Genomic DNA, 285497 nt, shown 5'->3' with positions numbered 1-285497 from the left:
TGGCTCCGCCTCCAGAGCCTCCTATGGCTCTGCTCCCAGAGACTCCAGAACCTTCTAGAGCTCCGCCTTCCGAGCCTCCTACAGTTCTGCCCCAAGAGACTCCAGAGCCTCCCTCGGTTCCGCCTCCTAGGCCTTTCTCGGCTCCGCCTCCTACGGCTCTACTCCCCGAGCCTCCTATGGCTCCGTCTCCAGAGCCTCCTATGGCTCTGCTCCCAGAGACTCCAGAACCTTCTAGAGCTCCGCCTCCCGAGCCTCCTACGGCTCCGCCTCCCGAGCCTCCTACAGCTCTGCTCCCCGAGACTCCAGAGCCTCCCGAGCCTCCCTCGGCTCCGCCTCCGCCTCCTAAGCCTTCTTCGGCTCCGCCTCCTACGGCTCTGCCTCCAGAGCCTCCTGAGCCTTCCACGGCTCCGCCTCCCGAGCCTCCTAGGGCTCTTCTCCCCGAGCCTCCTACGGCTCCGCCTCCAGAGCCTCCTATGGCTCTGCTCCCAGAGACTTCAGCACCTTCTAGAGCTCCGCCTCCCGAGCCTCCTACAGCTCTGCCCCCAGAGACTCCAGAGCCTCCCTCGGCTCCGCCTCCTAGGCCTTCCTCAGCTCCGCCTCCTACGGCTCTACTCCTCGAGCCTCCTATGGCTCCGTCTCCAGAGCCTCCTATGGCTCTGCTCCCAGAGACTCCAGAACCTTCTAGAGCTCCGCCTCCCGAGCCTCCTACAGCTCTGCACCCGAGACTCCAGAGCCTCCCGAGGCCTCCCTCGGCTCAGCCTCCTAGGCCTTCCTCGGCTCCGCCTCCTACGGCTCTACTCCCAGAGACTCCAGAGCCTTCTAGGGCTCTGCCTCCTGAGCCTCCTACGGCTCCGCCTCCCGAGCCTCCTACGGCTCTGCCCCCAGGGACTCCAGAGCCTCCCAGGCCTCCTAGACCTGCCCCTGTCTTGAGGCCACCTCCCAGGCCTCCTAGACCTGTCCCCGTCTTGAGGCTGCCTCCCAGGCCTTCTAGACCTGTCCCCGTCTTGAGGCCGCCTCCCAGGCCTAATAGACCTGTCCCTGTCTTGAGGCCGCCTCCCAGGCCTCCTAGACCTGTCCCTGTCTTATGGCCGCCTCCCAGGCCTCCTGAACCTGTCCCTGTCCTGTGGCCGCCTCCTGGGCCTGGACCTGTCCCTGTCCGATGGCTGCCTCCCAGGCCTCCTAGACCTGTCCCGGTCTTGTGGCCGCCTCCCAGGCCTCCTAGACCTGTCCCTGTCCTGTGGCCACCTCCCAGGCCTCCTGGATCTGTCCCTGCCCCTTGGACTGCCCTCTTGCCCTTGTGCCTCCGTGGACTGCCTAATTGCCCCTTGTGCCCCCTTGGTCTGTCTCCGTGTCCCTTGTGCCTCCTTGGTCTGTCTCTGTGTCCCTTGTGCCTCCTTGGTCTGTCTCTGTGTCCCTTGTGCCTCCTTGGTCTGTCTCTGTGTTCCTTTGTGCCTCCTTAGTCTGTCTTTGTGTCCCTTGTGCCCCTCTGGTCTGTCTGTTTTCACCCTTGTCCAGCCCCCCTCTCCTTTAACCTCTGTTTATTTTTCCTATTCTGTTGTTTCTTAGGACCGTCTGGAATCCGGTCCTTTTGACGGGGGGCTATGTCACGTTCCTGTGTTGTCTGGCCTATGTTCTCCGTTTCACCTGTCACATTCCATGTCACATTCCTTGTGGTCCGGTCCGTTTTTTCTGTTTCACACAGCACGTCAAATTCCTTGTCACGTTTTCCTTGTTGTCTGCCCGTGTTTCACTGTCTGTGTATAAAACTACAATTCCCACAATTCCTGGCCTCTCTCACTGCCTGCACTCTTCATTGGTCTCACCTGTGTCTCGTTTAGTCGTCATTGTGTTTGTGTATTTAACCCGGTTTGTTTCACCATTCCCCTGTCGGTCTTTGATGTTTGTGGATGCCTGTCTCCGTGCTCCCCCTGATGTTTATCCTGCCTGTTCTACCTTTCATGTTTTCCGTGTTTCCAGGTTTTAGTGTCGTTTTACCCATCGTGGTCATTTCCTTTGTTCCTGTTTGTTTTGTCTCACTTTGATTTACAATAAAGTACACTGCATTTGGATCCAACCCATTGTCTGCCTCCTCCTGCATCGTGACAGTAAGTATTTTGCTTAAATTGTACTCGAGTACAGTACAAATCCCCCAAAATAATACTTAAGTACAAATCCAAATCCAAAAAATTATGAGTAATGTGACATGGTTCAAAATGTACTAAAACAAATGGTAACACTTTATAATAAGGTTCAGTTCGTTAACATTAGTTAATGCATTAGGTATCATAACAAACAATTATCATTATACATTTTACATAATTTATTCATTTTTATTAATGTTTGTTAAACAATGTTCATTTTTAGTTCATGCTAGTTCAAAGTACATTAACTAATATTAATATATACAACTTTTGATTTAAAAAACATTAACTAAGATTAATAAATGCTTAAAATGTATTGTTAATTGTTAGTTCATGGTAACTAATGTTGTTATCTAATGTTAACAAATGGAACCTTATTGTAAAGTGTTACCAAAAATAGTTTTGATTATCTTGATCTTTACAGTGCTTTTGTCATCTACCCATCCACCATTTTTAGCTTCTAGAAAGTGAAAAGATTTTTTTTCCATGAGCAGATTGCTTACCCTATTTCTTCGCAGCCTAAGTGTTGCTTTGAAAATGTGACCCATTAGGTCACAAAAAATTTTAATGAGAGAGAGCGATTGGGCACAATCCAGTGAAACTGAAACAGAAGAACTACAGAGATGTGGAGTGTTCATCTGGAAGCTGTGTGCGAGCAACCTGCCACCACATGGAGCCAAGGGGACTATACCTATATCGACAATGCTGTCTTCCGCCACTGCCCACAAGTATCCAAATTAGACAATAAAAGAGACACTGCATATAATGAGTATGAATAGATTGATTGACATAATGCCAAGGTCAAGTCTGTTTAAAGTTTCGTTATAGTTTAGAATAATTTCTTTAAAATATTGGAAATGTAGAGACAGGCCTAAGCACTCTTAGCCCCTCACATTCATCTTACCTATTCATCTTACTACACTGGTAAACTGGAAACTGGTAACATTGTGACTTCTCTGAACACTTTCCCTCAGCTAAAAGGCACGTGCATAATACATTCTTTAGACACAGCAGATGAGATGAAACACTATTGTAAAAGTGAAGGAGAAATACATTCACAGATCACTTTATTAGGAACACCTGAACACCTTCTTATTCATGTGATTCAGCCAATCATGTGGCAGCAGTTCAATGCATAAAATCATGCAGTTACTGGTCAGGAGCCTCAATTAATGTTCACATCAACCATTTGAATGGGGAGAAAATGTGATCTCAGTGATTTCAACCATGACATGATTGTTGGAGCCAGATGGGCTGGTTTGAGTATTTCTGTAACTGCGGATCTCCTGGGACTTTCATGCACAACAGTCTCTAGAGTTTACTCAGATTGGTGCCAAAAGCAAAAAACACCCAGTGAGCGGCAGTTCTGCAGACAGAAACGCCTTGTTGATGAGAGAGGTCAACAGAGAATGGCCAGACTGGTTCGAGCTGACAGAAAGGCTACAGCAACTCTGATAAAAAACTGTACAATTATAGTGAGCAGAACAGAATCTCAGAATGCACAACACGTTAAACCTTGAGGCAGATGGGCTACAATAGCAGAAGACCATGTCTGGCACTTTATTATAACCTTATTGTTCCAAATAAAGTGCTCATTGAGTGTATATCCATGTGGTGTGTAAAAGTCATGATCTCTTAAAAATCTGTTGTGTGTGCGTGCATGCGTGAGTGCGTGCGTACGTGCGTGCGTGCGTGTGTGTGTGTGTGTGTGCACAACATGAGTTTCTCCTATGTAGATCACAAGAGTCAACTTTGCATAAAACCTACATATAACAGTATGTACGACTATAAGACACATGCCAAGTTATATATCATTGAGACTTGTTAAGCTGGTAGAGCTCCAGAGGGAATAGACTGCCATTATCATCTAATTTCCTCTCTGAGAACAACCCTAAAATCATATCCTAAATACTATTACTATAAAAATAACATCAAATATTGAGTATTGAAGCTTAACTCAGCAAAAAAAGAAACATCCCTTTTTCAGGACAATGGATTTAAAGGTAATTTTGTAAAAATCAAAATAACTTTACAGATCTTTATTGTAAAGGGTTTAAACAATGTTTTCCATGCTTGTTCAACGAACTATAAACAATTAATGAACAAGCACCTGTGGAATGGTCGTTAAGACACGAACAGCTTACAGACGGTTGGCAATTAAGGTCACAGTTATAAAAACTTAGGACACTAAAGAGACGTTTCTACAGACTCTGAAAAACTCCAAAAGAAAGATGCCCAGGGTCCCTGCTCAACAGTGTGAACGTGCCTTAGGCATGCTGCATGGAGGCATGAGGACTGCAGAGGTGGCCAGGGCAATAAATTGCACTTTGAGACACCTAAGACAGCTCTACAGGGTGACAAGATCATCCTCACAGTGGCAGACAATGTGTAACAACACCTGCACAGGATCGGTGCATCCAAATATCACACCTGCGAGACAGGTACAGGATGGCAACAACAATTGCCCGAGGTACACCAGGAACGCACAATCCCTCCGTCAGTGCTCAGACTGTCCGCAGTAGGCTGAGAGAGGTTGGACTGAGGGCTTGTAGGCCTGTTGTAAGGCAGGTCCTTACCAGACATCACCATCAACAATGTCGCCTATGGGCACAAACCTATATTCGCTGGACCAGACAGGACGGGCAAAAAGTGCTCTTCACTGACGAGTCACGGTTTTGTCTCACCAGGGGTGATGGTCAGAAGGAATGAGCGTTACACTGAGGCCTGTACTCTGGAGGTGTATCGATTTGGAGGTGATGGGAATCATCATGGCCTGGGGCGATGTGTCACAGGATCATTCATCATTCATCATTCACTGCAGGCAATCTCAACACTGTGCATTACAGGGAAGACATCCTCCTCGTCATGTGGTACCCTTCCTGCAGGCTCATCCTGACATGACCCTCCAGTGTAACAATGCCACCAGCCAATACACAGGCAAGACAGGAATATCAGTGTTCTGCCATGGCCAGCGCAGAGCCTGCTTGAGCACGTCTGGTACCTGTTGGATTGGAGGGTGAGGGCTAGGGCCATTCCGCCCAGAAATGTGATGGAACTTGCAAGTGCCTTGTTGGAAGAGTGGGGCCCACTCTTCCAACAAGGCATTTGCAAGTTCCATGACATGTGGGGTAATAGCTCACAGTAAGAACTAGCAAATCTGGTGCAGTCTATGAGGAGGAGATACACTGCAGTATTAATATATATATATATATATATATATATATATATATATATATATATATATATATATATTTCTTAGTAAAATAAATAAAGGAGCCATTCATACAGAGTGAGCTGAAATACAGCAGCAGTTTGCTCAAGGCCTGTTCAGCCTGCTGGATGTTGCTGATAACGTGCTTGCTGTTGAGAGCTCTCCTGATCCCAGTGTGGGTCCTGATGAGAACCTTCCTCCTGTCCTGCCATGATAACTGGATGCTTCTCTCCCTGCAGAATCCTGTTTTATTGCAGCAGGAAAGTCCTTCAGGTTCAATTCAGAAACACATTTTTGGTTAATCTATCAAACTTTACATAGACAAATGCACATCTTTGTTGAAGAGTTTATGTGCATAGTTTTATACAGTAGGACATAACTAAACTATAATTAAATAACTGAAAGTGTATGTCAGTGAATATATTATTTTGGAGCTGGGCACATTCATCTTATTTCTTTAGTTTGGAGTTTATGTGCATATTTTTATTCCATATTAAATCATCTTTTATTCATTCATTCGTTTTCACTGTAGTCAATTTATATTCCAATGTCTACAATGATTTATCTCTCTAAGGTACAAGTAAATTAGTTATCGAAAGTATCTGTCTTTTTTCTTTCTGTTTTAAAAATTACACAAAACAGGAAGGCAGGCAGGAAGTGAAGTGGTTATGTGACCTATATCTCTGTGTAATAATGACGGTGTTAGTCAGATGTAATGGAGACACGCTAAAAAGTCTGTAAAGCAAGTATGAAGGACAAATTTAAACTAGAAAAGGGACCGGGGAGGCAAAGGGTGTGTACTGGTGAGATCTGAGATTGAGGTTGGGATACCTTACAGTGGAACTGCTATCCTACTGTCTTTTGCCATGACAAGAGCAGGTGCCATCAAACTCAGCATCCTCTTCTTCCTCACCTTAATCCTGTGTCTACCAGAGTTTTTCCCAAGTAAGTAAAAAATACCAAAGTAAGAGTGTGAGAGTAGCTCAGCGTCCTTGAGCAAGCGTGAGTGAGGGAAATGTGGAAATAGTATGGGTTTTTGTGAGCACGTGTGTGTCAGAGAAGAACGTGGTTAGAGTCACATGTTTGTATGTTTAACAGCATGAGCAAATTTCAATGACATTTTGAATGTTATTAAAAGGTAAACAAAGAAGATTCTGTATTATGTTCTCTATGTCTGTTGCCTAACAAAATTAAAGTTTGAAACAGTTGTCTATAAGCACTCTCCCACAGGAAACTACACCATTGTGGTCTAGAAATGCTACAGTAAACCCACTGTGTGAATGTGTTGGGTAAAATCAAATTTGGATTCATGGTTTGTAGATACTGTCTCTGGTAAAAGTACAAACCATCTTCCACAATTAACATAATTTATGCTACTGATTCATGCTATTAACCTAAACATGCATTGCATCAAAGAAAAGAAAGTGTTAAGTAGCCTTTATTGTAAAGATTGTGTACATTTGTTAGGTTGTAACTTTTAATTTAGGCAAGATAATATCACTTTACCCTACCAATAGAAACAGAAAGCCACTTGCTTTTTGTTTTGTTTGTTATTATGGAGAAAACAGGTTAAGAAACAGTATTTCACAAAATATTAAAAAGTCAGTGAAAAATGGGTCAGATGAAGTAGATAATGACAATAACATCACATTTTATAATAGTTATCATAATCTGTCATAAAGTAAAACAGTGGTGTGTCAGCAAAACCTTGTGGAGCTTCTAAGTGATAATGTATTCTGGCTAATATTGACATAAAAAAAAAAAAGTTACATCTAAGCTGAACAAAATTTTAACATAAAGATGTGGTTTGTGTGGTGGGATCTAAATAAATTGGTTTTATTCAAGTCAAAAATAAATCAACCTGAATAAATTTGTTTACAGCAACAAAACCAATTTTAAGGCTTACATCAGGTAAAAATAGCCTCTTTAAGGAAACTTCCGTGTTCAATACAAGATAAGCTAAATCAACAGCATTTGTGGCGTAATGATGATTACCACAAATAATTAATTTCGACTCGTCCATCCTTTTCTTTCAAAATAAAAGCACAAATCTGGGTTACAGTGAGAAACTTACAATGGAAGTGAATGGGGCAATCCAGTATTGTCACAAGACGTAAACAATATGTGTGTTAATAAGATTTTAGTATAATAAAATCACTAACTAAACTTTTCTGTGCAAAGTTATATCCTATTTTACAATTTTGTTGCCATGATGTGTTAACTGTAACCCTAAAATGACTGTAAAACAACTTTACAGCTCAGATAGTACATACATTTTAACAGAAGAATTTAACTGCTTTTTTAAAAGCTTCCCATTTTGGCATTTAGACCCTCTGAAATTTGGCCCCATTCACATCTATTGTAAGTGCCTCACTGTAATCTTGATTTTTGGTTTATTTACAAAAGAAAAGAGTGATGAGTCTAAATAAATGTTTGTAGTAATCAGCATTTTGCCACATATGCTGCTGATTGAGTGTAGCAGGGTAAGGGATGGGCAAGGAAGAGGCAGGAACTTGCTAAACAGTCAACGTAAAGTTTAATGATAAAACTTAACTTAAAACAAACATAAACAAACGCAGACACACATGCAATGTAGCCTTGTGCTTCTCTCTCTCCCGAACGGGCATCTCTGGCTGCTCTTTATCTCCCCCTCCCAATACAGGCCGGGGCACCACTGGTCTGACTAACCTTTTAACGAAAATTTTAACATTGGTTACGAGAAGAATGTGTCACAACACACAGTGCATCACACCCTGCTGCGTATGGGGCTACGTAGCCGCAGACTCAGAATGCCCATGATGACCCCTGTCCACCGTCAAAAATGGCAATGGGCACATGAGTGTCAGAACTGCACCTTGGAGCTACTTAAGAAAGTCGCCTGGTCTGATGAGTCCTATTTTCTTTTACAACAATGTACTGTACATGTGCACGTTTATCTGGGGAAGTGATGGCATCAGGATGAACTGTGGGTAGACGACAAGCCGGTGGAGGGAGTGTGATGCTCTAGGCAATGTTCTGCTGGGAAACCCTGGGTCCGACCATTCATGTGGGTGTCAATTTGGCAAGTGCCACCTCCCTAAACATCATTGCAGACCAGGTACACCTTTTCATAGCAATGGTATTCCCTGATGGCATTAGCATTTTTCAGCAGGATAATGCATCCTGCTACACTGCACACATTGCTTGGGAATGGTTTGAGGAGCATGATGAAGTGTTCAAGGTGTTACACTGATCTACAAATTCCCCAGATCTCAATCCGAATGAGCATCTGTGGAATGTGCTGGACCAACAAGTCAAATCCAGGGCAGCTCCACCTCGCAACTTACAGGACTTGAAGGATCTGCTACTAATGTCTTGTTGCCAGATACCACAGGACATTCAGGTGACATTCAGTTAACCTTCAAGTGGTGTCTTGTAGAGTCCATGCCTCTGTGGGTCAGTGCTGTTTTGGTGGCACGCAGAAGATAAATAGCACTTTAGGCAGGTGGTCAAAATGTTTTGGCTCATAAGTGTATATACTGTATATATATATATATATATAAATGTCTATGTTAGGTACAGTGATTATTATCATCTGTAATAAAAGCATTTTCTCTTTTTCTTTCTCAGAAGTATCACAGATTCAGTTTCTCTGTGAGCATTTTGACCCGTGTAAACCTGAAAATGGCTCAAGTGATGCACAAGCATGTGGCCAGGCTGATCATACATGTACTACAGTAATAACAAATGCCAGAAGTCAGGACAGACATGGGGAAGGCTGGTATCTGTGTCAGGCTGAGATGGATCTGCATGATCTCCAGAACAATACCTTGCTGTCAGGTGGGTCAATTGTGTGTGCGGGTGAACACGTTTCTTTATAAAATAAGTTTATTGCTGCTTGTTGTCTCTATAAAATAATAACCAATAATAACAATGTGCTTTATGTGCATTTCATTCTGTATTAACACATTTCATAGGAGAGCATGTGATGATGGAACTGACACTAAAGGCAGACAATCTCTCTGCATGGAATATTACACAAAAGATTACACTATCTATGCAAGTAACTAATTCTACCCATGAGCTCAACTGCCAACAAAGGAGCAGTGGTTACCTTTTTTACTACCAGGAAAACAATCAGACAGCAAGATCTCCTGCATATCCAGTGACACACACAAACGTAGGTGAGAAACCATGAGAAAATTGACGGGATTGGGGCGTTCTAATTCAGTGGCAGTAAAACCTTTGAATTTGCTCACAGTACCTTTAACTTAATTTTCTTCACCTATTATTTCTCCATCAGTTCTTACAGTGAAAATACAATTGTCCAAATAAACATTTTCCAAGCTAAAATTTACTAAAACATAGGTTTGGTTGCACAGAACCACAAAACGTTTTAGTTTTATTATTATTATTTTACTATTGCATTAATGCATTGAAAGACAAACCTTTTAAACACATTGAGAAAACATTACAAAATATTTAAATAACCATTGATCTTGCCATTCAGAATGTATACCTTTTATGTGAAGCCAAATCAGGACTGATTCAAGGACAAAAAGAGAGCAGAACCAGAATTTTCCCACCAAGTCATTTTTCCCATACAGCATGTCCTTGTCTAAATATACAGGTTTAAACAAGTAAACAAGCCAGGATTGTACTTCTCTTGCATTGATGCATTTTTAGCATTGCCAGAAAAATATTAAATTATTCCGTTTCGGGACATACAGACAGAAGGTATGTGATGTGAGTTATGTTATCATCTACTTCCTGAAACGATGAAAAGGGACACAAAGGAGCCATATAAAACACTTGCTGTTGAAGTTAATTGTTATGTAAACCTGTGACAAATCCCATTCATGTTTTGTTTAAAACCATTCAGATCCTCATACAAAAAATAGCTATTTTCCCTTTTCCCTGCATGAGGAAATGAGAAGGTCTTGGCCTGTGCTACACAATATTAGATTCAGTGGACAAAGCAACAAACCCTGTAACCTCATTAAAGATACTGCAAAGTTTGTGATGAGAAAATAATCTACACAGTATTCTACTCTTCACTGGAGTCACATTCATTTTTTCCATGTCTCCTCCCTCTCTCATAAATTCACTCTGAAGGAGAGCTGAGACTGTCTTTTATCCTGTCTATTGATCCAGGCATGGATGGAGACAGCAGTACTTTATAATTCAACCTAACCTTTGATAAATTTATTATAGCAATACATTAATCCAGTCTGCTAAGAGTTTGACTTATCCAAAACCCCAAATCCTTTCAGACAGCACACAACCAGATTCATACAGGGTCATTTGAGTTATTATGAGTATGAAGTGAACTTTCTAAATTAGAACAAAATGAATACGAGTTTTAGGACAGACACAAACTTTTCAGTTATGATGCTGTTGTCATTTACTGACCGTCATGTCATTCCAAACCTTTTATGACTTACTTTCTTTGGTGGAATATGATCAGGTGAAAAGAGAGCTATCAAAACCTTCTGGATGTTATTGCCTGCCACACCTCCGCCAGTGCCTTCAGTCCAGCCTCCATTAATCCTGGAACATCTCCTGGTGGTGGGGCAGCAATCATTGACGTCTCCCTTCCACCCCCTGCAGCTAGCCACCAGATTCTTTCCATTGCCTCTCATTCTTGCTTTCCCATCAAGACATTTATCCTTTACAGGTCCTAACATGCAGACAAGGTTCAATGACCCCCCCCCCATAAGAAATCCTAATCAACGTACCAATGCCTCTGCCATGCTGACATATATATAATTATAACCTCCCATGTGACCCTATGCGGCAACCCGATGGCTAAGGCTGTACACTCAAAGAAAGAATGTTTGCTGCTTGATCAATTTACTTAATTAAAATGAACTAAAGTTACATTTTGTCGCAACTTGATTTCATTGCGTTCTATCCATTTATATTTGTAAGGTGGAAGTTTACTTAATCTATTTGAGTTGGGACTACATGAATACTTTTTGTGGTGTTAATGTAGCATTGATGAAACTGGGCAGGGGATTTCATTCTATCAGTAAAGACTCGGGATGATTGGAATTAATATGAATGTAGAGATATTTAGATCATATAGATATTTAGAAGGCGAAAACGGCAGGGGAGAGGCGATTACCCCTACGGCAGGATGGGACCCCAATGGTGGTAATGGGGTGGTGGGGGTGAAACGAGGCATTACGAGCAAGGAAGGCAGCTGTGTGAGCTTATAAAGCAGAGGCTGGATTATGATTGGAGATGCCTGACTGAATGAAAGTGTAAAGACCACAAGTCTTCCTTCTAGAACTACCGCTTACATTTCCATTTCCAGCTTGATTTGCACTGGACTCGATAGGGAGAGTAAATGTTAAAATTAAGAGTTATTTTATGTGTTTTTGTGCAAGATGAATATAAAGGGGGATACTTTTTGGTATTTAATGTTTTGTTATACTTAGATTTAGAAGAGTTTCAGTAATTATGGAGTTTACAGGGTTACCATTAGTGGAGCTTGAGCGAATGATGAGGACAGGTCAGTGTTTACTTTATATTGATTACTTGCTTTGCTGAGCAATTGAAGTGCTAATCATAGCATAGTTACTAGCCTACACTCTGTAATGCTTATAATCAGCATGTATTTAGTGTGCCAACATTCACTTTCACTAGTTAGTACACAAAGAAATCAGAGAGATTTATTTGAGTTACATTGTCACATCTAATTCTGTTGGGTTTACCCAATTAAACTAGGTTCCTTCTATACAAAGTGTTTGTGTTGAGATTACATAGTAATTCTAAGTATAAAAAAAAACGAATTTATAATATGTTGAACCATTACCCATGATTCAATCAAGCCAAAGAGCAATTTTTTTCTTTGAGATTACTAGCCCCACTGGCACCATTAATGCGTACTCAGTGCCCCCGGTTCCGTATGGCATAATCTCCCATCCGACCATACGTGCCAACCAGGTGGCTAAATCTGTGCTAGCCCCACTGGCACCGTTAATGCATGCTCAGTGCCCCCGATTCCATAAGGTATAATACCTCACCACACAACACTACGTAAAGTGGCAGTCCTAAAATAATTTTCCCTGCACTCAGTGGGCATATCACCATATTCTTCTCTTCTTCTTCTCTTGGGCTGCCTCCAGTCCCTCTTCCCATGGTATGGTATGCAATGAAATGAAAGGTAAATTAGTTTATCAGTCACTTATATCCTGCCCAAATTCTCCTTTCATGTTCCATGAATGAAAGAAAGTCAGGTTTGGATGACATTCAAGAGAGTAAATATTGACTGAATTTTCATTGTTTGTTGCTATACCTTTAAGATTTGCTATCCCTTTAAGATTTTAACATTGTATTATTTTTCTCTATTTGTGTCTTTTTTCTCTCTTCCTATTTCTTAGAGAGTTGGTGCAGTGTGATTACCGAAGTCTGGGTGATTCTGGTAGGGACTGTGCTAGTGGTGGCTTTACTGAGTGTGGGCTGCCTGATCTCCAAGAGCAGACATCTTTACCATAGTGAGAATCACTTTTAATAAAACAAAGCCAATTAGCCCCTTGAGGGGGGCATAAGGTTTTTGTTTTGTTTTGTTTTGGTCTTTTAATCCAAAATCATAATGTTATTGACAATGCATCATACTTTGGGTGAATTCATCTCTCTCATTTAATGTAAATCGAAAACGCTTTGTTCTTGCACTGAGAACTTAGGCACTTTTTTAGCCTATTAATAAATATCCTGGAAGATTGTTTCCATAGACATTGTGTGCAAGGTTTTTCTTTGTAATAGATTTTTTGAGCCAATATATAAACTATTTAGCATTTGGCGTGGATGTTTCAACAGTTTTTTTGGCTTCTTTCTTTAGGAACGTCCCATTTGGTGGCATATGTACCAGATTCAGCTTGTGACTATCGGCTCAAAGAGCTCAACAGTAAAAGAGAAAATTGTGAGTGACAAAAACAGGTTTACATGCTCTTGAAATTTTTTTCTATGACCATGAAAATTTTCTTATTTTCTCTTTTAGCGATGTGCAACGCTCCTAATGTTTCCATTGCGATGTGCAGCATAGGTAGTAAGCAAGTGCATATGTGATTATCTACTTATTTTAGTAATGATAAATACATTACAAATAACAATGTGCTGATAACATGGTACTGGGATGGTATCATACAGCATGATAATACCATGGTTCTTTGAAATATGACATAGTACTGAATGATTGCCATATTCATATACCATGGTATTTACATGGTTCTTCAAGGTACTTCAAAGAATAACATGGTATTACCATGTACCATAATACCATGGTCATTTTTTGATCATGGTATTTTTAGTTTCAGTGTACAGTAAATTACAGTAAATAAGAAAACTGGTCAAGGGTCAGAATAATTTTGCAAGGCACTGCATGTATAGGTGGATATTAGGGATGTGTATAATTATTAAAGGATGGATTTATATCTCCCTCATCTCTACAGATGATGATGAAGATGAAGATGATGTATTCTCTGAGATCTCTTCAACAGAGAACAGAACAGATGGTAAAAGAGCAAGCAATATTATCATACCGCAGTATTGCAGTATGATATTTAAGCCCGAATTAGATCTGAAGTGTGCTTTATGCGGTAAAGCAACATTGTATGTTTTGTTAAACAACCCCTAAGCATTTTTCTTGATATAGATCAACATCAGCGCCAAAGAATGCTAACCCTGAATCTCTGCTTTCACAGAAAACCTGCGCAGGGTGGATGAAGTCATGTACAAGAGAAGTAAGTGTTTATAAATTGGGTAGTTAATATGAAATACTTTTAGAAAATTGACATGTCCTGCAATGTGATGTGCTATTCCATCTAAAGCTATTTTCAACAGCATTTTTCCAATTGTTTTATAATTATGCTTCATCTTTCCCAACCTAGGGTAAAAAATCTGTAACAACTGTCCTAAAATGGATAGCATTTACTTTTTAATTCTGTCTTTTTTTTTAGGATTGTCACCTATTTTTGAGATGACAGGTATGTATGGGATGCATCAAATTAACACAAAACTCAATAAACATAAGATTACTAGCAGTGAATAGACAAATCACAACAGCACAGCAGACCAATGTCAATGTATCAAATTTCCCATACAAATTACATTTTGCAGAAAATTTCATACATAAAGGTCAGCTTTCCAAAGGGATGATGGATGTGGACTGTGTGATGTATTTGTGTGCTTGTTTCCAGAGACCTCACTTGATGATAAATACCATGAGGAAGATGAGGAAGTTGGTCAGTGTAATGCCCTGGTAATAAAGCAAGGTAAATAGCTCTAGAATACAAAAGAAACCATGCACTTCATGAAAGCAAAAAATACCAATAGGGTTAAATATATTTTTTCCCTATATAATAGCAATAATTTATAAGTTTGGAGGACAATATTGCCTCGGGGTTGAATAGTCAAAAACACCCAAGCGAGTCTTATGTTTTGTGGATATATATAAACATGGTACTAGTATGTATTTTTTATAGCATATATTTATCTTCGTTAATGTTAATAAAAATACAATTGTTCATTGTTAGTTCATGTTAATTCATAGTGTATAAACTAATGTTAAGAAATATAGCTTTTGATTTGAAATATGTATTACTATATGTTTCAATTAACATTAACCAAGATTAATAAATGCAGTAAAAGTATGATTCATAGCTAGTTGATGTTAACTAATGTTAACAAATAGAACATTATTGTAAAGTCTTACCAAATTCTCTGTATCAAACTGAAACTTTACAAGGCTGATTAAAGGGATAGTTCACCAAAAAATGTATTAAAAAAATGTCCTCATAAATTACTCACCCTAATGCCATCCCAAATGTGTATGACTTTAATTCTACTGCTGAACACAAATTAAGATTTATAGAAGAATATTCAGCTCTGTAGGTCCTCACAAGTGAATTGTGGTCAGACCTTTGAAGCTCAAAAAAAATCACATAATAGCAGCATAAAAGGAATCCACATGACTCTAGTGGTTTAATCTATATCTTCACAAGCGATCTGATAGGTATGGGTGAAAAAAACACTTCAATATTTATGTTTTTATATATTTTTTCACCTTCAGAAGTGAAAGTGAAACTAAACAGGCACCACATTTGACTTGCAGATGTGAAAGCGAAAGTGGAGATTTAACTTTTAAATACGACTTAATTATTGATCTGTTTCTCAGTCACTCCTATCATATCGCTTCTGAAGACAGATTTTACACTGGAGTCATATGGATTCATTTTATGTTTCCTTTATATGATTTTTGGAGCTTCAAAGTTCTTGTCACCGTTCACTTGCATTGTATGGATAAACAGAGCTGAGATATCCTCTAAAAAATCTTTTTTGTTTGTGTTCTGCTGAAGAAAGAAAGTCGTACACATTGTGGATGGAATGAGGGATAGTAAATAATGACAGAATTTTAATTTTGGGGGGAACTTTAAAGTAAACAATACTTTAAAAATGCCAATGTTGATTTTCTCATCAGTGAGCTGATGTAAGTCTGATATTGATATGTTCTTTAAATTTTGGTGTCAGCACTACTTACTACCTAGTATAGCCTGGGCCAGTCTTCTGATCTTGCATAATGTCCCTCATTGATGATTACACAAGCTGATGATTAGTATGACTTTGATTCCAGTTTGTTGCTTGAGGCTGAATGAATAGGCTAAAGAGCCTCCTGGCTAAACTGATTCATGTTCCCATTGCTGTAGTATTATATGAGATCAATTCTTTCTCAAATAAAGTACTACCGTATTTATGAAATAAGGTAATCTGGGGCATACAGTAAGGTAATGTGGGTCACCAAACCTCTGATGTAGGTTTCTTGCTCCATTACATGTTGGCGATGACATCATAGGATACTTTGAGCCGTCAAGTCACCAACCACACATACATTTTCTCATCTGAACTATCATGCAAAATAATCATATTCATGATTAAAGATCTGTAACAAGTTTAAGTATAATATTACTTTATTCAAAGCAGATAATGGGCGTTTGCTTTATGATTTTGTATATATGTTACTTCCTGCCATTTCACATGCCTCTCCATTTTATTTTTTCCATCTTCAGCTCACCAACGAAGCAACCCTTCTTGCTCCAGTCAAGAAATAAATGACACATTTTAAGCAGAGGGACTTATATAATATAGAATAGACTCTTTATTTACTTTCACATGAAGTTGAAATGAGCATAACATTTTGAAGGTGTCATTAATGTTCATTTTATTAGGCGACTATGAGAATTGTTAATACTGTACTATTACTCAAGCTAATAAACTAATTCATAATACGCAATAAACTGTTAAAGTATGTAGTTAATATGAGTGTAGCAATGTTCACGTTAACACGTTATCTTGTATTACCATATATAGCCTACATAAGAATGAATGGTTATTTGTTTTATTTGTGTATTATTTGTATACATATTTGTATTTTTTAAAATTGTTTTGCTACTTAGAAATATACATTTAAATTATTTGATATCACGAGAAAAAGGCACCACTAGACAGCAATAAAAAAAATACAGATAAAAAATTATATATATATATATACATACATGCATTCATTGATTTACGTTTAGTAGAGAAATACGTTTACAGTTCAAATTATGGTCACTCCAGGGATGCTTGTGCATCAGACGCTGGAAATGTCCCGCCCTTACTAAAACGGAAAATATGATTGGTTAGCAAATATCTAGTTGCGTCTGAAATGAACGTTCTGATTGGTGGATCAGTTTAGTCGGACTGTCTTGCCATTGCCATCTGTTGCACAGCACTCTCGCAGTTTAGTGGCTGTGCCCGTTTTGAGAGAATCTCTGTACATTTATATAATCCTAACATATACACAACTCACTCAACGGAGCTGCGGCAAAAAGTTCTGGTTTAACAGACTACTCGTTGTTCTGGCGGCCATACGTATCATCACTTATTTCAGGTGGGCATACGCAAAATCCTAAAAAACATATGCATGTCCGGTGCTGTTCTCAATGCATGTTACAGGCGGACCGAACTATATTGATCGTTACATCTGAGATGAAGTTCGTGTAGAGTGACCACCGATACCCGATCCGAGTAAAAGCGTATCGGTCGGTGCCATCCCCAACATAAACCCTACACCTACCTCAACCTCAGTAGCACCAAATTAATCTTTTAAGAAATTTGCGAAACAACATGTAGTTACAAAATAAGTACACTCTATTGCATGTATGCTATGGATACACTAATGTGATTTCTTAATTATGTGACAACACACCAGTCTAAAGCTTGTGGGTATTAAAAAAAAGATTAACATTTTTATAAAGCTCTTTCCATCACCAAAAAAAATATTTTAAATTAATAATTTGCAGATATTATACATTAAACTACTGTCTGTTACAAAATCTAACAACTGGATGGTGAGGTTTTTTTAGTTGTAACTAAATATTGTGATTTTTTGCAATCGTAAAATTGCAATATGTTTTCAGTAGATATCTATAGGCATTGGCCATTAAATAAAACAAATCAGACCACTAGTCAATGCTTTCATACGCTTTCAAAATTAAATACAATTTGACAAGCAAACTGTCCATTTTGACAAGCTAAATGCCATTTGGCCTCCAAAATAATCATATTTCTTCATTCAATTCAAATAATTGCTCTGTCAAATGAACTGACGTTCCTAGAAATGTGATGTAATGAGATCAGTTACACTTTTCTGATCTAAAATTGTACTGAGAGCCAAAGGCTTTGAATGTAAACCATAACATATTTTCACAACAGATGATGAAAGAATGCATATTACTAAGCATTTTAGTCTTTATATTTCATATTATTCATATTACATATTATGTTCTTCATTTACATTATTCAAAATAAAAACAGATGATGGTTTAAGAGTGATTGATTTAAATTTGATTTATGTCAAAATTTGCTCCTCCACACCTGCACACTCAATGCAACACATGATTACTAATGTTCAGTTTTTTTAAAGGTAACTTAAAAAAGAATGGACATAGTATCAGGAGGAATCACACATAAGCAGCTTCCTAAATAAGTTAGGAGTTTCAATCCATTTAAATTCTGAGTTATCTCATTTTTAGGAGTCTATATATATACCAGAATTGCACTTTTGTGGTGTAAGTTCTCATACTGAAGCAAACACAGAACACAAACAGACAGATATGACAGAAACACACAGAAAACACACAAACAGGATGAGGGCACTATTCTGTGGTTGTTGGATCTTGGGTTGGCTTGACTGCAGATCTGCTGGTCTGGATGTGCGAGACTTGAAGAACAGGCATCAGCAGCTGGAATGCGTTTTGTATATAGGTAGTGCTATTAGAACCCTGAAGAAACGAGACATCCAAAGTGCACAGATGAAGGGTCATGATTTACCATAGTCATTATAATCATCACCAAAATGTTGTTCTGGTTTTGTAAGCTGTGCATTGAGAATCTTTGGTATAAATGATCACACTGAGTTTTACCTCCAGCATCACACTGTCCACTAGAGGATTGACTAGTTCTGCCTTTCTGAGACTCTACAGGGTCAAAAAAGAGAAAAAGAGAGAGAAGATCATAAATCAAACAGATGGATGTAAATTCAACACTTTCGGACAAACATAAATATACATACACTTTTAATTTAAATTCGATTTTCTTTTAAGGGGGGGTTGGGGGGTGATAAGCCCTCTGCATTATAATTAATTTAAGGGACTTATAATTTAGTTCCTTAACTCTCCTATTGTCTTGAAAATCCACCCTTCTTTTGTCCTGACCTGCATTAAAAACCATTACAAATTTATAAATTCTTAATTAGTGTACAACAGCACTGAAGTTTGAATGTGTTCCCAAAGCGTAAAATGATAGGGGAAAATTAAATATATTGAATATTAATGGAGTAACCATTTTTAAAGATTTTATAGAAATAATAATAATTTAAAAACAAAACTTGCCAGACGATGTCTTGTGTTATGCATATTTGAATCACTTTTAGCATTTTATAATATCTTAACTATATTACAACAATTTCTGATTTATTCTGCTTGTAGAAAATGAATGCTTGTAGAAAACATTTTAGTTAAAATTTTATTACATGCCTATATGACAAATAAATTCTTGTCTTTTGGCTTTTCCAGCAGTCAAATGGGCCCAATTTGCACATCCACTGCAACAAATCCATTCCTTCCAACTACAATTTGTTGCAGTGTTACAGGGGTTTAGAAAGGTGCTCTAAAGCTTTTTTTCTGTCATCAATTGTTTTAGGAGAAATAACATCCAATAGGTCTTTTAAAATTGTGGGGCCTTTAGCCCCATTGTAGGGCTGGGCGATTAATCAAATGTTATTTTCAATTACGATTTTGGCTTCCAACGATTATGAAAACAAGATAGAGATAAAACGATTATTGTGGCGCATTCCCTTTTGCAGTGAAGCACCGCAGCATTACATCTTTAAATCATCTTTTATTAAAGTCCAAATAATAAGGAAGCAGGTTATGAAAATAAACTCTGAAACTGACATTTCTCTGTGCAGTCAGTGCCGCATCTATGAGATGCATGACGTGACTGGGGAAGAGTTTTGATTCTTCTTCTAGCTGATGCACACTCTGGTGTGGGGACGCTCATCACGCGCACGTGTTTGCTGCAGCTAGATTATGACGTGATGGCTCACGATGTAGTGACTCATAATATATGTGACACGTTCACTGTGTGTTCATCTTATCATGAAATCATCGGCGATGCACAGCTCTAGTAAGAAGAGAGAGTTTGTTTTTTGTGAGTTAAAGATGGATCGAAGTGAACATGAAGGTGATAGAGTGTAGTCTTAGCCCAAATACAATGGAACAAAATATGTTTTTGATTAGTCTTTTTTGGCTTATTTTCCAAAATAATATCTTAACCTCCTTTAAAACAATGTACATTTACTTTAAGAGCTATACTGCAGAAGAAATATTTGTTATCGGAGAATATAGAATACAATATTTAATCAGGGCTCCACATTAATGCCTGTCCATTTGTCCAAATAATGCGCACCTGAACGGTCAAATACATTTCAAAATTCTGCCAAAATGCCCTTCTTGGTGAAGTATTTATGTAAACACAGAGATTGATGTTTAAAGGGAACGTAAACAGCAGATTTGTATCAAAGTATCAGACTTGTAAGTGTAAATGTAAGCTAATAGACCTGCTGCAGTTTAGTGTGTCATTATAATAATCAAACAACCATAACAAGAAAATGAGAAAACACTCACTGCTCTTGACTCTTTAGTCGCTTTTAAAAGTATTAATATATTATAATCATACAGTGAAGACCAGTAGTAGTTTTATGTTGAATTTCATTCTGAATGTTTATGTGAATACTTGATAGTCTACTGCTGTTAAAAACTTTTAAAGCTGTTAAAAAAGCAAATAATTTTCTTAATTTGTCATTTTTTATCTATTCTTTTTAATCTATTTATATTAATTGTTGTTTTTTATTGTTATTTTATTACTGACTGTGTACTAGTTGTGAATAATAAATTCAAACCATTCTTCTATAATTAATATCTTAGTCAGGTGTTATTATTTGTTGTGGTGATGAAGCTGGTTTTGAGAATCGTCAAATTTCACTACCGACTACTGGAATTTTGGTATTGTGATCATATATATATATGTATATATGTATATATATATATATATGATCACAATATATATATATATATATATATATATATATATATATATATATATATATATATATATATATATAGCCTTTATTGTACATGGTAGATCTTGCTGCAATAACATGATGAAAAAGTAGATGTAATTCCATAGAAGTGTGAGCACCCCTGCTGTAAATGATGGTGATGGAGGCTTTTCTGTATTTGACTACCATACACTACATAAAAAATTCTCATATGACAATAGCCTCTTCCCCTACCTAGTGCAGTTCACATTTCAAGTTCAAGGAAATCCACTGTTCAAATAAAAATAAAATAAAAAGCATGATGTTTCCAAAGTCAATGAGTAATCGTGTTCTCAATATTGACCAAACAATTCACGATTATGATTTTTGCCATAATCAAGCAGCCCTAACTCATTGTACCCTATAATCTAAAATCATGCAAGTAAACTTATTTACTAACATATTACCTGTTCAAAAATGTGTGTGTGTGTGTGTGTCATACAAAACTCTGAAGGTAAAAGGCAACAACTGGTAGTTCCTATACGTGTCAAAATTGCCAACGGAAGGAACATTTTTATTAAACTGTTAATTCTCTTAAAAAATTATATACAAAAATGAGTTTATTATTTTGATTAATAATATTTACAGTACCAAAATTATGTGGTATTTTTTTTACCTGTCCTGTGAAAAAATTGCCCTAACACAATAAGAGGGTTAAAAATAACATCAAGTCAGCACTTGCAACACATTTTACTTCAGTAGAGTGTTATATTTTTGAGCAAAACAGTATATTTAACAATAAAAATGTAATGTGGGTCATCATTTTATCAACTGGGGAATTGACTGAGATCCAAGTGGTGTCAGTATGACGGGTGTTTGGAATTGAGGGGTTAAAAAAAATTAAGTTACATTTTGGTGACATCAGCCAAGAAAGAAAATAGGATCTGAGGAAAGCTATTACATTATATTGATAATCTTTCAACAAACACTTTTTTCTTTGGAAAAACATGCACAGATAAAGTATTCAAAAAAAGACCGGAACAGGTAACAGGGTTCCCAGACTTTTTAACCTGTGAATTTCCATAATGTTTCCAGTCATGTGTTAAACAATGTGTGAACAAGTTTAAAAAAATTGGGATTCAGACTGATTCACTAATAAACTAATCTGTGAATCATTTTGGGGGGTAAAATAACTACAAAGAAGAAGAAGAATTTGCTCACAAATTGGCCAAAAGCAATATTTAGGTGATGAAACATAACCTGGACAAATTTGATTATATTTCGATTTCTTGTTAACTTTTTACTAATTACTACCGTGGTTACTAACACCAGAAATGCCTTGGGTAATATTTGTAGAATTAAGTCAGACTCACCCCCACAGCCAGAAGAGTTTCCGAGAACTTCCGTGCCAAACAGCCAACCTCCTTACACATGGCACACGTTAACCTGAACATGCAAAGCAGTCAGTAAACAGCTAATAAAATGACTTGTCTAATGGTGTCTTTCGGAAATGGCTGAGGAACTAGCTCACCTGACCAATATTCCTGCCTGTTGGCAGGCTGGTTTCTCTAGATCTTGTCCATGTAAGATCAACTCAGCCACTTTGTGTAGTTGTTCTATACTACGAGCGGTCACCTCAGCAAGACTTCCCACAGATGACAGATAAACCTTCTACAGACAGACACAAACACATAAAAACACACATTTTTACTAAAGTACGTCTTTATATAAAGTATGAGGAGTATTCTCAAATGCATTTTACTAAATGAAAAGTAATACAAGTAATTTGTGCTCAATATTCACAAAATTGCATTGTACTTACTATTGAATCATATGGTTCCTATCATATGTGTGGCAGCGGGGGCGTGGTCAAGCGCCCGTCCGGGAGAGAAAAGCGGTAAGGGCGCTCACACCTGGGCTAAATTATGTCTAACACCTGTCTCTAATTGCAGTAGAGCGAGGAGAGCGGATAAAAAGCCAGCAGCCGCAGAGCAGGGGGAGGAGAGATCGACAACGAACTCAGCGTTCGAATACAGAGACATTGTAAATACTGTGTGACTAGAAAGGCAAATTAAAAGGCTTACCGTGTCTCGGAGTCTTGCTTCCTGTCATCCTTACAGTAGCATTACACTGGTGCCGAAACCCGGGAAGATTATTAGGAACACCTGTCTTCCAAAGGATGGAACAGAATCGCCCCGTAGAGTCCTCCCAGCTGGCGGAAGTCCTCCAGTCCTCGCTACACTCCATCAGAGCCACCAACAATCCCTGCTTGAGCTCCGGCAAGACCAGGATCGTCGCTTCTTCGAAATCATGCGGGCTCAAGCAGAGGACCGGCACGCCATCCGGAGCCTCCTCAGCCAGGAGGCCGCTCCAGCCGCAGCCGCGACCCCGGACACCCGCGCCACATTGCCCCCACCCGCGTTACAGAAGATGGGGCCGGCAGATGACCCAGAAGCGTTCATCGACTTGTTTGAACGAACGGCGGAAATTTGGGGGTGGCCCCAAGACCAGTGGGCAGCCCGTCTAGTCCCTCTCCTGTCCGGGGAAGCACAACTCGCGGCGCAACAGCTGCCGGCAACAAGCCTCCTGGCTTACCCCGATCTGATGAAAGCCATCTTGCAACGGGTTGGTCGGAGCCCGGAAGAAAGTCGCCAGCTCTTCCGGGCCTTGAAGCTCGATAAATCCGACCGCCCGTTTGCGTTCGCCCAGCGGCTCCGTGATGCCTGTCGGAGGTGGCTGCTCGCGCGGGACCGCGACGTCGAGGAGCTAGTCGACCAGGTGGTACTGGAGCAGTTTGTCCAGCGTTTGCCCCGGAAGACGGCCGAGTGGGTCCAGTGCCACCGCCCGGCGTCGCTGGAGGAAGCCGTCCGACTCGCGGAGGACCACATGGCGGCGATTCCCAGGGCGGATGAGCCCTCTCTCTCTGTCTCCCCTTCCCCTGTGTCTTCCCCTGTTTTTTTTCCCTCCCCTCTTCCCTCTCGCTCTGCTCTCTCCCCAGGGTCCGTTCCTGCCCCCCGCAGGCGCGGAGCGTTTGTGAGACCAGCTTCCCGGCCTTGGGAACACCCGCCTAGCCCTTCCCCGTCCTTCAGCCGCTCTCCTCCTCAGGTGGGGGCACCCGCCAGCACGGGTGCGGCCGCAGCGCCTGGGCCGGTCTGCTGGAGGTGCGGAGACCCGGACCACTTCCGGGATCAGTGTCCGCTGATGGAAATAGGGGCAGTGGTGCGGGTCTCCGATGTTCCGCAGGCTGCCCCGATCGGGCTGGAGCGTGCACGGATTCGGTAAGAATCCAGGGGTACATACCAAGCTTTGTTGGATACCGGCTGTAACCAGACCACCATCCACCAACGCTTGGTTCAACCCGGGCTCTGGGCTCAGCTAAACTGGTGAGGGTGAGGTGTGTGCATGGGGATATTCACAAGTATCCCGTGGTGACTCTGGCGATCAAATTCCGGGGAGAAAAACATAGTGTGGAGGCAGCGGTTAGTTCCCACCTCACCCATCCGCTAATTTTGGGTACGGATTGGCCGAATTTTAGAAAGTTATTGGAGGGAGTTTGTGCGGATGGGTCCTGCGTGAAAGTGAAGGGGTGTGTGATGTGCGATGCTTTGGCGGGGGAGGCGGAGCCAGGGCCGTCCTCTGCTGCTCCGAGTGACGTGGGAAGGGGCGAGGTGGACGCTCCTCCTCTCCGGGAATTCTCGGAGGGGACTTCCCTTGGAGCAGTCGCGGGATGAAACCCTTAAGCACGCCTTTGACCAAGTGAGAGTAATCGATGGTCAACATCTCCGGCCGGGTGTCGCCGTTTCATATCCGTATTTTTCGCTTATTAATGATCGGCTATACAGGGTGACGCAGGACGCCCAAACAAAGGAGGAAGTAACACAATTATTGATTCCACGGAGCCGCCGGGAAATGGTTTTCCAGGCGGCTCACTATAATCCCATGGCCGGTCACCTAGGGGAACGGAAAACACTTCTCCGTCTAATAGCCCGTTTCTATTGGCCGGGCATTGGCGGTGACGTCCGCAGGTGGTGTGCGGCGTGCCGTGAATGTCAGCTGGTAAACCCACCGGCCACCCCAAAAGCGCCGTTGCGCCCTCTACCATTAATCGAGGTCCCCTTCGAAAGAATTGGAATGGACCTCGTCGGGCCATTAGAACGGTCAGCACGCGGACATCGCTCGTGTTAGTCCTGGTGGATTACGCGACGCGATATCCGGAAGCAGTGCCTCTGAGCAACATCTCCGCACGTAGTGTTGCAGGGGCACTCTTCAAGATAATCTCCGGGTGGGGATTCCGAAAGAAATCCTCACCGATCAAGGCACGACTTTTATGTCACGGACACTTCGCGAACTTTACGAGCTCTTGGGCATCAAATCGATTCAGCACTAGCGTTTACCATCCTCAGACAGATGGCCTAGTGGAACGATTTAACAAAACGCTCAAGAACATGATTCGTAAATTGCGTACACGATGACGCTAGAAATTGGGATAAGTGGCTAGACCCCTGTTGTTTGCAGTACGAGAGGTCCCGCAAGCCTCCATCGGGTTCTCCCGTTTGAGCTGCTGTACGGGCGACGCCCCGCGGTGTCCTTGACGTCATCCGCTGAGCGTGGGAGGAGGGACCTTCTAATAGTAAAAATGAAATTCAGTTCGTTCTCGATCTTAGAGCAAAACTCCACACACTGGGGCTGACTAACACAGGAGAATTTGCTCCAAGCTCAAGAACGCCAACGCCGGCTGTATAACAGGGGTGCTCGGCTACGGGAATTTGCACCGGGAGACAAGGTACTCGTATTACTCCCAACATCGAGCTCTAAATTACTCGCCAAGTGGCAAGGACCCTTTGAGGTCACACGACGCAGTGGGGGATCTCGATTATGAGGTTAAACGTACCGATAGAGGGGCGCGCGTCAAATTTATCACCTCAACCTCCTGAAATTATGGAGGGAGGAGGCGGCCTCTGTGACGTTGGCCACAGTAGTTCCGAGAGGGCGGAGCTCGGACCGGAGATAAACAAAAACTACAATCCCAACACTCCGGTTACTTGTGGGGTCCAACTCTGCCGCGGCAGCTCACAGAGGTTTCTGAATTACAGAAGGAATTTGCGGCGATTTTCCCTACCGGGCACAAACCTCATACAGCACCACATCGAGACCGAGCCGGGCGCGGTGGTGCGTTGCCGCCTTATCGCTTACCCGAACATAAAAAGAAAATCGTACGGGAAGAATTAGATGCGATGCTTGATATGGGCGTAATAGAGGAATCCCACAGTGATTGGTCCAGCCCGGTTGTTCTTGTTCCCAAGAGTGATGGGTCTGTTCGATTCTGTGTGGATTACAGAAAAGTCAACGCGGTGTCTAAATTTGACGCGTACCCAATGCCCCGGGTTGATGAACTGCTCGATCGGTTAGGTACTGCTCGATTTTATTCGACCTTGGATTTAACAAAGGGTTATTGGCAGATCCCCTTGACACCAATGTCCCGTGAGAAAACAGCCTTCACCACGCCGTTTGGATTACACCAATTTGTGACGCTTCCTTTCGGTTTGTTTGGGGCACCAGCCACGCTTCAGCGACTCATGGATCGGATCCTCAGACCACACACCGCGACGCCGCTGCCTATTTAGATGACATTATCATTTATAGCAATGATTGGCAGTGGCACATGCAACATCTGAGGGCCGTCCTGAGATCGCTGCGGCAGGCGGGGCTCACAGCAAACCCCAAGAAGTGCGCGGTTGGGCGTGTGGAGGTACGGTATCTGGGGTTCCACTTGGGTCATGGCCAGGTGCGTCCCCAAATTGATAAGACCGAGGCGATTGCGACTTGCCCTAGACCTAAGACCAAAAAGGGGGTGAGGCAGTTCCTGGGGCTGGCTGGCTATTACAGAAGATTTGTGCCTAATTATTCGGACGCCACCAGCCCGCTGACTGACCTCACTAAAAGGGGGCTCCAGATCCGGTCCAATGGTCAGAGCAGTGCCAACAGGCGTTCACGCAGATCAAAGCTGCACTTTGTGGGGGCGCTTTTGCATGCACCTGACTTCTCTCTCCTTTTGTATTGCAGACGGACGCTTCAGACAGAGGGCTGGGGGCCGTACTCTCGCAGCTGGTGGAGGGAGAGGAGCGCCCGGTACTGTACATTAGCCAAAAGCTCTCCTTAAGGGAGACTAAGTACAGCACCGTGGAGAAGGAGTGTCTGGCCATCAAGTGGGCGGTCCTCACCCTCCAGTACTACCTGCTGGGGCGGGCCTTCACCCTCTGCTCGGATCATGCCCCACTGCAGTGGCTCCACCACATGAAAGATACTAACGCCCGGATCACCCGTTGGTATCTGGCCCTCCAGCCTTTTAAGTTCAAGGTGGTCCACAGACCGGGGGTGCAGATGGCTGCCGCCGACTTCCTCTCCAGAAATGGGGGAGTGGTAGGCAGGCCGGATGACGCCCCGGCCTGAGTCGGGCGGTGGGGGTATGTGGCAGCGGGGGCGTGGTCAAGCGCCCGTCCGGGAGAGAAAAGCGGTAAGGGCGCTCACACCTGGGCTAAATTATGTCTAACACCTGTCTCTAATTGCAGTAGAGCGAGGAGAGCGGATAAAAAGCCAGCAGCCGCAGAGCAGGGGGAGGAGAGATCGACAACGAACTCAGCGTTCGAATACAGAGACATTGTAAATACTGTGTGACTAGAAAGGCAAATTAAAAGGCTTACCGTGTCTCGGAGTCTTGCTTCCTGTCATCCTTACAGTAGCATTACAATATGTTTTGTGTTTCTAAATATTTTGTAAATGAGTGTTTCAATGCATTTTGTACATTCATAATGTTTTATGTTTCAACACAATTTTTTTTGTTTCAGGAAAAAGGCAGATGCTATTTATACCCCAGTTACACCTGTTACACCCCATGCCACTGCAGCTATGCTTACAACACAGTTTGTAATGTGTTGTAAGCACACTATGTTTCTACTAAACTATTGTGGTGAAAATAGCTGCACTGTGTGGCAGGTGCCATTTACACCTGGGTGAAATACAAATATGCTCACCTCAACAAAATCTGAGTTTCCTTCCTTATTATTCTCCTCTTTGTCTCCCTCTGCTTCCTTCTCTTTCTTGTCCTCCTCTTTTTCTGGAGCAGGACAAGCAGTGCAGTTCTCTCCCTTTAATTCTTCTGTTATGCTTTTGGCAACTTCCTTGGACTGCTCCACCTCTCTCACCCAATCATGAGCTTTAATACGAGCCTGCAGGGCAAAGTGTGCCACACAGTTTGATTAGTGTGAGAGTATGTGCGCATATATGAATAATATAATGTGTGTTTGTTCATGTGTGTGGGGAAAAAAAACAAACAAGTGAGCATACATTTATGTTGTGTGCAGACTTATTATACGAGTGGATATGCGCAACTGTGTGTGTGTGTGTGTGTGTGTATGGCTGTACTTTGTTCAGTTTGTCTGGAGTTGCAGCAACATGGAGTTCAAAGAGTAGCTCGGTAAGAACACTGACAAACTCCTCTCCATCAGCAGCTGAAACACACAGGCCACATTATTTAAAACCCAAGGGCAAAAATGAGCAAGACTAAAATATTTATATTGCTGACTAAATCACGTCAAATGAATCAAGTCATATCAAATTAATGTTTGTTCATTCAAGTTTGCTCATATTGGGTTTGGGAATATTTGAAATTTTAACCACTTGTGTATTCACATATAATGTATAGGGATGTTATAACATATTGATCGGCACGTTATTTTATCTATATATTTTTGAGGCACTGATATATTAAAATTTGCCAACATTTCAAATCAGTTTGACTCTGTTTAACAGTCTGGCGTAATAGCTTTGGGAGACCACAAGAGGGTGATAAAACATTTACTACAACAGTTGTGGTGGTGGTCATGATCATTTTGATGTGATATTGACATGTTTCAGTGATGCCACTTTTTCACTACAGCCGGTATATTTGTGACCATCAGTGGGAGGAAACAAAGGCGGTGAATGGAAAAACACCCATAAAACGATATCAAGCAAATCCTCAAAAAACGGTCTGAGGACACCACAAATATTGCAAATTTGACTTTCCAAGTCATTTAAATATAATTCATCCACGATTTACCTCTATACACGGCGAGTCTGATGTGTGACCCGAGAGTACACACACCCAGTGGTACATCAAAGTAAACATCTCTCATTCAGAAGTTACAAATGTTTGTGTTGTTTTCTGGTCTGATTTGGTCACAATATTAATAAACGTCTGTGATGATCCCATCTGTATGAATGTAAGAGCTGTTTTTAGCTCATGAAGAATACAAAGAAAGCAACTGAGGCATGTTAGTGTATAGAATGTATGTTTACATTATAGTCTGGTGATGTGAATAAAGTCTGTGCTTCATGATCTTAAGATAAGATATATACACACATTAAATATAAATATATACACATATATATATATATATATATATATATATATATATATATATATATATATATATATTCACATTATAGTGCTTTTTTATTTATTACAATGTGATACAATTATGACATACTGGGTGTTATGAATAACATCGTCTTTCTAGTTTAATTGTATCCGAATCGATGTTATAAATATAACTGACATGTGCATCACTGCTTGACTTTGGATAAATGAAGCAGTGTCACTTAAAATATTATCGAAAGAAAAATGATCTTTTGGCTCTGGTAATTAAACAGCACGTTCACCTTTTCGTGATTTATAAATAGAAACAAAATTTTAGCTGGCTTTTGCCGCATCCCACAGTGTAGCACTTTGGAAGTAAATGTAATTTTGGTCACATACATTACGGCGCTGTCATACAATGCCGTCACATGAACCAGGTCAATACACACAGGATGAGCTGATGCGGTGAAGCAGAAGGCAGACCAATGTTAGGAAGATTTTTGTACTTCTTCAAGAATGAACAAAGTGGCATTGATGAGTTTGCAGGTTAGTGTATGAAACTGGTGTATATGAGCAAAATGAAAGATTAGAAATACCTTAGAAATACAATAAAAGAATAATTTTCTATTAGAAATACTTATACACAGTATATCATCCAGTCATGCCTAGAGTAAATAATCTTTGTCCTTTGATAAGTATTTGGGTAGAAATTTTTAACTGTGGCACTATAGAATTTTTACGATAAGTATTGGCAGTGTGTGTACCTTTGTAGAAAATACTGTAATTGTTTCAAATTTTAGAACGCGCCATAATGTCTGCTAGACATGTCCGGTGTCCCTTTAATTTACCATGTCGCTCACACAAAAAAAATCCCGATATCTCAATAATCATCAGGAAAATCTTCTGATTATCGATGCGTGAAAAAGGCATTGATCCAAAGCCTAATAATATATCATCATGTATATTACATAATTAATCATTTTAAACCAAGAAAAAAATAATTATTTGAAATTTAGATGACCATTTGGTAAACTTGGCCAATTAAACTGATTAATCTCAATTAATACACAAATAATTGCAAGAAAGCAATTTATCCAGCAAAGGATCTTGATTGTGTTCCAGATTTGTTTTCACCAGATTGTGTTCTGGAGATATCTAATTTGGGATTTTTGAAGACTCACAGAGAGGAGTGAAACAATGAATTTGTGAATAAAGATCACCGTTTTCCCCTGAGCTGGCATTAACTTCCTCCTCCTCATGAGTGATGAAGATCTCCTTAATCTCAATCAGCTCCTTCTTTAGAACCTCTAAAACTTCCTCTTCCAAAGAAGACAAAAAGGCTTGAACCTGAAATAAAGAAACAAAATTAAAAAAGGAAAGGAGAACAGAAAATGAACAAAAAAGTCTATTTATAGTGAAAGTAAATAAAAATAATAATTACACCGCTATCTAGTTTTACCGATTAATCGTGCCGATTGTTGCTTTATATAACTATTGGTTATCTTTAAAAATCTATACCAATAGGCTTTTTTTGGTGGGATTTTGGTTGCACAATAAATTGGATCTGTGATTTTATTCAATTTGGACACTTGTAGCATCTTCTATAAATCAATTTAAAAATCTATCGGTGAATTAATCAGTTGTCTGCCTTTTCCACCAGCTTAGATTTCAATATCAGTGAAATCACAGAAACAGTGTAAAAATATACAGTCAGCTAATCGCTCTGTCTGTTGTTGTTGTTGTGTTATTTTTGTACATTATCCCTTTTTTTTTCCTCCCATTTTCTCCCCAATTTTGAATGCCCAATTCGCTCTTAGTCCTCGTGGTGGCATAGTGACTCGCCTCAATCTGGGTGGTGAAGGATATACACTATTCTCCGTGGCATCCACGCACAACTGACCACATGCCCCACCGAGAGAGAGAACCACATTATATCGACCATGAGGAGGTTACCCCATGTGACTCTTACCCTCCCTAACAACCGGGCCAATTTGGTTGCTTAGGAGACCTGGCTAGAGTCACTCAACACGCCCAGGATTCAAACTCATGACTTCAGGTGTGGTATTCTGCGTCTTTACTCGCTGAGCTACCCAGGCCCCCCACATTATTCCTTTCTTAATTAAAGATGCGATGAAAGAAGAGGAAAAGCACAAATAACATTACTAGAGTAGTGTATTTGAGCTTGTATTTGGATGGTAAAAAGTAATATGAGTGAATGTATACAATATATGTGTGTATGTGTAAATTACTAACCCTCCCCTCACTCTCATTGGAAAGTATCTCCAGCGCCTCTAGATGAGACAAGCCTTGGTAGTCATCAAACAAGATCCCATAGTGAGCGGTGGGCTCTGTGACCATCTGACTGCTCAGTCTCTCTCTCTCCTTATCCTTTGCTTCTTTTAACATCTACAAATACAAACAACATAAGAAACTGCAAACATATCACTCAGTTGGCCTCTGACCATATACATGCTGCAAATACTGCAGCATCTACACAAACTCACGTTAAAACATCTAGACATTCAACTTCTACCATTTTTACACACACACACAAATCACAGAGGGACAAAATGCTTCATAAACACCCCACTTTTAATAAGTACTATTGTAGAGATCTGTTAAAGAATGTTTACATTAGGTTCTTCTCATAAATAACTAATGGACTACACAATCAAAAAACATTTCACAAGTTCTCATCTGTTGATTTTTGTTTCCCAACAAAATATATTAGCACATCATATACAAATCCTTTCTGCTTTAGATAGGCTACTTTAAGGAGAATGTGTTCATTGTTAGACCTGAGGTATGTGATTTCACAAACAGCAAGCATGCAAGATAGGACCCTCTTACTCCTGAAAACTTTTTGAGATGTATCCCAGCTCACATACTTATAATATAATAATGTTCACTGATGATGGGAAAGTCCATACTTTTAAGACAGTACACAGTTTGCGTTTGCATATATGCATTAGTATCTTGCAAATTTTTTTACCTTTAAATTCACGATTCACTACATTATTTTTAGATTGATATATTTAAAAATTGCTGTTGCAGCTTCTTCATCACTTCTCTTTAACTGAAAAAGTTGACAGAAAACTGTCACAAACTCCTCTTCTGTTAAAAAAAGAATGGGGGAAGTATTAGTTAAAGAGCATGCACACTTTGAAAATTCATTAGAAAAAGCATCTCATCCTTTGGCTTTCTATTTTCAACGAACTATGATTAGAATGCAGGGTTGGTCTTTGCCTTATCGATTTGCAAGTGATTCATGCATTCTACAAAGCTGCTGACCAATCCTCTGTACTCAGCCTCTTGCGAACCTTCAATACATCCAACATTTGCAGAGTCATTTGAGAACATCTGCAAGTGTCATGAATTTGTTTGAGTTTTGTTTTTCCAGGGTAAGGGGACTCTCTCTAGAGAGTTAACCAAGATTTAACCAAGCACCAGAGCCTGATCAGCAAGACCTCAAAACCTGGAGCAAATGGCATCGGGTCATACAGCTTTACTCTGGTTCCTCATCTTGTTTAGTGTGGCTTGGGAGATGTCAGCACTTCTTGTGCTATTGGGGCAGGTGTTGGAGAAAGTCAGACGAGGAGACAGATGGAGTGAACAGCCAAGGTGGGCTGTAGCTGCAGGCAGCCTTAGTTGAGGTGTAAGCAGGTGCAACTGTGAGAACTTACAAATTGGGGAGCTTGAGTCCACCATAAAAGACCCGTTAAGCTCATTAGGTTTCTTTTTTCACTCCATCTGTTTGAAGCTGGTGACTTCTCCCATACTGCTCCAAGCTTTTTAATGTCATGGCAGTTTGTCTTCTACGTTCCTCCTATGAGTCTTTGCTCCCTCGTATACTCACAATTACTATATGGTAAGTCAAATAGTTTAATGCAGCTCTTTTGTAAACTCGATAAGTTACATGGACACATGGCAACTGGCTGTCTTGGGTTAAAACACATTTTGCAATTTGTGCTCATCCCAGCTCCCACCACATAGTAGGTTCCTACTCTAGAGTAAGTTCTGACTTTTCCCTAAATACTACCATTTTAAAGGTGCACGAAGCAATGACACACAAGTCTCACAGACAGCTTTTAAGATACATTGTGCACTTTGGCAGTGGACAGTGACTCCACTTTCAAGCCTAAAAAAGGATGCAATTGTATTGAAAATAGGAATAGGACATTCATCGAAAATGATCTTTGTGTTACACAGAAGAAAGTCATACAAGAGGGTGAGTAAATAAACAGTGAATTTTTAATAGGATTAATATAAGGATTAAGCCTAATGACATTTGTGATCTTGATTACACATGATGTATAACAATTAGGACTGGCGAATTAATTTATTTAGTGTGATTAAATATATAAAAATGAACGCATTAAATAAAATACCGCAATTAATCATACTCCCTGAACCATACGTAAATTCCGTAATAAAATACATATTTTCCTCCAATCGGGTACATTTGACTTCACGTTTTTATAAGCTGCATCAGTAGGGGGCGGTGCGCATTAACAAACCACACATCCAGCGCTGCCACAGAATGAGAGCCGGACACTTTTCATTTCTAAAACTGTGCATCACAGGCTGCGTCCGAAAGCTGATCTATCGGTCAATGACTTAACAGACAGCATTTGCCTATGAAGGAACCTCTGTAAACTGGTTTTGAACAGGCTTCCAAGGCTGCACTATGTCACATCATTGCTAGGATACCAGCATTCATTCAGTCCAATTGTACCACAAAGGTCTAATCTAGAACAAAATCAAGAAAGTTTTGGCAATACCCAGGTATATATTTAATAACTACAATCCTACTTTCTTGCTAGAAAATGAATAAAAAATTTGGGGGAAAAAAACAACATACATTTATACACAAACTGGCTATCAATAGCCTCTTCAGTCGCCATTTTCTTTCTTCAGTTCAACCACTGTGGATCCACACGCAAAAGGATTGAGGGATTTGATAGGTAGAAAAGGATACTTATATGCTGCCTTCACAAATTTATCAGATGAAGGTATCTCAGTAGACAGGATGTGACGAGAACATTGGATTCAGACGTGCCTTGGTCCTTTCCTACCTCCGTAAACAGCCTCCGGAGTTAGCATTTTCCTAGTTTCGGACGCAGCCCTTTTTTTCCTTGCTTCCTTTCCTAGCTCCATCCTCTTAGGAAACATGGAAAGGATGCAAGGAAAAGGAAAAGTGGACAGAGGAATCAAAGCAAGACAGATATGTAAAATGATACGTAAAATCCTGCTCACTCAAGCGTCACTTCAAAGCGCCATCTCTGCACAGCTGCAGTCCTTCAGAGTGCTTGCCGTTATGATGTTGAATGTTGATTACATTTATATTATTTTTATTATATTTTTTATAATAAAACCTAATAATTCAAGATGCACTGTTGGGGGGCCTGGGTAGCTCAGCGAGTAAAGATGCTGACTACCAACCCTGGAGTCATGAGTTTGAATCCAGGGCGTACTGAGTGACTCCAGCAAGGTGTCCTAAGCAACCAAATAGGCCCGGTTGCTAGGGAAGGGTAGAGTCACATGGTGGGGTGCCATGGTAAGTGGTGCATGGATGCCGCAGAGAATAGCGTGAAGCCTCCACACGCGCCATGCCTCCGAGGTAAAGTGCTCAAGTCACGTGATAAGGTGTGTGTGGATTGACAGTCTCAAACGTGGAGGCAACTGGGATTCGTCCTCCGCCTCCCAGACTGAGGCGTGTCACTACGCCACCACAAGAACTTAGAGCGTATTGGGAATTGGGCATTCCAAATTGGGGAGAAAAAGGAGAAAGAAAAAATAGATGCACTGTTGGAGTGTGGAAATGATGGTATATTTAAACAGCAAAGGTGAAACATGAATTAAAACTGTTGTGTCAGATGTGAAGGGGAGGAGAATTTATGCGTGCGTTGACCAAAAAGTCTTCCGCATAGGACGCTTTGTGTTTTCTCGCTCAAGTGTCCTCGGGAAGCGTCCTCAGTCATCGCCTCTTTGGGGTGCATTTAGAGAATTGATATCTCATTTATGATGGCGTAATTTGATCGGATTCCGGGTCACGGGCTGGAGGGCAGAGGAGCAGGGAAACAAGGATGCACAATTTAAGAAATGAGAAGCACCCCGTGAGATAGGATCCATTTTTGACTGTTGGACGAATTGAAACAGAATGCAGGGATCTCAATATGCAATTTACAAATCTGCTTTACAAATTACTTTTCACTTGACACAGTGTCCAAAAAACCTACTGTTTATAGCGCCGAAAACCAGTGTGACGCTCTAAAAATATCCATCTAACCAATGTATACTGTAAATAGACCAAACTATTTAAACCACGTCCTGTTAGAAGAGGACAGACTGATGAAATTCCATTGAAAAGTGGAATGCTGTCAACTGTTGGCTTGTTTAAATATATGGGAATAAACAATATTTTGAATTCTTCATCTTTTTTTCCATTCTCTAATTAGTGCTTTACTCATCTGCCACAATAATACAATATAATTAATTCTGAATTATAATACATAAACTACACAGTACTGTGAAAAAGTTTTAGGTACTTGTGAAAAATGTTGCATAGAGAGGATGTCTTCAAAAATAATGACACAAATAGTTTTCATTTATCACTTATTGTCATACAAAGTCCAGTAAACATTAAAAAAGCTAAATCAATATTTGCTGTGACCACCTTTGCCTTTAAAACAGCACCAATTCTCCTAGGTACACCTGGACACAGTTTTTCTTGGTTGTTGGCAGATAGGATGTTCCAAGATTTTTGGAGAATTCACCACATTTATTACATCTATTTACGCTGTCAGAACTGTCTCAAATGCTTCTGTCTCTTTAAGTAATCTCAGACTAACACAATGTTCAGTGTGGGGCTTTGTGGGGCCATCTGTTGCAGGGCTCCCTGTTCTTCTATTCTAATCTTTTCTATTTGCAAAAGTAATGTTTGGGAGTCTAACATTTATATTTCCTATTAAAACACTAAAGCAGAAGATATAAATAACCATCTTAAGACAAATGCTTTTGTGAAACATCTTATGTGCCTGAAACTTATGGGAGTACTGTATGTATAATTATTTGAAATATGTATTACTAATTAATACTGAAAAACTTATTTAGAGGCCTTTCTCAACAAACATTCATATATGCGATTATTTATGTTTAAGTCCATTAATTAATCGGCATGTCATGTAATGAATTTCAATCATTTAACAGCTCTCATAACCATGCGTGTGATCATGATAAGAAATATAATTAGAGCAGTGGTTAACCTTACCTGAGACAGAGAGACAGTTCTCTGCATCAATATTTTGGTCTTTTTAAAGCCTGGATCACTCTCTGCCAAGACATTCATGGTCTTCTTTCCAATGAACTCCAGAGCATCAAGACCTCCCGTTATTACTGACTTACCCTGAAGGCGGGGAGGGAAGAAAAAAGTATGAGCATGAAAATGTGTCTGGAATGCAATGAATCCTCCTTGGGTGATCCAATTGAAAGAGGTCAGTGGGAATAAATTGCTGTGTACACCTGGTGTGAACATACATCTCAAATGCCTCTCCTTCGTCCACTGATCAGATTTTGTCGAGAGGATGGTCTGATTTCTTTACTACATACATTGCATTACATATCAACACTCCATGTTGATGTCAGACATACCAAAATATTAAGTCATGCATTCTAACATTTTCCATCAGACAGTTGCTTTCTTCTTAAGCAAGACCTAGACAGCGAAGTTTCAAACCCTTGCTTTTGATGCAATATGTGTTACATGATTAGGGAGTCCTATGATGTTATCCAGGATGCATCAGGACGTGTAAGTGTAAAAAATATTAAATAAAAAGTGATGTAACCATGTGCGCCCCTGATCACCTCAGAAAGTGCTTTGGACCCCATTTACACACCAGACAGATGAACAAACCAATAAAAAAGGTATTCATGTAGCAAGGCTATTTCCCTGGATAAATTATGATTAAAATATTTGGAGAGTAAATATATCAACTGTGTATTGATCAAATAATGATAATCATGATAAGACATCTGGAGCAGTTTGCTCAGACTCACAGTGTTCTGAACAGCACTGGTGATGGTTGACAATACTCCTCTTTGAACCTCCTCTATGTGACTGTCTTCTGCAGTCACTGTCCCAGGATGTTCATGGGCCTCTTCTGCCTCCTCGCATGATGAGGTCTGACGCATCCGTAATGCCACACCTGCTTTCTCTCTTACTGAACTTAACCCATGACCTAAGGACAATAATTAAAAAAAACATTACAAAATACACTCACTGAGCACTTTATTAGGAACACCATGGTCCTAATATAGTGCCCAACAAGGTCTTCTGCTGTTGTAGCCCATTTGCCTCAAGATTCAACATGTTGTGCATTAGGGATGAAACGGTTACCGGTTTCATGGTAAACCACGATAAAATTCCCAGACAGTTAGTATTACCATGTCACATTTAATAATCATTAAAACCGTGCGCGATTATCGTCATTTGTAAAACTTGTGGTAAATGCTGTCCACACACACCCAGCATGAATCTGATGCATGGGCGAATCATGCAACATTGTTATTGTTGTTTTTTTAATGTGAAAACATGGCAGAAGGCAATGAGAGTACTCGGGAGAATTTCCAACCTTCCAAGAAGAATGCTGAGGGAAAATTAGTAGAAGATGGTAACCGTGTCTGCAGAGCTAGCCAGAGGATAGTCGTTGCGAAACGGGGCAACGCATCCAATCTGCCGAGTCATCTTCGTGACAACCATCCATCACTTTATAGTGCATGCAAGGCAAGGCAACTTTTAGCACAGTGCATGAGTTGGAGAAAAGTAAATAGTTGGACACAATATTTAATTGGGTTGAAATAATTTCTTATCTCACATGTAAAAAAAACTTCCACAAGCTTCCACAAAGAAAGAATTCCTAGCAAGTGCATCGCTTTGAGCCAAGACAAACAAACAATAATACAAGACAGTAACAAATAAAAAATACGTGTGATATTTAAGTGATGTACATTTTAATACAATAACACACAGCTTTTAAAATAATTACAGTGACATGAAATAGTGATTTGGGATAAATGTTTTAAAATTGTACCTGTTCTTTAATTATTTTAGAATCCATGGCGTTCAACAAAACAATCGTCCAATACAAATACTGAAGTCCTCTGATTTCATTTTCAATACAATTGATAACTATAACAGAGACACATGATGGCATCAGTTGTGTTTGTATGAAAGGAGAGAGAGCGTGAAACATAAAAGAAGGCGGATTTTCAGGATGAGCGACCAGAATCAAGAATTTCAGAGAGCTATGTAATAACATGTTATATAGTATAGTCACCCAAGTTAATAATAATAATAATAAAAACACACTACTAATAATAATTATTATTATTATAATACGTCATTTGATATTCCCTTCTTTACTAATTTTATTTGTTGTTTGTTGATTTTGTAAATATAAAACCTGTTTAAAATGTTTTCAGTGTGTGTATCAGTACGTTTTGTACATTTTCAGCACATTTTAACAATACCGTGATAATACTGATAACTGTGATAGTTTCGGTCAAGATAATCGTAATATACAATGTTCATACTGTTACATCTCTATTGTGCATTCTGAGATGCTATTCTGCTCACTTCAAGTGTACAGTGTGGTTATCAGAGTTACTGTAGCCTTTCTGTCAGCTATAATCACTCTAGCCATTCTCTGTTGACCTCTCTTATCAACAAGGCGATTCCAACCGTAAAACTGCCACTCACTGGATGTTTCTGGCACCATTCTGAGTAAACTCTAGAGACTGTTGTGCGTGAAAATCCCAGGAGATAAGCAGTTACAGAAATACTCAATCCAGCCCATTTGGCACCAATAGTCATGCCACGATGAGGGTATTATCTAACAGTTAACTGTGGTCAGATCCACTGTGAGGTTTACTATGGCAATCAATCTGTAGTGACAGGTTGCTATGGTGACTTACCCACGGTGGATGTAGCAGTGGTCAGAAGTGACTTTCCCCAAGAGCCCCAACTACTCCACCCTTTAGATTTAGACTCATCCAGGGGCTGATCACATACATTCATACACACAAAAGAAACAATAAATAAACCCACATTCATTTAAGTATTAATATTAGACCACCTTGTTATCAATTCGTTATGCAACATGACAAAATACAGCGAGCTCATCACAATAACACTTACCTCTAATCCCTGTGCTTCTCCCTGTATAACATCAGAGTCCAGGCAAACTGATTCCTCACATTCAGTCACTTGATCCTCAGGTTTTTCTTCTGACTGGTGTAAGTGCTGCTCTTCAACATCCCTGACTGTACTCTGCTCTTCTACAGCCTCCCGGGTTGGGTCAGGTGCTGAAGTACCCAGTGAGAGTTGTGATAATGACTGGACCTCATCTGTAAAGATTGCAGCAATGGAGGCAGATTCATCAGGGGCAGTCTGGGGGAGGGCAGGGGGCAATTGTGTATTAAGGTCTTCCACTGTCTCATCTTGCAACATGGTGCTCTGATAAAAACAAAAAACAAACAAAGTTTAATGACAGCCCTTGTAATCAAGTGGCCATGATTGACTCTTATTATTGCCAACTGCTCGGCTGCAAGCAAGTCAACAAGATAACTGCCGACTAAACTCTGGGCCAGATGAGATCTGACTAAGGTTAGCAAAATGAGTGGCAATTGCTCAATGAATCAGTCAATTACCAACTTTGCTCTTGTGACAGCTAATCTCCAAGAGCAAGACTGATACAGTGACATTATAAAATATGATACTTAAGAGACTCATTCCTCAAAAACACAGAAGTAAATTGGCTTGTGTTTGTGCATGCAGAACATGGTTTGTACTAAGGAGACAGAATTTATATTTCCCTAGTTTAAAAAATCGTGAAGGAATCCCTAATGGATTGTTCCATGCAATGCAAGTGAAAGTTCCAAAAAGCATTAAAAAGCATCATAAAAATAATCCATAAAACTACAGTGGCTTAATCCATGTCTTCTGAATCAATCCAATTGTTTATTTTTATTTTTTTTTTTGAGTAAGAACAGATCAAAATGTAACTCCTTTTTCACTGTATATCTTGCCATTGCAGTCTCTAGACACGATCAATTGTTAAAGCTCGATAACTTTTCCTAGTGCTTGACGCATGTACAGAATGCTATATGGCGCTAGGAAGTGTAATTAAGATTGAAATCATGATCGCCAAGGAGTCTGCTGATATCATGCCTTATGTGAAAAAGGAGTTATATTTTGGTCTGTTCTCACCCATAACCATCTGTTAATGATGAGTAAATGATGAGATAATTCTCCTTTTTGGGTTAATATAACTTCTGTAATAATTACAAATATAACCAAATCACAAAGGAATCCAAAATCTGCTAAGATCCTCCTTGATTGGCTGAAATTCTGAAAAAATTAAACTGACAAATGGGGATTTCAGTTTATTCAGCAAGAAACTTAGTCTTTTAGGATTGGTATGATAGACATTTCATTAGTATTAGTGTATTTTTGACTGGGGAATTCGCATGCCATTTCCATGAGAAAGATTTCCAGTCAGGTTGCTCAAATGGGCAAAATGAAATAGCTGACCATAACTGTACAAAACAATAAATACACAATCCCTTGTACTGTGTGTCTCACACACACTCACTCTCTCTCTCTCTCACACACACACACACACACACACACACACACAGACACAGACACAGACACAGACACAGACACACACACAGACACACACACACACACACGTTGTGTTTCCATGTTTTATGGGGACTTTCCATAGACATAATGGTTTTTATACTGTACAAACTATATATGCTATCCCATGACCCTAACCCTACCCCTAAACCTAACCCTCACAGAAAACTTTCTGCATTTTTACATTTTCAAAAAACATAATTTAGTATGATTTATAAGCTGTTTTCCTCATGGGGACTGACAAAATGTCCCCACAAGGTCAAAAATGTCAGGTTTTACTATCCTTATGGGGACATTTGGGCCCCACAAAGTGATAAATACACGCTCACACACACACACACACACACACACACACACACACACACACACACACACACACACACACACATACACACACTGTAACAGCGCTGTCACTGAATGGTGCCGCACTGTCAAGCGCATTTGTTTGGTGTGTATTATGGCACCATCTAGCGGTGGTTATCTACACGCACAAGCCACATACAAAATTGTTTGTAAATAGACGTGAAGTACAGTAAATTACAAAAAACTGATACAGACATTGTTTATATACAAACAGATGAAATGTTACAGTTTCTACGTATTATGCATGCATTTTATGATATCTAATAAAATGTCTTCCAGTTGAAATTAAAAGCCCTTTAACGTAACTTGTTTCAACATCGAATCTTCTTTTCTAAATAAAATGTGTCATTTTCACGATTTTGCCTGATTCATTTGAATAACGTTTAAGTGTTTCAAGTATCCAATCTGAGCACTTCAATAGGGACAGTGCAAGCAAATGTAACAATAACATCTAAAAGAATAATAACTTATGCGACATATGCAGCCAGGTACCTCATAAAATGGAACATAGCGTTACCGTGTAAAATCCACATATGCAAAATAAATATATTAGTAATCTCTTCTGAAACAAAGTTAATTCATGGGGTCATCCCATCTTACCAGTTCTGCTGACAGTCGCGCTCAGGCAACCCTTCCGCTCGAGCTCGCGCCACGTCGGCAGCAGGGCCGCGTGCCCAGAGATGCGTGCAGCTGTGGCCGGTGACGTCACCTGAACTTTTGCCACTCTCTTTAGTCAAGTCGTCATTTTTTATTTTATAGCGCTTTTCACAACGCACATCGTTTCAAAGCAGCTTTACAGAAAATCACGGATTAACAGTAATATGTAACTGTAATATCTATAGAGTCATCATTGTGTAGTTTGATTAAATATGATTGTAAATTGTGTATACAAATAAATAATCATTGTATTTAGAACCCCAGTGAGTAAGCTAAAGGTGAATGTGTCAAGGAAAACTCCATAAGATGTTGGTTAGTGGAGAAAAATAAGCTTGGGAGAAACAAGGCTCACTGTGGGGGTCATTTCCCCTCTGGCTAACCAGCATGAATATAATGACAATATTAGTTATCTATGTGCAGCGCATGTCATGATTTAAATTTAGTAAACAAAATAAGTGTTAAAGGGCCAGTGTTTAAACAAAGATTTTGTAAGAACTGCAAGATTAATGACTAATGTCTTTGAAGTCCAGCCTAGATAACTGAAGGCATTTGATGAAATCTTTTGATGGCAAATAGTTTTAAGTCTATGTATTCCATTTTAAGAGTGTAGTCCATCAGTAGACCAAGGTGATGCAGTCAGAGATCAGTGAGGTGCATTGCAGTTCAACCGACAGACTATTTCGTTGAAGTCTATCCTAAGTTAGGGTGACCAAACGTCAGCATTTTCCAGAGACATTTTCCATCCACTGACTGGAGATGTCCCCGGAAATGTCCCTGTTTTTCCTGTGCATTCAAAACAGCCAGCATAGTGAATTATATTGCATGGCAAGAAACTTATCCGGAGCAGCTTGGCCTACTGTGTGCTGTTTATTTTGACCAACAGTGGGGGCTGCTCACTATAGCAGCTTCAATTAATTCGTATTCCTTCACTGATTACTTGGTCGGGCCAGTTTAGAACTGGCATTAAGAACTGGACCAGGCAATTAAAGAGAATTATCATCATTGTTATGAGCTTCAAGGTAAGGCACATACTAGCTATTTATGTTATAAAGTTATATTGTTATCTATTTTATATCAGGTTCTGAATTTGGTATGGGATTGTATTGAAAGTTTGGCCTCTTTAATGTGGGAATTCCTGCACAGACCGCACAAACTATAACATGCTGGTTAAAAGTAATCAATTTAATCCCTACAGATGAACAAATAAAATCAACAGTTTTATCTTTGTATTGGACTGTAAAACCAATCAGGGTGATAATCTCTCAGTGTGATCAGTTTCATATTCACACACTAAAGTAAGCACCTTAAGGTAGCATATTGCTCATTTGTTGTTTTAACATATACCTGAAATACATTTCAAATAAGAATATGACATTAATAACATGGAAAAATAAATACAAATTTTACTTCTGTAGATGTAGATTTTGTTGTTGTTTTCTCTCACTCTCTCTCTCTCTCTCTCTCTCTCTCTCTCTCTCTCTCTCTCATTCTAGATGCCTGTATGATATAATGCTCCTCCCCCTAGTTTAGGAGCGCCTCCTCCTAATAATCACATATCTCCTGTGATTGGCTACAACATGGATTTAGAGGGGGATATAAGGGAGAAGACAGCAGCTGCAAGAGAGTAGGTGTTTGGAGAATAGTGATGAGGATTGTTGTGTTGGAAGAAGTGTTCCTAAATTGTTGTAAGCTTGTTGTTGTAAACTCTGTTGCTGTGGACACCCAAAGTTGTTGTAAACATGCACTTATGTTTGTTGTGATCCAACCCCTAGATGGTGTAACATAAATTGGAGTCTTGTCAATCTTTAATCTTCAATTACACAGTCTTCAATTTAGGTTTGTTTAGTTGTTGATTACTTGGGCCGCTTAACAGCTTTCTAGATTGCTGGTAGTTTGTTTGGCTGTTTACTTTTGGTGTGGGAGGGAAGTATGTAGTATGTCGTTTGTTCTGGATTAATTTACTCTAAATCCTACTTTAGAGCAGTTTAATTAGTGCATGAAAGATGACCTCCTACAAGTGACAGATTTCTTCCGTATTTCAGTTTCCAGACAGGCCTCAAAGACGGCATACCTAAAGATGTTCCCACCAGAAGCCTGCGGTCGGCTAAGGAATGGCGCCTTGTTGTACAAACACAACAAGAGAGGCACCAAAACACTTTCCCGGACTTTCGGTTTCATTGTACGACGTTGGTGAAATTACCTGGCAAATGCCACCCTAAAAGAATACCTTGCCACCCCTGCTGCCACCCCAGTTGGCAGCAAAGAATTAAAAGTTATGGCCAGTTTGGCAATTTACGAGCGCAAATCTCCAATGTCCGACTGCACTGAATGCAGCACGAGATGGCGCCAGAGCGGCAAGGGACTGATCAGTTTGGAAAAATGTGTGTTCTGAGTAAACAATTAAAGCGATGTCCAGTACCTCGTTTGAGTGCCGTGACCTATTTATTTCCACAGTGTATTTATGCTCACTTTAGTACAGCTCAGTCCATAGATCTTCATGTGTAAGTTTTTCTTTGTATAGTCTCTTCTTGTACAAATGCTGCGTGCGTTTGCTTCCCCTCTCACACATCTGCCTGTCATCACCGGTGACTTACCTTAATGCCTTTCCGGTAATAATGCCCTTACTTCAATCGTACTTCTATCTCCTATTAAGTGAGATCACATTGTATGGTCACTTATTCCTATGAACTGTTTCACATGAAACCTCAAATGCAAGACATCGATTGCATGAGATTAAGTTTGTCTGAGTTTGTAAATGGCAGCCTGTACCCTTTTTTAGTGTGTACATACTATTTCTCATCAAACTGTGATAAACGTGATTAAATTAAGTATATATAAGTCTGCCATATGTTGCCACCCCTCAAAAATTCCTGCCCCCTCTCGCCACCCCATAAATATTTTTCTAGATCCGCCCCTACCTGGAAGTGTTTGTGTTGCTCTGTCGACTTCTCATTCTGATGTGTTGAATGATGGGTCTTAGACTGCTGGCAGACCAACTACTACGGTGGTCTCTGATTCAAGGTTTTTTTGTGGGGAAATCAGAGCGAGGGGGCTGATGAAGTAATAACTGTTATTTTTTTTTTCATGTGCATGGTGCCAAGTTATAATTGACTTTATTCCACTTTAGGAGCAGCTGCTCCTAATAATCACCTGTCTCCTGGGATTGGCTACAACCTGGATTTGGAGCGGGATGTAAGGGAGATGACAGAAGCGGCAAGAAAGAAGTTGTTGTGTAAAGAATAGTCCTGAGGGTTGTTGTGTGGGGAAGTGTCCCTGAATTGTTTTAAGCTTGTTGTTGTACATCCAGTTGCTGTGGATACTCAAAGTTGTTGTAAACCTGAACATATGTTGTGATTGTCAGTCTTTTGTAATCTTTGTTGGCAATATTGAGTCATAAAAAAAACTGAATAGCATTACTGATTTGTAACCTTTTATGTTGTGTCCCAACCCCTAGACGTGTCATAACAATGTATTATAAAATATCTCAAAAGAAATGTACATTACAGCAGAGATTACATCAAGCTTTGCGGTGAAACTATGGAATAAGATACTGAAAAGGAGCCCCGTAGTGCATAAGACTTGATCAAAATAAATAAAAGGTGGTAATTAGGAAAAGCAGGTCCATATGAGATACGCAAACAGTTAAGTAAAATAGTATTATAATTATTATTATCTTGATGCAATATTGAATATCTTTGTCATATGATAAAATGTTTTAGATGCTAAATGTTTACATTATTCACCATTTTCCTTGACATGATTAAGATGCTCAAAAGGCAGGACCCCTGTGCTGTGGAGTCAGCTGCAATAGTTCCTCATTGTTGATACATGTTTGTTTAGTTCACGTTTATGCACAATGTCATCTGTAAAGCTTAAAAATGAGGAAAAAACTCATTAAAGATGAAACTGAAGAGCGTTAAATGTGATCAACTTTACCTTGGTGTTTGAATGTCATGGAGACAAAGGCTCTGTAAACCCGAATGCTCAAAATAATGATTTATTTAAAATTACAGGAACTTAAATTTAACTGAAACTGTGAAGGGGAATTTTATTTCTCAGCATGCTTTACATGGCACTCAACAGGGAGAGTAAATGTTTAAATTAATTGTTATATAATGTGTCTTTGTACAAGATGAATGTAAAGAGAGATACATGTTAGTGTTTAATGTTTGGTGTTAAGAAGAGTTTCTGTCATGTTAAAGTTATTGAGGGGTTACCATTTGGTGAATAGTGGAGGTTGAGATTAGTTTGAGGACAGGTTTAGGCCTATCGTTGATTTGTTTTACAGTTACTGATATATTTGTTGAGCAATTGCTATGCTAATCAAAACATGGTTAATCCAATTAGCATGCATTCCGCTTCACTGTACTATTGTTCTAACAAGTTCTTGTTAACTAGGTTTCCTCTGCTTGACATATTTAAGATATGATTTTAAACCAGCGTGAAGTGCCATTAAAATGCATGAGATGGCCTACTAGGGATGGGTGAGGCCAGTTATTTTCTTTTCAATCCAATACCAATAATACCAAGTCCAATATTGTCGATACAAATGAAATAGATTTATTTTGGCGACATCTTGGGTGTCGCCAATTAGGTCATTTAAAATCTTATTTTAGTCACAATTCAAGTCATAAATTTCTTTTTATGACTTTAATGACCCTAAACATACAAATATTAGACTTCTGCTTTGATTACCTTTACAAAAATGAACCATGGTTTTACTGCATTAGCCAAAGTTTAATCATGTATTTTGTCAAACCTTAATTAGCACACAATTGACCATGGTTACTACTACAATAGCACTGTGGTAAAAGGTTTCCGCCAAAAAACATGGTTACTACAGCCATGGTTATTACAGTATTACTTAAGTGAAACCATGGTTCATTTTAGTTTATTATTATTATTTATAAACAACAATTACAGAACATTCATTGAATAGTTCAGCACATTATCACATGGTCAAAATACATAAAATCTGACTTTTCCCCTTTTTTAATAAGTACAATGAAATTTAAATGACCTATTGACCACTGAAGTCTCTATTCTTCTTTTCAGAAGTCTGGTCACCTTATCGTCCAAGGTTTAGGCAGTGGCATATTAAGTATTTAATGTCTTATGGTTGCAGTTGGTATCTGAAGTCCATCATAAAATATTGAAGTGATGTCTGGCTGGCACTGGCTGGGTTTAGTCGTCATCACTCAGAGAAACATTCAGAAGCAGTAGAATTATTGTAAGTGCTGTTATAAAATTAGAAGCTTCACATTTCTGCCTTTAAACCCTCCAAATTTTGGCACCATTACCTTCCATTGTAAGTGCCTCACAGTAACCTCGATTTTTTCTTGTTTTTTAAAGAAATACATTTTTGTGGTAATCAGTATTATGCCAGAAATGCTGTCGATTGAGCTTAACTTGTATTAAAACCAGAATATTCCTTTAAGCCAGGATTGTGAAACACAGTGTCCTAAATAACCAGGAAATGTTGAAATAAAAATCAAACACAATGACAACACCATCCATCCATCCATCCATCGTCAACCGCTTATCCTGTGTACAGGGTCGCGGGGACAATGACAACACATTTACAAAAAATTACCTTTAAAAGTTTATTGAATAATACATATTTAAATCTATATAATACAATACGTATTTGGACATTTTGTATTTAAATTCACAGTTTGGTAAAAGGACAGCATAATATTCCCTTTTGAACTGTGAAAACATAAAAAATTTAGAAAATACAGAAGATTCACATCTTTTAAAAAAAAACTTATGTTTGTTCAGATTAAAAATATCATAATCATGCTGTCTATAAACTGCACATTCAGTCATATAATTCCTTAAAATATATATTAATATTTCCATTTTTCTATCTGATTAATTAATTTCTGTGTTGTATATTACAGATTTGCTGTGGTTTATGCATTAGACCAAGAAACAAATGCTTCATCCATATTCTCTCTAATTATTTCTTTGACTCATCTCACTCTTTTCATTAAGGATTCTGTCCTTTCTTATGTAGTCTTTTCTCTCCCTTGGTCTATTCCTCCTTCTGAACGATTACAGCACAAAATTGTCCTTCAGTTGAGAAGAGAAAACAGAACATGGGAGAAACAAGGACAGGATTTGGAAGCACTAACTGGTCCCCCCTCCCCCTGTTTCCGTTGACACATTGCGTTTTACAAACACATGTTCACATAAAAATGAGTTTCAAACCGAAAAACAAGAGTACACTCATCAATGCATAATGTATATCCATGTTTTTCTCACACATTTAACATATATCTCACAAAACAAAGTGCTGTGAAACCAGTAAGACAATGTTACCCATAACCAAAATGAACTCTTAAAATAATGCCCCTTATTGAATGGTTCACATTTATCACATTTCTCCACCTGAAAACCCCTTTCACCCCTTTGAGCCTCGGACACTGAATTTGATACAACAAAACGATACAATACTAAATATTTGGGATTATATGAATACTCCTGATTACAGAAATGATTAAAATATAAATAATTGTGAAATTAAGCAAAATGAAGCTTTCTATAAGTCCTTGAAACTAACATTTAGCATGCAGTTTTGTTTAGCGAATGACAAAGGCACCGATTAGACACTATATGAATCCCTTGCCATTTATGGCCATCCTATAATAGCATTACAGACACCAATTTAACTTCACCTATATTTACCTTTGTTTTTAAAGAACTATGTGGGATAATATCATTACTAAATCAATTGTGCATGTGCAGAGTTGCAAAGAACTTACACAGTACATAGTACTTACATATGGTAATAAACTACAATATTAATTTCAGATTACAATTAATAAAATATGCCACTGTTTGACTGTTACGTAAGTAATAGGTCAGGTGCTCAGAGGTACAACCCTTGGAACCAAAACCTCTGCCTTGTACTTTTGTAAAATCAACATACCATGTCTACCATTGCTTAGGATAATAAAAAAACAAACAGTCCGAATCCAACAATTTCCGAAAAACAGAGAAGGTGCAAGGCGATCAGCTTTGGTCCTTACACTGAAACATTAAACACATACTGTATGCTGAATAGATATACAAGATCTATGTATACACATTCATTTTTCATATTGATATTAAAAAAGAATAAAATTCACATTGTGCAGGTTTGACCCGAGTTGCATCAAAAACTACATTATAAATGTGATAGTGTGTGTGTGTGTGTGTGTGTGTGTGTGTGTGTGTGTGTGTGTGCCACTGAAATAATGCAGCTGTTTTTTGCTTGTAAGTTTGTGTAGTGCTGTAACTGGCACAATATTCCTCTGACCAGCAGAGGGCAAAACAGAATGGATGAGAGAGGGAGACAGAGAGATATTATATATATAGAAAGAGAGAGAGTGCTAGGCATCAAGAAAAAGACTGATGACTTAAAGGTGCATGTTGTTTTGACTTTAAATGGCATCCAATATGGTCTGTATATATGAGGGTCATATCCATAGCATTATCAGTATATGTCAATATCCATAGTAATGGTGAAAAAATCCATTTTGACAAAGATTCTTTTCATGGAGTAAGGCCAGCAATCATGTGTTCCAACAACTCCACTCTTTCTTCCTATTCGCCTCCATCGTTTCCTGAACAGGAAGGGGGTGGGATACGGAAAATGCCCCATTAACATCAAGGAAGATGAAGTATCCTGTTAAATAACACCTTAATTGAAGGTGCAACTTCTGCCCTGTTCACATGTTGCAGTGTTGAGCTCAAGCCAGCAGATGGCGCTTCTTGTGCAGGGCAAGGTGATCGGAGCGAGAGAAGGTGCGATCACAGTCAGGGCACTGGAACGGTTTTACACCCGTGTGCTTCCGAAAGTGACGGGTCAGCTCATCAGAGCGGGCGAACTTCCATGTGCAGCCTTCCCACATACACTTATAGGGTTTCTCCCCTAAACAATCACACACAGAAAAGAACATTTTAGAGAATTTAATAGTATGATTTAGCATCAGCACAAGCTGAGAATTTTCATCTTTGTGTACATACGTCTGTGTGTATATATTTACCTGTATGTGTGCGTCTATGAGCCTTGAGGTGGGAACTTTTGGTGTAGACTTTATTGCAGCCGTTAAAGTCACAGCGATGAATTCGACGCTTTTTTAATGGATCAGGAGATTCTACCTTTCGCCGTACAATTACTGAGTGAGTGTTCCCCCTTTTAAAGAGAGAAAGGAGACAGAAGAATCGTCAGCATGTTTTTTGGTGTGCAATTCTCACTTTTACCACCAGGGGTCAGAACAATACAACTAACTCGATGCATACAGGTATTTATTTTATTAGATTCCTCCGTAAGGAGGGAATCTATTGTATTTGTCAGTTTTATTATTATTATTATTATTATTATTATTATTATTATTCTCCTTGAGCCCCAATAGCTCAAAAAGTCACTGGTCAAAAATTTTCTAAATTGGCACATTGATACTCCATGCCAACGGGTACCCCCAAACCAAGAATGGTCCACATTCGCCCATAGGTGGCGCTATAGGCCAGGCCCAAAAAATAAATTTTCAAAGTGATACCATTTCCACGCCATTTGTCCAAATCTTCTGAATCTTGGTGTACATGCCTCATTCCTCATGGGGAACAAAAAAGCCTCAAGGACCCATAACTTCCGCCATGATGGATTTTCCCGTACGTTGAAAATTTGTGAAAACCTACAAAACTCTTCTTCTCCTGAACTGTAGCTCCAATTGACTTGAAATTTGGTACACATTTCACATGTAGAATTGAAGTCTTTGAAAACGTTACTTAGGAAAAATGAATACGATACAAATTGGCTGAAAGGGGCGTGTTTATGTAAATGTCCAAATTTTAACAATATATACGTGTCAATAAATCAAATGTAATTTTGACAGATGGTTTTTCAAACCTAACATGCTTAAAGATGACATCACTCTGAAGTACTGTGCAAAGAATGGCCATGCCAAAATTCCCATTTTCTGGTCAAAAATGTTCTAATTTGGTAAATTAATAGTACAGGCCAACAGGAATCCACAAACCAAGAATGACCGACATACGCCACTAGGGGGCACTACAGGACAAGCCAAAATTCCCATTTTCTGGTCAAAAATGTTCTAATTCGGTACAATAATAGTACAGGCCAACAGGAATCCACAAACCAAGAATGACCGACATTCGCCACTAGGGGGCGCTACAGGCCACTCCCAAAATTTCGTTTTCTCGTCAAAAACGTTCTAATTTGGTACATTGATACTACAGGTCAACAGGAACCCTCAAACCAAGAATGGCCAACATTCGCCCCTAGGGGGCGCTACAGGCCATGCCGAAATTCCCATTTTCTGGTCAAAAATGTTCTAATTTGGTACATTAATAGTACAGGCCAACAGGAATTCACAAACCAAGAATGACAGACATTCACCACAAGGTGGCGCTAGAGGCCAAGCAGAAATTCCCATTTTCTGGTCAAAAAAGTTCTAATTTGGTACATTGATACTACAGGTCAACAGGAACCCTCAAACCAAGAATGGCCAACATTCGCCCTTAGGGGGCGCTACAGGCCACTCCCAAAAATCTGCCAATGGGATAATGCTTACCCCATTGGCAGATTTTTTTTCTTGTTTTGAGTCTAAAGTTCACTAAATTTAGTCAGATTTATCTTAAAACAAGACTTAATATCTTATCCCATTTTGCTTGACAAGTAAATAAATCGTGTTTTAAGAAAGTTTAGATAATTTGACAGGAATACAAGACAAAAATACTTGTCTAGAAAATCATTTTTTGCAGTGATAGCTCCATATTACTATTAACTATGCATATCAACTTGTTTTGTTATTTATTGATAATTATAAGAACTATTGTTTTTGCTTTTGTGCAGTCACATGCTTCCTTTCATGGTTATCATGAGCTTTATATTCCTAAGAGTGGCTTGTCAATTTGTATTTGATATGTAAATTGCAGTTTGATACTGTTTTAATCCCACTAATTTAGTATGTTCTAATTGCTAGTTTCACAGAGGACTTTGTCTTTTCAATTCGCACATTGGGGATATTTTAATATTTTCTCACTTTATAGTTCATCATGTTGTTTCAAACTGTATGACTTTCTTCAGTATGGAACACAAAACTAATTATTTTGCATAATCTTCACACATATTTTAATTCTAAGTAAATCATATGGCTTCAGAAGACTTGTAATAATAATAATAATAAAAAAGTAGTATATCATTTTAATGTATTATTTTATTTTTATTTTTGAAGCTCAACAGCATCTCTCCCCATTCACTTTCTTTGTATTAAAAGAACAGTGTGAACAGAAAGTCATACAGTTTTGAAATGGCATGGGCAGAGCTGGACTGGGAAGATAAATCGGCCCGGGATTTTACATGGCAACTGGCCCAAAACTGTCCTTTTCTGCATATTGCGGCACATTTTGTTGTCCGTTCTGCATAACGCAGCGGCTCATTTTAGCTTATTGCGGGCCATTCAGCACATTTTGCGGCCTACTCACCGGCCCGCTCGGATCTCCCGATGGCCAGTCCACCCATGATTGGCCCCAAAGTGCGTCGGCCCACTGGGAAAATGTCCAGTATTACAGATTACCAGTTCACCCCTGGGCATGGGTTGTGAGTAAATGATGACAGAATTAGTTTTTTATTGTGAACTTCCAATAATTTGTCATTCAGTCACGTAAGAGTCTAAGTTTAATGTACCAACATAGCAAAGACATAATAAACACCTCTCACTGTAAATTCCTGCTTAAATACACCCTGTCATTAAATACTTCCTGGGCCGCTCTCTCTTTCATTCTCCTTGTCTCTCCATTAACCTGCCCCCCATCCATTTCAACCACTGCACATCTTTTCAACCTCTTTCCTTATCTCACACATTCTCACATTTTTTTGGCATTTGATCCTAAAAGTAGCTGTTTTTTCAGCACCGCACCCAAAGTAAAATGATCACTCTACCTTCCTCCTCCCTTCCTCTCTCCATTGAGTGCTCGCTCCACCCTTCCTTGCAAATATAGCTCCTTTCTCTGTAAATTCAACACTTATTTTCCTATCTGTCATGTTTCCCTGACTAATGACACCACACCCAATGGAAGACATCACAAATACACATAAACTGTGAAACTGCATTCACAAAACAATTATGCAAAACTTATAAAAACATTTACACACAACTCGCAAGAATGCACTTGAATGCATTCATGCGCTGATACGTTCCTACCCCATGATGGATTTACTGTAAAATACTTGTAGACACACTGTCTCTGACGTGCACACTAGGAGATTTTATCAGACCCACAACAAGCAACATCAGATACAGAAATATGCAAACATACACAGACATATGTGATCCTTGCATGATCACAAGAGAACTGTAGGCCAAACCCATTATCAATGAGATCTGGGTCAAGTAGTCTTCATGTATTTAAATGTAGGAAAGAAAGGGCTCAAAGTTCTATTGTTCACTAGATAGATAGACAGACAGACAGACAGACAGACAGAGAGACAGAGAGAGAGATAGATAGATAGATAGATAGATAGATAGATAGATAGATAGATAGATAGATAGATAGATAGATAGATAGATAGATAGAGACAGACAGAGAGATAGATAGATAGATAGATAGATAGATAGATAGATAGATAGATAGATAGATAGATAGATAGATAGATAGAGACAGACAGACAGAGAGACAGAGACAGATAGATAGATAGATAGATAGAGAGAGAGAGACAGAGAGATAGATAGATAGATAGATAGATAGATAGATAGATAGATAGATAGATAGATAGATAGATAGATAGAGACAGACAGAGAGATAGACAGACAGACAGACAGACAGAGAGAGAGATAGACAGAGATAGATAGATAGATAGATAGACAGACAGACAGAGAGATAGAGAGACAGACAGACATACATACAGACAGATAGAGACAGACAGTCAGACAGACAGACAGACAGACAGACAGACAGACAGACAGACAGACAGATAGATAGATAGATAGATAGATAGATAGATAGATAGATAGATAGATAGATAGATAGATATGTACTACATACTCTTGTACATACATTTATACTCTGGTTGTGTGTATTTGTGTGCAGAATTTGCCTCTGTATGTCTGCATGAGTGTATGTGTGTAATTACAGGCTACTATATGGTGTTCAGAAGGTTGTTTTTATGAGCTGATGTACAGTGTCGACTTTACATGCATGTCACTTAAAGTGCTATGCAGCCTATAAACATGCAACAAAACATAAAAAGTTGTGACGTCTCACAGATATCTAGAGAAAAAGTGAGTGTGTTTGTGTGTGCATCTCCAAAAGTTCGTTAAATCTGACAAAACCTCACTTTGGGGACATTTGGGGTTGTCCTTTTTTGGAAAAATAACTCATAGAAATACATTTGTATAAATCCCCAATAAATACATTAAATACATTTTATTATAATAAACATATATAAATATATATATATATATATATATATATATATATATATATATATATATATATATATATATATATATATTATTATTATCCTAAAAATGCAATATGTTTTCTTGGTAAGAGTTTACAATAAGGTTGTATTTGTTAACATTAGTTATCTTCATTTGTTAACATGAAATATCAAAGAACAATACTTAAACAGCACTTATTAATCTTTGTTAATGTTAATATCACCATGTGCTAATACATTTGTAAAATGAATAGTTGTATATGATAACATTAGTTAATGCATTATGAACTAAAAATGAACTTTGAAAAGTTTTACCGCTTACTTTTAGGGGTAGGGTTGGGGCTTGGATTATGCATTTATAATTAGCTTTACATAAAGATAATAAAAGTCTCTGGTATGTCCTCATTTAAATAGTTAATAAAGGTGTGTGTGTGTGTGTGTGTGTGTGTGTGTGTGTGTGTGTGTGTGTGTGTGTGTGTGTGTGTGTGTGTGTGTGAGAGAGAGTGTGTATTTATCACTTTGTGGGGAAATTTTATCAGTCTCCATGAGGAAAACAGCTTACAAATCATACTAAATTATGTTTTTTGAAAATGTTAAAATTCAGAAAGTTTTCCTTGAGGTTTAGGGGATAGAATATATAGTTTGTTCAGTATAAAAAACATTATGTCTATGGACAGTCCCCATAAAACATGGTAACCCAACGTGTGTGTGTGTGTGTGTGTGTGTGTGTGTGTGTGTGTGTGTGTGTGTGTGTGTGTGTGTGTGTGTATCGCTTTGTGGGACCAAATGTCCCATAAGGATAGTAAACCTGAATTTATGACCTTGTGGGGACATTTTGTCAGTCCCCATGAGGAAAACAGCTTATAAATCATACTAAATTATGTTTTTTGAAAATGTAAAAATGCAGAAAGTTTTCTGTGAGGGTTAGGTTTAGGGGTAGGGTTAGGTTTAGAGGATAGAATATAAAGTTTGTACAGTATAAAAAACATTATGTCTATGGAAAGTCCCCATAAAACATGGAAACACAACATGTGTGTGTGTGTGTGTGTGTGTGTGTGTGTGTGTGTGTGTGTGTGTGTGTGTGTGTGTGTGTGTGTGTGTGAGTGAGTGAGTGAGTGTGTAAAGGTTTGCTATACTTGTAAAAGCAAAACGTTCAATCATAGTAAAAAAAAGACAAACCCTGACTTGGGAGGACATCTTAAATGGACTTCCTTACTTGAAATGCTCATAATTGGGCCAAATAATGTTTTGATTTAAATCTATTGAAATCAACAGATTTCTTTTAGGCTTAGATTGAGCCAAAGGGTTTATAAAATATCATCACCTCAATATAATAACCATTTCTTCTATGAAATGTTCTTAATAATATAGTGAAACCAATGTGTTTGTGTGTTTGAGGGCTCAGCACTCACTCATTATAACTCGGTGGGACAGTAATGACGGATGATGTTATTTCCTGGCTGTGGGGATCCTGAACGTGTTCAGGGCAGGGCTCTGATTTAATTGGCTTGAGGAGTTCATGGCTGTCATGGGGAATCTCTGACTTCATAGTTGGAACTGGAGACAAAGAAGTAAGAGACAAATCAGTCTAGCATGCAAACATATGTAAGGTTATCTTATTACTTATAACTGTCAGGTACCAAAAAAGTTACTACATGAGAGCTTGTCTATAAGTGCGTTGTTTGCTTGAGGATTAAATGTGAATATGCCTACATACTGTGTGTGTGATACAGATGGATTTGAGAGTGTTGTTTCCTTACACTTTTTGTGGTTAGCAGGATCTTCAGGTGTGACGGATGATATCATGATGGAGGGGGACAGGTGTAGGGGGGAAGGGTAGAGCACAGGTAACGACTGCAGCAGAGAGATTACAGGGAAGATGCCAGAACTCGATACATAAGGAGTCAAAACCTGTGTCACCTGCAAGCAAGAAAAACACAGAGGCATAAACAATGACATCCATCTATTTTACATATCTATTATATGTTTATACGTTTATATATATATGTTTCCAAACAGGTCTCACAAACAGTCCCCCATCTTCCATTGTTTGGTCAAACAGGTAGTCCCTCCCCAAACTCACAACATTGGTTGAGAAAATATTGCTATTTCTGACCGCTGAAACAAACAGATTGCAATTCCCATTGGTAGTGGTATGGAAATTACACGCTGCAAGAGACTGCAAAAACAACCTGATTGCTGCTTTAAACCTTCTTTGACAATACATCCTAAAATATGTTAATCTCTGTATGTGCACAAGTTACTAACACTTTATATTAATGAAAACAGAATATTTTTATGGATACATACACACAAACATTAACTGTAGAAATCATATATAGAGCCAGATTTAATCAAACACTAATAAAACTTATTTCTTTAGTTTTTTGAACGTGGTACCATGATAATATCATGCTTTTATAGACTTGTACCATGGTATGATAATGGTTTTTGAACATGTACGATGTTAATATAATGTTTTTTATACTTATTACATTGCTCTCTGGAATACTCAATTCTGATTGGTCAATGACGCCACATAGCGGTCGAAAATGTCTTAGTAACAACCACACATCCTGGGATTAAAACATATCAGACCTGTTAATCGGGTATTGCGAATCATCTTTCCTTCTTCACATATTTACATTTACATTTATGCATTTGGCAATGCCCTTATTACAGGGACAATCCTCCCCGGAGCAACCTGCAGTTAAGTGCCTTGCTCAAGGAAACAATGCTGGTGGCTGTGGGGATCGGACCAGCAACCTTCTGATTAACAGTTATGCGCTTTAGCCCACTACGCTACCAACACATATCACTCTGCAATATCTTCAAGTAAGCTAATAATACAATTTCTACTCATATCAATGTTTCATGTCCATTTATTTTTGATTTGGCAAATAGTCTTGTAATAAGCTGGATAATGAGCAGTCAGAAAACATAAACAACCAAAACGCAAATCAGAGGTGCAAATCAACTGTTCAGCATTTTCTTTTTTCCTAACGTAATAACATAAATTCAACGCAAATCAATATTTCATGTCCATCTATTTATTCATTTGGTTAGTAGATGTGTAATAAGCGGGTTCAGCTGTTACTTACCACAAAATAAACCCATTCAGGTAGATACAAAACCCCTCCTCTTCCTGATCACCCTGACAGGGTTTATTTTGCAATAACCGGCTGACTGTACATTATCCCTTACTTGGACCATGGTATGATCATGTTTTCTAGACATGTACCATGGTAATAAAATGGTATTCTTTAAAGTAAAGCACCTTGGGTTACCATATAAATATCAATAATTTAGTAATCATTCAGTTATATGGTATTACCACCATAGTACTTTTTTGTCAACAAGACTATTCTTACCGCAGGAATGGGAAGGGCCATTGATGGGCTCAACTGCCTTGTCTGGGATGATCCGGAAACACTTCCTGTTATAGAACTGCAGCCAAGATGAGGACGTATGACTGGACTGCCGCGCTCATAAGGGGATGGGGGCGTAGCTCTGGGAGATGAGGATGACAGTGATGATGAAGGCGATGAAACAGAGGATCTTTTGCTGACAGATAAGTCAACAGGCTCGTTTTGGGAGTGATGGGCATCCTGGGACTGGGTATGAGGGGGGCTCCCGTAGGGGTAGTGTGTTTGATAGGTGGCATGGTGGTAGTGAGGGGGGTACAGGTGGCCCGTGTGAGTAGTGGCCATGGGAGAGGACAATACAACTCCAAATGCCTCAGATGGTGGTTTAATCAGTGTAGGGTAAGTCTGGTATAATGACTAAAAAAAGAGAAAGGGAAAGAAAGGGAGAGACAGTAAATATACTGTGAACTTGCTAGCCTATAAACACATTCACATGTACATAATTACACAAGTGTGCGCGCACACACACACACAAACACACACACTCACTCACTCACTCACACATCATATGAAGCAGCTGTGTTGAACAGCAATTGACTCTGGAGAGTATAAACCAAAAAGAATAACTTTGAATGACTGAGTAAGAGCCAAATTCAACTTCCCATCCCATATAAACTCCTAACCTAATAAGAAAGGAATGCCTTTCCATCTGCAGTTAAAGGGAAGGAGCGAGAAAGACAAAAGAGAAAGTCATTATGATATGAGTTTTAGAGTAACCCTTTTGTAATATCAGAATAATATACTCATACTCTTATCTCTTATTAGTCTCTTTCCATGGGTCTTGTATTATTATCCAGAATTCAAGGACTCTCTGACACATACTAACTGCCCTTGAAAAACACACATACTGGCAACCCAATATCAGGGTGTTTAGATGGATCTGTGCCAGGCAGCCCATTGTATGTTAGTTGGTAAGGCAGGTTTGTTATTGGAAACGAAAAATGAAGCATTGTTTTCTTTAAAATCATGTAAACCTGATCCAAAGAGCCAGACAAGCATCAGGAAAGTTGAGGAACATTGCAAATCAGAACAAAACAACTTACACAGAAAAATGTTAACAAAACTATGTGGTAACATCTAAATAATCTGGTTAAGTCAAATATATTATTTACCATCAGTGAATCAGCCTGAATACGTTATTCCTAAGTAACCTAGTTAAGTTTAAGGTTAGACTAGGTAGAAAAAGCTTAAGGTAACCATTGCAAGTTACCAATATTTTTAAGTGTATTTTGGCTATAAGATGGGAACTCTTAAAAAAACTGGCTCATTTGAAATTATTTGTTTGGTGTTACAATAACGTTTCCGGCATTATATAATTATAAACAATTATAAACACAAAAATTTAAAATCTGCAAGACGTCATTGAGCATTGGCCCTAAGAACTGAACTCACCGTCTCCATGTCTGTCTTTATTGGGTAATCACACATGAGCATGGCTGCTGCCCTGGAATTCTAGAAAATACAGGAAAGATCAGTTGTACAACAGTTGGTGTTAAATAATCTAGCACTTTACAGATAGACACATATTATGAATTGCATTAGCAAAACAGAAAAAAAAAGAAAAAAAAAAAAGGCAAATCATAGGGGTTAATGTCTTTTTAAAAACAAAACAGGTTCCAGGTAGCACATATGTGCATTTATAGGTATTTAAACATTGCATTCATATTTTTGTATACAAACATCTGATAAATCTTAAAAAGAGCAGATTTAGGCTTCCTAAGCAAACCATTGGCCCGGTTGTTAGGGTTGGTAGAGTCACGTTGGGTTAACCTCCGCGTGGTCGCTATAATGTAGTTCTCGCTCTCGGTGGGGCACGTGGTAAGTTGTGCGTGGATGCCGCGGTGAATAGCGTGGGCCTCCATACGCACTACGTCTCCGCAGTAACACGCTAAACAAGCACCACTATGAGGACTTAAGAGTGCATTGGGAATTGGGCATCCAAATTGGGGAGAAAAGGGGAGATTTACATCATAAACTTCTAAATCGTGAATGTCTTTAGACCTCCAAGAAGAAACGTCTTATAGGCTAGATTGTATACTGCAGAGGAGTAAACACTCAAAAAAAATGGCAGTAAACGTTATAAACATTGAGGGGGACACATCCACCCTAATTTTCAGATTAGTGATCAATTAACCAATAATGGATTCTTAAACTTTTAGCTACATTTGGTGCCTCGCAATCAAGGGTTACATCCTTGACAATAAGCCAACAGGAAGTCATTCCTCATTCCAAGCACACAGAAGTGTGAGAGGTGTTGAAACACTAATCACTTAAAGTACAGGGGATGTGAGAATTGTCCACAGCTATGAATGGTTTCTGTGTGTGTGTCTGTGCTTAAGACTATAACACTATGAGAGCACTTTTCTACCTCACCCTCTCAGTATGGTGTAAACCTGGGAACAAAATGCATCTAAAAATGCTGAAACACACTAGCAATCAGACAGTGCTCACGCTTTCAGTCATAGAGCTCGTTCAAAGAGGGAGTCGATTTAATGACAGAAAAACAGCATCTGGAGTTATTCACAATAAGTAATGACAAGCCTAGATGTGACATGTATTATAATGTGACAATCATTATGTGACCATCTTTACAGGCTTATTTATTTTTTTCTTATGTATTATTTCATTAATAAATCACACCCTTATGACAACTTACCATAGATTTACTGTAGTAATATTTTATTAAATATGACTAGTAACCACGAATGTAGTAACCATGTTTCTTTTTTTTTCTTTTTTTTGGCAGTAACCAAGTTTTTGATACAATTAACCATGGTTTTGCTACAACATTACTGTATTATCCATATTGTATCTTGGTTTTAGTAATAGTAACTATATAATAATATCTATGGCTCATTTTGAGGTTTTATTTGTGGCTTATACTAACTAATTTTTAAAGGGTAAACAAAGCAGCCAAATCATTTTCTGTTTAGGCGCATAAATATATATAAAAAATTAAGTAATAATAAAGTTGCTCATTTTATCTAATGAATTCAATATTTAATAGAGGTATCAGTATTGGTATCGACATCGGCGATATTGGCCTAAAAGTACTTGGTATTGGAACGAAATGAAAATAAGTGGTATCGCCCAAACCTACTTTAGTGACATTTACATACAATGGTCACTTGGAAGGAAGTAGTTTTGCAGTTTGCGATTCATTTCAACAGGTAATTTATTTAAGATCTTACATACGTACCTAGGATTTCAAAACCCTTAAATCTTTTCATGTACAGATAACAGGGTTATAATGCACAAAAATGCAGCTTAAGATAAGGGATGAAAGGACTTAAGGAGATGCTGACTGAGAATGTCATTCTGCCTACCATCTCTTTTGTGTTCTACTGAAGAAGGAAAAGTCAGGGCTGGACTGGCAATCTGGCTTACTGGGCATTTTCCCGGTGGGCCGATGCACTTTGGGCCCGATCAGGGGCAGACTGGCCAGCGGGTGAACCGAGTGGGCCGGTGGGTCGGCCGCGAAACGTGCAGAATGGGGCGTGATAAGCAAAAACGAGCCGCCACGTTATGCAGAACGGTGCACAAAATGGCGCCACGATATGCAGAAAAGGACAGCGAACCCCCAGCTTTGGATGCTATGTTATCAATATAAAATTTCAATTATAAAATATAGTAACAGTTATGTATGTCTTCATGTAGGAAGTACCGAATACACACATATGAGCCAATGCCCTGCACCATCCGGAGTACTCACGTCAAATGCACTGCCCTTCGGATTGAGGAGGACATAATGACACTCACTTTCGAATGAAATTCGCCCACAAATATGTTTTGCTATATGGACTGTCTGTGTGTTTTGAGTCAGTATTCAAAGACTTTAGCCACAAAGATTAAAGCAGTTTTCATCTGCAGGTGCTATAGTCTGTATATGATAACACATTTATTATTAAATGCATTTTCTACTCATTGCATTTACTACTCATTTTTATCCACTTCAGTGGTAATAATGGACCCTCACAGAACGGTATTTGGGACATTTCATTAGTAAGCCATGAGGCTGACTCAATGATATTTGAGTGCTTTTACTGTCCAAAGTCTGAGAGAGAGAGGTGAGTATAAAGTCTCTTTTTCCAATCATTAACCTGGAGTGGTGCTGTTAGAACACAAACACACAAAACAATCCATACAAAGTTCACTGAGTCCAAATACACTCCCAGCAAATAGATCACTAACTCTTTCAGAGACCTCTCTCTCACAAACATATAAACTAACATAAGTGCCAGTCATACACACACACACACACACACACACACACACACACACACACACACACACACACACACACAGGCTTGTGAAACATCTAACACTCCTACTGGCCTCAGGATCAGGTGTAACGTACACATAAATACACTCATCCAAACATGAAACCAACAGTATAGAGTTCCACACAATTAAATAGAAACAAAATACAGGACTCAACAGATAAGTTAGATCAGTTTGAATATGTTACCAAGGGGCACATTTTCTGTATTGTTTTGGGAATTGTTCAACCAAAAATGAACATTCTGTCATCATTTACTTACCCTCATGTCTTCCCAAACCGTACGACTTTCTTTCGTACATGGAACACAGAAGATTAGCAGAATATAAGGCTATCAAATTAAAATTTGATATTGGAATATTTGTCAAATTTAAGATAAAATTGCGCATTCGAATATTTGATGTGTGCCAAGCAATGACGATGATTTCGGACCGATTGTGTTCTTGTGCAATAAAAAAGCCAGACACAGAGCAACAAATACAACAGAATGCAAGTGTCTCAAGACACGTTTTTAAAGGTTGAAGTTCTTATTAACTTGACACAGCTTCTAAACAATGCAGTGCTCCTTACCAGATGCTGAAAACGGTCAAAGATGTCCATCTAGTGCATGTTTACATAAAATAACAATTTAAAAAATATGTTCGGTGTGAACAGCCCCTTAGGTTGAGGTCTTTGGCCATTGCGCTTGCTCTCTGGTCAGCATCTCACAGAGTATGTAATGCGTTTTTAAGTGGTGTGTCAAGTTGAAAGGAGTTTAATTCGGAAAAAAGATCCCCACATTCTGTTCCATTCTGTTGTGCTCCGTCTGTTTAAAATGGAATTAACTTTTGTTAACATCCACACGTTTTTTGCAATAAAATAACACAACAAGTTTCTAAAGAGCTGTTTACATTTTTGTTTGCTCCTCACAAAAGCTATCATTTGGTTTCAGAAGATTTGGAATATAGCACACAAGCTGTATGGACTACTTTTATAGTATAATTTTTGGAGGCCAGCAGAAAATAGCACCGTAAACATTCTGCTTTTTGTGTTCCACAGAATAAAGTAATTCATACGGGTTTGTAATATCATGAGGGTAAGTAAATGATAACAGAATTTTCATTTTGAGTGACCTAACCCTTTTATACAAACCCTGAATTTTGAAAACTTTGCAAGGCACCTTTAAGACTTTGATTCAAATCTATCCAAGGGTTAGACAGACTCTTCTAACTAGAACTTTTCTACTCCCACTCATCAAAGCCAAGCTGTTTTAACTTTGTCTGCAGAGGCCTCAAAATCTGCTAAACTTTCCTGCTTCTTAAGAAATCTTATGCAAACAAAAAGTCATATTGCAAATAAGGGATAAGAGACACACACACATATGTAGACCTTTTCAGTATCGATTTTGTTTTGTTTTTCCGCAAACGTGTTAAGAGGCACTTTAAATGACAAACAGATTGAGTGAGGTGGAGAGAGGTGTTCACAACAATCCTCCAGGCTATAGAGTTGGCAGAGTTCAGGTGAACCTGTTACATTAATCATGAATCAATCTTTTACTGCTGCTAACAACAACAAAACACACAAACACGACTGTCATTTAAACTTAACAATCTCATAAAATTAATGGGTTAGTACACGCTCTGCTAGATGTGGTTATTATAGCGTGATCGCAGTGCCAGTTAGTGCTAGACTTCATAACACTTCCAATACCAGTAATTATTATATTATTACCAATTAAAGGATGATGTTTTAATACTTAATTCCACTTTACATTAATTAATTGCAGTCTTTGTAAGATTATATTCCTATCTGTTTCTTTAAAAACACCTCCATCTTTGCCTGCCTTCATTCTGTAAATACTAATAGTTATTTCAAATTGTAAATTTAAGCTTAATTTTTGACTACTTTTACTAATAGTTTTAATTAAGTTACAATTACTATCTAAACCCTAAAGTTGTCATTAATAAAAACATTTAAGTTGTCCTAATTAAACAGTAATTGAAATGCCACATTTTGGAATCATATAAATAGGTTCTTAAAATTTCTGCTTCTGCTTGTAGTACTAACTCAAAATTATAAAGTACAAAATTACTTATAAACCCTTTTGCTTGAATAAATTATATATGTTTGGCCAAAACAAGGATACTTTGTAAAAAATATATATATTGTTATTTAAAAATTAATACAGTTTGAATTCTTATGACTATCGTTGTTATTTTGTAGTAGCTAGTTGATAGTTGTGGTTTGTGTTAAGTTAACATTGGGTGATTAGTGTTATTTCTGATGAACTTGAAGCCTGTTAAATATAAGCCATTTGTCTTTACTTAATTGTCTTTTACAAAAGAGCATATTTATGTGCACAAAGTACTGAGGAGAATCCAATGTACCACATGGCTAACTGAGATTTCAGTCATAATTTCCCTTATACAGTATAAGAAGTGCTTCAATTCAATTTATTCAAATAAAAATAATGATACTTTAATCACAAATTAGTTAAGTTTACTTGTATCTAGTTAACGTTACTTTAAAAAAATATATGTTCTGTTTACTTGAGCCAAATAAGCATGTATACTTTAAAAAAAGCATGCAAACCGATTGCCTTAAAAAAGTAAGGTCAACTATTTCGATTTTACAGTGTACCTGCACTGCACAAGTCATTTGTCAAGCGATTGACAGCATTTCCAGGAGAGAACAATTTCAGGGTTTAGTGACATTACTAATTATTTCCCTGAATTCTGTTGTCTGCGTTTGACTTCAGGCTGTGCAAATAGCCAGTTGAGGCTGTTTTTAAAACATTGTGAAACATATTCTGTCAAGTCTACCATACTGATACATTACCTCAACATAGCATACCACTGTATGCAAATCTACACACTCAAAACCACAGAATGGCAGTTTTCCGCTCTATTAGAGTTTCCAAGTGGAGCAAAATGGTCCGGGTTGCTGACATGGAAGAAAATGCAAAGACCAAAATTACAAAGTAAAGTACATCTAATGACAAACCAAGCTTAACCGCACAGGCTAAATGAACATAACCAGCCAATGACAACTGTTTTCAGCCAGGTGCCATTCTCTGAGAGATACCATACACAGAGATACCTCTAGGGTAGATTAAAGGATCTGATCACAATGCGGGTGCATTGGAAGAGAACTTTACAGATAGGCTTCTATAGTACCATAAATATAGGCCAAAAAGTGCACCTCAGTGTGTCTGTTATTATTTCCATATAGTAAGACAAAGGCATGCAGGGGAGCTCTGCTACATGGGGGCCATAGTTTTCTATCTGGCCTTCCCTCAAACTAAAGAGAAAGAGAGATACAGAGGGGAAAATAGAGAAAGGGAGAGGCTGAACATTTGAACAACAGTGTGCGAATATGACAATGATCCTCTTTTGTGATGTGTTGAGAGAGAGTGTTGTGTTGTCTGTGTGTGTGTGTGTGTGTGTTCATTCCCCCTATAGGCAGCCTCCCCTCCAATGCTTAAAACAGGAAAAGAGGCTCCATGTGCCAGATGGAATGTCTGACGCAAACCACAGCCTTGAAACAAAAGCTCAGGATACAACAGCCTTACTGACCAAAGAGAGAGAGAGAGACTTTGAGAGAGAGAGAGACTGAGAGGATGGGAGAACGAGACAAGGATTAAGAGCAAGCTTGAATATTGCACCTAAAACGCTGCATCGACCAAGCACATACATATATGGTACACTAATCTTCATACTTAAAATACTAAATTTAGAGTCAAGATATCCATTATGAATGGATACAGATGTGAACTGAACACACCAAAATACATACAAAAATACACACTCACTCACATATTTACATTTAAAGCATAGAGTTGATCATACGCAAAACAGGCAAGATAGTACAGAAGCCAATCAAAGCTTTACATAGTGATGATATTTCAACCAGATTTGTGAACAACCAAGAAACATTAAAAAAAACTTGATATACTAGTAGGATAGGATTTGCCATGCATAATCTTGTCAAAGCAAACAAAATGTTAAACCACAATATGAATAGTCCAGGTGACACTGAATAAAAAAATCAATTATTGAAATATGATGCAGCGCACAGAAGAAAAGCTTTATAAAACTTTATAATAACTTTCATCAACATGTCATTTACAAACATTAAATGATGGTCAACAAAGTTCAGAGCTTTTCAAGAACATTTAAATATGAATATACACTACCGGTCAAAACTTTTGAAACACTTGACTGAAATGTTTCTCATGATCTTCAAAATCTTTTGATCTGAAGGCGTATGCTTAAATATTTGAAATTAGTTTTGTAGACAAAAATATAATTGTCCCACCATATTAATTTATTTTATTATAAAAACTAAAATTTAATTTAAAAAACAAGTTTTTAAATTGATGACTTGGACCAAATAATAAAGAAAAGCAGCCAATAAGTGCCCAACTTAAATGGAAACTCCTTCAATACTGTTTAAAAAGCATCCCAGGGTGATACCTCAAGAAGTTGGTTGAGAAAATGTCAAGAGTACATGTCTGCATATTCTAGGCAAAGGGTGACTACTTTGAAGAAGCTAAAATGTAATACAGTTTTGATTTATTTTGGATTTTGTTTAGTCACACTACAATTCCTATAGTTCCATTTATGTTATTCCATAGATTTGATGACTTTACTATTATTCTAAAATGTGAATATATATATATATATATATATATATATATATATATATATATATATATATATATATATAAAATAAAGGATGAGTAAGTGTTTCAAAACCTTTGACCGGTAGTGTATATAAAATATATATTTATTATATAAAATACAGGTCAAATCTAAATACAAACAATTAATGTATATTAACTACAAATATATCAAACATTTTATAATGTAATACCTTTGTTAACAATTCCAGTGATTATGAAGTTATTACCAAAACAAACAAAACAAATGATTTTTCAATTAACGCAAAGGCACACACATACACACCTACATGTTCCTTCGGCTGAATGAAATGATCGAGGTGCATTTAACCTGCCTAAAATTTGCATATTTGCTCTGAACTGTTCATAAATGGACTGAAACTGTGTGTACTGTCTCAATTACTGAATACTGATACAAGATTATATTAGTTTAAGATTTAAAATTAGTAGGGGGACGATGCTTGTCAGTAATTCGGCAGAAAGGGTTCGATTTTAGGATGCAAGAACTTTCGGCAAGATCACGTCGATTTCCCGTGTTCTTGTTGAACTGTATTACAGTGACGGTACAAGACTAGATAGGTGCTAACGTATGTCAACTAGTACCGTTAAAGCACCAAGAGACCTACCAAAAGAGAGCAATATAGGCACCATCTCAGATCAATCCAAATAAATGTATGAAATGGCTGTATAAACATCTGTCAGAACTGATGTCTCAGAAACGCTCATGTGCACAAACCTGAAACGACTTTCTGAAATAGACATAGCAAAACCAGCCGAAAGGATTGTACTTAAATGACAAATAAATGATGGACTAAAACATTTTTATTGAAGGAAGGCGTAATTATTTTGGTATCAACCCTATGAAAAGAAGTTCTTAAAAACAATAACTTACTATTCAGCAGATGTCGAGTCAGTGTAAATATTCCTCAAATTAAAAACGAGACGTTATGAAGCAAGAGCACCGCCGGAGACAGCATCAACTTCATGAAACATATCCAAATGACACACTTGCGTTAACGAGAGCACACTTTTTTGACGCCAACAACTTCCCCGTGTTACGAAATAACTTCTTGTCCAACTGTTTAAAGTCTCCTGAGTGAGATGGACGCGTATCACAAGATGAATGTGCAGCGTGAGCAGAGGGTGGGGCGTTCGCGGGAGGTGAGGGTGGGGCGCTTATGGGCGCGCTCTTAGCTCCAGATACTCACAACCGGAGACGTGAGGGGGCAGAAGAGAAGAGAAAGGCTTGGGTGTGTGCAGCCCGTGCCTGCCTGCCTCTCCCTCGCCACCCTTTCCTTCCTTCTCTGTCTCTATCTTTCCCTCAGTCCCTTCCTGGCAAGATACGCCTCACAGAGTTTCAAAGAGCTAACAATCATGGATAAAGGTCGCCTGGTACTGCAACAATGGTAGAAGACAAATGAATTGCATGATATACAAATAATTATTTTCATTGTTGAATCTTTGGAAGATGCACATGTCAATAAATAAAGCAAAGGGCCCCCAGGAAGTGAGTTGTTTTTTCAGTCTGACATATTTTGTACATCTTTATAAACCTGAACAAGCTTAAGCTAGTTTGCTGGTGTTTGCTGCTCTCCCAGTCAGTTCAACTTAGTCTGTTGTCTTTGGGCACTTTTTGGGAGACCAGCTAACGGTAGGCTGAACCAGTTTAGGCTGGTTTAAGAGGTGTTTTCAACTGGGCTAAAAGATTATCATATTTGCAATGCCATAAGGACAAGGGAATAGTGCAATATAGTGAATTATTAAGCACATGAATACACTAATATTATACATTAAAGGCATGAACCAAAGTCCTATTTTGTTCTTACTTGTCAGTCACGCAAATGTGTGTGTGCAGGCTTTTTGCAGTAGTCATTGTATGGTGGAGTTATGCCAAGTCATCAGCAACAATAACATATAGTGTACCTGATGACGACAATGCACATACGCCTAACCTGTGTCTATTTACCCAGAATAAAGAAGCAAACCCTTTAATTCATACTAGCATTATGAAAGACCTATACCAGAAACAGCTCACCCCCAACTCTCTCTCTCTCTCTCTCTCTCTCTCTCTCTCTCTCACACTCACACACACACACACACACACACACACACACACACACACACACACACACACACACACACACACACACACACACACACCTGCAGAGTACCAAAAGAGCACTGTGAATTTATTTTCCTTTTTCTTTTGGCAGTTAGGGGTGTGGAAGTTACTGGCAACACTCCAAAAACACAAGTTTGTTTGTTATAAAGCATTTATGCACAATACCGTATGCATTTTAAGACCATGTGTGCATTTTTGTTTAATTCTGTTAATGTATGTATGCATGAATGCCAGGGTGTGTTTTTATGTCATGATTATGATTGTCATAATAGGTGTATATACAGGTATAGGCAGGATTTTCAGGCTTAACCTCTCATATATGTGTGTGTGTGACAGCCTGTATTTCAGTAATTAATGAGTGGAATGAAATAACAAACTGGATGGTGTCATTTCTCTTTGTTATGCACAATGAAAAAAAAAACCTTGCCCCAAATATTTTCAGGTAAGACAAGATGTGCAAAACTGTAATGGAAAAGATGTCAACAACCCGGAAAATCTGTGGTTTCATCTGATTACCTCATTAAATGATTAACCGCCCTGGAATTATAATGTATCATTAATAGATCAAAGGTCAAGAAGTACAGCCAAAAGTGTTATTAAATAAAAATACATTTTACAGACTAAAACACAACTAAATGCAAATATTAAGACATTAATTGGCCATTTTTACTCATGCTATATGCTGGGAACCTGACAACAAATTTACATCTGTTATGGCCAACAAAAAATATTTAAGTTGCCCCAAAACAATTGGATTAAGTGAACTTCCATTTTACAAACTGAAATTGAATGTACACACTTAATAAAATTAAGTAGTGACAAAAACAATTAAGAATTGTGACAGTACATTAGCTCATTTAAAGTAACTAAATTGAACAAAGTGCAAAAAAAAAATTGTGTGTAAGACATTTGTACTTATCATATTGGCAACTCCCCAAACAATAAAATGGGGTTTGTCAAGAATCAATACTTCAGAAATGCCTCCAATAGGGGCCTGGGTAGCTCAGCGAGTATTGATGCTGACTACCACCCCTGGAGTCGTGAGTTCAAATCCAGGGTGTGCTGAGTGACTCCAGTCAGGTCTCCTAAGCAACCAAATTGGCATGGTTACTAGGGAGGGTAGAGTCAAATGGGGTAACCTCCTCATGGTCGCGATTAGTGGTTCTCGCTATCAATAGGGCGTCTGGTAAATTGTGCATGGATCGCGGAGTGTAGCATGAGCCTCCACATGCTGAGCGTCTCCCCATTGTCATGCACAAAGAGCTAGGTGATATGATGCACGGATTGACGGTCTCGGAAGCAGAGCCAACTGAGACTTGTCCTCCGATACCCGGATTGAGGTGAGTAACTGCGCTACCACAAGGCATAAGTAGCGGGAATTGGGCATTTCAAATTGGGAGAAAAAGAGGATAAAAAAATGAAGAATAAAAAAAAGATGCCTCCAATATCTATTTTTCAGTAAAAGATTTCAGAAATATTAAATATTTAGTGTGTTTTATTAATTATTTTGCAGTCATCATCATTAGTCATACTGGGTTCTTAAGTGGGTGGCTCAGATTAAATTAAACACATGATTAAATGAGTGAATAAACTGTTCAGATATTTGAAATTTGATATGATTTTGACTACATGCCAGAGTTAACGTTTCAGTTTAACCTAATTGGATGAGGCTTAGTAATTGTTCATTGTTAAAGTCCCTTGTTTTCCTTTAATAATATTGCAGAGAAACCAGACAGGCTCAATGGCAACTAGTAATTTTCACCAACTTGGACATGTTCTTAGAAACACACCCAAACGCATGTGCATGCATATCAACATGCGCAGTTGAGCAAAAATATGAAACATGCACGTGTGAACACTTATGAAAGCAAAAACACTCTAGACTTTTACTGTAAAACATACACACAATAAAATTTCTGTTGAAAAATTCAGAGGAGAAAAGATGAATATGAGAAGGACAGTAAAATGAGGGTCAACACTGAAAAAAGAAAAAGATATGAAATATGACCATGTTATTTAACAGCTATCTATAGAATAATTATGTGATTTTACATTTCTTAGAGCATGAAATTGTTTACATATTTTGACTGTATTTTTTCTTAGAATGTGTTCATGTAATTCATTAAATATTTATATAAAAAGTTTCACTATTTTAATGACTTTGGTGTGAAAATGCTTTTATAGTTGTTGCCAATTCCTGTTACTCTCTGCCTCTTCCTAAATATCCCCTGTCTCTGTGAATTAAACAGTTGTAAATAAATACATAAATAAATGCATAAATAATCTTTCCTACAGGCTTATTTGCACTTTTTTATATATATAATTACATTAAGCTTTTTCATAAAGATTTCTCCAGACCTGCCTATTAATATCTTATATGAAGATCAATGCTTTTTTTTTTTTTACTTTTGTAACAACTAACTTGATCTTCAAAATAATATCAGTCATAAAATTCATCAACGATGTTACCAAAACCACATAACACCACTGAAAAAAAAGCATGCCAGCTATTGATAAATTACATTTATTTTCCAACTCCTGCAGTAATGACCTTGTATTAAACGAAGGCAAAATAAATACAATGGTACACTTAATGATAACATTCTATCTTAAATTCCTTAAATTATATTATGTACTGTATAAGAAAATCAGTATTATTCACTTCTCTAAATGCCTTTAGATAAAACAGATAAAACATGTTCTAATTTCCTACAAGAAATAGTTTTACCAAAACTGTATCAAATTTTGTATCAAACAGAGAGTACTGAGGCTGGTATGTGGCAACTACCACTATACAATGTCTTCATTGTTTTTCTGCAACAACATAGATATTAAAATGATGAATTGCATACACGTAATTGTGCCTACATTAAAGGGTTGGGTTGCACAGCCCTGCCCTCCGGAGAGAACGACATGTCAAGCGTTTGTTTACAAACATTGCCATAGTACTTCATATCTCCTCTACATTTCAAAACCACATATGACTTTGCCAGGTGTAAGAATTTATGAGAAGCATTGATAATATGCATCATTATTGAATCAGTCATAAAATACTTCCAATAGACCCTATTTGATTCAGAGATTCGGGTAAGAGGAAGGTTGGGTATGTTTTGTTTTGTTTTGTTTTTGTTTTTTTTGCTATATTCATATAGTGGTTTGGCTTTGTTCTGACATGGGTGCTTTACAGATTGTATTTTTTTGTTTAACACATTCTACACGTATTCTGTATCTTCTGCTGAACTTCCTGTCACCAGTTTATCCTTAAAATAGACAAGTGTGTCGCTCTTGGTAAAATACAGGTTAAAATATTTTCTGTCACACGTAGGTATGTACACAAGAAGTTAAACAGGCAGTAATGTCAAAAAACAAAGGGAATGACAGCTGATATTTATTAGTCTAAAATATTTCACAAAGACAGCTCCTGTTTCATATAGATAGCCACATGTGGCCAAGACCTGACCAAAACCCATCCCTCAAGCAACACGTACCCTTTAATGGGTTATAGAAGATACCTATGATACAGCCTGGACCACACCCAATACCTAGTCTGAAGAATAAGAACCTCCTGGGAATGAAGGGGAGGTGGGGGTGTTCTCGAACTATCCCTAGTGTATTACTTGTGTAAATGTGAGCTCCTTTATATCAGATTTTAGGACTGCTTGGCAAACACATGTAAAATGAACTGCACCACTCACTATACTGAGATTAAAAACAAAAAAACAGAAAAAGGAGACCACAATTATCGAGTGAAGAATGTCTTAAATTTTGGGCTTTATTGCGTCTTGGTTATTTTTAAGGGTGGATGCTTTCTGCGAAGATAACAAAACAAATTCCTAAGCTGGGAAGCTAGCATATCATTTATGGTACAACATTGTTGTGCAGTGAAAACATATTTGCATACTGTATATGGATCCAACATCCATGCAAATCACACAAACAATCTCTCCAGCAATCTATTGGCTCGTTACTGAACATTACAAAGCATCTGCTGTTAAAGTGATTTTAATTGTATGTTCAGCTGCCGATGGGAAAGCATACAAACACAGAAATGTGCACAGGCAAAATTTTTACTGTTTTAATTCTCTGCATAGTGAAACATAATTGGGCAAATTTATTAAACAGTTCTGCCAATTTTGCAAGCTGAATTTAAGTGAAGAAACCTGCGTCTTACTCACTGACCACACAAGCCAGTTGAACTAAGTGCTAAATGTACTATAATAGCATTGCATTGTATTAAAACTCACTTAACACTTTATTAGGAACACTATGGTCCGACATGGTCTTCAAATCCTGGCATAGAGTGCCTGGATCACAGTGGTGGAGCGATGCTACTGTATACTGTCCCAGCAGTATGCCAGCTATCTGATATTGTGGTAGTCTGCTCTATCTTTCACAACCGAGTACTCAGAACTAGCTTACAAGTTGGAGAATTGCTCCGTGTAAATTGTTCAGCCCAGGATGTTTATGGGCATGTTTGATCCGTTAATTGATCTGCATGATTTCTTTAGTGAATTGGGTAATAAACCCATGTAGTGTTTATGTATCAGATAAACAACATTATCAACAAGCGCGATTTATTCATTGTGAATTTAACCTCGTGTATTCTTGCATCATATTAGTACATAATGATGCAATACATAAATGAGCCATGTATGCAAATGCAAACGCAAACATTTTAAGAATTTACTGTCTTATGTACTAACTCTTCTATGACATTTCCTTTTACCACATTATTCAAACAGTTTCTCTGTTTCTCATTTAGTCTTTATCAGTGTTTCATTATGGTTGCACGTATATTCGCCTTGTCAACTTAACAATAACACTGTAATTTTTAAATTTTTTATTTATTTTTTTATCCTTTTCAATCAATATAAAGTACAAACATATTACAGTGATGATAAATATGCACAAGGCTTGTTTTCTGTATGGCATATATCAATTTCAACAGTACAAAGTTACACATTACTGTATGTGGGATATTGATTTCAAGAGATTGGACAGGATTCATATTTATGCTTTTAATCTTGGTCTAGCAACAAATTACAGTACAATGTCATTGCGATACAAAAGAAAAAGTAAAATGCGATGCATTCATGAGATGCACCTCTGAGCTATTTTAGAGGACTGGTTGATCATTGGTTGATCACATTCCCCTTCATTAGTGAAAATCAAGATTCACTTGAGAGCAATTCATCAATTCAGGACATATTTACAAAAATTCTAACAGAAATTTATATTAAATATGCTTGGCATATTATTAGCATTTAATGACATATTCAATTAACAAATGCCTAGATGTTTTGGGGGGTAAGACCATTCAACAGAGAACTAGCATAATATATTTGGATCAACATGACATAAGCAATTGATAATGTAGGAAACAACAGACAAGTGTACATAAGCAACTGCATGAATGTACCAAAGCGTTGGCAATTTGTTCAAAAGAATGAGAAATTGCTTTTATGATGTGCACAAGTGACTAGATGATGTGGAGTTTGAACAAGTAGTTTTGAGAATTAAAATTGTGATCTGAGAAATGTACCAAAGCGACTGAGAAAAAACTTTAACTGTGAGTAATGAATGCAGTGTAGTGCAATGCTATTCCCTAGTTAAGGTCTTTTTAAGTGATTTTTTTTAAATGATGATTTTCATTGTAATGGCCTAAATGGCTGTTGCATAAAGCATGTTTTGAAAGAGAAATTAGTTATGGGTTATTGATTTTTTTTAAATCATAATGTGTGATTAATTTAGACAGACAGATAGATGAACCTGATGTGGTAAATTATGATTTTATGACAGTTACATGGTAACCTTTTTCAAATAAAATTATTTCTTTGGAAAAATAATCCTGACATTTTCTGATTAATGACATTGTTTCATGAGAATTGTTTTATAACCTTCTGTTTGAAAATGCTCCAGGCCCCTTACAGGCAAAATTCATGTAGGGAGTAATCATTTCAGAGATGTGATTGGCAACCAAGTGCAGATATTACACAAACAGAGACATATACATCATTATTGTTCACTTAAGGTGAATTCATCACAGTATCCAGGTACACAAACAAATTAAGTTGATCGTAAACACATTGAGAAAGACAAGAGAACCTTATAACCCACACTTTGGTTGCTACGGCCAATTACAATAACAGAACAGAAACAATAAGAGTGTGAGTGAAGCAGACTGAAGTGAAAGGTGTGGTTAAAGTTTTGGATTGGTATCTGTGCCCTGGAGCAGGACACTTCCTGTGGCAGGGGCCAGGTCTCCCTGTGGTAAAACTGCACAATAAGTCACTTTTGATAACATAGCTAAATTAAAAATTAATAACAACTGAAAAACAAATAGCTTGTATAATCAACAAATAGCATGTATAATTTAGATGGACAGACAGACAGACAGACAGACAGACAGACTGATTGATTGATTGATTATTAATCTTTAATAAGTATTAATCTCGGTCCAGGATTTCTTGTAGCCCTTCTGCTCTGTTTTGTTCATAAACTTGCCCTAGTCATGACCGAGAGCTCAGAAATCTGAAACAATCTGTCACTTGCAAATTTCAAAAGAATTCTGTGGACATTTTTAACAAGCACATTGTTACTCTGTACTTTTCTAAGTTAATACGTTTCTCAGTAACAATAATATAATGAGTTGTAATACAACCAATATTTATTAGTTAAAATTCTCTTAAAACTGACTGCTGCAGCGGTCAAACAAAACTTTTTTAACCTCAATGTCATTTTCTGTCTGTTTACTTCAAAATGTCTATTCCTTCACTGACAGTCATATGGTAGAGTGAATTCTTTCTTTTCTATCAGGGCATTAAGATTACTATGAGCACAATATTTACTAAACTAGTGTGTAAATTGAATCAGGGAGGCCTTAGGTTGGTTGTTAAAATATGTGATCTTTTATTTTAACAATCTCTACAGGTCGGCAATGACAGAAAATAATATTACATTGCATGGCATATGTCTACAGATGTTTTTTGTGTATGTAAAGGGATTAATGGAAAGGAGCAGGCAAGAACCGGCTTGACAATACAAATAATATTTTAATTATAAACTTAACTGAAAAGACACACACACACACACACACACACACACACACACACACACACACATGTTGTGTTTCCATGTTTTATGGGGAATTTCCATAGACATAATGGTTTTTATACTGTACAAACTTTATATTCTATCCCCTAAGCCTAACCCTACCCCTAAACCTAACCCTCACAGAAAACTTTCTGCATTTTTACATTTTCAAAAAACATAATTTAGTATGATTTATAAGCTGTTTTCCTCATGGGGACCGACAAAATGTCCCCACAAGGTCAAACATTTCGGGTTTTACTATCCTTATGGGGACATTTGGTCCCCACAAAGTGATAAATACACGCCACACACACACACACACACACACACACACACACACACACACACACACACACACACAGGTGTCCGTAAATCTCTCTCTCTCTGTCCCACTGCAGTCTCCAGTCGGCCTTTATCCCTCTCTGAGGCTTTATTAGCCTGATTAGGGGCAGGGTGTGTGGAATCACAACCTGGCCCAGCCCTCCGCCCTGCCACAGTGTATTTGTAGGCTAAATGAGAAAGATGTAAAGGTGACTTATCTGAAATTAGACAGTAAAATTATATTAATAGAATAACATCTATTCTTACATCTCTGGATGTCTTTTGTATTGTTAAAATAAAAAAATTAAAAAACAAATTAATTTATTTAGCAAAACCAAAGTCTGTTAAAAAGAGATTTTGTTTATCTTAAAGGCTAAACATACTGTAATGTAGCAATGATTATCATAACTGCCATCAGCAAATGACAAGAACCAAAATTATCAAATAAATACATAAATACAAAACAGCGATATGAAAGTTGAATTTTGCTATGCATTTAGCCATATGTCCTGAGACACTGATAACAAACAGTGCAATTTAATACAATAATATATTTAGACCCAGATCTTCATGCACGGTTTGTTTAGTTTCACAGTTAAACATGCTCTATATGGATGTTTTTGTGAGTACTGACATCTGAGAGAGAACACGCCTATAAGGTCTTTGCAAGTTCCACCCTCTATAGCACCAACCACACCCAAAATGTACAAAATGAGCATATAACAGAAAAAATTTATACTGTCGTGCACAAACCCAGGGGTGTAGCAGCCATTTTAAAAATGTGTGTGTGTGTGTGGGGGAATGCCTAAACCAAACAAGCAAAATATACAGCAGCCTATATAAAATAACATATTTTCAATAAAATCATTCTTAATATTAAATATATCAACAACATTTTAAAAAACTAAATATTGAAAAAATATATCTGGCCAATCTCAAATGAATTAATAGCCACAATCTCTCCCCACTGCATGCATGCACACATTGCCTGGGCATGTTTGGACTAAACGTCATCTTAAGCAGGATCAAGGCACATGCTTTTTATGTTTAACTAAAAAGAGAGAAGCCTTATTTTTTGGGCAACAGGAAGAGGTTTAATTGCCAAAATGTACTGTAATAAACCATTTAGACTTTGGATTCATGAAAAAAGTAATCAGAATAAAGTTAACCCGTTATTAACAGGTTACCAACAATTAAAAATAAAATGTTGGTGTCACCATGCAAGGTTTTGGACATGTGAACTGCGAGCTCTGCGCACTTTGCTAGTTTTAACACTATTAATGTCATAAACTGATGAGATTCCATACACTCTGTTCCATAACTGTTTTAGGAGGACAATATGTCAAAGAATTCAAAATCCTCGGGCTCTGGAGACATTAAAAGACACTTTTGTGCTCAAGCTGATACCCCCGATGCCCCGAGCCAGGAAGCCGATTTGGTTGGAAAAATTAGGGAAATTTGGTGAGAAATGTTGAAAATGTCGGCAATGCTGATGAAGGTCGTTGCTGTTATACCCCGTTCTCTCCGCATTTGCAGAAAAATGGTATGGACAAAAGTGTCCAGAGTGTTTAATTAATAATGTATAATGTTGCCTTGAGCATATGGCTGAAACCAAAATGATGTATTAATAAGTCCCCTTTCTGCTGGATAGAGTGGATTGTGAGGGAGGTTAATATGCTCGGAGATCTATATGAGAGTGTCATGTTGAGATCCTTTGAAAATTCCAAGGTCTCAGTTCTTTACCTTATTTACAGCTGTGCCACCTGCTTTGTACTATTTCTGGGAGCAGCATACACCCCCCAAAGCAGCAGATACTATGGGAGTGGTGATTACTGGATATTTGGAAAATTGTTTGGGGGGGAAGGGTTATAATTTTATATAATTTGATTCCACATATTCTGTTATGTATATTTAAGTTGTTGTATGGAATCAATAAAAATCTGTAATAAAAAAATAATAATAATAATAATAATATTTTTACTCATGAACAATTGAAAGGGACTTCGTTCCCGTTTTCGATACAATTTGCGTACCAATTTTACCAATTAACTGAAAAGAAACAAAACAAAAATGGGATTCAATCACAAATCGAACTTCACTTTGGCGTGTGAATAAATTTGACTCTACACAAGAGCATTATTTAGCTGATTAAATATTTAAAGCAGAACATATCTATTAAAATATATATTCACTATAAAAATTTCCATTACTTTTCTGTGACTTTTGAGTCATGGATGTTAATTTCCATGACTTTCCCAGGCCTGGAAAACACAAAGGTGAAATTCCCTGATTTCTCTTTCAGGTCGGTCACATTGACGCTGCGTCAATAGCTGATGCTGTGTGAGCTCTTCCTAGGGGTGGTGACCTTGAAACCCATATCATCACACCAATTTGATTGGCCCTATGTTTGCATCATCAGAGGCATATAAGCAGTAGCCCAGCGCCATACCATCAGAATTTTCCTCTTTCTGGGTCATGTGCCTACTCTTCTCCATATCAAGCGGCTTCGTCTGGATGTGACAATCTGTGCCCCACAATTGGCTTGCATGATATGTTCACATTTGGTGGTATATTTGGTGGATGCTATATTGCTGGGGACTGTGTTTTCATTATTTAAGCATGTAGGAGCTTACTTTGTTTTACCCTGAGGGATGAAAATAGGACAAAGCAGCATCTGAGTCTGCATTGCCTGAAGTTCTCATTTAAGATTTAAAAAAAGGGAGGGGGAAGTGCATGTTCACTGTGTCGGTGCACCTTTGAGCTTCATCGCAGTGTTATTATTTCCAGACCTGCACATTATTACTTGATGTTCTTCCTGTTCTGTGAGTGTTCAGGTCTCTGTTGTAGCTGCCTTTTTGATACTCCATGTATCAAGATCTCTACCCAGAAAATTGCCAGGTCTATGGGCGGCCTGGTGTCAGTGAAATGACACACCTAGCAAAACATTGTGTGGAATTTAATTCTCGCTTCCCTGCCATTGTGTGCCGGTAACGAGAGTTTGACATCTCCCCTGTAATACAGATTTTGCCTTGTTTTTACTGTTGTTGACGTCATGCCAGGAGACTTCCATGTCACAATATGAATATTTAAGGCACCTCTTTGTTGCCTTGCAGCCCAGTTGGTATTACCTCTGTTGCTAGGCAAGAACTAGTAGGTAGCATAACACAGCTCACTTCGATGGCAGTTTTTACTCTTGTTGGTGATGTGCCAGAAGATTTCTGCAAGAGCATTTGGATGCCGGACTCAGTCCTTCCACAATCAAAGTATACTGTGCGCTGCTGCCAAAGTGACCAGGTTGTTCCCCTGCAAGTGTTCTCTCTTCCACTTGAATTGGACAAGGCTAAGAGACTGCACATGCTCTACCTTTTAGGCCATTGCACATGTACATGGACTGAATATGTCAATTCAGGGAGTCTGAAAAACATTTTATTTGCTTTTGAGGCCATTCATAGGGTTTAGCATTTCCAAGTGTAAGATTTCCACTTGGTTGTGGATGACATTGCGCAAAGGAGGAGCTAATGACGCAACATCCCGTGCCCTCCTTTCAGGGAACCCAGGTTACACAAATAACCCGACACAGTAAACCTAACCGATAGCAAATTTGAAATGATAAACGCAATTCCCCACCTTTCGAGACCTGAGAGTGAGACAAGGGGAGGGAAAGAGGAGAGGGTAAGGGCAAGATGGAGCGAAGTGAGAGAGAGAGAGAGGAGAGAGAAAAAAACAATTGCTTGCCAGTTCACAGATATGCTGTCACCTAGTCCTCAACCACTCCTCCACCCTCTGGCGGAGGACAGCCGTTCCTCCCTGGGTGGACCAGAGCAAGTCCTCCAACCTCTGGCAGATGGAACACCCCTCCTCATTCTGGCGGTTGGTAGAGGGCCCCTCCGCCCTTGGCAGTGGCTCCATTGCTCCAGACGGCCGGCAGCAAGCCCCTCCCAGCGCAGATGACGGGAACCTGCTGAACAGTCAAAAAAAATTTCAATGAAAACTTAAAAAGACATAAACACACACGGCTGCTGCGTATGGCTCTCTCTCTCCCTAACTGCCAAATCCGGCTCGGCCTTATCCCTCTCCTCAGTTGATAAGCCCGTTTGGGGGCCGGCCATGCGGACTCACGGCCCGGCCCAGCCCTCCTCCTCATCACAGTTATATAATGCAAGTGTTAAAATACACTACTGGTCAAAAATTTTGAAACACTTGTCTGTGTCTCATGATCTTAAAAATCTTTTGATTTGAAGGTGTATGTTTGAAATTAGTTTTGTAGACAAAAATAGAAATGTGCCACCATATTAATTTATTTCATTATGAAACTCACATTTAATTAAAAAAAAAAATGTTTTGATACTGATGACTTGGACCAAATAATAAATAAAAGCAGCCAATAAATGCCCAACATAAATGGAAACTCCTTCAATACTATTTAAAATACCTCAAGAAGCTGGTTGAGAAAAAACTTGTCTGCAAATTCTAGGCAAAGGTGACTATTTTGAAGATGCTAAAATATAACACAGTTTGGATTTATTTTGGATTTTGTATAGTCACAACATAATTCCCATAGTTCAATTTATGTTATTCCATAATTTTGATGACTTTACTATTATTCTAAAATGTCAAAAAAATAATAATAATATAAATATAAAAAATTATAAAGAATGAGTGGGTTTCAAAACTTTTGACCAGTAGTGTATATTGTCTTTGAAATCATGAGTTATAGTAATAGTGTTTTGATGAAATAAGATATTATTGTGTGGAGAACAGAGGAAAAAGCAAGTGTTTATAGAGTGTTAATCTGCCTTGTTACTCATGATTTGTGTGAAATTGAATAAAACTCATCGTTGTAGCGCCTCCAGAGTTTAGGATTAACAGTACTTTCTGAGACACCACACCCTGGGAGTGTTGAATAATCTAGGTGTGGTGTCTGATAATATATGGAATAGAGCAGTTAATTTAGGCCAACAGACTGTAACGATGTGCACTAACTAGTTCTTAACACATTCCACACAACTCCCACATTCAGGGGGCATTTGTCTGTGCTCGTTTTACATCAGCGTTATCTTGGCATCAATTTGTGGGACAATATTAGCTCTACACAAAAGCTTGACTGAAGGGATCTTTTGTTTAAAGATGATCAACCCATGTATGCTGAGTAGAAAGATTTATGAAGTGTGTCTAGCAATATTTATATGTACAGGAGTGGTGAAATATTTGCATTTGCATGACATCAAGTCTTTCATCTCTTTTTGTTAGAAGCCTTTTGTGTCAGTGCTGTAGTAGAAACAACAGAGAACAATTCATTCAGATACAAGAGAATTGAAAGAGACAGATAAATATAGAAAGAAATACATTTAGGGAAAGAGAAAGGGAGGGATATGTCACCAAATGGGTCAGTTTCCACATTTTGGGTGTGACCCGTCCTGTACTGCAATACAGTGTTTTTAACTACAGGACCATCTCAGGATGGGCTGAAATAAAACCAGGGAGGTTTGGGTGTGTCTCTAAGATCAATGCTGGTGTGTGTTTGTGTGTGTGTGTGTTTAGATACTCTCCTGTGCTACATTTCTTCTGTGCACATGGAGCCTGTAGTCTAGGCAGGCAGATTGTTTCCTGAATATGAGTGTCCCTCTGACCACTGTGGTCATAAAATGTGGTTAAAAAAATAAAACATTATATATACTGTATACACTGGCAGGCAAAATTTTGGAATAATGTACAAATTTTGCTCTTATGGAAAGAAATTGGTACTTTTATTCACAAAAGTAGCATTCAACTGATCACAATGTATAGTCAGAACAGTAATAATGTGACAAAATACAATTAAAATACATATATTTTTTAATAAACTACTTTAAAAAAAAATTCTCATCAAAATATCCTCCACATGCACCAATGACAGCTTTGCAGATCCTTGGCATTCTAGCAGTCAGATTGTCTAGATACAAATGTTTCTATACAAATTTTGTAAGACAGAATTACACAGAAGAAAATAGTCTATAAAACAAACTCCAGCCAATAAGTGGAATAAACACACAAACACAAAAATCTGCTGATTCATCCACTTAACTGTCTCGAAGGCGTGCTCTTCCGCTAAACAAGCTCCAGCTGTGAGCGGAACCAGCACAAAAAACTAAAAAAATAATAAAATGGGCTGTTCAGTTCTTCGGGCTGTAAAACTTACTCTAATGCCCTGCAATAAATATTAATAAAAAACAACTATAGCCAACAGGTCACATAAGCACCCAAAACGAGCAGATTTATCCACAAGCTGTCACGAAGAAATTATATTACACAAAACAAACTCCAGCCGCTAGGTGGAACCAGCACAAAAGGAAACAAAAAAGGTTCCCAGCTTCCTCGAACAGTCAAGTGAATGTTCAGTGAGTCAGGTCCACTAGGCGGCAATATGAAAATCACCAAATGGCTTACTCACTCGATTGTCTTTATGTAGGACAATGCTTGCTGTGAGCATGTAAATTATCAATGGCCATGCTTAGTATCTATTCTCAGTTTGGCAGGAAACATAACAGCAAAAGAGAACTTCCGTCGATGTAAGAGTTTCTTGCATTCCCCGAATCAATCATGTTTCTCTCTTGTTGAATTCGCAAAGTCTGTGAACAAGAAAATGTTGTGGTTCTTCCAAGAAAGCTTTCCTTTACTCCTTGACTCGAGAAACACAAGATCTTTATCGGATGATCTCAGAAATTTGGCCAGAATTGATTGGGGCCTGTTTCCCTCAGAGGATCTGCGAGACTGAACCCTGTGAGCTCGCTCGATTTTCAGCTTATGGCCTGTTATGTTGAGCAGACTCAGGAATAGCTCTTCTAGGAATTTCACTATATCTCTGACTTCCTCACGCTAAGGAATTCCAGCAATTCGGATGTTGTTTCGTCGATAGCGATTCTCCAAATCATCCAGTTTTTCCCAAGCGCGTTCCAAATCTCCCTTGGTTGCTAGCGGATAGGCAGCTCATTCCCTCTCCGATGACTCCTGATAATCGCTCCGTTTCTAGGCTTCCGACAATCTTGTAACCAACTCATGAGAATTTCGTCTCCATGGATGTGATCGATCGGCATATCATGACCTTCGTCAGCATTGCCGACACATTTATCAATTCACGCCAGATTTCTTTCAGTTCACCATCCAATTGAGTCCGAGGTTTCCAGCCTGCCACTGAGGGGAATCAGCTTGAGCACGTAAGTGTCTTTTAATGTCTCCAGAGCTCGAGGATTTTTAATTTCTATACATATTGTCTTCCTAGATCAGTTAAGAATTAGGGTGTATCGAATCTCACCAGTTTATGACACAAATAGTATTAAAACTAGCAAAGTGCACAGAGCTCACTGGTCAAATCAAATCAATCAAATCACTTTATTGTCACACGACCATATACACAAGTGCAACAGTAGGTGAAAGTCTTGTGTGCAGTTCCGAGCAACATAGCAGTCATGACAGTGACGAGACATATACCAATTACAATAAACAACATATTTACACAACACAATTTACATATCAAATGTAGACATAATTACACAATACAATAATAATAATATATAATGTACAGTAAACAATACACACAATATATAATGCACATACAAAATAAAAAAAGTATATAACATTTTTTTTTTAAAAACGCTCCTCGCATGGCATCACGTGACTCTCACCCCATGCTTCCTGTAGCACATGCATACAGTCTAGCTGATCCCACAAAAGCTCAATGGGGTTAAGATCCATAACACTCTTTTCCCATTATCTGTTGTCCAATGTCTGTGTTTCTTTGCCCACACTAACATTTTCTTTTTGATTTCTGTTTCAAAAGTGGCTTTTTGCTTTGCAATTCTTCCCATAAGGCCTGCACCCCTGAGTCTTCTCTTTACTGTTGTGCATGAAACTGGTGTTGTGCGAGTAGAATTCAATGAAGCTGTCAGCTGAGGACATGTGAGGCAACTATTTCTCAAACTAGAGACTCTGATGTACTTATCCTCTTGTTTAGTTGTACATTTGGCCTTCCACGTCTCTTTCTGTTCTTGTTAGAGCCAGTTGTCCTTTTTCCTTTGAAGACTGTAGTGTACACCTTTGTATGAAATCTTCAGTTTTTTGGGCAATTTCAAGAATTGTACAGCCTTCATTCCTTAAAAGAATGATTGACTGATGAGTTTCTAGAGAAAGATGTTTCTTTTTTGCCATTTTTTACCTAATATAACCACAAGACATGCCAGTCTATTGCATACTGTGGCAACACAAAAACAAACAGAATATTAAGCTTAATTTAATGAACCAAATAGCTTTCAGCAGTGTTTGATACAATGGCAAGTGATTTTCTAGTACCAAATTAGTAATTTAGCATGATTATTCAAGGATAAGGTGTTGCAGTGATGGCTGCTGTAAAGTTTTCCAAAATTTTCGCCACCAGTGTATATACAGGACATGTATGTATGTATGTATCTATATATATATATATATATATATATATATATATATATATATATATATATATATATTTATTTTACCCATAACCCTAACACCATGTACTAATCAGTGTTGGGGAAGCTACATTAAAACTGTACTCAGAACTTAAAGTAGCTAAACTAATGTCAAGTTACTCTTTTGAAACCATAGTTAGCTACACTACAAGCTAATATCAAAAAGTAGCTGACGGCATTGGACCTATTTAACGATGCAAACCTTTTAAAAATACTATCAGATGATAATTCTACAATCAGAGGTTCTATAAATAAAGTAAAAATATAGTTTAGTCTACATACATATAAATACATGAACTATAAGTTGCATTTATATTATACAACATATAGTTAGTTCCGGTCCTTGAATCTGATTGGATGAGAGGTGTTCCCAGACTGCTGATAGCTCACACTATCAGTACTGGGCCGCAGTACTGTTTGTATCACTCTGTTTGTGTTAATGGCATTCCAACCGTGTACGGACAGCTAAATGTGTGAATTTTCATTCATCCATGTGACTTTAAAGATTTTAGCCAGCAGGTGGCGACAAAAGTCTTGTGTGTGCAATGAGCAAATTTAGATGTTGATATACTGTGTGCCATCAGTGATTGTAAATTCATTGTGAAGTCATCCGGAATTGTCTCTGACTCCATGATCACTCGGTCGGTTTATACTACACTATAGCTGAGAAATAGAGTTAAACTAACAGCTTCAGCATTACTGTCAAACAGCTACTGTCTCAAAATATGGAGTAATCAACCATGCTCTGGGCACCTACCTGATAATATTTGTGAGGAGCAACAAACTTTCAACATGGTGGAGAAGAGAACGCTTTCTGTGTTGGGGTCAAAATAAGAGTTCCACAAAAAACTGATGTCCTCCAAGTTTTCTGTTTGACAACATAACACTTGAACCTGAGTGAAATACATGTAGGATAATTCAGATAGCACGAATGGCAGCATCACTTCACCATCGGATCACATTACAGCTGAGGAACAGATTTGAGCTAACAGCTGCAGCATTACAGTTCATTACTACAATGTAATTACACTCTCAGTCTATCTCTTTCTCTCTCTCACACACACACACACACACACACACACACACACACACACACACACACGTGCACCCTTGTTTCTCCAATAACTTGTTAGAAACAGCCCAAGTTCTAACAAATTGATGGACTAAAATGAATTTGAGTTGAAAATGACTTGAGCTCCATAGAAGTGAATCGGTGAATCGTTTTTTTTAAACAACTCATTAACATAAACTATCCGAACAGACTGATTATATTAAAAATGATTTGGACTTCCCAACGCTACGAGAGTAGACAGTTTATGAAAGCGTGTTTGATTAAATGCTAATTATATGTTTTGTGATGCAACATCACTACCCCACACTAGGGGTGGGTGATAAAAACTATATCAATATTTATTAAAAAAAAAAAAAAATAAATCCTCGATATCTATGATAATATTCGCTATTTAGACTATGTTCTACATCGATACGATCGGATCAGGACGATGTAGCTACAAACGCAAGCAGTTCGGCTACACACAACTAGCTAACTGAATCATAAAAATCAGAAATCAGCTGGCTAGTGGCTACCTCACCCTGTTGTCATGTAAACCAGAAGGGCTCAGTGTTAACCAGTAGTAAGGTTCTGTAGCCGCTAGCTAGCTCTCTGGCTAATATGTTGTCATTGGGTATCGAACAAGACAGCTGACATTACGATAAAGCTATTGACTGAACACAACAGCAACTCCGACATGAACATCATTGCTCTTTATTTATGTACTATTTATTTAAAAGTTTTTTCATTATCCATAGCACTGTCATAGGCAAGAAAGCATTTTTTCCCATCTTGTGATGTTTATTGGCAGTTGGCAATCCAGCTCATAGTCTATTACCACCATCTACTGAGCTGTAGTGTGGAGCCTCATACATGTAATAAGTCAACAGGAATGCATCATTTATTAACTCACCCCCTTACCATACCACAACCCTAAACCTAAATATCAGTGGAATAACATTTTTATTTGAGAGCGAAAAAGTAACCTCTGATTCGCGCTTACCATTGTTTATATTAACTTAATTGCTTAATTAACCTGTGTTTTGTATGTTGCTTGCAAAACATGCTATCAGTAGCCTAGTGTTAGAGGGAAATGTTTGAATTGATGCAAAAATGTATCATGAGTTGCAGGAGATTTGAAAACGTACAGGATCAGAGGACATATATATCATGGATTACTTTCATGGTACTTTTTTCTTTTTTGGAGCATGACAGCCCCAGTTCCTCTTCACTTTACTTTTATGGGAAAATGCTGAATTTATTTTGTCTTTTCTTGACATATTTAAAATTAAAATCCTGTTTAGGTTTGGAGTTGGGGTTAGAATTAATGGTTAGGTTTAGGTTTGAGGTTTCGGTTAGGGTTTAGACTTATTAAAAAAATCGAAAGAACCTAATAAAGTACTGAATTTTATTGATTTGAAATTCAAGAGTTGGTTGATTTTTCTCTATGACAATACACATTGTATGCTTTTGTTTTTTGTCCGTCATGAGATCAAGTTGGCTACAGGAACAAATATGAACATTTTATGAAAGAAAACACACGCACAAATACTGTTGTTGATATTGGAGGGTGTTCTAAATGGATTACAGGCAGCGTGGCACAAGTAGCATAGGCGTTGCAAAACCACAAGCTGGCAAAGATGACAAATGACTCAATGCTGCTAAGCAAGAAAACAAAGTTGTGAAACGTTTAAGTAAAAAAAAAAAGAGGTGAAGAGAAAGCAGAACAACTGAATGATGGCTTTGACAGCAATTGTTCTGAAAAAATGTGCAGATAAAGAAGTATTTCGGCTATTACACAACAAAATCCAGCAAGATTAAAGTGAAATCAAAGACCAGTGGGAGAATGTGAGTTTGTGTATGTTAACTCACTTTGTTTTGAATGTATTGTAGATGGTTGAACTGATCGTAATTGGCACTTACCGGGAAAATGTGCACGGTTGCTCATAGAAGCCATTTTAAAAATGACAGTTGATGAATATTCTCTACAGCAGTTAATTTGATCAAGTCTGTGTTCTTAGTTAACACATTTGTTAAAAAAATATTTAATAGAAAATCCTAATGCTACACGCATATTACACCCAACAGAGGTCTTTGATCATAAATCACTTCCTTGGCTATTAAACAACAGCAAGCAAGCTTTGGGCAAGATCCACCTGTAATTAAGTAATTCATCTGTTTTCTTGACTTAGATCAAAGTTAAAGGATTTGAATGTTTTGGGCTATTACTCTAGCCACACAGAACTGCTTCTAAGGCTTAACACTGTAAATATAACACTGTATTTGCTCAGTGTTTAAGAAATGTTTGATAAGCATTGGTGAATGTCGTGCAGCCATTGAACATATGTCTGACTAATCAACATTAGGCACAGTAGTGCAGCTGTGTTACATAATAACGGAATCACTTTGAACACCTGTTTCCTTTTAAAGTTCTTCAGACTAAAAAGTCCCAATACATTATTTTGTGAACAGATTTTGAAAGAATGAATAAAGATTTCCAAATAGGTGTCAAGCTGACCACAATTGTTCATGCCCTAATTATCTACCAATAAATTGCTTTGTTTGTAAGCAACATTGGTGCTCATTAATGTAACATTCCTAGGTACAGTATACTGTACCAACCACTTCAGGAGCAATTCAGACATATGAATATATAAATAATTAGCCAATATTTGTCATTTTCAAATAATCTAAATCAGCCAATAATCATGGATAACCACAAGATTAATTTGGACTTGTACCTCCTTTTCATAAAAAAAGCAAAAATCTGGGTTACACTAAGGCACTTACAATGGAAGTGAATGGGGCGAATACGTAAATGACAAAATATTGTTACAAAAGTACGTAAAGAGTTTCTTTTTTTTTTAAAATTAGGTAACATTTTTTACCTAATATTAACCTTAAGACATGTCAGTCTATTGCATACTGTGGCAACTCAAAAACAAAGACAGTATTAAGCTTCATTTAATGAACCAAATATCTTTCAGCAGTGTTTGATACAATGGCAAGTGATTTGCTAGGACCAAATTAGCAATTTCGCATGTTTACTCAAGGATAATTACAGGCCAGGTTGAACTGCGTTTCACATCCCTGATCTCTGCCTGCATCACCTCGATCTATTGATGAACTTCGATCTTGAAATGGTATGCATAGACTAACAATTGCCAACAAAAGCCTTCATCAGCCAATTAACAAGGACAATTGCATCTATGTGAACTTCTGCAGTTAATCCAGGATGGACTTCAAAGACATTGGTCATTCATCTTACAGTTCAAACAAAATCGATGTTTAAATCGACCCTTAACACTTACTTAGTTTAATCATTTTAAACCATGACTTTAACTATACATAAGTAATATTTACAGAACTGGCCCCCACAGTGAGTCTGGTTTCTCCCAAGGTTATTTTTCTCCATTAATCAACATCTTATGGAGTTTTGTGTTCCTTGCCACAGTCACTTTCAGCTTGCTCACTGGGGTTATTAATACAATTACTTATTTTTAAACACGATAAAATATCGTATTTTATCTAATTACACAATGTTGATTCATCGACATTATAGACATTACAGTTTTATCATCTGTTAATGGTGATCTTCTGTAAAGCTGCTTTGAAACTATGTGTGTTGTGAACGGCGCAATACAAATACTTGTATAGGGGGCCTGTCTAGATTTGATCAAAAATGACTTTTTCCAATTGTGATGGTGCTGTTTTTTTACATCAGTAATGTCCTGACTATACTTTGTGATCAGTTGAATGCCGCTTTGGTGAATTAAAGTACCAATTTCCTTCCAAAACAGCAAAATCTGTACATTATTCCAAACTTTTGGCCACCAGTGTTAGTCATACATGAATTCAAAGAAAGGGCAGTGAGACAAAGAACATGGAAAATTGTGACCTTGACTTTTACAAAACTGTTCTGTACAAGTACTTTTACAAGTACGTATTGTGTATTTCACATACAGAGCAGCTCAAGTTTCAGTTTTTAAAGTGTTCCCTTTCAGATCCAGATGAAACTAGGCAGTGTTGTTTAATTAAACAGATTGATTCAACTGAACTTCATGAGTATTATGATTTTTCTTTCTTTGGAACAGGAAGCACGCACACATACACACAAAACTGAAGCAAAAGAACAACCCCATATCGCATAAATCAATGTAACTCGCGTTGAACAGTTTAAAATGTATTTTAATGCATAAAATAATAGGGATACTCTCCATAAAAATACAAAACAAAAAAACACTTTATCGAGAATTATGTTTTAACATAATTGTCCCTGACTTTCCACATTAATGAAATTCTTCAGAAAAGCACAAGAGGTCAGAAGGTAAGGACATATTGTCACACAAACAATTCAAGACAATCGTTCACACACCTCTTTTCCCACTTTATTTCTATCTGTCAAAACATTTCATGCTCCAACCCTTAAAACTGAGGTAACAACACTTGAACATCTATTTAAAACAGACAATTGTATTTAGCGACCAACAGATGCGCTCAGACAAACACATATAAACACACATACTGTACAAATATACCCAACACATGCAGTTTGTCACAGGGAAATACTAGAAGTATTATTTTAAGGAATTGTTACTCATTTACTCACCCTCATGTTGTTCCAAACCCCAATGAGTTCTTCTCTTCTGTGCAATTATAATAAAAAGGGACTGAAATATTTAAGCTTCAAATCAAGTTGTGAAAGCACCATTCAACTTTCATAGAAGAGGTTCATATGAGTTGTGTGCCAATTTAGGTCAAAATTCAAGAAATTATTTACTGATAATCTATCCCTCTAGTGAGCTTTTGACTCGAGGATCGCTGTGACCAGAGTCGGTGAGTTGAATGGACCGGTCTGATTTAAAAATTAATAATTCAGATTGCTTTTAATACTCAGGTGATTCATTTAAAAGATCCACCCTGAAAGAACTATTCATTCATGAATTGGACATTGCCACTACTCTCATTAACGTGCCACGGAACGCTACCGTGTGGCTTCAGAAAACTTGGAATATAGTGCACGAGCATGGACTAACTTTATGATACGTTTATGATGGTTTTGCTGACTTTTTAAAGCAGGTACACTCCAGTCCCCATTCATTGTACAGTAATTGCATGGAAAACTGCATCCAGTACTTTATTCAAATAATTCTGTTCCTCAAACAGAAAGTAAGTAAAACAGATTTGGAACAACATGAGGGTGAGTAACTTTATTTTAACTTTAAAATTTTAGATGATCATAACTTGAATGTCTTTGTTTTTAGCACTGTAGTTGTGTGTTTGGTACCAAATTAACCAGAGTAAATGCTGACAATAATTTGTCAGCATTAAAAATAATTGTGTGTAATAATGAAAGGGACAGAATGTAGTTTGAATGGCTTTAATGTTATTTTGGAAGATGCCTTATTTTGGAATAATGCACCCATGTTGGAGCTCCTCTTTGGTATCTATTAGAACATCAGATGTTTACAGTGTACTGGAGGATTGTCATTTTTTACTTCCAAGTTATATTGCACGGGTATACAATGGAGAAATTATTGGCCACGTTGAAATCCACACATACATACAAAAATACATATCAACAATCACACACGATAAGATAAAGTTCCAAACAGTACACTGCATGAGTGCAATTTTCCATAGCCTCTCAGCAGGATGGTCAGTGCTTACTGGGGAACTGTCAATCTGATGTGTCAGTAACAATGCAAACATACGGTCAGTCAAATCAACCTTAGAGAGGGGTCAGAGTTATGTTGACAACTCCAATTGTACATCTGGGAGTGAAAAAATGTGTGTCTATTAAAAAGTAAACCTCAGTCACAAAAGCTTCAAGAATGGGGAAAAAACAGCATCATGGGATTTCTTTTTACCTTTGTGATGTTTTGAACTTTAAGTTGTTTGTTCAGTTCTGACCCAGATACTTAAACAACGTATTAACTCTCCAAATGAGCACCATGGTGAAAGAACTTCAGTAGAGTCGAGTCCTGAAAACTCCACCCTGTCCTCCTCCTCTAAGATGGCTAATCTAGAGGATGCAAATGGGGTAAAAGGATTACGACAGGACCCACGTCTATATCACTCCAAGAAGAGGAACTTAATTTCAGATTTCCAATGCCCTGGTGAAGACAGTTGACTGTTTATGAAGACTAGACTCCATATCCCAATGGCACAGTTACTGGTCGGCACTCATGTTAGTGAGGTTTTCCAGGGCAGGACAGAGGCTGTTAATGTCCAGACTGCTGTGGAGTGTTCTCAGGTTCGATACAGTCTGCAGTAGCTCTGCCCTTTCCTGCTGGAGAGTCTTTACCTCCAAATTCAGCTCAGTTTCTCGACTCACCAAGCCCTCAACACGAGTCTCCAGCCATCGGATCTTAGCATGGGCAACCTGACAGAATACAATGATAATTACATTTGCAATTTAATGACACAAAAGTTTAAAATATATATTAAAAAACTATTGACACACTGACAACAATGCTGAATTTTCATCTTTCTCTGGAATAAAGTTTGGACACCTGAATGGAATTGTCTGGATGATGAACAACCAACAAAACATAAAACAAAACACGAAGCAAAACATGGAACAAAACGCAAATTACAAATAACTTTCATTCTTTGGATTTTTGAACTTGGGACACCTGAAACAATACACTAAACATGTAATGAAACAAAACACCCACACACCCACACACACACCCACACACCCACCCACGCACGCACAACCATCCACCCACCCATGCACAACCACCCATGCACAACCACCCACGCACACACACACACACACACATGAACATTTAAAACTTTCTAGAGATACTTTTTCAACAGAAAGTGTGGGTGTGATTCAAAGCTTGAAGTCAATGACACTGTTTTGATTAAATTTCACCTGAATTTTACAGCCTACTTCTAGTGAACAAGGTTTGAAATGAACACCCACATGTGGATTTTTCATGCCAAGTATTTTGCTGATGTACCAGCCACTGTGGAAGGTGACCTGAAAGACTTGTCGGAGAGATATATAACAAGAAAATAGACACAAAGACGCATGTTTGACGAAACGTGATTATATTTTGAAGACCAGACGAAAGAAAAGCCGCCGATGCGCATCTGATTCGATGTGTGCGTGCAGTGAGCTCTGAGTGTAATGAAAGCGCTTCTCCAACACACGTACATTCTGGGACTCGTTTCCCAATAACTATTGATCTTAGCTGTTAAGATTTTTCTACGAGCGATTTCATGAACGTTCGTCATTTTTATGTGCAACCCGGGTGTGATACAGCACCCGCAAAATGCGACGAGACTCAATCCAGTTCGCGAGCTCCTCTCTAAATGCATTTCATGCATGAGTAATTTTGCTCATCTACCTGCAAAAGGTGGGTGACCTGTAAGATGTCTCGGAGTGACACATGACAAGAAATGCTGACATGTTTGAAGAAACACACATTATTATATATTTAAGAACAGACAAAAGAAAAGCCGTCAATGCTTGTATCTGATTCACTGTTCAGAGGCGTGCAACGGGACCCTGTCTTGTGAAACAAGCGCATTTAAAGAGTTATTTTCTGAACTGAAAACTGAGTTTAGTTCACTCTTATGGTGCGTTCACATACAACGCAAATAATATTTTCGCCTCGCTTTGCTCGCGTGAGTTTGACCGCTGTTCACATACAGGAGGAGGGGCTTCTACAACAACTTCTCTTTCCGCCATCAACCATGGCCGGTATCACAACGACTGCTGCTTTGTATCTGTTGTGGACGTGCCAGATATGTCAGAAAACCAAACGGCGTCATGTTTGGGTGCATGATATTATCCAATTATCCAAATTTCTTCTGCTACTACATCAGTGACATCCGGACAATCTCAATGCTGATAGGTTTTCGCGACAACGCGCCACACAGATTTTTAGCGCGAGTTGAACATTTTCAATCGAATGAAGCGATTTCGTGTTTTTGCTTTGTGCCATTCGCTTCATTCACGCACCCGGCACGAATTTGCATCTATTCATGTCTTTGCATTGACTTTGTATGTAATCGTGCCACGTGAAACGCTCGATTCACGTTGTATGTGAACGCACCATTACACATTGTGAACGCAACTCTGCAGGTTCAGTAATATATACAGGTATCTTTGTATTAAATAAACAAAGACAAAAGTGATTAAATCATAAGGAAATACAAGACACGTTCACCTTGATCCTAAAATCAGTTCCATTTTCTTTTCTTTAGGCAGCATAAATATGACCAAAATGGAATACAAACACATTCTATAAGAACACATATTTAGCAGCATTTTTTGGGAACACAAGAATTTTTTAGGCTTATTTATTATGATAATTATCTTTACATTTATAATTGTCTTTAGTTCTTAAGTTGTATGCTAGTAATTTGCACCTGCTGCTGCATACTGATACTTGTGTGATGGCAAATGGAGCCGTTGGAGACGGTAAATGTTTGGATTTGGGGAGGTGGTTATATATACGATTTCTTTATCACTTCGTTAATTGTATTGCCTTTTCGTTTAAAGTGCAATTTGAATTTAGAAATGTCTTTTGTTCAAGTTTTTCCAGTTTCAATAAATTAATCTCACCGACCTTGTGGATTGACCATATAATTGGATATTGATATTTTAAATGCGATTATCATTCAAATGTTTTTATATATCGCCCAGCCCAAAAGGGAAGTTACATTTTTCATGAAGTAAAATTAATTTTATTGAGGCCCGTGTACTCAATTCCATATTGCAACATGTTACCTATTAACTTTTGCATATTTGTTTGTTTTTGAGTAGTCTATGGGCAATATAAACATTGTATTTTATTGAAAAACGTCAGTCTAATAAATTATTCATTTGTGGTATGGCTCTTTCGAAAAAATGCATCAACCAAAAATTTTTAAATTGGCTCCTTAGTGAAAAAACGTTCCCGACCCCTAGTTTAGAGTGACAAATCGTACCAGCATACTTTGATGTCAAAATTTGCTACGCAAAATGTGTACAGGTTGGCAGGTCTGATCATCACAGTATTATATTTCAAATTTAGTGTTAAGGAGTTCAAATAGGTGCATTGTTTCACTTTGAAATCTTATTGTGTATGTTTTCGACGTAAATGTGGATGCACAGCAAATAAGCCTTTACAAAATAGTGCATATGTGAATATAATGTACATCGTGATTCTGCTTCTGTTATTAGGAGTCACCTGTAGCTCCTCTAATAGGTCCAAGTTTTGCTGCCGGAGGCTTCCATTGGTCTTCTCCAATTGGGCAACTCTCTGTGATTGGCTGAGTGTAGATGGACCATCTAAGAGCTCATCCTGAAGAACGTGATATTCCACCTCATAGGCCTGCAGCTGCTTACTGATATCCATCTCAAACACCTACAGAGACATTTAGAAATGTATGAGATGAGCAACAGCAAGTCAAAGCATGTTTCTTTATGTGCTTGTATGCAAACTTATGTTTGCAACGTGAGGGATGGTCTAAATAATCCAATTGATGCATGATCGTCCCAAGACCCACATCTGAAAACAACATGAGGACACATGCCTTTGTATGTCTGTAAATGTGAGCTCTCCACACCTTTTGTCTTGTTTTATGGATTCATAAAAAAAAAAAAAAACGCCATACAAATCCTATCAAAGCAACTAAATTGTATGTCTAAGGGAGGCTAGTAAACTTGTAATGACAGTTTAATGCAAAGGTGTCTCTCCAAACTCATCAACAACATATCTGAATGGATGGAATACATTGACTCACTGTGCTTTTAAGATGTAGCCCCTCTAATAAAGGCTTTTTAGGCTTTATTTTGCACCCTTTCCAGAGCACGTGGCATTTCTTGAGTATCAGATGCGCTCTTGGATATAATTTCTTAAAATAAATTTTATTGTTTGAATGCGACTGTGCACCAGTTATACTGTTCAGGGGATCAGAGACCTCTTTTCCTATATTTCTTGCTTTTAAAAAATAATTTTAAGATGTATGCATTTCAGTTTCATAACAAAATTCCATCAAATTGAAATGAGTAATCTTAAACCTGAAAATAAAATAACTAATAAGTTTAGTACATTTTGTAAAACATTGCACAATTCAATTTGATGTAAACAGGCTAAAATATATATTTTTTTACTGTATTGTATCATTTCACACATACAAATGCACTGCATGCACAGACACACCAAGCAACACCCATGTACTTTACTAACTCCATCTATTGTTTGTGCCGAGTTCATGATGAAACTAGCACTTAGGAAAACCACATATGAAGTCGAATGCTGGACACACCCTAGTTTGTGCAAAAGTGTGTGTTGATTGTGTAGGGAAAGACACACGTCTTGATGTTACCACAAATACACAAAAAGTATCCACACCCAAGCCTTGACACAAAGTGTAAGTGAAAATATGTATGTATTTGTATATGCGAGCCATGCATGTGTTAGGAGAGCAGGTATGGTGAAGGTCTGCATGCTCACACTGACACACAAATTACCTGGTTGTAAAGTTGAACGTGTTATTTTTATTATCCTATCAACATACTTTATTTTACTATCAACTTACAACTTACCTGATTGATTGTCTTTTCCATTTGCACTAGGCCGAGATTGGGTAATGTTGTTTTGATGAACTCAACTATTGACTCCAGATTGTCATGTTGAAGAATCAGAGGCTTGTGGCTGCCAAGAAGACTCAAAGCCACCTTGAAGATCACCTCTGATCCCTGGAGGAAAAGCATGTCTGGAAAATAAAAATCAATAATGCTCATTTTACAATAAAAATCAATTAAATCAATTTTAAATCAATACAGAAAATGTCAGTGTGCACAAATGGATCCACTTGACAGCTGGACTACAAGAAAAATAATCCTTTAGAACAAAAGGGTAAACTAAAGAGATGCAAAATCAGTAAAGTGTGTATAAAGGTTTAATAGAAAGTGTACATATATATGAAATTAAACTTAATAAATGTTGAGATTAAATGAACATTTATTTTACCCGATGTTTATTTTATTTATTGCACTGAATTTCACTGAATGTGATCTAGTTTGCACTCTGTTTGCTGTCATCTGCTTCAAACAGAGCGCTCGATGCCCTTGACGGAGGAGGATTAAAAGGTACGTGCAGCTGTCTCCACACATTCACATTCCCAGCGCTGCTCATGCAAACTACACTATATATTTATATCATTATATTATAGCTTTTGTGGTAAAATAACTTCACTGGGACATTGCGTGATTTTTAATGTGTGTGCTGAATATTTACGTAATGACATTCGAAAGTTAGATGGTATCGGAGCATTTATACGAGTACTAGTACATGAACGCGGTATCAAGACTTTGCATGGGCAAAAGTCCCCACTGATACCAAATCCTCAACTTCACATGATAGACTAAAATTACAAATATTCATTCATTTGTAATTGGTCATCCTCTTGAGTTACTATAAAATCACTATCCTGGTTAAAATTCATAAAAAGAGACCCTGCTACTGTTATACATCCACTGGTTTAGAGTTCCAAAAAAAAAAATGGAATTTCAATTTTAATATCTTAAGTATAAATCAGGCTTAATCTGTGTAAAGGAAACCAGCCATGCAAAGAGCAAGAACGTATCTTTTACACCTAACTGCACAAACATGTAGATATACAGCAAATTGACCAGCAGATAAGAAAATGAAAAAAGTTTAAGGCTTAATGTTTGTTTACTTGTCTATGTGTGACTGTAAAGATTATGAAAAACTGTGATCAGAATGAAGCGTGTATGTGAGTAAGTTTACCAGCAGTGTGCGTAAAAAGCGACAGTCTAGCTGGTTACCTTTGTAAAGAAATGTGTGTGTGTGTGTGTGTGTGTGTGTCACACAAGGTCAGTGATACTCATCCTTATAATCACACCATACACACTGTCATGGTTTTGTGATTAAGCTAAACAAAGTTAGCGCCAGTCGCCAGGCATCAGTGATTGTGATTATTTTGCATTATTTAATTCAGCGTAGTCCATCAGCAGATAGAGAGAGACTGACGCAGATAAAGATAAAGAGAGCGAGAGGCAGAGGATTGTGCCCTTTGAAATAATACATGGTGAAGGAGAGATTATCAATTGAAAAAGAACATTTATTTAGTAAAATAGCCAGAACATTTAATAAAAAAAAACTATACCATCTAAACCCTTGCTAGAAACATTGGGTAAAGCATTTACATACTACTATATTCTGATATTTTGTTCCCTAGATATGACTCAGGTCCATCTTTAAAGTTTTTTTTAATGTTTTATCATCTGCCACGATTTAAGGTATCAAGTCCACTCTACAAAGGATGTGGGACAAGATGTATGCCAAAGTTATGCTTAGGGGTTTTGAGAAAATATAAGCAAACACTAAAAGCTTGCACCACTATAAAGACAATCAACAAAGATGTTGAAAAGCCCAGGTGCAAAAATCCTTCCCCAACCTGTAAAACCACCCCTCAAGCTGAATATAGGTGCCAACTTGCAACATTTAGTTTATATCTCTCTGCAGACAGGGTGTGTCAGTGTGCGTGCAGATATATGCGAACCTGACTGTGCATGGCAATGACAAAAAGAGAACACAATCTTGTGTGTGTGTGTTCCCCCATAATTCTTTTGACAACAAAAGAATTCCAAATATGTATACCATCTTCATAAACACTTCTGTGGAAAATGAGAGAATGGCTAATCTATCATTATCTCAGTACCATGGAATCTGACTGGCCTGCTGAGCTCTCCTTTTCGCACCCAAAAATTCAGCATTTGGCAAACGTTCAAACACCTACAGCCCCTCATGCTTTCGTTGAAACCGTTTAGCTCATTAAAAGATGGCTTCGTGGTTAAAAATCTGAGATGGTTATCCAACACCAAATGTTTGTAGGTTTAAACCCCTGAGGTGGCAATTCATGAACTACTTCACTAGCATTGTGCCCTTAAGCAAGAAATGTAAACCAGGTTGCTCCAAAGGGAATGTCCCTGCTTGGATACAAAATATCTGCCAAATGGATAAAAATAAGTAGGATTACTGTGATGGGGACAGGGGACACCTGTGGCGATCCTGAATCACTTGGTGCCCACAGGAGCAAATGACTAAAGAAAACAAATACCATTTTAATCTCCATTTCTGGAATGGGCACCTGATTCCTTTATTTGAAGTGGTAAAGTGTGTATGGATTAAAGTGTGTCGAGGCTGTGTGTGTTCACCAAACACTCGAGCCACGAATCCCAGAGGGAAGTGTGAGGCGAAGGCGGTGAGGAACCAGGGAGCAGCGTAGAGACTGGGACCGATTTCGTACTGCTCCAGATGAGTGTACAGCTCCCTGTGATAGTCATGCAACAGACGAGATAGCTGATACATCTGAATCTAAGAAAGAGAAAGAGGGGGGGGAGGAGGAGGCAAAAACTGACAGTTACTCGCTACATCAGTCATTAAAATTGAAAAGGTGTAAAGGAAGGTAGATGCTATTTACACTTAGTAGATATTTATGAAGGGTACTATATGTACCCTAGTTTTAAAACTAACAGACTATTTTCATGAATATGTTACTTACAAAATCCAAAAAGTGTTTGTATATCACAAGTGTATAATATAACAATTATAGTTTATATAGTATAATTACATTATTTATACATACACAGTGTATATACAGTACTACATTATATAAAAGGTCAACAGGCCACTTGACAATTTTGATGGCACACAAGAACCAGAAAAAGGACTGGTAACACAATGTGAGGGAAAAAGTAGTGTGCACCCTTCTTGAAGAATATATATAATAGATTATGTTTTTAATTCATTCCCCTTACCACAGGATGGTGGGGAACCACTAGTTTACCACTTTTTTAGCACACACATATAGATAAAAATCAAATTGACCAGCAGATGATAAACTGTGTATATATACACTACATTCTATGTACAGGTGTCGATTTTGGAAACGTTTAGCACAGTGGACTTAAAAGTCTTGTTAAAATATCTTTCACTATATATATATATATATATATATATATATATATATATATATATATATATACACACATACAGTATCTCACAAAAGTGAGTACACCCCTCACATTTTTGTAAATATTTGATTATATCTTTTCATGTGACAACACTGAAGAAATGACACTTTGCTACAATGTAAAGTAGTGAGTGTACAGCTTGTATAACAGTGTAAATTTACTGTCCCCTCAAAATAACTCAACACACAGCCACTCACAAAAGTGAGTACACCCCTAAGTGAAAATGTACAAATTGGGCCCAATTAGCCATTTTCCCTCCCCGGTGTCATGTGACTCGTTAGTGTTACAAGGTCTCAGGTGTGAATTTGGAGCAGGTGAGTTAAATTTGGTCTCATCGCTCTCACACTCCCTCATACTGGTCACTGGAAGTTCAGCATGGCACCTCATGGCAAAGAACTCTCTGAGGATCTGAAAAAAAAAAGAATTGTTGCTCGACATAAAGATGCCCTAGGCTATAAGAAGATTGCCAAGACCCTGACACTGAGCCAAGACCATACAGCGGTTTAACAGGACAGGTTCCACTCAGAACAGGCCTCGCCATGGCCACAGTGCTTCCAGCTTTGCTGCAGGGATTGAAGGGGTGGGGGTCAGCCTGTCAGTGCTCTGACCATATGCCGCACACTGCATCAAATTGGTCTGCATGGCTGTTGTCCCAGAAGGAAGCCTCTTCTAAAGATGATGCACAAGAAAGCCCGCAAACAGTTTGCTGAAGACAAGCAGACTAAGGACATGGATTACTGCAACCATGCCCTGTGATCTGATGAGACAGTGTATGCGTATGCATCATGGGGGGGATTTATGTCCTTTTTTCATCTTTTCTGAAAGTCATCTGAAAGACCACATCTCACATTCTATATTGGGTTTAATACAATTCTGTGGTGAAAAGAATTGTACCAAAAGGACGGTGATGGAAATTACGTTGTTTTTTTTTTTTAATAAAATGGCCAAAGCTAACATTTTATATATCTTTTCATAACTTTTCTTCATTATATATATATATTTATATACACTCTTTACATAATTTGGCAAAATTAGTTTGATTGATAATGACAGGTAAAAAAACATTCTGCCATAAGTGATATCGTTTTCGAATTTTCATCGTTAAATACTTTGTATTTTTTATAATGGATTTTCATAGTTTAGTTTTGAAAGTATGGGTTTGGGACAAGGCTATATATTATAAATATATTTGGGACAAATATATATATATATATATATATATATATATATATATATATATATATATATATATATATATATATATATATATATATATATATATATATATATATATATATTTAGGTTAATTTTCTTTTATGTATGTATGTATATATATATATATATATATATATATATATATATATATATATATATATATATATATATATATATATATATATATATATACATAAAAGAAAATTGAAAAGTACCAAAAATAAATTATAAAATGATTTATAATCAGTTTTATGTGACCTTCATATAACAAATAGAAAACATGATATGGGACATGATAGTGCTTGAAGTTGAAGAAACACCCTTCCATTACAGTTTAGTATACGATTAGAAATAAAATAATACAAACAAACTATTTGCATTTTGTCTGGCAACATAAGTTACAGTCTTAGTATAATCTTCTTCTTTGATCCCTAGTCAGCGATAGGACGGGTTTTCCTCTGGAGCCCATACGCTACTGTGGGTGCTGCTGGATTTCGGACTTGGCTCAGAATGCTTTCCCATGCTTTTCGATCCATGGCAATGGCCTTGGCATCACAGAGGGTGGATCACCAGCTTTTCAGGTCTTCTTCAATTTGTTTTAACCACGTCTTCTTGGGCACTGGTCTTTGAACTTTCCACTCTATTGGACAATTTCACCAGAGAAGCTGGTACGGTGTCCTGGTGATGCTCATTTTGAAGATGTGCCCGAACCCGAATTTGCCCTGCAGATGTGTCCGTGCCCAAATAGTATAATAACATATAGAGTATGCGATGATGTTTGTTATATGTAGCATAATTATAAATAGGTTAATAATATATAATATAATAACATATTTGCCTGTAATCGTAACATATAGTATTTGCATTTTATTAATACATATTTGGGCTTTTTCCCTTTTTATCAATAGAGACATAAAAAAAGACAATTGGAAAATGTCATAAGCCGGATTCAAAGCACATGAAAAAATACCAATATACATGTTTTACCCTCCAGGACATAAAAATCTGTAAACTGAAAATCACTTAATGGGATAAACCAAAATATTAGGGTGCAAATAGACACGCTGTCTAGCCAGTAGCACAAATAGTCACTACAAAAAAATACAAATACAATTAAAAAAAAAATGTAATTAAAAACTTCTGGAATATCCCCTTATGAGTATTGCCAATCATTTAATAAAATTTTATACACAAAAACATCTCTCACCATTCTTTCCAAATATGAGTCACCTTGTGAACCTTATGCATGTTTGCTTTTGCAGAGGTAATAAACCATGGTAGTCAGTGTCTCACTACTGAGAGTTGTCTGATCAAATTCAGTCACATCTAAAAACTGTTTATGTATCATTTTATTTCTATTATGGCAACGTTTACGTGTTAACTCGTGTGATCAATAAAATGACATTAAGTGTAATGCTCTTCATTTTGTTAACAGATTAAAAAGCCACGGAATGTGTAACGCTTACAACAAAATAAATAAATAAATAAATAAAATAAAAAAATCATAATTTTGATTATCAATTGATTACTTTAATCTATTGGCAGCCCTAATGTTTTATCATTATTTGAAAATCACCTAATGGGATCAACCAAAATATTAGGGTGCAAATAGACATGCTGTATAGCCAGTAAATGCTATAGATCAATTAAAATAAAACATATAGGTCTAATAAGCATTGATGGATTTTTCACATTGCATTTCATGAAATTTACTTTGTGAAAAAAATCTAAATTAAGCAAATATTGATCAAAATAAGCAAATCATTGCCTTAGTACACTAATTAAACTTCAGTGTATATGACGGTTGTCTAGTATTGACACCTATCACCTTTAAAAACCAAGTGTCTTATAATAAGGAAGGTTGCGGAGATAGAATGAGTAGTATTTGGATGGTCATGCAATCTCAACATGGCAATCACCAGGATTTGAGCCCACTGAAAAGACTCAAGACATAAAGTCTATATCAATTAAAAATTACGGTATGTCAAAAATGACTTCATGTGACTTTGAATCTCACTTGACATGTATGTATATATATATATATATATATATATATATATATATATATATATATATATATATATATATATATATATATATACACACACATACATATACATTGTCAAATCAACATTACCTGAAGTATGATCATATCAGGCCTGTACTGTTTCCGCAGGCCCATGACGCACATGAGGAATTTGAGCATGTGGAAAGCGTCCTCTTCACTCATATGGAGCAACAGCACACCAGCCACGAAACTAAGACCCTGGCAGTAGCCCACCTCTGGGTCCAGCAGAGAATACGCCTTCAGTAGATTATATAGGGACAGCTGACCAGCTCCCAACTGAGCGCTGAAATACGGATGAGTCGGAAATGTACGTCCTGAGAGAGGAAGGGAATAATCAGTCAGTATGGTTTTTATTCAGTGCAGTATGAATGAAAAAATGCTGCTGTTGTTGTTTGGAGAGAGATAGAGTTGTGTCAAAAAATAGTGGCACCCTTGGTAAATATGAGCAAAGGTGGCTGTGAAAACTCTAATGGATATCAAACAATTGAAAACACAAGTTTTATCAAAAACAAAAGGTTTTGTCAAATATATGTGTGGCACAATTATTGGCACCTTTTTATTCAATAATTTGTGCAACCTTCCTTTGCCAAGCTAACAGCTCCGAGTCTTCCCCTATAATGCCTAATGAGGTTGGGGAACACATGGCAAGGGATCTGAGATCATTCCTCCATACAGAATCTCTCCAGATCCTTCACATTTCAAGGTCCTTACTAGTGGACTCTCCTCTTCAGTTCACCCCACAGGTTTTCTATGGGGTTCAGGTCAGGGGACTGAGATGGCAATGGCAGAACCTTGATTTGGCAGTCAGTGAACCATTCCATGCCCATTTTAAGCGTTCTGTTAGAGGCAGTCAGGTTTTGATTTTTTTAAAATCGGTTGGTATTTTATATAGTCCATGTTGCCATGTATCCGAACAAGATGTCCAGGACCCCTTTCATAAAAACAGCCCCACAATGTTTAAAATCCACCACCATATTGAACCGTGGGAATGGGGTACTTTCCATATGGCTACCAAACCCATCTCTGGTATTTTATCTGACCACAGAGTCCTGTCCCATTTGAAGTTCCAGTAGTGTCTGGCAAGCTGAAGACACTTGAGTTTGTTGTTGGATGAGAGCAGATGCTTTTTACTTGAAAACCTCCAAACAACTTGTGGTCATGTAGGTGAAGTCTAATTGTAGTTTTGGAGACTTTCTGACCCCAAGACCCAACATATTTCTGCAATTCTCAAGCTGTGATCCTTGGAGAATTTTTGGCCGCTCGAACCATCCACCTCACCATGCGTGGAGACATTATAGACACACGTCCTCTTCCAGGCCCATTCTTAACATCTCCAGTTCTATATTATTGACCAGATGGTGGAAATGGGAATTTTTTTAATGCTTTAGCTATTTTATTATAGCCACTTCCCATTATGTGAAACTCATCAACATGTTGCCGCACATCATATATATATTATTTGATCTTACCTATTGTGATGGATGACTAAGGGAATTTGGCCTGTGTGTTACATTATATTTATACCCATGTGAAAAGGAAGTCATGGCTGAACAGTCTCATGATCCTAGCCACCCAGGTGTACTAAAAAATGTAAAATATGAATGGGAACATCCTTCAGATATATTTTACTCATAAGAATGTCTAAGGGTGTCAATAATTGTGGCAAACGTGTTTTGGAGAAAAATGTGTTTACTTCAATTAAAGTTTTGTTTTTTGTGAATATTTTGAATGACAAATCAAAAGGATAAACATTAAAGACATATTTTTCACAGCCTTCTTTGTTCATATTTACCAAGGGTGCCAATATGATTGGCCACAACTGTATGACCCCTATCCCCTGCTGCCTCTGGCTTAATCTGCTGCTCTTGCCTCTGGGCTATGACTGTTCAGACTAGTTTAACATTTAAATGCATGGGTGTTTTGCCAAATATTATTACATACTTGGGTCTTTAGAGATCCGGCACATACAGTACTGTGCAAAACATTTGTCTTAAGATGGTTATTTATCTTCAGCTTTAGTGTATCAATAGTAAATATACATTTTAGACTCCCAAACATTCCTTTTGCAAATATAATAGAACAGAAAATAAGAACAGGGAACCCTGCAACAGATGGCAAGACTGCAACAGAGCCCCCCACTGAGCATCGAGTTAGTCTGGGATTATATGAAGAGATGGAAGCAATATAGAAATCCTAAATAGATAGAAGAAGTGTGGCAAATTCTCCAAGATGCTTGGATCATCCTATCTGCCAAAAACCAAGTAAAACTGTGTACAGGTGTACCTAGGAGAATTGGTGCTGTTTTGAAGGCAAAGGTCAATTGTGGTGTGACCCAAATATTGATTTAGCTTTTTTATTTTTACTGCACCTTGTATGATGTTAATTGATATATGAAAATTATTTATGGCATTATTTTTGAAGACATCCACACTATGAAAAAGTGTTAACAAGTGCCTGAAACCTTTGCACAGTACTGTATATCTATCACAAATGTATCTACAAAATGGACGAATAATGTCAATTTTCAAAACATTTCAAGACAATTAGACAATAATAGAATATATTCTGATATATTTTTTATGTTTAATTTTTCATATATCAAAGAGATGACGCAAAAATAGAACAGGATTCCTTACTTCCATATTTCATGAGATGCAACTGGCTGTCGAACACATATTGACATACTGATCAGCCACAACATTATAACCACTGACAGGTGAAATGTATAACATAGATTACCTCGTTACAATGGCACCTGTCAAGGGGTGGGATATATTAGGCAGCAAGTGAACAATCAGTGAATTTCATGAGTTGAAATCAGGAAAAATCGTCAAGCGTAAGGATCTGAGCAACTTTGACAAGGGCCAAAAATTATTGTTGCAGACCACATACACCCCTTCATGGCAATGGCATTCCCTGATGGCAGTGGCATCTTTCAATAGGATAAGGCACCCTGCCACACTGCAACATTTTTTTTACGAATGGCTTGAGGAACATGATAAGGAGTTCAAGGTGTTGACGGTTTCCAAATTTCCCAGATCTCAATACGATTGAGCATCTATGGGATGTGCTGGACAAACAAGTCCAATCCATAGCAGCTCCACCTCGCAACTTACAGGACTTAAAAGATCGGCTGCTAACATCTTGGTGCCAGATAACACAGGACACCTTCAGAGGTCTTGTGGAGTTCATGTCTTGAAGGGTCAGATCAGTTTTGGTGACACGAGGGGGACCTACATGATATTAGGCAGATGGTTTTAATGTTGTGGCTGTGTATGTATATTCTCATGCACTTTTTGAGTCTAATTAGATGCACAACTTACATAATATCAGTTTTACAACCAAATGGCAACACCCAAATCATACTGTTCATGTGTTTCACTCGCTATATTTTATATACTTATATGTTGCTGCTTCGACAAATAGCCATGCCAAATGTAAATCAAGTCAAATCACAGACACATCATTGCCACCTTGAGTAAAAAAATAGCATGTATAATATCTATGTGCTCATGCATATTGAATACTGATATTTCACCTTTGTCACACAGAAAATCAATGTGACATAGTAGTGATTTGAATGAATATAGTACTCATTTGTCTTGTAATAAACAAAGAAATATATATCATGTGATAGTAAACTAACATTATATAGATATGAAATAATCATAAAAATATTATTTATGGAAGTGAAAAAAGAAAGAATGATTGATCATCTTTAATGGCCCTATACACTTTTGGAAATTAAGTTTATTATATTTTTTTAGTAATATTTATTTGCAATCTTTCCATTTTTTTATTTTACACTATTCTGAAGAGAAATGTTAAAGGAATGCTAAAGAGGTGTGGGCATAACTCCAAAAAATGGATGAGGTACAGGGCGTGGAATGAAGTCCTGGGTCTCTAAAGACCCGAAGTATGCATTGAAGGATTAAAGGTTACTCTCATGAGTGTGTGGCACTTAAGCCACTTTTGGAACGAAATAAGTGACAGAAGGAACAAAGTGCAGAACAGACCTCAGCTCAAAGATCTGACAACTGTGTTGCATCATCAGCCAAATACAGGTGCTTGTTATTCAGTAAGCCATTAAGAGGCAGATTTGAGTGATTATATTTCAGCAACGCTACTGTCATACAGAGGCCCAAAGTACACTTAAACTACACTTAAAAATGAATAAATGTTATTGCAATAAGTAATAATAAACAGTACAGAAAATGAAATCAAGTGGCATCTGCAAACAAATGATACTAGACCAACTGGTCATCATAGTGGATATATGAAGTCAGCTCCCCTCTCAAGTTCACCCTAGATATGGTTTTATACTATGCAAAACATGGTTGAAAATGTTACTTTTGCTACACGTATAATGCAATGACATTCAAGCATTTTTAAATGTGGCTTTTTCATTTTTTAAATACTTTATGGAGATTGCATTTTGAATTGTATTTATTGTTTTATAATTTCAAACCTAACATACTTATTTTTTTAAATGTTCTGCTTGAAAGATGTGGTTGTATCCACTTTTTGTTAAAAATATTCTGGTTTCAAAACAACTTAAGCTAAATCGACAGCATTTTTGGCATAATGTTGATTACCACAAAAAATTATCTTTAAAAAAGCAAAAATCCAGGTTACAATGAGGTACTTACAATAGAAGTGAATAGGGCCAATGTTTGGAGGGTTTATTCAGTTATAATTTTACAAAGGCACTTACATTCAGTCTTCTGTTAAAACTCATGTATTATTTATATGAGCTGTAAATTTGTTCAAAAGGTCATTTTTGCAGTTGTTTTAGGGCTTGTTGGACATTACATCGTCATGGCAATGAAGTTGTAAAATTGTTAGAAAAGGTTAGTGTGGCAGATCAGTTCTTAATGTGGAAAGGAGTAAGCAGGAGCCCCCACTCACCACAGTTAGTTAGCGATTTTATCACAATAAAATTATGTTAATACGCTTATTGTTTATGTCTTGTTGCTATACCTTTGAAACAGTGAGTATTTTAACATTTACGGATTGGCTTCATTCACTTCCATTGTGAGTGCCTCACTAACAAAGATTTTAGCTTTTATTTTTTTTTATTATAATTTTTGTGGTATCAATATTATGCCAAAATTGCTGTCGATTGAGCTTAACTTGAATTGAACCCGGAAAACTTAAATCACCGTATGTGCAATTTAGATTGTCAATTGCAGCTGTTATATCATTTGGATATGGTCTTGTATAAGTGTGACATAAGATGAATACAATTATTATTCCACAAATTTCATTCCACAATTGTGTTGACAAATGGTCACTTTAATAAAGCAACTACTAATATTTGGAAAACTGTCATTAAAACATATGGTAAATTTACTTCTTAATGTACTACTTTCATCATAATATCAACATTCTGAATACTTTTTTGCTGGTAAATGTTTAGAGCATGAAAATGTGCAAGGATTATGCAAGCATCTTGCTGTTTAGGGATATACTGTACAGAATTGAATAGAATAAGAGTGTTCATGTTACAGTCTACGTGGGTGTCATCATGGAGACAATATACATTCCTGTACAATCAGATGTCTTCCTGTGTTGTAAAGCCATCCATCTCTCTTTCTTTACCGTCACTGAGCTAAGAGCACGCAACGCCTCCCTTTCTTTGTCTGTGCTACCCCGTTAATCTCTCTGTCCTTATATCTGTCCAGCTCTGCTAGCATCTCTCCCAATAACTCAGCATCAGAAGTCTTTTCTCTATAATAACTGAGGTAATGATGAATTTAGAAAGAATGGAGACTTTTGCGAACACCCCCATTACAATTTTTTAGAAGTTTCCAGGGTAGGGGCATGTGTGAACATGTACAAGTTAAAGTAGTGTGTGTTTTCAAGATGCTGGTAATGGGGCAGTGAAGCAGATTCGTGGCATGCTAGAAGGCAATATTAAGCAAGACCACCAAATAACTGTCTAGTAGAGAACTGGACACATTTCTATGTTGCTTAAAGGGGTAATTCACCCAAAAATGAAAATTCTGTTATAATTTACTCACTCTCATGCAGTTCCAAACCCGTATGACTTTTTTTTTTTATCTCCCATGGAACACAAAAGGAGATGTTGTAGATTAATTCAGTCACAGTTCTCTTTCATTGCATCTTTTTGTTTCCATACAATGACAGTGAATGGTAACTGAGGATATAATTTCACCTAACATCTCCTTTTGTGTTCCACTAAAGAAAGAAAGTCATGAGGAACAACATGAGGGTGAGTAAATGATGATAGATGTTTTTGTTTTTTAACTATCCATTTAAAACATTTCTCAGTGGCATCCGTTTAACCAGCAAAACCTAGCATTTTAAAGCATCATATTTGTGCTCCTGACGCAAAGGCTGTTCCAAAAGGTAGGCAGAATAATTAGGCTGCCTTCTTAGATACCTTCTTCAGGAATCGCTGCCTTAAGTCAGTGTCTCATGTATCTTTTACGTGACTTCACGTGAATTAATCCAATGTGGCAGACAAAGGCAGGAGAAATGTCAATAATAGATATATTCAATTCAATACTGAAAAGTATTGATAAAAATACATTAACTCTAATTACAAATGGGCTATTTTACCCAATATATGTGTGTGCTATGCATTTTTATGATTATTAGGCTACTGCACCACAAGCTTCACAATACGTAACATTAAACTCTAGTGGAATCAATTGTTAGTGTCGAGTCTCTCGTGTAATTTATGTTATTTGTGTGGTGCATCGAGTTGTTGTCTATGAGTATCATCACTTAAATCATCACTTATGAGATCACTTATGAGATTTAAAGAAAAAAATCAGGGTTCAACACAAGTTAAGCTTATTTTACCGCATTTAAGGCATAATGTTGATTAATACAGTGTTTCCCAACCTTTTTTCTGCCACATTTCTACGGCACACCACTATCCCACATAGGCTAACCATCATCAATATTTTTCCTTTTCAAGAACTTGTCCATGTTTTCTGTCCATTTTAGTAGTGTGTTTTACTTGTAATGTTTGAAATTCAGCTATGCAAAAAAAAAAAAAAAAAAATCACATAGGTAGGCTACGCTAGTGTGAGGTCACAGGAGGCAAGAGCGCTAAATGGGTAATGAAAAAACAACGAATTTGCCTCTTTTTTTAATTTGTATATTTGTTCTTGCAATGCCACACAAAATTACAGGGATGCAAATTCATGAGGGGCAAAAACGTTAAGACAATAACTGGTCCACGAAAAAACATTTCTGGGGATATTTTTTTTAAAAGAATAATCTAAAAGCACCAATTCCAGCAATTTTAGTGATTCAAGCTTATTCAAGTTTACAATTGTGCGGAATTAGCTGCAAAATAAAGAGTATTTTGGCGAGGCTTGCTTCTGTTCAGTTACCCCTTCTGGAAATGTCACTAGATGGCGACAAATGAGCGTCTTATGTGCTATGAGTGAGTCAGTGAATCATATTGAGTTGTTCATGACCGAAATCTACCAACAGACTTTATAGTGTTTACGCATTAAAAGAAGAAAGCAGATATATAGCCTTCCTTTAGTCTGAGCATTATTTTCATCCAAAAAGACAACAATAATAGTCTAATAATAGGGAGTATCAATAACGTCCTTACTTTCTCCTTTATTAAAACTTGCATGGCTACAAATCTACTGACTTAGTAAAAGAATTATAAACACAAAGCAGATCTACGGTATCATTTTCCAACAGTAGCCTATTTAAACTGCTGAGCATGGCTTTTATCAGAAAAGACCACAACAATATACAAATAATAATAATTTTGAGTTTCAATAATGTTCTTTCGTCATTGTAAAGCGCATATCATGAGTCGAGGCATCAACGCTCTGTTCAATGGCATCGTCAAGTGCCGCATTGCCCTCCACATGACAAGAGTTGTGATTTTACGAGTTTGTCACGTAAAAAAGCGGGAGATGTGCACAATAAACATTGAAAATGTGTATTTGGAAGGGAGAAAAAAGCTTGCAGTGCAGTTGCTTTGATAGTAGAAAGTAATAAAAGGACTCGTTTATGTTTAATCTAAGTGTTTTGTTGGTGAATTTAAATTAGTTCAATAACTGGGGTCTCTGATATTTGTAAACGATAAGGTAATATTTCATTAAAAGAAATGATGAGACATTCAATGTCTCTTCACAAATTTGGAAAGTTTTTAAGTTTTCTTGTTGCTTTGTACTCTCAAAAACATTCGCGACAAACACTTTGGTGTAAAGTCACTTCATAGACTTCAATGTATTCTGCAGCGCTGACGCGAGTCGTGTGAAAGACCCTTAAAGTGTATAAATATCAGTCACTTTTGCACATTAATCATTGCTCTTCACAATCACAAAAGTGATCGATTATGGTTTCAAAACACAGAATTTCTCAGACAGGTGAAGGGTTTCGATCCCTGAAATGATTTTTTTTCATGCATTTATTTATTTTGTGGAATTTTATAATTTTCCACAGCACACCTGACAATCTTTCATGGCACACTAGTGTACCGCGGCACAGTGGTTGGGAAACACTGGATTAGAGGAGTGCGCATGTGTGAACAGACCGGATAACAAACATCATTGGATGGATCCCAACAACAAGTCAACAAGGGAGAAACAATTCAACATTTCTGGGACAACAGTAGGAAAAGCACATACACTATAAATGTTACCCATTTCTACACACAAAAGTAAAATATCGACGGTCCCTCACGTTCGTGTATCTGTGCTCATACATTGTGGGATCCCCAGAGATTTACCTAAGAGGGAAACCCCACAATTGCAGCGCAGTTCCACAGCATATTGCGATGGAAAGTTAATTAAACAAATGCAGCAACAACTCTAGAATATCTGGAAATAAAGTGAAGCAACAGAGAATAAAATAATGAAGTCTTCCTCAGATACCATCTGCTTACTGAACGAGCTGCATACATATGGGAGTAAAGAGTATGCCACTTATACAGTGCGTTTAAACAGGAGCGCTGCTTTCTCACAATAACCCGCTTTCTGGTCTCCATGGTTTTTAATTATTAGTTTGATCATGATGGCGCCACGGATGGCTGCTTCAATGTGGAGCACTCTAGCGTTTTTGTTACTTTTGTTTGTTTGTCATGTTTTTTTGTCACTCTTTCCCGATCAGTTTCACCAGGGATGAACTGCTGAATATTTGGGAGAGTACACCAGATAATTTTTTGCCAGCGTTTGATTATTCTGATGTTTTATTAGACATCTTTGTTGGAGGCACAGCGGTGTTCTACAAGTGCTCCAAGAGATGCAAGTGAGGGAAATGCGCCGGCATGCTTGTGACTCTGCTGCAGAGTATTCATCTGGCAAATGTCCGCTTCATCACCAACACAAAACAGATGATCTGCTTCTGCTCTCTCAAACAAATAAGGACTTTTCTAATTCTTTTCTAGCAGCTCTGTGTTTCATGGAAACCTGTCTGAATGAAGCAATCCAGGACAGTGCGTTACATCTGCCGGGCTTCCGTCTGTTAAGAGCTGATCGCATTGCGGAATCATCGGGGAAAAACGAGAGGCGGTGGAACATATTTTTACATCAATGAAAGTTGGTATACAGATGTAACAGCATTGAAAAAGATGTGCGGTCCTAATTTAGAAGCACTCTTCATTAATTGTAAACCTTTCTATTCACCGCAGAAGTTTTTTTAGTTTATTCTGGTGAGTGTGGACATTCCGTCACAAGCATGCGTGAACGCAGTGCTGCAACAGCTGGCTGATCACATCACAGACACTAAGCAAAAACATCCGGACTCTCTTATCATTATTCTGCGAGATTTGAATAAAGCTAACCTCACCTGTGAACTTCCAAAAAACAAACAACACATCACATGCCCCACCAGAGACATAAATATACAGGACCACTGCTACACCACTGTAAAGGATGCATAACACTCTGTCCCACATGTAGCTTTAGGACTCTCTGATCATTGTCTAGTTCATCTTCTCCCAACCTGCAAGCAAACTAAAATCAGCTAAGCCTGTAGTAAGACTTAAGACTTAGTAAGAAAAGAGATGGACTAATGAAGCAGAGCTGGAACTACAAGCCTGCTTTGACTACACTGATGGAGTAGCCACAGACCTGGACGAGCTCACAGATACTGTGACATCATATATCAGTTTATGTGAGAATATATGCATCTCTACTAAGGCATTATTTATCATTCAATAATGATAAACCATGGTTTATAGGACAACTCATACAGATTTGTCATGCCAAAGAGGATGCTTACAGAAGTGGAGATAAAATCTTGTATAACCAGGCCATAAACACACTGACTATGGAAATCAGAGTGGCTAAAAGAAGCTACTCTGAACAGCTGAAAAACCAGTTTTCAGCCTACGATCCTGCATCTGTGTCGAAAGGCCTGAAAAGCAATAGCAAGTATAAGACACCTCCCCCTTGCTGTGTAGAGAATCAACAAATGGCTGATGAACCCCCCTTCTCTACCTTCCTGCTACTCAACCTGCACTTATGGTCTGTGAGAAGGATGTGTGCCAGGTCTTTTGGAAACAAAAGACTAGGAAAACTTCAGGCCCAGACAGTGTCTTCCTTTAGGAAGTTCAACCTGCCACTGGAGCTGCTGAATCAGTTATACTCAGCCATCACCCACCCTCCAAGACCTATATGCCTCCAGTGTGAGGAAATGTGCAGGTAGAATCACTCTGGACCCCACACACCCTGCCCACTCCCTTTTTGAACTGTTGCCCTCTGGCCGGCACTACAGAGCACTCAGCGCCAGGACAACAAGTCACAAGAACAGTTTTTGCCCTTAGGCCATTTACCACATGAACAATTAACTGCCTTCAGGACTCCCATAGTGCAATAATGTATAAATATTTCATGTATATATATAAATTCAGTCATATTTAATTCAATAACTGTACATACCCCTACCTTGCAAATACTGTATATACCTGTATATGTTATATGTCCATTTTTTTGTTTGTCTATTTATAGGCCTACTATTACATTGTTTTTATTCTGTGTCTCACCAGAATGTGTGCACTTGCTTGCTTGTTTCTCCTATCACCAAAAACAATTGTGTACGTGAGCACACTTGGCAATAAAGCTCATTCTGATTCTGATGTAACGTAGTCAGTGATGCACTTACAATGGAAGTGAATGGGGCCAGATTTTGGACGGTTTAAAGACAGAAATGTAAAGCTTCAAATTTTATTAAAGAAACACATTCATTCTTCTGTTAAAACTCATATATTATAAGTTGTTTAAATTGTAATTTTCACAGTTATGAAAGTTTACATTACAATATCATGGCAGCGAAGTTGTTAAATTAACTATAATTTCATCACACTCACAAAAAACTAACTCTTTCTTATTTATAGAGCTGCGTATCGTGATTTTCTTCACCATAAGATACACACTGTGATATTCATATTATAATTCATAATATATAAACTGACTACACTATAAACAAAATCTAGATGCAGCAAGCGTGCGCCAGTGATGAGTGTCTCCGTGCGAGACAGTGTATCAGCAGGGAGAAGTTTGAAACTCTCTCGCACCTTTTTTCACGCGACTCATATAAGCGGCTCGGACAGCACAGACAAATGCCAGTCTCGGAGTTTGAGCTTATTTATACAGCCCGCTTCCTTATTATTTGAACTTTAATAAAGGATGCATAAAATAAAGTATATAACGGCGCAGTGTTTCCTTTTTAGATGCTCTGACAGGCAAGTTTTGCTCAAGCGGAACACCAGGTACGGCTCCGCTTTATTTCACAATGACACTGCTTCTGTATTTACTTACTTTTCATTTTTAATCTGTTTGGAAATTTTAGAGTGCATCTGGACTGTGAGCTGTTCTTTCTTCCTCTCCTCATTCAAGTGCGAGCTGAAGTGCTGCTCTCCCACGTCATCATTAGCGTTTCAAAAGATCTCATGTTATGTTAAATGAAATCAGACGACTATTCGTCAACGGAAAATTTGTCAAAATGTTTTATTGTTGATAATTTCGTCTAATCGATTCAGCCCTACTCACTAGGTTTTGGAGCAGAGCTATTGTGTTTGTATTACTAACCCAAGTCAATGAGGATGGCATGTTGTTGTGATGTGAGCTGTTTCAGAAGCTCTTTATAAGGAGTGTCATTATTAGGAGGTTTGACGCTGGGCACCTCCTGCCTCAGCAAATACTGCTCTGAAAGAAACTTCCAGATCTCTCCTCGATGCTGACGAGGAACACCTGAAAGAGAGAGAGAGAGAAAATGAGGATGAGACAGTAACAGTTCTTCGCTGGAGCGTTGAATGTTTACATGCCATGAGCAGAACATAGTGTGTGAGCGTGTTTCAGTGCTTTTTCAGTAAAAAGTGTGTGATCTCATCTGACATGGAGATGAATATCTATAAAATCACTTCAAGAGGACAAAGTCAACACTGGCAATGACTGACGAAAAACGATGATATGCATCACTGCAAAGCTCTCCCCTCCTACACACATACAAAATCCAAAAATTACATAAACACACCCCAAATCCCAAAGATTACCTGCATGAGCCTGCCATTAAAGGTGTGTAATGAATTTGATTTGATTTTAGTTTTAGTATAGTTTTAGTTTTTCAACACCAAGGTTAATATTATATGTGATTTTGTTCAGAGCCTCTTCACCGCATACATATACATATATATATAGTTGGCAAACTTGCCATCCAATTAATGAAGCGAGACTAGAGGTGTGAGTAAGAGATACTTTTTGAGTTTGCTATTCACAAGAAGCATCTGCTGACATTGACCATGCCTTGCAAGAAATAGATCTCAGAAGACCTATGACACAGTACGGTCAGAAATGTATTTTCAATTAATGGGCTATATTTGCCACCTGGAATTGATTATTTGAGCCCCCTTTAATTTCCAACCCTGCCCTAAATGTCACATATTACATTTTGATGGTTGTTTTACAAGTCAACTTGATGGTATCGATCAGTTTTGAAAGATTATTTAAATTGGATCATCCAAATTTTATTGAAAATCTGAAACCCAAGTAATTGCTTTGATAATTGCTATTAAATGTAGTTTTTGTTTGTATTGTAGTGCACATTTATGGTTTAATTTTATAATTTTTTTGCAAACCTTTTTTTATTATTTTAGTAGACAAATAATGTTTTGACAAAACTCTTGGGTTTTGGGCTAATTGTGGGTAAATTTTTTTATTTATAAATTTGTGATTGTCAAGTTCGGTTTCTAATTAATAATATACATTTGTGGCAGGGCGGAGTGCGGGGCTGGGTTGTGATTATACACACCCGGTCTCTTATCAGGCTAATTAAGCCTCCGAGAGGGATAAAAGCCGATGGCAGACGGTGGTGCGACAAGAGAGAGATGTCCGTCATGTGTATGTTTGTCTTTTAAGTTTCTCATTAAAATATTATTCACATCGTCAAGCCGGTTCTCGCCTCCTCCTTACCACTGAACTCCTTTACAAAATTGCTATTAATATAATTCTTTATAAAATTGCTATTGCTATAATACTCTTTTCATTTTAATGTAATTGGTTTTGTGCATGCACACACACACACACACACACACACACACACACACACACACACACACACACACACACACACACACACACACACACACACACACACACACACACACACACAAACACAATCTCTGAATGAGATCTGGTTATACTTTGGGAACAAATTTGGTTTGGTGTTAAAATGTAACTGTACTGGTCATGTTAGATTAGGTCACACGGTCTTGTTTACAGACCAGGTTTAGGCTTCAACTAATGCCCATGCAGAACTTTAGTGTGTGTCTATGCATATTAGTATGACTAAATGACTAGGCCGGTGTTTGTTGAATGCATATGATCAGTGTTTCAAACCACTAAAGCACCAACGCAGACTGGATATTTAAATGATAATGTGTAGTTAAAGATTCACAAGAGACACATTTACAAAAGAGTTTTGAAAAAGCAATGAATTATCCCAGATCCATCATGATATTGGCAAGTACAGTACATGTAATTTCACAGGTGAGTGAGCGTACGTGAACGTTCCATGTAAATACCACTGTTGCACTGATCTCGAACAGGTGTGTGGATACTTACCTGTCATTTATAACAATGTTTCGCAGAACAACCACTATGAAAAACTGACTATCATAGAGAAAGCACCTTAATCTTTGAATATCAAACATGCACACACCTATTCTATACAGACAAAAACAACATAAATCATACATTTTCTCGAGAACGCAAATAAAAGACAACTAAATATTAAACACACACACACACACACACACTATACCATCCTAAATACAACACACTGATATATAAACTAACTAAAATAACACATTACATACTCCTCGCTCAGCATGTTCAGTTTTAGTTCAGTTATCCAGGTATCAAAACATTCTGTGAATAGGCTGCTGGAAAACCTACACAATCATTCAACGCCACCATTTTTGTGTATCTACGTTTGCGTGAGTTTGAGCTACCTTGTCCTACCGCTGTATGGATCTCCTCAGTGTCAAATTTGACCTTTGACCTCCCAGTTGTGGTTAGCATTCTTTCCCAGACCAGAGTGACGTCTTTCAGACATGGAGTGATCTCTTCATAGTCCAGCTTTAGGCGCCTGCACTGCAGATCACTCTCTGATGCTACAGACAAAAACACACACATCGAAAGGTTCAAGACACTCTGAAATTAAAAATGTTGTTTTGTGTCTTATAGTCCATTTAGTCTCTCTCTTCCAGGTAAACCGACCAAAAACATAGATTTTTTTCACTACACAGAATTTCATCCAATCAAATGCTTTCAATAATGTGATTGTTCCTCCACCTAATACCACCTGCCACCAAATAGCAAGAAGTCAAGATTAAGCTTTTATTTGTCACATACACATCAATAAAATGGCAGTGAAATTCTATATCTGCAGCCAGGGACGTAGCTAGTGGCCCAAATGTTCAGGGGGCACCACAACAAATTCTAAACTGCATTTTCTTTTAATAGGAAAGGGCCCCAGAGTAATATACATTCAGGGGGCCCAGATTAACTTGCTACGGCCTTGTCTGCAGTACCTAATTATGCTAATTATAAACCAAAATTGTTTATTGTTGTGTGATGATGTATCCACACATATAGGTGTAAGTATCAATTCAAAGACCTCCATTGTATCACCTAAACAAAAAAATACTGAATCCACCTTTAATATTTATAGTTAGAGGATTGTTCAAATCCCTAACTCAAAGAACAAATAATATTAATAGCAAAGCTTTTCTTAGCAAGATAAGAATCAGTAATATAAAGGCAGATAAGTGGCAAATAATAATGACAGAAAAATACATTCATCCAATTCTTATACTGCAGCCTTATGCTGTAGTATGAAGACTTAAAGGGATAGTTTGCCCAAAAATAAAATTCTCTCATCATTGACACACCCTCATGCCATCGCAGATGTGTAAACTTTCTTTCTTCAGCAGAACACCTACAAAGATTTTTAGAAGAATATCTCAGATCTGTATGTCCTTACAATGCAAGTGAATGGTGATCAGACATTTGTAGCTCCAAAAATCATATAAAGGAAACATAGAAGTAATCCATAAGACTCCAGTGGTTAATTCCATATCTTCAGAAGTGATATAATATATGTGGGTGAGAAACATCTTTTACATCTGAGTCACATGTGGTGCCAGTTTAGTTTCACTTTCACATTTGAAAGTGAAAGTTAAGGTGGATATTTAGAGTAATAAAGACGTTTATATTGTTCTGTTTCTCACCCAGATCAATTATATGGCTTCTGAAGATATGGACTTAAACACTGGAATCATATTGATTAATTTTATGTTTCCTTTATGTGATTTTTGGAGCTACTAATATCTGATCACCATTCACTTGCATTGCAAGGACCAACAGAGCTGAGATATTTTTCTAAATATCTACGTTTTTGTACAGAAGAAGAAAGTCTTACACATCTGGGATGGCATTAGGGTGAATAAATGTTATGAGAATTTTGATTATTGTGTGATCTATCCCTTTAACAATTCATGGAAACTTGCAGCAGTATGAACTCTCGTTCATACACACAAACACAAACACAGGAAGAGATAACAGCAAGAAGGAAATTTCTGGAATAACCCATGTCCTTACCAATGCTACAAACAGAAAAAAAATCTATCAATAAATAAAACAAAGACAAAGAAGTCTCCAATAAACAAAGTAAAATGTGTGTTGAATATCAAATGTTTTGTAATTAAATGGGAAAGTGGTGATATTAAACTACTAAACCACTAGTAATATAAAAGTTAGATATAGGGCAGACAATATTCACTGCACGTCAACACTGACCCACTTTAATAGGTACACACCCTTTTCAATAGGTATTGCTGCTTTCTTTCCAAGCTTCTCCTCTTTCTTTCATGTCTTGTGAAACATGAATGTGCATGGCGGGGCAGGGTGTGACATTGCCAATCATAAAGCAAGCCCAAATCAGAGTGCACTTTTGCCAGCAAACCTTTTCAACCTGTCATGATCTTCTTATAACCTGCAGCAGGGACTTCCAACTAAAGCAGGGCAGAAGTGTGCATGGGTGTGTAGAAGTGTCTGTGTAATAACAGTTGTTCATGTACACACATCTGACATTAGCAGATGACCTAAAAACAGCTCTGAATTCCCAGGAGCTGCAGATGGATAAAAGTCTTGAAGACTGGGGTAAGCTGTGCCACTTTTTACTTAAGCTTCAATAAAACAGAGGTAAAATTAAACATCTAAAATGTCTTGATAGAAAACCAAATTAAAGGCCAATGTAATCGTATTTACAGCATTCAAATACGAAGTTTACTATCACTATTAGATGAGCCACTGACACAGCTTACCCCAAAGCATCTGGCACACTTACCTAAAAGCTACAATTTTAGGAAAACTTCATTTAATAATTCATTGTTACTCTTTAGCCAAAATTGCTTGATTTAATACACTGGCATGATGTACATGAGTTGATAAATTGGCAATTCACCTACATGCATGATATGTATCTTTTGACATGGATAAATTTGCTTTGACATTTTACTTGCCAAGTAGAGAATATTTACATGACAAAAACTGTTTGATTGTTTTTTGTCCTAAATAATGTCACTTTTCTCATGTGCATATCTCAGTTATATGAATATGTGTATGGTGTGCCCTTCCTGAATACAGTGGCAAGAAAAAGTATGTGAACCCTTTGAAATTACCTGCATTTACTGTATATATACATTTGTCTAAAATCTGGTTTGATCTTCATCTAAGTTACAATATTGAACAAACACAATCTGTTTGAACATTATTGTATTGTTATTTTACACACTGAATACATCATTCAAACCTTCACAGTGAAGGTTGGAAGAAGTATGTGAACCCTGAGGCTAATGACGTGAACAAAAGCTAATTAGAGTCAGGAGTTTGCAAACCTGTCATCCAATTAATGAAGCGAGACTAGAGGTGCGAGTTAGAGATACTTTGAATTAAAAAAGAAAGCACTCAAACATTTTGAGTTTGCTATTCACAAGAAGCATCTGCTGACATGGACCATGCCTTGCAAGAAATAGATCTCAGAAGACCTATGGTCAGGAATTGTTGCTTTGCATTAAGCTGGAAAGGGTTATAAAGTTAAAAATATTCATTTGATATTCATCTGTCCACAGTTAGACAAACTGTCAATAAATGGAGACCATTTAGTACTGTTGCTACTCTCCCTGGAACTGGTTAACATCTCTATTCATGAGTCTACTATACGGAAAACATTAAACAGGCTTGGTGTCCATGGCAGGACATCATGAAGGAAGCCGCTGCTTTCCAACAAAAACATTTCTGCACGCCTGAAGTTTGCCAAAGATCACCTTGGCACTCCACAATGCTACTGGGAAAATGTTTTGTGGACTGATGAAACTAAGGTTGACTTGTTTGGGAAGAACACGCAGCACTAAGTATGGCATAAAAAAGGCACTGCATACCAACACAAAACCATTCATACCAGACATCCTACAGAATATGGCTGAGCTGAAGAAGTTCTGTAAGGAAGAATGTTTCAAAATTCCTTCTGAATGTTGTGCAGGCTAATTCCAAGGGGTTCAAATACTTTTTCTTACCACTGTATATGGTTAAAATACCTCTACCATTATACATCATAAGGGCAAGAATAATCTATTTGTCATGTACCTAATAATACCTAGTCATTTGGGTATTTCTATTTCATAAAAACAAATCTATGATCTTGTATTGGTAGATTAACCATAATATAATTAATATAAAAAATATAATTACTTATATGATTGAATCTACAGATTTTTAGCAGTTTTAGTGCAAATGGCTTTGTGTACTAGGTAAAGGGCAAAAATTAGCTGGAGTTGGGCAAATAAAGTTTCACAAAAACTAGAGCTAACTGGTAAATTGGAAAACAAGTGTGAAACCAGGAAAAACACTTATTTTGTAAAACTACAATTAGTCTCATAACTCATAATTTCTTTGTAATTTGTTTGCTTGGTCAGTTGTAAATTAAAATGACAGTGTTCAAAACGACAACATTCAGTGCATGTGTGTGTTTGTGTCTCACCCTGTAGTTTCTGATTCTCTCTCTCCATCCGCAGTAATAGGATCTGTTGATGAATAGCTTTCCGCCATAACTCTCTTAACTCCGCCCCACTCTTCTTTTTCCTCTCCTCTGGCACCGCCCCTAGAGAGCTGTCCCCACCCCCTACGCCACCACCAAGTGCCATTCTGCTGCCAACCTCCAAGGTGGATTCTGAGAATAAGAGAAAAATATAGGTCAATAAACCGGTGAAACAGAGGCCAAAATCAACATAAACTACAAGAACTGCCAACTACACACGCTTTCATTTTGAAATGTATTCAATATAAATATAAACAAATGAAATTAAAATAATGGAATGTAGCTTTTAAGTGTTTCTCCATTAAGAAATCATTGCTTCAGGTTTTCAGTCCATAACAATAAAAAATAAAAATTAAAGGCAATAGAACAAATAAAAAACAATAGAACAAAAGACACAAATCACACATCTTTAAAAAAAAAAAATCAGGCTTTCTAACAGCAGTATACAGTAAGTAAACATTCGGACATTTTTTTAATTTTTTTAATTACTTAATCAGGCATAGGTCTTCCCTTCATGATTATATGATATAACACATTAATACTGATTCAATATTTTTGAAGTTTAAATGAGAAGCAGATATGTAATTAAAATTAGCAGTACATTTTTTCTTTAGGCCTAAATTTGTATTCATCATCAATTGTAAAGAACATATTAAAACTACTTAAGCACAGAGCAGTGAGTGGTTCTCTCTTTGTTTAGTCTTTTTTGTTTGTTTAATATTAACAACATGAAAGCCAGTGACAGGTCTATTATTGGGGTATGAATATTTGCACATTTGATTATGATGCACTGTGAAATCAGAAATTTGGTCACGATTCGTTTCGATCCAATTCGATTAGATTGTTTTTAGAACGATTCATAATATTTTTCCAAAATATGCAGGAAAAAGATTTTTAGTTTTTACAAAACGTTCTTAATTTAGACAGCACAGACATACACCAGAGTTAAGCGCATGAGTCAGGGATGCATTTAGGACAAAGGACGTTTGGCCTTTGTGTGTTTGCATATATAAACAGAAAAATAATACTAATGTTACACGTAGTATAGATGTGAAATGAACAAAGGATAAAAAGGTCAGAAGCCACATAATGATTTGATGCAAACACACACACAAACAGATGATACGTAAACTGTGGAATACATTTACATTTAGCAAATGCTTTTATCCAAAGCGACTAACAAATGAGGAACAAAACAAGCAATTTGTCATACATAAGTCAACAATATCTTCAGTACCGCACTGCAAAGTTCTCACATTGTCTGGAGTAGTAAAAATTATGGAGCAGAAGAATGAGACAAAGATTTTTTTTGTTTGTTTGATTGTTTGTTTGTTTTTAAAAAGTACATGCATTTATTGTTTATTGGTTAAGTGCTCACGGAACAGATGTGTTTTCAGCTGTTTCTTGAATGCTGAGATTGTATCTGCAGATCATGTGGAGGTTGAAGCTCATTCCACTACAAAAGACCAGAAAAAGTCAATGATTGTGAAATGGAGTTTGTGCCTCCTTGCGACAGGTCCACCAGGCAACACTCGTTCATTGACTGCAGAGAGCGAGTTGGAACATAGACATGGATTGAAGTTAGAATGAGTCGTTCCATTAGCTGTCCTGAATGCCAGAGTCAAAGTTTTGCAACTGACAGCCAGTGGAGTGAAATCAAAAGATGCACCAGATGCATTGCAGCGTTCTGGACCATCTGCAGTGGCTTAATCATTCTAACTGGGAGACCGGCAGGTAACAGAGCATTACAGTAGTCCAACCTTGAAATGACCAGAGTTTGATCAGGAGCTGTGTAGCATATTCAGACAGGAAAGGTCTGATTTTCCTGATGTTGTAAAGTGCAAACCTGCAAGACTGGGCGGTTGATAAGATGTTGGCAGTGAAGTTAAGCTGGTCATCCACAACCACTCCCAGGTTCTGGGCTGTCTTAACTGGCGTTAGTATATTTAAACTAAGATAAATAGTGAGGTTGTATTCAAAAGAGGGGTCGGCTGGGATCACGAAATGTTCTGTCTTGGCAAAGTTGAGCTGCAGGTGACATTTCTTCATCCAGGGCGAGATCTCCGAGAGGCAGCCAGAGATACGAGCTGAGACTGTGGTGCTGTCAGGCTGGAATGATGGGTAGAGCTGCACATCATCTGCGTAGCAGTGGTAGGAGAAACAAAGTGCCTTAGTGATAAGTCCTATACTGATAGTAGTACACCGTAGATCGAGAAAAGGAGGGGTCCAAGCAATGATCCCTGAGGAACACCAGTGGTCAGCTGCTGTGTCTTGGTTACCTCTCATCTCCAAGTGACCTTTAAGAATCTGCCTTTGAGGTATGTCTCAAACCATCCAAGCGCAGTTCCTGTGATATAAGTGTTATAGATATGCGTATTGTAACGGTTAACATTTATTGCACCAATAATACAAATTAAATATATGTGCAGACAGATAAGGCCCATGTTTAAATCAAGCAGGGTCATAGAATTAAAAGATAGTAGGTTCTAGTAGGTTGCAGTTACACTGCCGGGCCTAATACAGAGATCTCATATTTTGACACGTATCCATTTCTTTGTCCTATCTGTTTATATTCACTTAAGACAAACCAACTGTGTTTAAATTAATACCCTACCAAGGCAAGAATTTCAACCAAGAAGTGCATTTGACCCTTCACACATAGTCATATTACAGTACCATGAAGTGAGCGCTTCAGTATAGAGCATGCACATGACCATCATAAATTACATCAACTACCAACATCAACTATCAAAATCGTTATTCATCAACTACAAAATATACTTATATTCAAGATCTATTCTCTAAAAGCAACTCTAAATATCTTATATGCTGCTTCTCAGATGAATGCATTTTTTTTAAAGGATTTTTAGATATTTTAAAATATTTGTATTTTTAATATTATATTCAACATTCTTGGATAAAAAAAATGTCTTCTGCAGTATAGCTGCTAAAGTAAATGTACATTGTTTTAAAAGAGTTTTATTGGAAAACAAGCCAAAACAAATCATAAATGTATTTTGTTGCAGTGTATATAATGGGGCGAAGACTTCCTCACTCAACTTTGTTCACTTCAATCAATAACTCCAAAAAAAAAAAAAAAAAGTCTTATTAATAAAGCTATTGCCAGTTTTCTTCACGATAAGAAATGCACAGTGACATATATTATGATTCAATAAGTCGTGAGCCATCACGTTATAATTAAGCTGCAGCAAGTGCAAGCTCGAGGGATGAGCGTCCCCGCGACACTGTGTCATCAGCCGGGTGCAGTTTCAATCTCTCCACCTTAGATCGGGACATTCGTGCAACTCATAGAAGAGGCGTTGACCACACAGAGAAATGCCAGAGTCGGAGTTTGTAGTTAATTATAAGACCTGCTTTCGTATTATTTGAACTTTAATAAAGCTATAACGCATTAAAACGGCATTTAAGATGTAACTCTATAACATTTAAGAGCTCCGACTCCACATACGAGAGTGCTTCTGTATTTACTTATTTTGTATTTTTGCATTATAACCTCATACTTTGCGATCTACATCAGCTGAAGCTGTTTGGAAAGTTTAAAGTGCATTTGGACTGTGATCTGTGTAATTCTTCCTCTCCTCAGTCAGGTACGACCTGCAGTGCTGCTCTTGTGCATCATCATTCGTTTAATGCGATCTCACGTACGTTAAATTAGATCAAACGACTATTCGACAATGACAATTTTAGTTAATGATAAAGTCGACTAATCTTTTCAGGTCTAAACATCACCCACATAAATGACATCACACATCTCTAGGTAAAATAACGTCACCCTAGATCCACTACTAATAAGGCCCACAACTATCTATCTTATATATACATATATCTATCTTATATATATATATATATATATATAAGTTAACACACATGTATGTTTATTCAGAAAGTATGAATGGTTATTTATTCACATCTAGGTAATATGCTTCCACAGAACAAATGTTTAGATGCATATCTCTGTTTACTTAATTCACAAAAACAATTTAAAGTTAAAATGGTGACACAGTAAACCAGTAGCTGAAAAGGTGAACACCATGTTCATATTTACAAAAATTAACAGTTAACAAAAGAGCAAACCACAAAACACACAACGAAAAACAAACACATGCAAAACACACATATACACACGTCTGGAGTGAACACAGGCAGAGGTGTTAAAAATAAACCGAACACCACCCAAACTACAGGGTGGATCCTAGACCTCAAAATATCATTTTTATTTACAAAGAGAGAAATTGTACAAAAAGAAAACAATAAATTTCAGTTATTTATGGTGTGAACATAAAGAGAGATCACCTGATGTATTGCTGCATATCACAGGGAGAATACTGAAATTTAAACTTCACCCACACACTTTGTGTTTTTAATCTTACTTCTGTAATTTAAAAAACAGATTTCACCTCAACCAGCTTGTGTAGTTTAGTCCTGACTCCTCTTAGCACCTGCAGTCAAAAACGGACAATCATTTCCAACATTTACACCTAAACAGGACTTCAAATTTAATCACGCAGATTGTTTAAGTGGCGCTTGCTTATGTTACGGTAAGGGATTTTAAAAACCTTTAAAGCTTAAGAGTGTAATATTTTTAATTCACTTAATACTTTGTTCTATCCCAGTTTACAATTACTATTTTTAAGCATCCCGACCAGCCCGACTCAACATTTGCACAACAGATGATGTGAGTTAGAGACGGGACTACCTGTACGGGACTACAGTCAAATAGCACAGGGTTCAAACAATCATTATTTTTGTACTAGAGCGCACCAGTCAGATTCCGGAAGTAAAAATCTCATTCATTTTTTCCATAGACTAATTGATTTTTAACAATAACTTATAAATCCATGGTATACTGTATGCTTCTGTTGAAGTCATCAGTCAAAATTATTTCAACTTCAGGGTTTATAAATCGCGTATAATAGTGGAATTCCTGGTGAACCAATCAGAGATTGTAGTATATTTTTATCAAGTTAATCAGGAGTAATCAATGAAAACATTGTTGATTTGTACCACAGTTATGTCTGATGGGCAAACATGCAGTTTACTGTGTGTAAAGGCCTGTGGACTGATGGAATTTGTGCTCAACATATGTGTGACTATTTGACTGTGTGTGCAGAAACATAAATAGCATTACTTAGGGGGGAGAACTGATCTCTTCCAAAGGACGTTCTGTTACTTCTTAATATGGTCAAGACCAGAGTCAATGAAGAGCATGATAGATAATGCATGTAACCCCACCTTGTTTGAGGAGATGTATTTAAGTAAAACCAAACCAGAGATGGTTCAGTTGTTGTTACTGTGGTTTCACCGTAGGCAACTCGGCTTTATTGTGTGATAATAAAGTCTATTCTTCTGAAATCAAAACCCCAAAGATGTTGAGTGATTTTTCAAAAAATTGGCACAAGAAACTACTACAAATGGCGCCCGAACAGGGACAGAAGAGAGCAGAGTCATTACATTGTGGGCTGGCTGGAAAGGCAACACAAACAGGTGGCCACCATTAAAAGGTAAGCAACTTTTGCTTATATATAAAAGTTTGTGTTGCTTGCCAGTTTGCCTGTGGTGGTAAGAACGCTCAAAAAGCTGTTCTAAACCAATAAGAAAAATAAAATAAATAGAGGGTTTTGATTCCAGAAGAAATAATTGCATGCAATGATCTGATATCTACTGCTAAGTGGGCCTTGATGGATAACAGTAAAACAAAAAATAAAAAATAGAAATTAAATATATTCCTCATAAGTTGAGGAAAGATTTCGCTCATTGGCTGAGAAAACTATGACTCATAGGTTGAGAACTTAAATATATTCCTGATAAGTTAAGGAACTAAAATATAATCCTCATTAAAAGGGGAAGATTTCGCTCATTGGCTGAGAAAAATATGACTCATAGGTTGAGAACTTAAATATATTCCTCATAAGTTAAGGAACTAATATATATTTCTCATAAGCTGAGGAAAGATTCCGCTCATTGGTCCCATTCGCAATGCTTCATGGGATTGTTGCAGTACTCTTGATCCAATTTTCAAATCGTTTTTTGCTTCAAATCAAAGTTTGTTATGTTGTTATTCAAATCGGAGCATGTTGGTTTGGTTCACAGTTTAGAACTCTTTTAAAGATTTTTTGAATAGTCAATGGGAAAAATGAAAGGCAAAAAACTTCCGGAGCCAACGCGGCTGAAAAAGTGGGCATTCACTGTTGTGTTCTATTCCGTTAAGTTGCACTAGTGCCATAGAAATAACACAATTCGACTTTAATACATCATGTATTACATTTCAGAATGAAACCCGACCTGCATTATTTGGGCTATGGGCATTAGTGATGCATCATCTCATGAAGCTTTTTGATGAGAGGTATGCTATTACTTTTCTAAGCAATTGGACTTAAAATATTTATTTCGTAGATGAGAACATGCCCAAAAAAGTCAATTGGTGGAAGTTGTCCCTCTTTGAGCCTGACAGCCAGACAAAGCCCAAAACCTACCTCTAATCATATTGAGCCTGTAACGCTGATTATCATGTCTGGCTGATAGTAAAAAAATTATTATACAGAGCCAAGTCTATAATGACAGTATCCATATACTTGTGATAGATCAATATATAAACAATGATCAACATTAAACCCACTGACAGGTGAAGTGAATAACATATATTATCTTGTTCCAATGGCACCTGTCAAGGGGGATATATTGGGATATATTAGGCAGCAGGTGAACAGTCAGTTCTTGAATTTCACGTGTTGGAAGCAGGAAAAATGGGCAGGCGAAAGGATCTGAGTGACTTTGACAAGGGCCAAATTGTGATTGCTAGAATGGGTCAGAGCATCTCCAAAAAGGCAGGTCTTGTGGGGTGTTCCCAGTATGCAGTGGATTGTACCTACCAAAAGTGGTTCAAGGAATGACAACGGGTGAACCGGCAACAGGATCTTGGGTGCCTGAAGCGATGGCTAGCCCGTCTGGTCTGATCCTACGGAAGAGCTACTGTAGCGTCAGAACTGGACCATGGAGCAATGGAAGGAGGAGGCCTGGTGTGATGAATCACGTTTTCTTTTAGATCATGTGGACAGCAGGGTGTGTGTGCACCCTAGAGAAGAGATGGCAGCAGGATGCACTATGGGAAGAAGGCAGGCCGGCGGAAGCAGTGTGATGCTCTGGGCAATGTTCTTCTGGGAAACCTTGTGTCCTGGCATTCACGTGGATGTTACTTAGACACGTACCATGTACCACCTATCTAATGATTGCTGCAGACCACGTACACCCTTCATGGCAATGGCATTACCTGATGGCAGTGGCATCTTTCAGCAGGATAATGCGGCCTGCCACACTGGAAAAATTGTTCACGATTGAATTGAGGAACATGATAATAAGTTCAAGGTGTTGACTTGGTCTCCAAATTCCCCAGATCTCAGTCCGATTGAGCATCTATGGGATGTGCTGGACCAACAAGTCTGATAGATAGAGGCCCCACCTTGAAACTTGAAGGACTTAAAAGATCGGCTGGTAACGTCTTGGTGCCAGATACTACAGGACACATTCAGAGGTCTTGTGGAGTCCATGCCTCGATGCGTCAGAGCTGTTTTGGCCGACAGTCTTGTCAATGGATGATAAACATTTTCTGAGGAATTTTTTTTTAAATGGCAATTTCTCATTTGTCATCAGAAAGTTATATCACGCATTAATCAGTATTAGATCTGCGACCATGTTTTTAAGATTTCAAAACCCATTTTGGTCAACCATTATTGAATACAATATTCATGTAGAGGAGCAGGTGATAAAACATTTCAAGACACTGAGAGACCTGAACTGTGTCCACATACACACACAATCACATTTGGTCTTGGTCAGTCAATGTGTCTGTACCATTTCAGCATCACATAATTCAAGGCTTCCAGCAGAACGGCCATAAAACAAGCATTTCTTAAGTCAAGAATCATACACATACACAAATCTGACCCAGTTTCAACAGGGTGGAGAAGCATATGAGTTTGAGTGTATGTGTGGAGATTGCTACAGTAGACACTGACACACTCGGACACTTGGGCGACGGTTGCTCCCTCGGCAAACGCAAACACACACACACACACACACACACACACACACACACACACACACACACACACACACACACACACACACACACACACGCGCGCCACACCCTCTAAATAAGTGGCATTTCTGCCAAGACCAACGCCTTGCTAGTGTGCAAACACACATATAGTAGTGGGTCAATAAGGCCGGTGCTTTCCTGTAGCTGTCTGTCAACATGGCTTCCTTCAAAACACCACACCCAACACACAAATACACACATATATTACCTCATTAACACAAATTTTACTTCATTCAGCATAGACTAACACTTGTCAAGACACACCCAAATATACTGAAAAAACATAGACGCACACATACAACAACAGCAGAAGTCTTGACACGCATTCTACTTTAAGGAAGTGTACTCATATTACTGCAAATACATAAACAAATGCTTTTCTGTAAATGACAAAGTGGAATTTAAAAACCAGCCAGTTTAGTGGAGGCAGATCCCAAATACCTTTCAATCATGCGCATGCACGCACACACACACCACGGTCTTAAAACTTGAAAAAAATAGCACAAGAGATAGACTAGTGATGAATTCATCATTCATATTTGCCCGCTGGAAATCATCCAATGTAGAAAAGTGCTCAGGTAAGTGTTTAAGTAATTTAAAGGTGGAGTGTGTCATTTTTCCAATGTTAAAATATGTTCTTTTAATATGCAGAAAGAACTATACCACTATGCAAAGCACAGTAACTACACTTTTTTATTTGTATAAATTGTTTTATTATTGAGTTCTAACCTACTGTAGATTGAGTCTCTTTGACTATTATCTGTCCTGTGACAGATGGGTTTGGCTCAACTATGTTCAGACTCAGAGAAAACAGAGTGAGACTGGCACTCTTATTTGGCTGTTAGTCACCATAACCTAGAGGTACTTGATGTTTTGGGCCTATACACACACACACACACACACACACACACACACACACACACACACACACACACACAACCTGAGGGGGGAACAACATTTACTCTGAGGTCCTGACAAGTCTGATGAGATACCAGACCTGATTTTCTGTTTTGGCAGTTACAGAAAGTTAGAAAGACAGACATAAAACAGGCCAAGTAAGGAAATAAAAAAACAAAACACAAAAAACAAGAGCGCACTGACAGATACATGTGGGAAAATAAGAAAGTGATAATCATGCCAAAAGAAATATCAAACCTGTCCAAGTTCATTAACCTGTTTTAAGAGTAAGAGTTCCACCTGGAGGACAACAACAGTAACTGCAGCTAAAAGTAATGGAGTAGATGATGTTGGTGGTTGCTAATGTTGGTAGAGGAAGTTGATGTTGGTAGATGATGCTTTAATTGAAGTAGGTGATGTGGGTCAATGCAGGTGATATATCTAGTTTATAGATGATGATGTTGGAAGTTGTTATTCAAGTGATGTTGGTCATTTATGGTAATGTGATTTGAAGTTGATGTAGGCAATGTTGGTGATGTTTCAATTAATCTATGTGACGTTGGCGGTTGATGCAGGAGAGATAGCTAGTTTATGTACACATAAATGCTGCCAATTCACTAATGCAAACATTACACAATGTAGATCAGGAAAACACAAAAGCAAATATTTTGAACTAGGGTCACCTGAAGCACGTGCACTGGCCACTAGGCAATGAATCCAACATTTATTAAAAATGAGAATTTTAGTTTTTGCTGCAAAGTTGACTGTTTAGGCACATCTTGATTACTGATGAATAAAACAGCAAATAAATAATTCAATGCAATTCTCGTCATGTTTTGGATGTGTACATACGGGATATGGCATATAGTTGACCCTCAATAAATATTATTAAGACTATTAATTTGATAATTCCAATTACAATATTAAGTGAAATAATAAAAAATGTATCATCCCTACAATATAATTTCTGGGACTTTTTGAATGTTTTATTCTACACACAAATAATACTACTAAAAAACCAAACATGTTTCTCACAAGTGATCTGATAATTAAATGTGTGCTGTTCCTACAACACCCCTAAAGAAAGGTTTTATGCTATGTGTGCAGTGTCATAGACAAGTTTTAAAATTGTATTGCAATACATACCCATCTGATCATTCTAAGAAGTTTATTTTGCATCTTTGCAGACCATTTTTAGACATTTGAAAAATTAAAAAGCGATATGGTTTGGTTGTCCAAAGTGATCACACAGAAATAGCCCTGTATACAAACCTAGGGAAGCACTGACACATCAACAGCCAATAATAATGTTTATGCTAATAAAGATAATAGAAATAATGGCAAATATAAATATTTATTACATGGGTCTCTGGAATACTCAATTCTGATTGGTCAATGCATCTACCGGTCTGATATTTATAACAACTAATATATCTAAATAACAACTGCACATCCGGGGTCATTTTAAGTCATATCAGACCGGTCATCCGGGTATTGTGAGTCATGTTTCCTACTTCTCTGATCACTGTTGCGATCTCTACAAGTAAGCTGATAAAATAATTTAAAATTAAAATCAATATTTCATGTCCAATTATTTAATCATTTGGCAAGTGTTCTTATAGTAAGCTGGATAATGAGCAGTCAGATGGTCATTTTCACAAAATAAACAACAGAACTCTGACGCAAACCGGAGGTTGAATTCAGCTGTTCAGCTATTTCTTTCTTCTCACATAAATCTAATAATTTCACTGCAAATAATTATTTTATGGCTATTTATTTATAACACATGTACTTGTCAACCAGTTTATTCCTATTGGATAGCAGTGACTGATAAACTTTCCACTATTATGGTCTGTAGAATCCCTCCATCGCCATCACTTTGTTTACTCGGTAACACAATAGAAGTCGATAATCCTCCAACCAAATATAAAAACCCATTCCTCATCTCACTAACTATCGCTAAGAAAATAATTCTGTTAAACTGGAAATCAAAAAAATCTATACATATCAATCATTGGATCAATCTTCTTACAGAATACATCACATTAGAAAAAATAACATTCACCCACAAGAAGAATATATTTACATTTAATGACATCTGGAACCCATTTTTTATTTATTTGAATCTAAATCAAACACCTGGAACCGGACCCACACACTCTCCCAATAATATATTTACAAACCAATAAAAAAAGAAGGGAAAATATTTAAGAAATATTTATATACTTGTGGTTTTATCCGTATATATATACAGATGTGAGCAATGTATGGTATAAACATGTATATGCATATATATATATATATATATCTGTGTGTGTGTGCATGTACGTGTTGATATTATATATTGTTCATATTATTATTTATATCACAAACATCATTAATACCATCTCAATTATTACCACTATGATTGTTAATACTATTTCATTACCATCAATATTATTATAACTATAGTCAGTATTATCATCAATGTCACTGTATAAAGATATTTCCATAATTTTGTCAATAATTGTGTTGATTTAATACATATTTTCTAATTACTATGACAGTATCATCATATCATAATTATATTTGTAACCTATTAATATATAACAATAATGTTTATTTCCTATTTTTATTACAAACACATATCTATAAAAATACAGACTTACCCCCGCTTTTTTTTATTTTATCTATTTATTTATTTTTATTTATTTATATATTTTTAAATAAACCCTTTTCTTTTCTTCAGTACATACTGAATAGAGGTGTACACACACACACACACAACACAACCTCTCACCTACACTTCACAAAATATCATGCAATATCTGTTTTGTTTGTTTTTGGTTTATTGGTTTGTTTATCTTGTATTTATGTTGTTGTATTTCCATACTTTGCTCTAATAAAGGGACAGGGGAAAAAAATAGGTTTATATGCTATAATATATTTCATTTCATTTATGCATGTAAATTATGCATGTAATTGTTATAGTTAATGCTATTATTGTTATTGTTAATGGGGTAGTAGTGGTGGTAGAACTGATAGTTATATTAGTATAGAACAATTCCAAAAACATTCTATTTATACACTTATAACTTATATACTTTAATAACTGTCTTGGTCTGGGGGCTGCTCTAGTACTGTCGGTGGGTGCATTTGGCACATCTTGTCGGCATAGGCATTACTTGTGCAAATTTTGGTTTGCCTGGCCCCTCCCTTTGCCTAATCTGCCGGCGGTCCTTTCTCTTATTTTAATATGACAGTGTCGGAGTGCTATCTGGGTTGGATGTGGTGTCTCTGGCTGGGGAGATAACTGGTGCACACCACAATTCCAGCAAAAGATTGTAAACCAAAAAGGTCAACCAAACAATGATTTCTGGTCATCTGCCGGGTCACATCGGCGCACAGAGGCTTAACCGCTGGTACGGGATTGCCGGCGGCGGGGGAGGGGGAGCTGGGGGAATTAGAGTTGGGGTTGGTGTCTGTGTCGGGCGGGTCTGTTGGATGTGCCTGCCAGCGGTGGTGGAGCGGTTCCCAGACCTAGAGAGTTTCGTATATCGGCAATCATTTTATTGACTAGTCTAAAATTTCATAAAAGGTGAGATGATATTATTGTTAGCACTACTACTACTGGTATTATTGTTTTTATTATTATTACTGCTACCACTACTACTACTATTATTGTTATTATTATAACTGATTGTTCCATATCTTTCTTTTTCTCTTTCTCACCAACATCACCAGAAATTTTTTTATTAATAATAATGAATACTATTATATGACATTAAATTAACCTAGCCCTTAAACTTATCACAATACATTTAGACACTACTATACCTATACACCTATAATTACGTTTTTTTTTTGTTATGTGTGTATGTGTATGTATGTATGTATGTATCTATATCTATATCTGTATATATATCTATATGTATTTCACTGGTCCCTTGTTAATTTGTGTTTTGTTCGATAAATGTTTTTTTTTTTTTAATTATAATATACTGTTCAAAAAAGAAAAGAGTATCTGTTTAGTAATTCTAAAACCAGAGTATAGATAAAAAAATATTTCTCACAAAAATATATCCTCTGTACTTGTAGATATCTGCTCCAGTGTGTGTATGCATTTTCACATGCATTAATTTTTACACAGCAACATTCTGAGATGTTTGAGCACATCTGTGTCTGTGGCTATGTGTTACCTTTGGTGTCTGAGCCTTTCTGAGGCGTGGCTACTCTTAAGAAGATCTGTTGTCTCCAGGAGTGTCTTCGGCTACGTAACGGACTGCTGTCCCCAACGGTACACACTGCTCCAGGACTGGACAGGGCCGCCACATCACTAGACACACAGACATACAAAGATAAGCATAAATACCCCTCCAAATGGACACAAAATGCACCCCAAACAGAGGTCTGCACAGATCGTAAAATTAAACCCAAATCCGACCCAAACAGAAGACCATGTGACCCAATTCTAACCGACCCAAACGGTACCGTCAAATTTGAAGTCCAAACCCGAAATTATCATTTTAATATTTTATAAATAATTTAGATTATTTCTATTATAAATTTTTCTCGTCTTTCCAGCATGTATTTACACAGGAAAACAATGAAAAAACAGAGCAGAATCACGTAAAAAAGGGTTCAGTGTGAACAGCCCCTTGTCTGTTCAAACGTATGAAAAAGTTTTTTTTTCCATTGATTCCAAACCCAAACCCGTTTCTCAGGTCCCGTCGGGCTTGGGTCGGACTGCAGACCTCTGACCCCAAATACAATTTCAAATGTTCTAACTTCATTTATCACAACCAAATATCCTCTTTATTCACCCTCAGCGTATCACATCTACCTCCCACAGAGGTGCAGCAAAAGAACAGAGGTGAAGGACAGAAAAATGGAAGGATAAAATGACAGATTAAGGTAAAAAAGAAAGAGAGTACCTCTTCCTCTGAGAGTCATAGATATCATCACTCTCCACTACAGGGGCCAAAAGTTTGAGAAAATTTGGAACAGAGGAGGAGGAGTGTAATCTCGCTTTGAACCCACTCAGCCCTGATGGACTGCGAGAAAAAGTTTGAGAGAGACAGAGAAAGAGGACAGAAAATAAAGGATAGAGTTGCTGTTATGAATGGTCGCATTAGACACAAACAAGCACAAATAACTAAATCTATGTTGCTCATGTAAGAGCAGAGATGAGAATACATTGGGACGAATTCACTTAACAGCACTTTGTTATTTCAATGCAAACCCTGTGTCTTATTCATAGGATAGTTGATGAATTGACTGGATTGTGAAAAGTGGATGTTGCCAACCAAAATGGAATGAATCATGTGCAATATGTTAATAGCATTTAAATTAATTTGTGCTAAAGCAATGCAGACAAATGTGTGCAAATAAATTTATTGTTAGTGAATTTTCCCCATTGTGTTTTTAATACATTTTTAAACTAGAGGCTCTTCAAAATGCAGCCTTGAGCTTTTTAGATGAACAAAATTAGGAAACAAAGGTCCCTGACCTGTTTGTGAATGACAGCATAGAGAGAGCACATGCATGTACGCACACATACACACATCTCACCTCCTCTTAAGGGGCCGTGTGGAGTGATCAAGAGCAAAAGCACAAGGCCTCATCGGCCGCTGACACACATTAGAAGAGGAAGAGACCGGAAGGGAGGAAGGACTAGTGAAAAACAGGATACAGACAGATGGAGCGAATAATAAAAAAAGAGAATAAGGAAAGCAAAGGGATATAAATGCAGAGAATGGGGAAAAAACGGAGCAAGTGAAAACATTGAGTCACAGAATAGTGAAACAAATACACATTCAAGAATAAGAAAGGTGATATGAAAGAACAGGAAACAGATTTCCACCCCAAAACCTTTTAAAAAAATGTCCCATCCTTGATGGCAGGAGTCTGCTGCTGGCATTCACAGTCCACATGCAAATAGAATTTGCATTTGGCAAACGTTGTGCATTACTGTACACTTAAAATGCAAATATGCCATTTGCAACTGCATTTGAATTATGTCACAGATTGTGCATGCACAACAATGACATACAACTGCAAATCGATTTTTCAATCGAGTTTGAAAGTTGCCCACAATATGTTTCCTTAACATATGAAGCTTCAGATTCTCCAAGCCATTCCTTATTATTATTTCTTCACACATTATACAATAGTAGGGAATTATTTTAATGACAAAAGTCTTTAAAAAGAAAAAGCATTGTGAATGGCACTAAATAAAAACTAAACACATTGCATTACCAGTGTAATTTCATGTTTTGATATTTAAGTTGTGCATACTTCAATTGAAAAAATTTCAAACAAAATTTCATCATTAAAAATTCAATAAAATATTCACCTTCCAAAGTTCAGTTTCAAATATATTTAGTTATTTGTATTTATTTTTATAAAAAAAAAATTCCCATTCATCTTTATTATTCGACAGGTAATATTCAGTCTATTACATTTCGCTTTGCAATTTCGCCTACTATGCTTCACCACTGCTGAATTTCCAACCAAATTTTAACCACTGAAATATTAGAGGCGAATTTGCAAACCGAAACATAAATGGACAGAATTACCTGTCGAATAATAAAGATGAATGGGAAAAAAAGACATTTTCCATTAATATACTTCCATAGAATAATAGTTAAATCATCAAAACTATAAATATAAAATCATTTTCGCTTTTCAAAATAAATAAAATCTTATAGGCCACATTTTGCCAAACTATGGATGCAATGGGCATTCTTTTGACCAGCTTTAGGAGATATGATCCTGGGATGCTTTTTAAACAGTATTGAAAGAAAAAAGTTAGTTTTGTAAAGAAATATATACATAATTTCAGTCAAGTTTGACTAAACACACACACACACATGCTCACTTGCTCTGGTGTGGGCAGTCTGTGCTGACGGAGTAGTGTCGGACCAGTTTGGGTTTGGTGGCTGCTGTGGGCTGTAGTGGGGGGAGGCTTGGTTCAGAGGATGACAGCGTGGGAGAGTGACTAAATGTGCTTGCGCGCCTCCTGAAACCCTGAGGTGGGCTCTCAGGACCCTCGTGATCTTCGAGCAATCCTTCTAGATGCTTCAGGTCACCCAGGGAATTATGGGAGCGGAGTGGACTGGAGGGGCGGAGAGAACAGAGGGGCTCCTCCAATAAGTTTTCCTTCAAAAACAAACAAAAAATAATGTTATGAATCCGAAGTAACTGATTGAAAGAAATCATGTTGTAAACACAAAAGCTTTGAGGAAGCTAATTTAAAGAAATAGTTCACCCAAAAATAAAAATGCTAGATTTTCCATGGAACACAGAAGTTTACATTTAAAAAAAATCTTAACATAGCTATTACCATACATGGCATTTCATAGTGACCACAGCTGTCAAGTCCCAAAAAGGACAAGAAAAAAAAAACACCACAGAAGTAGATGAGATGTATATTTACTACTATGGTGCTTTAATAGTTTTTTGTCTGTATCTGTCTGTCTTGACTGTATCACCTAGATATCGAATAGAGACTGTGTCTGTTCCACGAACTACGAAACACAATACCCTCACTAAATCATTTAGAAAAATTTGATTAAGGTCAAACTTGAACAAAACAAACAAATTAAAAATACACATCATATAAAAATAGGGCTACTAAACATTAGATCTCTTTCTACCAAAGCACTAATTGTCAATGAAATGATTACAGATCATAGATTGGATGCGCTCTGTTTGACTGAAACCTGGCTTTCGCGATTGAAAATGAATATTTTAGTTTAAATGAATCTACTCCCCCAGGTTATTGTTATAAACATGAGCCTCGTCTGAAGGGTCGAGGAGGAGGTGTTGCTACAATTTACAGTGAAGTTTTTGGTGTTACTCAGAGGACAGGTTATAAATGTAAGTCTTTTGAACTAATAATGCTTAATGTGACACCGTCAAATACAAATATAAATAAAAAATCTCTGTCATCCTTTACCCTTGCTACAGTGTATAGATCACCTGGGCCTTATTCTGATTTCCTTAGTGAATATGCACATTTTTTTATCAGATCTTTTAGTTACTGTAGATAGAGCCTTAATTGTTGGTGACTTCAACATTCACATAGATAATGAAAATGATACATTGGGATTAGCATTTATCGATATTCTTAACTCTCTTGGAGTCAGACAAAATGTAACAGGACCAACTCATCGCCATAATCATACGCTAGATTTCATTCTTTCATATGGAATTGATGTTGATAATATAGAAATTCTGCAGCAGAGCGATGACATCTCGGATCATTACCTCGTCTCTTGTATGCTGCAATCAGCTAATGTTACTCAATCTACACCACGCTATCGTTCAGGTAGAACTATTCTTTCGACCACTAAAGATAGCTTCACTAATACGCTTCCAGATCTATCTCATATACTCAATAAACCCCAAAGCCCAGAAGAACTTGATGAAATAACAAAAAATATAAATGCAGTCTTCTATAGCACCCTTGATGTTGTCGCCCCACTTCGATTAAAGAAAATTAAAGAAATAAGCACTGCACCATGGTACAATGATCACACTCATGCTCTCAAGAGAGCAGCTCGGAAAATGGAGCGCATGTGGAAAAATACAAAATTAGAAGTATTTCAGGGTGCATGGAAGGATAGTGTCTGTAGCTACAAACACACACTCAAATCTGCCAGGTCAGCATATTTTAGTAAACTCATAGAAAATAACCACAACAATCCTAGATGTTTATTCAGTACTGTGGCTAAATTGGTTAGGAATAAAGCCTCAACAGAACCAGATATTACGTCACAGCTCAAGAGTAATGACTTCATGAATTTCTTTACAGATAAAATTGAAATAATCAGAAATAAAATTGGAATTATGCAATCATCTGTCATAGCACCTCAGAAAACAGTGTCTAATAATTTTCCTCATGTGCAACTTCAATCCTTCGCTATCATAGGTCATGAAGCGCTAACAAAACTTATCGAAACATCAAAAGCCACAACTTGTTTGTTAGATCCTATACCAAATAAGCTCTTAAAAGAGGTATCTCCTGTAATATCAGAATTCTTAATATCATTAACTCCTCGCTATGCTTAGGACATGTCCCAAGAAACTTTAAAATGGCAATTATCAAACCGCTTATTAAGAAGCCACAACTTGATCCTGGAGAACTTGCTAATTATAGACCGATCTCAAATCTCCCGTTTATGTCAAAAATACTAGAAAAGGTAATATCCTCCCAAATATGTTCATTTCTAAAGAGAAATAGTATATATGAAGAATTTCAATCAGGATTTAGGCCTCATCACAGTACAGAGACTGCACTTATCAGAGTTACAAATGACTTGCTCTTATCATCTGATCGCGGCTGCATTTCTCTTCTAGTGCTTTTAGATCTTAGTGCTGCATTTGACACAATAGAAGCCAGCATGCAGTGTTCAATGGAGTGCTTTTGTGGAAGTCCAGATTTTCAGAGTAAAATAATGTACATTTGCTGGAGTTCTATCTATCAATCTACTGTATGCCCTTAGATTAGGGCTGAGCGATATATCTAACATTCACGATATAATCACAATTCTTTTGTTGACAATTAAATAAGAAATAATGTGAGTATCACAATGATTTAAATTAGCTTTTTGTTTGCCCATTAAGTTTCATGAAGAGCATCAGTTGACTAGTTTCACAATCTTTCATGGCTGCACAATTAATCAAAATATCATCAAAATGGCCATATGTGATTATTAAACTGCAAAAGGCTGCAATTAAAGACAGAAAAAAAAATGTATGGTATTTTTGTGCTTCAGAATAAACGGGTGACACCCTGTGCACGAGAGGGGCTCCTGGGCTCGTGTTTTAACCGCTTTAAAAGCAGATCACATGCATTGTGAAAGAAAAATACTGCAGGTTCAAGTATTCACACAATTCCAAACATTAGTAACGGCTACAAGTTATTATACAAATCAATAAATGTGGCACGATATGATGACAGCATAGCAAAGTGTCAAATTAACATTGCCCTAGCAGGGTAAAAAAAGTTTTTGGAAATGGACAGAAATACATTAATATTTTAGTATATAAAACAAATATATTCCTCAAACAAATTAGAATAATTCACTATTATGTCATAAAAATAAACTTGACTGGGTCCCACAGTAATAACTTTGTATTATGCAATATTCAACTGAGTTCCAAAAACATAAGTGGAGTAGATTTTTCACACCTTGTTCATTAAAAAAAACTAAAAACATTTTAATAAAACTATATGAGTTAAATATATAGTTTTTTTTTAAGATACTATGTATCATTGTATGTAAAATATAAATACAAAAGTAAATTACAATAAAAATTATTACATTCTCCCTTATGTTCATTTAGTGAAAAACTGTGGGACACATCATTATTTTGAAATAGATTTTTAGGCTACAATGGCCGTTTGGATGAAATGATGGTTCCTCTAATTAAAGAAAAATTATAATAATAACTTTTGAGCCATTTTAAAGCAAATATATGAGTTATGCTGTATATCAAATATTGTCAAAAGGCTGAAAAATTTTGAAATATAATATTTGTAGCCATATCACCCAGCCCTACTTCAGATTACATGGAATATGATGCAAGTTGCATGGACTAATTTTGGGATCTTTTTTAAGCTTTTAAAATGAGCCACAATAAACTGCCATAAACTGCCATTGTATTGAAATCAGCAAAAGGGTCATCCATTAAAATTCCTCGTTTTATGTTCCACAAAAGAAAAAGTCATCTGGATTTGGAGTGACATGAGTGTGATTATATGATGACAGAATTTTCATTTTTGTATGACCTCTTCCTTTAAGCTTAAAACCTTAAATCTGCAGACTGACATTATGACAGAACTCTTCAATCATATAGTGAAAATGCATCGTTTAGATTTCTGTGATGATGCGAGTGTTCTGCTGACCTGGTTTGTGCTGTTAAGTGTGGTGGAGCTCGAAGAGTTGCTCCCTCCTTCACTGTTCTCCCTCTGGGATTTGGACTTACTGCTGCCCTGTTACAATTAATGGACATATTCATGAAAATTAAATGACAGAAAGTTTTATGATAAGTTCAGTTGAACCTGCAGCAGGTGGTCCAGTTGAAGGAATAGTTCTTCAAAAAATTATTTCAAACACTTCTTTGTTTCATGGAACGCAAAATTAATTGTCAGGCAGAATTTTAGTCTCAGTCACTATTCAATTTAATTGCACCTTTTATCCATGCAATGTAAGTGAATGGTGACAGAGGCTAACATTATATTATCTCCTTTTGTGTCCCAAGGAAAAAATTCATACATGTTTGAAACAACATGAGGGTGAGTAAATGATGACAGGTGAACTAACCCTTTATGGCACATCTCGTCATAATGCCTGTGTACACTATGTACTTGTAAGTTATATACTCTGCTCAAGGCCTAACTTTTTTAAATATTACATACCTGTAAACATTTTACATCGAGCAAACTGTTTGCAAAGCGTAAAATGTGTGTGTACCTTCCAGATCCCCTCCAGTGATTCAGTGAGTGATCTCTTTGCTCTAGTCTTGAACTCCTCCAGACGCACACGACTGGAACTCACACTGCTTTCAGCATTCACAGAAACCTCCTGAGCAGCCTAATACACACAACACACATATGTACATACTATCAACAATTTACAATTAAACACAAATGCTGCGTTCTATTCAGGGTTGGATATAAGATATTCCATTGCCTAATGCTGGGTATATGGGAAACAAACTGCAATTCTAACATTAGCTTCATACATGTTCGATTATCAACAAATACACCTCCTGACAACCTACTGCAGAGGATAAAGATGCTATATGGTGCTAGCCTTTGTTTTTTTTTTGCAGGTGTAATACTATAAGAAAAGCTCATTCACACCTGTAGTGCACCTGTAGACAGGCTTTATCTATGTCAGAGCTTTGACTCATAGATGTACATTTGAAGTCAACTTGAAGTTCAACTTGGATCAAACGTTTTGGGTAGTCTTCCACAAGCTTCTCGCAATAAGTTGCTGTAACTTTGGCATATTCCCCCAGACAGAACTGGTGTACTGAGTCAGGCGTGTAGGCCTCCTTGCTCGCACACACTTTTTCAGTTCTGCCCACAAATTTTCGGATTGAGGTCAGGGCTTTGTGATGGCCACTCCAATACCTTGACTTTGTTGTTCTTAAGCTATTTTACCACAACTTTGGAGGTATGCTTGGGTAATTGTCCATTTGGAAGACCCATTTGTGACGAGCTTTAACTTCCTGGCTGATGTCTTGAGATGTTGCTTCAATATATCCACATATTTTTCCTTCCTCATGATGCCATCTATTTGGTGAAGTGCACCAGTCCCTCCTGCAGCAAAGCTCCCCCACAACATGATGCTGCCACCCCCATGCTTCACAGTTGGGATGGTGTTCTTTGGCTTGCAGGCCTCACCCTTTGTCCTCCAAACATAATGATGGTTATTAGACAATGTTTCATCAGATGTTTCATCAGACAAGAGGACATTTCTCCAAAAAGTAAGATCTTTGTCCCCATGTGCACTTGAAAACTGTAGTCTGGCTTTATGGTGGTTTTGGAGCAGTGGCTTCTTCCTTGTTGAGCAACATTTCAGGTCATCTTGATATAGGACATGTTTTACTGTGGATATAGATACTTGTCTATCTGTTTCCTTTAGCATCTTCACAAGGTCCTTTGCTGTTGTTCTGAGATTGATTTGCACTTTTCGTATTAAACTACATTCATCTCTAGGAGACAGAATGTGCCTCCTTCCTGAGAGGTATGATGGCTGCATGGTCCCATGGTGTGTTTATACTTGCATACTATTGTTTGTACAGATGAACGTGGTACCTCAGTGTTCAGGCTGTAGATGATGTTTGGGCCACTCAACGTGTTTGGCAGACATGGATCAGCACATATATTCAGAATTAATAATGTATATTTTTTTAACATGGTTGGCAGTGATTTGAGAATGCTGGCCATTACTTTGAATCAGAATTAATTATGCTAATTTCTGATGAAATGTCTGTAATGTCTCAAAAACTTGAATAACAACACTCCTGGAAACAAACAATTTGATTAAAAAAAAGAATCAGACTTTCTATAGCCATGGTACTCAACAGGCGGCCCACGACCCATGTTTTTGTGGCCTGTGTGATGTTGTCATCACATAAATGATTGAATAAGTATGAATCTTTAGGTGTCAGTTTTCTAGAGCCTTTACATATTTATAAACTGCTGAACCACTATCCACAATATTCCCATGAAAATTTGCAGGCAATGGGGGGTGGAACTTCTAGTTAAGCGTAAACAATCGTTATGTAATGTACTAATGCATCATTAAAAATTACAGAATCTTGAGAACAAATGACCAGCGAGGACGATATTTTTCTTCCTCACCTATCTGTTAATGATTATGGGTTTGAGGATGATGTTCAAATACTGCAAATAGAAGAATTTTTGTTATTTTGTTGAGTATCCATCAATGAAAAGCTATGTAGGCTATTAGTGCCTTTACAGCTCTAAAGTTGTACATGTTTTGAGAACAGTAGATAATTATGGTTATTTTAAAGCATATATTGAGTCTAGTCAGAACCAGAAGAGTTTGTTGTACAGATATTATGTACTTACTGTAGATAAGCATGGTTAAGATCAACAAAAAAGAAAGTTAATTTTGGACATGCAGTTCCTTATTCAACACTGTCCTCCTTTATTGAATGATGCTGATTTTGTGTCTCTATGTCCTTCAATAAAAAAGCTATTACAAAAAGGTTTATACAGGTGAAACTCGAAAAATTAGAATATCGTGCAAAAGTTCATTAATTTCAGTAATTCAACTTAAAAGGTGAAACTAATATATTATATAGACTCATTACAAGCAAAGTAAGATATTTCAAGCCTTTATTTGATATAATTTTTATGATTATGGCTTACAGCTTATGAAAACCCCAAATTCAGAATCTCAGAAAATTAGAATATTACATGAAATCAATAAAACAAAAAGGATTTTAAATACAGAAATGTCGGCCCTCTGAAAAGTATAATCATGCATATGTACTCAGTACTTGGTTTGGGCCCCTTTTGCATTAATTACTGCCTCAATGCGCGTGGCATGGATGCTATCAGCCTGTGGCACTGCTGAGGTGTTATGGAAGACCAAGATGCTTCAATAGCGGCCTTCAGCTCTTCTGCATTGTTTGGTCTCATGTCTCTCATCTTTCTTCTTAGCAATGCCCCATAGATTCTCTATGGGGTTCAGGTCAGGCGAGTTTGCTGGCCAATCAAGCACAGTAAATACCATGGTCATTGAACCAGGTTTTGGTACTTTTGGCAGTGTGGGCAGGTGCCAAGTCCTGCTGGAAAATGAAGTCAGCATCTCCATAAAGCTTGTCTGCTGAAGGAAGCATGAAGTGCTCTAAAATGTCCCGTAGACGGCTGCGTTGACTCTGGACTTAATAAAGCACAGTGGACCAACACCAGCCGATGACATGGCTCCCCAAACCAACACAGACTGTGGAAACTTCACACTGGACTTCAAGCATCTTGGATTGTGTGCCTCTCCATTCTTCCTCCAGACTCTGGGACCTTGGTTTCCAAATGAGATGCAAAATTTGCTCTCATCAGAAAAGAGGACTTTGGACCACTGAGCAACAGACCAGTTCTTTTTTCTTTAGCCCAGGTAAGACGCTTCTGACGTTGTTTGTTGTTCAGGAGCGGCTTGACAAGAGGAATACTGACATTTGAAGCCTCAGTCCACTCCTTGTGAAGCTCCCCCACATTTGAATGGCCTTTTCCTGACAATCCTCTCCAGGCTACGGTCATCCCTGCTGCTTGTGCACCTTTTACTTCCACACTTTTCCCTTCCACTTAACTTTCTATTAATGTGCTTTGATACAGCACTTTGAGAACATCCAACTTCTTTTGCAATTACCTTTTGAGGCTTTCCCTCCTTGTGGAGGGTGTCAATGATGGTTTTCTGCACAACTGTCAGGTCAGCAGTCTTCCCCATGATTGTGAATTCAACTGAACCAGACTGAGAGTCCATTTAAAGGCTCAGGAACCCTTTGCAGGTGTTTTGGATTAATTAGCTGATTGGAGTGTGACACTTTGAGCCTACAATACTGAACCTTTTCACAATATTCTAATTTTCTGAGATTCTGAATTTGGGGTTTTCATAAGCTGTAAGCCATAATCATCAAAATTATATCAAATAAATGCTTGAAATATCTTACTTTGCTTGTAATGAGTCTACATAATATATTAGTTTCACCTTTTAAGTTGAATTACTGAAATTAATGAACATTTGCACGATATTCTAATTTTTCGAGTTTCACCTGTAATCTGCTCACCTTATTATTATAAAAAGTAATTAAAATATGTTTTAATAATGAAAACAATAATAAAAATAAAAAAAGAGCATGGCTCTCAAGGCTAAAGGGATCCAGCTTGTTGAGTACCCCTGTTCTATAGCTTGGTATTATTTAAAAGTAATAAACTTTGTCCCGCTGTCCACATATGTTGCCATCGATATTTTAGGAAAACTATTTGTCTTTTTTTTCTGCATGTATATTAATGCTACTAGTTACAAATCAAAAATGGAAATGGAAAATGCATGCAGGTCTCAGGAGTTTAAAAGTGAATGTTTAGAATTAACTGTGTGTATCATGCTGGGTTCAGCAATGTTTCAGTGAAATCTGAAGTTGTGGATATCCGCACAAGTTTCCAAGTTGGAAGTTCTACTTCAAATGCTGTTCTATTGCACTTTGTCATGTGGGAAGCTGGAGATTCCAACTTACAGAGTTGAATGGAACGCAGCATCAGACCCAATTTGATACTGTGGTAAGTTTGATACATCCGGAGAGTATTTACAGCGCTTCACTTTTCCCACATTTTGTTATGTTACGGCCTTATTCCAAAATTGATTAAATTCATTATTTTCCTCATAATTCTACAAACAATACCCGAAAATGACAATGTGAAAGAAGTTTGTTTGAAATCTTTGCAAATTAAAAAAAATAAACAAATAAAATTACATGTACATAATTATACACAGCCTTTGCTCAATACTTTGTTGAAGCACCTTTGGCACCAATTACAGCTTCATATTAGCACCTATTTTTGGGCAGTTTCTCCCATTCTTCTTTGCAGGACCTCTCAAGCTCCATCAGGTTGGATGGGGAGCATCGGTGCACAGCCATTTTCAGATCTCTCCAGAGATGTTCAATCGGGTTCAAGTCTGGGCTCTGGCTGAGTTGTCCCGTAGCCACTCCTTTGTTATAATGGCTGTGTGCTTAGGGTCGTTGGAAGATGAACCTTCGCCCAAGTCTGAGGTCCAGAGCGCTCTAAAGCAGGTTTTCATCAAGGATGTCTCTGTACATTGCTGCATTCATCTTTCCCTCAATCCTGACTAGTCTCCCAGTTCCTGCCACTGAAAAACATCCCTACAGTGAAGCATGATGGTGGTAGCATCATGCTGTGGGGATGAGCGGTGCCTGGTTTCCTCCAGACATGACGCTTATCATTCAGGCCAAAGAGATCAATCTTTGTTTCATCAGACCAGAGAGTCCTTCAGGTACCTTTTGGCAAACTCCAGGCCGGCTGTCATGTGCCTTTTACTGAGGAGTGGCTTCAGTCTGGCCACTCTACCATACAATCGATTGCTCAGTTTGGCCAGGCAGCCAGCTCTAGGAAGAGTCCTGGTGGTTCCAAACTTCTTCCATTTACAGATGATGGAGGCCAGTGTGCTCATTGGGACCTTACATTTTTCTGTACCCTTCCCCAGGTCTGTGCCTCGATACAATCCTGTCTCAGACAATTCCTTGGACTTCATGGCTTGGTTTGTGCTCTGACATGCACTGTTAACTTTGGGACCTTATATAGAGAGGTGTGTGTGCCTTTCCAAATCATGTCCAATCAACTGAATATATCACAGGTGAAAGTTGTAGAAACATCTAAAGGATGATCAGTGGAAACAGGATGCACCTGAGCTCAATTCTGAGTGTCATTGCAAAGGCTGTGAATACTTATGTACATGAGATTTTTTTTATTTTTTTATTTTTAATACATTTGCAAAGATTTCAAACAAACTTCTTTCACGTTGTCATTATGGGGTATTGTTTGTAGAATTTTGAGGAAAATAATGAATTTAATCCATTTTGGAATAAGCCTGTAACATAACAAAATGTTGAAAATGTGAAGCGCTGTGAATTCTTTCTCGGATGCACTGTATATTGGCTGGACAAAGTAGGAGTATTCATTAATACATGATACATTTGAAAAGGTACCTTTTTTGGTGGTCCGTTGTTTGTGTGAGTGTGTGTCTTTTGTCTCTCCTCGTACAGCCTTCTTAGACATGACACAGTTAACTCATTCTCTTCCTGATCTGATTTAGGCCTGGCTTTCTGCACCCAAACATGCACAGACAAAAGAGTTTGATGACTTTTCTAAATTTCCACAAGATGGCATCAGTGATTCAAGAGAGCACACTCGGCTCAGATCTGAGCGTCAATAATAAATTTGACCAGCAGAGAGCAAAAGAAATCTACCCTTACTTCTTTAGTTTGTTCCATTGTTCAGACAAAAATGACAGTTAAGCCCATTTTTTAACAAAAGCATAACAAAAGTCTAATTTGTAACAAATGGCTATGATGCAGGGTAAAACAGAGCAGAAGAAATCTACCCTGCCAAGTGACTAATTTATTACACCACTTCAGAGAAAATATTTCAATTAGCCTGGGCATTTTAAACTTTGGTAAAACACCAACTTGTCAATATTATAGTAAATATTGTAAAGACAATTCCCTCTTTGTACCAACAAAGCTGAAAAGAGATCAAAATTTCTGGGCAGGACATCTGACTGTTCATCAGTTTGCTAATGTTAGATCAGGTTGAACAAGGTTTCAGGATGCTAGGCTAGTACAGTATGCTGAGGCTTAAGTGGACAAACTGGTTTAATTGATATTACCGGCACACCCTCAGAACGGAGAAACACACATTCCTCTCATGCCACACTTAAAGGATTTGACACATACTGCTAATCCAGAGATCGTAATAGTATAGAGTGTTATAGCAGTTTAAAGGTTGGAATAACTGAACTCACCATGGTGCTCTCAAACACAGCTGCCTGCTCCTGATTTTCCAGATCTGCCAAATGCCTCTGGAGTTCCAGCTTAGCTTTGGATGGATGAAGCCCTGCACACAAAACCACAGCCATACAATGCACACACAGAAAAACACATGTATACACTACTGCATCCAGCTGAATTGAAATCTAGGCCCAGTTGTTCAAAAATTTTCATCTGGATCAGAATGATACGGATTAGTAAATCCCACGTTTTGCTATCCAGTATCATTTTTAAAGCAAAATTGGATTTGATCACCCTGATCCAGATACTAATTTTCAAGATTACCAAATCCATATTACCAGTGCTCTAAATGGGACTACATATCACAATGTAGGCTACTAGCTATGTAAAGAACAACCGATAGAATAGCCAGCGTGTGGCCATTTAGTTTTAGTTTTTTGAAGAGAAAGAAAACAGCACAATAACAAAAAAAAAAAAAACAAATATTTAAATCATAAAAAGGCTAAATGTCCCTCTCTGTGATAACATTTATAATGCCTCCGACATTCTCTCAGAATGAGGGACTGACTGGATAATAATGGATGCAAAACAAAATCTCTGATGATTGTGTCATTGTAATTAATATGCATTGAAAATGACAGTTAAGATGAAATATATTATTTGTGTTTGATATTGACAGCTGTTTGGGGGATTAATTTATGGGAACAAAATAATTGTTTTTTTTATTTTACCTTACTGTACTGAAAGGCTTAATAGGTAGCCTAATGTCTACTTTATCACTGTAATGGTTAAACAAATTAAGTGAGAAATATAAATAAATGTAAATATACTACATGATACAGATGTTGTATAATTTGACCAATTTGAATTTATTAAATTTTGTTCCTGAAATCCACCCTAAATCCACCCTTCTGCTGGAATCAGGATAATCCTGATTTTTTTTGGATCAAAGTTATCCCAATCCTACAAAAAGTTTTGAACAACACATACTGAAGGTTTGATCCAGATCAAAACCAAGACTGGATAATGTGATCTAATCCGATTTCAGAATCCTTTTTTCTTTTGAACACCCATTTTCAAGATTTGATCCAATCTGATAGCCGAAATCCGATCATATTATGTCTGAACAACTGGGCCCTGGGAATTAAAGATCTGTTCTAACAAGAGGTTGCGCTAGAAAAAATTGTATCCATAATTTTGACAGACATATTTGTAAAAGTTTGGTCATAAAAAAAAAATCACTTCCAGCACCTTTTAGTTTACCTTAGTAACTACAAGTCATTTTTTAACAAAGCCAGTCAGATTTAGAGGAAATAACCATCTGATCGGAACAATTAACAAAAAGCACATACATACATGCACAAGTTCACAGAACTTTTTCAGTGTGCCTGATATCAACATAAAGTGACACAGATGAGAGGCACACACATCTGAAGCTTAATACAGTGGCAAGATGATGTGAACCCTCTGGAATTACCTGTATTTATGTATAAATTTGTCTTTAAATCTCTTTTGACCTTCATCTAAATTACAATACTGAACAAACACAATCTCTTTTGACAAATAGCACTAATTACTGTATTGTTGTTGTACATGTTGAATACATCATTCAAACATGCACAGAGTAGGTTGGAAAAAGTATGTGAACCCCATAAGCTAATGACGACAACAAAAAATAATAAGAGAAGTTGGCAAATCTGGCATCCAATTATTAAAACAAGATTGAAGGTGTGGGTTAGAGCTACTTTGACTTATAAAAAGCACTCAAACATTTTGAGTTCGCTGTTCACAAGAAGAATCTGTTGACATGGACCATGCCTTGCAAAAAAGAGATCTCAGAAGACCTACGATCAAGAATTGTTGCTTTGCATAAAGCTGGAAAGGGAAATCTGGGAATCTTGAACAGGTTAGATATTCATCTGTCCACAGTTAGTCTAACTGTCAATAAATGGAGATTATTTATTACTGTGGCTACTCTTCCTAGAAGTGGCTGTCCATCCAAGATGACTCAAAGGGCACACTGCAGAATGCTCAATGAGGTAAAAGGAACACTAGAGTGACAGCTAAAGACTTGAAGGAATCGGAACTGGTTAACATCTCTGTTCATGAGTCTATTATACAGAAAACATTAAGCAGACATGGTTTCCATGGCAGGACACCACGAAGGAAGCTCCTGCTTTACAACAGATACATTGCTGTGTGCCTGAAGTTTGCCAAAGACCACAACGCTACTGGGAAAATGTTTTGTGGACTGAGGAAACTAAAGTCGAATTGTTTGGGAAGAACACTTAGCACTACGTATGCCGTAAAAAGGGCACTGCATACCAACATGAAAACATCATCCCAACGGTGAAGTAAAGTGGAAGTAGTATCATGATTTGGGGCTGCTTTGCTGCTTCAGGGCCTGGACCTCTTGACATCATCAAATGAAAAATGTATTCCCAAGTTTATCAAGATATCCTACAGGATAATTGAAGGTGGCTGTGCACCAGCTGAAGCTCATTAGAAGTTGAGTGATGCAGCAGGACAATGACCTTAAACATTGAAGTAAACCCACTATAAACTGGCTTAAAAGAAAATCCATATTTTGGAGTGGCCCAGTCAGAGCCCAGACCTTAACCAAATAGAGATGCTGTGGAATAATTATCAGTCAAATTTTCCAAAAAATCTGTAAATGACAGATCATTTTTGGTTAACGCAACCCCTGGTTCTAACACCACCACATTCATGTTGTGGATGAACAACATGATCCCAGTTCTGCCATTATAAAGGTTGTTCGTTAAGTCATTGTTGCATTTAAAGGAATAGTTCACCCCAAAATTTAAATTCTTCTTTGTGAAATTTCTTTGTAAGTGGAAAACAAAAGAAGAAATTCTGAAGAATGTTCTGCTGCTCTCTTCCATATAATGAAAGCCTCTAGTGAATAGGGGCCATCATGCTCAAAAAAAGGAAAAAAATATTCAAAAGCAGCACAGGTTTGGGGAAAAATGATGGTGAGTAAATGATAACAGAATTTTCCTTTTTGGGAGAACTATTATTGAATTCCCTGTACCAAATAAATTAGTGTGTGTGTACTAAAGTTGTACTAAAGTGTACAAAAGAACACAAAAAATTAGGAAAGAGTAAAAAATGTATACAATGATAAAAGTATGATAAACTGAAGAAATGAAATGGAGTAGAAGTCTGACCCTCTATTCTGTCACACAGTTTGTGCAGCTGCTGAAGGGGACAGCTGTCACACTGAGCACTCTGGGTCCTACTGTTCTGATGGAGGGCAGCCACAGAGAACGCCTGCTTCAAAGTCAACATGATCTCATCCACCTGAACAAAGACACATTCAAACAGTTCAAGCAGTTCAGAGCTTCTAACTTGACAATATGGAAAGAGTATAAAGAAAATAAACAGTATTCTGTTGAAATGTTCTGACTACTTACAGCTTAAAAAACACCATCCCCAAACTTAAAATCCATGCTTTAAAACTTCCTTGATTATTACAACATGTAAATACATGAGCATTTCCATTTATTGTTCTATTTTAGTACGTAAACTGAAATGCTAATATGAATCTTCATATTTTCACTTGGCTGGAACAGAACGTGACATTTTTCTATTTTCTCATACAGAAACATTGTTTTCATCTCTCCAAGGTTCTCACCAGAGCTTCGTTAGTGCACTGGAAAACATAACAGACAAACTGGCAGCCTCCACACTCCACTGACTCCCTGCATATGAAGCCAAAGTGGTCAACGTGTCGAATACCCTAAACAAAATTAATAATAGAGAGGAAAGAGAGAAATAGAGTAAACAGGTCACGTGTAAATTGTCACCACAACTAAATAAACTCTAATTGTGATATTCGGGATTCATTATACATAATGTACATTGTAAAAATTATACATAATCACAATTCAGGTAAAACATGCTTAGTGACAGAAAAAATGTTTTCATGTCATTAGCTGGGTTTCCATCCAGCTAATTGTACGCACAGTTTGAAATTGCTCATAAGAAATCCTGAACACTTGATATGCGAATAAACTCTCAAAATTCAAGTAGAATTTTATGCGCTAACAGGAGAAGGATTTTCTAGAGTTTTGCTTTAAGTAAAATGCACATTAAGGTGATAAAAACAGATTATTTGCAAAACGATTACATGTTTTTGACCATTTCTGCACGTTATAAGTGTGTGAGATAGACTGATGTGACTGACCCAAAGAAAGGTCATACCTTTGCTCTAGGGATGCACCGATACCACTTTTTCTCTTCCGATCTGATTCCGATACCGGAAATCTCTGTATCGGCCTATACCAATCCCGATCCGATACCAGTGTTTTTTGCATAATCAGTTTAGAATATCTTTACATTATTGTGTGGAACTATTTGGGAGTACTCTCTAATATGTAAAGAAACACAAAACTCTAACTACACATAATTTCAATATAAATGTAAAGCTTATTAAGAAACACTTTATTATTAACTATTATACTGGATAATGTAGCAGCAAAATTAACAGTAATTCCAGTCTTCATGTCTTCAGTAGGAAAAAAAACAATGTTTTACTTTTGCCTTTTTCCCCAAAAAATGTTTCAATTTGCATCTGGACTTTAAATGACTCAGATCTCTTTTTTGTTCAGTTTAGGACATCAGTCCACTTTTCATCCAAACAGTTATTTTTTGGAACTCTAACCCTAACCCTGACTTTTAATTTGAAATACAACAGTAATATATTTAAATCGTGCACATTTTAAACCCTTAGGCTTTTATTTTGACATTCTGAACTCTCCAGGAAGTCCTGTATGTGTATGTTTGTAGGCAAGTTCACAGTAGTTTAATTCGCTTCTTATTCAAATTCTGGTAAAACGCACCTCCGGTAACGCGCTGGCGCTGCACATACTATATATTTACTTATTAAACACAGCCTTTTGTGATTCAAAGAGCTATCACACGTCTTCAAGTGACTTTGAATAAAATGCACGAGTCATATGAACTGCTTTAATGGTGTTCTAATGGTTCTTTTATGTCATTTTTGGAGCTTGACTGTAACGAACATGACTAACACACAGAATCGGATTTGGATAGGGATCGTCGGACCAATACCCAATCCATCTAAAAGCTTCAGTATCGTAGCTGATACCGATCCAGGTATCGGATCAGTGTATCCCTACTTTGCACACAATTCTTCAAACATAGCCCTTGACATTCTGAAATATTTAACCAACAGCTAGTCATTAAAGTGGGTCCTCACAATCCGCCAGAACAATTTTGAGAGTGGGAAAGTATGCGGAGGCTGGCGGCGTGTGGGCATTGCATAAATTTCAGCCCTCATTATATCAGATATTACATTTATTCTATGGCGTCTCCTGGAAGCATTTAATAAAACAATGTTCAAATGCTCCAATCCTGCAATTAAAACTCTCCCTGAAGCAAGGACTTCATTCAGCTGCTCCATCATGAAAAGATGGGCTCCCACAAGAAAATGTGAATGACATAGTGTATAGAACGTGCAACTATTCCTATTTTCTTTGGTCAAATTTTTGGAAAAGCACATAAAAAATGTGAAACACTTCTATGGAAACCCAGCGACTGACACAACAGAAACCATTCAGTAAACAATAGATAAATATTCCAAATGATTTTCAACATAATGAAACTTAGGAGTGTAAGACTGAAAATGCTTTTATAGAGGTCAACGCAACTGCACTGTAGGCCTCTAAAAATACATTTTGAGGCTTTTAAAGAAAGTCAAAGGACTTGTACTCAATCATATAATTATAACAGTAATGACATTTTGCAACCCTGAGAGGCCAGAGTTGTCAAAATGTTTAAAAATTCACCAAAAAAACAATTGATTTATTATGCATAAACATGATTTTAATAAACAAGTCCAGTGGCTTCCTAAAAGCATGTTTTGGTTCTCTAAGGGTTAAAAACAAAAGGCTCAAATGTTAATTATTCTTCCCTTTTACAGCTTTAAAGTATTCATTCTAATGTACTCCATATATAGCCCACTAACAGGCTGTAACCACCCATTAGGCAAATATACTTAAATACAATGCAGCAAGTGAATAATGATATTTAAACAACAGATGTGTATGTGTACAATGTAAATAATGAGTGCTGATTCCTTTTCAGCTGTCTTTAAGCTATGTTAACTATGTTAGGAATTCAGCTCGGTTGAAGTCTTCCCTGATCATGCATAATTGTTTAATCAGATTTCTAAGAATTTAATCAGATTGATCACCTCTCACTAGCCTCAGCATCAACATGCCACATAGTGTACATGATACAGTTTGGTATAGTGTGCTGTGTTATAGGCAGGTTTTGGTAGTGAGAATTGAGGTATTTTCACATTGACAGCAATTTGCAGAAACAAAGTGACCACCAGTCAGTCATTTTCAATGAGAGCTGGCCTTTTGAGCTGAAATGAGAAACAGGGAGCATTTTTTATAAGACTGTACCAATATTATTATATTTCGAAATATTTTCTGACAATATTGTATCAATACTTTAGAGTATATTATTGGAATTTTTATTTATCTATTTGTGTATTCATATCATATCCTACAGTTAAAAAATAGAGAAGCAAGTTGCCTAAATAAATGTTTATCAGTGCTGTCAGAGACGCTTCTTTGAGGCGTGTGAGAGACTGAACCCGCAAATTCTTTCTCTTAAAGGGGTCATGATATGAGGAATCAAATTTTCCTTGATTTTTTGACATATAAGAGGTCATTGTACTATAAAAACATCCAGTGAGTTTTAGAACTGAAAACGTCTTCCTCAATAGAAAAAGAGCATTTATTTAAACCAAGCTTCGAAAATGTCTCGTTTGGAATTCGTGGAACTTGTGAGGTCACAAGGACCAAATACATCTGCATATGCAACGCCTATTTTTCCGTCATTGCACCCTTAGCCATGCCAACTGGTGCTCAGTCAGTTACATAGTTGTAGAGGAGAGAGATGGGCCTGTCATAGGAGATTCATCCAAAGTGGACTTACACAGGACACCTTCATGTGCTTGTCTGAATTTAAATGTTTTTCTACATAAGCATGCACAGACAGATGCCTTTGACCGCTTGATACATATCTCAAGCCGTTTTTTTTAAAGACGCGTTGTTAAGTTACAACTCTGAAGAGTGGTGGTGGCATAGTGGGCTAAAGCACATAACTGTTAATCAGAAGGTCGCTGGTTCGATCCCCACAGCCACCACCATTGTGTCCTTGAGCAAGGCACTTAACTCCAGTTTGCTCCGGGGGGATTGTCCCAATAATACGTGCACTGTAAGTCGCTTTGGATAAAAGCGTCTGCCAAATGCATAAATGTAAAAGTAAATGTAAGAGGAGAAGCTCTCTGTCATGGACATGTTTTTCCACCCATCTTCGCTATTTTTAGTTTTTGGTGTATGAAAACATGATGGAATGATACTGGAAACTGGATGTGGATGTATCTTCAGCATATTTTAGAGTGTTTTGTTTGTTTGACTCAAACCTTACGATTACATCATAATACGATTCAAGCTTTGCATTTAAGTTTAAAAAATGGTTGTTTTCGAGGGGCTGCATGCTGTTAGCCAATCATAAATGTGGGCATTTACACTGAAGTTTTAAGGAGGCGCTTATGACAAAACCGCACAATTCAGACAGAGGACCAGAGACAGGGTGAAATTGATCATATGTTGCCAAATTACGACTGTTTTAATGCAAAAAAAAACCTTTACTAACATTATCAGTGAACCTCAGGGAAGTTAATAAAACTATAAAAAAGAACATTTCATGACCCCTTTGAGGACATGATGTATCTGATATTTTTTGCGCAATTTGGTGCAGTTTCACTGGCAATCAAATTTTTAATAGTGACATATGTATCATGATATGCATTGTATAGTCAGTGTTGGGTGTATCCGATTTAAAAGTAATTAGTTACTGTAATTGAATTACTTTGAGTCAAAAAGTAGTGTAAAGCATTACATTTTAAATTCTTGTAATCATATTACAGTTACTGACTTTCAATTAAAGTTACTACTTTTAAGTACATTACTTGCACTAAAGTAAAATGTATAATACATTTAAAATATTAATTAATATGTACATCTGTGACAGCTGAAGGGTGTGCGACAATGTATAAAGAGGAAATATAGACATTTTCAATTTGTGAAATTGAAATTGGTTTTTTTGTGTAAAACCAAAAACTTTTCTAGGAAAAGTGAGTTAGAAAATAACTTAAAAATGACAATAATTAGTAATGTGATTATGTTTTCGGCAAAGTAATCAATAGAGAAATCTTATTACATTTTAGTGAAGTAATTAGTTATTTGTAGTGAATTACTTATTTTGAGTAACGTACCCACCAAAGGGTATAGTGAGGTGGTTGGCGACACCCAGTCCTTATTGGTGATAAGGCACCAAATTTGAGCAACTTAAGGCAAATGAGCAGATGCAGCAAATACCAATGGGAGTGAAGACAGTGGAGCTCATGTGATCGCTTCCTGATAAAATTGAATAATGCTGCTGTGAAGCAAATCCTTAAAGTGACAGACAGTACAGAGACTTGCTGACCTTTGCTTTATTTGCTGTCAATGTGAATGAATATGAACAGTGAGTGAGAAACGGACCTGTGAACAGAAGGAGATCTCTCTGAAGCTCTTCTCTATGGCCACTTTCTTAGTGTCAGGACTCACAAGAAAGATCTGTGAGCGTCCAATCTGCAATAAAGAAAGATATATGCATGTCTAAGTTAAAAAGGGAGATGGAAATTTGTTTTGTGACGAAAGAGCATATGTAAATATATGGGTGCATGCAATAAAGCCATTAATACCAGCTCTTTCTGGGGATGCTGACCAGATGTCAGAGCTGAGGCAGATTCAGTGTAAAAACATCATGTCTTCAAATCAGTATGTTTGATGACCATGCACATATTTGCTCAGTGAGATTAGACCTCTGTGTAACCACTATGTTTGACCAGGCTCCAGTTTTCCTCTGTGAGACTATAGCTGAGATCATAACTTATCAAGTCCAGGCTTATTCTGTGGTGTTATTTTGAGAAATATTCAACATTCATTCATCCAATACTTTCATTAGTAGTGCTATTACCATCTTTCAAGAAAATTAACAACACTGTGACAACACTATACTCATAGATTCTGAAAAATATTACAAACAGCAAAAGACACCAAAACAGATTACACAATAGCACACACATAACCACAAATTTGTTGTGACATCCTTATCAAGCATAGGCAAAACAAATAAAACTGGAACAGGGTAGTGATGATCACAATGCCACTTCACTGTCGTGTAATTCCTGGATTATTTTAAAATAGTTTTGAGCTCTTTAAAACAGTGAGCTTACTATAATTGCTAGCTCATTTCCTGCTGAGGAGCTGACAGATTCCTGTCTTTCTGAAAAACAGGAAGTGCAGATCAGCTTTGTCCAACACTATGCGAAGCATGATTTGCCTTATTTCACATTTTATCTGTGTGCTTTTGAAACAAAATGTAAGAGTGTGCAAACCCTGTCACTGGCCATATCAATACACACACATGTTCAAATGCACTATTCAAGCAGTAAAAACAACCAAATCAATTAAATCCTTATTGAATGTGTCAAAGCTCATTCTCACCATGTGCCATGTCAGTGAGCAGCACTAAACAGAGTGAAAGAGTGGATGTGAGTATGAATCTCAGTACACTGGATTACATTTCTCACAACTAGCTTCACATTTCTGAGCCATTTTGCAATTACTTCTAACCAACTGTACCCAAAGTAATATTTTAATATTTTAGATGTGAAGTCAGTTCTCCTCCAGTTCACCATTCCCACATACATCAAATTAACTATGGGCATGTTCAAATGAAGCCAAGTGCACAGTACACAACTTGGGAGTGGCAGTCCACCAAACCCTGCAACGCAAATGGGGGAATTCACAAAGAATAAATTGCGCCCGGTAAAAGCGCTACTTGTTTGCACACACTGGCTGCACTGGCTTAGCGCTCGATTAACTAAACTAGACTGCTTAAACTAGATTGCAGGTGGTTAGTGAATAAGAAGCAGATTTTTGCGCTGAAATAGCACATGCAAAAATGGTGCAATTTTTTTGTGAATTCAACCCAAAGTCTTATGATTTCTGTCGGGTTGGTGCACACACTGCACGACTAATTGCAGACTGGCTGTATCAACTACATGAACATTTGTACCCGACTGAAAATATGATCCGGAAATGTATTCACAAAAACATGCACAAAGAAACGGGAGAGTTTTATTTGTGATAACACTCCAACAAACAACATGAAAGAAGGGCTTGCAGCCATTGTTTCACTGCTTTGCACAGAATGGGAAAAACTGCTGAAAATGACGATGAGACAGCAGTTCAAGAGACGTGGGTGATGTTTTATTTTATTTTTGAATTACTTTTTGTCTCATGCTTTCTCAATACCTTGATCTCTTGTGCAATCTTTCTATATTTCATAGGCTGTTGCTTATTGCCCATCTCTCACTCGTCGGGACAGTGTGCACACCTGAGGACTTATTGGCCAGATTTTAGACAGGTTTTAGGTTTGATATCCGCGGTAGCGTCTGTGACCTGTCCCTGTGAGTCGCAGGAGTATGCACACTACAAGACTGTTGGAAAATTCTAGTACCAGACCAATTGCTGACTAGTCGATGACTTAAAATACCAAAGGAGAAGAGATTGAGTTGTGTAGTGCATGCTAGGCTTAAGACTGACAACCAAAAATTTTATAATTACTGTTCTTTGTCATAATTTTTAAACAGTATATCTACTGCTTTATCATTTAAAACCAAACAAACTTTATGTTTTGCTTGAAGTGTGCTTGTGGTATGTTTTAACTAATACAAAAAATTTTTTAAGTGTGGCTTTTTTCTGTCCAAATACATTTTGGGCCACACAGATGTATCTAAATAGAACGAAGCAGTGATGGATTTAAAACAGACTTGTTTAATGAGCATGTCCTTCAGGCTAAAACCCTCACATATCATTACACACTCTACTTTGGGTTAGAACTGTATGATTACAAAATATGACCATATGTGGAGAACCAACTTCAAGACAGAAACATACCTGCACAAAAAGTATGCATACAGTATATACACATACAGTAAAAAGGAAAGTGTGTCTACCCCACAACAGTACTGTCATACAAATACTACAAGTAAAAATGTTTAGATAAAAGCATGTGTGCAGCATCTCTGCTGTGAAATATTAAGACAAAGACAGCTTCTTTGGATGCCTTCAAGAGAAGCCCAAACAATATCCTGTAAAGTTTCAGAGATAATGACGTGTTGGTATGTTGTTAATGTGACATATCAAAGCAACTTGAGGAAGAGTCACCATTTAATCCTGAATAGTCAGTTTCTTAGCATCAAAATCATTGGACTCATCTGGTGCTGGCATTTCAACTAAAATCAGTTTAGGTGTTTATGTGGCAATTCCAGCGTAGGGTTTCAGTTTTATTATTCAGATTATATGCAAGTTCAAAAAAGTGAAAATGAAGCAGATCTAGATGGAATCAAGTAGCTCTATAATACCTTGAGAAAGCAAACCATTAGCATTGCAATTTATCTCAATGGCAGTTGCTTGGTTGGCCCAGGACCCCCCAAAATGTGTTTGATTTTTAATTATCATCCGAGACAAAAATGTCATGCAACTAATTACTCTAGAGCCACAGGGAAATGTTGTCCTGACATGCTGACAATGCTGAAGAGCTGATGGCTTTTCATTAGCAACTATATTGATCTTAGAGGCAGTCAATTTCACACTTTTAAGAGCCTTCCAAAAATCAGGCCTTGGTCAAACATTTTATAAACATACATAAAAATCACAAGAAATATTTGTTGTTTATATATTACTACCAAACAAAATTGTTTCACCACAATACACAACTACGTTTGAAAGGATGTCAATGGAGAAACATGCTTTTTGGGCCCATATGGTGTAGTTACAACATCTACCAGGGCTAACTGGGCCATGCTAACCAGCCAAACCTTCACCCCTGAGAGGGGATCCATATACACTCACTGAGCACTTTATAAGGAACACCAGTACACCTACTTGTTCATGTGAATATCTAATCAGCCAATTGTGTGGCAGCAGTGCAATGCACAAAATCATGCAGATACATGTCAGGAGCTTCAGTCAATGTTCACATCAAGCATGAGAATGTTCTCAGTGATTTGGACCGTGGGATGATTTTTTTATGCCGGGCTGGCTTGAGTATTTCTGCTGATCTCAACAGTCACTATAGTTTACTCAGAATGGTGCCAAAAACAAAAAGCATCCAGTGAGCAGCAGTTCTGCAGACAGAAATGCCTTGATGAGAGAGATCAACAGAGAATAGCCAGACTGCTTCGAGCTGGCAGAAAGGCTATGGTAACTCTGATAACCACTCAGAATGCACAACACGTCAAACCTTGAGGTGGATGGGCTACAACAGCAGAATACCACGTCTTGCACTTTTTTTAGAACCATAGTGTTCCTAATAAAGTGCTCAATGAGAGTATATACATAATGGATTTGAGCTAAAACAGAGGTGTAATAGCAGTAACAGAATGTTTAGTGCCATCAGTGTATATGGTTCTGGTAAATGGTAAATGGTCTGCACTTATATAGCACCATGTTAACCTTAGCGGTATTCAAAGCGCGTCTCATTCACGCATTCACACACACATTCACACACCAATGGCGGCAGAGCTAGCCTGATATTGGGAGTAACTTGGGAATCAGTGTCTTGCCCAAGGACACTTCGGCATGTGGAGTTGTGTGGGCTGGGAATCGAACCACCAACCCTGCGATTAGTGGATAACCCGCTCTACCACTTGAGCCACAGCCGCCCCTAATTCTGGTGTTTATAAAGGAGAATGTGAGAGAGTGCATATGTGTCACTCACAGTGAACAGCATGGTTCTGTTTTCCTGTAAGCTGGTGGGTTGGACCCCAGTCGCTTCATCTGTAGCCCGTCGCTGAAGCTCTGGCGAGAGACCATTCTCATTCAGCCCCTGGAGGGATGGAAAACTCAGATCTCTTTTGAAAAACAGAGGTCGCTTCCCTCCTCCATCTGTTCCCTCGTTTGTTCCATTCGTCACCTGGATGTAAAACAAAATTAAATATCAGGACCAAAATGTTCAATATTCCAAGGGAACTTTTAACACTGTCAAAAAATGGTCACAAAGAACAGAGAACTAGAGCAGGGAATCTTGGGACCACAATGTCTGCAAAGTAACTGTTATTGGAATTTCTGGCAAAACAACAACAGAACTATTGACATTAGCGAGACTGTAATCATTACACACTTTAATTAAAAAAGGTAAATCCGTTAACTTTATGCAATTTTATTTGACTTTGCAAAATCTATTTTATTGAAACAGGGTAGTGTCAGAAATGAACTTTTCCATTGTTTTCCCTGGATTCGATTTTCAAAGGCATTTTTACCTTTATAAGGGCATTTTTCTAATCACGTAGAACATAAACTGTGCCTTATCTGTTTATGTAAAACACGTCAATTTAATTAGTTTATTAATACAAATTCTCAACATTGAGAATTTATTACCCTATACAAAAAACTTCTGAGGTAACTTAAAAATGTGCTTTATGTGGTAACATCTAAATTCATTGGTTTTGTTCAATTTACATTTTTTATTTAATTCTGACTAAATCAGCCAAACAAATTCGGTTACACCAATGAACATAACTTTTATTAAATCAAATGTTTTCAGTTTACCTCTCATCCTAAGAATTAGTCAACATCATGTCATATTTTATGCAATAATATTTATAACTATGACCACAATAGCATATTAAGAACTATATCAGATGTTACAAATAAAAAAGAATTCATTACGAGGGCAATTTTGTGGCATTTTTGCCCCGAACCCCCTTTAATTTCTGACCCTGCAGGGCAGGCAGTAGGGGTGGGCAATATGACCAAAATCTTCTATCATGATATGAATCATTTTAATCATGATAACAATAAATATCACGATATATAGTTTTTTTCTGGAAAATCAATAAAAATGTGTTAATTATTCATCCCTATAGAAAATATATTAGTATCTGAAGGCAAACATAGTCGGTTTCTTTAATATCTAACATTATTCTAATATAATTTTATTAAGAGTGATGTTTATTTAAAAAAAACTTTTATATATATGCATGGCACAGTGTTGTCGTAGTTAGAATGTTGGGCTGTCTAGCTGTTTGAGAAGTTTGACTTCCTCCATAGCACTTTAAGGTATAAAAAACAAACAAACAGTAGAATTCAAATGGGCTACAAAAGTTTGGTCCTTTTCGTCACAAATTTTGAGTAGCACAAGTGATCCCACTCTTTACTCTCCTCTCTCTGGAGCACAATTTCGATTCCTCACTTAGGTTCCTAACTTTATTAATTATGCTCGCGAGGTGAACGGCAGTGAGCATTTAACAGTCGTATTGATCTGCCAGGCCCTGCTACAAGGACCTAATTTCATTATGCACAAGTGTAGTTCATTTCATTCGGCACCATGGCTGAGTCTGACCGCTGCAAACGCTCCAAAGTTTGGTTAAGCTACGCTATAATAGATAACAACATCACAAAATGCAACACCTGCAGTCAAAGGATTTCATGCAAGGGAGGAAGCACCTCCAATATGATGAAGCATTTACTTCAACATGGCGTGAATCCAAAGGAATGTAACGTGTTTGCCGCACCAGATACAGCTAATATTAGCAGTAGCATCTCACCCTCATGTACAAAACACAGATAAGCAGACATTCGCATGAGAATCATTGTTTCAGATTTTGTTTTTGTTGAGATTGTTTTTGTTTAAAATAGAGATCAATAGAGTAATGATGTAATCCATACAATCCATGACGCATGACCAATAGAAGATCGAAACTTTGCAAGCTGACTTCTTGGCTCAATGCAAAGAATACATATTTTAAAGCTGCGTTTTTTATTGTTGCAGGAATGTGAGTAGACAATATATTTGAATATTTTCAATAAAATATTACATGTTATATGTGATGTATTATTTACTTTCACCAGAAGCCCTTCCATGTGACATCCTATCCTGGTCCAAAGCGTTGTCAGAAATAAATGTGCATGCTCAAAGCCTAGTGTGACTGACCCTTTAAAGGTAGTAACCCTGTAAGCACAACCTCGCTGATTATATTACATGTAATTAAAGCAGGATCTTTTCACATAAACAATACTTTTTCTCCATGTCAGTGCTGCTACCAGATTTTAAAGTAATGGTTTTTGTTCAAAACTTTTGGCAAGATATTCAACCGTTAACTCAAACTTACTCTGGTGTAAATTATCTGGTGTTATCGCATTGGAAAAAAGATTTAGAAAGTTGTGTGTTCAGAATACAGAAACATAAATGTTGAGTGTAACCTGTGTTAGTGAAAACGCTCGTCTGATGCCCGCTGCAAGTGAGCCTGTGACGCTGACACGTCCAAACTTCTCTATACACTCATCTATCAATGCAGGTGGAGCTTTCTTTTGGGCCACCACCACTCGCCCACAGAACAATACTTCAAACTTCTTAGCAAAGGCTGTTGCTGCATCAGCCGTCGTTGCCGTGGAGGCATCTGTCTGACTGTTGCTAGGCAGCGATGAGGGGGTGTCTTCTTGTCGGGCAGAACTTTTGCCGGCCTGTCTGAGAGTGCTGATGATCTCTGGAACCTGCAAAAGAATGAGGTAACGTAAGCAATGTGAGAGTAAACTAAACCCTTCAGCAATCTTAATCTGTATATTATATGAATTTTATAAATATCTTTGAATGCTTGGGCAGCACAAGCACACTTTCATAAATCCATTCATACTGCTTTGAAAGGTAAAAGAGAGAGGGGTAATGGGGTAATGTAAGATATGTGAGAGTAAATTGACCCTTTTAGCAGTCTTAATCTGCATTTAATCTGGATGTTATAAATATCAATGAATACATTGACGGCACAAGTACAATTTCAATGCAAGTTCAATACAACTTGAAACTCTAATTTAAACTGATCACAAAATAAAAAGTTGCATAAATGCATTTACAGCTAGAAGAGAGAAAAAGAGAGAGAATAAATAAATAAACCACACATATTCACTGCATCTAAAGCGTGAACAGACAGTTGTGAATGTGAGGTGCTGAATGATGGTCGAGGGATAATTACTTCATGAGTGCTACAGAGCCAAGAGGAAAAAATTAGGTCTGTAAATGTCAATCCAGTGGAGAGTTGACTCTAAACATCAATACGTGTAGCTGTGATGGTGCGACAGATTCTGGCAGACCTGCCCAAAACCAAGTCATTAACACTTTTAGGTTCAAAATCTAATATCATGATTTAAAACATCATAACATGGATACATTGTTGAACCTAGATTCACACAGTGCACCTCACATTATGAATATAATAGTTGTGTCTTTTATTATGTACCAAAATGAATTGTTCAGCTTTGTACACAAATAACACAATAGTCAACTCAGAGTCATGGGGAAGGTTGCACCAGCCATGTGTAAGTAACAACTTAAGACTAGTTATAGTGCAAATGGGTTCCAAGTAACAATTTATTTACCACTAAATATTTGAGTGTTGCACCAAATTTATTTTCAGTGAAACGTAACCCAACATATCATCTAAATACTTACGGAAGCATCCAACCAGGTATAATGTTTGGAAATAAAATGCAAACAGATTATATTATATCAGTGAGCTCATGTTTGGTGTGACAGACTTCAATGCTTAAGGCAAAGACTATATGATGATAACATATGTGATAGAGAACATTATGTAAAAAAAGTACTTCTCAGTGGCTCTTAAGCATAAAACTAATTTAAACGGTAGACTTTCCTGTGTGTGTCGCACACTTTCACTTGCATGAAAGGTTACAACATTTCCAACACACAAAATACTGTAGATGTAAAGCAGATTAAGGAAAAGGAGGAGGTGAGAACCGGCTTGACAACCGGCTTGTCAGCTGCCCGTAAACGATCTCTCTCTCTCTCGTACCACCATCCGCAGTCGGCCTTTATCCCTCTCGGAGGCTTAATTAGCTTGATAATGGACCGGGTGTGTAAAATCACGAGCCGCCCCGCCGGGAATATTAAAATGAGCAAATGTCGATTTTTCCAGTCTGTGGTAGTAACAGTTTAAGGATGGTACAGGAGGAAGCTGGGACCGGCTTGACAAACATGCAAGACACTTTAATGTAGCACTTTTCAGTGTACGTTAAACACTACACTTTTCAGCAGCTGCAACACATATTGCTTTTCAGCATTACACCATCGACACTGACACAAAGATAGACAGCTTCATGCGTCTCTCACTCTCTGTCTCTCTCTAGACTGCAGCTCTTGTTGCGGCTTTCTTCCTCACCCGCCGACACCGCAATCACCAACAGCTGTGCGAGATAATTATCTCCAGGTGTCCATCCTGGTCTCACTCTGCACCGTTGTCACTCGCCCATGCCTCGCTCGCCACAGCATTATTAGTATTTATTAGAGCCTCTGAATATTATTATTTACATATTTAAATATACAATTTATTATATTCCTTTTTTACATGTTGTATTTCAGTGGAAAAGTCATTTGTTATTGCTGACAGTTACTTGAGACAAAAATATTTAAACATCCATCGTAAAAGATAAAACTGACATGCACAGCTTCTGTTTACAAATTTGAAGGCTGCTTATTGGATCAATAAAAGTAAACATCATATTATATGAATGCATATTTACTTGAAAATAGAACTGAAGCAACACAATTCAAGAACATTTTTCCATTTCCATTTCCCAACATGTTTTGCATGGGACTTGATAGGGAAAGTACATTTTAAAGGGGGATACTTAATAGCGTTTAATGTTTTGTTAATATTTAAAAGAGTTTCTGGTACAGTGCATCCGGATAGTATTCACAGCGCTACACTTTTTCCACATTTTGTTAAGTTACAGCCTAATTCCAAAATTGATTAAATTCATTATTTTCCTTAAAATTCTAAAAACAATACCCCATAATGACAACTTGAAAGAAGTTTGCTTGAAATCTTTGCAAATTTATAAAAAAAAAATTAAAAATAAAATTACATGTACATAAGTATTCACAGCCTTTGCCATGGCACTCAAAATTGAGCTCAGGTGCATCCTGTTTGCACTGATCATCCTTGAGATGTTTCTACAACTTGGGAGTCCACCTGTGGTAAATTCAGTTGATTGGACATGATTTGGAAAGGCACACACCTCTCTATATAAGGTCTCACATTTAACAGTGCATGTCAGACAACAAACCAAGCCATGAAGTCCAAGGAATTGTCTGTAGACCTCCAAGACAGGATTGTATCGAGGCACAGATCTGGGGAAGGGTACAGAACAATTTCTGCAGCATTGAAGGTCCCAATGAGCACAGTGGCCTCCATCATCTGTAAATGGAAGAAGTTTGGAACCACCAGAACTCTTCCTAGAGCTGGCCGCCCGGCCAAACTGAGCTATCGGGGGAGAAGGGCCTTAATCAGGGATTAGGGTTGTGCCGATGGATCACGATGTAGAGCCACCATCGTGATGCCACGCCCCTTTTGCAAGTCTTGCTAGTGTGACTCACTAATCCTAGTCTCTTCTATAGTTAACCTAAAAACTTTGCAGGGATTGCTCTGTAAATTAAATTGAGAATATAACTAATGCATATATGCTATTTTAAATACTGTGGTATATGCCAGAGACGTGATGTGTTAGTCTGTGAAAATACCGTGTCAGGCAGGCTACACAAATATTGATCTTGACATTGTTAGCTTCTTGTCTTTTTTTTTTCCATGTCTTACACTGTACATTTAGATTAAAATATTTTATGTTGTAGGCTACAAGAAAATAGCCTTTATTAATTAATTATTAGTAGTTGTAGTGTCTCAGAAAATCTTGCTCATTGTCACATAGCTCTTGTATAGTAAGTACACCGAAGCGGCAGTTTAAGATCAACGTCAAATAACTTTTGTCTGGTTAATACTTTTAAAGAAAAATTTCCTTGGCCATAAATCCATAATGTCAAATCAAATGAAAGAAACAAGGTGAATATGAATAACACACATTTATTAAAACATAGAAGAACAACAAATAAAGAACAAGAAAATGGGAACAACACTCAGACCGAAACTCGGCATTAACATTTCACTTATAATTAGCAGCACAATTAACTTCAGCACAGGCTACACAATAAATTATGTTATTGAAATATTGTAAAGTGGTCATATGAACTACACAAATGAACGTTTAAAAAATAATATGCAAAATCGAATAGCTCCGCAACGGATGGCGAAAAATGCTTAAAGAAGTCTAATATCTTTCACCATAGACCATGTTTAAATTTCGATGTTTCTGGCCAGAAATACCAACATATTCACTTTATCTGGTTTTGATAAGCTGCGGATTGGAGTAACTACACTACTCGCTGTGCTGAAGACCCGCTCTGATGGAGTACTGGTAGCACATATGCACAGATATTTCCATGCTAATCTTGCCATGAACGGAAACCTTCTGTCGTTCGTTTTCCACCAAGTCAGCGGGTCCTCTTCCCAATCAATGGCCATTTCCTGCAGGTACATGGTCATTTCTGCCTCGACCTTTTGCTCATCAGTGAGTAAAATAATGAAATTATAGTTTTTAAGTGGAAAATAGTATGTAAAGAGATATATTAAAATAAAACGTGCATAGCATAACTCTTCTTAAGTGAAAGCTAAAAAAAAAATGCTTCACGTGTCGTGCAACCTACTGATAAAGCGCCGACGAGTCATTAGTTGGGTTAGTAAAATAACCAAATTATATAATCCCCCCCACTCCCCCTCCCCGCCCCACCCCACCGACGATATCATCGTCCCTCGCAATGTTTTACTGTCAACATCGTCAACTGCCAATTTAGGGGACATCGCCCAACCCTATCAGGGATGTGACCAAGAACCCGATGGTCACTCTGACAGAGCTCCAGCGTTTCTCTGTGTAGAGAGGAGAACCTTCCAGAAGAACAACCATCTCTGCAGCACTCCACCAATAAGGCCTGTATGGTAGAGTGGCCAGATGGAAGCCACTCCTCAGTAAAAGGCACATGACAGCCCACCTGCAGTTTGCCAAAAGGCACCCGAAGGACTCTCAGACCATGAGATACAAAATTCTCTGGTCTGATGAAACTAAGATTAAACTCTTTGGCCTGAATGGCAAGCATCATGTCTGGAGGAAACCAGGCACCACTCATCACCTGGGCAATACCATCCCTACAGAAATGACATGTAGAAAACTTCCCCATTACCAGTCACATATCACTGAAACATGTGCCATGAACTATGTTTGGCCAATCAGTAGACTTTCTGCCTGTCAATCATTGTGCGCATTCACAGGGCAGCCCGTATATGATTGTATAAGTGCCGGTACGGTGTCCTGCTCCCACAAAATGTTCAGGGTCAGGACGGACAAATGCTAAGAGGAACTCATCGCCCTCCATCACAATGCCCACAACAATTTCTAGTGTGTCTTTGTATGCAAATATGTCTTTGGAGTAGTGTTGTAAAAAATACCGGTACCCCGGTACCAAGTCGGTACTCAAACAAAATATTATTTACGATACCAGAATTTCTGATATCTGGGTCAACCCGATACCCACGCAGAGGCGGGAACTTTCGAACGCTCACAACAAGCAAAAGATTGTGGCAAGCAAAGCTGCTGCAGAGTCTCAACTGAATCTTGTCGAAATGAAAAGTGGAAAAAGCCAAGTAATTTGAGGCTGATGAAAAGGGAAACATCATAGATCAGCAAAAATCTATTTGTAAACGCTGCTTTCGCAATTTTCTGACGAAAGGAGGAAACACATCAAACTTAATAAAGCACATGAAAGACAGACACCCGGATATATTCAAGCAAATAAAGCAGATGAGTTTAAACTTTCACAGTTTATATTACGTAGATCACAAAGTATTAGGGAATGATTAAAAAAGTACATTCAGAAGCATGTGTCGTTGTGGAATAAGCAGACCCGGAGCTCTTTAAAGGAAACATCCCGGTGTTACATCTTAAATGCAGTCAAATTTAATGCGTTATAGCTTTATTAAAGTTCAAATAATACAGAAGCAGATCATGTTAATAACTATAAACTCAGAAACTGGCATTTCTCTGTGTGGTCGGTGCCTATTCTTTAAGTTGCACGAATGTCCCGATCTAAGGGGGAGAGACTGAAACTGCACACGGCTGAGAGAGTCTCTGCCTCGGGGAACTCATCCCTCACGCGCGTACACTTAATGCAGCTAGATTAGAACGCGACTGGCTCGTGACTTCTTTAATCATAATATATGTCACTGTGCATTTCTTATCATGAAGAAAATTGGCAATATGCAGCTTTATTAATATGAGAGCACTTTGCACATTAGTTTAGAAATGTTTTTTTATTCATTCTATTGTATGCTTGTTTATTTAGGTTTTGTTTTTTAGTACTTGGTAAAAACTTAAATTAAAAGTTGCAAAAGCTGAAGCAAATCTTATATAAGTGTTCAAAAATACTTTAAGCATACATTGTTCAGTTTTGTTATAATTAAAAAATAATATATTTAAATTAAAGTGTTGCTCAATGGCATATTTCTGTTCGTAGTTCTGCTGCTAATGTTTTGTTAACTTTGTTAATAAATGAGTGTTGTTTAGTAACCTGTTTTTGTGTTTTGCTTTGGTACCGAAAATGGTATCGAGTACCGTGAAATTTCAAATGGTATTGGTACCGACTACTGAAATTTTGGTACCGTGACAACACTAGTGTGTGGAGTGCAGAGTTTTGGTAAAGGAGGTGTGGCTAAATCAACGGCTAGTCTGGTGGAAGTTCCAGAGTGGCTAAAAATGCTTATGGCACCTTTTAGTGAGACCTTATGCACAGCTGGTGCAACCCGACCCTGGAGTTAAATCCCTTCCTGAAGGGTCAAAGATTACTGTTGTCAAAAAGTAGGCTCCAAAAAGTATTATAACTATGAACTAGATTGTTATATTCTGAGGCAGGGGCGGTGCTAGTGTCAGTGGACATTCAGTGCTTAGCTCAGACCACTGTTGATATGGGGCCTTACTTTGATGAAATATCGGAATATAAAACACTTTATAATAAAAAAATTTAATACATCTATGAGGTGCCATTTATATATTAAACAAAACCGTCTTACTAACTTTTGTCTCAGTTTTAGATATGCTCGAAGATCAGAAATTGCATGCTTTTAACATACTTTAAAACGCGATTAAAAAATAAACACTATTTTGTCCCTTATGGTATTCCGTAATTTGACACATTCTGTACGGCTGTGTACAGTTTTCATTGATTCGTCGGGTGCTTAAGTTAATGTACAAGAAAACAGGTTGTAAACAGGCTAAATAGGTACAAGAGATGAAAAATAATAGCTAGATCTGCTAAAGTTTGCTAGGTTTATTGCATCATGTCTTAAAGAGTTTTGCTAAAAACACAAAGGCTCTGGCTTGTGACTTTAAAGTTAGCAAATTCCTTGAGTAAATATGTATATATTTCTCCATGTTTTCAGGGTATTTGGTATACCCTGAAAATGGTCTAAATATTTGGTACTTACTGCATCTGGATGGACCAACTCAACACAGTTTCCAAGACACAGAGCCACGATCACATGCCGCAAGCTCTCTTCTTGCATGCACACACAAAGGCTACATGAGAGCTGGAAAGCCGCTGCTGACAAGACAGCCCGTGGTTAATGAATTGTATTTGGTGTTATCCATACCATAGAAAGACAGGAATCATGGAATTTATATATATATTACACTAACTTTAAAATATAATGTTTAAATAATAAAATGTTTTCATATCAACTTGATACCCAAGCACTGGTACTTCTGACGTCACTACAAAAAGATGATCAAAACATTCGGGGCTTTACGGAGGCTTAAGCCATGGTAGCCCAGCTTTGGAGCCACCCATGTCCTGAGGAAAATTTATATAGTGAAACACACACAAAAATTGCTACCAAGATGTCATTCTTAGCAAGTAGGGATTTTGTTTTCCTACTGAGGCTAGACAGCAAGTGTACCGTATTTGCTTATTTGATAGGATATCTACACTGTATTTATCTAATCATGCCCGCCGAGCACATACATTCATTTAGACAAAGCCAGACTTTGAAACATTTGCCAACAGCCACTTCAGATAAATTTAACTGAAGGGAATGTTTAGTAAAAATACAAACTTCTCCAGGGCTCAACATTAAGGACTGCCCAACAGCCCGGGGCCAGTGTGAGAGAGATTCAGGCCAGTTGCTAGAACTGTCATTTGCCTGATCGGACCAATGCAGCATTTATAACGTTAGTGCAAGCAGACAACAAGCGAGAGAGCACAAAATTTACATGGAGCGAACAGACTTCTATAACTGAGCTCTCAGAGACGAGCGAGCATGATTATATTTTAGCTTGCAAAGACGTGTGAGCACATATTATATCGGACGTAGCGAGGCACAGTCACGTGAGCGATAAAAGAGCATGCAGACACCAATCGCACTCTCCTAGAACTGTCCTCGCTCATTTCCAAGTGTCTCAGCAGCATCAATTACCAATTGTGTAGAAAAAAGAATCAGACTTCATGAATTTCGCAGCGGGATTGCACATCTTGCACAACATTTTAAGAATTCCTGCACATTTTGTTTTCACAGTGCGCACAATTCCCACATTTGTTCGTTTTAACATGTTGGTGAAAATTAGCAATTCACACATTGGAACACAAGAAATCAATGGGTTCTTTCTGATGGACTGTAACCATCTATCTCCGTGCATCTCTCTCAGTTTTGGTCTTGTTTGGGTTGTCTAATTTTATGTTTATATCCACATTCGTAATTCACAGATTAGGCCTAATGTCTACCTACTGTATATTACACGTCACAACCGCTTTATTAGCTAGGTCATCTCACTCAGGGATTCTTGTTTATTACAGTCAGCCAATAATCAAATCTTTAACTCAGTAACTAAATAATTGATCTTGGTTGTGAAAACAATGACAGCATGACTAAACGGGTGACCAAAAACCCACGTGTAAATAGTGGGACGGCTGAGGTTAATGTGATGAATTTATGTCTGTAAAGCGCTAGTATGAGATTACAAAAGGCATTAATCATGTCTCGTAAATTATAAATGTAACACAATTTTGACAAATTTTTTTTTAAAGCCATGATGATAAAGACAGCTATTTTTAATTTTTAAGTTAGGGCCAGTGAAAATTTTGGCAGGGCAAGTAAAAGTCTGAAGCACTGGCCTGATCGGGCCAGTAGAGAAAATCATTAGCATTGAGCCCTGCTTCTCTATAATGGGCAAAGGAGAATTGAGTATATCTAAACTTTTCTTACCAGACAGCTGCAGCATTTAGGCCGGTTATTTTCTGCTAACCAAATCTTTAATTCACTGGTATGCAGAGCTCAATTCAAGGCCCTGATTTACTAAGATCTCAAATAACTGGTGCTAATTTGCTTGTGCAAGCTATGAAATTTTGTGTGCATGTCGTGGGCATTTTGCGGGTGATTTACTAAGAAAAACTGTGCAAATAACTACACTTGCAAGTATGTTAGAGTTGGACACACTCTACAAAAGGAGGCTTTGCGCATGGTAATTGCACCAAATGTAGTTACAGTACAGCTTTACTGTTTATTTACAGGATTTGTATTTCATCATAAAATCCCTGCTATTTAACATGTGTAAGAGTAGTTGATGAGAATGCACATGACACTCTTCACTTGAAATATTCATAAATCACAAAGAAAATACAATATTATGTAAACGTTAAACCATCGCACCACTAATGTATACTTACTGTAAATTAAATCTGAATTTCAAACCGCTATTATTTTGACCATGTCAAAGCTAGCCGTGCAAGAGATAGACACGGGACCTGCACAGTACAGAACTTGTGCTCCCTGTTTGTTTCACGGGATCAAATTGAAACCTGTTCGGCATATAGGTGTGTTTCGGCCTGCCTACTGAAATCACCACTTTAAATATTTCGAAATATTTTGGCAGTTAAAAACACTTATTTAAAACATTAAATTAAGTAATAATTTTGCCATAAATTAATAGTAGGCTTATGATGTTATCAGTTATGATATCGAGTTTTAAAATAATCAAATAAAAAAAATGTTTCATGAGTATTAATTTAATTTCACATAAATGTGTTAATAAAGGGTGTTCTACGTATTATCAGTCAAGTTTTATTTTTCTTCAATTTTGATTTGCTTTGGATTCCAAGGTTTTTTCCTATTTTGCTTTTCTTTTCCTGTGTCTTGATCCCAGCTTGTTATCAGCCCTGATTTGATTTATTATTTTTTATCTTTATTTATTATTTGTATTTATTTTTCCTATACATTGTCTTGGCATTGTTAATAGGTTTTTGCTTTATTTTTCCCCATCCCCTGTGGCTTGCATTCCGCGCAGTTTAGTCTTTTCCCTTTTTCTTTTTTTTTTCTCTCCAGTCTCCCTGTCTTCCAGGCTGCTGGACAAAGCTTATTCCCCCGCCACCTCCGGCCTACCAGCAGTCATCTCCCTTCCCCTTTGCCGCGCCTCACCTGCCACCACTGCCCGTTGCTTCCCAGTCTCATTCGCCACCATCCTTGACCTCTTGTGCGGACTGCTCTTTCCCAATAAACCGTGGATTACCCTGCAATTGAATCCTCTTCTTTCTGAACTTTGACAATGACGCACAGTGCAAATCAGATTAATACCTGTCTTTCATTTGTATTAATTTGCTCTTGTGGTTTCCGATTCTGAAATGACCTTCAGGCTTGATAAATCACTTTGCAGGTGCAATTTGATTCATTTGCATCTAGATCGACCTATGCACATTTGGAGGCATATTCAATTGCATATTCAAGTCGGGAAACACGCAAAAATTGTGCTATTTTGTGCATCTGAAAGACACAATCTTTAAAAAACTATGTTAGTAGACCAGCTCTGACCTTTTTTAGAGTGCTATCAAGTTTGCTACCTTTTTTTTTTCATGCAAACCTTTAGTAAATTGTGGCCCAAGTGTATTTCAGCAATGTCCACATGAAAAAACTAAAAAAGCCAAACAGTCTGACCCAGGAGAAAACAGCTAACATTGAGAAAATACCTCAGGCAGAAGCTCATTTTAAGAGCTGTTGTATAAGCATTGAGTTGCATTACAGGCATATGACTGGGAAGTCAATGTAGTTCCACCATGATTCTGGTATTGCTATTTAATAACTGATAACATAATCTTGCCACATCTTTGGCTGCCCTTTCACCATCCATAAAGTGAAAAATTAGGTGAAAAAATAATTGTGCAATATGTAATAGGCACCTGGGAGGCTGATTGTAAACACAGTGACCCCAAAAAGTATTTGGCCAATTAACACACCCTAAAATTGTACAAACAGTATTAAAAAATCTGGAGAGCTGGATGAAAGACTTGTGAAAATTTGAGTTTTTCATGTACTGCAAAGAAAAACAAAACCATTAACGAGGTGTAAGTACATTAATGTAAGTAGACCATTAATTATGAAATATTTAATAGGCCTAAAAATTATAGACATTACATTTGTGTCAAGGAAGTATTGCAAATCATCTAACCAATTCATGGTTACAAGCTTTTGTTCCAAAGATGATGAATAGATTCAAGAGTCAACAAGACTTGTCTTGCATAACACCCTGTTACAAACAGGAATACCAGAGAATAATTGCCTGTTGTGCACAAGAAGACTATAATGTCGTTCTTCTAGTCAACTTAAGACATTGCAGTTAGTACAATGCCAGGTTTAGATGCATTAAGGGTCAAAAAGGCCATAAGAAGAGGCCTAAACCTTAGTTTAGCCTCTCTAAACTGATAACCATTTTGCCAGGCAAATAACAACAAACAGTAAAGCTGTCAAGTTTCTTGATCAAGACTCACAAGGAAATCTATGTTTAACCTATCCAACATGTAAGTTACAAAGAAAATAGAAATGTGGACAGCAGAGAGAATGGACATGACACTCATATTTCTCACCTGACTCAGCCATCTTTTCAGAAAAGGCATGTCCAAACCTGATCTTGACTTTCCTGCAGTATTTCTCATTCCTCCATATCAACTATATCTTATTCCTCTATTTCCTAACCTTTCCTTTTCTTTTCTTTCCTTTCCTGCACCTTCAGATGGTAAGTGAGAGTCCCTCAAAGCTTTCCCTGTTCTCCTCTGACCATCCCTCTCTTTGCTTTGTTTTTTAGGACCTTAGGCTGACTAAGGCTCCACCTTCCTTGCTGACTCAGAACAATGTGCTTCAGTCAGAGCACCGCACTGGTGACATCCTGGGAAAATTACCTCAAGAGATACAGCAAAGTTACAATCTGCCATACCCTCCTCCATTCTCGTCTCCCTCTGGGATTACTTTATCTCCTCTAACAGTATTTGATTGTTTGGAGTTACAGGTTCAACCCTGCCAACTGGAAATGCTGGCAGTGGCATGTCGTCACACGTGAATCTCACAAAAATATGTCCATGTCATATTTCACCACAGAATCAGAATAAATGAATATTTTGCATTTAGAAAATAATGCCCATTTTTGGACCAGTTCACCCAAAAATGACCATTCTATTATTCTGTTACTGGCAGTGTCACCTGCCAGTCTGTGTTATCTCCTAAAAGTATCGTTCCAGTTCTGTTACTACAATCACCAAGGCCACAGGTGTTTAGACAGAATGGCCCTTAGCTAGTTTCCCGCTGCTCATCGATAGCAGTATATCTAGAAGCAAGATAAAGGCAATGTTCAGGACCATTCACATCATCGTGAAAAAGGTAAGACCACTCTCGGATTTTGAGTGTATGTAAGTTTTAATTACCCACCACCACACAGATCAGTTCTCATGTAATAATAGTATTATATTACCAGAAACGAGTGATTTTCATGACGTAGGGTTCCGTTAACGGTTCTTGAACGTGAAGCCTTCTGGTAATGCGGATTTAACGGGAGCCAGCTGGTATGTGATAGCTGTGCTGTGTGTAAACCTCACTCCCATTGCTTCAAGAGGAGCATTAGGGACTGACACTAAGGGCTATAGCCTTTAGCCTCATCATTAGTGAGCCCACCTCCCATGCCAGAGACGGCGGTTCAAATCCCGCTCAGAGAGGGTTGGGTAGTACTGGTTACACGGACAGAAAACTGGAGTAAAATAAAAAGAGAGTGTTCCCTTTCATAGGAACTCAAGCTGTGTAATCGCATTGGGACACAGTGTCACGTGGTCTGAAGCCCTTGTACAATCATGACCATTTATATTAAGCGATGCCAATAGGGCGCTACGTCACGGCTCCATAAAAACGCTCCATTTCATGCCATCAAGTCAGATTTTCTGTTCTTCAGTACACGGTCTCGTCTGGCCCGTGTTGTAGAAGCGAGGATCATTATTATTCTCCCTTTTGAGTGGCAACACACGATGGAATTTAAGAAGCGCTTTCTTCCGTGCATGAGGTTCATCGTCGGTGAAGATTCCCACGATATGTGTGTCACCTGTCTGGGGTTTCGGCATGTGGAGACCCTATTGGAGGGTTTGGATTGCCCACAGTGCAATTGAATGAACGTCAGGATGCTCTGCGAAAGGCTTGCCTACTTCAAAATTTTGGTCATGAAACAGGAAAGATGAGCTTGCACCCATAATTTTCATTTTTTAGCACAAATGGAAGTTACTGGTCCAGGATGTGAGATATATCTGCTTCTATGAGAGTGCAGCTGTCAGCTTCTCCTCACTGCACAGGTGATAGTAAATGTTTAAATAGCGCAGTTCTTGCTTCAGAAATTCATCAAGCATACCGTAAGCACTGTTCTATCTGTTTGCTCTGCGAGTTGAAGATAAAACCTTTATCATCAGGTGTGCGCACTGTCCTGACAAACTAGTGACCGGCAATGACAAAAGCCAATAAAATGGAAGAGTAGAGAAAGGCATCAGGGAAAAAAATTATTAAATGAAAACATCACTAACATCTCCCGAACCGTTGCCTTGTCATTCTTTTCTTCTGTGTTTTCTCCTGTTGTGTGCAATTATGGGTGCGAGCTCATCTTTTATGTTGTTCATTTGCTTCTTATCACTAATAAACTCTCCCGTTGCTATGTGCGTGGGTTTGTGAAAGAATTTCGGAATCGTAGTTTCATTCGGGCACGAATGGTCATGTGTTTGATACAGCTGGTCTGCAAAGAGTCATCTTTGTGCACTTGACTTTAGAGTTTCCACATCTGTCTTTGACACGCACCACTGCTCTGCCGTGATTTAAACTGAACTCAGAATCGATTCTGATTCTTTTGAGAATCGATTCAGAATCGTTTGAATATGAATCATGATGCAAAGCTGAAAAGATTTTTTTCAACACCTCTACACTGTACACATGCTTCTCTTCATAAATTCATAAATAAATTCTTCTTTATTTATTTTGATTTATTTATTTTCCTTATTTATTTTGATTTAGCTGTGAAGGATGACTTCTTCAAGATTCACCCTTCAAAGCTATCAACCTTCCAAATACATTTATTGAGTGATGCAGCACATATTGTTGAAACCTGACTTCCTGATCAGGCTGTCACGATTATGTAATTTGGCTGATGTAATTACATTATATTATGCAATAATAAAATAATTCTGTCCTAAATTCTTCATTAAATTCTTCTTAAATAATCTTCACTGAAATACAGTAAGCAAGTGCATTTTCCTCCTCTGGCCACTTGTGTTTGGATTTGGAGGGGAGGGTCTTTGTTTCATGATGACATACATCAATCACTGTGTCAGTGAGTTACTACATGATAATAAAGTACAACAAATTCAGAAAAGGCAAAGAAAGCTAAAAAAAAATTTAAATAGCCGCCCGCTGTTTCTCCAAGATATGGTTGAAATTTAATTTAAGCACTAACGCAACATGTCAAGCAGAATTATCTATATTATTATATTAATATATCTATATATTTTAGTGTATTACCTGTATTAATAGGAGCTTCAGGTCTTCATGCTTGTCACCTATGTTGATATCAGACACACTAAAGAAGATCCGTGAAGCTCTCATGATCTGCTTTTAAAATTTTCAGATTGGACGGTTATTTACTTTAAAAAACGCTCGTAAATGGCAAAGTTTAAACTTACTTTTAGCGCAGTATTTGATTGGCAGGTGAGGGGTGGCGCTTCACTGCTGCTGGAAAGCATTCAGGACGAATTAGCATTTACACCTCAAATACGATGTGGACACATGCAGTTTTGTCCACATTAGTATGTGGTTTTGTAATCCAATCACAAAATGTTTAGACACCGTTTAAACCTGTATTTAGGGCTGACCACGTCATCACCTAAAGCGCATCTTAATGGCAGGAGAAAACTAGGTCTCAATAGCCTAGTTTCCATCCACTTTTTGTGCTATTTTGTTATCGACAAAGTGAAAATGCGTAAAGCGTTTTTTTTTTTCGAAATTTACCGTCTTCTGCCCGTTTCCATTCAAATGGCCTTTTATCGATAAAATTGTGTGCGTGATGATGTCATGGCTAAAAAAAACACGTTTAGGTTTATCACAACAGAAATCTGGCGGAGCTTTTCAGGCATCCCTGCGGAGGTTGGGGACATTGAACCGGAGTGGGCAATGTTCAAAGCTTCCATTGCCGAAGCCGCGGTGGAGAGCTGCGGCCTCAAGGTTTTAGGTGCCGCAAGGGGTGGTAACCCTCGAACACCGTGGTGGAGTGTTCCCACCCCTTGCGGCCCCAACCTCCGCAGGGATGCCTGAAAAGCTCCGCCAGTGGTGGTCAGGGAAGCCGTCCGACTGAAGAAAGAGGCCTTCCGGGATTTGTTGTCCCGGAGGTCTCCGGAGGCAGTTGCAAGGTACCGACAGGCCCGAAGGGCTGCGGCCTCGGCCGTGAGGGAGGCAAAGCAGTGGGTGTGGGAAAAGTTCGGAGAAGCCATGGAGAAGGACTTTCGGTCCGCACCAAAGTGCTTCTGGAAAACCGTCCGCCACCTTAGGAGGGGGAAACGGGGAACCATTGAAGCTGTATATAGCAAAGATGGAACGCTGTTGACCTCAACCGAGGAGGTTATTGGGCGGTGGAAGGAACACTTTGAAGAACTCCTAAATCCCAACATGCCCTCTATGGTAGAGGCAGAGCCGGAGGATGATGGGGGATCAGATTCTATTTCCCTCGGGAGGTCACTGAGGTAGTCAAACAACTCCGCGAGTGGCAAAGCCCGGGGATTGATGAGATCCGACCAGAAATGCTGAAAGCTTTGGATGTGGAGGGGGTGTCATGGATGACACGCCTCTTCAACATTGCGTGGAAATCTGGGACAGTGCCTAAGGAGTGGCAGAACGGGGTGGTGGTTCCCCTCTTCAAAAGGGGGATCAGAGAGTGTGTGCCAACTACAGGGGTATCACACTTCTCAGCCTCCCTGGTAAAGTTTACTCCAAGGTGCTGGAGAGGAGGGTTCGGCCGATTGTCGAACTTCAAATTGAAGAGGAACAATGCGGTTTTCGTCCTGGCCATGGAACGACGGACCAGATCTTTACTCTCGCAAGGATCCTGGAGGGGGCCTGGGAGTATGCCCATCCGATCTACATGTGTTTTGTGGATCTGGAGAAGGCGTATGACCGGGTCCCCCGGGAGAGACTGTGGGAGGTGCTGCGGGAGTACAGGGTGGGGGAGTCCCTTCTTAGGGCGATCCAATCCCTGTACGTCCAAAGCGAGAGCTGTGTCCGGGTCCTCGGCACGAAGTCGAGTTCATTCCATGTGGGGGTTGGTCTCCGCCAAGGCTGCGCTTTGTCACCAATCTTGTTTGTGATATTCAGGGACAGGATATCGAGGCGTAGTCGGGGTGGGGAAGGTGTGCGGTTCGGTGGGCTGGGGATCTCATCGCTGCTTTTTACAGATGATGTTGTCTTCATGTCATCATCGGTCCGTGACCTTCAGCTCTCACTGGATCGCTTGGCAGTCGAGTGTGAAGCAGCTGGGATGAGGATTAGCACCTCTAAATCTGAGGCCATGGTTCTCAGCAGGAAACCGATGGAGTGCGTACTCCAGGTAGGGAATGAGGTTTTGCCCCAAGTGAAGGTGTTCAAGTACCTCGGGGTCTTGTTCACGAGTGAGGGGACAATGGAGCGGGAGGTTTGCCGGAGAATCGGGGCAGCGGGGGCGGTATTGCACTCGCTCTATCGCACCGTTAGTAACTGAAAGAGAGCTGAGCCGAAAGGCAAAGCTCTCGATCTACCGGTCAATTTTTGTTCCTACCCTAACCTATGGTCATGAAGGTTGGGTCATGACCAAAAGAACTAGGTCGCGAGTACAAGCGGCCGAAATGGGCTTCCTCAGAAGGGTGGCGGGCTTCTCCCTTAGAGATAGGGTGAGGAGCTCAGTCATCCGTGAGGAGCTCGGAGTAGAGCCGCTGCTCCTTTGCGTTGAAAGGAGTCAGTTGAGGTGGTTTGGGCATCTGGTAAGGATGCCCCCTGGCCGCCTCCCTAGGGAGGTGTTTCAGGCACGTCCAGCTGGGAGGAGGCCTCGGGGAAGACCCAGGACTAGGTGGAGGGATTACATCTCCACACTGGCCTGGGAACGCCTCGGGGTCCCCCAGTCAGAGTTGGTTAATGTGGCTCGGGATAGGGAAGTTTGGGGCCCCCTGCTGGAGCAGCTGCCCCCGCGACCCGACTTCGGATAAGCGGTTTAAGATGGATGGATGGAAGATGGACAACAGAAATCTGCCCTTGAAGAAATCCCCATATAGAAATGTGTGTTTACCGCTAATTCGCCTCCCAGATGTCCCTAATTTTTTCCTCTGAAGTTTTGTGATTACTGAGACAATTCATTGAAATTAGCCAGCTTACTATCATTTTAATTTCACAAATAAAAGCAATCAAAAGAGGAGGAATTGCAATCAAAAAGGAACAGCTGCCCTTCTGATAGGACTCTAATATTGGTCCTGATGTTGTGCCTATTGCAGATTGCCACCGGTTCCGGCCCGAAAGCGAATCGTTATGGCCCTGTTCAAGCTGGCAACCTGCACCAAGTAGCGGGGGAAACGTTGTCATCAATCGATGTGTATATGCTGTGTGCAGCTATTAAAGAAGTGATGTAATATCAAGTGTGTAATATCACAGTTCACATATGATACATTCCTGATATTCAATAGGCTATTTTGAACAATCATCTAATCTAAAGCATCACCATCACAACTGCATTATGTCCCACATATTTCTCCAGCAACTTTTAATGACCAAATTAACTTGATTATCATCTAAAATTTATTTTAGTGTCATAATGCAATTTAAATTTTCTGAAGAAGCTGAGCAAATGGGATCTGAGGTAAAGAGGGTTAGATTTAAAATATATAAACATTTTAAAATGTTCAAAAGCTCGTTTTCTGAAAGTGAACTCACTGATAGTTTATAGTCTTGAAAAAAGTGTAGAACATTCTGAGAATGTCATTCAGCTGACTTTTTTCATCTACAGAACAGGGTAAGGTTAATTTAAGTTTGCGTAAAGAAAAGACCTATATAGGTCTAAAAATTATATTTTTTATTTCATTATGCTTTTTTCGTTTGGTAATTAATTTGATTTAATACAGGGAATTTTGCCGGCATTTTTTCAAAAGTAAACTAAACAATAATTTAATAGAATTGGGCTACAAGTGTTCCGTAAAAAAAAAAAAAAAGCACACTGAAACTTTTCTCCTAGTATTGTGTAATATTTTTTATTTAAAACATCTTTGTGCACAGAAATTATATGCTTTATGTTTTGTGGGCTAATTCTGTGACAGCCGTCTATTATTTTTAAATGGTGTGGAAAAGCAGCTTTAATAAATAAATGGATGTCTACTCTGATTAAATTAATGACAAACAGTGGCCATACATTTGATCTCCTTGCACTTTGAGTTGGCACTCCTGAAGTGTCATGTTTGCGGTATCGGATCTATATGTCATTAAGATCAATCCATAATCACATACAATAAATTGGCTTTTAAGGATGTATATACATTGTCATCATGATTAACAAAGGATTGGGGTAAATTCTTTCATGTGACAAAATTTTTGCGTTAATGCCAATTTTCTTGACAAAAAGTGTTTCCAAACATGGTTTTCACGACATTTGATGTATCGACCTTTATGCATTATGCACTAGACTACTTTATGAGTTTATGAGCTAGAGTTAAACAGAAAAATATTATGTCGACACTAGTGAAATTTTTGCGATAATTTGCATTTCCATCAGCTTTATTTTGATGCGCTAAAACATTTTTCGCCACAAATTCTTGGATGGAAACGTAATTACTGAGATGGTTGGAATTCCATTAAAATATTTACATAATGCAATAACATCGAAAAAATTAGACACACAAACATGGCATTTATATTAGGGCTTGGTATTACCAGTCACCTCACGATATGATACGTATTGTGATACACATGTCACAAATTTATATATATTGCGATACGTCACGATAACATAATTACATTTCAATTTTTCTTTTTATGGGTATCTTTCAGTTATAATGTCTATTTTGCCTATACAGTATGAAATAAATGATCTTTCAGCTAATGTTGTTATTCATTATGCAAGAGACCTTCTAACTTGTTCATTTATTATGAACATGGACATGTACATTTTACTAACTTAATTTTATCATTAGTTTTTCATCATTTTGTTGACAATTTATCTTTATAAAAAATATTGTCCATATATTACATCAATAAACATTATGTATTGAAATTACATATATTTTATTGCATATATACAGTATATTGTTACATGTTTGTTGTTTGCATGACTAATTTGCACTATTTACAGATATTTACAATGTAGATATTTACTTATGTAGATATGTAGAACTAGTGCTCAACCGGTTTTAGTGTTTTTTTGACCGAATGCCTACTTTACAGCATTCATGCTATGTGTAATTGGAATTATTTGTTTCTTTTGTTGTTTTTGACAAATAACTGACTGTAGAGAACAGAAAAGATATTAAAAGAGACATTATTAAACAACAAATGGTTTGCTTGGATCTAGTCTTTGGATTCACATCACACAAAAAGAGTCAAAGCTTTAACTCTCAGCTTGCAGTGAAAAATCTCAGTGCAGAACTTCTTCGCCACTACACCACTCAAACACTGGTGAGTGAAATCTAAAAAAAATGTGCCAGCCATTGGCTAATCACAGACATTTTTTGTAGCATATGGGAAGTATTTACGCACATATGACTGTAGGGGGTTGCAGACAGAAAGGAAGAGCAATCTTGGCATTTTAAGAATTGACATTAGGATCCTACAAATGAAGAACATGTGAGAAAGGTCCAGCGTGTCCGTCACAGATACCGTGAATCCTGCAGGATTAGTTTCAGTCTCTTTGGTGACTCATAGAATTGTCTCTTGACTGCCTTGAAAATATCACAATATATATCACGATACATGGATCGAAGTATTGATACAATATTGTGACAAAAATATTTGATTGTATCGACACAGCCCTAATTTATATATTCGTGGCATTTATATATTCGCGGTTGTGGCATTTATATTTTCGCTTAAAAATTCCATTATTTGGACAAAAAATTTGGATTTTGGAATTTAATTAGGTTGCACGACACGTGAAGCATTTTTTTTTTAGCTGTCATTTAAGAAGAGTTGTGCACTTTTTATTTTAATATATCTCTTTACATAAATACTATTTTCCACTTAAAAACTATAATTTCGTTATTTTACTCACTGATGAGCAAAAGGTCGAGGCAGAAATGACCATGTACCTGCAGGAAATGGCCATTGATTGGGAAGAGGACCCGCTGACTTGGTGGAAAACGAACGACAGAAGGTTTCCGTTCATGGCAAGATTAGCACGGAAATATCTGTGCATATGTGCTACCAGTACTCCATCATAGCGGGTCTTCAGCACAGCGGGTAGTGTAGTTACTCCAATCCGCAGCTTATTAAAACCAGATAAAGTGAATATGTTGGTATTTCTGGCCAGAAACATCGAAATTTAAACATGGTCTATGGTGAAAGATATTAGACTTCTTTACGCATTTTTCAGCCATCCGTTCTGGAGCTATTCGATTTTGCATATTATTTTTTAAACGTTCATTTGTGTAGTTCATATGACCACTTTACAATATTTCAATAACATAATTTATTTTGTAGCCTGTGCTGAAGTTAATTGTGCTGCTAATTATAAGTGAAATGTTAATGCCGAGTTTCGGTCTGAGTGTTGTTCCGTTTTCTTGTTCTTTATTTGTTGTTCTTCTATGTTTTAATAAATGTGTGTTATTCATATTCACCTTGTTTCTTTCATTTGATTTGACATTATGGATTTATGGCCAAGGAAATTTTTCTTTAAAAGTATTAACCAGACAAAAGTTATTTGACATTCGCTGGTCTGGGTTTATCTTAAACTGCCGCTTCAGTGTAAAAGAGCTGTGACAATGAGCAAGAATTGAGACACTACAACTAAACTACTAATAATTAATTAATAAAGGCTATTTTCTTGTAGCCTACAACATAAAATATTTTAATCTAAATGTACAGTGTAAGACATGTAAAAAAAAGACAAGAAGCTAACAATGTCAAGATCAATATTTGTGTAGCCTGCCTGACACGGTATTTTCACAGACTAACACATCACGTCTCTGGCATATACCACAGTATTTAAAATAGCATATATGCATTAGTTATATTCTCAATTTAATTTACAGAGCAATCCCTGCAATTTTTTACGTTAACTATAGAAGAGACTAGTGAGTCACACTAGCAAGACTCGCAAAAGGGGGCGTGGCATCACGATGGTGGCTCTACATCGTGATGTTGGTCAGCCATCACGATGGACGATGATATCGTCCATCGGCACAACCCTACCACAAACTTAACTTTATCACACAGCCCTACTTCCTAAAGTTTAAAAATACTTCGAGCTAGGCTACTACTGGTGCTACTGCTTATGTGTCACTCTTTGTCGACATTGGGAATGACAAGACACCGTTTTATGTGCTTAAGGACACTTAAGGCAAACACAATGTCTGTTTATACTCCGTAAAACACATATACACACACAGACAGAGAGAGGAAATCAGGAGGGCTGTAACAGTAAGTAATCCAAAAATATCTTGGCATGAACACAAAAGAGCAGAAACCCCCTAAAAAACTGCTCTTGTCCTTCAGTGAAATAGTGATAATTGCAAGCAGCCTCAGTTAAACTCAGATTATCATGAGCAGACAAAGCACCAAGATCTGGACTATTTAATGACTAAAAGACACCACTCAGTTACTCTGCCATCCTCAAACAAACAAAACTCAAATTTTGATTTCAAGGGCATGTAGCTAAACGTGGTTCATGGCTGTGACATAACTAAAGCCTATTGACTATTTCAAGAAAAGGTATGGGAATGAGCCTAAACTTCTAATTAGAAATCCATCAACAGAGGAAAGCCATTTCAAGGGGTTTTTAATACAGTCAAAGTGATCTGACATTGTGCTGATTTATAATTGCTTTGGGCACTTTTAACTAGAAATACCCCAACAGTTACTTGGGTGAGTCACAAACTGTCTTTACTGTTAGCATAATCATTAAAAAAAAAAGCTTGCCTTAGCATTTTGATGTGCCATCAGGCCAATAAACATCTAAATAAGAGCATGAGAGTAAGAAAGACAGACAGAACAAGAGGGAGTCAAAGGAGTGCCACACAGTTCTAACCTGGAAAACTGCTTTGACTTAATCCAGACATGCAACAGACAAACACACTACTTTGCACACACTGCTGGAAATCTTCTGGAAAGAGGGTCACAAATAATCAAAGATGATTTACTTTAACGTTCTTTTAAAACTCTTTTTGACATTACTGTATACATATGCAGTGCCTGGTCCAAAACAATGTTGGATTTAAGGCAGTGTTATGATCTGGGGTTGCTTCAATTGGTCAGGTCTAGTCTTAGCAATGCTATGCAGCAATAAAATGATGTCAGCTGTGTGCCTTAATGTACCGAATGACCAGGGTATCCCATTAATGGATTTTTTCTTCCCTGATGGCACAGGAATAATCCAGGACGACAATCCCCAAATTCAATGGACTCAAATTGTGAAAGAGTGATTCAGGGAGTATAAGGGATAATTTTCACATGAATTGGCCACCAAAGAGTCCTGACCTTGACCCCAAGTCTTTGGGATGTGCTGAAGAAAACTTTACAGAGTGGTTCGACTCGCCCGTTGTCAGTAGCACCGTTAACGTTGCTGACCTGATCATTGAAGCAACCCCAGATCATAACCATTATTTAAATCCAAATGGAGATTTTTTTTTTTTGGGCCAGGCAGTGTATTTGCATTAGTGTATCTGTCATGTTAAAGTTTTTAAAACAACAGTGTGAAGGCACTATCTAGAGTATATTCCACACACATTTCCCATGAGTTCACAGTGCACACCCACCCACGAGACCGCTATCTCAAAGTTCAGGTTTTTGAGGTCAAATCACAGGAAGAGAGGGGCAACTAGACTATGATGTCATCTAACCACCACTCAACAAAAACAGCACGATTAGTCATATCACAATGAAATAAATGCTAAGAATATATCCAGGTAGCGGACATGACATGCTATAGTTTAGGCCATTTCAAGGACTTTCGGTAGCGGCAACCCAGAACTGTCAAAACAAAATGACTAGCGCGTCCTTTTAGAATCTAGCTAAAACAGAACAAATGTTTACATGAAGTGAACGTATTGTTTGTATTGTTGTAGACTGGAAGCTCCTGTCACCTAGACAAATTCCTTGTATGTGTAAGCATACTTGGCAATAAAGCTGATTCTGATTCTGATTCATCCAGACGTGTTTTTGATACCGAACGTGTCTACGCGAGAGAGGCGTTTATATGCTCACAATTATTTCCTCAGCAGGGAGAATGGGAATATTGTATCGCTCCTGTCATAATCAATAAAGCTGTTCAATGCAGCTTTGTGTGACCTGCAGACAAGGTAAGGATTTATTTTTTAATGTATTAAAAATACATTAAATATATATATATATATTTTTTTATTTTCTTCTCTCTTCTGGTAAAAGCATCTGCTAAATTACTAAATGTAAAAGTAAATGACTTGCGGAGCTTCATTCATTATAATGGGAACGATAGTCACTTTTAGAGCTCTAACTCTCAAACATAAAGTTAGTTGGCCTAAATTTTGTTCACCTACCAGAGATAATATGTGTGCTACAGTTGATATTACTGCATGTCTTCATCCAGCCATCTCGCTTCACTAAAGCAATTCATGCGTCCTTTTGACGTTGCTTTTCGAGATCTAAACACTGTAATTTCCATTACTTCCAGAGAGCCAGTGACAATCGTGTTAACGTTAGTAACGTTAACCATGTTAAAGTCATTGTGATTGAGGCACCTCTCGTTGTTGTTTTGAATGAGGGTGCATTCCATTCAGAAGATGATTCCTATGCCCTATTTCCTTCTAAGACTTTTCCATCCACTGTGAGAGCTTTGAAAGGCAAAAAAGTGTGGGACTCAAACATAAGAGTCATTCAGAACTCACTTTTTAAGTCATTTTATTAGAAATTCAGTTTGAAGCAATCTTACAGCATGACTATCATAATCGTTCTCCCTCCAAAGCGCTCTTCGGAGGGTGATTTAACCCATTTGGAATGTGTAGTCCGAGTTTGACAACGAGCAGGAAATGTTCCAGAAACAAAAAGACATCACTTATTTAGACTGTCTTGAAATTGTCTAGAATTAATTTAAAACTATTTTAAGCAATATTTTTCTTGTTATTGTGTAATTACTAATAGGGCTGTCAATTGATTAAAATAAGTAATCGAATTAATTACATGGTATGTCGATTAATTAATTTAATTAATCACATGCAAAAATGTTTGCTGAGAAAGCCTCTCATGTAACAATACTCCAATATATAATGATTAAATTGCATGAAAAAAAGACAGTAACACTTTACAATAAGGTTAGTTAACATTAATTAATAATATTAGTTAACATGAACTAACAATGCGCAATACTTTTACAGCTTTTATTAATCTTAGCTAATGTTAATTTCAACATATACATTTCTCAAATCAAAAGTTGTGTTTGTTAACATTAGTAATTAGGTCGCTGTCAACACTTGAGATCCCTTTGTTCATATTTGTGCTCCATCAAGCTATGATTGAACACAAGAACGTGCCCTCATCTTGTTTTTGTCTGCTGTCGGTGAGTGTGGTTTGTTCTCTGTATAACCACGTTGCCCAAACAGCTGAAGTTTCGCTTAGAAAAAAAGTTGGTACTTCAAGCTTGAATTGCTCAAATGGAAGGAATATTCCTTATCATGGTCCAGGTACATGATTACTTGCGTTATTTTGACATGTTATTTTTTATATAATTAATCGCACTGAATTAACGCGTTGAATTGATAGCCCTAAAATATATATTTTATAATAAAAAATAATACATATATTTAATATGCATTATATTATTTTGGCACACAATTAAAGCATTAAAAAAAGACAATACAGTATATTATTTCTATATTGAACATAAGCCTATCATGAGTCTACAGTCCATAACAATCCATTTTGCAACTGAATTTGTCAATCAGTCCGAGATTTATTATAAGGGCTTGTTTAAGTATGTGTTAATGTGGGGCCTTGGTAGCTCAGTGACTATTGACACTGACAACCACCCCTGGAGTCACAAGTTCAAATCCATGGTGTGCTGAGTGACTCCAGCCAGGTCTGCTAAGCAACCAAATTCCCCTGATTGCTAGGGAGGATAGAGTCACATGGGGTAACCTCCTTGTGGTTGTGTTTAGTGGTTCTCGCTCTCAATGCATGGTAGCATCTATTGAATAAGTACTAGTATCTATTGAATAAGTACTAGTGCCAAATGAATAAGTACTAGTACCTAATGAATATGTACTAGTAAGTTTTTAAGGAATAAATTCCAAAACAGTTTGCCATACACACACACACACACACACACACGGGAGCACCAGTCACATGAGGTGGAATGAGGAATGGGACATGTGACTATGACACACACCTAGAAATGTGGTGGTACCATTAACTATTAGAGGCAGTACATGTGCAGTTGCGAACACACATACTAGCAAAAACTGAGGGAACAACTAAACAACAACAGACAATCTATGTTATTGATGCTGGACTATCACATGGTCACTAATCACAATGGATACCAGAGAATGAGACACATTAGAGGGAGAAGTAACTGCATTAAATTTCCCACTTTTTACCCATGAGCAAAAACACAGCTTCAATATTTAAATAACTGCCATCTCACATGCACATTTCCTCATCTTGTTCGTGACCCATTGATCTCTCTCTCTCACGCATACACACAAAATACATTTGACACACCATCTATCTTATTCTACACTACCATGAGTTTCACGAGACTATGGACAGACTACTGCTTCAATGAAACGAATGAAGTACACCAACCATCTGCTCCCAACCGGAACGTTCTTTTTGTAATTTTTCATAATGTTTTGGTAGTTTAAACGTACTAGATATAAAGTACTTCTTTAAACATGGCTAAAAAACATCAACTCCGAGCGAGAATAATCATTGTCCCTATACAGCTATTGGTACACTTGACCAACTACAAAATAAACCGCCACTACTATATTTATTAATTTGTCTGGGTGTATTTCTAAGGTAGATAGACCATTTTAATCATACAAAAGCATCGCTAAGACACTTTCTGAGCGTAGCAAGTAAAATATTGAATCTATTAATTTTAACTTCATACGTTTTTTCACAAACTGACACAATGGTACAATCTGAAAACTTAGCAAGCTGCCTAGCTAGAAAGCAGTTTTGAGCTTATCAACAGCGCGCTAATAACATTCGAATCACTGACCAAAAAAATACTCCCTAGGTAGGCAGCGCACTACGTTTCTGAGACATTAAGACAACTTTCCAAGGAATAGTTCAGCATCTGCATGTACTTCAAGGTTTTACATAAACAATGCGAAACGTATTCTTAAAACGGAAAAAAAATACATTAACTGAATAAAAGGCAAACATATTCTTTCAGTGAAACTAAAGTTGGGCTAAAGTTCACTAAACTCACTTTAGAGGCTAACCGACTAGCATGCTAACACTTTCCTAAAAACACACCCCAAACACACACTTTATTCAGATACTCACTGCCCCCTGATCGCTTTTCACATCCCTCCGTAGTAAATTAAAGATGTGAAAGCGCGCTTTCATCGCGTCGGCCATCCAGATCTCCTGGATAAAGTGAAACCAGTGGACCGTTTAGTGTATGTGGACGTTTGAACTGCGCTTAGTGGGATGGGACCGTTCACATGATGAGAGAAAATAACACTCAGATACAAGATCATATCACATCCACAGGGATACACTGTTTGCGCAATATTTCCAATCTGTATGGTGACTCTCGTGTCTCATAAAATATTAAATGTCAAGTTATGGAAAGAATTTCATCGCATAGATCACATTAAGGGAGAAAGAGTAACATAGAGTAAAATATTAACAAAATTGAGTTTAGGCTTTGTTTTAAGATTGTGTATAACTACGTTTAATTGTTGACTGAGATTGTAATTTGCAGGTTGATGGCTAATTAATTCTTCATACATAGGACATTTTCAAATTCAGGTTTCGAACACCACCTGGTGGCACCTGGGACTTACAGTCACTGTACAAACTTCAAAAGACTATAAAACAACAGTGGCGTGGGAACAGACTGTGAACTGTGAAATTGATTTTGGATTGAGTTTTGAGGAAATTAGTTTATACATAACTTATACTTTTTTTTTATCATAATATGATAAATTTGATCTAATTATTTAGATTCAAAATCTAAAATAAATGCATTTAAAGCTTGAATCTAAATTAGATTGAATTAATGTAATTTTGGTTTGATATTTTATTATATATTTATTGTACCCTAAATAAGCAAAATTGGCATCCAGTTGTTGACAAAAAAATGTGTCACCGTTGGTAAATATTAGCAAAGAATGCTGAGAAAAATATGTCGTTATTGTTTATACTTTTGATCTTTCATTAAAAATGTCATATCCATTCTAATGGATATCAAACAATTGCAAACACAACACAAGTTTTCTAAATATATATTTGACAAATATATGTGTGGCACAATTATTGGCATCCTTTTATTCAATACTTTGTGCAACCTCCCTTTGCCAAGATAATAGCTCTGAATCTTTCCCTGTAATGCCGGATGAGGTTGGGGAACACATGGCAATGGATCTGAGATCATTCCTCCATACAGAATCTCTCCAGATCCTTCAATTGTTTAGGTCTACACAAGTGGACTCTCCTCTTCAGTTCACCCCACAGGTTATCGGGTTCAGTTCAGGGGACTGAGATGGCCATGGCAGTACCTTGACTTTGTACTCAGTGAACCATTTTTGTGTTGATTTTTATTTGATTGTTTTGGATCATTGTCCTGCTGGAAGATCCAACCATTCCCATTTTAAGCATTCTGGCAGAGTCAGTCAGGTTTTGATTTTGTATCTGATAGTCCATGATGCCATGTATACAAACAAGATGTCCAGGACCTCTTTCATAAAAACAGCCCCACAATGTTTAAAATCCACCACCATATTGAACCGTGGGAATGGGGTACTTTCCATATGGCTACCAAACCCATCTCTGGTATTTTATCTGACCACAGAGTCCTGTCCCACTTGAAGTTCCAGTAGTGTCTGGCAAGCTGGAGACACTTGAGTTTGTTGTTGGATGAGAGCAGATGCTTTTTTCTTGAAAACCTCCAAACAACTTGTGGTCATGTAGGTGAAGTCTAATTGTAGTGTTGGAGACTTTCTGACCCCAAGACCCAACATATTTCTGCAATTCTCAAGCTGTGATCCTTGGAGAATTTTTGTAGAATGCCGCTCGAACCATCCACCTCACCGTGCGTGGAGACATTGTAGACACACGTCCTCTTCCAGGCCCATTCTGAACATCTCCAGTTGATTGGAACTTCTAAATTATTGCCATGATAGTGGAAATGGGTATTTTCAATGCTTTAGCTATTTTCTTATAGCCACTTCCTATTTTATGAAGCTCAACAACCTTTGCCGCACATCATAACTTTATTCTTTGGTCTTAAACATTTTGATGGATGACTAAGGGAATTTGGCTTGTGTGTTAGCTCATATTTATACCCCTGTGAAACAAGAAGTCATAGCAAAACAATTTCACATTCCTAGTCACCAAGGTGTACTAAAATGTTTTAATTATCAATGGGAATATACGTCAGATATATTTTACTCATACAAATTTCTAGGGCCTTCACAGCCTTCTTTGTTCATATTAACCAAGGGTGCCAATATTTTTGGCCACAATTGTATTTAACAACTGTACATCTTCAGTGATCATTTGAGCACAATCTCTCTCTCTCTCTCTCTCTCTCTCTCATACACACACACACACACACACCTCATCTCTCTGTCCAACTTAATGGATCAAGTCCCTTGACACTGTAATTTAAATCTATCTAATCTTTCTGCCTTCATACAGTAAACACTTAAAAAAATCTTCCTCTTTCAAAAAGTACTACAAAAGGCTGCATAAGCCATAAAGGCAGTTTAAAAGAAAGCCATACTTGTATTTTAGTAAACATAAAACTTTAATCTATTAAATAATAAATGGCATAAAAGTTTATTTTTTAAATCAGATTTTCTGATACATATTTTTGAGAAAATACACAAAAAAAAAAACATATATTTTTGTTTTACACATCCATTACATGTTAAGTTTTAAGTGCTGATATAACCACATATTTAAACCAATTTAATTGTCATCTTGGTTTCTGCATATGTGAGTTGTGTAGAAATTCCTATTCACTGTGAAAATCTTTTTGTGCATGTGTATGTGTTATGCTCAAGAATTAAAGCAGAAACATTGATCAAACCGTCCCTAACATTACCAAAAAAATAAGCTTTCTAATTTGTGGTGAGATATCCAAATTACCAGCGAAACAACATTCGGAAGAGGATATGGCATTTCTCTGTGAGTAAACAACAACAAATTGACACTAATCAGACATTTTTAATTGTTGAATTTAGTGAAGAATGTTAGGCTTATAGAACAGTAATAGCTTTAATAGTTTTGCTGAAAGTAGATTATGCTATGGGTTTATGATATATGATAGTATGAAGAGTTTGAAATAACAAACATACTTTTTGTATTAAAGGAATGTTAGACTCAATGCAAGTTAAGCTCTATCGACATACTGTAGCAACAAGTTTCAACCCGTCCCTCAGTTTGTAGAAACAAAAATATATTGCATGCACCATAATGCAATCAAGGGCTCTATTTCACATCTTATCCAATTTTCATGCACAATTTTCATGCCAGCATGAAACTAAAGTGGGCATGGGTGGGAGTGTTTGCACTTTAAATCATGCACTTTAAAACTATGTCCATGATGATTATTGTTGTAGCTGTTTTATGAAGCAAATGTTTATTAGATTTGTGTTCAACTATCTATAGGTCGTAGTTTATTTTTCAATGACTATTATAATTATGTTTTTATTTACAACTGTATTTATGATCTCATTTGTATTGGTATTCTTCCACCTGTTGTCGTAGAGTGATTCTTATGTCACTGCAAAAGAGGCAGGTGGAAGAAGTTCAACAGAATAAAATGTTTGGATTTGGTATGATTTTTTGACCACCTCATCATTTTGATTATATTTTCGTTTAATTTAAGGTGTTATTTGAATTTGAAATATCTGTGGTTTCAATAATAAAAAAACAAATCAAAATTAAAATCGGACGGTAGAAGTGAAGTGTGTTCTGATTAATGCAAGCCATAATTTTTGTGTCAGTGTAAAAATTATTAATAATACTTACATTCTCTATAATTAAATGGAGCCTACATCCAAATCCTGAACCACATTTTTCATGTGTATAAAAGGGCCGTGTCACTGTCATAGGAATATGCCTGGCATTCATCAAGGACACCGTTAATGCACAAAAGAACGAAAGTCCATATTTCTATTCTTCAAATTAATTGCATACGGAATTAATTTACACTACCAACTTCTAATGAATGTGATGTCTTTGATTATAGTAATGGTGCTTGAGGGAATGGACAATTTAACTGGATGCAGAATCTGCAATAACCGGAGAAGAACCACCGAATTAAATTTCACTTGACCCAGCACATTAGTGCTTTGTCCACATGCTTGCACGAAAATACCAAAACTTCATGATTATGTGCTTATGACTTATGGAGCTGCGTTAATTGCTAGCGCTCTTAAAATAGGGCCCATAAAGTCTATGGGGCAAGACACTGCACCAGAATAAATATCCACAAAGCCCAAGACTTATGTGTTAACATTGTATTGGTTAACAAGAGACTAGCATGATCAAATCACTTATTACAGTAGTTGTGAAACATTATAATAAAATATTTCAAACTGCCATGACCATGTAAAGCCAGAAAACCATCTGGTAAACTTCCAAATTATACACAGGAATACCAGCTAAAGATTGTTTACATGGAGCAAACTCCACCCACAGGAAGTTTTTTTAAATATATGAAGAATTAAATAACTAATTGCTTGGTTTTTGCTTCTAAAGTCTCAGAAATGCCATGCCTTAGACTTCCTTTGAACACTACAATTCAGTCAGATTTTGTTTGTTTATACAAGAGTCTAAATTACTTTCTGTGGTATAAGAAACAAGGAGCATTACTTCACCTGCAACTACATATACTACTAAGCTGCCAAGATACTAAGTTGCCATAACTTAAATGTGACATGTTATTTCCACAGCTGTCAGCCTAATATTACAGAGACTTTATGAACAACATGAAAGAATGAAAGGCATTTGGGATATGCTCAGCTGTTAAGCCAAAGCACAGCTGTAATGTCACCCACATGAAAAGATGCAGTAAGTGAAATTATGTTAGCCCAAATTGGCTGGTGAAAAGCTAACATAAAAGCAGGTGGAAAACATGTCATGATAATTTATGGGTTAGGTGAGTAGAGCACAGAGAAGGTCATTCAATTGTTGTTTTGCAGTCTAAAAGAAGAACACATGGCTGTGTGCAGTTGAGGGAATGCCAACATTATCTGAATCTCAGTAATTCAGGCACATCCGCGTGTGCAGACACACAGATTTTGGAAAGTGTGTGTGAAAGCACATGGGTGACAGGCAGTCAAAAGAGAGTAACATAAGAGACAAATCGTCTCGGGTTACATGTGTAACCCTTGTTCCCTGAAAAAGGCGGAACGAGATGTTGCGCTGCTAAGCGCTACGGGGGAACAACTCTAACTGTGAACCGAGCTGAAATAGTGTGTGTAACATGTCAATGAACATTGACTGGAATTTATAGCCTCGGTTGATGTAATCATTAGATGCACCTGTGGCCAGGCTATAAATGGATACGTCACCAGGTGTCGTCAGATATTTCTTTTTGAAGTGCAGTCCTGGGACGTCCCAGTGCGGCAAAGAAGCGCAACATCTCGTTCCGCCTTTTTCAGGGAACAAGGGTTACACATGTAACCTGAGACGCTCCCTTTACAAAAGGCTTCACTACGATGTTGCGCTGCTAAGCGCTACAGGGAACGCAATACCCACACCGCCGCACTTGGGGCTGTCCGGACCCCTACGGTTGTGCAGTGTACTCACAAAAACGCGAGAGGTCTCAGACATGAGCTTGAGATGTCGACTCAAGGGCATAAGAGCCCGGAGTGCAGAACATCCAAACTAAAAAAGTCCAATGAATGTGTGCGAAGAGGACAACCTGCCGCATCACAAACTTGTTTAGGCATGGGCTGAGATGTCGACTCAAGGACATAAGAGTCCGGAGTAGCAAAGCATCTAGCCCATAAAGTTCGATGAATGTGTGCGAAGAGAACCCTATCGCAACACAAACTTGTCATAAAAACTGATGAATGTGAGCGGAGAGGACCAGCCTGCCGCATCACACACTTGTCCAGACATGAGCTTGAGATGTCGACTCAAGGGCATAAGAGCCCGGAGTGCAGAACATCCAAACTAGAAAAGTCCAATGAATGTGTGCAGAAAGGACAACCTGCCGCATCACAAACTTGCTGCAGAGGGAGACCTCTAGCCAAGGTTTTAGAGGAGGAGAGCCCTCTGGTAGAGTGCGCCCTGAAACCTACTGGCGAAGCTTGACCGTGCGCCTCGTAGGCCCGGGCAATAATGAGGATGCCTCTTTGAGGGCACCCCACCCACCAAGCCGTGGCAAACCACAGTGGCCACATAGAACCTGGCAGTGGTGAGGCAAGTGCCCGCTGACAGTTCTTTCTACAGAAAATCCAGAACTGAAGCAAACTGGCAGTTAGTTGGTTCTGTAATAAGAACTTTAGTAGAAGGAAACGCATGCAGGCGCATTTGCCTTACTACGTTCAGCCCCTCCCGAGGGGGACTGGGCGACTCGGGGAGAAGTAGAGGAGACATTGCGCTATCAACAGAGGCGAAGAGGTCCTCTTCTGCCCTGTAAAATCTACCCAGATCAGTTCCAAGTGGAGGGAGCCCTAGCACTTCTCAAGAGAAAACCCTGTGAACCTCATTTGGTACCCTTAGGGGCCAGACATGAAAGGTTTCACAATTCGGGCCAAGGATGAGAAGGTCCTCCCTGTTCGTAATCGCCCAAGGCGAGCCGTCGAGGAGAGGAATTAGCTCTGAGAACCATATCCTGTTCGGCCAGCGCAGCGCCATTAATAGGAGGCAAGACCCTTGCTGGTGAACATCGCCAAGACTCCCGGGAGCAGAGAAACTGGGGAAAGAAATTCATACAGACGCATTCTGGGTCATGTATGTGTCTTAACGTCCAGACCCAAGGGGGCTGGGTGATTTCAGGGAGAAGTAGAGGAGACATTGTGCTATTCATAGAGGCGAAGAGGTCCTCTTCTGCCCTAAGATCTCACCCAAACTTGTTCCAAGTGGAAAAAGCCTGGCATTTAAAAAGGTCTCGATAACCTCAGGAGAGAGCCCTGTGTCCTTCAGTTGGTACCCTTAGGGGCCAAACATGAAAGATTCCACTATTTGGGGCAGGGATGAAATATTGCCCTGTGCCTGAGATAGAAGATCCTTCCTCTTCGGAATCGCCCAAGGAGAGCCGTCGAGGGAAGAGATTAGCTCCGAGAACCAAGCCCTGTTCGGCCAGCGCGGTGCTATCAGTAAGAGGCAAAAAACCCTTGCTGGCGAACTCTGGGCAACTACTACCTTAGGGTGGAGTTCTTAACTCCCCCCGTTGGTATTTTCTGTCTGGACCGTAAATCTGCTCCCATAACGGGCATCCAGGGATATAACTGACCTGAGTGACAGGAGCTTGCCCTGGCCCCTAAGGAGAACCCAACGTGTCAGAAATACAGCTGACAAGAACGTGGGTCTCCTTGATGATTTATGTAAGAGGCTACCGCTGTATTGTCCACCCGCACCAAGACATGGCAGCCTCAGGAGGAGGTATTTCAGGGCCAGAAATACAGCCATCAACCCGAGACAGTGACAACCGAGCTGATGATCCTCCTATCCCCTTAAGCTGGACGACCACTTAAGGCCGCTACCCCGCCCATCAGGGAGGCGTCTGTCGTTAGCAGCCTGCGACAACAAGACGCACCTAGAGTGGGACCCAAGGCAGAAAACCGGGGTCTGAACCACATAGAAAGGGAACGAAGCCTGAGGCGCGTAACCCTATTTAGCCTAGGGGTTTTGGCCCTTGGAAGAAATCCCCTGGCTTTTGGCCACAACAAAAACGGTCTCATGAGCAGAAGGTCCAGAGGGATCACCGTTGATGCGTTCGCCCTGAGACCTGGAAATCGTTGATACTGATAACAGTGCAACCTTGACCTAGCCTGACTTTGCTCAGGGTGATCTGAACGGACTCAATACTAGCGGGAGACAGTTGTGCCCGCATTGTGATTGAACTCCATACGATGCCCCGATAGACTCAACCCCAGAGAAACAGATGAGCTAAGACGATGTCCCTGTGCTGAACTGCCAGTTCCTGGAACTGCGCTAGGATCAGCCAGTCGTCTACATAATTCAGAATGCAGATGCCCCGGAGTTGCAAGGAGCCAGCGCTACATCATGCATTGTGAATGTGCGGGTAAAAAGGGCTAGGCTGAGTGAAAGAACCTGACCCTGGAAGACTTCGCCCCCGGAAGTGAACCTCAGGAACTTTCCATGTTGTGGCAGAACTTCTAAATGAAGTATAGAAGTGCGTCATAAGATCGATGGTGACCAGCCAAACGAGTTGTAGGGCTTGAGACACGACCGTCTTGACAGGCATCATCTTGGACTTGAACACCCACGGGTAGTTCAAGCTTTAAGATCTAAGCCAGACGCCACCCCTCACCCTCCATGGGAAACGGGAAGTATTTAGTGTAATAACCTAACTCTCTCTCTGGAAGGGGAACACATACCATGGCCCCTTTAACCAGGAGATTGATTTTTGTTTTTGTTTTTTTACAAAAAAAAGAAATCCGGTTTACGGTATTGAGAACACGCCGTTGAAACACGGAAAAGCGGCGAGTGAATTAAATCCTGACGCCCTTATAAGACCCACAGAAAAGAATATATCCAGCAGAAGTTTCCACGTTGCCAGGATCTCTGAGATGGGTATTATATTTGAACACTTCCTGTTGAGGGGTTGTTGGGTGTTTCGCGTCCTGAATAAAATGCAGGAACAGCGAAAACACCCAATTTTGACGGAAGCCTCTGCAACCCGAAACACCAAGAGGTTGCGGGAATTTAGGGGCTTCGAGGGGGTACCGGGAGGGGTGAAGTGAAGCACGCGCCCCGTCCCGAGGGGAGCTACCCCCTAATCTAGGCGCAAGACCATCAGGGTTTTCTCTTACTAGAAATGATAGCCCTGAGGTCTTGCTTCGGGGGCTGGCGAGGGAGGCGAGACTGTCCCCAATCCCTGGGAGGAGGAGCACGACTCGCCACGCTTTGCTTTTGAGCCTCCGTTCAGACAGGACTGAGGCGGGTCTGAGGCTTGCTCGCCAAGCGCAGAACCCACACTCAGGTCGTCCGGGAGGTCATTCTGGTACGCCTGTAAAACAGCATGGTGTGCAGAGCAGCACCAGCCTGGCCTGCTGCTTGATAAGCCCTTCCCACTAAAGTGGAGGTTGTCCTACAAGGCTTTGAGGGGAGAGAGGGCTTCTAAAGTGACGATGCCGAGCCCGGCGAGAAGCGCCTCTTCGACCGGCGGCATCACTGAATACCCGCGTGCCTCAGCACCCACGATGGTCAAATATAATGACGTCAAGGGTATGTGAACACGGGAAGAAAATATATATATATATATATATATATATATATATATATATATATATATATTATTTATTTATTTATGTATTTATGTATTTATTTATTTTTTTAGGGGTTCCTCCATGAGCGAAAAAGCTCTTCATGGAGGTTATCAAAGAAGGAAGGGACTCATGAGGCGTTCCCTTCCTTAGACTGGAAGATAAAATCTATCCCCTAATTTGGAGGGTTTGGTGTCTCTTTTTCACGTGGCCAGTCCAATCTGGCAACCGCTTGAGTAACAACATCGAGCAATTCCTCCGTAGATTTTTTTATCGCGGACGGAAAGCTCGAGGCGGGAAGAGAATCGTGATCCTCCTCATGATCCGAAGAAGCGTCGGAGCAGCTCGAGATCATGTGAAGGACCAGCTGGGTTTGGGGAGAAAGTGAGAGAAAGGGATCAACCCGTCTCTTGCTCCTCAGCCAAATCCATGCAAGAGCCCCACGAACGATCTTTATATATACTTCTTTTTCGTGAGTGCTGACTCCCGGAAGCAAGCGAGGCGACCACGAAGCACTCTGCCTGTTAAAGCAAATCGCAGTGCTCGCACCCGCCCTGCTGCAACGCGAGAGCAGCGTGCTCTTACCCCCAAACAAACAGAGCAAAAACTGATGTGTGTCCTCTTCAGCTATAGAGCAAGAAGAGGGGAACACGCACCGTTTATGACTTTCAGTCATTCTCTCTTTTTTCTTTCTTTTTTTTTTTAGAAATATATATATATATATATATATATATATATATATATATATATATATATATATATATATATATAATATTTTCTAAACAGAAGAGAGAAGAAAAAAAGAGAACAAAAAGAACAACGTTCACTGCACACTGCTTAACTGATTCTAACTTCTAACAGAGGAAAGAAAGTTTTGACAGGGTTTGTGAAACACAGAGAAACAGAATCGCTCTGAAAAAAGAGTTTCTGACGACACCTGGTGACGTATCCATTTATAGCCTGGCCACAGGTGCATCTAATGATTACATCAACCGAGGCTATAAATTCCAGTCAATGTTCATTGACGTGTTACACACACTATTTCAGCTCGGTTCACAGTTAGAGTTGTTCCCCGTAGCGCTTAGCAGCGCAACATCGTAGTGAAGCCTTTTGTAAAGGGAACATACTTTTTAGCATACTTCCCCCAACACCTGTCCAGGGTTCGAAATGAGGGGGGTCTGGGGGGGTCCCGGACCACCCATAAGGCATTAGGGACCCCCCATAAGAATTTATTTTTTGATTTTGGGGGGGTCCCCGACAAATATATTTTAACAATAAAAATTATTTTGAAAATTAAAGATCTTTATTGACGTTTTATATTTTTAACAGTAATTAATTAATTTCCTAGCGCTAGGCAGCAATCAGGGCAGCTATTAGCCGATTACAGCGTCACAGATTGTGGTTTCGGCAGCGCTCCCGCAGACACATGACACAGTCTGTAGCTGAACGCAGCAAAACCGAGACCTCCTGAGTGAAAATCCTGTAAGTGCTTGGATTATGTTTATATCTCCATAATAATTGCTTATAGTAAAATATTAGGAGTTCGAGTTTCTATATCAAAAGTTGCATTAACTAGATACCAAGTGTAATAATTAGAAGAGTGCGTTTGTCAGCGTTTGTTTCTAGCTGTAGCCTATGTGTATGAAGCCAAATGATCTGCCAGATAACAGCAGACCTAGCAGCTATATGATTACGTTTGGTTTGTTCCAATAATAATGAACGTAACTTTATAAAACTGAACGTAACTTTTTCAGAAACAATCGAAAATATGCCATTACAAAAGAAGAAAAACACAATGAAAATGATAAAATAAGTAAATAAATTAACTCAGTCACAAACATGTAACCAGCTCTTCAAATAAGCTTCATACTTTGTTAAATGTTTTTCAAAGCTTCGCTTTTCGCAAATCGTGGATTCCTAATGCATTGCCACAGATTTCGTTAATGCTTCGCAGTTTTTCGTTTGCTGTTTTTTTTTCCTTCATATGCTTTTTTTTTTTTTTTGACACAAACCTCTAGTTGGGGCGGGCTTAACTGTGATCTACTCTGATTGGATAGTGAGCTTTTGTTGGACAGGTGCTCTCTGAACTAGAAGTACAGACGTCACTCAGTGTACAGTGAGGAAAATAAGTATTTGAACACCCTGCTATTTTGCAAGTTCTCCCACTTAGAAATCATGGAGGGGTCTGAAATTGTCATCGTAGGTGCATGTCCACTGTGAGAGACATAATCTAAAAAAAAAATCCAGAAATCACAATGTATGATTCTTTAACTATTTATTTGTATGATACAGCTGCAAATAAGTATTTGAACACCTGTCTATCAGCTAGAATTCTGACCCTCAAAGACCTGTTAGTCTGCCTTTAAAATGTCCACCTCCACTCCATTTATTATCCTAAATTAGATGCACCTGTTTGAGGTCGTTAGCTGCATAAAGACACCTGTCCACCCCATACAATCAGTAAGAATCCAACTACTAACATGGCCAAGACCAAAGAGCTGTCCAAAGACACTAGAGACAAAATTGTACACCTCCACAAGGCTGGAAAGGGCTACAGGGAAATCGCCAAGCAGCTTGGTGAAAAAAGGTCCACTGTTGGAGCAATCATTAGAAAATGGAAGAAGCTAAACATGACTGTCAATCTCCCTCGGACTGGGGCTCCGTGCAAGATCTCACCTCGTGGGGTCTCAATGATCCTAAGAAAGGTGAAAAATCAGCCCAGAACTACACGGGAGGAGCTGGTCAATGACCTGAAAAGAGCTGGGACCACCGTTTCCAAGGTTACTGTTGGTAATACACTAAGGCGTCACGGTTTGAAATCATGCATGGCACGGAAGGTTCCCCTGCTTAAACCAGCACATGTCAAGGCCCGTCTTAAGTTTGCCAATGACCATTTGGATGATCCAGAGGAGTCATGGGAGAAAGTCATGTGGTCAGATGAGACCAAAATAGAACTTTTGGTCATAATTCCACTAACCGTGTTTGGAGGAAGAAGAATGATGAGTACCATCCCAAGAACACCATCCCTACTGTGAAGTATGGGGGTGGTAGCATCATGCTTTGGGGGTGTTTTTCTGCACATGGGACAGGGCTGACTGCACTGTATTAAGGAGAGGATGACCGGGGCCATGTATTGTGAGATTTTGGGGAACAACCTCCTTCCCTCAGTTAGAGCATTGAAGATGGGTCGAGGCTGGGTCTTTCAACATGACAATGACCTGAAGCACACAGCCAGGATAACCAAGGAGTGGCTCTGTAAGAAGCATATCAAGGTTCTGGCGTGGCCTAGCCAGTCTCCAGACCTAAACCCAATAGAAAATCTTTGGAGGGAGCTCAAACTCCGTGTTTCTCAGCGACAGCCCAGAAACCTGACTGATCTAGAGAAGATCTGTGTGGAGGAGTGGGCCAAAATCCCTCCTGCAGTGTGTGCAAACCTGGTGAAAAACTACAGGAAGCGTTTAATTGCAAACAAAGGCTACTGTACCAAATATTAACATTGATTTTCTCAGGTGTTCAAATACTTATTTGCAGCTGTATCATACAAATAAATAGTTAAAAAATCATACATTGTGATTTCTGGATTTTTTTTTAGATTATGTCTCTCACAGTGGACATGCACCTACGATGACAATTTCAGACCCCTCCATGATTTCTAAGTGGGAGAACTTGCAAAATAGCAGGGTGTTCAAATACTTATTTTCCTCACTGTATATTGGATATTGTATATTGGATATATTGGATATACTATACTCAGTGTATAGTGTATATAGTGCATATTGGAAAGCTCTCGCTGGGACTCAAAGACATACTATTTAAAAACAAAACACTATTCTATTACACTTGGTTCAAATTCAATGAAGGGATTATTTTAGAAAGATAATTGGTTAATTTCAATGTATATTTGTTATCATATACTGAATTTCTAAAAAAAATGTAAAAAATAATATTTACCAGTAAAAAGAGAGTTTGCTATTGTTCTTGACGCGATTCCAAAGAGTGTGATTTTACTCTTTAAAAAATTACTGATTCAGTTGAAATCAACATGAACAATCTTTGTGGTAAAATGTTTATTGATAATCTGGATGTTTCAGAAAAAGTTATGTTCAGTTTTATAAAGTTACGTTCATTATTATTGGAACAAACGTAATCCCATACAGCTAGACTAAATTAGTAAATCAAAGCTATCTTAACAGTCAGTGATTACGAAAGATAACCAGGACTTAATCAAGTCTGTGAGTTGATTAAAGTGAATGTGAATGAGTATGTACATGAGAGCTTGGTAAGCTATCTAGGAAGCTAATATTATTTTTCTTAATTTAGAACCCTGCATCATGGAGAGAAAAAGAGGGAAAAGAAAGATCACTGACTTTTTTCAAGGGTAAATTGTGCTTATGTGATAACAAGGCTGTTGTTTGGGGAAGTTGTAGATATATTGGCCAACACTTATTATTCACAGATGTCTTCATTAAAATTAATTTAATATGTTTAATTTAATAAACATTTATATGCCAAATATTTTACCATAATAATAGTAATTAAATCAATATTTTGCACTATAGAATACAGTTAAAAAGGCCAGCTCACAGCAGCTCAGCCCAGCCCAGCCAAATACAGCTCAGCTCAGTACAGCCAAGCACAGCACAGTACAGCCAAGCACAGACCAGCTCAGCTCAGTACAGCCAAGCACAGACCAGCTCAGCTCAGTACAGCCAAGCACAGCACAGTACAGCCAAGCACAGACCAGCTCAGCTCAGTACAGCCAAGCACAGACCAGCTCAGCTCAGTACAGCCAAGCACAGCACAGTGCAGCCAAGCCCAGACCAGCTCAGCTCAATACAGCCGAGCACAGCACAGTACAGCCAAGCACAGACCAGCTCAGCTCAGTACAGCCAAGCACAGACCAGCTCAGCTCAATACAGCCGAGCACAGCACAGTACAGCCAAGCACAGACCAGCTCAGCTCAGTACAGCCAAGCACAGACCAGCTCAACTCAATACAGCCAAGCCCAGACCAGCTCAGCTCAGTACAGCCAAGCACAGCACAGTACAGCCAAGCACAGACCAGCTCAGCTCAATACAGCCAAGCACAGACCAGCTCAGCTCAGTACAGCCAAGCACAGCACAGTACAGCCAAGCACAGACCAGCTCAGCTCAATACAGCCAAGCACAGACCAGCTCAGCTCAATACAGCCAAGCACAGACCAGCTCAGCTCAATACAGCCAAGTACAGACCAGCTCAGCTCAATACAGCCAAGTACAGACCAGCTCAGCTCAGTACAGCCAAGTACAAACCAGCTCAGCTCAATACAGCCAAGCACAGACCAGCTCAGCTCAGTACAGCCAAGTTCAAACCAGCTCAGCTCAATACAGCCAAGTACAGACCAGCTCAGCTCAGTACAGCCAAGCACAGACCAGCTCATCTTAGTACAGCCAAGCACAGCACAGTGCAGCCAAGCCCAGTTTAAACAATGGACTGGATCAGTATCCATGGTTATTCATGAAAGATAACAAATTAGGATGCACAGCCTGCAAGGAGGCAAAGAGGCTATTTACAACACAGAAGGGTGTTCAGATGTCAGAGGAATGGATTCGTGGTGGTGTAGGAGGATCTAATATTCGGGCTATGCTAAGAAGATCTATAAACATCGAGACAGTTTAGCCCATCAAAAGGCTTTAAATATAGAGAAACAGAGACAGAAAAAGTCCTTCCGAACATGGCTGCAACAGTTACTGCTTCTCTATTTGAAGAAACTGCCAATGCTTTAAAAACTGCATATTTTGTGGCGAAGGAGAGGCTGGCATTTACAAAAATGAGCCGCTTGGTTTCTTTGCAGGAAACAAATGGTGCAAAAATGGGCCAATTGCACAGGTCAGATCATGCATGCATTAACATGATAGAACATGTGGCTGTTAAGATGAAAAAACTGTGATATATAAAATAAAGAACAACGGGTCTCTCCTTAGTATTACAGTAGATGAAAGCAGCACATATGGCATTAGTTATCTGGTCATTTATATAAGAGCAGATGTCACAGGCAGAGGGGATGTGGAGAACATATTCCTTGACCTTGTTGCACTTGATGAGGGAACAACAGCAGAAAATGTATATAAGGCACTTAAGAACAGTCTGATGATGGCAAAACTGGATGATGAGTATTTAAAGAATCATCTCATAAGCATTGCCACAGATGGGGCAGCAGTAATGACAGGAAAAGACAGTGGCCTCATTGTAAGGTTAAAGAAAGATTTCCCTTCACTTAAAAGTGTGCATTGCCTTGCACATAAACTAGAGCTAGCAGTTCACGATTCCCTAAAATGTGTGACAGGATGTAACCACTTTGAAAATTTTATATCAAAGTTGTACACAATGTATCACCAATCTACCAAGAATGCACGGCTCTTGTCTGAAGCTTCTTCTGCGGTCCATATCAGCCTGCTAAAAATTGGGAAAATATTTACCATCCGCTGGGTTGCCAGCAGTTACAGCACAGTGCAGGCAGTCTGGAAGAATTTCCCAGCTCTTGCACAGCAGATGAGAACAGCATCCGAAGATCGCACATTCACTGACTCTGAGCCGAAAGAAGTACACCGGATGATGAACAGATTGACCAGCACAGGCTTTGTTACGGACCTAGCCACCATGAGAGATGTGCTTCAGGAACTTAAAAGCCTTTCACTGAAACTGCAAGTGAGTACCTATTCATCTTTTGTACAGTATAACATGGGTTCTATGGTGGTTTAACAAAGCTATAGATAGTAGTTTGCATATATGGTTAGATTGATACTTCATGTCACACAAATCTAAAAATCTCCTTTACATATATATACATTTCAGAAGAGGAGTACCTCCCTAACAGATGCCAGCCGGGACATTAGACTGACAATGGAGGTTTTGGATGCCATGAAGACACATGGGGGTATGTCAATGAGAGAAGCAAAAGAATCTTTGATGGAGGGAACCTTTAAGGGAGTAGCCCTGAAGGAAAGCACAGAGAAGGTCAATCAGCTTCAGTTCTTTCAGGCAGTGATCGACAACCTGTCAAGTCGTCTTCCAGATTCTGAACTCACAAAATCATTAAAACCATTAGACCCTCACAACTGGCCCAAAACAAGGGATGAACTGATCTTGTATGGGGAGAAGGAGATACATGAACTTGCAAAGGATCTGGGTGTTTCAACCAGAGAGGCTGTTGAAGATTTCCGCTCATGGAAACTACAAGAGGATCAAAGTGGGAAGACCTTAAAAAGATTGATAGTTGCAAGCCAGACATATCTAGCAACTTCAGCAGAGTGTGAACGAGGGTTTTCTGCAATGAATGATACAGCCAGTAAGTCAAGAAATCGCCTAAGAGTCAGAAGTCTCTCAGCTGTTTTGTTCATTGACATTAATGCACCCCCATTGGAGATGTTTGACCCAAAGCCTTTTGTACTGTCCTGGATTAAAGAGGGGCACTGTCCATCCACAGCAAAGAAGTCAGGAATGGAAGCAAAAAATAAGAGTGAAGACAGACCACTGTGGTCTATTATGTGTTGATTTGGGACAGTACTTAAATGTAAATACTGCTTTAAAATAAATAAAATATGTGCCTAGTCACCTAACATTTTGATTTTGAATAATGTGGTTATTATTGGATTATTTTAGTCATATTAGAATATCTTACTCTTTTTTTTTTAAACGCTTCCTTATAGATTTCAGTTCAGGTTATGGATTGACTAAAACAAACTAAACCATCTACTGTAGGTACAGTCTTTTCAGACATCATTATTATTCTAGTGGCCAGTTGTTTTACAAATTCCATTTAATGTAACATAAGGAATGAGAAATGCCTTTTGTATTTGATTAAAAGTGCAAAGGTGCATGGTGCTGCCATGATGAGTACACCTGGTGGATTTAGAGTTAACTTCCTTGCTCAAGGACAGAATGACCTGTTATTCACTTTGTCATGTCAGGGATTAGATTTATATAAGGTACTTCTCCAGGCCCCGCTAGCCCAAACCATGAAAAACATCCCAAGACCATTATCCCACCTTCAACATTGGTCCATATAATTTTGCCTACAGTATATAGTGTAGTAAGGTAGTCTTCACAATTTTTAATAATTTAATAATTAAATTTTAGGGGACCCCCCCAAGAGTCCCAAGTCATTTCGAACCCTGCACCTGTCTATCACTCTTTCTATCTCTCTGTCTATTTACCATGACAATAAACAGAAAGTCCACAGCCCCAATGCGGCTTACTCACTGAAATAGGAAATGGTTACTCTGACAACTTATGCTACGACATCCTGCCTGAATGCAAGTTGATGAAGAAAGCTTCACAATATGTCATAACCTAAAATTCAATATTAATGAATATGCAGGGTGTACTGTAATAAACCACCATGGTTTACCGCTTTTGCCCCATTATTTCACCATACAATAAATCACATTAAAACCATTGTTTAGAGTCTCTCTCTCATAAACACACACACATGTACTGTATGTACATGCAGGCACTGCTTTATGACTCTTCAGCAATTTTTTTTTTAAGAAGGGAGGGGCAGGGTGATACTTTCTTTTCTCTATGTTCCTCTTTTAATTTAATCCCTACTCATTTCCATTAAACAGCATGTGCTTGCATTTCTTAATTCACCTTCATTAGATTGCTAATGCATTAGATGTATAGGCATTAAAGAAATAGTTCACAGAAAATGATAATTCTCTCATCATTTACTTACCCTTATGCCGTCTCAAACTCTTGTGACTTTCTTTTCATAGATGTATGAGGTGTTTTTGTTAATGCTCTGAGTATGCGGGAAGTGCGAAGATGTCAAGATTTATATTGAACAAAGAGTTAGATTTTGATGAAAGGTAATTCAGTTGTATGGATTACCTTTATGCCGCTTAATGTCCTTTTTGAAACTTTAAAGTGTTGATCCCCACTTGCATTGTATGGATATAAGAACACCATATCGCCATATAAATATATTAATTTGTGTTCCACAGAAAATAGAAAATTATATGAGTTTAAGATGGCATAAAGGAGAATAAATAATGAGAGATTTTTAGGGTAGCTATTCCTTTAATAGTTAAGTGCATAACTCATTAATTTTTTCAATGGACATAAAATGTTACATCAAATCGTGCAGCTTGTTGAGAAATGGTGAGCTACTGCTTTTCTTTTTTTGTAATTAAATTTTTTTAATTACAATAATAAAGAAAAGCATAAACATATATATATATATATTTCCCGACAAAAAAAATCAAAGTCTTCCCAATGACACCTCTTCAAAAAGCCGCCAACCTCCCCATCTCCGTGCACTACTCCGGAAATGGGAGCGCACCTCCAACCCCTCAAAATAATCTGCCTAGCGATCATCACAAAGGTCAGAACCCAATTCTCAATATGACTATTCCCAAAATCGATGACCACCCCTTCACCTAAAACACAAAGTCTGGGGCAAAACGAAACCTGAGTGCCCACCACGTCACACACAAAATTCTAAACCTTCAACCAGAATTTCTGGATCTCAATACACCACCAAAAATATGGGCCATGTTTCCATCCTCCGACTGGCATCATGTTGGGTGTGTCTTTAAGACCAAGCCTATACAATCCAGAGGGGGTCCGATAAAATCTATGTAAAATCTTGAATTGTATAAGATGCACCCTTGCATCTCTAGATGTAGACTTGACCTTTTTAAGGATCCTAGCCCATACGCCCTCCTCCAATACCAAGTTGAAATCTTTCTCCCATAATCTCTTGATAGAAGTTCTGTCCCCCAGACTCTGAATTAGCAGGGAGTAATACACTGAAGCCTCATGACCTTTTCCAAAACCAGTAATCAACACTCACAGAGTATCTGCTGCTTTAGGGAGGTGTATGCTACTCCCAAAATTAGTTCAGAGTAGGTGGCGCAGTTGTAAATCCCTATAAAAACTGAGATTTGGGGATCCCAAAATGTTGAACACCCCCATTCACATACAGGCCACCGAGTGTAGTAACCCCCCTCACAATCCACTCTGACCAGCAGAAAGGGGACTTATTAATACGTAATTTTGGGTTCTGCCATATGCTCGAGACAACATTTAAATAAATGTCAGATTTAAACATTCTAGACACTTTTGTCCATACCGAGTGCAAATGCAAAATAACGGTGTGTAACTTAACTTCTCCATTTAGTTTGATAGAGAGGCTATGCAAAGGCGAAATTGGGGAAAGAACATCCTGTTCAATACCAAACCAGGGAGGGGCTCTCTCAGGTGGAAGTGACCAATGAGCCAAATGTCTAAGACTTAATGCATGATAATTTTGTAGGCCTAGCCCACCATCGGCCTATGCAACTTATAGAAATGTAATCTGTTTACCATTCCAAATGAAGGACTTCGCTATGCTATCAAATTGGTTGAAATAAGAGAGGGGGACATCTACAAGGATAGACAGTAACAGGTAGTTGAATTTTGGAAAACAAATCATTTTAATAACATTAACCTCCGCAATCATAGATAAATGTAATGAAGCCCACATTCCCACATCGCTCAAAAATCTTTTTATTAGGGGATCAAAATTAACTCTAACTAAAACAGACAAATTTGCTCTAAATAAAATGCCCAAATACTTAATACCCTGCTTGGGACACTGGAAGGCACCCGACTGGAAAGCTGTTACTGGGTAGTACGTTGTCAGAGACATAGCTTCAGATATAGACCAATTAACTCTGTATCCTGAGAATTTAGAAAAGGAATTAATAATTCTGTGGAGGCAAGGGATAGATCTATTGGGGTCAGAGATAAATAAAAAAATAACATCTGCATAAAGCAAGTGAAGTTTATGCGCCACAAATTTTATCACTAGCTGATTTCACAAGCTTCCCTGCTTTGACCCCTGACTCAAAATATGACTGTATTGCCCTAAATAATCAAAACTCCACATTCCGCAACAAAATAGTATTATATCTGTATTTCAATCGGGTCATTAGACGACATTTGGTGCTTCAGTTCTGTCTCGGTACTTTTAAAATTCTCTTCCAACTCAACAAGTTCTCGTGCTTTGGATTGTTTGATGAATGAGGCATAATGTATGATCCAGCCAATAAGAACCACCTTAAATACCTCCCAAGCCATGCCCACATAGGATACTGAGGACCAGTTGGTCTCCACATAAACATTGATTTCAGCCTTTAACATTTGTTGGAAAAAAGGATTTTGCAAAAGGGATACTTTAAAGTGCAGACTATATGATTTATTTTTCTCCATATGTGGTAACACCTCTAAACTCACTAGGACATGATCTGAAACTAGAAAAGATTTTCTATTTCTATTCTAGAATAAATCTTAAGGACTGATGAAAAAAATGTATAGTCCCTACCAGATGGGTTCAAAAGTCTCCAAATATCTGTAAGACCAAGTTTTTTCACATTCTGTGAAGTGTCAATGTTGCTCTAGGGGGCTTGCACACTTTTGCTTCACTATGATAAAGGACTGAGTCCATAAAAAGATTAAAGTCTCCTCCCAATATTATATCATGAGGGGTGCCAGCGGCTTGCAACATCCCTTCAAGATCTATAAAAAAAGCCCTGATCATCAGCGTTAGGTGCATAAATATTGGCCAAAATCAACCTTTGCCCCTGAATTTCTGCTATAACAATTATGACTCTACCTTATTTATCTTTAATCTGTCTGAGACATTTGAAATGTAGATATTTATTTTAGAGATGCACAGATTGCAATTTTCTTGGCCGATTTCGATTTCCGATTTTTTGCAAGTGTGACCTGCCGATACCGATTTTTTCCGATTTTCTTTCTAAGAAAAATTTCTTCAATGCTAAATTTTATTTTCATAATAAAATAAATTATTAAACATTACAATTTCCCCCAAACTGCACTAAGTTACAGGATCTTCTCTCACTTAAACAACTCTCAAAATAAAGTGCTCTGTGACTAGAAAGAGGTAGAAATAACAATTAACTGCAAATGAGTTGCTTTATATAACAGATGTAATTTTCCACTATTTTTATAAATGGACCTTTTTCTCTTTATTACTCGTCTAACAAAACAATTCCAAAGATCTGAAAAACTGAAGTGTCCAATACGCTCAACTTATGTTAGATGTCCAAATATAAGTTGTAAAACTGAGCACTGCTTCGGGAACGGCTTGCATACCTGTCAACTTTACCGTTTTTCCCGGGAGTCTCCCGTTTTGTTATTTCTCCCAAAAAAACTCCCGTAATTTGTATGGCACAAACCACGTTATATGAATAATCACATCAATATATTATTCCAAGGTGGTCCAGTTGCCAGATCTTGAATGAAACGCATCCTACTCACACAATCGACACATCATACACATTACAAATCATTTATGACCACAATCTGGCAACCTACAACCCATTTGCACTGTTGATATCTGCGCAGGCAGTAGACGCGGGATGTTAAATCAAGCATCACTGGTAGATGGGAGGAGAAGACTCAGCTGGTGCTCCGGCGAAAAAAACAAAATATACATGTACATTTAACAACAGCTGGATGGAAGAATTGAATTTCATATCCCGAAGCCATATCAACAGTGCCCACGCCTTTTGCAATGTGTGTCGCACTGATTTTAATATCGGACACGGTGGGAAAAATTACGTTAAATCACAACGGCATAATTTGTATGTATTTAGCCTGCCTCTGCCATCCAGCACCCCCCTTCCCCTCTCCCGGATTTGTGTACCCAAATGTTGACAGATAACAGGCTGCGTGTGTTACATGACACGAGATTAAACAACTCGGGCAACGCGACGTCAGAAAGTACCTCCTGCTCTGTATCGAGGAAATTTATCAGATTTCTGAAGCCTCTGTCCTCAACTATGGAGAACAGCTGGTCATCCAGGGCCATGAATTCCATAATTTTCCTCGTAATTGCTTTGGTATTTTCGTTGCTCATACCAAGGAATTATAGGAGAGGCTGCTGACTTGTGGCTGTCTCTGAGATCTGGCTTCTTTTTTTAAATGGGCATTTTCAGCTGGATGATGATGTTATAAAAGTCTAATTAGGTTTGTTGAGCCGAAAGTTATTGTATTGGTTCCCCCGCGGTTTACTTTGGCCTTACAATTAGTGTTGTCTAAAGTAACGACTTCGGTACCAAGTCGGTACTGAAATTTTTAAAATGTGACGCTTTGAGCGCTGTTGAGCGGAACACCTCTGATTGGCCATTGTGTTCACGCGCTCATCGCTGTGATTGGCTACAATGATCAACGCACGGGAGCGTTTGAGAGTACACGGAAGTGTTTGAAAGTACCGACTTGGTACCGAAGTTATTACACATTTCGAACTTTATGAATTCTTCACTCAAACAGTGAAGATCTTCCACGCCAATGACATGTTTACATGTGGCTGTGACGTTATTGCCTGCGCCGCTGGCAACAAAACGGACCGGCTTGGAATCAGTAAGACGTGAGGCTGACCGGGCCGATCACCGGTTCGGGCCAAGCATGCGGAAAATCGGCTAATTCCGGTCCCTGGCCGTTCGATCGGTGCATCTCTAGTTTATTTATCAATGTAATGACTCCCCTGCTCATACTTGAGCCAACACTAAAGAAAACTTGTCCACCCCATATCTTCCCAAATTTTTCAGCTTCCTGCGGAGAAAGATGTGTTTCTTGAAGAAACAATATATCATATTTCTTACATTTAAGAAAATAAATAACCTTCCTATTTTTCAATCATTTCAATGTCCTGCTAAAAATACTCCACAAAACAAACTCCATCCAATAGGAGGCATAAACACAAAGAACATGCAGATGCATCCACAACTGTCCCGAAGGATTTTTATTCCACAAAACAAACTCCAGCCACTAAGCAAAACCAGCACAAAAAGAAACGAAAATGGCACCCAGCTTACTCAGACAGCATGTATAAAAGTATATTGAGTGAGACATGTTCACTCGAGAAATTGGGGACACTGTGAGCCTGCTCGATTTCCAGCTTATGGCCTGTTATGTCGAGCAGACTCTGGAATTTCACCATATCACTGCCTTCTTCATGCTCAGGAATTCTAACAATTCGGATGTTATTTCGCTGGTTACGATTATCTAAATCCTCCAGTTTTTCTAAAATGCGCTGTAAATCTATTTAGGTCGCTAGCGGATTAGGAGCTAATTCCCGCTCCGATGACTCCAGATTACCGATCTGTATCTCGATGTCCCGTATCTAGTAACCAACTTGGATTATTTCAGTTCCATCACAGTTATCGATCGACGTATTACAGCAAGATCCTCTAAGCCCGCTAAAACTTTCGTCAGCATCACAGACATGCTCGCCAGTTGGGGATTTCTCCCGCCGCACCGTCCAAACTGAGTCCCTGGTCTGCGGGCCCATCCAAGGCACCAGCTTGAGCACATAAGTGTCTTTTAATATCTCCAGAGCCTGAGGATTTTGAATTCTTTGCCATGTTGACTTCAAAGAACAGGGTGTAGCAGGGTGTATGAAATCTCACCGGTTTGTGGCACCTAACAACCTACAGTAAACACTCCAAGTAAACCAATCTCCTGTTTTTATCAGATAACCACAAATGCAACGATCTTAAAGCTGCAAACACTGCTTTTTTTGTTTTTTTTTCATATTTCAGAAGAAAATTGTTAAAAACAGCTAGGAGTCCATTCCTATTCAATTTAGTTTATACAACAAAAGCACTTTTTCAATTAATCAAAGGAATACTTCACCTAAATATGAAAATTATGTCATTAATTACACATCCTCGTGTTGTTCCAAACCTGTGTGATTTTTCTGTAAAGGATAACCTGGCCACTCTTTTCAATGTAATGACAGGGAATGAGGACAAAGCACAATACATTTACCGTAAAGTGGTTCATATGACTCATGTGCTATCTACTAAGTTTTCTGAAGCCATACTATAGTGATTTTTGTGGGGAACATTTCAAGTCAATGAGAACTTGAGGTTAATGTGAAAATAAGTGATGTCTGAATCATGAATGCTCTGAAATTGCTCTTTTGAGTTGAATCGTCTCAATGAATCAACTGATCCTGTTCACAAAACCAGTCTGAATGATTTGTTCATGCATCGGTTTGTTCTGGTCGCAGTCGTCAACAGTTTGGAGGGGAAAATATTAAGTAATTCATAACTCAAAATTCTGTCTGTTCCTCAAACAGCTATTGTATGGCTTCAGAAGACCACCTTTATGATACTATAATGGCGCTTTTGTCATTTTGGAGCTTGACAGCCCCAGTCCTCATTAACCTTCAAAATAATGGTGACAAGGATATTGCTAAAAATCGTACTACTCTACTGATTATAAAAACTCACACAAGTTTTGAACGACATGAAGGTGAGTAAATAATTTTTGTCTTCTTCTTTTTTGGTAGAATTTTCCATTAAATTTAACTACTTTGGAGAACAAATGCAGCCAAATCTCCCCTTACCTGCAGCTGGTCCTGACAGCAGAACACATAGCACTTCTCTCTGAGGAGACATCCAAAATAGCTGGGCTCCTGGCTGTTGTGAATGAGTTTAGTGATAAGATGAGGCCTATGATCAAAGAGAACCATATGTTGCAGTGGGTCCCATGGCTTTCCTGGGCCTGCAATGTCTAGAATGCAGCGCACAGAGTTGGCTGAAATCTGCAGCACCACAGGTTGATCTCGAACCTTGAACGAGTGAGGAACAGTCACACATATATATAGTAATTCAATTAGATCAGTTTAAAAGTTTAGCAACTATACTGTGTAGCTTTAGCAGTCTATATTAGAGGTGCCTTTAGTGTTCCAAACCCGTATGACTTTCTTTCTTCCATGCATCTCAACAGGAGATGTAAGACAGAATGACAGTCTCAGTCACCATTCTCTTTCCTTTTATGGAAAACAACACAATTAAAATAAATGGTGACTGAGGCTATGATTGTGCCTAACCTATCTTTTTGTGTTCCACTGAAGAAGGAATGTTTTACAGGATTGAAATGATTTGTGGGTGTGTAAATTATCACAGAATTTCCATTATTGGGTAAAATATAATTTAATACAATGGTACACTTTCTGACAAAAATGTGTACCATAGTAGTCTTTGAAGTACCTCTGTGTTCCATTTAAATACCATGGTATATGAATATGTTAATAATTCAGTACCATGGTATATTAAATTACCATGGTATTATCATCTGATACCACTACCATGGTAACATCAGAGTAGCACATATCACCTCTTTTATATTCAACTCTACTTTGCAATAATACAATTGTTTCATATGTATTGTATATACTGTATACAATAAGACTTAATAATGCTATTTTCTATCATAACATACATTTTTATTATCACATCTAATCAGCATCAATTCAACTGACCTCTATAGAGTTCTTCTTCTCCCCCAGTTGTGGTCTACGTATCTCAGCCACTACCCAGGGGAGCATGGTCATAGTGGTCAGTGGATGGATGGCCAATGACCCAATCAGAGTTAGTCTGTACTGAATCTCCTCTTCCCCTTCCTCCCTCTGTCTCTTATCCTTCGATCCATGACGTGTTTGTGTGAGAGAACAGAGAGGGTGAGCTTTGATTGGGTCATCTCTGGATTTGGCCTCGAAACAAATGCCCTCCATGTCCCTGGGTTGGCAAAGTCTGAGGAATTAGACGAGACCTCAAAATAAAAAATAAAAAAAGTCAACAAAAAAAAACAGCAACATTAATTTGCAGTTGCAATTTTGGGTGATGCAGTGTTGCCATGTGTACAAAGTCAGTCATCATTTTGATCACCCTCTAATTAAAAAAACTAAAACCACATCTCCTTCTCTGAGTAAGTCCAAATGGCTTTTAATGCCCTGTGGTGAGCTATTGGAGTGGCATCTTCATCAACTCTGCCATTTGTAGGGGCTTATTGCAGCTTACTCTAAAAGCCCTTCAAAATGTTACAGAAGAACAAAGTCAAAAACACTTTCCAGGATGACATGCTTTTATTCAATCCACTTATCAAAATTCACTGGAAAATTGATATGTTGGATTTCCTTAAAATATATATGTGGCATTTTGCATCGTGCTTTTTATGAAAATTAAACTTCTGCTCATAATATGTCAGCATAACTTGAAAACCTTTATTAGAAATACACAAATGTATCAGTTCTTGCCCAGTCTTATTTTTTGAAAGTTTTTGGATGTGTGCCGGTTAACAGCAGACAGAGTTACCCGCACAAAGCCGAAAATAGAAAACAAGCAATCTCGTCACTGCTGGTTAGGATAGAAATAATTGCATAATAATATCATGTGTCGTTTGCTGTCAGTTTAGGACACGGTATGACTGTGGCTGACTGTAGCCTCCTCTATGTTTCTGTTTGATTTCCGAGTACTTCGTAATAAAAAAAATAAGGCTGGGCATAGGAATGCATAAATTCTTCGACTACAAACTCTCTGTAAGTTCTCTCCAAGTTCTGTTTTCTGTTTTGTGTGCAGCTGTGTTGTGTCGCTATTGCTGAGGAGGACCTATTTGTGTTGCGCTGTCCCCTTCTGCATATTGCGGTCCCCTTCAGCATTTTGCAGCACCGTTTCGTGGCTCCCTTCATCATAGTGCGTCTCACTTTGGCATATCGCGGCCCCTTATCACTGCCGTCCCACCGGGAAAATTCCTGGTTCTCCTGATGGCCAATCCGCCTCTGGTTGCAGTGAACTATTGAGGCTTAGTGCCAATTTGATGCCATGTTGTTCATAACATTTGTCATTTGAGGGTTCTATTTTGCTGCTATTGTTTTTGGCAACTGCTTCTGCTTGGTGTTGGTCTCAATAAAGCTAATTTGGTATCTCTGGACAGCAAGGGGGCATGGCTAATTCAAGGCTCAGCTTTTGGAAATTCTATTACGACTAAAATCGCTTAAAGCAACTTTAAATTCTTAATATTATGGATTTTTAAAACAATGAAGTTCAAGGAACTCACAATTTCAAAATTATTTCATTAACTTTATGTTCACCTTATTATTAACATTTTGTGTTCATAATTTCTTTTAGAAATATCTATGTTTCTGAGTAGAATCTATTTATTTCATATGCTATGTTTGTTCAGCCAACTCATCTTTTTTTTCCAGTGCTGTCTATACAAGTTACAAGTCTGAAGATGTATATGGTTTGAAAATTCAAAAAATACTTTTGAACATTTATATTAAAATCATAATAACATATGAATAATATATGTACATATTTTGCTTGATTTTCCTTTTAATAACATATTTCATTTATATTAGATATGGCAACATCCCCTGTCAACAAAAGACACTGTAATAAAATACACAGAGATTAAGCTGTAAAAAAAATTGGGGGTAACCAAAAATGTGTTTCATGTTGCTTCATCTACTGTTTAGTATGACTGTATCAACCACTATGTAACACAAAAGAAAGTCATTCAGTTCCGGTAGAAATATTGCCTATAATAGTAATCCACCCTTCTGAATGAACTTTACCCTACTTTATAGCTCTTCAACAACAATAAGAAAGCTTTAGAAGAATCATGCATCAAGTGGCTGTTTTGTAAGATAACCTCCAATGTCATGTGAAGGTCACGTTGTTAATCGGAACAATGTGTGATATTGGCAGAAATGTTCCTACTTCAACAATCTGAGATCTGTTCCTCAAGAAGTGCATGGCCAAAGTGGATATTAATAGCCAAGCATGTAGGAATACATCTGCTATATACAGAAGGGTCAACAGAAAGTTTCTCTAACAACAAGCGATGGCTAAAAAAAGAAATATAAAAAGAAAAGAAAGTAGAGTAGAGTAAACTCGGTTTAGGAAAGGTTGAACTCACAAGCCATAACAACAAAACATATATCAAGAATTTAAGTACATGTGACAAAGTCATACTGTAGGATTATTTCAGCGACATCTTTGCATACAAGATTTTGCTATGAAAAAAAAAATCGTTTTAAAACGTTAACATCTTATAATAAATACTATTCGTGTTAAAAATAAATCCAAATCTTGTGCTTACAGACTAAAAGTTTCAACTTTCGCTTACCTTTACGCACAATGAACCAGTTCCGTAAAGTTGGAAATATCACAGATTCGAATTTCACGGATCAATAACTCAGAAGCGAAACGTTGTTAAAACACAAAAGACGCATCTTTACAACCGTAAGATACAACCTATTTATCAAAACTAGCCGTCCTCCGAGCTGGACAAATAAAACTGGTCTCTGCGTGCAGCCGGTTGTGAGACGAGTGCGCAGGGACCGTCTACAAAGTGCAACTGCAACACCGAAAAGCGATACTAAAACTATATTCAATAACTTCACTCTTACAAAGTGTAGTTTCACCAAACTCTTTTCACACATCAGTAGTCTTGTTATACTACAACACTTAGTTAAGAAAAAATGGCTTTTGCATAATTCTGGGGAATTTTTATTAGGAAAAATATTCAATAAATTTACCCTTATACAGTGCAGACTAGTATCATCAAATTCAATTCACAAATCAGTGGTCTCCTGTTGGTTATACTACAACATTTAGTTTGAAGAAATGGGCTTTTGCTTAATTTGGGGGAATTTTTTTGGGAAAAATATTCAATAACTTTCCTCTCATGCAGTGTAGTGTCACCAAAATCAGTTCACACATCAACAATCTCCAGTTGGTTATACTACAACACTTATGTTGGAAAATTGTGCTTTTGCATAATTTTGTGGAATTTTATTAGTTAGAATATTTAATAACTTTATTATTATACAGTGTATACCATCAAATTCAGTTTACACATCAGTCATCTCCTGTTGGTTAAACTACAACACTTAGTTAGGAAAAAGGGCTTTTGCATCATTTTGGGGAATTTTTATTAGGAAAAATATTCAATAACTTTACCCTTATACAGTGTCACCAAAATCGCTTCATACATCAATGGTCTCCTATCTGTTATATTACAACACTTAGTTAGGGAAAAAACAAATGCCGTGCCAACTGAAATAAACATCTGTCCATATTAAATTAGTTTGTGATACTATATTTTTATTCAAGACAATATTTATTCACAGTGTAGTCTAGGGCACAATGTGTAGTGGGACAATTCCAGCGTCTGTTACACAAGCATCCCTGGAGTAACTATAATATATGTATATATGGGTCTTTCATAAATTCACATTTGCCCACCCCTTCAGACACTACTACACTACTGCAAATACACCAGTCCACCAGTTTGACCAAATCACAATATTTTATACTAATGTAACTTGGAATCCTCAGCACAAAGAGAACTGGACAACACTTGTCAAAATGATTGTATATCTTTTCAGTTATTGGTCACAAAAACAAATGGAGCTTCACAAATAAATATTTTTATTTTGGGACTGTAATGCTCCAAAAAACTGTTCAGAGTAAATCACAATTATCAACTACTGACCACTGGTAAGGACTCCTAAACTTTCATACTTTTCCAAAGAAGCAGTAGAGTAAATATATAATGGGTTGTATGTCAATTCATGAAAGAAGCCTAAACCAGTGTTCTGGTTTGTGGAAAGCAAATAGGACACATTCTTACATAGAGTGGTGTTGGCGTAGTGGCTAAAGCACGTAACTGTTAATCAGAAGGTTGCTGGTTTGATCCCCACAGCCACAACCATTGTGTCCTTGAGCAAGGCACTTAACTCCAGGTTGCTCCGGGGGGATTGTCCCTGTAATAAGTGCACTGTAAGTCACTTTGGATAAAAGAATCTGCCAAATGCATTTAAATGTAAATGTAAATGTAGTTTCAGTGCTAAAGAGATTCTGGATAAAATTCATCAAAATTAAGCAATCTTAGGTGGTTTCATATAACCATCAGGGATCTCCTGGTGTTTGATGTGAATTTGGTGCCACTACACTTTATCTTAAAAAATATTAAGAATATTATAAATTAAGACATTTGAATATTTTTCCTAATAAAAATTCCCCAAAATTATGTAAAAGCCTTTTTTCTAACGTGTTGTAGTATAACCAACATGAGACCACTGACGTGTGACCTGAATTTGATGGTACCACACTGTATAAGAGTAAAATTATTGAATATTTATTTCTAATAAAAAAATCCCCAAAATAACGCAAAAGCACATTTCTCCAAACTAGGCATTGTAGTATAACCAACAGGAGACCGCTGATGTGTTAAGTGATTTTGGTGACACTACACCATATGAGGAATGTTGTTGAATATTTCTCCCAATAAAAATTCCCCCAAAATTATGATAAATATTTTTTTCCAAACTAAGTGTTGTAGGATAACCAACAGCAGACCACTGATGTGTGAAAAGAGTTTGGTGAAACTACACTTTGTAAGAGTGAAGTTATTGAATATAGTTTTAGTATCGCTTTTCGGTGTTGCAGTTGCACTTTGTAGACGGTCCCTGCGCACTCGTCTCACAACCGGCTGCACGCAGAGACCAATTTTATTTGTCCAGCTCGGAAGACGGCTAGTTTTGATGAAAAATATGTTGTAACGCGTTGTTTATCTTACTACGGTTGTAAAGAGGCGCCGTTTGTATTTTTAACAACGTTTCACTAATGAGTTATTGATTCGGGAAGTTCAAATCTGTGAAAATGTTTCCAACTTTAAAGAACTCAATGAACCGACTCCTAGAGGAAGTGCTTGAATAACGGTCCGTTTCGTATTTGATAATAATGGTTATAACCCGATGGCATTCTGCAGACTGATCCTTCTCTAAAAGTAGTCGATGGATTACTGTAATCACTAAATCAGTCGCTCACAATGGCAATAACGAGACCGTAGATTGATTACATGTATGATGACATGCTTGGTTACGCGTTAAGGAAGTCTTCTCGTGTGACGTTTGAATGGACGTCTTATGATGTGCGGAGAGATAGAAGACCTTGACTGCACTATAGGCCTACAAGTAGCCTACATTAGATGGCAATCTGTGAAAAGAAAACATATAAAAAAATAATTGAGTCTGTTTGGAATTAGGTCTAGCCTACACTTCGCAGTAGCATGGACGTTTTCTGATGTTAATAGCTATTTTGAAAACTAAAAGTCTAAGTTTGGTTTAGCGTTAGAGCTGCTAGTCTATGTACATTTTAGTAGCAGTTCACTGTAATTACAGTGTTTATGTGTATTTGGGTAGTTGGCAAATCCTTTTGGAATGTTTCCCTGGATCCAGCGCCGCACCTGCCGCAAACTGTCCCATTATTTATTTATTCCAGCGCGCGCGTCCTGTGAGCGCGCTTGACTGCAGCAGCTCTTCGTTTACGACACAATGTTAAAGAAAGTGCTCTGATCTACAGTATCTTCAGGTTTGTGTAAAACAAAGTTAAAGTAAACTCCAGACCTCTGTGAGCTCCACACACCGCACTGCCAACGGTTCTCTAAATAGAGCATCGTGTAATAACCACGGAGTCTCCTTTAATTAATTAATGGAAAGTTTATAGGCCTACATTATGGCATAACAGGCAAATTGTGGGTTTTAAAAAATACAAATTACACAATTACTAATTACACTAATGATAAACTTGGTCAAATATAGACCAAATGTAGAGTTAAACCAACAGATGTAAAAACAATTTAGAGGAATGCCAAATTATTAAAAATGTAAAATAAAAAAAATAAAATAAATTGTTCTGATGACATCTTCTAAGTTTAATTTCATACATCTCTAAAGGTGCTGAAAGGTTGAGCAACTTTGCTTGAAAAGTAAAAATTTTATAAATATAAATAAGAATAAAAACACATTAAAAATAAATAATTATATATATATATATATATACACACACATATACATAAAATAGATCTACAATACCCTCTGCTGGCCTTGACAAAACATACAGGCAATTATCTAGTTTCACTGTCTAGATTCACAGATAAGCTTTACCTTGAATTTTGAGTAATGGATTAGTTTCCAATAATTTCTAATAGCCTACTCTGGAAAGTAAAACTCAATGAAGAACTCATGAAAAATTTTACTTTTTGAAGTATTAATAATTTAACAACCATTGATCACATACCAAAAATTAAATATACAAAATTGTAACAAAACACAAACACCACTGGTATTCCTGGGCCTTAAAAAACTAAAGGATTCAGTGTCATACTATAAATTACACTAAGGACATACTTTTTCTAACAAGGATGTTGGATCAATGCTGGATCAAAGGCATGAAAATATGTATTTGTTTATGTCATTTGTTACTCAAATTTGCACCCTTCTTCACACACTCCCACAGTGATAAAGAAAAAATTAATTGTTACAATTAGCTGTTTATTGATTCAAAATTCTGACAAAAAAGCATCAATAGAATGTATTAAATATATTAATGTGGGATAGTTCACCCACAAATGAAAATTCTATCATCATTTACTTACCTTCATGCCTTTCTAGATGTGTATGATTTTCTTTCTTCTGCAGAACAAAAATGAAGATTTTAGAAGAATATCTCAGCTCTGTAGGTCCATACAATGCAAGCTCTAAAAAGCACATAAAGGCAGCATAAATGTAATCTATAAGACTCCAGTGGTTTAATCCATGTCTTCTTAAGCGATCTAATTGATGTTGGGTGAGAACCAAACAAAATATAACTATCTTGCCATTGCAGTCTTTAGACACAATCAAGAGTTCAAGCTTGATAACACTTCCTATTTCTTGGCATGCGCAGAGTACTAGATGGTGCTAGAAAGTGTAATCAAGCTTAAAATAATGATCATCAAGGAGTCTGCTGATGTTTTATAATTATAGTAAAAAAGGAGTTATATTTTGGGCTGTTCTTGCCAAAAACTGATTGGATTGCTTCAGAAGACATGGATTAAACCATTGGAGTCTTATTGATTACTTTTATGCTACATTTATGTGCTTTTTGGAGCTTCAAAGTTTTGGTCACCATTCACTAATATTATATGAACCTTCAGAGTTGAGGTATTCTTCTGAAATCTTTGTGTTCTGCAGAAGAAGAAAGTCATACTCATCTGGGATGGCATCAATTTGAGTAAATGATGTGAGAATGTTCATTTTGGGGTGAACTAATGTTTTAAACTGAAAAGGCAACTGAAATGCTTTAAATCACATGAAAAAAAATGCCAAATGAACAGGTGTATTCATATATCCAGTGGCTTAGCATTTGGGCCTAATATATTAGGAGATTTATTTTGTGTTACAGAGTATATTGAAAGGTACAGTATTTTCTGTTAAATTTCAGACCCAAAACCATTTGCCTAAAAAATTAGTTGCCTTATTCTAACACACAAAAAATCAATTAGGTCATATAACTCTATTTAATAAACAGTTTTGACTTTAGTCTTCTTTTCAAATGTAAAATATTCCATACATGCGAATCCTGCTTACTTCACAGATAAATTATGGAATGAATTGCTCAGGTTTGGCATTTAAATCGCTGATCAACATTTACTGACAAACCACGAACAGATGGAATGAGAATGCTATGGAATCATGTAAACCAACTACTATAATTCAGATATCAGTTTCTTCCACAATAAGGCTGTTATAGCACTTACAGAACTTACATAGCACTGCTTTCATCAGCAGGTTTTTTGGAAAAACCATTCTGGATTAGAAAATTACTGATTGCATTCAATAGTTGTTATTTTGCAGTATTTCCCTTGTGTATCGCATGTTGTATGATGTTTTTCAGTTGTTTGCATTTTAAAACCATAACCAGATATTTGTCCCCTGCTCCAGCACATGGAATAATTTATGTCAATTAACTCAACCAATCTTTCTACAGAATTAAATGACTTTTACATTATTTCAAACATTCTTCCTTTTCAACATCAATACATTCACAGTTCACAAGGTCGTAAAGGCAAATGAAAGTTGTTGTTTTTCTTTTTCTTATTATTTCATCTTCTAGCTTAGGAAACTGAGAGGTAAAACAATGCCATGTACATGGTTAAAGGAATAGTTCATGCAAAAATTAAAATTCTCTCATCATTTACATCCTAGATGTGACTTATTTTCTTCTGCAGAACATAAACTAAGATTTCAAGATGAATATTTCAGCTCTGGGGGGCAATACAATGCAAGTGAATGGGTACCAAATGTTTGAAGCTCCACAAAGCAGTGTTTAAAATCCAGTTTTTAAATCCCTATATCTTCAGAAGTGATATTATTGTTGTGGGTGAGACACAGATCATTATTTAAGTAATGTTTTACTGTAAATTCTCCTCCCTGCCAAGTAGGTGGAGATTTGCATGAGAAGAATGTGGAAGTGAAAGTGGAAATGAAAAATATTTTTTAAGTATAAATATAATTATTCTGTTTCGCAACCACACCTATCATATTGCTTGTGAATATATGGATTTAACCACTAGAGTTGTATGGATTACTTTTATGCTGCTTTTATGTGCTTCAGGAGCTTCAAACTGTTGGTACCCATTCACTTGCATTGTGAGGACCTACAGAGCTGAAATGTATCATGCAGTAGAAAGGATGTCAGAAACATATGGGATGGCATGAGGATGAGTAATTAAATCAATTTTTATAATGTTGGGGTGAACTATTACTTTAAGGAGGCAATGGTAATGTTTATGTGGTTACAGCTACATGATCAAAAAGTTTTCTGGTATCAAAATCAAGTGTTTAAAGACGTTGCTCAGATTTAGACTTAAGAATAGGCTATGTAAGCATTAATAAAAGTGGCTCGGTATGGTATGTTAAGACTAAGAGCAGAAGTAGAATGTTCAGAATTTATTTGTAATTCTTTGCAGTACTTTGTCACACTGGTCTTGGAGTCAAGCTGTTTTTCTCAGGTTGGAAGAAGTCGCTCACAATGGCATCAACCAAGTTATCCAACTCAGTCTTCAACTGGTCAAGATCACTAGAGGAAAGAGAGAAAGAAAATGAGATGGTTTATGCATGATTAATGAGTTATGATTAATTATATTATTATTAATGAGTTAATAATTGCCAAAAGTGATGTTACTGAATTATTAAAGAAGTGCCAAGATATTGATTATGTCTCTATGTCTTTTGTTTTGAAAAGTGAAGTGTGTAATTGACCCTTCGCTCAGCTCTGACCCCCTCAGTTACCATTGCTCTCACAGACAAGCTTTGAAGAAATTAGCACAGGAATAAATAGGAGATTGCTGTGAACGGCTCTGCAGAATATTCTCATAAGATGAATGGATATTACTAGTCTTTTTAAATAAATTGTTAACAACGTAATGTGATTAAAAACTGAATCAGAATAGAGACAAACGATTACTAGTCACTTGACAAGGGATAATTGTCATTTGATAGTGATTACACACCTGATAACATTAGTGAAAGTGAACAAAACTGCTCATAATATGTCTACAACACACTAATATGGTGCTGTGAAATCTTTATTTATTTTCACCTCTTATTACCTGATTAAATTAATTAATGTTAAGTTATATTAACTTGTTAGTTTTAATTTAGCTCTATATTGAAGATTTATTTAAAGATTGAAAAAAAAAAAAAGTAAAAAAATAATGTGGCTGTGTCTCGTTTGGAGGCTGTGTCCTCCGTAGGTCGCATTTGTCGGCCGTATACGTCATCGAGGCTGTCTCGTTTCAGAAAAGTGAGCAGGACACAACTACTTCAAGGAATAATAATCGTAATATTCGTTCTTTATTCCAGGGTGATGTCATCAGCTCCCCCAATGTTGTTCCCTATTGGTCTAATTTTTTTTGACAACTTGAATTGGGGATATATATGGAATTTACCTTACAAATACCTGCTTACGAATAAAGTAAGAGAAATCCCCTTTAAAATTTTACATAGATATTAACCTGCTAAGCAATATCTCCTTAGGTTTAAACTTGACATATGTGTTAACTGCTCTTTATGTGGTGTATGCCCAGAAACAATGGCACACCTGTTCTGGCAATGTCCCTACACCAGCACTTTTTGGAAAGATTTGTCCCGATACATTGCTGGTAGGCTTTTCGCTAATTTCTCTCTGTTATGGAGGGAACATGTGCTGTTTGGTCTCCATGCTAACAAAGGTAAAATTCAGGAAGAAGTATACCTAATTAACTTATTGATCATTTTGGGGAAATATCATATTCATAAAGCCAAATTTAGTCATTCTAAACCTTCCTTTGTTGCTTTTGGTAAAGAGACACAACAGCACCTTAAATACATCTATGACTCTAAAAATAAGAAGGCTGCTAAAACCATTCTGTTATGTACTATCTTTAATGTATTTATTTGATTCTCCCCCTGGCTCTATGTTTGTTTAATATGCTGTATTCTGTATTAATGACGTTTTTGTATGTTCTTACTATTTGTTTTGTTAAACTTCAATAAAGAAAAAAAGAAAAAGCGAGCAGGACACTTCCAATGCGACCTTCTTTCACGGGAATTCAGAGGATGCATGAGGTGTATCCTTCGTAGGTACTCACAACCCACAATTTTTTGCTTCGATGGAAATGTACAATAAAAAAAATTAAATAAAAAAAAAAATGCCGCCAATTTGCCCGTAAATATGATGTTCAAACGCAAGGAATGTTAATTCCCAAGTTGAAGTACCTCAGTAGATGGGTTATTTTAATATAATTAAAATAAAGTATTAGACTAAAAGTACACCTGTACAATCTTATTTTATTTTCTCTTTACATCATTATAACTCTCCTAAAATTTACCTCATACATTCCCTTCCAGAGGGACTTTGTTCCCTTCTCACTCAAAGCGCTCGCGCTTGTTAAAGAGTGGGGTGCTGTCATAGCAACCGTTTCCGTTTGTCCTACGAAGGCCATCTCGATTAAATGAGACTCGTTTAAAGGAGGACCCTCAGAATATTGCAGCCTTCAATGGACGCGTTCTACCTAGCACCCAGCCTTCGAAACGAGACACAGCCTATGTATCTCCTCTCTGGGCACCTCTTGTCACAATTATAGGTGACTTGGCAACAAGGTTTTTGCATATTTAAAAATAATTTCTATACAATTCTGAATTAAAACTACTCAAAATATCTGACTCCCACAGACTCTCATTAGAAAAATACAAACACTTGTCAGCTGGTAAGATAGGATTGGTCGGTAACACTTTTAAGGCAGGGCTTAGAAAAAGGCTAAATTTGTACAACCCTAGCAACACCAAACAAAACAGCATTGCTCCCAGATATACAGTGCCCAAATATGCCACACAATTGTTGTGATCTAAAGAACACTGAATTGTTTGGAACCATTTTTGTAATTATGTTTGGCACAGATATTGCACACTTCACCCTTAAATTGATACAAACAACACTTTAGTAATAGTGAGAAATGGTAAAGCTCTTTAAAACCTGTTTCCCGGTGCAGCACAGAGCTCGGTGTAATATTTGATTTTGGGCTCTGTACCGCTGGTCCTCATTGTAGCCACGCCCCCATTAGCGAAGGTAAAGGTGATCATGTGACTGCTCTTACTAGTGGGCAGAACCTGTGAGAAATGGTGAAAGCTATATTTATCACCACATCTGTCATAATCTCTCATAATGAATGGCATTATCATCTTGAAGAAAATCCATTATTACTACATTTCTAGTTAACTAGTCCCACATGTAGTAATACGAACAGCTTTGTTGTCGGGCTGGTTGCTGTCATAGCCGGTGGTCAGGTCTCTCACGGCTGTGACGGCAAAGCTCCCACACTCTGTAGGATAGCAATTCTCTCCACTGTAGTTCCGAAGACTCTCAAACAACTGCTTGATGGTGTCTTGATTGTGACAGATGAAGTAGGAATTTTTGGTAATGTGGTAGCCATACCTGAAAACAGAGAAAGACAAATGGTTTAATTCATCTCAAGTACAGAATTTATTTGTGGTGTCAATGTCACATTTTCTGAAATTGAGATATTTTATGACATACTCCTCATAAATGGACGTGAGTTGCTGGGACAGCTTTACGTTTTTAGCAGCCAGGTAGCAGATAATCTCGCCAGCAATAGCAGCCGCACTCACACCATCTTTATCCAAAACTGCAGGACAACACATGTAGCCTAGAACACATGAAACAAAAAGAAAACTTTGAGTTTTGGAACTTTTTACTATATATTTCCCACCACAGTGATGATGGACTTTTAAAACATACAGAAATTACTTGGTGTTTTAAAACAGAAGTGTTAATAGTTACATTGTATCACTGTGGTCAGCTCATTGAGTGCACAGAGAAAAAAAAATGGTTTCCTTCAAGCAGGCCGTTTCCTGTCATGTGAATTATGACTGTAATTATGCCCCTGCACTCAATAGTTAGGAACGTCATACATTGATCCCGAATGAACCTTCAGCATACACAATTAAAATCAGTGAAACAGCAGCAATGATGATACAGCCTCTCACTGTCCAGCGCACAATCTCTCTGTGTGAGTAATGTAGAGCTCAAATGACTTCAATTAACCTTTTAACCTAATTACTCTAAGTAATCAAATACTCCAATCAGAACAAGATGGTTAAGCTACTGGTACTATGCATTGCTGGGATAAGATTCAATTGACAAAGATAGACAGTAAAGGTTATATATTGTTTAGCAGAATTTTTTTGAGCACAAACCATGAAAATGACATACCTGAACTTAAAAGGTTGTATTTACTGGACCCTTTGGAGTATGGACACAGTTTTAATATATGTTGTTATTTTTTAAAGTTAGAGAAGCTGAAGTTTATAGTAATGGAAATATTTTGTGCTGAACATGTTTTTATAATCTAAAAAAAAACAATAATAAAAGTGCCAAGACAACCAAGAAATACAATGTTCTCAAAGCCACAAGTCTAAAGAAGTTGTTTCAAATCTGAAGATAGATCTAACAAAAAATTATGTTCCTGCAAGCTTTTTTCTCTGGAAATCGCTGCCGGTGTACAGAGTAAAATTAAGGCTCCGCCTTTCAAGACAACACAAAATCTGACTGCACTGCTAGGCTATTATGAATAAAACTATGCTGCGTTTTTAAAAATAACTTTGGAGACAGATTCATTTTGTTTACGAGACTCTAGTATATAAGATAATATACAGTTTTACAACATGAATGCTGCTCAGATTGCATAGATGTTGAAGAACAATGATGAAGGGTAATTCTTTCAGGCGAGATCTCATGTAAACAATGAAGAATATATCAATATTTCTCAGATTTATCACTTTATTGACAAAAAGTGCTATTGGATGTTTTTCAATGAACGCTTGTCATGGACATTTGACCAAAGTGTGGCGAATTGGATTCATCTGGCGATCGCATTTTCATAAAAAAGGTATGAAGTCCTGCTTTGATATTGCATGTATTCAGAACCGGGGCAGCAGGGGCGGTATTGCACGTGCTCTATCGCACAGTTGTCATGAAAAGAGAGCTGAGCCGGAAGGCAAAGCTTTCGATCTACCGGTCAATTTTCGTTCCTACCCTCACCTATGGTCAACTTGGTTGCGAGTACAAGTGGCAAAAATGGGTTTCCTCAGAAGGGTGGCGGGCTTCTCCCTTAGAGGTAGGTGAGGAGCTCAGTCATCCGTGAGGAGCTTTGAGTAGAGCCGCTGCTCGTTTGCGTCAAAGGAGCCAGTTGAGGTGGTTTGGGCATCTGGTAAGGATGCCCCCTAGGCGCCTCCCTAGGGAGGTGTTTCAGGCACGTCTAGCTGGGAGGAGGCCTCGGGGAAGACCCAGTACTAGGTGGAGAGATTACATCTCCACACTGGCCTGGGAACGCCTCGGGGTCCCCCAGTCAGAGCTGGTTAATGTGGCTCAGGATAGGGAAGTTTGGGGCCCCCTGCTGGTGTTGCTGCCCCTGCGACCGGACTTCAGATAAGCGGTTGAAGATGGATGGATGGATGTTTTCATTTGTACTCCTGGCAAAAATAACTAAATTGCTGTTTCTGGAGCATTGCTATCGTGAAACAGAGATCGGATATCAAGGTTGAAACCTTAGACCTTTGAAAAGATGAATAATTTGTTAAAATGAATTACATTTATAGATGGTAAATTAAATAATTACAATTATAGACGGTAAATTATATGTAAGCAGAGTGATGTCACTACCGCGTACGGTCAACAGGAAACAAGAACTGGTTGTAACCGGTTCCATTTTTAATAGAATACTGGAACTGAATAAGTTTCATGACAATCGCTTCTCTTAACAGTTCTGAAATGTCTGCATTCTTCTGTAGATGTGGACAGACCATAACTTATACATGCATCTGAACATTCTGCATCTTATTTTATGTCATCGGTGCACAAGAATCGGTGACAGATTCACAGTTGACAGTACTTTTGAGAGTGTTATTCATTGTTTTGTTTTTTTCCCCAAGAATTTTATAATATTGTTGCATAATTTATTGTGTTTCATCATTTGACAACAGGCTGCTGAGGGCAGTACATGCAAAAAGAATAGAGATGTCCTTTTTTGAATAATGGAGACAACTTAGCAATTCTTCAGCTTTTGGTGTTTTAACCTAGGACATTTGTGTCCATATGTTTAACCACTACCATTAAAATGGCATAAATGCATAATATATACATTTGAACAATAATTTTTTGTAGTCTGTGGAAATTAATGTACCGATGGCTTCCTCAAAGGCAAACAACACAGTCTTTCCTTGATCCATCAGCTCTCTGGCTCTGTTTCCCATCCACTTAAAGCCTGTAAGTGTCTCCTGGATACCAAGAGAAAGAGAGACATGCAGAGAGTTAGAAACCAGGAAACTGATTAGAGAGAAAGAAAAAGAGATCAAGTGTTCCAAAAAGTAGTGAGGTGCCTTGCTGTCTCCTGCCTGCATAGGTAGTTGTCTTCTAAGGCAGCATCCTTACTGAAATGAAGCCTCATAAGAGACCGACTTGGAAGACTTTTATTGGTAACTGTAAAGGGATGAATGGAAAGGAAGAGGTGATAACCGACTTGACGATATAAATAATATTTTAATATAAAACTCAACCAAAAAGATAAACACACAAAGGTGTCGGCCAGCTGTTCGTAAATCTCTCTCTCTCGCACAGAAGCTTCCAGTCAGCCTTTATCCCTCTCTGAGGCTTAATTAGCCTGATTAGAAGCTGGGTGTGTGGAATCACGACTCGGCCCCGCCCTCCACCCTGCCACATTCTTCCCTTGTTCTCTCAGGCCAGGGAGCCCCCGGCATGACGTACACCCCATCTGCTGGCAGGTCATCCCCATCTACCTGGATGGAGGAGACAAGTGGAGGGAAAAAATAAATAAAAATTGGCACTGTGGCAGGGCGGAGGGCGGGGCCGGGTCATGATCCTACGCACCCGGTCCCGTATTAGGCTAATCAAGCCTCTGAGGTTTAAAGGCTGACTGCAGAGTATTGTGCGGTAGAGAGAGATCGTTAGCGGACATGTCCGTCATGTGTGTGTTTATGTTGTCTTTTAAGTTTACCATTAAACTATTATTTATATCGTCAAGCCGGTTCTCGCCTCCTTCTTTCCATTGATCCCTTCACAGGCGATCGTGCCAAATTAACAAAACATTTAAAAAGAGAGAGAAAGACCAACACTGAGTGGGGGAGAGAAAGAGGGGAAAAAACACTTACTCGCTAGTTCTCTGATACGCTGTAGCTTGGTCCTCGGCCACTTCTCCAACCTCTAATGGACAACAGCCGCGCCTCCCCGGGCAGACTAGAGGCAGACCTCCGGCCCCTGGCGGACGGAATGCCCCACCCCTAGCAGTGGTAACTGCTCCAGGCGGTTGGTTAAGAGCCCCTCCTCCCCTCGCGGTCGGCAGCCGTTCCTCCGCTTCCAGGTGGCCGCGGCTGCTTCGTTGGGGTGGATGGTAGTGGCGAGGACTCTAATATAGCGCATCCCTCCTCCTTCCCGGGTTTCAGCACAAGTTTAAATGGATTAATGGAAAGGAGGCAAGAACCGGCTTGACGATATAGATAATATAAATACATATAAATTTAACATAAAACTCAACCAAAAAGACAAACACACAAAGGTGTCGGACAGCTGTCCGTAAATCTCTCTTGCACTGCAGCATCCAGTCGGCCTTTATCCCTCTCTGAGGCTTGATTAGCCTGATTAGGGGCCGGGTGTGTGGAATCACAACCCAGCCCCGCCCTCCGCCCTGCCACAGTAGCAACTCCACACGTCATTCAAATAGCGCTCCTTACGTGCAGCGCACAACACTCGACTCGCAAATTATTTCAATACAGGTGACACGATACTCTAATGAGCATAAATATGCATAGCACACACACAGATTTTGGGTAAAATAGTCAGTTTTCTATCATATTAATCTATTTGTTATCGATAATTTTTAATATTGAATAGATTATAAGTATATTTATAATAAAATTTATTTATTTTCATCTGCCGTCTTGGATTTATTTTTCCACCGATCTCATAAAGGTGCATTCTGGGATAGCCACAGAATGTCACTTATGATTACGAAGGATAAATATGATGATACCTTAGAATTTGGCCAAAAAGACTTCTTAGGAGACAGCATAATTAAGATACCTACCTTTTGGAATAGACTTAATTTCACAGGAACGCTCCAAGGATGCCTTAAAGTGCTGCCTCCGGTGGCAGCTCACTAGGTTTGGAACAGACTCAATATAGTATATATGTAAAACTGGGGCTCATAAAAAAGAAACCTTGTAGTTGCAGACTCATATGGAGCAATAATGGAAGCCAATCTCAAAATCAATTCAAGTTTAACAATCTGTCTACACCGGACATGACAGATGAGTCCTCAATAGCTTGAGGTTGTCTATACTGCAAGTGTTGAACTGAACATTCTAAGATGACATGCAGCTAACATGGACCAATCAGATGCAAGCTCGAGGCTAGACTTGAGCTACAGTTAAATAGGAAAAAGAACGGGACACGATTCAGTAGACAGCATCACTGATCATATGGGGAGCAATTGCCTATTGAAACGACGTGATACGCTCCTTGCTTTTAGTGTAGACTAGGTGTTACTTGAAAAGAGGTGGCATGCAATTGATGGGTGCCTTTATTACATTATAGGGCTGGAAACAATAGGTACCTCAAAGTGGAAGCCCTCTTTAATAGCGATAGCTCTGAGGATTTTGGAAGAGACAGTGCTGGATAGCATGTAGACATTCTTGATGGAGGCTTTTCCCTCTCCCTTCTGCTGCTTCCAACAATGGAAAATCCACCAGCCGAGCAAAGCACCCAACTCATTACCAGAGAATACCTTCCACTGCCCACTACAAACATAATGAGGGAAAAATAATGACTTAAAAATACCAGGAATGATTGCTATTCATAATATGATACACTGAATGTAAAGGACAAAAACTATGGCTTATACCAATTCAAAACCTAAAAACACTAACAGTGACCTCTTCTGTTTCTCTGCAATAGCTAGTCGGTCAGTGTCAGGGTCATTTGCCAGAATTACAGTTGCCTCCTCTTTATCTGCAAGCTCGAAGGACAGTGTCTACACACAAACACATTTACAAACAGATTTTAATGCCTGTTCATAAGGGATAACATGAGAAAAGCAGAAATGTCCCTTTGAAAATGTAAATGTACAGCATATGTCTGTGTGTGGGATGAGTTGTACCAGGACTCCCTCTCCCTCCTCAGGATTGGGGTATATGAGAGTGGGGAACTCTGGATCAGGATCTTTCTGCTCTTCCACAGCATATGGCGGTCAAAGGTCAAAGGCTTTAAAAGCAGCCTGGACAAAAATATGTCCCACCCCATGAACTGACGTATGGACAATCTTCACCTCTGAACTCTTATTCAGCTCTCTGTGAGGACAATAAATGAGATATGTAAAATGATATCACCATACTGTTCCGATTGTTATTCACAATGACTTGATTTGATTCGATTCTTAATTTAATACAAGGTACAGTATATATTAAATACATTGTAAATTTTGCTTAGATATGAAAGAAATGTAAACTAATGCTGTGAACTGTACAGGGAACCATCTAACTTGGTAAAATAGAACAATTATATAGATTTGATATACTATACAGTGACAAGAATAAGTATGTGAACCCTTTGAAATTAGCTGGTTTTCTGCATTAATTGTCCATAAAATGTAATCCCATCTTCAGCAACGTCACAGGTATAGACAAACACAATGTGCTTAAGCTAACAACATACAAACAATTACAATCTTTCATGTCTTTTCTGAACACATTCCATTAAACTTTCACAGTGTTGTGGAAAAAGTAAGTGAACCCTTGATTTAATAACTGATCGATCATCCTTTAGCAACAATAAAATCAACCAAGCATTTCCTGTAGCTGTGGATTAGACCTGGACAAAAGTTCAGAAGAAATTTTTGTCATTACACAGTATCTCTATTGGCATATCTCACCATGCCTGTTTAATGTTTTCCATATAGTAGACTCGTGAACAGAGACATTAACCAGTTCCAATGATTCCTTCAAGTCTTTAGCTTTCAATCTAGGGTTTTTTTTATTTACCTCTTTGAGAAATCTTGTCTGGATGGCTACTTTTAGGGAGAGTAGCCACAGTACTAAATCATTTCCATTTATAGTTTTTCTAACTGTAGACAGATGAATATCTAAGCTCTTTGGGATGACTTTTGTAATCCTTTCCGGTCTCGGAGATCTCATTTTTTGTGAGGCATGATCCACATCCTGTGGTCCTGTGTTTGTCCTATGTTGTTTTTATGTAGCACCATGGTCCTGGAGGAACGTTGTCTTGTTTCGCTGTGTACTGTACTATCTGTATATGGTTGAAACGACAATAAAAACCACTTGACTTGACTTGACATCAGCAGACGCTTCTTGTGAATAGCAAACTCAAAATGTTTGAGGGCTTTTTATAAGTAAAAATAGCTCTAAGCCACACCTCCAATCTCGTTTCATTATTTGGATGCCAGGTCTGCCAACTCCTGACTCTAAGTAGCTTATGTTGACGTCATTAGCCAATGGGGTTCACATACTTTTTCCCACCCTACACTGTGAATGTTTGAATGATGCATTCAGTATGAACAAGAACAAAACAATAATTTGTGTGTCATCAGTTAAAACAGATTGTGTTTGTTCAATATTGTAACTTAGATGAAGATCAAACCAGATTTTAAGACAAATGCATACAGTAAATGCAGGCAGTTTCAAAGGTTTCACATACTTTTTCTTGCCACTGTATATATATATACACACACTGGCAGCCAAATGTTTGGAATAATGTACGGATTTTGCTCTTATGGAAAGAAATTGGTACTTTTATTCACCAAAGTGGCATTCAACTGATCACAATGTATAGTCAGGACATTAATACAGAGAAAATCTACTGCTATAATTTGAAAAAAATGTTCAGAACTACTTCAGAGATTTCTCATTAAAATAAATCCTCCATGTGCAGCAATAACAGCTTGGCAGATACTTGGTATTCTAGCTGCCAGTTGTCCAGATACTCGGGTGACATTTCACCCCACACTTCCTGTAGCACTTGCCATAGGTGTGGCTGTCTTGTCAGGCACTTCTCACGCACCTTACAGTCTAGCTGATCCCACAAAAGTGCCACGAAGCAGCAAAATCTGTACATAATTCCAAACTTTTGGCCACCAGCATAAAACCTTCACACATCCATTACGAATTGGCATAAATTAAAATTTGAATCATGGAATTTGAAAAATCAAGATTATCACAATTATTTATATATATTTTTTTACCCAGCCATAGTATGCACTCAAAAGTATCTTTGTGAATGTACCTGTGAAAGCAGTGCTGTTGTATGGTTTGATGGTATTTTCTATGTATGTCCTGGTATGGGTCTTTGAGTAGGGAACTCTGAAGAGCACCATCCATATCCCATGATTCTGGCCAGGGCTCAAGGTTCTCTTCTATAGCTGCAGAGATGCCCTTATCATGAGGCGGAATGATCTGAGCTCCATTCGCCCAGTACATCTAAAACATGCACACATTGGAGAATGGATCAGATTAAAGTCCAATAAACTCTGCTCATAATAAGTTTTTCCAAATCAAATATCAACTATAGTTGGAGGGATAAATGATACCTTGTATCCATTGTCTTGTTTTGGGTTATGGGAGGCTGTTACCATGATGCCAGCACTCAGTCCTAGATGTGATACGGTAAATGGCTGAGAGGAGATGAGAGAAACAGAAATGTTATAGTAGAGAAAGTATATTTTTATAATTTTTATAGTTTTATAATTGTTTACATATACATATTAAATATGCCGTCTTTTTTAAGTAAAATTACACTACAAAATAATTCACATATCAGTTATTATTTTGAGAAGTTTTTATGCTTTATGTGTGTACATTAGAACAATCATATCTGCAAAATTCTCTTGTATAGATTGCTTGCATTTGTCAGAGAAAAATTGCACAAAGTAAGGTCTAGTGCAGTGCTCTGAGCATGCACAAAACACATGATCATGCAGTGCCAGCTTTCTGACTGGGCTGGATGAAGACTCCTGATTGGCTGACAAATGAAAACATGACATTCAGAGGTTACTGGGGCAGCCAAGTAAAAGATTATAATTTTTTTTTTTTAGATGGAAAGTAATGTGCACTGCATAAGTATACAATGTGCCATACATTTTGTCACAAAATGTAAAGCATTATGTATTATGTAAAGCAAAATGTAAATCAAAGCATTGCTTCCATTGAAAAAAACATTCTTATTCATTTACTCCGAGACAAACTACTGTATTCTTTTTCTTAAGTTAAGAAACATGACGCATGGCTTAAATTATCTAGAATTTTTCTAAACTTGATGTCTTAAGGAATAATATTCTGTATTACATAATAAGAACCAAAAAACATTTTTTTTGGAGAGAACACAGAGAGAATTCTTTTTGAGGGCTCAGGGGGGGCTGTGTGAGTGTGTGTGTGTGTGTGTGTGTGTGTGTGTGTGTGTGTGTGTGTGTGAGTGAGTGAGAGAGTGAGAGATAGAGCAAATAATGCATGCAGGTCAGAATTAGACAAATATCCACTAATTATAAAAATACAAAAAAGGACAATCAAATGCTAAAACTCAGTGACCCCCAGTCATACATTATAAAGCCATGCATTGGGGCGGCTGTGGGTCAGGTGGTAGAGCGGGTTGGCTACTAATCGCGGGGTTGGTGGTTCGATTCCCGGCCCACACAACTCCACATGCCGAAGTGTCATTGGGCAAGACACTGAACCCCAAGTTGTTAACCACAAACTAACTAGATACAGACAAAATTCAGCACAAATGAAAGATAATTATATCACCTACTGGGAAAATGAAACTACTGAGTAAAATGCAATGCTATCTGGCCCTAAAAAGTGAATAAACCACGGCAGACTATCTGTACACAGTGACTGATAATAACTGAGAGCAACCTTGACAAGGTACAGACTAAGTGGACATAGCCTCGCTACAGAACTGGGCAGACACAGGAATACATGGCTGCCACAGGAAGAAAGGTTGTGTCCACACTGTAATGAAAATAAAATTGAGACAGAGCTGCGTTTCCTAACAGAATGCAAAAAATGTACAGACATCCAGGAAACTTTTTATCACAATATACACAGCAAATTTAACAAATTATGAACAACAGCCCTTCCTATTAGAAGAACACAAAGAGAACGTGTGAGTGTACTCATGGGAACAGAGAAGTTGATGATTAGTAAAAAAGCTTCATGAAACCTTCTTGTCTCTTATGCAACAATCTCACAAATTGCCCATGTGCAAATTTGTGAGTGTGTGAATATCTGCTTTGCTTTATCATGCTGTACTGTACCTGAATGGATATATTGTGCCTTCAAGCTTGTGATTAGCTCTTAGAAGCTGGAACAAGCCTTTGTGTAAATGGATTAAATCTGAACTTTCAAACATAACTTCATTTAGGCTTTTTGGTTCTTTATTTGATAGCTCAGTGAAGAGGACAGGAAATAACTGGGGGGACAGTGAAGAGGAATTGGGTTGGGATATGTTGCGGTCCAGATTCAAACCTGGGTACTCAGCATTGAGCAAATAAGGCTCTAAAATGTCAAGAGGCTATGCGCTACTAATCCATCAGTGCAGCAGGTGGTTCACACATACCACATAAGGAGTGGGTGTGATGTCACTGAAGAGGTAGACTGGAACTCCTTGGCTGATAAAGACCGAAGCAGCAAGGGAGGCAAATCTTTTACTGCTGCCACCACTTGGTGGGTGAGCGCGAGCATCGTACCCGATTACCACACCTCTCTGCTTCAGATCTGTAAAACACTGCTCCAGGTACTGACAGAAACCCTGCAAGAAATAAAGGATAAGGAAAGGAGAAACAAAATGCAATATTGCTATATATATATATATATATATATATATATATATATATACACACACACACACACACACACACACACACAAGATGTTTCACAAAAGCATTTGTCTTAAGATGGTTATTTACAGTGCATCCAGAAAGTATTCACAGCGCTTCACTTTTTCCACATTTTGTTATGTAACAGCCTTATTTCAAAATTGATTAAATTCATTATTTTCCTAAAAATTCTACAAACAATACCCCATAATGACAATGTGAAAGAATTTTGTTTGAAATCTTTGCAAATTTATTAAATTAAAAACGACAAAAAAAAAAAAAAAAAAAAATTTATATCACATGTACATAAGTATTCACAGCCTTTGCTCAATAATTTGTTGAAGCACCTTTGGCACCAATTAAAGCATCAAGTCTTTTTGAGTATAAAAACCCTGCAACAGATGTCATGGCCCCCATAAAGCCAGCCTGCACAGTGGTAACAAGGCATGATGGATCCATGTTCTCATTCTGTTTACGCCAAATTCTGACTCTACCATCTGAATGTCTCAACAGAAATCGAGACTCATCAGACCAGGCAACATTTTTCCAGTCTTCAACTGTCCAATTTTGGTGAGTTCTTGCAAATTGTAGCCTCTTTTTCCTATTTGTAGTGGAGATGAGTGGTACCCGGTGGGGTCTTCTGCTGTTGTAGCCCATCCGCCTCAAGGTTGTGCGTGTTGTGGCTTCACAAATGCTTTGCTGCATACCTCGGTTGTAACGAGTGGTTATTTCAGGCAAAGTTGCTCTTCTATCAGCTTGAATCAGTCTGCCCATTCTCCTCTGACCTCTAGCATCAACAAGGCATTTTCAGCCCACAGGACTGCCGCATACTGGATGTTTTTCCCTTTTCACACCATTCTTTGTAAACCCTAGAAATGGTTGTGCGTGAAAATCCCAGTAACTGAGCAGATTGTGAAATACTCAGACCGGCCCGTCTGGCACCAACAACCATGCCACGCTCAAAATTGCTTAAATCACCTTTCTTTCCCATTCTGACATTCAGTTTGGAGTACAGGAGATTGTCTTGACGAGGACCACACCCCTAAATGCATTGAAGCAACTGCCATGTGATTGGTTGATTAGATAATTGCATTAATGAGAAATTGAACAGGTGTTCCTAATAATCCTTTAGGTGAGTGAGTGTATATATATATATATATATATATACAGTGAGGAAAATAAGTATTTGAACACCCTGCTATTTTGCAAGTTCTCCCACTTGGAAATCATGGAGGGGTCTGAAATTGTCATCGTAGGTGCATGTCCACTGTGAGAGACATAATCTAAAAAGAAAACTCCAAAAATCACAATGTATGATTTTTTAACTATTTATTTGTATGATACAGCTGCAAATAAGTATTTGAACACCTGTCTATCAGCTAGAATTCTGACCCTCAAAGACCTGTTAGTCTGCCTTTAAAATGTCCACCTCCACTCCATTTATTATCCTAAATTAGATGCACCTGTTTGAGGTCGTTAGCTGCATAAAGACACCTGTCCACCCCATACAATCAGTAAGAATCCAACTACTAACATGGCCAAAACCAAAGAGCTGTCCAAAGACACTAGAGACAAAATTGTACACCTCCAGAAGGCTGGAAAGGGCTACGAGGAAATTGCCAAGCAGCTTGGTGAAAAAAGGTCCACTGTTGGAGCAATCATTAGAAAATGGAAGAAGCTAAACATGACTGTCATTCTCCCTCGGACTGGGGTTCCATGCAAGATCTCACCTCGTGGGGTCTCAATGATCCTAAGAAAGGTGAGAAATCAGCCCAGAACTACAGGGGAGGAGCTGGTCAATGACCTGAAAAGAGCTGGGACCACCGTTTCCAAGGTTACTGTTGGTAATACACTAAGACGTCATGGTTTGAAATCATGCATGGCACGGAAGGTTCCCCTGCTTAAACCAGCACATGTCAAGGCCCGTCTTAAGTTTGCCAATGACCATTTGGATGATCCAGAGGAGTCATGGGAGAAAGTCATGTGGTCAGATGAGACCAAAATATAACATTTTGGTCATAATTCCACTAACCGTGTTTGGAGGAAGAAGAATGATGAGTACCATCCCAAGAACACCATCCCTACTTTGAAGCATGGGGGTGGTAGCATCATGCTTTGGGGGTGTTTTTCTGCACATGGGACAGGGCTGACTGCATTGTATTAAGGAGAGGATGACCGGGGCCATGTATTGCGAGATTTTGGGGAACAACCTCCTTCCCTCAGTTAGAGCATTGAAGATGGGTCGAGGTTGGGTCTTCCAACATGACAATGACCCGAAGCACACAGCCAGGATAACCAAGGAGTGGCTCTGTAAGAAGCATATCAAGGTTCTGGCGTGGCCTAGCCAGTCTCCAGACCTAAACCCAATAGAGAATCTTTGGAGGGAGCTCAAACTCCGTGTTTCTCAGCGACAGCCCAGAAACCTGACTGATCTAGAGAAGATCTGTGTGGAGGAGTGGGCCAAAATCCCTCCTGCAGTGTGTGCAAACCTGGTGAAAAACTACAGGAAACGTTTGACCTCTGTAATTGCAAACAAAGGCTACTGTACCAAATATTAACACTGATTTTCTCAGGTGTTCAAATACTTATTTGCAGCTGTATCATACAAATAAATAGTTAAAAAATCATACATTGTGATTTCTGGATTTTTTTTTTAGATTATGTCTCTCACAGTGGACATGCACCTACGATGACAATTTCAGACCCCTCCATGATTTCTAAGTGGGAGAACTTGCAAAATAGCAGGGTGTTCAAATACTTATTTTCCTCACTGTATATATATATATATATATATATATATATATATATATATATAAAATTCATTAATCATTTACTCATTTTCATGTCATTCCAGATGAGTATGATTTTCTTTCTACTACTGAACAAAAACAAATATTTTTGAAGAATATCTCAGCTCTGTAGGTCCATAAAATGCAAATGAATGGTGGCCAGAACTCCAAAAGCAAAGAAAAAGAGATAAAGGGTGTTTCCCAATGATAAGAACATGTTCTGGTTCTTGCATTCTTGTGAAAATGAGTCTTGCTCTACCTTGAACGAGCAAACTCTGAAGACACGAGGACGTAAAATGCATCTATGCAAGTTTTGAGATGTGCTGCTGCGATATGTAGATTCAGCAACCTCTTAACTATTTTCTTTTTTTTGGAGATGGGTGGTGACATCAAACAAGTCCACAAGAACATAAGAACACAAAAAAAAAATGGATATTTTGAAACAGACAAATTCAGCATAAAAGTAATCCATAAGAATCCACTGGTTTAATCAATGTCTTCTGAAGCAATCCATTTGGTTTTGAGTGAGAATAGACCAAAATGTAATCACTTATTCACTTTAAATCTTGACATTGCAGTCAGTGTTGCCAACTATTTCTCATGGGAAGTTGCCAAAGCCTTGCTGAAATGTTGCTAAAAGTATGACGTCAGTTATTACTTAAGACATCAAATTTACATCTGTAAATTAATTGCTGTAAAGAGCTAGTGTTTTATTTTTTATTTTTTGTGTGTTTTGTAATAAAAATATTTTTATAAAAACAAATTAGCCTATCAAACTCTGCAAAGCAAGCAGGGGAAGCCGGTGGGGGATTTCAATTTAATTTTCAATAATTTATTATTATTTATGTATTTTCTTTAGTAATTGAACTGCATTATTGAACAAAAACAAGGCCAAAATAATCCTAGCAAAATCAACCAGGGTTAGGCAGCGGTGTAGTGTTGGGGATGTTTTTTATTATTTATTTTTTAAACACAGATCCATATGCTTAATAATGCCTCACATGGAGCTGTTTCGGAGACAATATGTAAAACATCTTGTTTTTTGTAACATATCTGTTGTGTGATCCTGAACCATCAATGTTTATTACTTGCGCCAGTGTTCCTGTGTCACAATGATTTTTGACATTGACACCTCATCTGTTCATATCACTTATCTTTATTAAAGATCAGGGGTCATTAATAGATAGATTTCAAATAGATAATTTCTCAATGCTCCTCTATCGCTGTAGGTTGACGTTTCTTTTCTAAACAGAGAGCATGCAAGTGAATAGGTTGAGATTCTCACAACAAATACCAACAACACAAAAGCTTTGATTTATAGAACACCCACTTGCAGATAAGTTCAACTGCTGATGGAATGCAGGTCAATCATATGACTTATTACACAGAGAAAAATGAGACATCATTCACGATAGAACTGTTTTTTTTCCTGTCGCCAGATGTGGAAGAATGTCTCTAAAGCACACTACATATGTCGCTAAAATTGTTGCTAGTCACTAGATGGCTTTTTTAACTCGTTAAGGGCATAAAAAATCACTATATCTAGTGGCAAAGTTGCTAAATTGGCAACAGTGATTGCAGTTTCTAGGCACAATCATGATTTCAAGCTCAATTACACTTCCTAGCGCAGAGCGAAATCATGATCGCCAAGGAGACTGCTCTCAAGTTGTATATTGAAAAAGGAGTCATATTTTGTTCTGTTCTCACCCAAAACCAAATGGATCACTTCAGAAGACATTTATCAAACCACTGGAGTCTAATCGATTACTTTTATGCAGACTTCCTCTCCTTTTTGGAACTATTAGTGTTCTGGTCACCATTCACTTGTATTGTATGGACCTACAGAGCTGAGATATTCTTCTAAAAAAAATGTGTTTGTGTTCTGCAGAAGAAAGAAAGTCATGCATATCTGGGATGGTGTGAGGGTGAGTAAATTATGAGAATTTTCAATTTTATTAGTATGTGTTAGAAATAAGATATTCTAAACCTCAGTGCCTTTTTCCTCTCCGGGTTTTTATTGAGTCGTGAATCAAATCAATACAAAACATCCAACGTTGGGGAGCGAAATAAAGAATAGAAAAGCTCGCTCTTCTAAAGTCCTGCATTCAAAGATATAGTGCGAAACTAAAATGGAGGTTTACAGTGTTATCCAATGAGAACACGCATTACATCATACAGATATCACAGATAATCGATTCCATATGGTGATGGCTCCTATATTCCTTGAGAGCCTTCGGACCTCTGGCATACACACTATTACAATCTACACACAACACAATGTATACACAGAGGAAGAGAGAGAGAGAGAGAGAGAGAGAGAGAGAGCTCCATGCTAACATGAAACATATGTCTGATAATGTATTCGAATGGAATGCAGCAACTCAGCATTTCTCTCTTGGACAGGGCTGAGATATACCTATTTCTAACAGTGCCCACTTTGATAATGACGTTATATTATAACATAATTATCACATTACATGATTCTCAGTATGTCCATTATTACATAATAATACATGAAACATATTTCAATCAGACATTTCTTTCAAAATCATTAGTAATTGTAACAAACATAGGCCAAATAATAACATAAGTAGAATGCATACAGCAATCGATATAATGGAAGACATTCAGGGTGCTGAAACCACCCAAACACATTGGAAAATGTCCCCATATTCCCTGACGTTATCAGCTAATTCTTTATTCAACTTATCCATTTCCTTTCATACCTTCATGAATTTACCATCATCATCAATGTGACCCAGGATGTATGTATAGCATTTGTTACCTTTTGTTTCTGGGTGTTTACCCGTACCTTCATAACAAAAAACATCTTCATTTAATATTACCATAAAACATAAACCATTATACATTATTTCTAGGAATTGGAATTACACTTGTGACTCCTTGCTTTTGTTTTGATACTGAACGGGCATAGGCAAGCACGAACACCTGCCCTATGCAGTGTCAGTAGGAATGTTTTCATGTTGACTGTTCCAGGTTCCTCCTCAGGTCCTCCTAATTCAAAGATTCGGTTCGGGCACTGGCGCTGCGTGTTCAGCTCCTCCAGTGCTTTCACCGCTCACATTGAATCAGTAAGGCCCTCCTCTGGAGCAAGCTTCACGCGGCTTGCGTGGATCCACTGTGGTTGAAGATCAGTCAGCACCTCCGTTTGGGTCACCGGCAGTACAGTAGTTGGGCCCACTTTGGATCACCTAACTCCGTTGGTTTCAGATACTTCAACAGAACCTGCTGATTCGGAACAAATGAGTAGAACTTTCTGCAGGCAGAGGGAGAGAAATATCATTATTTATGTCGTTTAAATATTTTAATGAGGAAACCCACATAATCCGCGATGATCACCTCCGTGTCACCTGTGGAGAGATTGCCAGCGCGACCTCTGACCCAAGGGGTCGGGAAAGGTCTACCCATAAGAATTTCAAAGGGAGACAGTTTTGTAGTGGCTGACGGAGACATTCTCATTTCCGTCAATATGGCAGGCAATAAATCAACCCAATTTCTGCCCGTATCTAGACACGCTTTATTAAGACGTTCTTTTATCGCTTTTGTTCAAACGCTCCACGCTTGATCGAAGACTGAGGATGATACGGGATATGAAAATGCCAATTAATACTAAGTTCTTTAGCTAATAACTGTGTTACTTTAGAAGCAAATGGAGTTCCATTGTCGCTTGCTATAACAGTTGGAATACCGAAACGCGGTATAATTTCTTTGGCAAGAACCTTCACTACTGTCTTTGCGTCTTCTTTTCCACACGGAAAAGCCTCAGGCCACTTAGTAAATCGGTCAATAATCACGAGCAAATACTTGTGATTTCCACATGGAGGCATGTGTGTAAAATCGATCTGTAAATATTGTAAAGGAAGTTCAGGATGCGGTAAAGCATCATGGCTGATTGCCTTGTGCCTGTTTGTTTGCGCACACACCAGGCAAGCATCCAATATCAACAAAGTATTTCTTCGAACGTTACGCAATGCAGTATGATTGATTCAAATTTTATATCACTTTCTCTTTTGACACATGTGATACACCATGATAATGTCTACACAGCATTACAACAGTAGATGCTGGTAGCTGATTCTACCTTGTTTATCTCTTAAGATACCAACTTGATCTGGTTTTACTTCATTGGCTGCCCAATGAGTCAAATCATGTTGAGTAGGATTCAGCTTGTAAGATTTTAACATCTAAATCATTAATCAATGATGAATTCATCATCGGCACTTCATTGTTTTGTTCATTTACATGCGGACTACGTATTGCTTCTTTTGCTGCCCATTTCGCTACTTCGTCCGCAAATCTGTTACCTTTGGCCTCGTCAGATTCACCTGTTTTGTTACCAGCTACTTTAATTACAGCAAGCTTCGATGGTTGCTGTGCTGCACTTATTAGCTCGGCCACAATGTTATGATGCGAAATTGGTTTTCCTTCGGAGGTTTTGAAATTTCTTTCCTCCCACAATTTAGCAAAATCGTGGACTACGCCATACGCATTTTTGGAGTCAGTATATATATATTGATACACTGACCTTTTGCCAATTGACGAGCTCTTGTTAAAGCAATCAGTTCTGCGACTTGTGCTGATTTATGTGGCAGTGAATACGCTTCAATTACTTTATTAGGCAATTCAACAATAGCATAACCACACAAATATGTATTGTCGTTTGGCTTAAAGCAGGATCCATCAATATACCAATGGATTCCCTCCTCCAGGACAGACGTGGAAACGTCTGGCCTGCAAGCAGTCGAAATTTGGATCCTGTTCAGGCAGTCGTGGTCGTCGCTCTCAAATTCACCTTGTGTCAGCAACCTATGCAGATGTACAGTAGGGCCATGAATAACAGAAGTTACTTTCAACGTTACATTAGCAGTAACTAACAATATAGCCTCATAGCCAGAACGGCGTTGGGCAGTCATGTGTTGAGTCGAAATATTATGCATAATGGCTCCTACCTGATGAAAAACATGTACAATAAGAGGATGTGACAAAACCACCTTTTCAGCATCCTGTATCATGATTGCTGTAGCAGCCACTGCACGCAAACAAGCCGGAAGTCCCTTAGCTGACCGAATCAAGGGTCTTAGATAAATTAGCTATTGGACTGAAAAGTGCCCCCATGCTCTTGGGCCAGGATTGCTGTGGCTGTGCCCCCACTTTCGCATACACGTATAGATGAAAGTCTTGTGTGTAACAGGGTAGGCCAAGGGCAGGCGGCCTTAAAGAGTGATGCTTGCAAATGTTTGAATGCTTGATTCATCTCACTTGTCCATGTAATATCGTCTTTGTCACCCAGCGTAACTTCTCGCAGGATTTTGTCATACATGGAGCAATTAGGCACCCACAGGCGGCAGTAACTGACCAGTCCCAGGAAGCTTTGCATTTGCTTCCGCGTGGATGGATACTTAAATGTAGCGATGGCTTTGATCCTGTCCACAGACAGACGAACTTGGCCTTGTGACAGTTCATGTCCAAGCCAGGACTTTGCAAACAATTTCTTTTTTGTGGCAGCAGCACACATGTGACCAGCAGGCAGGTGTCTGGAGGAAGTTTGACATCTTTCAGTGTGTCGTGCACTACAGCGGAGAAAACAGCCGGAGAATCTCTGAACCCTTGAGGGAGACGTGTCCAACTATATTGACAATTCTGAAAACAAAATGCAAACAGTGGCTGAGTATCAGGATGAACAGGAATACTGAAAAATGCGGAGCTTAAATCAATAACATAATAAAATGTATGTTCTGAAGGAATATAATTAATTATAGCCTGAACTTCTGGTACAATAGGAGCAAGTGGTTTGATCAAATCATTAATTTTTCTTAGGTCTTGCGTTAAACGCCAAGTACCATTAGCTTTCTTAATTGGATTGATTGGTGTATTATAAGGTGAATGAGTTCAGCACCAGAATGCCTTGTTCCAAAAATCGAGTAATCGAGAGGTTTAAGCCCCTCCTCTTGTTCCTTTGAAAGCGGTGTTTATGAAACACAGGCCTAGTATTTATCAAAATCGCCCTGTAGGGCTGGATATCTATTAACCCTACGTCATCCTTGTGTTCCGCCCACAATTGAGGGTTGACTCGAAATTTCTGGTATCAGCACAGTTGCAGACCGAATCTTCCACAAGAGCACTTCCGGTGTCGGTTGTAATAGAAAAACTGAAGGGAACAGAAGTGTCAAAGAGTTAGCATCAAAATTCAATTTCATACCAAGTTTATGCATCAAGTCCCTACCTAACAGGCAGAATGGTGAATTCGATATAATTGCAAATGAATGCATTTTAAACAATGTCGGTACATCCTTAGAGGTAATTGGTAAGGTGGGCGTCAATTCACATTTCACAGGAACATTATTAATCCCTACAGAATTAATTTTCTTTCCCGTGACGGAGCCTGAGTACACATCGGAAGATAACGAGGACAATCGGCGCCGCTATCAATTAAAACATGTAGGTTTATGGTCAACATTTAGTTCAAGGAATGGCAAAACATTTGATTTATTTGGATATTGCATCGAAAGTTTTGAAAATTCAGATTTTTGCTCTCGCACCGTCAGGCGCGATTCCATTCAGTTGGATATCTCCTTGAAGTTTTTTACACTCTGTCTGTGGCTAGGAGAAAACGAAGGTGGGGGTTTTCTGTCATAGACATTTGAGCGTGTACACATCTGGTTGTATTAAACTGTTGCTTAGTTCTTTGTCTGCAAAATTTTGCAAGATGCCCTGATCGACCGCAGCAATAACATTTAACATGCTTTTTTGTGTGAAAGAACGGATTTTTCTGAGCCGCATCAACCTGTAACATAATTAGAGTTTTTTCTTTGAAGGAAGCAAAGGCTCCAGCAGAGGAAAGCTCACGTAAACGCTTGTCAAAGTCATCAATTGACATCGTTAAAAAATTATTCGTGGTGATAGCTATAACATCAGCAAAAGGCAACGTATGAACCTTAAATCCTTCTGAAGTTTCCACGAACGGAATTGCAGTTGCAGCCTTCAAATCATGATGCAGTTCATTTTTTACGGGCGCACACGCTAAAGGAGCCTGAAAATATTCATAACTCGGAGGGAGAGCGGGAGGAGAGAAAGTTTCGTCTTTCTCCTCAGGCTGTGAGACTGACTGAGTGACACTCACCACTCTGTCCGACTCTGCTCTGAGATCAGCCCGCGGAGTAGAAAATTTACAACCTTTTTTATTTTTTAGCAGCTTTATCTATGTAAGGTCCGCGATCCCAGTACTTTTTCATCATTGCCCAAGTTTTATAGGATTGTGTCATATAATCAAAGTCCCATTCTGGATTACCCCAATTTCCTAAAATCATGTCTTTCGCTGCAGTCATGTCTGTATCTTTAAACCATCCTTCACGTGAAATGGATCTAATTGTATTTTACCCTCTGACCAGCCAGCTAAATTTGATAGATAAGGTTCCGTAAAAAAGGCTTGATTATTTCTATCCATAAAATCTTTCGGAGATTCATTAAATAAAGGTGGATTTATTTTATTTCCCATTTTTGAAACCACACAAAAATATACACCTGTAAACAAAATAAACAAAATTCAAATAATCAAATAGAAAAACAAAGAAGAAAAAATGCTGCAGTGTCAATTGTTAGTAAAGCATTTTAGTCAAAGAAGCAAAGAAAGAAGAGGAATAGAGAAAGAGGAGAAAAAAAATTGCATTGATTCAATCACAAACCCCAAAAAAACGACGGAGATTTTTTATGAAATATCTCGCAACAATCCTTCTTATAAAAGTAAGGATCTCACACAACGAAGAAAATTGATCACGTTTCCTTACGTTCTTCTCGAAGTTTATCAAAAACTTACGAGGAAATCACATAACAAAAAAGAGGGAATTCATGTCTCTTTCTTTGTTCTTCCCGTATTTCATTAGAAGTACGAGGGAAACCTTCCCGCATTTATCAAAAATACGAGGAAACCGTACTAACGATAAATAAACTTGATCAGGGCCTTTATCGCTCTTCCCGCATTATTTAAACACGAGGAATACCACAATACGGCACTATCATCACATTATAATCATATACTTTAAAATTATGTCTCAACAAACAGTAAGAATTAACTCTTCATTTGCAGGAGAATTAGAATTCTTACCGTTTGGAGATTCCCGATGACGAGCCCCCAATTGTTAGAAATAAGATATTCTAAACCTCAGTGCCTTTTTCCTCTCCGGTTTTTATTGAGTCGTGAATCAAATCAATACAAAACATCCAACGTTGGGGAGCTTAAATAAAGAATAGAAAAGCTCGCTCTTCTAAAGTCCTGCATTCAAAGATATAGTGCTGAAACTAAAAGGGAGGTTTACAGTGTTATCCAATGAGAACACGCATTACATCATACAGATATCACAGATAACGATTCCATATGGTGATGGCTCCTATATTCCTTGAGAGCCTTCGGACCTCTGGCATACACACTATTACAATCTACACACAACACAATGTATACACAGAGGAAGAGAGAGAGAGAGAGAGAGAGAGAGAGAGAGCTCCATGCTAACATGAAACATATGTCTGATAATGTATTCGGAATGGAATGCAGCAACTCAGCATTTCTCTCTTGGACAGGGCTGAGATATACCTATTTCTAACAGTATGTAATTAAGATGAGTTTCATTTTACAAATGCTTGATACCTAGTTTGACTGCTTCTTTACTCAGCATCCATGTGTACAGGACAAAAGCAGCATAGGGTTGGTATAGTGTTCAATTACACTGAAATATTCCACACTCCCTTGTTTTAACAAACCAACACACTCTCTGTATTGTTTTATTACTTGCTTAGATACAGCCAGGCCTTCAGACACCAAACCAGTATGTGCAACATGCATCACTAATTATGAATGATTTAACTTGTCTCCCAAAATTTTAATTTAGATTTTTTTTAATCTGTCATAATGTTGGCAACTAGTCAGTACATGTCTCAGATAGCACGTGCTGAAAAACCTTGAGTATTTTAGAGTGTGCTTGGCTTGGAGATAATGTACGTGATACATATGATGCGGTATGTCACCTGTGTAGTCTGTATGATGGTGAGGTCATTCATGCAAGAGACTCCAGGTCCCATTGCTGCTCTAAGTCCTGCTGTGCCAAACTCCATACGGGCCCCGAAACATTTCTGCAGCTCTGACACGGCACCCTCCTTAACCATGACCTGCACAGCTGCAGCAGTCATTGGATTCTGTAAACACAGATAGAGAAAATCACAATAATACACATATTTCCACAGCTTGTTTGAGTGACCTGTCAAACCTGCCACAACAACATTGGCTCAACTAATTTTGTGTATTTGGAGCGGGGCTGTCTGGATGGTGTTTTCTGGAATCTGTTTGAAAAAATTAGTTATTTTTACTATTATTTTGGTGACGCTACTGTTGCAGAAATTACACACTTCTGCATAGAAGTGCGGAGACAACTTCAGAATAAAAAACTAAGGCATATGGACACATTGTTAGAACAAGAGAAGAAGGGTAAGAGAGGGGGGTGTTGACATGAACACAGGCTCTGTTTTTCTGGGCAGTGTCCAGATTACTTTGGTTAGTGATGAGTTTAACATGACTCATGTCCACCATGTGAGAGACAATATGCGTTCACTCTCTCCATAACTGAGACCATGTGAGGCATCAAGGCTAAGGGCTACCTGACTGAAACAGCGTACTGTTCATCCCTACTCAAATCCATTACAATGATATGTGTTCTAGTTACTATACAATTACAGACAAATTAATTATGTAGTAAATACATAATAATTCACAATACATTATTGTAGATAAAATCAACAACTTCCATCCATCCCTCTTCTAAAGCTGCTTGTCCTTTGTAGGGTCGCAGGTAGTGCTGGAGCCTGTCCCACAACTTGGACAGGTGGCCAGTCCATCATAGGGCTACCAGTAACAGACGTACACACTCTCACCTATGGGTAATTTAGTCTTTCCTATACACTTAACCTGCAAGTGATAAGACTGTGGGGGAAATTCATGCAAACATGGGTAGAACAAGCGAACTCCACACAGAAATGCCCTGGGTGAGCCTAGGACTCAACCCAGGGACCTTCATGCTGCGAGGAGACAGTGCTACCCACTGAAACACTGTGCCGTCCCAAAATCAAGAACTTACATTACAGGGTGATAGAAGTAGCTCTTTTGTTGACATAGGCCTAACTGTTTTTATCTAACCTTTTTGAAATACTTTTTAGATCTGTACTCTGCCAGTAGGCTTACTAGCTAACTATATGGCCAGCTCTCAAGAACTTATATAGCATTTTAAAAAGCAGTAAAAATGATAAAAATGTTACCTAATCAACCACCTTCAACTTTAAACTGGTTTAAAACCAATAAATGTGTTTCATCTGCACTTATATCAGATGCCATCCAAGCACGTAACTCCATTTACTGTTATGCCACTATACTAGTAGGTATTGCAAGTACATTTATGTAACTACATCGTGATTTGAGTATTATATTTTGAGATCATCAGTCAAACGTTGAGGAAATTATTGATTAGAGGGTACACAGATCTTTTTAGTGTATCTAGGATATAGTCACAGCCCAGGGCAGTCTAAAACAGAATGCGCCTGTCAGTCTGTTTCATTGTTTTTGAATCGTAGTGGCCGTTTGCTTTGAATTCAGAGATGTCATGTGCTTGTTTCAAACGAATCAGCAGTTTTGGCAGTTCCCTATCGAGAGGTCTCTCCTATTGCGTAAGTAGCTTACGCTATGGGAAAACTCCGATGAGCTGCCTCGCTCATTACTGTCTGCTGTGCAGCTGCAATGCGTTTTACATAAAGACTTCAATATTTCTCGAGAAACGGAGTTTTCCCATAGCGTAAGCTACTTACGCAGTACTCGTTCCCTCCTCTCAGGGAACCAAGGTTACGCTAGTAACCGAGTCGTTTTTAACCCTCCCTCTCACCACCATACGAGGTAAATATATTGTAATAAATATATGTGCATAAAATACATATAAATAGTGTACTGAAATCAGCGCATGGGATATCCTTTAAAATTCCTCCTTGTGTTCTCCACATAAGAAGGAATGGGTTAACAGGTTTGGAACGGCATGAGGGTGTGTAGCCTAAATAATAACATAATTTTCCTTTTTGGGTGAACTATTCCTTTAAGAGAAACATTTGAGACTAAGTTGATTTTAAAAAGAATTATAAGAAAGAACTCAGTTTGTATAATATACCAATACACTGAAAAGTGACATGAACTGATTTGGTGAATGACCACATTACAAACGCAATGCCAGGACAGGACATTTCCTTTCGTACCTAGTGTGTTGGTTAATGAGCCGCTGGAGTTTTTTAAAAAGCCAGCACCGGATAGCCTCTGCCGTCTTTCATTTACAGGACTAAACAGGTCACAACTTATATGTTTAATAAGACATGTGTTTGATCTTACCTTGTCATACTGTAGCCACTTTTGGACAGCTTGGTCCAGATTACTGTCCCCTGTTCTTTCCAGGCTGTTCTCCATGGCGAATGGTAATTACTTTATCAATAAACTAAACAGTAATTCAAGGGGATCTCTTTCTCGTCCACTAAACAAGCGGTAGAATGTTGACAGTCGAGTCTGGATTAATTTTAAGATAGCGTAGTGACTGCTGGTTTTGGACTATGTGATATCCGGATTGTCAAACAGTGGATGGAACCAAGAGTGGGCGGGGTTTGGTCATATGGAGGGGTACGCAGTCATTGCGACCAGTCGTGGTCGACAACCTTTATCCTAAGCAGCGGACGATGAGCTGCTTTCTGTTTCCTCACTAAAGCAGTTTATTAACCATACTGAAGTGTCTCTTCACTTGACATCCATTCAAAATGTGTACCGCCGCTTTACGCTTTGTTTTGCAAACTTTGAAGGCTCACCCTTGGTAGAGGGTTCTGGGATACGTTCTATATAATATGTGCCATAGAAACACCACTTACATTACTTCAGTAACGAGACGCTGAAAGTTAAGTATAAATAAAGACGAATTGGGCTGTAAGGGTACAGACTGCCGATACTTAGATTTTATCAGATGTTATTATTCATTAATATATTTACAGAGTTTTATAACACATAGAGCTTGAAAATGGATATGAATGTTCCTCTGTATTATGTTAAACATACGTCTTTCCAAACACGCTGTTATGTGAAAAGTAAAATTAAATGTTTCTTGAAATAAATGAGCAGTGTCAGCAAATGCAGATACCTCTAGCTGTGTCTGCAGATATGATTCATACAGCAGAGGGCGCCAAACTCCTTCTGTTTGTTACTGTGTGCGTGTGTGTGTGTGTGTGTGTGAGCGTGTATTTATCACTTTGTGGGGACCAAATGTCCCCATAAGGATAGTAAAACCCGAAATGTTTGACCTTGTGGGGACATTTTGTCGGTCCCCATGAGGAAAACAGCTTATAAATCATACTAAATTATGTTTTTTGAAAATGTAAAAATGCAGAAAGTTTTCTGTGAGGGTTAGGTTTAGGGGTAGGGTTAGGTTTAGGGGATAGAATATAAAGTTTGTACAGTATGAAAACCATTATTTCTATGGAAAGTCCCCATAAAACATGGAAACACAACATGTGTGTGTGTGTGTGTGTGTGTGTGTGTGTGTGTGTGTGTGTGTGTGTGTGTGTGTGTGTGTGTGTGTGTGTGTGTGTGTGTGGTTTAGGTTACAAACTGGTAGATACAAGGTTATTATGCTATAAATGTGGTTTATGAGGACATTTCTAGTGTCCCATAATTCAAATCGCTTAAACAACATACAACATACAATTTTTTATGTAAAAATGCAGAATGTTTTTTTGTGAGGGTTAGGTTTAGGGGATAGAATCTATAGTTTGTACAGTATAAAAATAAATACATCTATGGAGAGTCCTCATAATGCTAGCTGCACCAGCATGTGTGTGTGTTAAGAGACTTGGCAGATCATAAATGGTTTAATTATGTAGTTTGAATACAAGAAGAATTTATTAGGTTTTCACTTAGTTTAGGCTACTTTAACATTTTAGTTCATGTTTTCATTTGCAAAGAATTAGACTTGGTTAGTTGCCAAGTTCACATAGAGCAATATTCAGTATGTGAAATATGCATGTTTACAATTTGTATATATTTTATAGCCTACACAAAGAAACATGCTAGATATAGAGTTTAAATGAAAATTGTAATATTATAATTATAATTGTAATATATTGTAGTATTAAATGAAATAAATATCATCCTTTGCAAGTTCTGACATAGTAGCAAATGCTAGTGGAAAACAGTATACACATGGCATAAATATAAATATTATACAAATATGCTAGTAAGTACTATGTGGGAATGGCTTCATTAGAACAGTTAATAATAATCAAATGCATTTAGGCTACATTTAGAAACTCTCCAGATGTTGTTTTCCCTCATCTCACATGATGAAACCCCTACTTTTAATTTCTCTTCCCCCACCCAAATCAGCATGATCAACACCAGAGTGGTGACTGCTGCTTTTCTGTCCTCCACCAACATCAATACTTTAAACTACAAGAGTGTGTTACTAACATTTAATCAAACGTAAAGAGTTAAAGAAAAATGGTGGACAACACATTATTAACATGTTAATGACCACAATGTGAGACTATAGAACCTTGAATATAGTCAGGGGTGTAAAAAGTACTCAAAAATGATAATTAATTGAAAGTATGGATACGCAGTGAAAATTGTACTCAATTAAAAGGCCAAGTATCAAGCCAGAAACATACTTGCATGAAAGTGAAAAAGTACCACATTAAATTGTACTTACCATATTAAAAAATTTAAAATAACATAGCAAGAATGAAAACAGATTTGATGGCAGATTTTTTTAAATGTCCTTGTTGATTGAGAGACAAAGGAGACATTTCATCTTGTTTGAATCCTTACTAACTCCACTTAAGGAAAATAATTAACTAAGGTTGGGCCTAGGGCTGGGAATTGATACAGATTTCCTGATGTTATTCCAATTCACAAGCTCTAGATTCAATATCGATTCATATGGGTATATTTCAGTGATCATGTCCCTTTTGTTTACATATGAAATACATTCTCTCTCAGCTAATGCTGTGAATTATACAGGGGACCTTCTAACTAGGTGCATTATGAAAATATATATTTTTTCAAATTATGTTTTATTAGTTTTTCATAATTTGTCTCATTTTAGTTTCTTAAAACTGAACAATTCAATGTATTTAATCAATAAATATAAAACTACATTGCATAGATTATATTTTATTTAAATCCTTATTGTTTAATTGCAACATTTGCACTATTCACATGTATTGACATGAGTTGTTGAACATGTGCTAAAAACCGGTACTGTCTCTTTAAGGAAACAAGGCATTTCTGTAAAGAGCTGAGCGAAAGCTAACAAGAGACACAAATGGATTAATCTCATCTGTGCTAATAAGGTGTGATTAGAATTACATTTTAATTTTTTGTTGTTTTGATCAACAGCTGACAGCAAAGAACAAGAAAGAGTATTAAAAGAGACAATATTTATTGACAAATACGTTGCAAGGATCTCATCATTGGACATGCATTACACAGAACAACTTTTACACACTACACGCAGTGAAAGGATCTGGCTGCTGAATACTTCACCACTATACTACTGTTACAAAATGAAGGCAGCGAAGGCAGACGAGGAGAGCGGATCCAAATGCAGGCTTACTTTATTAAATCAACAAACAGGCAAAACACAAAGGAAAAACCCTCAATAGGGAAACAAACATAAAACTAGAAAAGCACGGGTAGGGGAAACACACCAGGCTAACAACATTTCAACGATTGACAAAGACAGAACAAAAAACCAGGGTATAAATACACAAGGACAGGATGATTACAAATGATAAACAGGTGTGAACAATGACACAAAATGGCAGTGATGACGGCAGGTGGATTGTGGGAAATGTAGTTCTAAACAATAGACTGGTGAGACACAGAACACAGGGGCAGACAACAGGGGAACGTGACATAGCCCCCCCTCAAAGGAGCGGCTTCCAGACGCTCCTCAGAAAAAAGGCAAAAAAAATCATCCAAGGAGAGAGGGGGGGGGCTTGTGGTGGGCAGACAGACCAAGGGGGGCAACGACGGGCAGACAGGGTCAACGAGGGGCAGATAGGCAGTCTGGAGGGCAAAGAGGGGCAGATAGGCAGTCCGGAGGGCAACGAGGGGCAGACAGGGAGTCCAAGGGGGCACAATGGGCAGGTAGGAAGTCCAAGGGGCACGAAGGGCAGGCAGGAAGTCCAAGGGGCATGAAGGGCAGGCAGGAAGTCCAAGGGGGCACAATGGGCAGGCAGGAAGTCCAAGGGGGCACGAAGGGTAGGCAGGAAGTCCAAGGGGGCACGAAGGGCAAGGACAGGTTCAGGTGGTCTGGGAGCTGGCCACCGGGCAAGGATAGGTTCAGGAGGCCTGGGAGGTGGCCACAGGGCAGGGCCCGGTTCAGGAGGCCTGGGAGCTGGCCACAGGGCAGGGCCCGGTTCAGGAGGCCTGGGAGCTGGCCACAGGGCAAGGACAGGTTCAGGTGGTCTGGGAGCTGGCCACAGGGCAAGGACAGGTTCAGGTGGTCTGGGAGCTGGCCACAGGACTAGGATAGGTTTGGGGGACCTGGGAGGAGGCCACTGGACGGGGACTGGGTCAGGAGGCCTGGGAGGAGGCCACAGGACTGGAACAGGGTCAGGAGGCCTGGGAGGAGGCCATAGGACGGAAACAGGGTCAGGAGGCCTGGGAGGAGGCCACAGGACGGAAACAGGGTCAGGAGGCCTGGGAGGAGGCCACAGGACAGGGACCGGGTCAGGAGGCCTGGGAGGAGGCCACAGGACAGGGACTGGGTCAGGAGGCCTGGGAGGAGGCCACAGGACAGGAACAGGGTCAGGAGGCCTGGGAGGAGGCCACAGGATGGGGACCGGGTCAGGAGGCCTGGGAGGAGGCCACAGGACAGGGACGAGGTCAGGGGCCCTGGGAGGAGGCCACAGGACAGGGGCCGGGTCCGGAGGCCTGGGAGGTATCGACCGGGCAGGGACAGGTTTACATGGCCCGGGGGCTGGCCATAAGGCAAGGGCCGGTTCAGGGGGCCTGGGAGGAGGAGTGGCCACTGGGGAGGCCGGCGGAGCCGCGGGAGGCGGAGCCGAGGTAGGCGGAGCCGTAGGAGGCTTTAGGAGCGGAGACCTGGAAGGCTCGAGAGGCAGAGCCGAAGGAGGCTCGGGAGGTGGAACCACAGAAGGCCTGAGAGGAGGCCACAGGACAGGGACGAGGTCAGGGGCCCTGGGAGGAGGCCACAGGACAGGGGCCGGGTCCGGAGGCCTGGGAGGTATCGACCGGGCAGGGACAGGTTTACATGGCCCGGGGGCTGGCCATAAGGCAAGGGCCGGTTCAGGGGGCCTGGGAGGAGGAGTGGCCACTGGGGAGGCCGGCGGAGCCGCGGGAGGCGGAGCCGAGGTAGGCGGAGCCGTAGGAGGCTTTAGGAGCGGAGACCTGGAAGGCTCTGGAGTCTCTGGGGGCAGAGCCGTAGGAGGCTCTGGAGGCGGAGCCGTAAGAGGCTCAGGAGGCCCTGGGGGCGGAGCCGTAAGAGGCTCAGGAGGCCCTGGGGGCGGAGCCGTAGGAGGCTCTGGAGGCAGAGCTGTAGGAGGCTCGGGAGGCGGAGCCGAGGAAGGTGGTGCCATAGGAGGCTCTGGAGGCGGAGGCCTGGAAGGCTCCGAAGGAGGAGTCGTAGGAGGCTCGAGAGGCAGAGCCGAAGGAGGCTCGGGAGACTTGAGAGGCGGGGCCCTGGAAGGCTCGAGAGGCTTGAGAGGCGGAGCCCTGGAAGGCTCAAGAGGTTTGAGAGGCGGAGCCCTGGTAGGCTCGAGAGGCTTGCGGGGCGGAGCCCTGGGAGGCTCGAGCGACTTGAGGGGCGGAGCCCTGGGAGGCTCGAGCGACTTGAGGGGCGGAGCCCTGGGAGGCTCAAGAGGTGAAGCTCTGGGAAGCTTGGAAGGCGGAGCTCTGGAAAGCTCAAGAGGCTGGAGGGCCGGAGCCCTGGAAGGCTTGAGAGGCGGAGCCCTGGGAGGCTCGAGAGGTGAAGCTCTGGGAAGCTTGGAAGGCGGAGCTCTGGAAAGCTCGGGAGGCTCGGAAGGCGGAGCTCTAGGAAGCTCGGAAGGCGGAGCTCTGGAAAGCTCGTTAGGCGGAGCTCTGGAAGGCTCGGAAGGCGGAGCTCTGGAAAGCTCGGGAGGCTCAGAAGGCGGAGCTCTAGGAAGCTTGGAAGGCGGAGCTCTAGGAAGCTCGGGAGGCTCGGAAGGCGGAGCTCTAGGAAGCTCGGGAGGCGGAGCTCTGGAAAGCTCGGGAGGCGGAGCTCTGGAAAGCTCGGGAGGCGGAGCTCTGGAAAGCTCGGGAGGCGGAGCTCTAGAAAGCTCGGGAGGCTTGGAAGGCGGAGCTCTAGGAAGCTCGGATACTGGCACTGGCACTGGCTCTTGGACGGTCATGGCTACTGGCACTGGCTCTTGGAAGGTCATGGCTATTGGCACTGGCTCTGGAACGGTTGAAGCTACAGGCGCTGGCTCAGGGATGGTCAAGGCTACAGGCGCTGGCCCACTGACCTCTGGGACAACAGGCACTGGCTCACTGACCTCTGAGGCGACAGGCACTGGCTCACTGACCTCTGAGGCGACAGGCACTGGCTCACTGACTTCTGAGAGGACAGGCACTGGCTCACTGACCTCTGGGACGACAGGCACTGGCTCACTGACCTCTGGGACGACAGGCACTGGCTCACTGACCTCTGGGACGACAGGCACTGGCTCACTGACCTCTGGGACGACAGGCACTGGCTCACTGACCTCTGGGACGACAGGCATTTGCTCACTGACCTCTGGGACGACAGGCTCGCTCACCGTGACATGCGTGGGCTCTGGCTCCCTCACAGTGACATGCGTGGGCTCTGGCTTGCTCACAGTGACATGCGTGGGCTCTGGTTCGCTCACCGTGACAGGCGTGCTCCGGAAGGCGAAAGCCTGTCTTCTCCTCCTCCTCCGGGCAGACGAAGTGGGCCGTACTGGCTCGCTGGCCGTGGCAGGCATGAAGGGACGAACCACGGGCGAATGGAGTACCGACACTGTGGGAGGAGTGGCAGGGCTCTCCTCGATGACATTCACAGTGTATGGTGAAGCGCAGACCAGCAGAGTCTCCTCAACAAAGTCCTGGAGCTTCCAACCGTACGTCGTCGGTGGCAACCGTTCTCGGAGCGCACAACTCAGGTTGGCCCGGAAAAACGCCACCAGGTCGGAGTCAGGGAAGTCAGTGGCACCCGCAATCAAGAGGAAATCACGGGTGTAGTCCTCCACCGAACGGTTTCCCTGCTGGAGGCTTAGCAGCTTGCAGCTTGCACGTAAAGCCGCTGGATCCATGTGGCGGTCAATCGTTCTGTTACAAAATGAAGGCAGCGAAGGCAGACGAGGAGAGCGGATCCAAATGCAGGCTTACTTTATTAAATCAACAAACAGGCAAAACACAAAGGAAAAACCCTCAATAGGGAAACAAACATAAAACTAGAAAAGCACAGGTAGGGGAAACACACCAGGCTAACAACATTTCAACGATTGACAAAGACAGAACAAAAAACCAGGGTATAAATACACAAGGACAGGATGATTACAAATGATAAACAGGTGTGAACAATGACACAAAATGGCAGTGATGACGGCAGGTGGATTGTGGGAAATGTAGTTCTAAACAATAGACTGGTGAGACACAGAACACAGGGGCAGACAACGGGAACGTGACAACTACACAATTCATTCACTGGTGAGTGAAATGTAAACATTTACCATCAATTTGGCAAATTATACATTTTTAGTCATGAAGCGTAAAATTTGGTTGCAAATGCAAATCTTATTGTAGTGGATGAACACATTGAGTAAAAGATAGATCCATGGCTTTTGAGAATCTAATCGACAAAAATAAATAATTAAAATTTTTAAGCTTGAATAGTGCTTGCAAATTTCATCCATCTTCTTCTGCCAGTGATTGTTGTTATAATTTGTCTCAGGCACACAGGTCAATGTGCTGTGTGTTGTGGTGAGACGTGATGTCGCTTCTCAATGACCATGTTGTAGCCAATTACATTTTATGTTACAGCAGAACTAATTGGCAGACTAAATTACATTTAACTTAAACTAGGCATCAGTGTAATTCGATTGGTTTGGTAGTATTAAGATAAGACGGATGAAAATGATCTGCAAAAATGTAGAGTATTTTTTAAGTCTAAATAAAATTGTAAGGAGTAACATGTACTATTTTTTCTTTGAAAATGTAAATAAGTAAAAGTTCAAGTATTCAGTTTAACTTGAGCTTGAGTAAAATACAAATCCCCCAAAATAACACCCAAGTACAGTAATGAAGTATAATTACTCAAGTACTTTACACCCCTGAATATAGTGAAGTCAACAAATGGAGCAGTTGAGTTATGATGAGAGAGAGACACCTTTAATACTCAATATATTGTTGGGGTAGTGTTTCTTTGAATACAAAATACATTAATTGAATACAAAATAGAGATATTGATATAAGATTGGAAAACGAAATGGTTAATTTACTGGCTGTAGTGGACAGTGGACTTGAGGGTAACTGACTTCATGCTTACAATATGTCAGTTTTGAGAAAAGTTCTAGCATAATTTGTTTGAAGATGACACTTGCTCTAATATTTTGTTATCTAATGCAATGACATCATATTTTACTCTTAGATTATATTTTAAGAATATTTCTATCCACTTTCACACACCAAAGATGAGATAGTCTCAATGTCGGGGAAAAACTGCTTTATTGGCAGAATGGCAAAAGTACAAAGGGGCAAATCCAAAGAAGCGTAGTAAAGGGAAGCGTAAGGTCGAAGCTGGGAGATCAGAATACACAGAGACAAAACAAGAGAGTAGTTTAAACAGGGGAAGCTAGCGAAACACTAGAGCTGGCAAAGCGAAGGGGAAACTAAACAATAACCAACAACTGTGGGGAGAAAGGGCAGGGTATAAATAGAGGAATATAACAGTGCAGGTGAAACTAATATTCCGGTGATTGGGAGCGAGTGTGAGAGCTAGAGGGGGCGAGCTACTTGGGGATTGGCGTTGGTTACATCCACCCACAGCCTTTGTGAATGAATGCTTTACATGCTTTGTAGTGACATTATCATTGATCATGAATAAGGACTGAATTTTGCTGTGTTTCTCACCCAAAGTGATTGTACTGCTTCAGAAGACTTTAACCTCCTGAGACAAAGATGAGATTGCTGTGTACCATTTCCCTTTATTTGTATCTAGCACCCAATAACCATGCAAAAAAGCAATGTAGAACAGATAAAAGTTGGCCTAAACATTTATGTCCTCATGTGAGGTATAGAGTTATATTTGAGCCACAAATATGCAAGATGATATATTTAGCACACAAAAAGTTGTTTTGCTTGTACGTGAACTCAGTTTTGTAAAGCAATGTATCTCTTTGATTATGATTATCCCCATCACAAAAAGTATAAATCAATCGATCTCTGTGGGGGAATTCCCAAAGGCTTGGAAATTAGCTATTGTTTCCCCTTTATTTAAATCAGGAGACAGACAAATTATTTCCAATTATAGACCTATTAGCATTTTGCCAGTAATATCGAAGATTTTAGAAAAATGGGTGTCTCAACAGATTAGGGATCACTTGAATAACTCAGTATTTTCCCTTCATCCATTACAATTTGGATTTAGGTCAAATCACTCCACTGAGACAGCGAACTGTTTTTTTATCGAAAATATTAAATCTTTGCTTGATAGGAACAAGGTTGTTGGAGCTGAATATAGTTGTAACAAAGACTCAGGTAGGTTGGGATCCATAAGCAGTGTTTATTTATTGAACTCACAGATCAATGCAGGCAATGGTCAGGCAATGGGGAATCAGGGCTATCGTAGGCAGTGCCAGGGCGTTGTGAGGAAGGCAGGATGTCAGGGCAGGCAGCAATGGGCAATCACGAAGGGACAGGCAAGGTTCAGGTAGGCAGGCAGTAATCAATCATAGTCAGTGGGAACAGCAAGGTCGGTAAGCAGATAATCAGACAGGAATGGTAGTTAGAACGCTCAGTAGTGTAGCCAGAACAAACAAGACTTCGCAGTGAGTGTGTCACTGCGTGAAGCTTAAATAGAGGGAGCTGGGATAGGAATCAGCTGTGAATTTAATCAAGCCCGGTATGTGGGTGCCCGGGAAGTAGACCCGGGAAGTAGACGGAACCGGGCCGGCGGCGCCGATCTGCCTGCTCCTTGGTTCGATTCACGGCCCGTTGGAGGTGGACGTGAGCTTGGTCCCACACTGCTTCGCTGCACTGGAGCCAGTCGTTGACCGCCGGAACCTCTGATGGCTCGCCGGACCAGGGGAACAGAGGAGGTTGGTACCCCAGGATGCACTGGAACGGGGTGAGGTTTGTTGCGGGTTTCAGGAGGGAATTCTGGGCGTACTCGGCCCACGGGAGGAAGCGGCTCCAATCGGCCTGGTTGTGATGGCAATAGGTGCGGAGAAACCTGGTGATTTCTTGGTTCAGGTGCTCCGTCTGACTGTTGGACTGGGGGTGGTACCCTGAGGTGAGGATGACGTTGATGTTCAGCAGTTGGAAGAAGGCTCGCCATACCCTGGAGGTAAACTGGGGTCCACGGTCCGAAACAATGTCCTCGGGTAGGCCGTAATAGCGGAACACCCAGTGGAGGAGGAGTTCTGCGGTTTCTAGCGCTGTGGGGAGCTTGGGGACTGGGATTAAGCGGCATGCTTTGGAGAAGCTGTCAATGACTGTCAATATCGTGGTGTGACCTCGGGAGACCGGCAGGTCGGTGATGAAATCCACGGCGATGTGGGACCAGGGACGGTGAGGTATGTATGGGGAGTGGTTGGAGAAGCCCTGCGGGTGGTTGCTTCGGAATCGCGCACGAAATCGGTGGCATCTTCTTGTAGGGTTCCCCACCAGAAACGGTTTTGCAGCAGGCGTATAGTGGTCGCGATCCCGGGGTGCCCGGAGTTCATGGAGTCATGAACCCAGCGAATAACTCTCGCGGGCAGTCGGGCGGAGGCAGATCGGTCGCTTGGGCCTGGACGATATCTGCCATGATGTCCCATTGGACTGGGGCCAGAATCAAGGTGGACGGAAGGATGGGCTCAACGCTGGAGCTCGGGGGCATGGCATCATGCTGCCGGGAAAGTGAGTCGGCCTTGACGTTCTTTGAGCCTGGTAGGTAGGAGATGGAGAAGCGGAAGCGGGTGAAGAACAGCGCCCAACGAGCCTGCCGGGGGTTGAGCCTCTTGGCAGAGCGCAAATATTCCAGGTTGCGGTGGTCTGTTAGGACTTGGAAGGGATGTCGAGCTCCCTCCAACCAATGTCGCCATTCCTCCAAGGTGGCCTTCATTGCCAGGAGTTCGCGGTTGCCGACATCGTAATTCCGCTCCTCGGGCGAGAGCTTGCGGGAGTAAAACACGCAGGGGAACAGCTTGAGGGGGTTGCCCTGGCGTTGCAAGAGGATGGCACCAATGCCTGAGCTGGATGCATCTACTTCTACTATGAAGGGGAGGTCTGGGTTTGGGTGGTGCAGAATGGGAGCCGAGGTAAACAGTTCCTTGAGCTGGTTGAATGCCCGAAGTGCGTCGCTGGACCAGTGAAGCTTGGTAAGTCCCGCCTTTACCATGGCGGTGAGCAGCGCGGCGACCGTACTGAAGTTCCTAATAAAGCGGCGGTAGAAGTTGGAGAAACCTTGGAACATCTGCAGTTCCTTTACAGTGTTGGGTTGTGGCCAGTTGAGGACCACCTGTACCTTGCTCTCGTCCATGGCCACTCCCTCTGGGCTGATGATGTACCCGAGAAATGTCACAGTGGTTAAATGGAACTCGCACTTCTCGGCCTTGGCGTAAAGTTGATGCTCTGCCAGACGTTTCAGAACGGTCCTGACCTGCGTGATGTGTTCCTCCAGGGAGTTGGAGTAGATGAGTATGTCGTTGATGTAGACGATTACACACCGGTTGAGCATGTCTCGGAAGATGTCGTTGATGTACGACTGAAACACGGAGGGGCTATTGGACAGGCCGAAAGGCATCACCAAATATTCATAGTGGCCGTTGGTAGTGGAGAAAGCAGTCTTCCACTCATCCCCCTCGGGGATGCGGATGAGGTTGTAAGCACAGCGCAGGTCCAGCTTGGTATAAATCTTGGCAGACCGGAGTTGTTCGAGGGCCACGGGAATCAAAGGGAGCGGGTAGCGGAATTTTACAGTGACGTCGTTGAGCCTGCGGTAGTCGATGCAGGGGCGCAATGACCCGTCTTTCTTACCCACGAAGAAGAAGCCGGCTGCGGCTGGAGAAGTGGATGGCCGAATGAACCCCTTGGCGAGTTCTTCCTCGATGTAGGTTCTCATCGCTTGGGATTCGGGTTCTGAGAGGGGAAAGATGCGTCCCTTGGGTGGTGACAAGCCAGGAATGAGCTCAATGGCGCAGTCGTGAGTGCGATGAGGCGGGAGCTGTGCTGCCTTGACCTTGCTGAAGGCTACGCTTAAATCAGCGTATTCAGTGGGTACCAGGGAGGAGGCGTGAGGCACTGCCGAGATTTTAGCGGAGCCAGCCATGATGGGTGTGGAGGATTTTAGACATTTCATGAAGCACTCGTCGCCCCATTGAGTGATTTGCTGCTCCCACCAGGAGATTTGTGGGTTGTGTTGGCATAAATAGGGGTGGCCGAGAATAACTGGATTGTGGGGTGAGTGGATGACGAAGAAGCGTGTAGTTTCGGTGTGCAGTGCCCCCACCTGCAGGGTCACGTCGGTGGTGGTGTAGCACACGCGACCGGTCCCCAGGGGGCACCCGTCTAACGCTGCCACTGCCAAAGGAGGAGTACAAGATATCAAGGGAATGTTAGCACGTTTGCACAGTGACTCATCAATAAAGTTCCCCGCCGCTCCCGAATCAATCATAGCATGGGTAGTGAGGTTAGTAGTGAAGTGAGTGAGTTTAATGGGGACTATAAGACAGGAAGCGGTGAGAGGGGAGGTGGTGAGTTGACTCACCTCGGCCTGTGGAGGGCGTCGCGGGCAGTTAGCGCGTAGATGCCCCGCTTGACCGCAGTAGAGGCAGAGGTTGTGCGAGAGGCGGCGTTCCTTCTCTTCGTGAGAGAGATGGGTCCGACCGACCTGCATAGGTTCGGGTTCCTCGTGGAATGAGCGAGTCGGAGCTGCCGGCGCGGACCACCGGGTTGGTCGCCTGGAGCGGATGAGGTTGTCGATACGTATGGCGAGGGTGATGAATTGGTCAAGGGACATACCTTCGTCACGGCAGGCCAGTTCAGACTGAAGCTCGGCACTCAGACCTTGTCGAAAGTGGAGCTTGAGGGGGCTTTCCGGCCAGCTGGTCTGCGTAGCGAGAGTGCGGAAGGAAAGCGCGTAGTCCGCTGCCGTGCGATTACCCTGACGCAGGGCTACCAGCTGTTCGCCCGGGCTCTTGCCACTCTCGGGGTGATCAAAGACTGTGGTCAGGCTGCCCATGAAGGATTCATAGGATGACTGGGCGAAACCCTGGTTGGTCCAGATCGCGGTAGCCCAATCGAGAGCGGGGTGTGCGAGGCGAGGGCCGGTGATCGGTTGGTAGTGAGGAACGGTGTCGGCTGCTGGGCTGGCTTGAGGCGCGGTGAGCGCCGGTGCTGGCTGGCTGAGGGCTTGTACAGCCCGCATAATTTCATCCACGGCGGTCGTCAGACGGCCGAGTTGATGGTGTTGCACAGATAGCTGATTCGCTTGGGTGGTGAGCTCTTCAGCCATACGTGATATCACCGCTGGATCGATGTTTGGCGAAGTCTTCTGTAACAAAGACTCAGGTAGGATCCATAAGCAGTGTTTATTTATTGAACTCACAGATCAATGCAGGCAATGGTCAGGCAATGGGGAATCAGGGCTATCGTAGGCAGTGCCAGGGCGTTGTGAGGAAGGCAGGATGTCAGGGCAGGCAGCAATGGGCAATCACGAAGGGACAGGCAAGGTTCAAGTAGGCAGGCAGTAATCAATCGTAGTCAGCGGGAACAGCAATGTCGGTAAGCAGATAATCAGACAGGAATGGTAGTTAGAACGCTCAGTAGTGTAGCCGGAACAAACAAGATTTCGCAGTGAGTGTGTCACTGCGTGAAGCTTAAATAGAGGGAGCTGGGATAGGAATCAGCTGTGAATTTAATCAAGCCCGGTATGTGGGTGCATGGGTGATTAGTACTCAGGTGAATCAGATCTCCGGTGGCCGATCGCGGAGGTGCACTCGAAAGCGTTCGTGACAATAGTGAAGTCAACAAATGGAGCAGTTGAGTAATGATGAGAGAGAGACACCTTTAATACTCAATATATTGTTGGGGTAGTGTTTCTTTGAATACAAAATACATTAATTGAATACAAAATAGAGATATTGATATAAGATTGGAAAACTAAATGGTTAATTTACTGGCTGTATGATTCTATGATTTTTTTCACATATGAATTATTGTCTAACTACTTGGTCTCAGGTCAACTACTCCACCTTGCTACCAATACAGACTATATATAAACAAACGCTAACATTTTTTGATAAGAAACCACGTCATTTTCATCATTGTAAGATTTTATCAAAATATAAATTGTTGAGTTGGGAAAACTTTGTTAAGTTTTCAAATGGCTGTTTAGCTTATAAAATTTTTAATGGCCTGGCCCCACCACCTTGTAAAGTATGGCGGGGGATCAGCGGACTCATCGATTCTGAATTCAAAGAACCCCTTGTAAGATCACTGAAATGGCGCCCACTAGTCTGTGGAATACAATGAACTATTGACAGAGAATCCTCGTGCCTGCTAAACCCCCCCTTTTCCATGTGACTCAAATCTACACTCCAAATCCTCGGGCCGTACCATGTGAGCCAGGCACGTGAAAAAGTTGACAAAAAGTTGTGTCTTTCATGTAAAACCCAGAAATGTTTATTTTTAAGGAAATACGTTTAATCCCTGTACTTGTGTATGTCTGCTGTTAGATCAAACTAGTAAGACTGCTTAGTTGTGTAGTTTAAACTCTGAGGCCTTATATTTAATAGCCTAAGAGTGTATATCCACATTTAAGTGTACCAAATACACGTTTCTTGGTATCAAATTAAACCTTACGATTTGTCCTAGCTGAATATAAATATAAGATCACCTTAGAATTGCATTCTGCTATGTTTTTACCATCTTTTGAGTTATTCAAGCCAAAGCCGGACCCGGTCAATAAAACATGCAAATGAGCCTTGACGGACAAAGGAATCATCTCGTGCCCAAAATGGAGGGATCTCATTGGGTCAGCCCTCCCAATGGAGGTGTGACCTCCCTACCTTTAAAAGTCAGGCCCGGCATTGGAATCGCTCTCTTACCTCTTACCTCTTCCCCTTGGACTTCTTCTGGATCCCTTCAAGCCATCTTACACTTCTGCCCTCTTCCCCCGATCTTCTGCAACCCTCCGGAACACCCGTCAACTCTTCAACAGTTACCCTTTAAGACGCCTCGAACTTTCCACGAATAATCCACGTTTTGAAAGCACCGACAGAAAAGCCCATCTCAAGGACGCCACGGAGACGCGACATCCACGCAGCCTTGCTCAGCCACACATAGGTCCATTGTGCAAGTATTATTCCATTGAAATTCAAATGCATCACAGTGTGTAATTTCCTCGCTGGCTCCAAAGGGTTAATTGTTGAAATAAGTTTGCCATACCTCTAATAATTCTTTACTTTCCCTTACTGTGTTTATTTTGCGTATTTTATGTTTATTCTATGTTAAATGTTTGTGTTATCAAGTGTAGTGATATATCCTAGTGTCTTGTATTAAAATCAATTATACGCTTGATTGTCTGTGTTTGTTGGTCATAAAACAAAGCCTCTTTAATGTGCGATCTAAAGCTACGAGCTGATATTATCAAAGTAATTTAACGTGCTTTGATAAGTAAGCTTATAACTAAGAATAAACCTTCAAGAGAATTGATCAGGAGTACTTAGCAAAGCAGTTCGCTGGACGAACTGACTGATTGCGGTAGCCTACAGGTCAATTCCATTAAGGTGTTATTAAAATTAATATAGCCTGTCTGCATATAATGTATATTCCTAATTATTTATAATTCGTTGTGTTTAATTATCTATATATATTTGAAGCAGACTCTTGGACTACATAAGCCCTTTTTGGGGCATTTTTGTATGTATTGTTATCTGGTTCAAACCGTATGATTAATCATTGATTACGATCATTTAAAATGAATTGTACATTCCCCAAACCTGACCTGGATACTCTACAACCTCTTAGTGAGTTTCTGAGTTTAAGATCGGATAACAGTCATCTCACTAGAGGTACACTTAGAAGGGACTGTGTTATTAATTTCAGGAAAACTGCTTTTAGTCAGTCTGCCTTCTCTATTAAAGCCTCAAAAGAATGGAATGACATCCCAACGTCAGTTAGAGAATTAAATAGTTATAATGGATTTCGTTCTTCTTTTAAAACTTGGCTTTTTCGCATGCAAATATGCCAACATTTAATTTTTTAAAATTTATTTTATTTTTTTCTCTGTGGTTTTGGAAATTGTAGGGTTTGTTGATTTTTGTTATGTTTTGATTAAATTGTTGTATATATATTGTATTTTTAGGTTGCCTATTGTACATCTGGCCTAGGACTGCAGATGAAAACTAGCCTTTTGGCTAACTCTGGCATATTTTGTCATGTCATGTTAATATGCATTGTCCTTATAATAAATTAAATCTTAAATCTTAAAATCTTTGCAAAGTATCTAATGATATCCATCTCTCTTTCAGCGCTTTGTAAATGCTTCAGAATTGCGCAAGTGAAGGCTGGTTTCACGTGAGTGTCAGTTTTTAGAAAATTAGAAATCTCCAGTTGCACATGTAACCTCGGTTCCCTGAGATGAAGGGAATGAGACATTGCTGTAAGCACTATAGGGAGTCCTTCCTAGACAACATGATTGAAACCCTTATACATTCATGGCAATTCTCTGATTGGCAATGGTGTTTGAGTCCTGTCCCTTTAGGCGCGCGGTTGGCCTATATAAGCGGGCGCTCAAGTGAAATCTTTAAGGAAAGCACCCGCAGCTCAACAGATTCCAGTGGCTGGAACAGGGAGTTTGTGAGTACCTTCAGCACCAGATTTAAGTCCCAAGTCGGCACCATAGCAGGACGAGGGGGTTCAAATGCCTCGCTCCCCAATTAACTTTATGAATAGATCATGCCGTCTGGGGCATGGTATGCTGAGACTACATAAACCTTGAGTGTTGATGAGGTAAGACCAGCATCCATCGGCTCTTAAAGGAATATCAAATTCTCAGCTATGGGGCAATTCATGAGGTCTTTACTATGTGAAGAGCACCAATTCGCAAACACGCACCATTTAATTGCATTGAGGTGTCTCGTGGACGATACTCTAGCCTGTAAAAAAAGTGTTCAACATCGACTGAGCCAATTCTGACTCAATGTGCTACATTCAGGGGCCACACGTGTAGGTTCGACAGCTCCAGCTGAATATGCCTTGCGCTTGAGAGAGGGGATCTCTCATCAGCAGCATTTCCTATGGAGGGGCATCTAGCATTTCTATCATCTCCTGAAACCAGGACTGATTGGGCCATTTCAACTCAATTAACAGAACCGTTTCCTTGTCCTCTTTAACTTTGCTGATGACAGAATGGCATCAGGCACACTGGGGGAATGGCATACTTGCATTACACTGGCCATTTGTGGCCAATACATCCACCCCCAGTGGGGCTTGAGACATTGAATACCGAATAGGACATTGGGTGTTCTCCGTGGAGGCAAATAGGTCGATTTCAACTTTGACGAATACTTACCAAATCCTCATCACTGTCTGAGGATGAAGTCTCTATTCCCCTGGTAATGCTCCTTGGCATGAAAATAGATCTGCTCTGTAATTTAGATGTGTAGCACGCAGGGAGACGAGATGATGCCCGCTCATTTGGAGGAGGCGTTGTGTCACGCTCATTAAGTTCCACCCTGGCAATTTATGTACGCCACTATTGTTGTGTTGTTCGAACAAATCAGAACGTGGTGATTCACAATGCTGAAATGAAAGCTAGAAACACAGCCAACAGTTCTAGGCAGTTAATATGCCAGGCTCATTTTGCACCTGTCCAGGTGCCAAAAGTCAGGCGTCCATCGCACACCGCAGCAGCAACCTGTGTTTTATGAGTCTGTGGCCATCACTTTCCTTCTGAAAATCTGACCAAGCATAACACCCTGTTGGTAGAAGACCGGTGATGTCTATGGTGCTAGAGTAGCCAGAATTACCACAATGCGCATTTGCCCGTGGCTCCAGGCACATTGTGGAACATGTTACTTGGCCATTACTGGAGAAGTAACAAACCTTATGGTATGATGGTGGATGCTGCCACCATCAAACCCAGCATCCTCTGAAATGACATTAGTGGCAATGTTTTCCACAGTTTGCACTGAGACAAACACAGAAGGATGGTCTGTACATACTCGTTCGAAAGGTGCGCGTTTGTGAGGTTCGCGTCCGTGAGACCCAGGTTTTCCAGATGGCAAAGTACCAAATCTCTGTGTTCGCTTAGTAGTGCCTCTGATTGGGGTAGTAATAGTGAATCGTCAAGGTAGTTCAAGACACGCACACCATTAATTTTCAATGGGACGAGCACTGCATCAATACATTTCGTGAATATGCAGGGAGCCAGAGACAGACTGAAAAGAAGGACTTTGAATTGATACGCAGTTCCCTTGAATGCGAATCTCAAAAACTGCCTGTGACGCAGCACAATTGGTACATGAAAGTACATGTCCTTCAGATCTATTGGCACAAATCAGTGCTGAGAACAGTCTGTCTCCATGAGAGCAGCTTTGGCATGGGCGTGGCCCAGGCAGTGAATACAGCTCTTGTGCTCATCAGGCGATGAGGATAACTTTTGTCCAGAACATAGGGGAGTGGTGAGTCTCTCACTGCAGGCGTAAAAGCAAAGAGTCATCCTGTTTGTGTCTTGCCGAGAAGTTCCATCTGCTGCAAGTATCTCGACGGCGTAGCAGAGAGGGTTCCAAGATGAAGATGATGTTCGAAGTCTTGATGGAAGAAAATTCTGTAGTAATGGTGATAGAGCACCCACTTAAATAGGCCAACTATGCGTCTAAAGGGGCGGGGTTCAAACTCCACTGCCAATCAGAGGACTGGCATGATTGTATAAGGTTTTAATTAGGTTGTCTAAGAAGGGCTCCCCACAGTGCCTACAGCAATGTCAAATTAACTGAATTGAAAGGCAACAGGAGAGAGATGTGTGTGGGATTTGAAGAGAGAGATGATATATTCCAAGATTATTCCAATGGAATAATTAATAAAAAAATTTTTATTGTTCGATTGCAAGACGACAGTGTCTGTTTTGGTTTTCACATTGCAATGGCTGTATTTACAGAAAAGACAAGAACCCGCAACACTACACCCAACCCATCCGCCTCAACATTCGATGTGTTGTGCATTGAGATGCTATTCTGCTCACTAAAATTGTACAGTGTGGTTTTCTGAGTTACCGTTGTCTTTCTGACTGCTTGAACCTTGATTTTATGCATTGCACTGCTGCCACACAATTGGCTGATTAGATAATCGCACAAGTAGGTGTACATTTGTTCCTTTTTAAAGTGCTCAGAGAGTGTACAGTATATGCATTTGCACAAGTATGTTAAGTCATCTTGAAACCCAGAAATCTAAAAGACTCAAGATTTGTCTGTGTTTGATGTCATGTAGGGTATTCCAAATGAACGGATTTCGTCAAGTGAAGTGAACTTCAACAGATATCCCATGTTTAGTGAGTTGGGGAACAGTGAACACTATGTCAAGTCAAGTCAAGTCAAGTGGTTTTTATTGTCGTTTCAACCATATACAGTTAGTACAGTACACAGCAAAACGAGACAACGTTCCTCCAGGACCATGGTGCTACATAAAAACAACAAAGGACCAACACAGGACCACATGAGACAACACAACGAAATAAAATGAAATAATATGTAGGGACTCTGCGAACAAGCAATGATGCTCCCTGGTTTTTATGGTGCATTCTGGGAATTTATTGGAAGCAAACACTTTAGTGCACTGGAAAGCATTTGTGAATAGGATGGCCTGAGAAATGGCCTACTCTCTGGACAGTGCCCTGACCACTGAACTAGGGAGCTGAATGAGATGCACATGATGATTCTCTAGGTTCAACAGTTAGTTTTGGTCCTCGAATCTGATTGGATGAGAGCCACTCCAAGAGTGCTGTGATGCTTTATTGTTTATTTCTCTGTGCTTGTTGTCTAAACAGTTTTGCTCTTTTTTTTTATTGCTGTTAGTTTGCTTTGATTTTCTAGTTTTTTCCTCCAATGGAAATACATAAATGCATAACTGATTTTGTGATGTTTTGCTAAAATCTTTAGCAGTTTTGGTTAATGAGTAAATGTTTATATGCTTTTGTTCTTAATAATATTGATAAATTAACTCTGAAATGAATGGACTAGCAATGCTCAGTCGCTACAAACTCTTCATAATTCCTCCCTTTTTTTGTTTAGGTGGGCTTTTCTTCATTAAACCCATGATGGATAACAATTGCAAATCCATGACGGGCCCTTCCCACCTGAGTTTACTACTGTTCCCTGTACTGATCAGAGAAATCTTGCTGATAACAAATAACACTTGTCAGATTAGGTGAGCTCACATTAGGATTTATTATTGTTATTAATCAAATTGTCTCAGTTGCGTACATAACCTTGGTTATTCCTGAGATGAAGGGAACGAGACATTGCATTTGCTAACGCATATGGGGAGTGTCCTTCCACATAACCCAGTTGAAACCTCTCTACAATAATGCAAATATTCTAATTTTGGCTATGGTGTTTGAGCTCACGGAGTCCTGCATCTAATCACTCTTGAAGAAAATGAGAATTTCATGTATAGGGTAGTTTACTGGGTCTATGCAATGTGAAAGATTTGCCAATCAGTGAACACATTCCATTTTAACCTGCAGAGGCATCTCGTGGACTGCACTCTGGCCTGTAAAATGATGTTCATGACTGAATGCATCAGTTCTGGTGCGTTTAGCGTGCTCTGTTCAGGGGCCACACATGCAGGTTCCACAGCTTCGGCTGGGGATGCTAGATTGTCCCTTGCGCTTGAGTATCTCAGTCCTCAGCGGTATTTCCCATGGTGAGCTGTATACAGTAATATCTCTATAATTTCCTGATTGAGCTATTTCGGCAAAACCAATAGAATTGTTTCCTTGTCCACACGGACTTTGCATATGACAGAATAAATGAAGCACACCGGGGGAAATGCATGTTTGCATTTTTCCACCCATTTGTGGGCCATTGCATCTGCTCCCACTGGGGCTTGGGACTTTGAGTACCAGAGGGGACAGTGGGTGTTCTCCAGTGAGGCAAATAGATCAATTTCTGTTTTTCCGAATTTTTCCCAAATCCAAGTTTCAGGATGAAGTTTCCATTCGCCCGGTATCATTCTTTGGCATGACAATAGGTCCGCACCATTATTTCAGATGGCCTGTCGCTCTGAGGGAAAGGAGATGACACTCACTCCACAAGAGGGGGTCACACATCAGCCTCATCAATGGCGGTGAATGTATTCCACCTTGGTGGTTTAAATATGACACAACTGTCATGTTTGTCTGAGCAAACCAGAACATGACAGTTAGCTATTTCTGACTGAAAAGCCTTTAAGAATAGGGATACAACAGATAGCTCTAGGCGGTTGATGTACCACGCTCTCCTTGCACCTGTCCATGTGCCGAAAGCCGGGTGTCCATCACACCGCCCCCCAACCTGTGTTGGAAGCATCCATAGTCACCACTCTCTGCCTAAAAATCTGCCCCAGCGTGACACCTTGTTGGTAAAAGGCAGGAGCTGTCCAAGGTTCTAGAGCAGCTATACAGCGGCAAGATATTGTACTGCGCATCTGCCCATGGCGCCGATCATATCGTGGCACACGGCGCTTGAGCCAGCACTGAAGAGGTCTCATGTGTAAAAGACCTAAATGATGTCGCTGCCATAAACCCAATGCTTTTTGAAACAGCTTCAGTGAAAGTGTTCTCCTCAGTTTGAACTGAGACAGACACTGTAGGATGACCTGAACACCCTCGATCGTGAGGTGCACGTGCCCGCTTACAGAGTGGAGGCAGGCTTCCAAAAAGGAAGCCTGCCTTCCTACTTCCCCACCAACATCTACGAGAACATCATCCGTTAGCTAGTGAGAGGACTGAGTTTAAATTGACAGCGAGGGGACAGGAATAGTTTGAATAATTTACTCAGCGTGTCGTTCTGAACCTATATGACTTTTTCTTATGCAGAATGCAAATTTATAATTTTATAATTAATATCCTGGTCTGTCTATTCAATACAATGGCAGTTGATAGTTATAGTGAACCTTGTAAAAGGCCACTAAAGTATATCATTGTCCAAATCTTCTGAAGGCATATGATAACTTTTGGTAACAGCCCCAAATTTAAGTAATTTTTCAATGAAGATTTTAAATTGTGTGGCATTTAAATCACATAATTGCATGTTCATGCAATGTATCATGAACATAACCATGGCAACATTTTGCAAAACAACATTTCGTGCCTCATTACACTAAACTTCATATGGCTGAAGTTTCCCAATGATAGGTCCAGCAGGGGTGCCAATTGTTTTTTCAAGTTATCAGGATCATAATGACAAGGTTTTAATATAACAAGGTGAATGAGGTTTTAAAGGGGTCATGAAGTCTCATTATCTTCCCCGAAGTCCACTGATAATGTTACTAACATCTTATTGCATTAAAGTCATAATTCAGTAAATGTATTTGTCAAAATGATCAAGGAAAATTTATGACAGGACCCTTTAATCAGTAAAATGCACCTCCCTTACCGAAAACTTTAATCTAAACCTAATCAATAGTGATCTAGAATCAAAGAGGGTAGACATACCCTCCTTACCCAATGCCTAAACCTAACCAAAATTGTCCAAAAACTAAAGGAGTAATTCAAAACACATTTCTGATCCATATCATCTTGCATTGCTTCTATGACACTTGTCTCATGTGTCATATTGCATGCTTGACTGGTGTCTCCTGTCCAAAGCTCTATCAGGTGAGCTACTGCACAAGATAAATCACATTGGATCAAGTATGTAAATGTAGGTGGGTCTGTAATACAGGTGTTAAACATTGATCGGTTTCTCACCCAAAGTGATTGCTTTGCTTCAGAAAATATAGATTAAGACGCGCCAACTTTCGTGAGCAGTTTAGTTTTTTTGAGTTTAGTTTTTTTGATAGCATGCAGTCACATGGTGTGGACTGTAACAGCATGTTTATGAGGCCATTGAAAAGGCCATAGTTCCCCTGACAGAATGGAGGTACTCTAAAAATCAAAAAGCCTCAAGACCTTAAAAAAAATAATATATATATATATATATATATATAATACAATGACAAACACATAATAGCAAGTTAATTTGCAAGGTTTATTTCACCAAGTTCAAAATGAGGGTAGAGAAGTTCACCTTTGATCAGATGGTGAAATTAACAGTCTAAGAGTTAGATAGCCTCTTTGCAACTACATCCACACAAAATGTATGGTCTCTGCACAAAACACACTAGTGCACCACAGTGATGGACATGAAGACAGCAATCCTCTACCACAAGGCCATATGCTCATCATTTAATTAAAAATGGTGAAGACCAGGAATATGCCACTCCTCCAGTCTATGGCCATGGTGACTTGGTAGTTGTGAGAAACAATCTTCCACCAAAGTGAAGCAACTTAAAGCTCACTGAGACCGCCTCATCTTGCCCTTGGTGAAGATCAGAAGCTGATTAGTTTATGCCTCACATTGCTTCTCCTGTTCAATGGCTGAAGGAAATAATAAAAAAATAATTATACAACATATAAAAACATATTTATTTTTTTTAAAACACCACACCTCAAAAATATTTTAAAAGGACAAAAAAGACAAGATGTAGGAATGCTACTTTTTACCACAAGCCTATCACTTTTTGCAACACTACAGGGAGAAGAAAAAAAAAAAGTTCAGAAGACAACACATGTGCATAAGATCTCATACTCACTCTCTTTGGTTGGAAGAGTATTCTTCTCCTGAGTCTCAGTTTTCTTCAGCTTGGTCTTGTCAAACATGGATATCAGGTTTGTCTGCCATTGTTTTGATTTTCTTAAATGGGGAAGATACAATTAAGCAGTTAAAACCATTGGATAAATTCAAGCCATTTAAACCCAGAAGTACACACATTCAAAGGATACTATAACAAAAGACTACCCAAAATCAAACTTTTATGGCTGAAAAGAACCACACAGGATGAAGGAGACACACTACAAAACTGATTACTTTACACTTATATACTTGAACAACTCAAAGCCGTTTGCCTCTTTGTAGGGGGTAGACTGGGACCAATCGGAACCTGACTACTTGGTTACTGACGCTGCATTTAATTAATACTGCAGGTGCAACTTGTTGGCCATTTGGTATTTAAATTTGTATTGGATAATTGATTAATTGATTGACAATTTTACATGTATCCATAATGGCATCCTCATTTTGTTTCCCAAGTACCATGGAAAAATTAAGTGACATTGTTTAAATAATTTGGACTTAAGTAACAGATATCCAAAGGAATTTTTATATATATTTGATATATTTTGGATTTTATGAGTTGGATCTCCCAGGATACATTGCCCTATTAAGGTACAAAAAAGTCAAAGGCATCAATATTTCTATTTTATTTGATGCAAGATATTTGAGTTTCTGACTTCCCCTCTTATTTTAAAACATATTATTTGTGTGTGTGTGTGTGTGTGTGTGTGTGTGTATGCATGCACAGGTTTTTCTATATTTGTGAGTGCCAAATTTTTTTAAATGTCCTCACTTATATAGTGAAACGTGTGTGTGTGTGTGTGTGTGTGTGTGTGTGAGAGAGATAGGGTGTGTTTGTGTGACAAAACTGAGAAAAGTTTAGCTTTAAGGTTGCATGTATGACATGTGTAAATGTAATAAATGTGTATGTGTAATATTGTGGATTAACCCTTTTTCTTCTCTTAATCTGGCAATGTATCTCAGGGGATAAGCACTTTAAAATGTACTAAATAACAGCATGAATAACATATGACTTAATTTCTTCTTGTGCATCTTAAGACAGTGTTCACAATTAATATTAGCAGTTTTATTGTGTTTGTAAAGAAAATTAAGTTTAATATATAATTAATTATATCCAAAGTCAGCATGTCCTGCCCCATGGGTGGCCATGTTGGTTTAGGTCAGTCTGATTTAACAATCACAGAAACTTTTAACCAAGTCATGTGACCCACATACTCAGAACAGACCAGCTATGAATAATGATTACAAGATTGGGTGAGAAATTATTTCCTCATACACCCTATATTACTAAAGAGTATTATCTTGTGGTGCACGTTGCCTGTTTTAGGGTTATTATTCTGTTTTTAAGTACTATACAGTGCTTATTTACCAAATCATCTATGGCTCAGAATATTTTATCATCTATCCATTCATAGAGTGTAAAACAATAATAATATTTATGAAATCTGGGTTATTCAAATGTGAAATGGTGTTATTTGGATGACAGTATGTTCTTATAATAATGAACAAAGATGCATCATCATTTGTCCATGACCTTCAGCACTGCCTGACTGTATGAAATGAATTTCTCTTGCATATAGCAATTGTACTACATTGCTGAGATAAGCAAGCGTGGTCTTAAGTGTGCTAATAAATGAGCTGTCTTTGTCATGAACACCACTAAGTCACGCATTTACCATAAATAACGTGGTAACCAAAGTTTTCTCTATAATATCAGTTACTTCAGTTATTGTTACTACAATAAATCTGTGCTAACTTGCAATTAGCAATAACTGTCATCAAAAAACAAAACAACAGATTATGAAAGCTTGTTACACTATTGACGATTATCCTATATTAAAATTATTAGCCTGTGGTTTTACAGTAGTACAGATAACTATGGTATTTTGGCTGAAAATATGATAAACCGTGGTATACACATTTAATAAGGATAAATATGATATTGTGAAGATTTTTAATTTTAGTTTTTTCCCATTTAGACAATTAAGGTGTTTGGAATTGGGGCAGCAATATGCTCTGAGAAAAGAAAATCTATGGACGTCTGTTGTCTATGTTAGATCAAGATACAAAATTATTAACTAGTCTGTGAAATATTTGGCATGTCCCTGTTCCCAAGTAAGTTTACAACACTCAGACCCAACAATGTGTGGCTGATCTGGTCACATTGATGCTTCATTAGAGCCTTTTCATTTTGGTTTGGTTCTTTAGTAACCAGACCAATAATACAGAAACCATACAAAGATTTTTTCCAAGCCTAGTATTATATACTGCCATACTACCAGATTTTAATTTGAAACCATTTTGTTTATGCACCTTGTCATTAGAAATCTTAAACATATCACTTTCTTGAAGTTTTTGCAATATATAATTTACAAAGAGAGTATTATTATTTTTCTGAGATTAGCATTCAGTCACAAAGGGTGGTAGTCTGTTTAATTGTAAAAACAATAGGTATGAGATTCAAAATGTTTTCATCAACCATCAGAATGGGAAAAAAATATTTGATCTCAGTGATTTCAACCATACTGGCGACCTGTCCAGGGTGTCCCCCGCCTTTCGCCCAATGTTAGCTGGGATAGGCTCCAGCCCCCCGCGACCCTGTACACAGGATAAGCGGTTGACGATGGATGGATGGATGGATTTCAACCATGGCATGATTGTTGGCATGATTGTTGCCAGACATGCTGGTTTGAGTATTTCTGTAACTGCTGATCTCTTGGAATTTTTACATCTTTACATCAAAATCAAAAAAACATCCTATGAGTGGTAGTTTTGTGGATGGAAATGCCTTCACTGGTTCGAGCTGACAGAAAGGCTATGTTATCTCTGTACAATATTAGTGAGCAGAATACCATCCCAAAATGCACATAACATCACACCTTTGATGTCCATATTAATACCTATACTTAAGTCTAAAGCTCATGCAATGCAGTATATTATTTAAATTGTGACATTTATGTCAGAAGAATGGTGGTTTGGTCAACTGCTGCTGATAATTAAAATGTTCCCTTTTTCTTATAAGGACATTTTAGTTGAACGCACCATCATGATGTCACTTCTGGTCCTCACCATTCCTCTTTTCAACAAGAAGAATGGCCTCTGTTGACCCTTTGATACAAGGGTCAGCAGACCAAGGTGAGTTGGAAGTCAAGGGCCTAGATCAAGGGTCACTGCAGAATCAGGACCACTACTTTTTTTGTTCTGTAGCAACATTCACCAATATGGCCATCACATTTCCCATGCAAAAAACACTGTTCCACCAGCAGCTGTTTGGTTTGTGGGCATCGGAAGCTGTGCAGAAACTTCAAAAGGACAGTTTACACAAAATGTACCATGGGATCCTCCCTTCCCTACTCCAGAAAAGCAGCACCATTTCAATTATGTTTGAACTCTATGAGGACTTCTGGTTGCTACGGCTACATGCTCATCTAGCACCCGAACAGCTGGCGGGAACAGCTGAAGCGGTCTTCACACCGTTGGAGAGGATACAAACTCTTCTCCAGGACCCATGTCTTTATGGAAACTTACAAAACACTGCACATTTGCACTGTTTTCATTGGCTGTCCTAAAAGCCAGAGTCAAAGCCTTGAATTTAATACGATCAGCTACAGGTAACCAGTGAGGTGAAATCAAGAGTGGACACGAGCCCTTTTTGGCTGATTGAAGACCAGATGTGCTGTTGCATTCTGGACCATATGCAGAGGCTTTATTGTATTAGCTGGAAGGCCAGCCAACAGAACATTGCAGCTGTCCGGTCTTGAAATGACCAGAGCTTGGACTAGGAGCTGTGTAGCATATTCAGGCAGGAAAGGTCTGATTTTTCTGATGTTGTAAAGCGTGAATCTGCAATACCGGGCGGTTGATGAGATGTGTGCAGTGAAATTAAGCTGGTCATGTACCACCACTCCCAGGTTATGGGCAGTTCTGGTTGGTGTTAGTGTAGTTGAACCAAAATGAATTGTTAGGTAGTGGTCAAAAGACGGGTTGGATGTGATCACGAGGAGTTCTGTCTTGGCAAGTTTGATCTGAAGGTGTCGTTCCTCCATCCAGGCCAAAATGTCCGGGAGGCAGGCAAATGGGAAAGAATTCCGAGAGCAGGCCCTGGTGTTGTTTTACCCTCTAAATTTAGATAAGTCTCACGTGCAAGCACAGATTGGTGGGGAGATTCATGACTAAGCACACTCATTTTTTTAAATAGTAAAATGTTTTATTTTTTTTTAAAATTCCATGAGATCCACTTAATGTTAGTGACGATTGGGCCAAAAACAGGCATTTCGATTTTCATGACCATTTTCTACATTATCTCTCACCTTTAAAATAAAACAGTAAAATAAAATGTATGCTTAAACATTTCTATGTAATACCCTCTTCACTTGTAAAATTAGTAACAACACTTTACCTCATTTTTGTTTCTGTGTTAAGTCTCAGTCATATTCACCCTTGCACTATGAAATTCAACAGGCAAAATAAAATAATCTCGCACAATAAGACATTTTGACCGATGGACTTCTGGTGGCAAAGGCATTTTTCTATGCAAACTTTGTGTTGGGTTGAAGTCTGGTCAACTTTGATAAACACATTTTCAGCATTGACCAATAGAGTGCAACAGTTGGGTTCCAGAACTAAGAAACTTTTTAACAATAATGTGACAGGGCGGAGGGCGGGGCCAGGTCGTTATGCTACACACCTGGCTCCTAATCTGGCTAATGGAGCCTCAGAGAGGGATAAAGGTGGACTGGAGACTACAGTGGGACCGAGAGAGAGATTTTCGGGCAGATGCCCGGTACCTTTGTGTGTGTTTGTCTTTTTGTTCCTTACACATCATGTTCTTTTGGCCATCTCTGGAATGCTACCGGGCAGCTATTTTCCCATGTAAACAAGCGGCATACAAGTGCAGCTCCTATCTACTTGAAATGGGAAAAAACTAAATCTACATAACGGTTGGTCAAGATTACGATCAAGGAACTTATTTCAAATCAGCAGTAAAATCTAACAACACTGGTATAATAAATACGGTGGTGCAGCTGTTAGCACTGTCGCCTCACAGCAAGAAGGTCGTGGGTTCAAACCCTGGTTGCCCTGGCCTATCTGTGTGGAGTTTGCATGTTCTCCCCGTGTCTGCGTGGGTTCTCTCCGGGTACTCCGGCTTCCTCCCACCATCCAAAAGACATGCAGGCTAGGTTAATTGGTGTCTCCAAAAAAATTGCCCTAGGTGTGGATGTGGAGGTGAGTGTGAGTGTATGTCTGTCTATGTGTGGCCCTGCGATGGACTGGCGACCTGTCCAGGGTGTCCCCCGCCTTTCGCCCAATGTTAGCTGGGATAGGCTCCAGCCCCCCGCGACCCTGTACACAGGATAAGCGGTTGACGATGGATGGATGGATGGATGGATTATGAAATCCCAATGGAAGGTATGACTGTGAAAAATACTCAAACCAAAGTAGCTGAAAAAGTGGGTGGGCCCTGTTGTGCTCTTTTGCAAGTTGCTTGGTTTGGCTGTGACCAGTGTAGGCGTTCCTTCATACATAGCACATGCAGGTTTCACATATACTTCTCATGTGGCCACACCTTCATCTGCAAAATTTTGCAATGCCTTTATGCAGAGCAGTAGGTGCTATTTACTACTAAAGTGACATTTACTACTAACTTATGTAAATTGAAAAATCTGTCTGATTGAAAGGCAGTTTTATGAATTGGATAAAGATTGGATTGAATCCCAATGAGAATAAATGGGTGTTGAGTCTCTTCTCCCACACATCATGGACCCCACTCTCGGCATTATGTTCTCAATTTTCTGTACTGATTGGACAGCGGTCTCTTAACATCAAAGTTTTCAAATCACGAAGTATGACATTACTTGTGTGGGAATGGCTGGGACCACAGCTACACACTGGTAACATTTTCATTTCAAAGATATTTGTGCTGAGTTTTATATAGATTTGCTGAGTTAGCTCTGGCATTGCCAAATCCTGTAGACTTCAGTAACCATATGGCGACTTAAATTTCAGTTAAGCATTGATTAATAATCTGGAAACCAATAAACACATGAGTCAGTTTGGTGTTTGTGGTCTCTGTTGCTTTTGTGTGGTAACAGAAGCATCCCATCTGAACCCGAATTCTTCATGCTTTTAGTACCCGCTAAAGTTATAACATTATTTCAGTACCATAAGCGGTGACTTGACCATGTTTGGTTCATGTTTCTCATGCAATAAAAGCTTTGGTAAATCACTCCCAAATCCAGTATGATTTTAGGAAGTGAGACCACAGACCTCAGTTGAGAGTGGCAAAGTGCCACTTTGGATGCTATTGGTTGTCTCAATATATGCAATTATGTGCAATTTTGTGGAATTAAGGCTCCTTTTTTACATGCTGTGATGTCAATGTGGCTTCCAATAAGCAATTCGGCTGCAGACAGCAATGCGAATGCTTTGGTTTTGTAAAGGGGCAGTCACACTATGTTTCCTGTTCCATTCATTTCCATTGATGCACACGTTTTTTTCACACACCGCCTGGTGTAGATGTCCTGCAGGGAGGGAAGCTCACCTCCGATGATGTGTCAAGCAGTTTGCACCACACTTTACAGGGCTTTGCGGTTGAGGACAGTGCTGTGGCCGTATCAGGCGGTGATGCAACCAGTCAGGATGCTCTCTACAGTGCTGGTGTAGAACCGTGTAAGGGTGTGGTTGTTCATTCCAAATTTCCTCAGCCATCTCAGGAGAAGAGGCGCTGGTGAGCCTTCTTCAGTGTGGATGGACCATGTGAGTTCCTCAGTGATGTGGACACAGAGGAACTTGAAGCTGCTGAGTCTCTCCACAGGTGCTCCATTGATGGTGATGGGGCTGTGTTCTCTGTCTTTTCTACTGAAGTCCACAACAAGCTCCTTGTTCTAACTGACGTTGAGAGAGAGGTTGTGCTCCTGACACCAGCTTGTCAGAGTGTCTGTAGGCTGTTACATCATTGTCAGTGATCAGATCTACCACCGTCATATCATCAGCAAACTTAATGATGGCATTGGAGCTATGTGTTGCCACACAGTCATGTGTGTACAGGGAATACAGGAGTGGGCTGAGAACACAGCCCTGTGGGGTTCCAGTGTTGAGGGTCAGTGATGAGATGTTGCTGCCCATTCTAACCACCTGGCGTCTTCCTTACACTTAAGACCAGAGCCCGGAGTATCACATCAAGCTTGGAGGGCACTATGGTGTTGAATGCTGAGCTGTAGTCTACAAACAGCATTCTCACATATGTGTTCCCTTTTTCCAGGTGGGAGAGAGCAGTGTAGTGTAGAAGCAATGGCATCATCAGTGGAGCGGTTGTTGCGGTATGCAAACTGCAGTGAGTCCAGTAAGGTAGGCAGCACAGAGCAGATGTAATCTCTGATTAAGCTCTCAAAGCATTTGCTGATGATGGGGGTCAGAGCAACAGGACGCCAATAATATAAGCAACTGATTTTGGATTGCTTTGGTACAGGCACAATGGTGGACGTTTTTAAAGCATGTGGGGACCACAGACAAGGAGAGGGAAAGGTTGAAAATCTCCGGAAAAACACTAGCCAGTTGGTTCACGCACGCTCTGATAACATGGCCTGGAATGCTGCCTGGACCCGCGGCTTTATGGATATTCACCCGTTGGAAGGACCGGGTTTCATCTGCTACAGAGACGGAGAGTGAACTAACCTCTGTAGCTTTGGCCACGAGAGCTCTCTCCATGAGGGCGGTGTTATTTTTCTCAAAACAAGCATTAAAAGTATTAAGCTCATCCAGGAGAGAGGCAGCGGTGTTCATGACTCAGTGTTTTTATTCCCTTTGAAGTCCATGATGAAATTAAATCCCTGCCACATGCTTCTAGAGTCGGTGGTGTTGAACTATCCTTCAATCTTTTCCCCGTACTGGCGTCTGGCTGCTCTGATAGTTTAACTAGTTTGTTAAGCGGAGGTCAGCGCATTAACTAATCACTATTAATACACTGTTTCTAGTTGGTGTAGATCTGTATAGTTTTTGGTGGCACTACATCATCTATGCACTTCCTGATGACGTTACGGTATCTGCGTAGTCCACGATGTCGTCATCAGAGGCGGACCAGAACATCTCCCAGTCTCATAACAGTCTTGTAGCATAAAATCTTATTGGTCCAACCAGCACTGGATCGTTCTGAGGGCGGGTGCTTCCTGTTTCAGTTTCTGCCTGTAAGCGGACAGAAGCAGAATGGAAGAGTGGTCCGATTTGCCAAATGGTGGGCAGGGGAGGGATTAGTAG

The 285497-nt window shown here is 38.8% G+C and overlaps 5 protein-coding genes and 1 pseudogene across 9 annotated transcripts; 1 reads left to right on the top strand and 5 right to left on the bottom strand.

The window, feature by feature from the left end:
- Positions 1-6065: 6065 nt before the first annotated feature.
- si:dkey-192k22.2 (uncharacterized) lies at positions 6066-17970 on the top strand. Its single transcript, XM_052127247.1, has 10 exons — positions 6066-6297; positions 8962-9171; positions 9309-9515; positions 12720-12833; positions 13178-13258; positions 13788-13850; positions 14040-14078; positions 14295-14321; positions 14535-14609; positions 16401-17970. Exons 1-10 carry the CDS (start codon positions 6219-6221, stop codon positions 16454-16456), a joined length of 951 nt encoding a protein of 316 aa, XP_051983207.1. The 5' UTR covers positions 6066-6218; the 3' UTR covers positions 16457-17970.
- Positions 17971-18140: 170 nt separating this feature from the next.
- Positions 18141-42141, bottom strand: fam114a1 (family with sequence similarity 114 member A1). 2 transcript variants are annotated; one of them, XM_052127246.1, is made up of 13 exons: positions 41929-41948; positions 39568-39885; positions 39345-39429; positions 37428-37609; positions 36643-36777; positions 31626-31778; positions 30593-30719; positions 28397-28482; positions 28006-28200; positions 22506-22645; positions 22348-22420; positions 18798-18851; positions 18141-18656 (listed from the first exon to the last, which is right to left on the bottom strand). In XM_052127246.1, exons 2-13 carry the CDS (start codon positions 39877-39879, stop codon positions 18531-18533), a joined length of 1668 nt encoding a protein of 555 aa, XP_051983206.1. In that variant the 5' UTR covers positions 39880-39885; positions 41929-41948; the 3' UTR covers positions 18141-18530. The 2 variants fall into 2 exon arrangements, with proteins under 2 accessions (XP_051983206.1, XP_051983205.1); XM_052127245.1 differs by lacking the exon at positions 41929-41948 and adding an exon at positions 42037-42141 and having other exon boundaries at positions 18142-18656.
- Positions 42142-46723: 4582 nt separating this feature from the next.
- Positions 46724-68025, bottom strand: klf3 (Kruppel-like factor 3 (basic)). The gene is made up of 7 exons (XM_052126925.1): positions 67801-68025; positions 59362-59421; positions 57916-58326; positions 56305-56464; positions 55957-56101; positions 50127-50275; positions 46724-50011 (listed from the first exon to the last, which is right to left on the bottom strand). The coding sequence occupies exons 2-7, from the start codon at positions 59401-59403 to the stop codon at positions 49830-49832; spliced, it is 1089 nt and encodes a 362-aa protein (XP_051982885.1). The 5' UTR covers positions 59404-59421; positions 67801-68025; the 3' UTR covers positions 46724-49829.
- A 22129-nt stretch (positions 68026-90154) lies between these two features.
- Positions 90155-219314, bottom strand: LOC127643776 (TBC1 domain family member 1-like). Of its 4 annotated transcripts, XM_052126649.1 has the most exons (24): positions 219139-219314; positions 216491-216780; positions 215573-215797; positions 164310-164600; positions 161827-162021; positions 157536-157625; positions 152585-152689; positions 152118-152250; positions 148944-149035; positions 148129-148245; positions 142344-142463; positions 141776-141862; positions 137741-138021; positions 136432-136533; positions 135795-135914; positions 135060-135196; positions 121812-122000; positions 117721-117882; positions 115301-115462; positions 103335-103579; positions 99164-99323; positions 96527-96696; positions 95166-95342; positions 90155-92359 (listed from the first exon to the last, which is right to left on the bottom strand). In XM_052126649.1, exons 2-24 carry the CDS (start codon positions 216740-216742, stop codon positions 92147-92149), a joined length of 3825 nt encoding a protein of 1274 aa, XP_051982609.1. In that variant the 5' UTR covers positions 216743-216780; positions 219139-219314; the 3' UTR covers positions 90155-92146. The 4 variants fall into 4 exon arrangements, with proteins under 4 accessions (XP_051982609.1, XP_051982610.1, XP_051982611.1 ...); XM_052126650.1 differs by lacking the exons at positions 135795-135914; positions 136432-136533 and having other exon boundaries at positions 90156-92359; XM_052126651.1 differs by lacking the exons at positions 215573-215797; positions 216491-216780; positions 219139-219314 and adding an exon at positions 191036-191184 and having other exon boundaries at positions 90156-92359.
- A 4709-nt stretch (positions 219315-224023) lies between these two features.
- Positions 224024-253708, bottom strand: LOC127643777 (phosphopentomutase-like). The gene is given in 13 exon segments (XM_052126653.1): positions 224024-225920; positions 228357-228490; positions 228626-228815; positions 228918-229047; positions 231583-231676; positions 234028-234211; positions 234347-234444; positions 234571-234760; positions 236709-236902; positions 237013-237096; positions 239037-239228; positions 251124-251291; positions 253513-253708. Coding segments are annotated over 13 exon segments (1836 nt in total). The 5' UTR covers positions 253588-253708; the 3' UTR covers positions 224024-225817.
- Positions 253709-276956: 23248 nt separating this feature from the next.
- On the bottom strand, positions 276957-277292 carry LOC127644368 (thymosin beta-b-like; annotated as a pseudogene).
- Positions 277293-285497: the final 8205 nt, after the last annotated feature.

Source organism: Xyrauchen texanus, chromosome 5 (assembly GCF_025860055.1).
Source record: "Xyrauchen texanus isolate HMW12.3.18 chromosome 5, RBS_HiC_50CHRs, whole genome shotgun sequence".
In the NCBI taxonomy this organism is placed as follows: domain Eukaryota; kingdom Metazoa; phylum Chordata; class Actinopteri; order Cypriniformes; family Catostomidae; genus Xyrauchen; species Xyrauchen texanus.
The sequence above is the reverse complement of the archived record's forward strand: the minus strand, read 5'-3'. Positions and strand labels throughout refer to the sequence as shown.

Bases quoted from the DNA above. Each gene is read 5' to 3' on its own strand.
- si:dkey-192k22.2 (XM_052127247.1), top strand. From the start codon at position 6,219: ATGACAAGAGCAGGTGCCATCAAACTCAGCATCCTCTTCTTCCTCACC. The intron at 13,259-13,787 runs GTGAGTGACAAA...TCATCTCTACAG, and splicing joins CAACAGTAAAAGAGAAAATT to ATGATGATGAAGATGAAGAT. The intron at 14,322-14,534 runs GTATGTATGGGA...GCTTGTTTCCAG, and splicing joins ACCTATTTTTGAGATGACAG to AGACCTCACTTGATGATAAA.
- fam114a1 (XM_052127245.1), bottom strand. From the start codon at position 39,879: ATGTTGCAAGATGAGACAGTGGAAGACCTTAATACACAATTGCCCCCT. The intron at 28,483-30,592 runs GTGATCTTTATT...TGTGTGTTTCAG, and splicing joins TGCCAGCTCAGGGGAAAACG to CTGCTGATGGAGAGGAGTTT. The intron at 18,657-18,797 runs GTAAAACTCAGT...TCGTTTCTTCAG, and splicing joins TGGACAGTGTGATGCTGGAG to GGTTCTAATAGCACTACCTA.
- LOC127643776 (XM_052126649.1), bottom strand. From the start codon at position 216,742: ATGGAGGGCATTTGTTTCGAGGCCAAATCCAGAGATGACCCAATCAAA. The intron at 149,036-152,117 runs GTCAGACTTCTA...TTTTGTGTGCAG, and splicing joins ACTGTGTGACAGAATAGAGG to GGCTTCATCCATCCAAAGCT. The intron at 103,580-115,300 runs GTTAGTAATACA...TTCCTCTCTCAG, and splicing joins TGCCATCCTCATTGACTTGG to GACGTACATTTCCGACTCAT.
- klf3 (XM_052126925.1), bottom strand. From the start codon at position 59,403: ATGCTCATGTGTGATTACCCAATAAAGACAGACATGGAGACG. The intron at 56,465-57,915 runs GTAAGAATAGTC...TCTTGCTTGCAG, and splicing joins TGGCCCTTCCCATTCCTGCG to GTGACACAGGTTTTGACTCC. The intron at 50,276-55,956 runs GTGAGTGCTGAG...TCTCTTTAAAAG, and splicing joins GTCCCACCGAGTTATAATGA to GGGGAACACTCACTCAGTAA.